At 38.1% G+C, this 288358-nt stretch overlaps 4 protein-coding genes across 7 annotated transcripts; 1 reads left to right on the forward strand and 3 right to left on the reverse strand.

Moving 5' to 3' along the window:
- Positions 1-26208: 26208 nt before the first annotated feature.
- On the reverse strand, positions 26209-91327 carry STIM2 (stromal interaction molecule 2; the record flags this gene model as incomplete). Of its 2 annotated transcripts, XM_080344527.1 has the most annotated exons (12): positions 26209-27069; positions 27874-28075; positions 31593-31831; positions 32132-32232; positions 32434-32601; positions 33191-33368; positions 34289-34466; positions 35809-35924; positions 36532-36643; positions 43589-43703; positions 54376-54506; positions 91135-91327. In XM_080344527.1, 12 exons carry the CDS (start codon positions 91325-91327, stop codon positions 26589-26591), a joined length of 2214 nt encoding a protein of 737 aa, XP_080200653.1. In that variant the 3' UTR covers positions 26209-26588. The 2 variants fall into 2 exon arrangements, with proteins under 2 accessions (XP_080200653.1, XP_080200654.1); XM_080344528.1 differs by lacking the exons at positions 54376-54506; positions 91135-91327 and adding an exon at positions 46386-46491.
- Positions 91328-108675: 17348 nt separating this feature from the next.
- Positions 108676-157726, reverse strand: TBC1D19 (TBC1 domain family member 19; the record flags this gene model as incomplete). 2 transcript variants are annotated; one of them, XM_080344396.1, is made up of 21 exons in its annotated part: positions 108676-108750; positions 109748-109818; positions 110807-110922; positions 111648-111739; positions 112971-113080; positions 115402-115434; positions 116679-116723; positions 117342-117426; positions 121708-121770; positions 122226-122300; positions 129086-129198; positions 131736-131774; positions 132573-132645; positions 133498-133608; positions 135694-135740; positions 136361-136424; positions 137382-137456; positions 145427-145502; positions 147272-147317; positions 148090-148162; positions 157628-157726. In XM_080344396.1, the coding sequence occupies 21 exons, from the start codon at positions 157724-157726 to the stop codon at positions 108676-108678; spliced, it is 1581 nt and encodes a 526-aa protein (XP_080200522.1). The 2 variants fall into 2 exon arrangements, with proteins under 2 accessions (XP_080200522.1, XP_080200523.1); XM_080344397.1 differs by lacking the exons at positions 145427-145502; positions 147272-147317; positions 148090-148162.
- Positions 157727-174952: 17226 nt separating this feature from the next.
- Positions 174953-181219, forward strand: CCKAR (cholecystokinin A receptor; the record flags this gene model as incomplete). The annotated part of the gene is made up of 5 exons (XM_080343149.1): positions 174953-175073; positions 175787-176038; positions 177977-178238; positions 179939-180066; positions 180693-181219. The coding sequence occupies 5 exons, from the start codon at positions 174953-174955 to the stop codon at positions 181217-181219; spliced, it is 1290 nt and encodes a 429-aa protein (XP_080199275.1).
- Positions 181220-195323: 14104 nt separating this feature from the next.
- On the reverse strand, positions 195324-261921 carry RBPJ (recombination signal binding protein for immunoglobulin kappa J region). 2 transcript variants are annotated; one of them, XM_080344295.1, is made up of 11 exons: positions 261887-261921; positions 229401-229439; positions 224294-224389; positions 214175-214340; positions 212873-213047; positions 211240-211377; positions 210911-211023; positions 208543-208683; positions 201963-202118; positions 201033-201136; positions 195324-200247 (listed from the first exon to the last, which is right to left on the reverse strand). In XM_080344295.1, the coding sequence occupies exons 1-11, from the start codon at positions 261904-261906 to the stop codon at positions 199932-199934; spliced, it is 1464 nt and encodes a 487-aa protein (XP_080200421.1). In that variant the 5' UTR covers positions 261907-261921; the 3' UTR covers positions 195324-199931. The 2 variants fall into 2 exon arrangements, with proteins under 2 accessions (XP_080200421.1, XP_080200420.1); XM_080344294.1 differs by having other exon boundaries at positions 200001-200215; positions 261887-261904.
- Between the last annotated feature and the right edge of the window lie 26437 nt (positions 261922-288358).

Consider the following 288358-nt stretch of genomic DNA (forward strand, 5'->3'; position numbering starts at 1 on the left):
GAAGAAAAAAACATGAGGAAAAAAGTGGATGGTTTTATCTATGTAAACATAAAACTACACAAAATAATAATGAGATGGTTAAGGTGATACAGATTATTAAATTAACCTTCCTCAACAGCTCATGAGGAAGGAAAGCTGAGCTATCAAAGTCAGCTGTAATTGTTTAATGTGGATGAAAACCAACAATTCAGAAATGATAATGTAACTCGCAGATAGCGTGCAAGTGTTAATGTGTCATACCTACATGAGATAGGCTCTATGGATATATTTTGAAAATCCAAAATCTATTTTTTGGAGCAAGTGTTCAGAGAGATGGGGTTTAAACTATAGCTTAAACTATCTTAGAAATGCCAACTCAGAATTTGAACAGCTTAATATATTGTTGTACTAAACACCCCATTATTTTCAGAGAACAGGAGAATGTTTGCTTAATTTCCTGACACGTTACAGATTAAGACATAAAAATTGCATGGGAAAGCATAACTGTGCCCCCTTGTGTGCATTAGTAACATCATCATACAATGGGTCTCAAACGCCGTACGTGCTTTTCTGCCAGCTGAGTTTTCAGTTTCTGAAACTTTTCACAGAATTTAGTTAACTCTGGGAATAATTCTATAATGAGTGACAGATAAGAGGCAGCAAAGGGAGATGCACTGTAGGGCAGCCCTCCATCCCTACCACTCATAAGTGCTGTTTGCCCATGATACCCTCCAACATTGCTCACAGGCAGAGGAAATTAAAAAGTTGAATTCAAGCTGAAGGGAAGAACAAAGTACAATACGCCCGCAGCACATGACTCCTTCAGTATCACTACCCCCAGGCCAGCAATGCTAGGGAACAATGCCACATTCAGTGTTTAATGCCTTCTTTCATATGCTTAGCATAAGCTCTTTTTTTTTTTTTTTTAGGCTATACTGAGTGAGGAATTTTTATATTTTTTTTTTTAATTAATAATAATGGAGCACAGCCTCCAGAACTCCAAAGAGTCTTTCCAAATAATGAGCAATAGTTGCTGTGCCACCCACCACATGTGCTGCTCTAGGGGCTTCACTGGAGACATTCAGACCCACGGAAACCAGCGTTAACCATGCCAGGTAGGCTCCTCTGGAGGCTCACACCAGGCTGTTTTCAATCTGCCCCAATTTCACCTTCCCCATTCCAGAAACCATTATAGAGGGGGGAATAATGTAAAAGGAGAAAAACTCTGAAGGCTACAAAAGAAAAACTAACAAAATAGCAAAATAGGTCTGCAGAAGAGCAGGCAGAGCCTCACTACCAGAAATGGAGAAGTCTGTGACAAGTTCAATCATCCTAAACATTAGGAAAGATGGGCTTCTTTGCTGTCTAAATTCCTTCCACTTCAACTACTACAAATAAATATCATGCTTTAAGAATCTGTTCAAAGGCCATGAAAACAACTTTTGTAACCAGATCTCAAAATGTCTGGGGTTTTTTGCTATGTTGATTCAAGAACTAACAAAGGCCTCTCCATATAAAACATTAGGTATTCATATGTATTACTCAGCAGACATTAGAGATGCTAAAAAACTACTGAAATGCAGGCAAATTGGTATTGAGCTACATCAAGAAGCTTAAAAACCTATTTCAACATGTAATGGAGAGAGTTTTAGCATATTGAACAAACTTTAAAAATCCCATTCGTGTGCTGTTTGCAGAAAAAAAAAATCCCATAAATTACTCCCTACAGCCAGAGAGTCTGTTCTGATAAGAGTTTTATGTAGCTAAGCATGTTTTAAAATGGAATAGTCTTTTTTCCATATAATTTGCTGTTTCTCCCCATTCTCCCTCCAACCCAGAAGTTCATTTTTAAGCAAATTGAGAGAAGTAGTTTTTCCTCAAATTGGATTTTAAACAGTCATCATTACAAGTCTGTTAAGTGAGACTGCAAGACAAAATGCCTCTCTGAGTCAGGAAAAATCTGTTGTGAGAAGAAAAATTTTAAAACTGTTTCGTTTTCAGGTAGCATCTGCACTTGTATTGCCTTTTTTAAAAAATGAAAGTTATGTAACTCCTGAAAATACACTCTGTAAATGGATCCAGTCTCTTCAAGGATCTCCAGTCCCCTGTTGACACAATAATCCTTTTTTTCCATGATCCCTCAGCTCCAAATATGTGCCACCTCTCTAGTTTCAACTTTGCTGTTTTCAATCATTAATAATGTTCTAGTGTCAACCATTCTTCAAAAATAGACAAATGATGCACCGGCATGGATTTTGAAGTAGAAGTTTGAATCTTTATTAGCTGCTCTCTCAAAAACCTGATACCTTACTGGGTCTAGGCTGAAGTTAAACAATTCTAACATCAGTCAAGGAAACATGGTTAGTACTTTTAAAGAAAATCCCTTGACTCTTCTCCTCCTTATGTGGGTAAGAACATAGCAGCTATATCCTAAGACTCTGTTCATTATTTACCCCTGAAAGCCGGTTTTCTCAGCTTTACCTTCCTGAAAAGACACACAAATTGATCAACTATGTCCCTGTAATATGAAACAAATCCTATTCTCACATCCATTTAAAGCAAAGCTGTCCCTTAAAATGCGAGCAGAGGCACAGCCACCTGCTCTCTTTTCTCCCTGATAAACGCTTCAGGCCCAAAATATACAGCGAATTCACACATTCAGGGTCTAGGCAATATCTCCATTGTATGGGAGGACAAGAGGTAATGCCAGCAGAACAAGCATCTGATTCTCAGGAATGCCTTGAAGAAAAGACTTGACATATTGCCATTGGCAATCCAGAAGGAAGACCAGACCCTCTCCTTCTTCCAAACATAAGGAGAGTTAATGCCCCATAAACAGCATATTTTAAGGGCAAAGCTGTAAGGTAACTTTAGCTAGGGACACTTTCTAGGTAATCTGACAATGATTAAATGTTACAATTAATAACTAAGCAACGTTTCAGCATGCGAACTCCATTGAAACACCTTTACTTCCGAAATATTTATCTTTACTCTGAGTAACCCCCATTAATGCCTAGGGGTTCAGCATTTACTTCATTCTGCAGCATAAACTGCATTGTAATATTCCCTTTTAATAACCAGGTTTCAGATACAGCATAGACTACATATATCTTCTCAGATAATTTGCAAACTACTCAACTTTATTTTTTTTCTCCTTATCAGCTGGTAGTAGAGCTTCCTTCAAAGGCTCTTTGCAGCTCTAAAATCATCAGACCTACAAATCATTATACTGTATGTGCTAGAGTATTCTTACGCAACTGCAGGTTTCTCACACCTCTTTCCTCTGCAGGTCATACCGCATGTAATGTTATAACCATCCCCTAAAATGGCCTGTGCTGCTGTTGAAATAGGTTTTCCACATAGAAAAGCCTCAAATTGAGAACGAAAAGCTCTTAAAACCGACCTCTGTCTTTTGATTAAAAGGCAAAATATTTGAGCAAGTAGTTTTTACTAAGTCATCTCCAGGCTTTCTCCATGAAACCACGCAGCCCCACTGGGCAGATGGCCGTGGCGTCCAGACACAGTCCTTGCTGTGCTGGGCTTCCCCCGAGGGGCTCCACAGCAGCAAGGAGGCTCACCAAGGTGGGCAGAGGTAACTCAGGACATCCGTTTCAAGAGGCACGGCAAATCACTTCAGTCACTTGGTTTGAGCAGTAAAACACTGAAACAATATTGCTAAAGAAAAATGAGGGGAACATTTATTCAGAGGAAGGTCAAAGCACACAAACTGACAGAGAGAAGCAAAGGCATTTTTTCTTGATGTCATGTTCATAAGGGTACAGCAGATACCAATACTGTTTGCAGCTCATATAAATAAAATTGTGTGCAATACGTGGAAAAGTGGTGGGTGTAAAGGTTTCACTTATGCTTTCTCCAGGATAAAACACTAAGTTAAAAACCTTTTGTAAGAAAGCTTCATAAAATGTGAAGTCAAAAACCTTTTGTAAAATAGCTTCATTAACATTAAAAAGATGTAGAAGTGTGACATTCTTCTAGTACAGAGAGCAGCTACAAAGGTAGTAACCCTCACCTCCTGAACATCGCTTTATGTTACTTGACAGCAAACCCCTGTGGAAAACACATTAAACAATATTAGCATAGAGCTTCCCACTTCAGAGAACAGAATCTCCTCATGGTGACTAGAGCAAGCAAGAAGAAAAATGATGTCGCGAAAGGTGACCTCTGAATAGTTTTATAGAGAAGTGATAATATAAACCTATTCTCCCAAAATAGAACAGCACAGGAATTGCAGTTATGAGCTAAAGAGGATTAGTTCAATTGTCCTACGGCAAGGAGAAAGTATTTTGTTTAAAATTAAGAAACAACAAATTAAGAAATATGATTACATTAAGCAGAATTCAGTTTTGTATGACCTTTCCCATTGACAACAGGGTATGAGTAATCTGTAGAAACACCAGTCTTGTCACATCAAGCAGTGCATAGCAGCATTAATGCTGTAGACCTTCAAGACTCCCTAGTGATAAACGGTCATGTTGCAGTAGCACTAGTTAGCATGCAGAGTGTCAAAATCCCTCGAGAGTCAAAGTATTCCCACAAATATATATCACTGATTACAGTTTTGTAACGTAAACACAACAGATTTCTTACAAACAAATCGAGCAATTGAAGGCAGTCTTCAATTTTATTCAGTAATCGAGTTGATTTATTTTTTGTAGAAGCCGTAAGAGTGCAAATTCAAACCAGTTTTAGTCAATAAAAACCTGCTTTTATAGTCTATAGAAATGCTAAACTTGTAGGCTTTGAGGATTTATACATAAAGCTGAATCTCAAAAAATGGCAAAGTATTCTTTCCTTCCTGTTTAAAAAATATTTAAAAGTCTTTGAGCCAAGTTAGCTGGCAGTTTTTTTCATAATTTCAAATATTCATATTTTCCTGAAAATTCTACATTAAAAAATGTAGCTATTTAAAATTTCCTTTTGCTTTTCACACTCAGCAGCAGCTTCTTTTTGGACAAAAGAACTTTCTTAAGGAAAAGCCTGGCCCAGTGCCCTGGGATCTCTGTCTAGGCTGGGGGACACCGCTGCTGCTTTCCCAATTGCACATTCAACTGGTAGCGAAGCTGAGCACATGTACCAGAGACACACACACAGACAAAGGCATGTGCACACAGAGGACACTGACATGGCCGGTCACACAAGCTGCCACAGACAGCTGCTAAAGCAGCACCTACATAGGGGTTTCATGTAAAACTCAAGCACAGGCAGCCATGTCCCCTCCTCCTCTTCAGCTGGCAGAGGCAGGAGGTCACTAGTGGAAGCACACACCCCCCAACACAATGTTCTCTAGGTTCACAAGCACAAACACATTTGCAGATCCCTGAGTACCAGCCCAACTCCTCTGTCCCTCAAACATCCCTGCACTGATCCTGGGCACTCTTACCTGCCCCAAAGATCTCCTACTTGCCATTTGGTCCAGCTTGAGGTTTGCTAGGGGATACACAGGCACACCTGATCCAGGGGAGATGCCCTCCTCTCTCCCTCTGCAGATGACACCAGGGACACGGGCTGTGATCCACAGTTCCGCTCCAGACACTGGCACCAAGTCCTTCACTCCACTCACTCACACCCTTCCCAGCCCAGTGGCTGGGGCTGAGACCCCCACCTGCTCCAGGGGCAGCAGAGAGACCCCACTGGCTCCAGTAGCTGACACCACAGGCCAGAGGCACCCACAGCCCCTGTCTGACTCTAGCTGCCGCAAACCCACTCACATCAGCACGCCAGCCCCCAATACCTTGTCTTTGTAACACTCACATACATGGGACACAGTGTGAGAATACACAGAGAGATCATAGAGTCATAGAATCATTTTGGTTGTAAGAGACCACCCACAAGTCCAACCATAACCTAACTCTAGCACTAAACCATGTCCCCAAAAACCTCATCTATACGTCTTTTAAACACCTCCAGGGATGGTGACTCCACCACTTCCCTGGGCAGCCTGTTCCAATGCTTTACAGTTCTTTCTGTGAATAAGTTTTTCCTAATATCCAAACTGAATCTTCCCTGGCACAACTTGAGTCCATTTCCTCTCCTCCTATCACTTGATGCTTGGGAGAACAGACCAACACACTCCATGCTATAACCTCCTTTCTAGTAGTTCTAGACAGCAATAAGGTCTCCTCCTTTTCTCCAGGCTAAACAGCCCCAGCTTCCTCAGCTGCTCCTCATACGATTTGTTCTCCAGATCCCCCACCAGCTTCATTGCCCTCCTACAAAAGGATTTAATCAGAAGACTGGACAAAGTGTGGTGATCAGGCACACAGCTCTGCCAGACAAGCACATTTCACAAGTGACCAACCCCTTTTGTAGCCCTTCTAGTCTGCTACCACTTCAGTCTTCCCCAATCCTGTTTCCTGGTACAATCCCCCATCAGTTTGCAACTCACAAAGTTGCAAACCTGAGGGTCCAGGGTGCTGCACAAAGTCACAGTTCGCTTGCAGTTTCCTCACAGCCCATCAATTTTCGTTTCTTGTCATTGTGTCATTATATTTGTCTGTCAATTCTACACTTCCATATTTTGGTTATTGCTTCCCCCTTCCCCTTTTCATCACATTTGGCAAGGTCCTAGACCAGATAATTTTAGAGAAATCAATGTCCCCCACATTCCCCACACCCTTTATCAGTTAGTGTGGCATCCCCCTATGTACTCCTACATAACCTTACAAATTACTGATTGACATTACATAAAATCAAGTGAAAAAGCACTTCAAAAGTATCCATGGAGAAATTGCCATGGGAGTCTTCCTCCTTCTGCTTTTGCTTCTGCTGTGCTCAGACAGGGACAGGATTCATACTCATGTAGAGAATTTATACTCCCTGCATTTACAAAGTGGCTTCATTTCATTTCCAAGAATCCTTCAGGGAGAAAAGTTACACTCAGTGTGAGTAAAGGATGCTTTCAACTCAAAATACTGCAATAAGCCAATCTTGGGCAGGGGAGCGGGGGCATGGAATCTAGATAGTCCACAAACCAAAGGCAAGCATTTAGTCAGTCAACAATTCTATTTTCTGTGAGAAGAAGAAAAAAAAAAAAAAAAGTACATTTTTTTCCAGCTTTGAGGAGGAATTTGCAAGGCAATGCTATAGCTGCTTCACCTTCTTTTTAAACCACTAAAAATGGACAAAGCTTTTGGTCACGTGTAGTATAATTTTGAAAGAAAGCTTATTATTCCTTTCCCTCATATTCCAGTAGCTATAGCTATGTGCCCAGCTAACTGCCCCCACCATGCAAAGAAGGCAACATCAATCTCTGGAGTGGCACTACGCAATAAGTGCTCAAAAAGTCCACAACAGCAACCCTGCTATAAAATTTAAAACAACTGATAAGCACTATGAGAGACTTACTCCTGAATAGTTTTCATTTATGAGTAGCAATAATATACTGACCAAGGACGGTCAGAGAATGTGACAATGTAGGCATATAAACACATACTAAACAGAAGAACTGGCATCATTAAAGCCGGAGAAAGTGGGAAAAAGTGACATATTTGGAATTCTCTACTCCCCTCTACAGCTCCAGAAAGAGTTTCTAGACTTCAAATGCCTGATCTCCTAAAGAGTGTAAGTTAATTCTGCCTCCTCCTTAAAGGATTTGTTGCCTTTTTTTTTTTTCTCTGTAATCCAAAGTTCAGAAACACTGTCAGGAGGACATAAAGATATTACACTTAAAATTTGTTACATTGGGTAACAAGGAAAATATATTCAATGTTTCAAAACATTATTTGAACTAGAGGATCTAGGGTGGAGTTTTATGTCAAAGCATTAATCTAGGTAACTATCAGACCACCTCCATCCTTCAAGGCTCTTACAACACGCCTGACAGACAGAACACATGCTCACTCACCACGCACATCCATATTTTAGCCTGAAAGAGTTGTTTCCTTACAAATGTGCCTAAAGTGCCCCAGCTCCCTGTTTAACATGCATTTTCTGTTAGAATTTATTTCCTCCATATGCAAAGAATTTGACATAACACTGTTGGAAAGATTAACTCTTCCCCCAACCTCAACCCCTCCTAGGAAACTATACATACGTGACAGTTCATACACATTCCCAAAAAGTTGCTCCAAGTATCAGGGTTTCATAGCAATTATACTTTACAAAATATTCTGCAGCTTCTTATTGAGTCAGGCAGTTTTTACAAAGAAAGGCTTTTTTTTTTTCCCCCATCTTAAAAACCACAGCATATGAATTCTACCTGCATACTGATAAGTTTGACACTATTGCACAAATAAGGTAGCTGATTTAGGAAACAAGAATTATTCACACTGGGGAGATATACATCATTAACCATTTTTTGTTTCTTAATCTGTTCATCATGTGCTGTAGATAGAACAATTCTGCCACCTAGAGTAAAATCCAGTACTGAGATAAAAATATTTGGAGAACATACACTATCTGATTGACTAATTTGAAATGGAAGATACACCTTCCATGGCAGATAATTAAATGCAAATATTATGGGTTTATTAATTTTTTAAAAAATGCTAAAAAATATTTAGGAGGCTGCTTGCTATCAAAATCAGCAGCATTGCCAGAGAACTAGGTGAAATATATGATAAATACAGTTGAGATCATTTACATTTTTATTGGCCCTTTCATTACACACATCTCCAAATACTTCCACAACTTCACAAAGTAGTTTCCCCATATAAATGGGATAAAAACCCCTTAACAAGGTTTTAAATTAGGAATTGGTCTATTCATGAAAATCAGGAAATCATAAACCAAGCTTAATACAAAAAATATTCCAATTCATATAAGTATGTATCTCCCATTTCCAAATATTTCTACTTCTGAGGCAAATAACTGCTGCCAGTTGATATGTAAAACACTGTCCATTAGCTGGGAGGGGAAAAGTGAGATAATGGCAAGGCAAATCAATTCCTTACAGAAAGCTGATGATCTTTAGTGTTATTTATATAAAAGCTAGGATTTTAGCATCTTATTAATATGAATTAATGCATCTAACTCCAGTTCTCCAGCTCACAAGGGTGAAGAACTGATGTCTCCTTGGATATGAATCTGTGGCGTTAAAGATTCAGATAAATTTGAAGCAATAAATCATCCTATTCTGAGGGCTGAAAAGACATATGCTGAGTTCTTCCATGAGCAGTTATGTACCAAATAGCACATAATTTTTCCTCTAGTGACTGAAATACATTTATCATTGTGGTAGATGAAGATTTACTTCCAACTAAATAGACTAAAAATATTATTTTCTTCCTCTAGGTTCTCTCTCTCAGACAGCAGAGAACACCTTATGGAAGGTGTGCAAGGTTAGTCCCCTGGCTCACAAAGCACTAGCTGAAAAGACAGGGACAAGAATTCACTTCAGAGGCAGGTTCTGGATGTAACCTTTAGATCACAATTCTTTAAAATATTTGCTGCTAGAAGTCAGGAGGGTTTGCCAGGTAAATCATCTGTCATTTTTGCAGTTTTCTTCCTTAAACACCTGCTATTTCTGGACACTAGATAGTGAGATAACTGGACCTTGGCACAATCCATCATGGCCATCCTCATGTGGCTGTATTTGTGATAGGAAAAGCACCAAGAATGAGTTGCTGCTGGAATTAAAAATAGCCTGTGCTTATTGGCAATAATATGTTGCACCGGATGCACACAGCACACTTCATCTGAGGATCTAAGTGTTTTGCAAACGTTAATTAAGCTCTGCACTGCTGTTATGATTCACAGAATGTCATTATCACACCCAAGGGATGCAGAAAAGGAAGGCATTGAAGCAAAGTACAGGGAAGCAAGCCCTTGAAAGCACAATGACTCTGGTTCCATTTCTGATCACATCAACCTACATACATGCCAGGACTAAGAAAATAAAGTCAACGATTACTAAGAACAGAGCATTTCATTCTTATATTATTTGTGAAGCATAGATACTTTTTAAAAACACTAGTTTTTAACCATTTTAACCTCTAACCATTCTTTCTTTTCTTGTCACATTTGGGATTAGATATTATTAACATTTCCCAGTTCTATTATTATTTGTTTATTCTGATCACTTCCTAACCCTGAGTACATTCAACTTTCTTTTCAAATCTGCGAGTCTTGACCTACTTCCAATCATTTCTCCTTTGAGTATCACGTTTCCTCCAAACACCTTATCCTCACTTTCTTTCACTTGACATTCCCCCCTAGAAGTCAGAGAATATTTTCCTTTCTCATCCTTTACCACATTTCTCAGTACTGCACTAATCATTTCTGACTCGCTAGGGAGCAAACCGCTTTCTATTGCTGGGAATAGGGAGTGAACAGGCACAGAGGATCTCGGGAGCACAGACCAGCAACCAGCATTCATTGCCCTTCACGACTTCCTTTCGTCTCATCTCCATTGATGCAGAAATACACTGAAGGACATGTCCTCAGAGTTTCAATAATTGTTCTGTTTTGTCTTGCAATAGGTCTGTATGATATTGGCCATAGCATCAACAGGAAGCCAGCATGACTGAGCGCCTCTCTAAGTGCCCACACACTAACACTCCCAGCATGCAGAACAGACATTAAGACTTGGAGGTCTGCAAGCAGCTGTAAGGCTTTGATCTTATTGGGACTATGGCAACATGGTGGGATAGGTCACACAACTCAACTGCTGCCATGGGTGAATACAGGGCACGACGGTGAGGAGGTGGAGTTGTTCTTGATGCGAGAGCACTGCAGGGATGGATGGAGCTCTGCCCAGGCATGAGTGATGAGCCAGCTGACTGTTAATGGGTCGGAATCACTGGGCAGACCAAAATCAGTAATGTTGTGGTGAGTGTCTGTTACCAGCCACCTGATCAGGAGGAGTTCAGAATCCAGACAGGAGGGAACAAGGCAGATAGCAAGATTCTGAACTCCAGGAAAGTCAATCTTGGCCTGTTCAGGGACCAATTTGGAGGAGTCACATGGAGTATGGTCCTCGAGAAAAGAAAGTTTCAGGACAGGTGTTTGATTTTTCAAAGGATCATGTCCCTCCAAACTCAAGAATTGTTCATCTCAATGTGCAAGAAGTCAAGCAAAGTTGACAGGACCCCTGCACAGATCAGCAGGGACCTCCCAACAAAACTCAGCTATCAAAAGTAAACATAACAAGATATGGCAGCAGGGACAGGTGATCCAAAAGGAATACAGAAACACTGTCCAAGTGTGCAGAGATGGGGTTAGGTAGACCAAAGCCCAACTGAAGCTAAATCCAGTGAGGTACATGAAGGGCAATAAGAAAGGCTTCTAAAGGCCTATTAGCAACTTAAGAAAGACTAGGGACAGTGTGTCTGCTGAAAGGGACACAGAGTATATGGTAACAGCCAACATGGATAAAGGTGAGGTACTCAGTGCTTCAGTCCTTACTGGCAAGATCTGTCTTTCAGGTCCCTGAAATCAGTGGAAAAGTCTGGAGCAAGGAAAACTTACTGTCAGTAGAGAAAGGATGTATCCACAAGTGCTGAGTGTGATGGCCAATGTCATGGTGAGACCACTATCAATTTATCTTTGAAAGGTCATGGTCATAGAGGAAGGTTCCTGAGGACTGGAAGACAGAGAATGTCTCATCTTCCAAAAGGGCAAGGAGGAAGATCTGAGAACTACGAGCCAACTGACCTCACCTCAAACTCTGGCAAGGTGATGGAGCAAATAATCCTCGAAGCCATTTCCAAACACATGAAGGACATGGAAGTGATGAGCCAGCATGAACTTAGAAAGCAGGAATCATGCCTGAACAGCCTGAATTTCCATTCAAAGAAAATACTGGTTTTACACTGAGGCTAATCACACACTAGTAACAGGTTGCCCAGAGAGACATTGTGAAGTTTCCATCTGTGTAGATTCAAAATATTCAAAAATATTCAAAATATACAAAACCAAACTGAACACAGTCCTGAGCAACCTGCTGTAGGTGACCCTGCCTTCAGTAGGGGTGTTAGATGTGTCAGATTACACAGTCTCCAGTGGTTCCTTCTGATCCTAAATTTCCATGACTCTGTGATCCACATTCTGGTGACTGAATAAGGTGAAAACAAAACATAATTTAAAAAAGAAAAGAGAAAAAAAAAAAAAAAGGAAATAGGGTATTCCCCAATATGTTTCAAAATCAACGTATGCAAAGAGATCAGAGATTTTTAGACATTCTCAGGAAACACCCTAGCTGCAATCCACCAGCAGGTTAAGCCAGTCTTCTCACCCAGGATAAGATCTCAGGACACTTTTGAAACACAAAGTGGGCTTACTGAGCATGTCAAGTTCCAACGAAGTCAAGCTTCAAGACTCTCTCCCAGAAAAGGAAACACCAACTCCAGAAACAGGGACTCTGCTTTAGTAGAATACCTATGTCAATGTCTTCAGCTTATGAGCAGCAGTGACAGGATAAGCTTGAACATGCCTCTGTCTTATTTGTAAGTATTTCATGAACTTACAGAGGATTTTAGAATAACTAGCAACACAGATGTGAAATACATGTAGAACACTGTTCAAAGTCTTTGTGATGGTTCCATACCACTTACGCTTTATATTCTCAGTATGTTCGTCTTTTCCTTCACCACTCCCAACCCTCATCATGTCACTTTATGAAACGTCTATTTAAGATGAAGGAAGGTCAAACCTGCTTTTTATATTAAACTCTTTTCTGGCTTTTTATTTTAATTGCCACACACTTTTTTTTTTCCCTCTGAAAATGAATAGGTTACAGTATCCTGAAAGACAGAGCAGAGTTTCATGTAGTTTCGAAAATCAAGACTTTTCTTTGCAAGAGAAAATTATTAGCTCTCAGAGTTTTCTCTCTTAATCTGGCGAATTGCTAATCATGTCTAGAATTCAGAGTAGTACTTTCGATTAAAAGAGGCTTAACATTCATTCAACCTCCTGCAGGAAGCCAGTCACTATTGCCTTTCTTTTACAGAACAATTGAACTGTCTAATTAAAAGTCACAAAGCAAATAAGTGACAATAAGAACTAGATTTCAACTTCCTATCTGAAGCTTAACTAAATGTATTATGTTATTTATTCATACACATTAAAGCAAAGATCCAAAGGTACTACCTTTGTTGATACCTTTGAAGGGCCAGAAAACAACAGAAGTCTTTCACTTCAGAGTAACAATAGACAAAAGAATAGAATTATTCACTTGAAAGATTCATTGCTCTATTAGTGGGAACTTATATGGATCCTTAGCCATATATTTATTTTATACATATGTATGTATATACATATAAAAACACACAGTTAGCTAAAGTTGGATTTGAAGCAACGCCCATTTTCTTTTAAGGAAGTTTCTTTCTTTCTGTATCTTATTGCCTTGAAGATTGCTGTGCTACGTAGTAGCTATTTCATTTAGACCGAACCTGGCTGAGCTGCTCTGACTTGGGTCCTATCAGGTATGACCCTCAAAACATACGAAGCACAATCAGGAGCAGACTAGGCAGAGTAATCAAACGCTAACTTGGAGCGCACTGGGAAAGCTCAGGTGGGGCTGCATTATTTGGCTGCTGAAATGGAAAAGAACAAAGTCCTACTGGTTCATTAAAAGCAGCTTTGAAAGACCTGTACTTTTGTAGAGTATTTCCAGAGCAGTCACCACCACATAAGATGAAGAGGGCTCTTTAAAGAAAGGGTCATGAAGTAAACTTCTTCACAGTTGTGAGCAAGATTTACTGCTATGTTTGAGCACCAAAAAGCAGAAATAACAACCACCACACTAACTCATTTTCACTAAGGACAGGTCAATGATTTGCAATAGGTGCAGAGTGTATGTAGCAGTAAATTACATTCTTACATTGTAAAGACACGAAGTGCAGTCTCATACATACCAGTAATTTTCTATATATTCCTACAACTTAATTCTACAGTGTTGTGGAGGAGAAGTGTAAATAAAAATTCAGTAATTAAAGTTCTGGTTGCACTTCTAGTACAAGAATTTGCTTGTTTCAGCTGACCATATCATAGTACCAGAGATGAGGGCAGAACTGCAACAAACCCACTAGTAACAATCTTACTGGAAGACACTTAATTTGGAAAAAATGCTCAAAGAAGCTTGCATGAGCTGTAATTTCAAGTTTGCAAGTTGATGGAGCACTATTTTCAAATTTACAGGATACTATCTTAAAGCAACTTAAAAAACACAGCTGTTGGTAAATCTTTCTGGTGTCTATACCAGTAAGCTATAAAAATTCAAGGAGGTTTCCCATTACAGATTCACAACCCAACAGTATTTTCCTGAAAAGTGATACCGATATGATCTTGGAATTCCTGTCTGTTCTACTGTTCTCTTCCACAAGTTCACCATTGCTCCAGCTACACCCCTACATTAGACTATTGATCACAGCTGATCTCCTTGACTGCTATGATCCCCTCTTTTCTTACATGGAAATGCATCCACTGGTGGGACACATAGATTTCCCTAAAGTCTTCAGTAGGCAAATTATGCATGTGATCTATCATGAACACAGCACTAAAACAGTGAGTCAGCAGTGCAAGGCCCTCGAGAAAAAAAGAGGCAGCAGGCAGTGTTTCAGCAGAGGTCAGGCTGCACTTAAAGTGAGAGAACTATCTGTTTAATCTCCAAGTTTTTCTGTTCAAATGAATGTTTGACTTCTCCCAGACAGGGAATACAGTAAGAAATAAAAGGCTTTTTCACAAACAGCTAAGAAATTGAGCTGCTTGCATAGTTTATACATTTTTTTGTACAAAAGTCATCCTCTAATGTGCATAAAATTTTTCCCTTGTGAAAAGGAGCAGCAATAATAACCAACAAGTTGAACATTAGCATATTTGCGACCTAGCTGTCAAATCAAAATGTGTGAATTACAGTGCTGCTTTCTCCACTGATGTTCAGAATTCAACATATGCCAGTTTACACAGTGCTTGGAGATGAAGAGCATCTTTAAAGGGATGGAAAACATACGCCCCCTTCTCCCTCTGGGCCAAAAGAAGAAAATTAATGTTTGGTTGTAATGCAACAAAATCAATCATGGTTCTTTGATAATAGGTTTGTCTGAGCTCCCCTGGAAAACAGGACACTTGAGAATTCTTAACTACAGAAGATACAAATCCAAAATAGCCTTTGGAGTTGCAGCAAATTAGTGCCAAGGAAGGGTAATTATTTCTATATAAATTTCAAAACAGTTTGGTTCCAAAGGAATACTGAAAAATCTCACAGAAGTCAAAAAGATCATCTGAATGAAAACACATCACCTTTTACCTACAGCCGTGTACAGCAGGTAAGCAGCATGGTACAAATATTCTTCTCAAGTTTGGCAAAGAGTGTATATAATAGAATCCAGAGAAAGAAAAGAATGAGTATGTGTTATTGGAGATCTCACACTTTATTTCAACAGCTCTAGATAAAACAGGGAGGGCATAAGCAGAACTGTATTATTTGCTATACACTCAGGAGCAAGGCATGGGCATAAGCTGTGTTTAGAGAAAATACCATGAGGGGTTTCTGCTTTTTTCTCCTTTATTTTTAAATTATGGGATCTCCTGATATTCCTCAAATTATTACCATTCAACATTATTAATGAGGGCTCTGAACAGCAGGAATCTCTTCAGATATGCAGAGGAGCCCAGTTTGGTTTTCTCTTCAGCTTGCTCTAATGCTGAAGAGTACACCACACCTCTCAATATCATTGATTGAAAAAGAGCAAAGTTAGCTCTTAAAAGAGAAATTAGCATCATGGCAGCTAATGAATACCTTGCACAACTGGCCATAATTTAAATGTTTTTCTCACTATATTTTCTACACACTCAATTGCAATCCCGATATCATGCATGTTCAAGTCATTAGCAGCTCAATGACAAATTCTACATTGGGCTGGCAAGTCTCCTTTCCAAGTTCTAAATTACATTCTGAGCATACTAGGGATCAAGTAGTTCACATTTCTGACATACATTTGTCGAAATTGATCACCTAATCACTCTTCTACACTTGTTTATACACATTCTGTCTTTCCCCTCTTTAATGAAGTTAAATACTGATAAATCTTATGTAGAGCCTTGAGGAGCCTTCATTGTTCCCATCAGCTATGCAAGCATTTACTCCTTTCATTTTCTTAATTTTTGGCTGATGTGTCAAGAACACTTTGCTTTGTAGCCCTTTGCAAGAGGAACTACTGTGTTTTCTTTTATTCCCACTACTTTGGGATATTGAAGGACAAAATAATAGTAATTTTTTCTTTTCAAGAAAATAAACTAATTCAAGATTCAGTAACTAAAGCCTCTTCAAGGTTTTTTTCTTAATTTATACTGGCATGATTTCAATAGAAAAAGCCTCAATATTTTGGTGAATGAGAATTGTCACCACTCTCCAGAGCCTCAGCAAGCCTAGTATACTTGTCTATGGCTAATATTAGCAATGGCACTGAGTAGCTACAGCAGGTTGCCTCAGACACATGACATCTAGCAATGCCCTGGAGCTCTGACCAGACCTGCTAGGAATAAAGTATTTCAGGCTCATCAAAACAAAATTCCAATACAATTGAAATAAAAAACTTCAAATTTGCCAAAAAACTTAGGTTTGTTGTAGTAAGAGGAGATAACATTGACAACAGCAAAGCAGCAGAGGTATCCCTGGCCTGAGTTAGACAATGGGGGTTGCAGAGGTCGACTTAAGGGCACTGCAGAAACTTTTCTTTGCATTACAGAAGACAAAAACACATCAGACTTGCCACAAAACAACTTCATGTTGAGGTAGACTTTGGGAGTGACAGGTTGAACAGCTTATCAAAAGAAATCTAGAGCACCAATACATAACTAACTGTTATATTTACGTATCTTATGCTAGAAAACTTGTCTTAAAAGGATGTTTTCTTTCCTATTTGAAGTTACTCAACTGAGGATTTGAGCTTGGATTTTTTTTTTTTATTTACTTCTAAATATTAATTTTGGAGTTTTTGCTGTTTTCAAATCTGAAGACATGCATCAAAGCAGAAATTACATGGTTAAGGCATAGATTCAGCTGAACAATTCAGCAATGCCTAGACTTAAGAATGCAAGGACTTTTTAAAGTGTCATGAACCTCATTAGAAGAAGTGTACATTCAGAAACTCTTTGCTTGTTAGGTCCTGGTGACACATTAGCTTTTATCCACTTGCATCAAAACTCAACATTTCTTTCTCATGTCTCTGCTGCTTCTTCCACCCCAGACAGAAATTAATCAAAATCTCTGGCAATATAAACTACAATTATCCAGGCTGTTATATGCTCTAACTAGGCAACAATGTACTAATACTTTAAACACCACAAGGGTTTGGCACTTGGAGTTTTTTTAGCTTGTAGAGATGCAGGGTAGTTACTAATCTTGAAGCATTCCTGGCAGATAACATCAGATATACCATTGGTGATAGAAAGTTATTATATTTGTGATGCTTTATTGATTTTTCTCAAACTATTTTATCTAAAATTGCTACAAAAAGATTAACACATTCAATTGGTTGTGCAGAAAGCAGAATGGACTTTTTTCTTCAAAGCAGGACTTTCATCCATGGTACATTTCATGAGAGGAGAAGCGGGGAAGGGGAGAGCACTCCAGCAATTCCATAGTCCACGTTCAAACTTCCCTCACATATACCTCATCTTTCCAATCGTTCTTCCAGACTCAGCACTTCAGAGCATAGATATATAATGATACACTCCTCTTTCTCCTGTGCCCCTGTCCCCAGCCTCTTTCTTCACTCACATGCTGTAACTGTGACTTAAAATTTCTGGAAGATTTTCCTATTGCTAAGCCTTCGCCCATATAAAACCAATAAGAAAAACTGGAGAATGCATATCTTAATAAGATGTAAGTAGTATACAGAACCAATGGAAATCTAGCATGAGGTTTAGAAATTACTTCCACAATATTATCAGCCACTAGCTGAAATATAAGACCTCTTAGAATACAGACAAGCTCTGTCATTCAGAACTTAAATATATATTTTAAGATTCATGAGTTTGCCATTTAACTTCCTCTTGGAGACAGTGGGGAAAAAGTAATAATTTTAAGTACAGAAGTCAGAGAGAAACAGGATTGAAGCAGACAAGTGCTGCAACATCAAACTGATTAAAAAAAACTCAGCTAAACTTTACTTTGACTACAGATAAATGCCTTGAATAAAGAAATATTTTCCATTGTATTGTGATGTTAGGGGATACTTAGCACATCCTTACAAGTCACTCAAAAAGAACAGGGTGCATGGGAGACCTTTATGAAACTGACCCAGAACCAGCTTAACTGGGAGCACACCATCCCTAGAAAAAACTCAGTGCTCAAAGGACCTTATGAGAGATTAGCTGTCCCATCTTGACCTATTCCACATTCTGCATCTCACGGAGGGCAAGCAGGATGCTATAGAATTTCACAAGCAATGCCATCACCCAATGAAACTGGTAAAACTGTCAGTTTAAAAGCCTAAATTTGGCAGGGTAGGGAAATAGATTGTAATTCAACGGTAATCAAAAGCAGTTCATCTAGGAAAAAAACAAAACTGACTTCAGTGACTGAACACCAGCTTGCTGAAGCTGTTAATTAACCAAAACTCAGTAATATCCCATGAGATTAGAATGCTGTGTTCCACTTGCTTGGGTGCCAAGTCTTGCAGTAAAATATTTCTTATAAGCTATGCTGTAATAGCTCAATCGAAATTTGCAGGAGAAATTAATAGGTCCCAAACAGAAAGGTAATTAGTGCTCTGAAGATGCAGAGCTGATGAAGGCTTTGCCAGCCTTCTCTGTCAAACAGCACAACTTAATCAAGAATGCTGGGGATAAACTGAAGCAAAACCAGCTACCAACTCACACACACCAAGTTACTGCTTCTGAAGGGGCTGTACTAGACAACTACACCTGAAAATTTATATACAGATTCATTTACCAATATCCTATTTTTATCGAGGAAAAACTATTTTGCATTGTAGATTTTCTAAACACAATTCACATTGATTCCCCAGTCCACACCTGTATTGTCACTCACCCATTTATCTCACTGCAATTTTGTCACCTCCGCAGAGGCAGGGCTTTTGGTTGCAAGAGAAGCCACTTTTAAAAAGCTATTCTTGATGTATAGATAGGGCCTCTTCCTTCTCAGAGGTGCTTCGAGTTAAAAGGTATGTTAAACAACAGCAAAGGACTTTTTTTTTTTTGGTAGAGTGCCACACTAATCCTCACGCTGAAAATCACAAGGCCATGCAGTGTTCCAGCAGTCACTTGGAAAGGCCTTTTCACCTTGTTTTGGAGAAAAAAAAAATCCCAAATCTTCAAAATATGATATGACTTAAACTCAGAAGGGCCCTTTCAAGCAAAAGCAGTAAGACTCAGGATTTCCAAGCCTAACTATAGCACCCCAACTGCCAAAGAAAACTGTCTCCACCTTTTCCTCCCAGTAACGTTGTTGTCAAGCTTTAATAATAGTGCGAAGCAAAGAAAATAAGAAATACTGGCCAGAATCCTACGCAGAACAACAACAAATTATCTCAATTTTAAATAAATAAGGGTTCATATACTCTGGGAACAGCCTACGATGAATTAATATTACATAACATTTTCACTAACACAGTTTTACTTTTCAAAACGGAAGTCAGATTTATTCAACAGTAAGTGTAACAAAGTATCAGAAATCAATATCCACTTATAAAATAAAGCAAAGTAACATGAATAAACACAGGAAAATACTGTCTGAGATTCTCCAAGCAGGACATTTCTCATAAGACTCACAGAAAAAAAGGAAAAAAAAAAAAATAAGATTTTTATATGCAAACAGACTAAATTTCCAAAAACTCATTTTTTTCCAGTTCTAAAGGAAAATATAGCTAATGAGAAGTAAACCAGAAAGGGGAATGAAATGCATCATGCTGTACAACACCAAAGAAATACTCCAGCTGCATTTGTGTACAGCGTTAATAACATGCAGTAGATGAGGTTAAAAGTAAGTACAGTGTGTATATATTAGAGAGACAGAAACTAGTCAGTCTGAGGGCTTTGTTTCTTATTTTAGTTCAACTAACGAAAACAAACAGAAGCTAAGAGCAAACAGAGGAAGAGCAGAATCTGCATGGAGAACAACATCTCTTCCCAGAACAGTAAAGCATTTTAAGTAAGATTTAAATTGTGCACATATTTACTTGTCTTGGTCCTCTTCTTGCCATGCCATTGAAACATACCTAGATCCAATGACAGGCTTTATGCAAATATCTACATTTTTATGAAGCTGTAATTAAACAAAACAATGCAAGTCATTCAAATGCTGCTAATCTTTTAAGTCAGGCATTAACGTGCTGAACACTCACTACAACTCAACGTTATTAAAATTAAAAAAACAAAGCAAAACAAACCACACAGGGCAAGACATCTCCCAAACAGTCTTACTGAAACATAGGTTCTTTAATTATTTTTGTTGCTTAGAGGGCAGCAATGTGAAAATACACATTAAGTTCATTAAGAACTATTTAAACAATCCTTTTAGACAAAAAGCTGGGATCTTTGTTGGTTCTAGTCAGTTCACCGCCTGATAGATTACTCTTGCCACTTTTTTTTTTTTAAAGAGCATTTTTTAAACAAACCCCCAAGATCTCCTATAGCTTTTGTCAGTGATTGAAAGGCAAGCAAGCATAGCACACATGCAAGTTATTTCAATTAGATAGCCAAATACAATTAACTACAAAATTCCAAGCAGTAAGTACATCTACGTTTGCCTGGGAGACTCTGTCTCATTGGGAGACAGATCTGAAAGCTGATAAAGGACACAGGTTACCTGTGTCGCTTCAGAAGTTCTCTGCCTTTCACTTGAAGACTTCCAGGAACTCATTCTACCACCTAACAAGCTAATAAGCTACTACAAATATTCAAGACTTGAATTCATTTCAATAAGAGCAGACTGATGGCTGACAATTGAAGACTGACTTTTGTAAGGCTGGACATAATGACCTTAATTTTAAATGAATTCAAGTCTGAAAATAATTCTGCAGTATCAAATTAACATACAAATTAAAAAAAAAAACAAACCACTCAACACCAAACAAAACAAACAAAAAAAAACCCCTACACACACACAAGGAGAATTTAAGAAGGATAACTTTACCACTTATACAGAAATTGCACCAGTCAATGCTCTACCTAGTTCAACTGAAGTACAGCAGTGTGTTTACAACTATATCCAACCATGACCCAGTTTTAAAAAAGCAAGTATCTACCACTTATCTGTTAGTAATTATCAGCTGAAAAAAAAAGACTATTCTAAACAGGAACATGAATCAACTAACAGTACCTGTTTATTTCTTTAACAGTAGAGGGAACACAAAGAACTGATTTGAATTAAAATGAAAGGTACATAAAGAAGAAAGTCTTAATTCTGATGTCTTCAGCACACATTAAAACCAAAAATGGCGTTAAGACATGCTCCTGAAATCATTACCTGAAACTGCTCTGAGGTCTGGCAATCACATTAGTTGGTGGTGTAGCTACCAAACTTAATGCTGGGACAAAAATGAAACAAAAATATGAAGGTAATGCCCTGCAGAGTACATCTAAAGAAAGGGTTTTTTTTTTTTCTTGGATAGTTACTGATCTGAAAGGTTTGAGATTGATGGTACCTCTCATTGCCAGCAATGTAAGTCATGAACATTCCTTAGTCTTCTGACTTCAGAGCAGATGAAATATCTCTCAACTCTTTTTCATCCTCTGCAACGAGCAAGAGGAAGTTATTTTTACCCTGCTCAGATGTTCTTTCCTTATCAGAGACCAACCTTCCCACTTTCATTTAGGTGAAGCATTAAATACACAGAACACAGACACAATTTGGTAAACTTGAGATTTGAAGTTGTAGAGAAATAAAGATAACACAAATCCATTTTTTTTCTGAAAGACTAAAGTAGACTGGTAAGTACTAGTAGCTTGCTTAAGTAAAGTGAGATGCAAGAGCAACTGGGAATAATAGGTAAATATTGTCACAATTTTTATTTATCAGTGCATTCTGTTGATGCAAGGGAGGACAGGGTGGAGCTTCAGATAAGCATCACCTCCACAGGGCTTAAAGGGAAAGCCGTCTGTTGAAAACTGCTACCGAAGCCCCAAAGAACGGTTACCTCACATTTACACACTGTCAGGCTGTCAAACACCTTTTTTGTTTTTTGCATATACCAACATCTGTGTTTAAGTCACTAGTGGAAAAGTTTACCAGCACTTAGAATCAAACAGCCATAGGAGGCTTAACCATTATTCAGATGCAACATCCAGGACTAAAATGCCTACAGCAATTCTGAGCAAGCAGTGTTTCAAACTTGAGATAGTGATGCATCACTTTAGTCAGCACAACTGGAACAGATTAGAGAACCGTGTTCACCTTACTTAGCATGTTGTACAAGGAGATAAGCAAATGGTAAAGAGGTCCAAGAACAAGTAATTCCTCTATTTGGCTTCAATTTTTAAGTTAAGCATTTGATTTATTTACATTCCTCTCCCCTGCTTGTAAGTAAATGAAAAATAAATGCTTCTTGGCATACATTACAAAATTAATTCCTATCTTGGAAATAAAATGAAACTATCCTGAAGATCTAAAAGCTTGTGGTATGTGAAATGCTAATTAGAACTCCTCTCTCTCCTGTATATGCTCTTTTTCCCATATATTGGAAATTGAAAGGGCAAAATCTTGAAGGTTTCTATTTCTAATTTATTTTTAACTTAGAACTGATTAAAAGCCCAAAAAGATAATGCCCAACTCAGGCTGGCATCCATAAATATCACAAGAAAACTGAAGCCTAGTATCCTTGGTTTCACCATCTTCAAGGATTTCAAATGAGGAACAGTATTCTTAACATTATTAATATGACTATTGATGAAGAACCTTCCCTCTTTCAGCAAATTGCCCATCAGAAAGTGGAGTGTAATTTGCTACCCTGGTACCAGTGAAGTGGGGAAAGAAAAGTTGACATATGCTTGGAACTGCCAATGAGCAATTTTAAATTCTGTCAACTGTTTTAATTTCAAAGCCCACTGTAAGCTAGTCGAAAGCATTCCCCATGGCAACCAGAAGTGCCTTTCCTGTAACTTCTCCACTATTAGGAAAGAAGTGTTACATAGTTTTAATAAGAATTGTGGAAGGGTTCAGGTTTGTTCAGTTTTGGAAGAACTGGGACTTTTTCTTCTTTATATAAAGCCACACACTTGACACTTCCTGCTTTTACAGGTGAAAGACTGAAACAGTAACCTCTTCAGGAAGAAGCCTTTTAGGCAGCTTCCACAAAGGGGTCACTGACAAAGGACTCTCAGAAAATATTTAAGAAAGCAAAGATCCTTATCTTCTGAAAAATACGGGAGAACAAAAAAAAAAAACAAACCACAAGACACCTGATGACAACCATTCTGAGTTTAGGAAGTCTTCAACCATTTAAGGATGATGACACTAGATGATTGTCTCATATGACTGGCATGTCTTAGAGAAATCTTAGTGGCTGGAATGCTGGCTGGACTCACTGACCGCCAAGTCAGTTCCAGTTCCATCCTTAAGCAAACAGAGGAAAAACGAAGGACCTTTTAGAGCACACTGTGTCTCACTTCTGAGATGCTGACATATGGCAGATACTTCAACATTAAGACTGGATTTGACATTTGCCAGCAAGGATCTACCTTGAAGTCAGTGCTCCAACATACTTTGGCAAAAGGATGCTCACGGTTTCAAGACAAGCACTTCTACACCAGCCATAGCAGGCATAACGCAAGTCACTTAGGCTGTGGACAAATTTAGGTGGCAAGATATGCAAAATAATTTTTAAAACCCCCCAACTCTATGAACTTGAAATTACAGTTTGTGCTCCAACATACAATACTTACCACTTATCATATCTTAACTTACACTTTTTGTTCTATAACATTTATATATTCTAGACAGCATGTGATAAACTGAGTGTTGGAGGGCAGTCTGTGCTTCAAAAATTTGCCATTTCAAAGCCAAAATCTATCACTATGATAATCTGATCTGATTTGTTTGTACAACACCATATTTTTTTTTGCAGAAGACAGTTAAATTGTGTATTTTAAGAAGATATGTAACACTTAAAAAAAACCTTGCAGACAATCCAGAGTCTAACACCTCCTCTATTTCAATTTTTAGTTGTACTTACTGGAGAAAACTGAATTTATCTGTTTTGGCACCTCAGTATTTGAACTTGCCTGACTTTGATGGCAGGATTAAGAAGTGCTGTCCTCCCACTCCTCAGTACCAGATACTTTTTTCCATGTGTAAATATTTATTGTCCAGTATCAAAATGCTGCTTCATCTTCTTTGGTAATGATAGAGACAGAGTTCCTCAAACCTGTCACTTCAAGATCTACTATCCAGCCCCAGATCTTACTTTAAACTCAATTATTGCTAAAGCCTTTTCAAGTGCAGACAACAGAAGTGAACATTTGTCTGGTAGTAGTCTTCTCCATGCTGTTTGGGAGGCAAAATAAGTTCCCTACTTTACATATTTTTTTTTCCTTTGTACATGTTCAGGTACTTCATCAGGCTTTTAACTACAATTCTGAAGGCCCTGCACTGAGGTGGTTCTCTGGCACAAATCTTCTTGCATGGTTTCTTTTTTGTCTACCATGTACACACTGCACAATCTGTGTTCAACAAGAACATTGTTACCTTGTGATGACTTTTTTTTTGCAGCTATAGCTTTCAATCTGATGAGAATAATGGAACAATATCATACTCTCGTTGTCTTCTATTCCACCAATTTTTCTCTTCTATAAACTTTATTAGTCAATGCACCAGGAATTTTAATGTACTTGCACATGTAACGTCTCCAACCCATTTTTCAGACCTCCTCTTCTAACCATTTCACTACCCACAGTAAATGCTTCTGTTAACATCACCACCACTTCTTGAGGACAGAACTAACACATCAGTTATGTACAGTGGAACCTAAATAGAAAGTGATATAAAACACATGTATCCCTTGACTTCAATTAGCTACAGATTTTGAAGGCTCCTTACAAAAAAAAAAAGAAGAAAAAAATGTAGGCAGTCAGTGAATTCTTTCATACAGTACAGCATGTACGTATTGGCAAGGAGTGAGCCCCAACCACAGGGCCCTGGCAGTGGCACCTGCTACTGAGGCAACTAGAATACCCCGATGGAAGAGCTGAAACTATTTAGTCATCACTAGGTAAATTGCTTGTGTTCACTAGAGCAAGAAGTTATTTCTTTAGAATGTACCTCTAAAGAAATTCCTGCTCCGTATTAATATTTTCAGACAAACTGAATAAAAGGCACTGTTGCTCAAGCAGTACATTTGTTGTCTCCAACTGTTTAAAAAAAAAATAAAAAGGTGTTTTTAAACAACGAGCTCCTGTTGCCCTAAGAAGGCTTCCTTGTTACCTCATAGTAATTTCACCTCTCCCTACAAAAGCTCAACATAAAATTGCTTTTATCTGACGCATGTCGAGTCTCACCTTTATATCTATCTTTATATCTAAAATTATGAGTTAGTATAACCGTATGCATTACAAAATTATACCATTTACTTCAGACATGTCTGAACAGCTAGATCTTCAAACTATACAAAAATAAAGTATGAAATCTTACAAAAGGAGGACATTCAGACATTAATAGCTAATCCAAAAAATATAATAACTTATACACAGCAGTAAGCATAAGCAATGCAGCCTACAACAGCTTTCAATTAACCTCTGAAACAAGTATCAGCTAAAACTGGGACACTGCCAAGCACAATGTTTCCAATTTATTATCTTTACCACAGTACAAACTTTCACAAACCAAATGTCCATGGTCTGTCAGTCTGTAAACAAAAGCTATCACACCCCTCTCCTCAGTTTAAGAGGGTGAATATTTTCAGTCTTCAGTCAAGTTTCATATCCATCACTTGCATAAGGAATTAAGAGCCTCTTCTCTTGTTAAATTACTTTTTCCTTTTTTTTTTTTTTCGTGTCATACAGCCTGCAGTGAAATAAAATCACAGTGGAAGTTCTGGGGAAAACATGATCGTTACAGCAGGACTTGAACCATTCTAATAATAAATGCATCTAACAAAGCTTCCCATAATAAAAGCATGGCATTTCCATTTCCAGAAATCAAGTCAATTAGAAATCCTAAGTTCTACTTAAAAAACCCGAAAGATCTAAAAGTGAAAAGATTCATCTTCTCAGTCAAATACAAGTCTTTCAGTTTCACTTGCAGAGAGACTCTTCCAGTCCGTAAAACAGTAGTGCAATTCCATTAGTTCTACTTCTTTTATTTTTCTTAAAGTCCGGTAGATAAATGTCCTAGCTCTATGGAAAGATAGGAAGATGCTCCAGTAAACAAGAAACTTTGGCAAGCCCAGGAAGGCTTACTAGTCCATTAAAGCTTAGAAGTCCAAAGTGGCTTAAAAATGGTTTATGAATAAACTAAACAAACAAGACCAACTAAAAAAAAAAAAGAAATAAATAAGCAGAAATGAATGTAAACTGTCTGAACTTTTTAATGACAGCTGGCACAACCTTTGACAGTACAGTCAGTTAAATATAGTTGACCTACAGAGCATTCCATTAGGGCATCCAGCCTGGAATGCTCAAATGGAATTACATTCCTAAAGATTTAAAAAATAGACTTCTTATAACATTACTATAGGTTTCTTCTGCCCAGCTCACTTAGACTTCTTCTTAAAGAGGCTTTTTATTTTTGATGGCTTTTTGGTTTTTTCACCATTTTGGTACAGGTCCTGTGGTATGCTACTTATCCTAGGGACAGAAGCAGCTTCGTGGCTGGGTTTGCTATCACTGCTGGCTGAAGAACACGAGGTGTGTCGAGGCTTTGGGACTGGGATCCCACTTGAAAGCTGGTTCATGCTGCAGGACTTCTCCAGGATTCCATTATAAACTTTACTTGCAGGACTAAAGATCATGCTCTTAGTTTCTGCCATGCCTACACAGTCAGGAGAGCCCCTAGAAATATCTGCAGTTAGAGAAGAGGAGTCTCCTGTAGATGATTCCTCCAGTGAGAAGTCTTCTGGGGATACTTTCTGAGGAGAAAGTGCCTGGTACATCTCAAGACTTGCTGGAGGAGATTGCTTCCTTCCAGTGGAGGAACTTAGCGAGTCACATTCCGAACCTGTTTCCTGTGCTTCCCTGAGTCAGAGCAAAGAGAGGAGAAAACATTATGAAATTACTGTTTCCTTCTGGCAGTTAAAAAGAAAATTACTTTAGAATCAAAAACATTAGTCTAAAAGCACCACCCACACTTAGTAGTTAATTAATAAAAAACATTAAGTTAAACACTTTAACTTACAACTTGCATTACATCATTTTATTATCTAAACTTAAGGTAATTAATTTGTGCAATCTTGTTTTTGTGGGCAGCAGCATCTACCCAGAATTAGTCATTTGTATCTCACTGCAAGGAACAAAAACTACCTTTCTGGCATGTGAAGTCAGAAAAGTTATGAAATGAAAGAAGGAGATTTAAGCCTATCACATACAAAAAGTTTCCTCAGAACAAGTGTCCCTACCTTTCAACAAGCTCATTTGCTCCTTCCAAAAGGAATTTAACCTTTTCCTATGAGGCCATGTAACAAGAGTAGATACACGCTCAACATGCTGTAAGAATTGTGTTACCATCCATCTTCTCTTCGCCCAGTAGCTGACCTTGCTTTTGATCCTTGTTTCAGATGTAAAAGCCAGTAACATATTGTAATGGAGAATCAGGGTTAGTTCAGTGCACCCTGGATTTTAACATTACTTAACTGTATATGACATGCTAGCTATTTACATACACAAACCAGACAAGAACTCCCTCTGTTCCACGTGGATTATATTAATTTATAGTATCCTACAGATTACGTTAGCTCTTGGCTTGCTTCAATCTCTAATTCTAAACTGTTAGTCTCAAATAATCCTACAAGAGTTCCAAGTGCTGTTTGCTAATCTCCGTACCATTGTTTATCAGCAGAGAAGTAAATGGCTTCCTCCTCCTCTTCAGTTCGATAAAGAGCTGGGCAGCTCGACACAGAAAGGATGTCAGGGTCAGGGGAGTGCAAAGCATGCTGAGACTGTGGAGATGATGGCACAACATTGCGTCTTGATCGACACAAGCTACTGCTTCTTGCCAGTGTGCTGGGAGGTTTTACAATGGACCCTGAGGTAAAGAAAAAGCAAACCAAAACCCTCCAAGTGACATTGATGTTAACAGTATCTACTCTGAAGACTAAAGAACAGGTATCCAGCCACAGTGACTCAAACAACTTCGACATTGTGCTACTGTTGAGAGGAAAGAAAGACTAGAATCACCTTATGCATTCCACAGTTAGCTGAAGCAGCTAACCATGATGCAACTGCAGCCGTTTTGTGCCTGTCAAATATTACTGTGACCATGTGCAAAGTTCTGGCGCACTATGCTCTCTTGAGAACAAAGAGGAAGGTTCTACTGAAACTCCTGACTCTTTATAAACTAAAAATAGCAGTGCTGAAATTAGTACGCTACATAACATCCTGCATTTTGTGTGGCACTTGGGAGCTTATAAGAATAGGTAAAAGTTTTACAATGTAGGTACACCTAACCAAACAGCCAACTGAAATGCACTGCATTAGTTGAAATTACATTAGACATGGAACACCAATTTAATTTGTAGAATGTGATAGAAAATACATAATTCAACCCCATTTTTAAGCTCAAGAATATTCTAATTTGATAACACTTTCTCTTGCCAGGCAAACAATGAATTGACCAGGATAGTATCTAATGGGAATTGACAAAATAAAATGTTCCAAATCCAATTCCTCCCTCAAAAGATTAGTAGGTAGCAATACTTTTATGGAAATAAATCTACAGACCCATTTTCAGCCTAGCTGTTGCAAGTCTCAAGATTTCTCATACCCCTCCTCAAACTGTCCCAGAGAAAGCATCACTGCTTAGCTAAAACAGGCCATATCCTTACTGATGTTCAAAATGTTTACCAAAGACAACAGGTTAAAAAAATTCAATTGTTTTTGTAGACGAGGATGTCTAAATGCATTTTATTGAGATGCCAGTTTAGATTCAGGAAAATTGCAGTTTCTCTTCCTGCAACCTCAGAAAAGCTTGTCATTCTGCTTTTAGTGCAGGAAATAGCAACTTTCACAAAACAGCAACTAGCTGCACCTTTGCTAACACTTAGACTTTGTTTTCTGCCACACTGAACAGAAAAGAAAGGTTTGCAAGTTCCAACATGACAGCTGTCATGTAATTCAAACTTTTGATTTTACTTCTGATTAACTCCCTACTGACCTGCAAAAGAGGTGTTGGTAGCTCAAAAATAAGTGTGTATCATTACAAAAATATTCCTAAAGAAGCAAATGTGAACTGAGATAAGGGAACAAGAGCCCTTGTAGGAAATCTGTACTGTGTGTCCAGGTAAATGAGATGGCATTCTACTTGCCAGTGTTTAAAAAAAAAGTAGGATTGCACCATCAGTGAAGTCTGAGAGAAGTTACAAGCATTCTGGTTCCTTGTAGGATCCAGCTATGACAATTTAACATCTAGAATTTTCTAGTACAAATGAACTCACTACACCAAGAAATCAGCTGAATCCTAATCAGTCAATTGAAAAGTAAAAGGTTCATTATCATCATCCTGTAATGGCTTTGTTCCAGTCTCATACATTTATTTATTTATCTCCTTTGATTCTTCAGCTCAGGATTGATTAAACAGATCTACTACTACAAACTGTTTTAGCCTATGATCCTAATTGCTGCAGCACAAATAAGCCTGTCAGGCAGACTTCAAATTTTGTCCATCTTATGAGATCAAAGGATGCTGGGGCAAGGTAACAGCCCAGATAGTTCACTTTAGGTCCAGAGATTGAAACAGTCTTGCTCATAGCTGACCTATCTGCACACTGCATTTTGCCTGAAGCCTCCTGAGTGAGACCAGCCCTTTTCCTTCTGCCCTTCCTGGTATGTATTTGTCATTTTTTTTCTAAAGGATAGGAATAATTTAGCAGTTACCAAACTAACCTACAACAATTTGATGCCTGAACTGGTTTCAACAACAGATCATTGAGTGTATTTTCCCCCTCTTTACCCACTCCCAAGTGTTTCCAGGGGTTTTTAACTGAGTAGATATTTTAAAAGCTAGGAAACTAAGACAAAGCTACTTCCCCAATGTGATCACTTTAACAAAATCAGGCTCTCATGCCTTACCAAAATTCAGAAAAGCACATTTAAAGTTTTGTAATGTTACTAAGATTCAAATAACTTTCATCACTGACTGAGACAACATCTATTAGGTAGATACTTCCAAATAAGCTGAACTTTAACAAAAAAAAAATATTGCAAAAGCTTACATAAAGTTTCAACTAAGTATGTTCTTACAAACTGTGCAGTCCTTCTCTAATCATAGTTCCTCTGAACAAACTGCAGTTCATTCTCTGGCTTCATTTCTACGCAAGAGCTGAATGAGAAGAATGACTGAAAAAATTCACAAGTCTGAAGTCTTCTACACATATCCAAGTGTTCTGTCATTTTAGACCATCCAGAAAGTCATAATAACAAATGGAGCTCTTCCTTTTGCAATCAAACAGGTTTCTCCATACAGACTTGGAAGTTCAACTCTAGGCATTCGTATTTTATTGGGCCATCCAGGAAATTTGTTGCTTAGGTTCAAATCAAAGCCCACACAGTGAAGATGACTAGAGAGACGGTTTTCTTTAAAAGTGATCAAAACTTGCACTAAGTAGTATTGCAAGGCGATTAATGAACTTTTCAATGTAGTGTACGATTGGTACATTCAGAAGAAAAACACATGCACAAGGCACACTAAAGGAAGCCAGCAAAGTGGTGACCATTCTCCTTACACTATTTTCAAATACAGTTCTCATTTATTTGGAGAATTCCAGCCCTGGAAGAAAAATGTACGCATATGAGAAAGTTTTATTCCCTACTCATTCCTGAGGTTGATATTGCTTGTTTGGGAGCTCATTTTTTATTTGTCTCTAGAGTCCAGTTAATCACAACTTCCATCAAACTGGCTCTTGTATTGACGCAATGACTCAAGATACAAGGGTGGTCTGAATTCCCAGTGTGTATCTTCAGATCAAAGTCCAACCAAAGCTGAATCTCCCTCCCTCCAGCATTTGGCCTCTCTGCCTCACACTCAGACAACCCTCTGTATCCAAACAAACATTCTGCCTGAAAGCTTTCCTCGGACAACAACAGGATTTTGTTCCAGACACTAAAGTATGCTTGAAGAGCTATGTAGCACGCAGCCTCTCAAAAGGTGTGATCATCCTGGTAGCTCAAGGGACCCTAGACTAACCCCATTCCTTCCATCTGAAACAATAAATGTGCTAAGAGAAATTTAGCATTACTCCTAAATTTTTGTTTAAGTGGCAACCCAAGCATGACAAGCAGACTTTCAAAACTTCAGCTGGATTCGCCCCTGCCTTTCCCTCTCAGAAACAGAATAAAGGCTTTTTTTCTTCATGTTATCTTTATTGCAAAACCCAGTTTTCAATTCATGCAAATCCCAAAAGATGCATTGGAAATGCTAGATATAACTTGGGTCCTTTTGATTTTCATCCAATCCTGTTTTATTTCAGCACTCCTTTCCCACCTTACTTTAAAATCCCATGCTGTCACAACTTTTCCCCTTTCTTTATACTGAGCTCACCACTTACCATGAAACTGTGAAACTATTGGAGGAGTATCTTCATCTAAGTCATCAACTCCCCCTGCTATTGGGTAGGGAGGAATGGAAACTCGGGGCATAACTACCCAGCTGTGATCAGAGTAGAGAGAGGAGGTCAAGCTTGGTAGCCCAGAATTGTGTGCTATTTGAAAACCACAAATCTTCTCAATCTGTTGCCATCGATAGAGACGCTCTCGCAAACATGTTGTCAACTCAGAGAGTGCTTTCCTGAAGAAAAACAGACATTAAAATTACATACACTGCTCTTAATGATAAAGCAAAAGAACACAAGTTCAGTCACTCCAGCATACCAGAAGATCCATTAGGACTGTCCAAATATTCACACTGGAATGTCTTTTAAACTATTTTACTTAAAAGCACAAAACCACTAAGACAGTAATATATTTTAAACTATTTTACTTAGAAGTGCAAAACCACTAGGACAATAAATTCCATTACTCTCAAAAAATTCCATTGTTCCAGGGATAAATAATCACAAAAGAATATGCATCCTGGTAATACTCTTACTTTGCTTCAAGGATTTTATGGTCCACTTCATCAAGGGAGGAGCTGTGGGCAACGTGTAATGTTCCAAATACAGTGCTTCTCTTCTTTTTTATCTTTTCTGCCTGAAAAGATAAAATGAAATGCATAAAACCAGAAGTCATATACATATACACATGACAAAACATTAGCAATATTGACAGGTAGCAAACAACAACTCAGAGGAGAAAAAAATGCAAATACTTATCTAAATAAATTGCATTTACTATTTCATATATTTAGCAACAGATCAGATAAGTCTTCAAGCAGCTGAAAATAGTCAGTACCTCATCTTTGGCAATTGCTAGTTGCATTTCTGCATGCTGTCTTTTAATATTGTAATATTGTACTTCAACTTCATGTGTTAACTGAAGCCACTTCTGCAAAGCTTCAGGAACAGACCAATTACTTCTCAGCTCAAACTCCTTCTCAGCCTTTTTTAAAGCCATGCGAACCTAGCAATCAAAAAGAAAAGTGTCACCAACAAAAGAACTGACAGCAGAAGAAACTGGAATGTAAGCACCTTTCTACCCCACAGTAACATACTAAGGCTTTACAGAGCTTCGGTGTGTGCAATTGCTGTCAGGAAAGCAGATCAGACATCTGAAATATAGTGCACAAATTTCCATATACTATATTTAGATTTTTTGCGATGATATACAGTCCTTAAGCTAAAGTTTCAATATTTTTGTAAGACAGCATTTCTATTTAGTACAATCAATCCAATCTATTTCTTCTCAGAACAATGAGACAAACCTACTATATCTCATCTGATAATAAGACAGAAAGAAGCTCTTTTTCTTTTGTTCCATGAATCCAACAACATTAGAATAAGCTAATATATAGAGTCTAGGTCTTTTTATAGCTTCAGGATTATTTTACTAGATAATGGCATGACTGACAGAAAAAAATCATTTAGTGCTCTTAGAACTTTTGCATTCAAATCTAGCATTAGAGTTAAGCTGCTTTAAATACACCTAAGGATCTAACAAAACCAGGACCAATTTAAAGTCAAGACTAAAATGATAAACAGTTTGCAGATACCTGTACTAGCTCTTCCTCTGCATATTTGAGCCTACTCAGCTCACATTCAGCTCCCTCCCTCAACTCCCTTAGGCGATGAGCTTCCCGTTTTGCATCATTGATCTCATCCATCATTTTGCGCTCCAGATTTTGCTTTTCCACAGCAACATTTCTATTCTCTTCTTGTGCCTTCTCAAGCCTTCACAATTGAACAAAAAATATGAGAAAATACACAGCATACTTGCTAAAAGTTGCAGTCCTCAGAAGAAAATGTGTCCAGCAACAGGGCAAGAGGCACAAACCAAAACACAAGGGGTTCCACCTGAACATCACACATCACCTTTTCACTGTGAGGGTGACAGCACTAGCACGGGCTGCCCAGGGAGATGGTAGAGTCCCCATCTTTAGACATATTCAGCAGCTGCTTGGACATGGTCCTGGGCAACCTGTTCTACATGATCCTGCTTTAGCAGGTGGTCTGGACAAGAAGACCTCTGTAAGTCCCTTCTCATCTCAGTCATTCTATGATAGAGACTATGCAGGCTTCATGGATCAGCAGCAACGTGATATCCACATCGGACAAAACATGCAAACTTTTAAGTGAACTTTCATTAAAGGTATAAAATGATCAAAATATGAGTCTTCATAGACAACGGAGTTAAAGGTTAATCAGAGAAGACTATTAACTCTCACACTGCCAAATAAACAATAGAAAGTAATCAGTCCAGATCCGTTTCAACCTTAAGAGATTAAAAACAGGAGAAGTGTTCTCATTTCCATGTATATAAGTATTCCAAAGTAAACTAATTATATGAAAACAACAGTATATGCTCCTATATCTGTAGGTAAAAAAGACTGAACTTCTATTCTCTACCTTCATCCTCAAGTTCATATTGCCCACTAAAACATGCAGGAGGAATTTCTATTCTCCCTCCCCAACAAGAAAAAAAAAAAAGAAAGAAAAAAATCACTGAAATCAGCATTTCCACACAAAATCAAGATGAACAAAATCCATAGGCAGCCTAATGAAAATAACTTATGACTGTAAAGGATCTATATTTGCATTTAACCTCAAAACAAAAGGAGAACTAAACACTAACTTTTTATATTTTTTTTTACCTTTCCTGCAAGTCAAGAAGACTTTGCTCTGCTGTTTGGAGACTTTCTAAGTCCTTCATCATTTTTGTGATGTGTTCTCTTGAGGTTCTGTTCTGAGTATATGCAAACCAGCAGCCTCCAAAACCAATAACTATAGAAACTGTTAATATAAAATCCTTCATCCAGTTGTGAGGGGGACCTGTGCAAAGAATAACATGATCAATAACTAGGTAATTGATACAAACCATGGACTTTCCCTCCCCCCCACCCTAAAAGATGACTGAACCTGATGGTAAACAGAATTCCAGCTCATTTATCTCAAATCATCTCCAACAACTACCTTTCAATTTTTCAAATGTATTCCAGAGCCAGTAACTCCACTCAAATACAATCATCTTAATCTATACTAAAACATACATTACATTGAGGAAAGCTTACTAAATGTTTACAGTACATAATCTGTATCTTTGTTCAAAGGAGTTCAGAGAGAGTTTCTCCAATTACACATTATGAGGCCAGTATGAACTTCAGTTACGGTGAAGTAAGTTCTCCCCAGTTTGTTCTCCCTGGGATACCCTACACAGAGTTAAAAACGCACTTGTAGAAAATGAAGTAGATGTTAATAGGGTACTGATAGAGTATCCGATAGCAGCACTTTTCAAAAGCAAAACCTGGACTGTCAAAGTATCATATCCAAGATTCACATACACTTCTTTGTTAGTACAGCTTTTATAGTCACTTGTCCCTTTGTATAACAAACTTTTAAAAGACAGTTTCTGATAGCATTAGAGGTACAATACAAACAAAAAGGTGGGGTTTTTTTTCCTCCCTAAAAATCTCCAGCACAGCTCTGTCAGGCTAACTCAGATCAGCTGGGCCAGTTCAGATCTGGCCTGACTTTTGCAGTCATTCACTACTCTCCAAACTCACCACCAAGCTCTAGAAAGGCTTCCCAGTTGAGGAACACCCAACACACACAGCACCACAACAGATGTGTAACTGTGGGGATGTGGTAGGAAATGTCTGCATATGCTACAATGGTTCCGATGTGGAACTGCTGCATAAAATTTTACTTCACCTAAAGCCAAGTCTGCACAAAAGGCACTGGTATTGGATTTGCACCACTATCTCATTTTTCCCTTCCTTAGGGAAGGCCATCTCCTCCCACTTCAATATCCCAGCTTACACTGTACAAGCTAATCATGAGGTTAATATAACATTAGCTGTAAGTGCAATTTAAACAGTCAAACACACTTAGAGGGCATTTCTTGCCACACAGAAGCCAACATTCATCTGTCAGTTGGAGTTATACTAAAATATCTACATAATATTACACACAGAAGTGAACCTTTGTCCTGATCCCAGAATCTTGATAACCTTCATTAATTCATTAGCCATGCCATTTAGTTCACAACACATGCCAAGCAATCCATTAGTACATCAACAAAATATCCTACCTACAGTATAAAGTGTCACTGAAAGTATTTTCTGTTGAATTCTTACAAGTAAGAGAAAAGAAAGAACTCCAGAAAGTTACTAACGTGTGAGAGGTCCAAATAAAACAACATCCAAGGCTTTAAGCTGAAGCTTCTGTCTATGGCTCCGGTCAATTATTTTCAAGTGAGAGATCATGAAGGCATGTTCATTTACTGCTATCCTGTTAAGGATAAAACAAAAAGTTACCTATTCCACAAGCCATATTCAAAATTAGCCTACAGAAAAAAATACCTGAATAGCATTTCCCACAGTTACACAGTTTATAGCTATGTAATTAGATAGATATAACAAAATGACAGTAGCAGCATTTTAAAGAAAGGCATATCAGCATGTGGCAAAGAATGAATGTCAAATCAATTCCCTATTCTTTTCTTTCTGGAATAATCATAAACCAAAACCATCTGGCATAGTTAAAGGTAATAGTATGTTTGCAGACTTGTGACACCAACTCTGAAATACATTCAACACGCAAATTTATTAGTTATGCTCAAGAAAATGGAATCTGCAGGTAGTTTCTGATGTATACTCATATGACAGATTGTAAGTTGTTCAAAAGAAAATTCACTACCACATAGCATTATGTGATCATTGATAAAAGCTTCACCAAAAAAAAAAATGCAGCCAGCCCTTCAAACCTGCAAGGATGATTATCTTTTCATGCATTTGACCATATCTTGTGAGACTTCAGGTTCACATAGCTGTTCCCACATACAAACTTAAACAGCAGCCTACAGGGAATTATGTGAAACTAGTCTAGAAGCATTCACCTGGGAAGTGTTGTTCCATTGACATTGCTGTCTCTAAAATTCTTTTCATACTGGGGCAGCTCAACAAATTCTGACAGCCACTGAAGAGTGTCCTCTTGAGTCCAGTTATGAACTGAAAAAAAGTCAGTTCAATTACCTTTAATTTTTTTAAAAGCCCATAGAAAAACATAGACAACAAGCAGTAGAAAAGTACGTTACAGTGAGCAAGAGAGTTTAGCCAAATATAATTGCAGAAAAATTAGCATTAACATTCACCAAGGTGTTTCTGGCATTTTGCCTTTTTCATTATATGCTTCTCAGAGGAAGCTTAGATCAATTATAAACAAAATAAGCATGGAACCAACAAAAACATTTCTTTATTAAAAATTCCACAGAATAATTTAGTGTTTTGCTTCAGTTTAAATCAGGACAGCATCTTGTGACTTTTATCTACTTAAACTGATCTCAGCCTCAATCCTTTTGTTCTTGTCAGCAGGTGCTGTAGCCATTTAAGGCAATGCACCAAGATCTTTCCCAGGATGATGGCTTAAGAACTTGTTTTCACTAGAATCTTCACATAGGCTCATGCCTACTAACCTCAAAATGAGAGCAGAGAGGAAAAGAGTAGATTGAACAAAAATACTGAAAGCCAGCAAAATTTTAACAGGAAAACAAATCTTAAATATGTTCAAAATTGCTGTCTTGCATGCAGTAATATTCCCCCTAAGAAAAATTATTTAAATATGTAAAGAACAATTAACAATTTTCCTTTATAACATCAGTCTACACAGCCTTTCATAGCTACGAAGATGCTCTAAGAAAATACCATCCCCACAAATAAAAAAATAATTAAAAAATATATATATAAAAATTCACATTTCTGGCCCTTACAGGTCAGCTGCTCCAGCTTCATTCTGAGAAAGTTGAAGGGAAATTGTTCTCTCCATTTGTGAAGTCTGCAAAAGTTTGCCTGCACATGAAACAGCCTCCTTCTGGACAAAAATATCTTTGCATGAACAGACTTTTTTTTTTAAAAAAACATTTTTCTATCTAAAACTACTTGCATGTGAAAATGCTGGTCAGAGATTTCCTTAGAAACCTTACCACAAAGACACATTCTTAGTGGTAAATTTTGACAATGGTCCTTTAGAAAGGGCTGCTGAAAGCTTGACAGGTAACCTACAGGCAATAAAAATTTTTGAGTTCAAATTCATACTGAAACTGAAATAAGGACTTCTAGGTCTCTTGTCTACACTGGCGTAGCTGAAAAGCTTAAACATTTCAGATCTTCTTCATTCCAGACAACCAGAGACAGAACACATTTCACAGACCCACTTACAGCTTTAAAAAATAAACTCACAGTACAAAGCACTTGTATGCTACCTATGTGAATGGCTGCACCTCCTTCCCAGCACGTTGTCCCTTTTCATCCTCTGCTTTTGAGGCAAAATTTCCGGGTCTTCATCTTACAATGGTCTCGGTTTTGTCAAACTATTCTAAGCTTTTATGCAAAATGCCTGGTCTCTATTTGTAAACAGATTATTTTGACATTGCAAAGATTCTTAACTTTTTTTGCAAAAAATAAGTGATTAGCTTTACAAATCCTTCTGAGCATCTCAGAAGGGTGGTACGATCATTCAGAAAAATGCCACCTTAACTGCAGAAATATGTTCATAAACTAATCCAAAGCAAAAGCATTGTTTTGATGTGACATAGGGAAAAAGTTGCCTACAATAGCTACTACACACTACAGACTTTATCACTGACAGTACAGAACATGCAATGTCAGACATCACATAATTCACTGAGTTTCTAAACTGAGGGAGGTGGCAGGGGGGCAGGGAGAAAAAAGAACATCAAGAAGTCTCACTTTTACTGCTGACAGTATTTTGTAGTCACTGTTGAAAAGTACAAGTTTTTACTTCTACATAATTCAGTAGTAATTTTAAACATACCATCATGTAAAAAATGAAGTACATATTGAAGTCACATCTGTTCTACCATATACATCTGACATGTCAATCAGATCTGTTCTGCCTCTTAGACTGGTGTGATGTTTCCTTCATAGAATATCAAGCAAATTTCCCCAAACAAACCACTAATATTTAGGAAAAAATATTTTACTATTCATCATTTATTTCTGTGTCAGATATCTCTGTTGATACAGAAGCCACGAAAAGAAACAACCGAAGCCTATCCCGAAACAGAATGAGAACTTGTACTTCCTGTATTCTTCTTACACTGCTACTCATCTACATCAAAATTAATTTTGATTACTCTTTGGTATATGTTGTGCCTTTTTAAATGGCAACTCACCATCTAAACTAAGCATAATCGATACAGACAGGCAACTCTTATTCTGGGATTTCACAGCCTGAATCTCTGCCCATGCACATATTTCACAAGTAATATAGATTTATATATAAACTAATTATGCATTAGCAGAATTCCAGTGTAAGTACCCACAAACCCCTACATTTCCAGGTGGAACCAGACCCTGAACAAGACCATCCCTCCCTTTCCTAAAGCACCAGTCAAGCCCTGGGAGATGGATTTTTCTCAGTGAAAACATTCAGACTGTTTCTTTTTGTTGATAGTAATATATATAGATCATATAGAAGATAAGAAGTACTGATTGACTTGCCTGCAATGAGACCTTCTGACCAAAATATATGTTTATTCTACAGCAGCACACAGTACTGAGAAGCAAACTGACCTTTCTTCAGCAGAAGCAGTTAGTCTTCTGAAACATGACACAAGACAAGCGATAGACACCATGTGTACTGGAAATCAAGCACACCAGCTGAAATTCATCTTGATCAGCATTGCCAATCGGAATGTGACAGCTCCAACTAATTAGCTGAGGTTGTAACTTTTCCTTATTTTAAACGCCCAAAAAGAATACAGTGCTTCAGTCAGTGGAGTAGTAACTGACAACTACTTTAAGTTAAATACACATAGCATTAAAAAGTAACCATAATATCCTTCCCTCTCACACCTATTTTTACAAATAGATGTCTTGAGAGAGGATGTCAGCAACACGCCTTAGGCAGGCAGCTGTAGAAGCCACAGTGTTTACACCCCAGTGCAGCACTTAGTCCCTAGACTTGCATCAGCTGTCCTATTTCAGATCACAAGTTTTGTGGTGTTTTTTGTTTATTGGTTCAGTTTTGCTTTGGTTTTGTTTGTTTTTGATTTAACTGCTCTAATAACATACCTGAAGGTGAAGACAGCAAAAGTAGTGTCAAACTGTCCCTGTATGAAAGTTGCTCCTTGCTAACCTACATTAATGGCTGATTAGAAGATCAGGCTATATACCACTTTTTCATGTTAAATTGATCATGTAGCACAGTACTTCAGAGTGGGGAGGTGTGAAGTAAAACAACATTACACTATCAGCCTCGGCACTCCTATGAGCCTCCTGCTCCTTTCAGAAATGAAGTTACATTTGGTAAGAGTATTTCATGGCAAGGACTGAATGACAGCCATACACTAGGCTTACAAAGTTGAGAACAGGCTGACCAGGCAATATAGAAAAACAGAAGACTTCTCTGAATCAAGTAAACAGGCTTCAAAAGTTTGTTTTATTTTAGCAAGACTTTCAGCAGCAACATCAGTATGACATATGCTGCCACCAGTAGGTTTTTAAATAGCATGAAAAGTCAAAAGAGGGGAGTGACCTTGAGCATCTTTACCACAGTTTAACACCACAACCCTTGCTTCCTCTCACGCAGAAAGGCCAGTCCACAGTACCGTACTGGTCCTGCCTGGCACAGCACCCAGCATTACGTAACCCATCCTTACCCAAGCCCTGCTTGCATATGCATTTCCAGTCTCCAGATGTTTAAAACCTGAGACAGCAAACAATTAAGAAAGTGCAAGGCAACCATAACATCTTTGTGGTATGCAGCTTAGTCCTAGTTGCTGCAACACCACTTGTGCAACTTTACCTGAGAATAAAAGTTGATCACACATACAAACAAAAAGCTTTTTTTTTTTCTTTATCCCCTAGTAAATAAGGTACCAGACTTTAGGTCACCTTCTACTCACCACAGAGAAGGAAGAAGAGTTAAAGAAAAAATATACACACAAGGGAAGGAAGAAGCTTTCTTGTATTACAGAACAGTCTGCAGGACATACTACACATTGAGTATCAAATATGCCATAACGGTAAAGAGAAACTACTATTTAAAACAGTTTGTAAAAACTAGTTTTTAATACAACTCTGATTATTCTGAAAAGAGTAAACCATTCATGAACTCCACGTTTGACCACTAGTTTTACTTTCCTGCAATATCAAGTCCCAAGGGACAATGCTGCTTCACCAAGAATACAGCACCATACCTATTCACCAAGACAGGTCAGAGAACTACACAGTTGAAGACACCAACACGGATTTTACAGACCCCCTTACTATCAAGACTAAATACCTACACATCTATCTTCAGACGGCAACTTCATATGATCTTAGTCCATTAGAGGAGCAAAAAAAGAGAAGTCGGACACCCTCAAGACACAAAACTTCCAGAGATAATTGTACAAAGACTGGTATTCGGACATCAAAACAAATGTTCATGTGTCACCTTTGCTGCACTCACAACTACCACCTCTTCAAGGCCCTCGTAGAAAAAACACTGAAGATGCACCTTGAATTTTAACCCAACAATAACTACTATGCTTGATACTTTAGAATAGCTGAAAGGCTCTGAATAGGTATAAATACTGCTTAGTTAGAAAGGAAAGGAGATGGTCAAAGCAAATACCATAAAACAAGCATATACTGGCATTTACGTTTAAGGAAAATACACACACAGTAATGGAAGACAGAGGACTTCAGAAAGCAGTGTTTTCTATGCTTTAAACAGCTATGATAGTTCCTCTAGCCATTCCTCTAGATGGAATTCTCTGTAGAATTACATTACAAGATTTTAAAAAATGAATGGTCACAAGAAGCAGAAGTAACATCAACCAAACTACATTAAGTGACAGTGTTGTTTTATACTAAAGGACTCATTGAAACTGTGCAGCAACACAGCATAATAGGCTGGATGCCGATTTAAGCTACAATATTATTCCCTCCATGCAGGTAGAACCTATAGCAGCTTTGAAACACTTTAATTTGCACCAGTACGGACTTTGCCTTAAGGATTCTGTATCAGATGGGGATACCAAAACCTGCCCAGTGCCAGTAATATTAAAAAGCAATATTCTGAAGCTGCTTTTTTAATTTTATGAGGCAATTTTTAAAGCTTTAAATAGAGCTAATCCTCAGGGTTTCATTAACTTCTCAAGCAATTCTTTAAAAATAGCATCTGTTTTTCTTTATTCTAAAAGGAGACACCGAAGAGCAATGGCACACTCACTATCTTATCTTTCTCATATCACCAATATTTTAAACAGAAAGCACGTCTAAGCTATTTGACAAATACTTAAAACAAACATCCACATAAAGCAAGCTTCATGGGAAGGAATGGGCAATTCTACCCAGCATAAACTAAGCAGCAATAGACGGCAGAAGTGCATAAGCACTAATGGGCACTGTCAAGGGCACTATTTAGAGCTTGTAATTCTCACACAGATCCCTCAACAGGCTACTTAACAAAGTTTCAAATTACTGATACGGTCATTTACACTACCTTCCACCCTCTTGTTTAATGCTGTCAGATTGCATTAAACTGGCACTATAAACCAGCAACACATAAGAAACAAATCAGAATTCCTAAAACATCCAGAAAGGAAAAGCAGTATTATCCAAGTTTCTTAATATAAACCAAAAAGAGTTTATTATTTGAGAGGCTTCACGCTTTCTAACAGTCACCTGACCACTGTTAATACAGCTTTGGAGTCTTGTTCTAAGGGTCTCCCTGTGGTACAACTTAAGTTTCCTCAACAGGATGCACAGTAAAGCCATTACAAGCAGACACAATAAGACCAGACATTCCTCTCAAAATCTCTTGAGTCTTACTGTGACCACTACATTCAAGAAACCTGAAGCAAAAATATACATAACAGACAAATTAGAGCCTAAATTTCTGAAGAGTTACTCCTAAGTTGGACGAACAATTGACAGGAGATAATTTTCTCTGATAATTTAGTTGCAATGTTTTCACTGAACAAAATCTGTAGTTAATAAGTATTTACAGAATATTTGTGAATATGAAGCTAAAAATCACTGTTTAAAACATACATATTTGTTACACAGCAAACACTTAACCAATGTATTACCTCAGACTAAACTTAAATGACTTCCTGCTTTAGTAGAATGAACCAATGGCGTGGTCCTAGTCTCATTCTTCTTTTGTTCCTGCTTTTAGTAGTTTGACTAATACCAACTTTTAGATCTCTACATGTTCACCATTAGCACACCACCATGTGAAAGATGTAGGAAAAAAAAAAACCTTTTTTCTCCTAACTACTCTAACATTCTGAACCTCTAAAAATTCCATTTTTAATCACTACATCCTGGAACATATTTGGTAAAGAACACCATACCACTCATTATGTACTATCTTTTGATACTGAGAGTATTTGGCTCAACTTATTTCATTCAAATCAAAGTGGGGGAAGGATGATTGTGTTAGGTTGTCAGTCCATTTTTTTGTATCCTAAGTTTGAAGGGATTTTCCAAAATGGTTTGGACTAAGAATTCTAGCTTTTTATAGCCCAAAAAAAGTTTACATCAATGAGGAAGCACATTAGACTTTCCACTTAATATAGTGTACAATAAATGTTTAAAAAACAGCTTGATAACAGCCCTGAGAACTTACTAAATTAAAATCATGTTTATCTGGAATTCAGTGCTTGCAACAGTCACTTTCACAAGTTACAACCTCATAATGATGAGTGTGTAAGCTAGCTTAGTTTACTTACACCCAACATGTCAATATGAAATTAACACTAGCTGGACTGAGTTTTTAGACAGGTTTACATATGCCTATAAATAACAATACCAAAATATTCATAAAGATGGTTTAAAAGAGGTCATCCACTTACTACTCTAAACAACTTGGTGGAAAAATTGTTTAGTTATGTCTGTTTCTACAACCGCCATAATTTTTAGCTAGACTTCTTTACCTACCTTCAGATGTTTTCCAGCGTTTCCATAGATCCTCAATGGTGATATGTTTGTCTTCTCTGTGCAAGTGACTATGTTTATTAGAGGCATCCTTGTATTGCATATCTTCCCTTAGAAACTGAAGAAAAAGGGAAAACATCATCTTAATATCATGCCAAGATAACTATTTCCAAACAGAAACGACAGGTAAATCAGGAAAGATAATCTTTACCACATATTCCCCATGTAAGCAGCACACAATTTAAGCTGACTACATCAAACATTCAGAAAGCAAGTTAAACACACTTACAGGATTTGACTTTCACAATAATTAAATCTAGGAAAACTGAAGGTGCAATTGCTAGTATACTAGGTTTAACAACATTATTAGTATGCCTTAGATTTAGAGTGCTTAACCACACAAGTCATACTGCAAACTTCTCTATTCTAAAGACATTTCACCAACTTCATCTACTTGAAAATAAGACCATTTAAGATTTGAAAGTGTGCCAGTCTTTACAGATGAGTAATATCTGAATCCTGCTACACTAGCTAAGTGCAACTGCTTGAGGGATGAGAGAAAGGTGTTGACTATTACTAGAGTCCTTTGATTAGACAACAAAAGTTTGACTTCTATTTCATCAAATTAAAAGAAGTCATCTTAGGGCAAATTTTCTTCTTGTTAATCATTCCTCAGTGGTTACACTGCAAGCACAGAAGCATTACACAAAGCTGTTTCATTGTCAGTAATTAACAGGGTGCCTACATCAAAGTACTGCACTGTGCCTTCTGGTAAGCATGATAGAGAGATCCTGCAATCACGTCATATATAGCAGTGTTCTGTCAGTATTTCACAAGTCACTATAAACAGCTTCTCCAACTACATACAAGGAAAAGAAGCATGGAGATGTAAAGGCCATTTTATTTTTATTTCAGACAGGCCTAGAAAAGTTGGAATACTGGTTAGAAAACCACCCTCACATCAATAGTGGAAATCTTCCATACATATAAGTCCCCAAATGCACAGCAGGAACAGTGTCTGTGGGTGGAGATCTTAGTATTAGTACCAGAAAACTAACATGTGAGCTAAGTAATCTTCCAGAGCATTCCATTCCTGACGGATACATCTGCTTAAATAAAATCAGATATAGATAGTCACTACAGCTAACTCAAAAACCAGCTTTTTATGTTGCTACTCATATGTCATCACCACTTCAAGCCGAAGTGAGGAAGAAGGCCAAGCTACCAATGCACTGCAGAAGACCCCACGTCACATTTAGTCCTGGTAGTAATTTATCTGCACAGCTTCCCACATAGGCCCCATTTCTAACAGATCTAGAGGTCATGTCATTCAAGAAACTGCAGGAGAGACTGAAAAGTAATCAATGTTAAATTATAATAGTAACTCTTAATAAAAACAGTGTATGACACTTATTAAAAACTTTATTCTTAGTAGGAAGTAAGGAATCTAATAAATGAGAAGCGATTCAAGTTTCTCCAATAACCAGTTGCCTTTCCTAATCCAATTGTAAAGTCATATGTAACTTTTAGTTCCAAATACAGCTTGGATGCAAACCCTCTCTCATTCATCTACCATTCCAAAACCTTTTTGATTGTCAGACATTAGCTTTCTAAAGTCTTTTGATCCTTAAAATAGTTCCACTAAACCCATATGAATTGAACAAGCATTTTTAACTTCTCTTCCATATGTATGAGAAAGGCATAAATATAGATATACACCCATTATATACATGAGAAATATAGGAGGAATTTATGAAATACAGGAAAATAACTGAAAATAACAGTTGGGGCAGAGGCAATTACAGAACTTCTGAAACACCATGGACCCAGCAACTGTAAAATGTACAAGTACAGAAAAGGACTGTAACTATAGCTGTAACTATCTGCAAATATAAAGATATCTGCTGCATAACCTCTGTTACATATTCCACAGTCCAAGTGTGAACTCTGAATACTTCCCAAATTGGCATAACTACCATGAAGCTGGCAATCTCCAGAGCTAACATGCAATGTGCAAACAAGGGCAGATTATCTTATTTATTCCCACTCTGTAAACTAAAGAAACCAAACAATAAAACAAAAAAAATTCTTGTCCACTAACATCTCTAAGCCATTCCAGATGAAAGTATAGTCCGACAGCTGAAACAGCAGGAAAAAACTGATGCTTGCATTCTTCACCTTTTCCCTTCAGACTCCAGGCACCTACTATCAACTACCATTCCCAATGTGTCTTTTGAGAACTTGTGAAAAATGTACTAAAAAGACAGAAAAATATATTACAGGTCCCTCCCTATAAAGACAATCTCCCTTCATAAGGGGGCTAAGGTACATGTTAATGCTTACTCTCAGCTTTCTAGTGACTGGTGATGCACTGCTCTGGGAGACTCCAAATGTCAGGCATGGAAATTTGTTTTAAAAACAAGCGCTACAGGCCGATCAAGTTCCTGAAGAAAAGCAGAATGGCATATGTACTGTATGTGAAGGTTTCAGCACACTTTGCATCTCCTCACCTAAAATTCATACCTCAGATCAGTTTTTTTCCTAAGAAATAACCTTGCTTCTATCTTTACTGCTATTTGTAAGCAAAAGTTGTAAAATACAGTAGAATGTGAACGTTTGAACAGCTACAGGTGCTCTCAAAGAAAATCTGAATTGCTGTTAACAATTCTACATACAGGGTTGGGAATAAAGAAGAGAAGAAGCCAACTGATAAACAGAAAAGCTTACATCTCACCCCAAAGCACTATAAGGTACTATAAGAAAGCATTCTGGTTTAAAAAATGGGAGGAACATAAGTTACCTTGGCACAGAGATAAGCAACGCAAATGACAGTTTTTGGAAAACTCGGAGCATTTCATGTCGTTCTGCTACAGAGCCCGCAGAGGGAGCAAGAGTTAAGGTATGAATCCACGCTCTCAACACACCGCTGGAACACAACCAGCTCCGCTGACAAGTTGAGGAGAAAAAATGAAAAGCTGATTTCAAATTTCATCACAAATACAGAAAACAAATCCAAGGTTGAAGCACAGGATTTCACAGGTGAAGGGGACAACAGTGAAAAAGATCTGGTTTATACTGAGAGACAGTTTAGAGTATTTTACTAAGTTCTTTTTTTAAAAGAGATTGTCAACACACAAGCTTGCAAGAAGCTTGTGTTTAGTGATCCGTCCGCGGTAACATCGCAGAGCAAGAGATTATGTGTTTACGGGATTTCCTTCAAAACAGAAAAGAGCCTCTTCTGTTCAATTCTACTCGTATTGCTCCCAGATCCTGTGAAAACAACAATCATTTCCTCCATAAGGTTGTCTAACACCAGATGGTCACAACAGTAAAGGTACAGTGTGCATAACTATAAAGAGGCTGTCATGTTTCAAAGAATGAATGCATTTACTAATGAAAAGATATTATATCAAACATCTCTCTTTTGTTTAAAATACCTTTCTTTCAAAACTGGCCTAATATGGAAGTTCTCCTTTAAGAAAAGGAATTGTGTCCTAAATTGAAGAAAGCCATAAAAACAGAACAACTCTGGTAAAAACAGAGGATTTTTCTGTTCCTTGTCATGGCAGCTAATCTCTCTTCTGTTGCCCTGGTCATTAAGTATACACAGAAAAGGTTAGAAAAATAACTCTAAATAGGGAGGTTAAAAGAATAAGCTCTAACAAAAACTATCTACGGATTATCTTAGCCAACATAATTATTCAAGAGGGAGAAGGCCTTTTGAGTCTACAAAGTTGAAACCAATAAAGCAGCAGATAAGTTACCTAAAAATTCTGTGTGAAACTGATCATTTGTCAAAGTAGTTACTTCAAAAAACAAGTAGAGAGTAAAAAACAACATCACACCTAGACTCACAACTGGAGTTTTGATTCCAAAAGTACCACAACTGTGCCTCTACAAAAACTCACATTCCAAAGCCCAAAGTTCAGCACCATAATAGGTGGAGAGGAAACTTTCTCCTCCCTGGAGGTGACAAGGGCTTGCAGAACCCTGGAAAGGAGTTACAGGCTCAGGTAGGCCACAACCTTCCTTCCTCTTCCTCGCTGTAACCTAATGCTAGAACGACCACCAAAATAATAAAAAAAAAAACAACCCTTCCAAAACAGGAAAAAAGATACAGCAAAATTTAATACTTATCTGACATGGAGAGAACACTTATGAACTAAAGCCACATGCAACTGCACAAAAAGTTAAAATATGTTAAATTGCAAGAGTAGACAAGTTGCAAGAGATGCTGGCTCCTTGAGGAGCAAATGAACAACTGCATACTTTTGCAAATGCCAGTGGAAAAGTAAAATTAACCACACTCGCTAACTGCAGAAGGAAGTATTCACATGCTATGTTTATATTTTGTTCTGGGTGAAGGCTCAAGTTTATGATTTTCAGTTTCATGAACTTAAAATAGACCCTCTAACTGACAAGTTTACTTTAAGAGCAATTAGTAACGTATCCTGGCTAACTGTTCTGTCTTCCTTGAGCATCTATTCCTTAAACAGTGTTACTTCTTTTGCTTTTATTCCATCAAAAGAAAACCTGCAAAAGTTACAACTTTGGTTTTCCTCTAATCCTACCTTCAGATACAGCTGGTCACTGTTAGACAGACATTTCCACCCATCTACCGCTACCAGACTTGTTGGCAACCATTGCGATATCACATGTATCAACTAAGTTATGTCAAGTGTGCTTTTAAAAGGCAATATTCAGGCATGACAGCATTCACAAGTGCCTACCTTATGGAAATGGCTTCTAAAGATGTTGCACAGTAAAATAAGAAAATGTATTTAAGCAGAATAGAAAGACTACTAGAAACATAGGGGACATAGCCACAAAAGTGTTACCAAGTGTACCTTCAGTAATCTACAAACTCCATCGAAATAATATTATTGCAGCTTAAAACAAAGCTGTAGCTATCCTACTGCAAAGTAAGTGTCACAATCTCTTCAAGGCCAAGTTAGAATTTCCAAGGGGGCACTTCACTGTAGCAGGACTAAATGCCTGCAGTGCTACATAAACAGGTGCAGACAGCCATGTATTAGCTTAAGTACCTCCAAGGAGACAAGGCATGAGGTAGGTCTGATCCAAATCACATTGGAACAGGTTTCTATGCAACCATAGCCACGATGACACACGCTGCCTCTCTACAGGACTCCTTTGCACAGGCACAGCCACAGCCTAACATGGTGGTACTGTTTTAAGACAAGACCTGGCTCCTGCCTGTCCTGCTTTGTAAAAAACAGGCTGTGTAAGACATGCTCAGAGGTGCTTACAAAACTTCAGGAGGCTAAAAGACACTCTTGCCTGGGGACAAATACATCAGCAGTTGACTGATAAAATTCAATGGGAAAAAAAAAGACCTCTATTAACAGGTTTGCTATACTGGTTAGGAAGGTCAAAATATTCATTTGAAAGATTAGCGCTTGTAGCAGAACAGTCTTGCACAGTGAAATGTAAAACACACTCAGAAGCCTTCCCAGCATTATGCAAAACATTTACAGTGTTTTCAGTTTCTGAACCACTGCAGCAGATATTTCTCTACCACAGAATTTTGCCTAACCAGCTGACACTGAAGTATAAACTAGTTCCACAGATACAAACACCAGTTCATTATATAAATGTATGGATGAGACCAGAATACTAAGGGAATGTTAAAGGACATTTAACATCTTGCTAAGTGTATATTTGCAAACAACAAAATGAAGCAAGAGCTCAGACTGTAGCAGAACCTTTCCCAGCTGAAATAATAACACCTGGGGTAGACTCCTGAGGTTTATCAAGGTCCCAAGATGCAATAAACAAAATGATATCATGCTTTTGAACAATGTCATCCATTATTTTTTAACATCTGTTCCACACATACTGTACATCCCCCCTCCCCAAAACTTCTACTAAATCTTTACACCCTCCAAGATGTAACAATCAAAAGGAAGAGAAATTCTATGCATAAATTTACTTTTGTTCAAAAATACAGAAAGGCTATTAACAAAGTCAGCCTGAGCTTAACGTTAAATTCTGAAAGTGACTTTTCATCTCACACATAATGCTCCTAATACCTCAATTATACATACTTGTAATGGGAGCACCACACTATCTCGCCATCTAGTTCTTCAGGATTTCCTGTCACAGAATTTCTTGCAATTTTGCTCAAGTATTTAGTACTCACTACTGTCCAGAACAGATTATTGAAATGAATATGTCTCAGGTCCAAACTAGTAAATCATGTTTCATTCATTTTTATGGAATTTATCCATATTTTAAGGAATTAAAAGAACAGAGATATCCAGGGGCTTCTTTCACCAACTCATCTTTACACAAATTGAATACTGAAATAAACAGCTTTATTTCAGCAGTAATTCAGAAAATAACTTCACATTGAAAAGTTCCATGTTAAATGTTATTTATCCAGATTCTCAATGCATAATATTTTAATTTAGGAAGCTTGTAAAATAAATTGTGATTTATAGATGCATGTAGCATTTTAATTGCTAGAAGAAAGGAAGCATAAACAACCAAGAATATGACTAGCAAATTAATTACATAATAAAAATAAGTAATAAGGGCACAAACTGGTTCTCCTTTATTTTAAAAGCCTTTAATCACAAATTAACATTAAAACATAAGTATACTGAAGCATGTTTCTCAACTCACTCTAGTTCTATAATTATAAATTTTTGACCAAGATGTTTACATCTGACCTCTGTATCTTCTCCATTTTCATTTCCTTCTAGATTCTTTGACTTCTTTCTTTTTTAAACTCCATTTCTTCAACTTCTATCAAAAAAACACAACCTACTCTCTCAAGACATTATGTTAGTCCCACTTCTCTTGGATTATTTGCATCTTGGATGCAAATATAACCTCAAGCCCTCAAATAGCTTCAGAGAGCCCATCTACTCGGAGAATATCAACTTAAAGGATCTTGGGCTGTCAAATATTCTGCCCAGCAGATGTACTACAGCCAAAGTGCTATGTTACTATTGCTATTTGTAGTCAGATCATACGGGCTACTTTCCTGCTTTAATCACTGTATGGAAGACAATCATCCTCCCTGTTTTAAGCCACTAAAGCTAGATTCTTTTTGATTTTAGCCTCCAGACAACATTTAAAGTCTGGCACTTTGCATATCACCCCTGAGGTTCCAACTTCTTTGACCACAATGTTAAAAGCCATTCTCTGATCATTTCATGCTTTCAATACTGCAGTCTCTTCCTCTCCACACATTGTTTGTTGTCATCTTTTTTTTTTTTTTGTGGTGGTTTTGTGTGAGGTTTGTTGGGTTGCGTGTTTTTTTGTTAAGTAATTATCCAAATGCACTCATTAAAAAAAAAAAAAACCTCAAAATATCAAGATATTAAGTGATATATCCAAAGATCCCAGGCAAAGTTGTAAATTCATGCCATTAGCTTTGTGTGACATTAGAGGCACAGTTAGATATTAATATTTCCAAAACACCAACTTGTTCTATTTCTACAGAGAGATTCCTTGAGGAAATCACTTGATGTAGGATCTACATATAGAGGTTATTTGGAAACAGGAAAAACCTATGTAAATAGTGAACATATGATAAGTCTGTCTTACTGCTTGTGCCTCTTCATCATTAAAACAAATCGTGTACATGTGGTGCAACAGATGCTTCCTGAGACAGATAGCCTCCCACAACACATGACTAAAACCTCAGTTAGTAATGTGTTCTCCCTTTCACTCACCCTTTTACAGCCTGCCTCTTGAAACTAGTTTAAACAATTGCAATCTTTTGTATGTTAATAACAACATAATAATAGTAGGAGCTAGATTTGATAGAGAAATCCATATTAGCCTGTCCTAACAGTAACTATAGTCTTTTTCCACATCCTTCCTTTTACTCTCTGCTGTACCATGCTTTCTGGTTTTCACACTGTGATAGCATACTTTACAGAAATTAGTAAGTGCACAGTAAAGCATAAAGGATGACAAATTATTATCCAAAACATTTTTTTCCTTTAAGTTACACTTCTTGTTCTGAAGTACATAATTCTACACTGACAATTCACAGCAAGTACTAGAAAGTTATGTGAATCCTGAATGCAGAAAGAAAATTAAAACAAGTAGCTATGACAAAAGTTCTTTTTTCCCCCCAAGTATTTTGTAATAACTACAATTAGAAAAGTATATTCTAGTGAATTTATTTTTTTTTCATCTTTATAAATCTCTTAAACTATACCATCTAGTCTAACATAGGGAACAGACCAAAGACTAAGGAAAAAAATATCTAACCATTCCATGCTCAAACCAGAACCGCTCTGTCTTCCTTAGAAGACTTCAACAAATCCCTCATGTGTTTCAATGACTAATAAATCTTGGGCTAAAATTTAGACTGAGTTTCCCCCCATTGATTTGATCAAGGTCAAATACAAGCTTGTTTGCATTCCACACAAAGTAGATCCAAGAAGTTTCCAGTATCAGACAATTTTTGAGGAAACAAAGTCTCTTATAGAAGTTCAAAGTTTTTTTACCTCCTAGAGAAATTCTCTCTCTACAGAATGATTTTATGTGAGATAACATTTCACAGAGGAAAACCAAAACTACAACATAAAACAGGGCATGAGGAACATTAGGAAAAATAATAGACTGTGCAGATTACATGTCAGGATTCACTGTTGGGAGTTCTCAATTGCATTAGCAAATTAAAATAATTAAAATAAATAGTTCAACATCTTTAGCTCTTGTTACCTTCCCCTCTCAAAATAACTTATTTACAAGAACTTCCTTACTTGGTGTAAATATACAATTGTAATTTGTAACACCATTTTAGCGCTGGTAAAACAGGAAGTTATTGTACAGCATCACCTTTTTCCTGCAAAATAAAAAGCCAATGAATATCTGATCAATATAGTCAATATACTGTTCTTCCAGGAGTCTTGCAAGCAAAAACCATGCAGCATGAAACATGAAATCCATTACCCTGCTGTTAAGTAAAATCCCTGCATTTCATGTAAGCTTTTCTTAAAATAGTTTGGGGGAGGGGGTTGGTTTGTTTATTTTGCTTGCTTGTGTTTGGGTTTTTTTGTTTGTTTGTACATTATCAGTCCTCATTCTTAATCAAAACAAGCAGCATTACTCACTGTTACAGGGGGAAAAAAAAGAAATCTGGTTTTGAAATAGTGTATATTAGGACACAATTAGTATATATTCTGACCTACTGTAATCAGGTAACTACGTAACTATTTTGTTAAAATGTCATGTCTTTTAAGATTATGGTAAAGTCCCAGTAGAAGCACTACAACAAGAGCGTATAGATTACTACTTTTAAGAGTAGCTTCTGTTACTTGGATTTATCTCAACATTCCTCTAGATCAGGAAGAAACTTAAGGTCAGATATAAAGATGGTTCACTAGAAATCAGGACAGATCTTCCAAATACTGATAAAAAGTTTCCAATGTATAAATATTTCAGCATTTTCTTTTTACTTTCTTAGCTTTTGTGTATAACAAATGCAGGGTAAGTCAAGAGAACCACACAATGCTGAGAAGCTCCTCAGAAAACTCACACACCAACACTAACGTTTCAGTTTGCAGACTGGATTGTGCCTGTCCCAAACACGAGAACAATCAAACATTCTGTGATAACAGAGCAAGATGATTTCCAGTGCCTGGACTACCTTGCCATGACACCCAGAGTAGATTTTTTTTCCCTCCAAAGTTAAAAAGTACATCATTTTATTCTGGATCATTCTCTCCATTGTACTGTATTCCTTCAGAAAACTCATATCAACCAAGCATCAATCACTGTTGATGCTGTTTGCACACAGTCACACAAAAGTAAGTAGTATCACCTTAAACTTGATAACGATAATTCACAACTCATTCAGGGAGAACAATCTGTCTAGAGATGTTACAAAAAAGGGAAGAGAAATCAGGATTAGATTCTTCTCCCGCTCACCTCCAGCGAGAATGGACTTTAGAGCCATGTGGTAATGCCTTTATTTTTAAGGGACAGGAGCTGAAGGGACATGTCCGCTCCACTTACTTTCTCAACCCTGTACCTGACAACTGCCAGAAAGCATGAGCAAGAAAACAACAAGGATATCTCCATTCCTATCCAGTAATTTTGAGAATCCTGATGGTCAAGTTGAGTAAGTGCAAGAGCAAGTCCTTTGCCAGGACCACCAGGAGCATGCCTACCAAACTCATTCAAGCCCAATCACAAAAAGCTTCAGCCAGGTCTGAAAAACCTTCCTTAGTTCACAGGACTTAACCTACCATTAGCTTAAAGCAGAAGGTTCTTGCTACTCACCCGTAAAAAGTAATTAAAAACACATAAGAAAGGTTTCTCAACTGCTGTCTGTACCAGGTATTGTTTTACACCAGGCAGTGCCTGGAAGAGATCTAAGGTATTAGAAAAAGAAAAACAACAAAGAAAAAAATCAAACAACAACAACAGGAAAGCCCAGCGATGCCTTAAGCAAGAAAACCTTAGCACAAAGAAATTAAAATACCAGGAGGCAGATCATGTCAAGTCTGAGTTGCCTCATTGCAAGCTAAACCAACACTATTTGCCTACCTCTTACACTAATCACAACAATAAGAGAGTTTCTACATAGTTGTAGAAAACTTTCCTTTAGGCCAGAATAACAGACAATAACACTCTATTTCAGACAGTTCTAGAAATTAGACTTGCCTTCCACATTTGGCTGTGGTAAGGGCTGAATTAAGAAAAACAGCAATGATGTACAGGAACATGAGTAGCTATATCAAACCAAGGGAAAAAAAAAAAAAGACCTCACGTACGCAAAAGCGAAGGCTTTTTATTCCTACCTCATCACTTTCATCTACTTCAATACCACCATCCTTGTCATCATCCATTTGCTTATGGATCATGCGGAGAGCTTCCAGGCTGAATCGGTCCTCCTCAGTAAAGCACGGTGGGCTGAGGGAACTGCAGGGATCTAAAGTGGGGAGAAAAAATACCAAATCAAACCAGAAATATTAGCTACTATCAATCTAGAATATAAAGCTCCCATGTAAGAGAAAGGGCTTACATTTCTGTATGTGTACTTGTACTTCACTGCACACAGATACCAGGTCATAGATGTCAAATTTAGCTATAAAATAGTAATTCTTACCAAAAAAGTGAAGGGTATGGGGCCTTGTGGATGGAAATCAACTCTTTCTTTTAACCCAGAAGAAAGTACAAAGAATAGGTTAGAATAGTTTGACTTGAATTTTTTTTTCCACCCCTGTGACTGCTATTGTATCTCCACCTCTTCAATATATCATCCACCTTTAGTAATTTATCACTGCAAAAGCAAATAAAGTCACTGTGTTTTCCAGTCTCCTTTCTGAAAGCCTAGGCTAAACAGAAAGCAGTGGAGGAAGAGAAAAAGAACTACCATAACCTATCATCATGGCTTCGTAAACAGATAACAAAGGGATGGTAACCACACTACAGATCAAATTCAAAATAGATAGTACTACTGAATGCAAAATATTCAAGGACTGCAAGAGAAGAAAGCACACCACAAAGAAAATTCATCTGATAACAAAACATGGTATCTCAGGTCTATATGCTCTGATCAAAAGAAGCAGTCACTGTGGAACAGGATTCTAGGTCAAAAATAGTACATTTTTGTTTGCATTCGTTACTAAAGGGTCATGGTTTGTGTGCTTCTGATGGCTCTGCTTCCACCATGTCAGACTTTCATCTCTGTTCTTTCTTTTCCAGAAGGCACATACCAAATGCTCCAAAATTCTACAATGCATGATGGTCAACTATCATTAAAGACTGGTCTTTCATGTACCTTGACATTAACTAATAGTGAGCTATTTAATTAATGCTGATATTCCAAATGCCATCAAAGAACAGAAGGTGGAGAAAGAGAATTTTTTGAAAGTGATTTTGAAAATGATTAATTCCCATTGTAATGGTCATTATAAAAAACACTGTCTAGTCCCATGAACTGCAACCATGGCACAGGCAGAATCTCAAAACAGGATAGATCCCCATAGCCAGACATGAGTCACTGCATTCTTACTTTAAAATTCAGTTTGATTATACAGAAGTTAAAAGTTACCTGTTATTTGTGCCCATGTACCAATTAAAACTGAACAGAGATGCTGTTTTTAGAACTGTTTCATATAAATCAGAAAGACAAATTACTAAACATTAAACCAGGCCAAACACAGTTTTCACCTCTGGAATATAACTAATATTTCCTGAAAAAAAGTTAAACTGAATAATTTTTAATAGACACTATATTATTTGTCCACCTTTGTTTCACTAGAAAAGGTTTAATTTACACAAGATACAGTCTTTACATTTTTACCTTGCAATGAAAAAATTACTATCATTGGGGAGTTTAAGGACTTATCCTTGTAACACAGAGAATTTGGTGCAGAAAGGCTTCCCTTGCAATGGTAATGAATCACCTCAGAGTTCTGTTAATAATTCAATTCCAATAGCCATGAACAAATAATATGGCACTATCTACAGTAACATCAGAAGAACCATCTTTGTTCTTCAAGATTTGATCTATACTGTGTTTTAAGTTAAAAGAAAGCATAATTGTCAGAACAGATAAACAGGTCCCTCAAACACACTCAACTTCTAAAATTTGTAATTAGTTCTATTCCTGCATAGGATAAAGAGTCAGATAAATAGTGTTCACAGTTTGCAAGCACCTACTCAAATATTTTTCCATTGTTTTCAACTGAAAGCTCAGCTTTCCAAATCAAAAAGGTTTTCTCAGAGTAAATATTCTCAACACTGAGGTTCCTCAGTTTCTTAATCAGAGTACTTATTTATCTTAAATATGCCTTTTCTGTTTCTTTATAAAGAGCTATGGCTCTTTCTGAGAGAAGTAAACAGGCTGCTGGTGCTTCATATGTCCCATGCGCTGGGTCCAGGAACACTTGATCTCTCAGGAGACAACAGAGTTCCAATTGCTCCTTTTAGGACTAAGAAACATGGAATAAACCATCTCAACTGTAATAAAAATTAACCCTCTCTGAAGAGAATCCAGATTTAGCTTCAGGTTTATTTGCATATGGCAAAATTAAACATTCCCAGACTGACATCACTTGTCATCCAACTCTTCAGAGAACAATCTTGAAACAAAAATTACAAAGCCACAACCTAAAGAATAAGTAAAAAGCATTTCACAAGCATATCTACAGAGCCCTACCAAATAAAAAAAAAAAACCACACCTGATGGAAATTTAATCATCTACAGCTCTACAGAAGATTCTAAAATGCAGTATTTTTCCTCACTTGCATGGCAGAAACAATTCAAATTAATTCTAGATTAAGTATGGTTGGAAACTTCTCAAACATCCAGTTAATTAAGATAAAAGCCAAGACGAAAAGTGTCAATATATAGCAAAGCACCATAAATACAGCCCTAATGTCCCGCAACAAACTATAAAACTAGCTGATAATTTTTCATGTGGAATCCACCCTATTGAAGGTGTGACGGGATTCCAAACCATTTATTGTACAAACTTAATTTCAAATCTGGACCAATTTCTCTGTCCTATTCTGCTGTGTTCTCATAAACACACTTATTCCAAAATCATCATCAGAGGAAAGAGTACAGAGATGATACCAAGATGTTTGCTCAGGGAGCGAACCTGATAGCTTAGAATTTGTCCCCTCCTTCAACAAGCAGCACAGAAGAATTAACAAAGCAAACAAAAGAGACACAGTTACATGAAGCGGACAAAAGGCATACAAGCACACCATATGTCACTCTGGACAGAAGTTATTTTACAGTCTAGTTTTTAATGTTGCTTTTTGCTTTCTGGTGATGATAAGGAGGGAATTTGTTACTGAAAAACGAAATGTCAAATTCATGGCTCAAACTTGGCAGAGGCTTTTGAACCAAACCTTCCTCCTGCCGTGAGTAGCTCAGGAAGTGCCTCCTGGCTCTGTGGCGAGAGGAGAAAGCACCTGCACAAAGCCATACGTACAGACAGGAGACAGTTTGATAATGAATCAAGTACACAGTTATCCAATCTGGTATCCAGGAAACCTCGTATAATATTTACAGATAAGGGGAAAGTAATGTTTAGCAATTTTTCTCCCCCTCTTTTTTTTTTTCTTTTCAGTAAGGCTAAAATAAGAAGAGACTATACGAAAAACTTCAGTGCAAAATTCACCTGAACTTTAAAATCATGGCTTTCTCATCCCATTTCCTGAAGCCAACCAGAGCTAAACTTAAAGGGGCACTGTCAACACAAGCCAGTGAGGAAAACTAAGTACACCCATATCTTCAAGCATGCATGCCCTTGAAATTGATTTTAGGAGAAATACACCATTAGAAATGGTTCCAAAGAAAAAGGGTGTGTGCACCTCACAGTCTGTCATCTATCCTGCATTTACTTTTCCCTAAATTGTCGTGAGCATAGCAGACTTCAGAATGAAAAGAAGTGACAGGCCAACAAATAGCTAATAATCCTGCAGGTATCCCACATACACACCCTTCTGCATACAGACACTGGAACAGAAAAGCTATGACTGTGCCAAAGCCTGTGACAGAGAAACCGGTGCCAGGTGTTTGCAGTTCTGATCTGGCCTCCAAATCACCTCCAGCTTTAAGTCTTTTCAATGCCTCAAAGAGCCTTTTTAAAAATACAGGGACACACAAAATCTTTATGATTTTCAGAGGTACCTGGAACCAGATACACACCTCCAAATTTAGAATGTAAATGCCTTCAATTTTCCCCACTAGTTCATTCAGAACAACTTAGCAGTTGGGAGTTATTTGGAGAAATGGGCTACGACACATCATTTTCGTGCTGTGAGGATGTTCGGTGTTAACCAAGAAGGAAGGGCACTTTTTCACACTAACACATGGTAGTCCTATGGAAGCCCACAGTGTTCAGTGACTGCCTTTTTCTTATTAATTCAGGACTATACCATGTTCTGCTAGTTTTATGATTCCTTGTCCCTAAGCTGCCATCTGGGAAAAAACAAAGCTTCACAGAAAAGGCAAGCACTATATACAAGTGTCAGCTTCCTAAGTACATACTCTCAGCTTAAAATAACTGTTTCAGCAATCATAATGACAGAAGTAGGATTTCTTTGCATTTTCTAGAGCCAAAGCAGATGGCTACAATATCCTCAGCCACCTAAACAAATGCATCTTCATCTAACTAGGATTTCTGTTTCTTTACATGCTTTAGTTTTACACTGCACTTTAATACATTACAGTTTCTTCATCAATATGGTTCTTTCCCAGGGAAAAAACAAAAAAAAAAGAAAAAGAAAACAATTATTTTTAAAGACCTGAGTACAAATCTCAGTGTCAGATACAGTAGGGATTATTGAAATTATTGAAAAGCAAGTGCTTTCAAGAATTTCACCAGATGTTCAAAACAGCTATTCACAGTAAAGCTAATAAACATGCTGCTTTTATCTTAAATCCTTATATAAGGTATCTTAATTTTCAAATGCTTGAAAAGACAGCCTGGTCTCTTTGACTGTGGTGAGCTTCATTTAATCTTTCAATTAAAAGCTCCCAGAGCAAATCACTCCTACTCTTAATAATTAAATTCCTCCATATGGCAAGTAGGCTGAGCAGGATATGACAGTTAACTTGACAATGTCATTTGTGACATTTATTTAAACGATTAGAGTGAAAAATAAAGTTCACCATCGCAGCACATCTTTCCACTAAAAACATTTTTAAAAACAGACAAAATTTTGACAAAAAGGGCAGAATGCACTTATCTTCTAATCACAACACTGATGTTGCTTAAATGAGCTTCCTGAAGAGAACGTAATAATACTAATGACAGCGGGGGAAGGGGAAGGGTGCAATGGGAAAGAAGATTCAGGACATTGTTGTCTCCAAAAAATGTTTAAATGTTACATTTCACATTAGGCTTTTCCACTACCCCGTATTAGACATTCAGGTAATTTCTGAAACTGGGTTTATAAACTCATACAGTAATAGCAGATGAGACTCACAAATCAAACTCCCAATTGAAAAGTCTGGTATCTGAAGCACTTGTTTCTGAATACATGTGTAATGCTTACTTAGTGCCTGGTAACAATTGAGTAAAAAAACCAACAAAAAACACCCACAACACCAAAAACCCACCCCCCCTATTTGCAGTTTGAAAGCTGCCACAATTCTTTTTAAAAACACTAAACATCCTTCAGGAAAAAATATGATATTTCATAACAACTTAAAATAAATCTTTGCCATTTCATTATGTACAGAAGTAATCTTTGCATGAGAGATCCAAAGACGATTTTCTCACTATTGAGAAACAACCATTTATTCTGCTATTTCAGTATCATTTAATACATGCAACTCCATTATATTTTTCCCCCACATGGAAACTTGAAACTTGATGAGGCAAGTAAGGCTTTGATTTTTCCTTAAATCACCATTAGCTCATCTCTGCTTTTTCCACACCCACAAAAAAGGTGTCTAATTCTGAACTTAAAATTTCAGTTTTTATGCACAGGAAAAAAAGTGAAATCATAGGTTGTTATTTAAAGCAGAAATTCAGTGAAATAATGCCACTTGCAAATCAACTGTTAAGACAGGTTTTGATTAAAGCTTTTCTCATCTTTCCTACATAAAATGTTTCAAAACAAACTGCAGATACAGCAGACACCATTAACTTTCTGATCAGTTGTTTAGACATCCAAAACATCGTACACTATGTTGGGAAACTATTTAAAAACTTTGTATTAATCAAAATGTTTATTCAAAGGAAAATATAAAATTTAATTCTCTAGAGAATTCATTTTGTATGTCAAATCTAATTCTGCTTTAATTTTACTGCATTAAGCCAAATCAGCAATGCTTGTTTAAAAAGGAAGTTACAAGGGTTTGAATATGTTAATCATGTCAAGGATTATTCTGACAAGACAAAATATCAGTACAAACACTTCATTTAGACTGTTGGGAAATTAATTATTAAATTACAACACTGCTCGGTCTGACTAAACAAAAATCGAGAAGATGGATTCATGGTTTTTCCATCTCCTTCCCACACCCTCCCTGAGCAATGACACAGTTTGAAGGGAAGAGGAAACTGGACAATTATTGCATACAATGGTCCAAGTGGACTGATTTAGAAGAGGAACGCCTGCCAACGCTAACAAAGCAGGATGAGAGGAAACTGGGAGATGCATCTTACGCAAGCCACCAAAAATTCTCTTTTTTTTTCCTTCCAACCTTACTTGTACTTTAATGATACTCAGTACACAAACCTACAAACACTAGGAATGTTCAGTTTAAAAAAAATAAAATGCCACATGTCCAATACCTACTCTCAGAAAAGTCTGTCTCACTTTACTTACATTTATTAGCACAAGGCCAAGAACGGAACTATCTAATGCAGTATAAAATCTAGTTTTTCATCTATGTGTCTTGACTTGGTAGTGAACACTATTTAACACACTTTCAAAAATGTATAATGTACTCTTTGCATGTTATAGTAATTATTCACATCTAAAATTAGAACAGCTCCAAGAAAAAACTCACTCTCATAGGTTCAAATATGACTTAAATTTGTAACTTCACCTGCAATAAAAACACACACTGAACTCAGACAAAAAACCCCACAACACCAGCATTTTTGCTCTGTTTCCCCTATGTGCTTAAAAGTTACAGCTATCAAAGAAACAGAACCGTGAATTTACTATTTGAATTCATTTGTAAACAGAACATTAGTTAAGCTGATGAAACAAACTACAGATGTGTATTCATACACATTCATTGACAATTAGTGCATAACGCAAATATAAGCAAATATAACAACATACATCTAAGCTTTTTATATCTATCAGGTCTGACCAGTTCTCTCCTGCTGTTCTAACAACTTTCTCCTTTTTCTAATAGCAGGAAGCTAGAAAAGACACAGTATATCCCTCATCATATACTTTAATCTGCCTAAGAATTTGTCAGCTCTTAAGGAAGAACAGTAGCACAGCATTTAAGCCACCTACTTAATTTGGCCAAGAAATCAGAAAAGTGATCTACAGGTGACCTTCAAATGCCCTCAATATGTCCATCTGATTTCTGAAGTAAACTTCCTAGTAACTGTTTTCTAGGTAAAAATCTCATCTTCTTGCTTGGAATTCCATGCTTGTTAACACCTCTACTGTGCACTAATCTGGAAGCCTGATCTTCAGCCTACTGGTGAAAGTACATAGTCAAAATTCAGTGTACCAATTTCTATTCAGATATGGCTGAAGAGTTAAGCAGAGCATGAACCACTAAATTCCTTTCTGGAAGACAGTGACCTGCAGAATACAATCACCATGATAGCATAGCTGATAATTTAAAAGTTTACAAACTCCACGCTGGAAAGGAAGTTCACATTTTCTTAGAATGAAGGATGAACGGGGGGATGACACCTGGGTGGCACCTGAAATGTATTTTAGGAGCTTACATTATTTTTAGAAAGCTTAGTAAAAGGCAAAAAAAAAGTTTTACAGATGTGGTCTTAAGATTTACAAAGCATATTTTAAGACTTAAATCCTTACACTTTTAGACAAATAAACTGAAACATGCTAAAATTATAAGTGAGAAGAGCATAATTAACTTATATTAATTATTTTCATATAAAATTATATATATTTTGAAACTTCTAATCACACCAGTTTTTCCTCCAATACATTTGTTTTCATGTGTGATTCATAATCAGATCTTATCCATGAATCAGGCGTGTAAGCATGACATTGGTGACATTACTGAATTACTTCAGTCTTCTACACCATCTGATCTAGTATGTATATTATTAACTGTTCTAACCAAGGAATCAAATTTAATCCTCTGTGAGCACCATCTGTAGCATCGTCAGTTCCCTCAAAGTTCCTGTAACAACATGTTGTCAGGATGTATTTATACTTTAAGCGAGCATATCAGAATTACACAACTGAAATCTAAATTTGAAAATGTAACACTGTACTTATAATAAAGGAAGCTTATCATCAGGGCATTTTTTAAATACACAATCTGTTAAGATTCTAGCATTTGAGTATTAAATTTGCCAGCCTAGGCAATGTTTATACTTTTGAAAATACAAAGGCACTGAGTGCACGGATCAATTTTATTTAAAAAATAACACTAAAATGAAACACTTCTAGCACCACTCAACATATCAGTAATTTAAAGGATATAAAAACATCATTTTCTTCAGGTACTTCAAGTAGCTTATGTGAAGATTGAGTAGTGCAGATTGCTGGGTACTCAAAGGCACTTCCAGCAGCTCACATGACCCCCCTCTGCAGTTCAGACTCACATCCAACTCCAGATTGCACAACTGGCAGTTTTGCTCCTACTAATATGCTGCTAAATATTTTTCTCATGATGAATTTCACCAAGTGATAAACCGACTGACAAATCTAATGATGGTGCCCCAGTTCACCTTGGCTTATTTGATGCCAATAAGATCTAAAGAGCCCTTAAAAAAAAAAAAAAAGGTTGTTTTTAGAACATTAAAAAAAAAAAATAGATAGTCGCATCTTTGGAAATAACATACCATCATTTTATACTGTTGCTCGAACTTAACGTGGATATTGATATTTACAATTATCAGAATGTTAGAATAAACAGCAGTTACACATCTCAGATATATCTTGGTTGATACTATTGTGATAAACATATTTATGCGCCCATAAAAATAGTAGCAAATGGTGTACTATCCCACAACTGTTAAACTAGTCATTAAAACAAAAGACAGTTCTTACACAATAAGCATAAAATGAACAGTCATCCTCTGCATAAAGTCACGCAGTGGAATCATGTGCGGCAGCGAAGGAGGAAATTCAGTTCAGTTAAAAATTTCCAAAACTTAAAACTTCAGCCACATGGATGTTAAAGAGGATTAGCTCAAACTGATTCTGTTTAAAAAGAAAAAAAAAAAAAAATCATACTACAAACACATGGCTTTTCCCAAAGACTTAGATACAATTTGCATAAAAGTTTAAAATAGTAATCTCCAATGTCTAGACTAACCTCAAGAAGTTACATGCAAAAGGAAACTGTAGGGTTCCTGAATGTTCTACATTTGCCTGAACAACACACATTGCCAAATACTACTTGTACAGCTTCAAATCCCATCAGTTGCTCCCCAACAGCATGAGCATATTCAGGATGCAAGGAGTCGAGAGCCAAGGCAATGATTTCACATATGCTCTACAGCAGGATGAGACAAAGACTAATGCAAAAAGGATTCCTAACTGTTCATGCCTCCACCGTTCATTCCTGTCCCTGTACTATCCCCCTCCTTGTGCCAATATAAGCACATTTGTGCAATCACAGTGCAGGAGGGATGAGGAAACTGATTCTGCCTGAATGGTCTCTCTCTAGGCCTGCACAAACACTTGCAACAAAGGTGCAAGGGCAGCAGGAGGTGGAAACCCACGCAGAAGCAGGCAGAACAACACTTTACAACCAGTGCTGCTGCTAAACCCTGGTCCTGACCTGCCCTATGATTCCACTGAATGTAGCCAGCAACACAGCAGTTGACCAATAAACTGAAAAACTGAATTAATGCAGTGGAACAACTATGCTACTTCGGCAGAAAACTCAAGCTCCATTTTTTAGATCCTCACTTTAGTAGGAGGCATAGGACAAGGCCATGTCCTAGAACACTTGTTGCAATTAATAACTATCAAGTGGAAAAATTACATACATACTTACCCACAACAAGCTGATGTCATGGCTAGACTTTAAACATAACATTGAACTCTCTACTTAAAGCAATCTGCTTTTTTCAAGTAGATTTTGTGACCTGTAAAACCTAAACCAGACTTTTGTAACACTATAGCAAGAGTTGGAGTAACGGCAAAAAACAAATAGAATGCTCCACAGGATTTGACAAAACAGTTTCTAAAGCCACTGCCAGCAAGCCCAGAACCTGTCGTTTCTCCAAGGCTGTCCCCACAAGCCTAGAGAACCCACAAGTTCCAGATGTAGCCCACTTGGGCTGCACTCAGTCCACATCATAATCAATCAGTCTTCAGAGACACTTCACCTCTACAAACTTAAACCAGCAAGCTCAAGGCATCCACTAAGTGCATGTCTGTCCCAAATATTGCTTTAATTTATGTAGTCCCTTCATTCAGTCTCCCTTTTTTGACCGGTTTCCAAAACCTAGGAGCCAGAACATGCATTAAGAATTCAAAACACAGAACTATAAAAATAGCAATATAATAGGGTCTGTCCCAAAGCTGACAACTATGACACTTGAGTACATAAAGCCAAGTGAGTTTGGGTTTTTTGTTTTGTTTAGGGCCTTTTTCAAAGTTTTATTATTGGCAGCCCAACAAGACAGTTTTCTGAAGAGAAAAAACAGCCAGAAAGATACTTATGGAAAGCTCAAAGGAAAGAACAAGAAAGTATAAAGATCTTTCAAAATGTAATGGTGTAACAACTGAGGTTACAACCAACCGCAAAAGAACGTTGGTATATCATTAAACAATTACATGAAGAGATATACAATCTACTCTTAAGTCCCAATATATGTTCCTGACATATACAGGGAAAAATCAAGATGAAATGAAATGAAGGTCATTAAGCTTCTCCCAGATAATGACTACTCGTACTTGTGAGAGTCATTACAGGTACTTTATAGTATATATACATATAGTTTAAACAGAAAAATTTAGTCTATAGAGACTTGCATAAGACTTTAAACACTAATATTGATGTGTCTCCATCAGATTTGAAAAGCTACAGCATAAAAATAACATCCTATATCCTTTTAAACTTTGCTGGACACATACTGTAAATGGAGCTGAGTATCTCAGGCATAGAACTACCCATGTTGCTGTTACTATTTCCTCCGGGTGACAGAAGAAGGAAAACAGGCACAGTGCCAAATTCCAACAGACTTGTTTCCGCTACATTACCTTTTTTTAATGTATCAAATATCAATATGTACAGGCAGTCCATCATTTCCAGTATCAAAAAGTAAGAACTTCCAAAAGTTTACAAAGCCACCTGCCCATTATTAACCATAAGCAAAAGTAAAGTAGAACTACGAAAGATTAATTCTACCTCAATACATTCAATTAGATCCCATTTTTTAAAAATCCTGGAAGTTAATTTCAGACAAGAAAAAACAGAAATATGTTACAAATAGAACATACAGAGAAAAATTTTTACTAAATTAGGATTGTTTTCAAGTATGCTTGAAAGTTTCTGTCTGACCTACTACCCTACTAGCGTAGCAATTATTAAGTTCTCCATTTTTCCTCCATTTCTTTTCTTTAAAGTTCATTTTTGTATCTAAAATCTTGACACTTGTTCCTTTAAATAAATGTTAAGTCATTAAAAAGTCTTCCATTGAGGCGTATCGGAAATTAAATTTGAAAACTTTCTTTTAAACAAGTCTACAAATTTACTTCTCTGTCAGCTACTAATTCCCTATCTCATGCAAGGTAATATTCTCAAGAAACAGTCTGAAGCTGTTGAATGTTGAGAGTGATAAACTCTCCATCTTTTTCTCAGTGAAGCAATATGAAATTTTTCCATTTTCTGCTCACATGTTGTCTTAAACTCAGTTGAATGAAAGAATGTTTCTACATGTGATTTCACTTGGTTTCTCTCCAAAGCCTACTATTTAGACTGAAGCAAAACATTAAATTTCTTCTACGGAGAAACAGGTTGGCTTTTGCAAAAAGTCAACTGACAATCTACAAAATTCAAGTAACGCCTTTTTTTTTTTTTTTTTTAGTATAATGTTTGTTTTGTTTGACCATATGTATACACATGAGCACAAACATACTTGCAGCATGCAACCTTTTGTTTTGTTTTGGAGGCTCCTTTTGAATGCATTAATAATACATGTTCTTACAACACCTTCCAAATCTTATGCTCAGTGAACTTCTTCAATTTTATTAGCATTAAAAGAAAAAGTTTCAATCCTACATAATTTTAAGGAGATCACTGATTTCCAGAAAGCTGGGCTAATGTTCAATCTTACAAAGAAGAGGCCAAGGTCATCCAACAGTAGCTTGCAAATAACTACTTGACAACAGACGGCAAACCCTCCTCAGCAGGGGCAGACCATAGAATGGGGGGGTAACAGTAAAATTACACACAGGGATACCAGAAAACCCTTTTTTGCCAGGAGAGCATTGCAGCACTATGACAGGCTACTAAGAAAATGTGAAGTCTTCATCCTTAAGGCTTTCAGGAGCTGGCCAGATGACCTGTTCTTGTGATGGCCACATTCTTGCTCAAAGCAGAACTCTGACATCCAGTGGTCCCTTTAAATCAGTATCTCCATTACCTATTTTGAAAGGCAGATTCTTGAATAACAACTGCCCCCAATACTGAGGGCTCCAACTAATAAATAAAAACAAAAATGTAACACCAGTAGTCATACATACTTATGAAATGCTAATTGTACCCTCATCATGTGTTCCTAAGATGCTCCTAGGAAGCATGCTCTTGTGAAGTTGCTGACCCACCACGTTTACTTCCCAAATATTAAGAAAATACCTAATGGTAACAAACAGAAGAATAAGGCAAGCCAGAAAATACCCTTGCAAAATACTAATCAAATCTCAAATGGGATTTTACAGTACTGACATTTGCACACAGGTTTTACTGCCTTTCAATGTGCATATGTTACTCATATCAACAGTAAAGAATGTGTGTATTCATGGATACAAACGAACTCCTCCTTAGGAATGCATTTACAAAATCGGTATGTTATTACCATCACATCAGTTTATTATTGTATATAATGAAGAGACATGAGTTTCAGCAGAACTTAAGGCATGCTGAAAGACAATGAAGAGATAAGCATTCCACGAATTGGTATGCCTGTAGAAGGCCAGAGCTTGAAAACAGGGTGATAACTATTCAGAAGAAAGAATTCATCACAACTAGAATAGGCATGTTTGTTCAAGAGGGCGTTTGTATTTTTTTAAAGCTACACTATGTTGTATAGCATTGCTTTGCATCTTGTAGTTCCATAAGAAATACTTATTAATATATTAGGAGAAGTTTTGTATGCACAACCTTATGAATGTAAAAAACTCAAATTCTACTTTATATGGCCATGCCTAGCCCCAATTAAATGACAATCCATACTTTTAAGTGGCATAACCTATTGCTAAAGTCTACACCTTTGTGCCAGGGCTAAAGCAAAGAAACTTTCTGGCAGAGTTTTCTAAAGCTTCAGTAAGACTCGGTGTTGTTTTGGTAAGAAGCCTCACCTTTCTTTCAGCAATTTAAAAACTGAGACATTTGACATTCTCTAGGGATGAATACCTGATTTAAGTTTAAATGGCTTTATTGACATTTACATAAGTTTAAAGCTAAAGATTTTGAGAAAGGTTAACAATTTCCATGTAAAGAAGGAGAAGGGAAGAAAAAACAGTTTTGTCAAAATGCTTTCACTGTTTTAATAAGCAGAAAAAGTGATTTATTAAAGAGTGTTACATAAGTTACTGCACTACAACTGCAATCTTGATCAAAAATAAAATTCAAGAGGCTGGTAGCTAAGTTGTAGTTAACAGCAGGAGAAGGGAAAGAGAAGGGTGTGGTAGAAAAGGAGATAAGTTAGTCAACCACCAGTTTTATTGATCTATTTAGAGCAGTGTAACAAAAGCACCTTACAGAAACATTCAATATATCCACAAAAAATAATTATTTGTAATCTTAGACTTTACCCATCTTTTGAATAGAAAGCTGTAGGAATGCTTGTATACATGAAATGCACTAATACGGAGTCGCAACCAAAATCAGCTAAACTGAAGTGAAATTAAAGAGATATGCAGAACTAATGAAACCAACACCCTAAAAAGGTACCTCGACCTATTCCTATAGAGTTCAGTTCTTAAACTGAAAGTTCTACCTCGACAGGAAAAATACTGAGCTCGATATAAATCCTGAAACAAAGTCAGGGCTTAAGCTGAACACTAACAAGAATTCATTCCAACCTTTTCTGAACAGCATAAGCTGTTCCATGTAACTGCACATTGAACTTTGGCATTATTTATTGAAAGGTGGGCTTTAATGCAATTAACTAAAACCTTCTCTAACACTTGCCAGGGATAGCTTACCTAGTAAGCAGAATAAAGCTATTAACATTTTTAAGTAGCAGTACTTAATCAGTCTCAAGCAGCAAACTGACATGTAAAAAAAAAAAAAAATCAATGTAGCAAAAATTAAGTTTACTAAATTTACTGGTGTAAACAATTGCAAGTTTCATTGAGGTTGTTGGTTTGGGTTTTTTTAAATCTACAAATTCAGAGAATATAGAAGTCAGTAAGTAAAGCAAAATACAGGCAGTAAAATTTCATTTCTGCACTGCATACAAGTTTATTTGTGGGTTATTTGGGGTTGGGGTGGCTGGGCCGGTTGGGGTTTCTTTTAAGGGTAATTATTTCAACCCAAGTTTTAATAAACAAACTTAAACACTAGAGTTCTTTAAACTCCCTTGTTTCATGCAAGATCACATGGCTATTGATTTACCGATCCCCTACAACAGATTATCTGTTGCAGTAAAACCTGATTAATAGAAGAAAATTCTCCTAGGTTGGAAATTAAAACACCACTATTTTAAAGCCATAGATGAGATTTCAAGACTACTAGACTGAGGCAAAAGCTAAGTATCTAGTATCCCAAGTACAGAATGCCATAAATTTACAGAAATTGGGGGAAAAAAAAAAAAAACAACACACACACACTTAGATAACAGGAGAGCTGAGAGTCAAATACAATCTTTCAAATGATGGCAGAATTCTGCAAATACCTGCAGAGACCAAAAAAAAAAAAAAAATCTAGAAATCTACATTACTAAAAATGCAATCCTATGTTGCTGCCAAAGCAGTGCCTTGAAGGGAATTATTCCTTTCATCATCATTTAAGCACACCTTTCCATGAGAGGTCAAACAAACAGAAAACATTGCACAAATGCACGGCATTGAGCAGACAAATAAAATGTCCAGCTCCAGAACATGCATTTTCTGATAATTTTCCTCTAAAAGCAAGTATTCCATTTATTCTAAAAGCAATTAACTAGTAACTCCTGCCCAGATTATATAATACATAATAACATATACACACTTTTTTTTTAAACTCCTTAAATCAACACACACAGAATCCTTTTCTTATCCTAAAGGGCTTTCTACCTGCAGGGCAATTTGAAATGACTGCAAAAAAGAGACAGCAAGAGGGTGAGGGCTGTCATGAAAGGAAGATACTCTTTTACATGCTTAAATACACACTTGCACTTTTCAAATTAGATGGCATTTGTCAGAATTGTACACTTCTATGTTTGCACAAAAGCCAGTACACTCATAAGGGCAAATTAGTGTGTACATAATTACTATATAAAAGATATCCAAAGTAACAAAAAGCAAGCAACTAGATAAAATGAAGACAAGTGGGATTTTAGCTACAATTTTTTTACAGGGACATCTTGATAGAAACAGCCTCTGAAGACTTTTCTTTTCTCATAATACTTTTATTTTTAATCCCATAGGTATTGCTACATAATAAACTATATTAACATGTGCCAAGTTCATATACTAATAACTGAGCACAGGCTCAGTGACCTACTTCAGAAAAATGCCTGCAGTAGCTGAGTTAAACCCTCAAGGGAAGAAAAATTTGAGAATGGTTTTCAACCTTGTCCAAATTAAGCCAAATGGCAATTTAAAACCAACAAATGTAGGCAACAGTTTTGTTTTCCTTCAAAAACACGCCAGAGTCCCAAATCTGTTCAGTCACCCCTAGCATCTTGATCCAAACCTTATGGTGCCACCCCAGCTGTGCCCGCACACCAGTTTATCGGTTTCTAGAGAATTAACCACCCACATGAAGATGTGGCTGATAGAGGCCACACCCCGGAGAGGTTTCAAACAGGAACAAGGAAATCAGGGCAATCATTCAGCCATGGCTGTTGCATAGTGTCTTCCTGTCACCTCTGAGACTGCAAACCAACTCTAAACCAGATCTCATTAGCATCTTCCCTTCTCTGCGCAAAGCTGCACTGTCCAGCCAGCCCATGGTCCCTTGCATGAGCATGAGAGAGAGGAACCAACTGCAGCGCAAGCCCAGCTGAAGCTTCAGCCTCCGTGGTGCGTCATTAACTCATCAGGAACACAATAGAAAGCCGATTTCATAAGTCACTCTTGAGACTTTCTGTATGGGTCTAAATATTTAACTCAGCTTGCACACGCCTCAGGCAGGACTCACAAAGCAAACATAATCACTTTTTGCACATCACTGCGCAGGCGATGGCTGGAACCACCAGCCTGTGCTGTTGCATGCTCAATTCACAGCCAGGAAAACAGCGTGATTCAAACAAGCTACAGAAATTCTTAGCACTCCAAACACTCGACTTGTTATCTAGCAGGAAAAAAAAAGTTTACAAGATGCTACATATACTGCCAGATAGGTATGCCTACCAACACGTAATATAAATAAGATGATAGGAGTAAGTATTTCGTGCTTCTCTTATTCTACACAAGTTTAATATTTAGACATCAGAAGAAAACTGGCCATAACTTACTACTTTCTCTTTTCAATGCTGTCAGGTCCTACAATAAATTAGTTGGCTGCTTTTCGCATTTCTGTCAATCCTCCCTCCACCTCATCACACACACAAACCTAATCCCTACTGTGCTTGTATTGTTCTTCCCTTTCTAGGTCATCCCTCAGTGTCCTCCATGTTTCATTTCAAGTCACAAGGTCTGCATTGCAGTTTCTCAGCAATCTCCTCATCTATGAAAGAGGTGTTATCAAACTATTGTCAGATAGTTTTGATGTTCTGATACAAAATCCATCTTCTTGCTGCTTCTTCCTAGTATTTTTTCAACCATAAATGTCACATCATATCGTGACCTATTGTTCTCTTACTTGATGACATACACCTGCTAATTCCCCCTTCCTTCACTTCTTCACTTTCTAACTTGCTGTTTTCCTTTTAAAGCAGCAGTGGCAACTGTGTATTTCTCTTTATCCTTCCCATTCCCAGCAATTCTGGGTATGCTATAGTGGTTTGATTCTGGTTAGGTTCTCATTTTATCAGCAATAAAATGTCAGATATGCATAACTACACATTGCTGATCAGATTTTTTTGTTCTTTTATTTGTTTCGTTGGGTTTTTGTTTCTTTTGTGTTTAGTTGTTTCTTTTTTTCCCCCCACTGAACCAGTGCAAGTTATTTTTGCATGCACACACACTCCTGCAAACAATGTTAAGAGCCAGGTATTTTGGTGATGTGTATTTTTTTCCTGAAAAATATTTGTTTCAATTTGACAGTGTAAAGAAGAGAATTAAGAAAATAGCATTACAAGAACAAAGGTAATTTGACCCTAAGAATCGAACCCTGCTTCTGTACAGGGAAGGGAGCAACTCCAGATTAACACCACTGCCTGAAAACAGTGTGAGCCCTATCCAGAATTTCATTCATGGCTACACTTGCACAAAGCTCATACCAGTCTTAAAAAAAAAAAAAAAAAAAAAAAAAAGGCATCAAATAGCAATCAAATTTTGCATGCAAGGAAAAAAGTTTCTTTTCAAAACTGCCAAAGGCAAACACAGACTTTAAGGGTGCAAACTTCTGCATTACATGTTTCCATTAACAACACAAATACCTTCCCTTATTTTTAGCCTCCTCAGTGTTTGTCCATCTCAGGGTTTAGCCTAATTAACCTGCAGGAGAACAAAGATGGCCACAAAACAATTATGAGACCTCTTCATAACAGGCACTTTCATACACTTTTAGTTTAATGCAACCTGCTGAATTTGATCATTTAGAGCTACCAAGCCACCCTCTCTAAGCAACAGCTTATGGCAAAGTTCTCTTCTTCCCTGCTACTTCAGAATTTAAACTTTAAGAAACTTTTCCCTGTAATTTCCAGAGGCAGACTAATATATAGATGTACAAAGAAGATTGCCACTCACTGTAAAGGAAGATCATTGTAAATCAGCATAAGCATGCTAAAATCATTGATACAGGAACACCCTTATCCCATCAGAGACACTTATGAACACCAGGGCAGAAATGCCTGACTGACACTTTAAGCTGTCTTGCTGTGGTAGTTCATCTGTTTCAGTGCTGTATGTGAAGTAAAAAGCCCTGAATTTCAAGCTCTTCCAAATGAATGCAGTCCGGACTGCCTGATGCTGTGCAGATTCCCAGATGAAGTACACACTTAACTCAGAGAACTCAGCAAAGTGCTCTCTCAAACCATAAAACTTGGTCCATCATGAACTTAACTTTTCCCCAGAAACAGTGGTTGTGTTTTTTCACTCCACATTAGTATTTCCAGTGAAAGACGCTAGGCACTTGTTAAAATAACACGTATATCACAAAATCTCACCATTTGTTTATCCCATCTAGAACCTGTCTCCATTAAACGAGGTCCCAGTAAAACCAAAAATCTGTAAGCATTTCAATTTTCCTATTTCTTCTTGCTTTCCCAAACACCAACAACAGAATTTCATTTTTGCATAATGTAAACATGTGTTTACATGCCTTTTTTTCAAGAGAGACTTTCCCTTCTCTTTGAAAGGGAGAGAAATGTGATGAAACTAAACAATATTATTGTAGTTGAATACCAAATTGGAGATACTGTAACTCACTGGAATCTAAGCAAGATTATCAAAGAAAACTTGTGCATAAATATGCATAATAAATTTACACAACATGTAAATGAAATGTTGCTTCTTTATAGGATTTACTCCAAAAAGATGATCTAATTTGTCATTTCATATGTAAAAACATTTTATTAGTAGAAATGAAGGAAGTTTTGCTTGTTCATTTCAGTTTGAATCCATAGGAATTCTTGGTCACACAGAGCCAACAGTTTCCTGATAGAACACCCTGTTTGTTTGCTGTTTAACATAAAATGTTTACCAAACAAGGAAAATGACAGTTGCCCTTATGCAGCTACCCGAGTGCCCCAAGTTTTCTCTGCCTCTTACCAACACACCAAATACTGCATAAATACGTTCTAGGAGAAAAATAGCCACATTCAGTTCTTTCTGGAAAATTTTGGCTTTGTTTCTTGAAGGTAATCTAGTATTTTATCTGAAGCCAAACTCAACAGCAACCAAATCATACAAGATCTTTTTCATAAGCTGTTGTACTCAATAGAAGAGACAGCACAACATGTAAAACCAAATATAAGGCAATTTATCAGAGACAGGATACAAATACAGCAGAGAAATATTGAACACAATGTATGGAGCAAATATTTTATACTCAGAGGACTTCTCAGTTTATAGTCAAAACAAGAACTAAGACTCTCTCCCCATTTTGCCCTATCAATGCTGAAGAACTACAAGTTCAATTGCAGAAGTGATACCAAGCATAACAATCTTCTTCCATCCTAATGAATTTTGCTGTTGACCAAGTAAAGTGTGTCAACAGCAAATATCATCTATGACAATTTGAAGAGAAATCCAAGCCCAAGCTGTGGAGCAGGAGATGTGGAGGTCAAGTCACAGAAAAATTCACCATTGTTGATCTGTGCAGTAAGTCACCTGAGGTAATTATACACAGTGGAATTTGTTTTAGCAGAGAATTTCTTACAAGAAAGATTGCTAATTGGTGTTAACTCCATTGAGTTATTTGCTTAATAAGCAGCTATTAAAAGTTACTAAACAGAGAAATGCAGAGGTAATTACACCTCCTTTGCTTGAGTACTGTGTTCTGTTCTGCTCATCTCCAAACACAGTGAGCATAATTCCAAAGGAAGAAATGGAAAAGCCATATGAAAAAAGCAGAAAGGCAGAGTGATAGAAAACCAATCGGAGAAAAATGAGCTGGAGAGTGTTGGTTTTGGTTTTTGTTTTTTATATAGTATTTTGAAAAGCTATTAGCTATAAAAAAAAAAAACACACCAAACACAAACCCACAAAAGACCAAACAAAAAAACCCAACCAATACAAAATACACAACACACACACATAGTTATGACAATGAGTTCTACTGATCATAATGTCCAAGACACCAAACATTTTCCAAAGTGAGATCTAAGTGTGGAGCGTAAAGCCATGTTTATTTTATGTGAGATAAAAATCAGGCACTCTGGAATAAGTCTTCACACTTCAAGACATAAGGCAACTAGTAAATGTTTTTTTGTAAGGAAGAGTGACACTGAATCACTGTGCTGCAACTATGGGCTTGCAAGAGCCTTTTCTCAAGCCCCAGGCAGATCGATATTCTAAGCTACTAGATAAGCTACTTCACCAGTTTTGGAAGGTAATGGTTATGTTCTTAAACAAGGTTTTAACCAGTCACTTTTGGACCAATGAGGAGGGACAAGCACACAACAATATGCCTAAAATTGTATTTGTGAATAATAGCATCAATTGTCTGAAAGGACCATCTCTGGAAAAAGCTATTATTCCAATACTCCTAAATAGCCTCCATGGATTTCCACATTACAACACCACAAATAATATACATGGCTTTTCTCTTGAAGAAGCAGACGCCAGTGTTTGAGTTAAAGTTGATGCCACAGGAATTGAATCCTCTCCCACAACAGGAAGTGAAACTTCAGCAAAATGGTTTTGAATAAGAGACGGCAGCAATATATGCTCTGCAGAAATGCAACTAAGTTTTCCCTTTTATAAAAGCAATAAAAATATTGCCCAAGGTCACTTTGTTCCAAATACAATATTTCAGTGATCCATAAAAATCTATGGTCAGATAAAAATTTGATTCCATTAGTTCTTCTAAAAAATTAGGTAACATAAGAATTTGATACAGTCTTTGTCTGTTATCCAGGTCTCTGGCAGTAACAAAGTACTCATCAGTATGGCTACATCACTTACAGAAAAGTGAAAACAACCTTCAGGGTTTCTTGTGGCATAATTTCAGTAGTACTATTTTTTGGGCAATCAGTTCTCATGCATACACTGACACAAACCCTACAAAACCATTTTTTTTTTTTTCCAAGTAAACCAATTATTAAACTCTACCCTAAAAACAAAGGGTGCTTTATCAGTGAATTCGCTAATAACTTCCAGTCACAACAAAAGTATGCAAGAGGGTACGCCATAAGTGGAACAAAGAATACACACTGTAACCTGCCAGGCACCCTCAGAGTGGAAAAATTCAGAATTACCACATCTCTCATGTAAAAAGTAAACCACATAATGAAAGATGTTTCTTAATTTCACATTTCTGTTTTGCTTTATACTTGTTTCTTAAACAGTTAGGACAAAATATTGTTTACCTACGTGAACAAATACACCAAAAGAATGAGAAACAAGGAATAATCCGAAGCAACATTTCCCAACTTGCTTATGGCTAGGAGTTGCATATGCACCCCTTAGAACTCTATACAAAACAAGTCTGTCACCGCTGCTACCTTAGTGACTTGTATATCTAAATGTCATTAATGCCAAGGTGTTTTCTTCTAAACAGATGCAGTATTTTCACAATGCATTGTGCAGCACACACAATCTTCGCCATCCTTCCTTGACCAGAGATTTCCCCTGGCCCAACCCTCATTTCACTGGCAAATTTTGTTTCCTTACCCGTGTTCAGCCAGCAGCCATCCTCTGTTGAACTTTCATTAAGAATATACTGGCAACCTCTCACTAGTTGTTCTAATTTGCCCCTGATTTTCTTATTTCTTCTGTTCTTTCTACAATCTGGTTGGGCAACAGTGACAGCTGGTAGGCACATGAAATACTACACCAAGCAGGTGCACAGACAGAATGGATGAATTAATTTTGACACACCTTTTGCTGAAAGCTATCTATGCTACTTTTATTATGGATTTTTTTCATATTCATGGAATATTCAGTCATTTACTAGTGTCACTATACACAAGTAAGGTCCCAGTTCAGAGGGGTTATTATTATCACTATAATACCAAATGTAAAGTCCTTTTACAAATATTAGGTGTGTTAGACTGAACACAAAAATCATTCCCACCATTAAGTGTTGGCTCAACCATAAACTCTGATTGCAATGATACAGGCATTAATGGGGCAGAAAACACAAAAAGTAATAAGGCTTTAACTAATCTAAATGGCTTTGCATCGTATTTGTTAAGAACAAACTCCACATTTCTCAAGTACTTGCCCTCATGTCATGTACTCCCTATCTGAAGTGAACCACCTTGTAAAAAACATAAAAGCAAAAGCTGCACAAAGATTTATTTCTGGATTATTATTTCTTTTGAATGCATTGCTTAGCAAGTTCCATTTGACATTCATCTAAGGAGGTAAATAACAGGTGTGATCAAAAGTTGGACAGGCAACCAAATCCAGAGTATTGCCCAAGGAAAAAAAAATATATCTATATAAAGTGGAAAAATTACTTGACAGAATGTCATTCTATACTAGACAAATCACTACTTCTAAATATATTATTTAGTTATTAAAAGATTTGCATATAAGGAGTTACCCTGTAGATTTCTAGAAGCCTTAATTACATGGAACAAATTCAGCTGTGCTTAGAAGTACAGTACAGAATTTAATTTGATTTATTGCAGCTTGCATTAGTCAGATATAGCAACTAAGAGTTCTCTGCAGATTCCAGCATTAGCCCAAGATCCTCAAACACAGGAAAACTGCAGCCTCCTACCAAGTTGCAGATTATATGTCACCAAACATTCATGAAGACTTGGGGTTTTCTCTTTCTCTCTGATATTTTTCAGAGATAAGCCTATGCCACCAGGAAATTAAAAAAAAAAAAAAAAAAAGACACTGCCACAACTCTCATCCTCCCTTCTGCAAAACACGTATGAATAGTAATGAACCACTAAGAGCAACTGCAGTGCTATGGTAGCTTGCAAAGAGAGTAGGCAGACCAATATTCTGCTTGTGACTAAACCAATCACAGTTGCATGATACTGAACAATTGTGGGCGAGGATATCACAATTTCTAATTTAGCACAACATTCTGCTATGAAGTACAAAGTGTTACTTGAAGTTCCCAGATGCAATTAATGCAGAGGTGGAATTGTTCTTTGCTTTTTCCATAGCTATGCTCCAGTCTTATCTACAGACCTAAAATATTTCTGTTAAGAGTTTCAGACCCACATTAACTGATGGCTGTGTACTCTTTACTTCTGGTACTTCTCATGAACACAGGTTGATACGTCTAAAACCAGCTAAGCATGTTATATCCACACACAAAAATCTAGCAAAGCATAGAAATTCCTTCTGGGACCTACACAGCATTTTCAGTTATGTGTTGTTGTACCAAGCATTTTAAAACACCCGCACAATTCCTGCATCAGAAGTTTAGCAATAGAGAATGGCTGTGTTTAGTTTTTCAGTATTCCTTTCCCTTCCTTAAACTGGAGCAAAATATGTGCGGTGAATCAAATAAGGTATGAAGGCCTGTGAAGGAGGCTGGGGTACACAATCAGAACATAGAAAACATCCACAAGATTTGCTGGGGTGGAGGAGGCAAGACAAATTCAACAGCATGACTCAACAGATAAGACATTTAAAAGAATCTTACAAAACAGATTATGAAACATTACATCCTAAAAAAATTAATTTCCTTACACCGCAACCCAACCATTCAATTGAAGTTTGTAAAACTGTTCAAAAGCTGAAGTGAATTCAAGCATAGGTCATCTTCTCCAGTAAATACGTCATCTACTAAGTCTCAAAACTTCTGAAAGTAATAAATTATAGCTAACAAGGCTACCAAAGACAGAGAAGGAGTTAACACTAAGTAACATTAATTAACATTAATTACAGCTTGCTGGGTAACATTACTGATAGGCTGAAACCTAATCCTGCAACATTTTAAAGCTAAATTACATAGAAAACAAAACTTAAGCAGCACTGTAAAGATAAATACTAAATTAATATCCAGCCTGAGCAGTAATTACTCATTCAGTAGCATTCGAAAAATTTAAACATGTTAAACAAACATGGCAGAAACACCTGACTCAAAAACTGTTTATATCTAAAGTCAAACCGGTTAAAGGCTCCTAGAACAGCACTCACTAGGAGTGAGGAAAGCAGCATTTTTCCCCTATGTCTGAAGTAAGTGCCCTCTTCATACTCAGCAGGAATCCAACTGACACAGCAAGTAGGGTTAGTGGTGTGATCCACATGTCCAAACGGGGCTTTCTACCTCTCTACCTCATGGCAAAACAAGTTTACTCTGTTACAGCAACAGTCCAGATTTCTAGCTCAAATGCTGACACCTCAAGAGACGTGAAACTAATTCCATCCTTAAAGCTTCTGATCAAGTAACACTATGGGTAAACACTTTAACACCTTTGGGTTCTACAAACTCAACAGTGTTAAACAACAAATGAAAATAATGAATAGGTGAGACAGGAAACTGCACAGTAATTGCCACCCAAGTATGCTTTTCCCACCACATCTTTACGTTTGCATGATCTGAAACACCAGCTCCTAAATGATGCCGCATTCTCAAAGTCGAGCACAACAACAACAGCCTTGGCATGAGGAACAGCCAGGCAGAAAAGCCAAAGAGAAGGTAGGAGCTCACTGCTGAAAATACTGACTATGGGCACCAAGAGCTGCTCTGGAGCTGGCTCCTTGCCTTGCTCTAGGCCCTGTACCCCACCAGTAACCACCCCAACATGCTTCAACCTCTTCTGGAAGTGGCACTGAAGCCAACAGCAAAGCTTTCTGCCTGCCCTGCCAAATGGAAAACATTGTTTCTCTATTTCCTCTGTAAGGGATGACAACTGGACAAGAGCTGAAGGATGGCTGAAAGTCATCCTTTGGATGATGACACCCTAACAATAATAAAACATCGTTTCTGATAGTAGAAGTATTTAACCCATATTGAGATATCTAGGTATATCAAATCATCCTCAAAAGCTTCTAGGTTAGGAGACAAATAACTGAAGTTGCTTTCACCACAACTAAACTTCATATCCATTTCAATAGGTAAACAGAAAATTACTAACATGCAATCAGTAAAATCTAGGAGGTTTGGCTGTTTAACAAATGAGCTAACTAGAACTTGCACTTTTAAGTAATCTGTGTTTGACAGAAGTTTGAGATAGGCCAAAGAGGAAGCAAGTTTAAAAATGTTTCCAAATGAGAAATCTGAGACCATCAGGTAAGGGTATTTTATAAAACAAGTGAACGTGTCAGAGCCAAAGGCTCGTTATTCCTGCAAACATAGAAGGCTCTTTATAGCTCTTGAACAAGATGCACAGCTAAAGTACAGTATTTACCTCACCCTAGCACTTACAGCTGCAATCCTGGAGAACTTCATCATTAGCACTGGCACCTGTACTTGCCACCAGTACAAATGTCATAGTTCACCCTCTACCATGTCTCTAACTTACACTTACTTCACATACTAACATTAAGAAAACATCCAGGAAATACGCTCTCCACTAGGTATCCAATAGCCCCGGGATTAGGTAAAATACTTAAGAGAAATCACAGAATCACAGAATGGTTGGGGTTGGAAGGCACCTCTGGAGATCATCTAGTCCAACCCACCTGCTAAAGCAGGTTCACCTAGAGTAGACTGCACAGGAATGTGTGCAGGCGGGTTTTGAATGTTTCCAGAGGAGACTTCACAACCTCTCTGGGAAGCCTGTTCCAGTGCTCTGTCACTCTCAAAGTCAAAAAGTTTCTCCTCATGTTTAGATGGAACCTCCTATGCTTCAGTCTGTGCCCATTGCCCCCATCCTACCATTGGGCACCAATGAGAAGAGTCTGGTCCCATCATCTTGACACCCACCCTCCTTCAGATATTTATAAACATTGATAAGATCCCCCCTCAGCCTTCTCCAGCCTGAAGAGACCCAGTTCAGTCTATCCTCACAACAAAGATGCTCCAGACCCCAATCATCTTTGTAGCCCAAAATGCCATATATGCTTTAGTTCCACACAATACAAATGCTCTACATTCGAGTTCTGATCTTAAATTCACTACCTCACCAAACAGGAGCTCTTTGAAATATCCAAGCAGCTATACAAATGGCAGCCTCCATGGTGATTCCAGGACTTATACTGTTGTTTTCCATCATAGTTTACAGTTGATGTTTACAATTCTCATCCGCATGCAGACAGAGCCAGAGAATTTCATATTTAAGTCCTCTCCAAAATTCTGAATGCAAAACTTGGCAAGGAAAAGATAATTATAGCTCTGTCTTGATAGTGAAATACATGCTCCTTCCTGCTTCTAACAAGTCTCTTGCTACACTCCCAATAAACAAACCAGAATTAAGCTTGTCCTTTATGATGATTGAAGAATAGAGCACGGACCTAGAAAAGCAAGCTGAATTTTCACTCCTTCAAACACCACACCTCTCTTAATTTTCATGTGCAAAACGTTCTTGTTACTACCAGTGTGTTTCACTTCCACTTTCATTTTTATTGTGTAGACAAAAAAAATTTGAAACAGGCAAACTGAACAAGACACATTCATGAAACATTTCTGCAGTCAGTTTTCAGAGCAGAACTCATGGCAAGACCAGATGGATTCAATTAAAATATTCACAATCATACAAGAAACACTGAAACAATCATTTTCATTTTTATAACCCTTAGAAACCTTCGGGGGGGGGGAAGAGACAAGAGGCCAGAAAATCTGAAAAGTTTCTTTAAAGTTATTTTCCCTCAACATCCTGTAAATAAGAGTGGCCTGGTAGGAGCTATAGAGCAAAAGCCCGTTTTCCAAAGCAAACTGGGTTCACTGATACTCAGCAACGGGTTGCTTGATCTTCAAAATTGTCACACTACTACCTAAAACACTACAGCTGCTTAAAATCTCCACTTCACCCACAGTAAGATCTGAAAGCAAAAGACTAACTACTGGTTCTTTCATCTCAGACAGCAAGGCACTACATCTAGACTATAAGCAGGTTAGCAACATTATAATATCCTGAAAACTCAGTATCTTCAGTTGGTATGCTTAGTCCTCTGCCTAAACTCTTCTCAAACAGTCTATAGAGCCAAAAAACACAGTATCAGAACAACGAATGACCAGAATTAAAGAAATACTTATTAAAACATTTGTACTAAAACTTAAAAAAAAATCTATTCAAATTAATAACCAACTACTACTTCCATATTTAAAGAAAAAATGCAACAATTTGGGTAACAAGACAATGGCTGTGTTGTTCTTTGGCTTCTGTAAGAATGTTAATCTGCTGCTGACAGCATTTTGAGCATAGAAAGCTAGAAGTGGTAAAAAAAAAAAATCAACAACAAAAAAGTCATTGTAAGTTTACTAACTTCTGGCAAGGAAGAAATTTCAGTCTTAAGATACCATTTAGGACAGTGCAAATGAACACAAATCAATGGAATAAACACAGCTCAATTAAATAAATAAATAAATAAATAAATAAATAAATAAAATCAATCTACAAAGTTAGTCATTGCCAGTAAAAATTTTGCCAGTTCTCAAGTTGAAAACCATCATCTCCCAAAAACTTATCATATAAATTATGTTGCAGTTTACTACCACCTTATGACATTCTCCTTTAACCATTTTATTCTTCCTGCCTTAGCAGTCACTTTAAACATTTCCACAAAACTAAAAATGAAATGCTAATGGGAAACAGCAAGTATTTGCCAAACTGTCTTGTCTCCAACACCCCTTGCAGATCAACAGAAGACTAGAAAAAACATATGATTTGGCCACACTGACTTAAAGGTGTCCATTCTAATTCAACCTTGCGCAGCACCAGTTAGCAGCACGTGGTGCAGTACAAAGGGTGATGGCAAGAACAATTTTCCCTGAAACAAAACATTTTGGTTTTGCACTCCTATGAGATTCCGAGTTTAACACCACCGATTCACACAGATGTGCTCTCTCCTTTCCTCCAGGAAAATGGAAAGTGGTGAGATATATCTAAACCTTCTGATTTTCAATGAATGCCCCCAGGTCTCACAGCATGAAAACAACTACCGGTCTTCCTATGGTTGCCTCCTTTATAACACTAATCATTTCAAAAAACTCTACCACATCCTCACTATCACCTCCTAAAACCTGAAACCCATCTGAAACCCCAATGCTCTTCCATTTCTCCATTCCTTCACCTCATTGGCCTCCCTTGCTTCCAGCCCAGGATCCATCTGACCTTCACTTAGTCAACTTCACCAAGTTACTCCAGCAGAAAAATGAATTCAACAACTAAACTGAGATAGGTCAGCACGAGGAAGAGGACAGGCTGAAGGCCTAAACCATAGCTGCCAACATACATTGGCTTTAGCTTCAAGTACCACAGCCACAAGGCAGGTCCTTTGAAACCAAGAAGTTCTAGTTTCTCTTCATGTACAAAAACGTATAAACAAAAGCTTGATTCAAACCTTTTCTAGTTTTACATATCCTTTCAAGTGAGAACAATTAGTATACTATTTTCCTTTCTTCATAACTTGTAGTGTTTCTTCCTGACCAACAACCAGGCTTTTTCCAAAGAACAAGCCACTATTACTCCCAAAAAGTTCAAGTAAACAGCTAATCAGAGCTGAAATTATTCAGTTAAATCCAGACCAAGTATACTTTTAACAGTATGAAAGTACTAAATAAAATAAGCTCCTTCCTCCTCTCTCTCCCTGCCCCACTTTTTTGCACTTTGACACTACCATCTCATCACTCTGTCACACAGTATCATTAAATGCCATCTAAGATCTCTGCAGGCAACAGTAGTTAATGACCTCCCCTTCATCATCCCGCCACACGCCAAACTTCCACTCACTACATAGTATAATGCTCCACTTGTAACCATCTAGGCTCCATGAAGATGCATCCTTTTTCTGCCCATTAAGACAACATTTCACCTGTGATTGCTTATCACTCTTTTGTAAGGAAATAGCAATGCCTGTGGACCTGATTACAGCCAAGGTTGTTTACGGAGCTTCCATTTTGTTGAAATAAGGAAGTCTTAACGCTCAATAACATGAAGAAAAATCAGAGCCTTGACTACTGTTATTAGGGTGTTATAAACAGACATGAGGCAACATAAAACATATGTCTGGGTGCTTTTGTGACAAAACAGAAACATACCACAGATGCATAGTATCTTAGGAAGGATGTTTACTTAATAAAGGAAACAAACCAGTTTTACTTGGATTCTTTTATAACAAAGTTTATAAGTAGTCAATTGGATCCATTTAGAGTTCAGATAGGTGTTTTTTTTTTTTCTTTGAAACATCTACACCTGGATCAGAATGGAATGTGTCTTTATTATCCTGTATTAATAAAATCACAATCACATTTAATAAGTTTTGCTTTATAGAAGTAAATAGTTATGCCAGGCAAGTGTCATAGTCCATTGATTTTAGTTTCTAGACATAAACTCTCTCTTATAGTAAATCAAATATTAAAAACCAAATTAACTCCCAAAACAAAGGTTTAATTCAAAAACGTCTATTTTTCTGTAAGCTATTATAATCTATAATAACCAAGCTCTTTAAGAAGCTCTGCTAAAATCTTGGCTCTACTGCTAATCCAAATAGTCTACCTCTATAAATTTTATGTATGGCGGAAGTATTTCCTTACCAATTTTGAATGTCATTTTCAACTTCACAGATGGTAACATCTGTGTAAAGCATTGCTTCTCCCCTTCCCAATCACTTACTATTTACTTGGCATACATGGGCTTCCACTAAAATGGTTAGTACTGCATTCCTCCTGGTATCTTCTCACAGATGCCCTTGCAAAAAAAAAAATAATTCCACAATTCAGCTCAACCAGTTTCCCCAAACTAGCTCATCTCCAGCCATGATAATATTAAGCAGCCGGAACACACAGAATAGGCAGGGAGGGAGAAAAGGCCTACACACACCAAGGTCAGTTTAAATCAATAACTAAGCAACATCCTTCAAACACTTCAGAGCTACAGGTTTCCTATCACTGCCTGCAACACAACCAAAATAAGATCAATTATCAAGAGTACAGTTTAATAGGATCAAAAGCAAAATATTAATTTACTGAAAATTCAGTCTTAAAAAGAAATCCCAGAGAATACGCAATATAGGTTCATTCACTGAAGCCAATGGATTCAATTTCACAGTCTCTTACCTGCACTTTAGACTGACATATTACTGTGCTCTTTCCAAAGTAACTAAAATACTCTCTATTGTGCCGATAGTCATGTTTCAGTACATATATTCAGGGAACATGAACCAGGTAGGAGAAAAGGGACTGAAACAGCCACGCTCCAAAAAAAGTACTGGTAAAGTTAAGTTTTTCAAAGAAAAATTAAAAATATATTCTGGAGAAGACAGAGCTGTCTTGATACATTTCATTTGCAACTAAAAATTGCAAGTGGGAAAGGATATAAATGTACTTTTCCTTCCTGCCACATCACAGTAGAAGTATTGGAGCTACACGATATTATACAGTCTAATTTTCATATTTAGCAAAATAGTAAACAACACTTAGCACTAAAAACAAGTAATTTCATTTTCACTTCAAAATCATTTTTACATGTTTAGGCAACGGAAGTAACTTAAGCCAACAGTATTTTTCATACAGGTATACAACTTCACAGCAAGGAGCTATCCTGTAACCTACATATAGCAACCTAAGATCAAAACTACAGTAGAAGGAAGTCTCCTACTCAGAAAAATTAACTTTCGTATTTGTTTCAAAATCATTCCAGACCACATGAGTGGTTTTGTTTATTTGTTAACAGTACAATACTTCTTGCTTGTTGTTCTTAAAAAAAAAAAAAAATCCTGGGTAGCATTTCTGAGGAGAAGCTAATTAAGCTTGTCATTTTCAGACTATAACTAGAGAGAACCAACATAAGACTTATTATTTTTATTTGCTTTACATCTAGGCATACAAACAGAAAATTCACCGGCTTACTGCATCTACTGAGGGTAAGAGTTTTAGAAGCTGAACACGTGACAATTTTTTACAAATCAACAATAACTACACAAACACACACAAAAAAAACAAGTCTTAACATTTTAACTGGAGACAGTACCAGGGGGCTGGGCTGCTGACAGTTTTAAATGCCTCATTATGCAGAAGAAAAGGTAGGAAACAGAAAGCATTGCCTAGAGGAAAAGGATCAAAGCTATCTTTGCATTCCTATAAACTCTGAGCTACTTCACAAGTTAAAGCTTCACACAATCCAAGTAGCCGCAACAACCATTGCAATTCACACAAGTTTCTGTGGTGCTGCCTGTGGTTTCCCATACAAGCTGCAATAGGCAGGGACAGGTTCCCTCCCACCTCTGCATCCGGGAATCACCGGAGAAGCAAGATTCACCTGCAACAGGATAACACTTATCTGCATAGAGAAGAAATTTTCCCCTGACATACTTCAAAAAAATCTTTGCTAGAGACCACCAGAATGAGATTTTAAAGGTCGGTGGTTCTTACCTGTTAATTCAAATACTGTTGACTCAAATGAGTCAGCAGTTCTGTTATAATGAGTGCTGTTAACTCAAATTCTCCAATGCTCTGGCAAGCACATTATCGACAATTTTCAAGACAGATTTTAGTTAAAACTCTGGAGCACTTTTCATTATGCAGATTTAAGGATTCCTCTAACAGGTCTCTGAAAAATGCCGCTGCTTTTGGCTTTGGAAGCAAAAGAAGCAGGGACTAGAATAAAATAAAAATCTAAAAAAAAGAGTAATGGACTCTCTTTAGTTAAGTTTAAAGTTCTCTCAGAAATCAAGTAAATGAATGCAAATTTTATCATAACGAGCAATCATCACATTCTGTTTATGCTAATCCTAAATTTTAACAATGCATTATCCTGTTATTCACCCCTCCTCTTTTCAGATATGCAAAGATAGTTTCCATAGTAACAGGAGAGACTTAGTAGTATCCAAAGGCAGAATAACACTAACTTATGTAATAACTTGAAACTCACCTTGGTTTGTAAATTTATATGCACTTATTTTAAGGCAACATACATAGTGATTATTTACTCTTAAGGGATACCATATGTGATCAAGATAAACATCTCAAGTTCCTGTATTTTAAAAAGCCAGTTTCAGAGACAGGATGTAACAAACGAATCCAAATGAAGTCTTCTCATACATCAGGATTTCTGCAGTAAATTAGCATCAACTCTTATGTAAAAGAGTTTTGACAATGCCTAAATATTACCAAAAAAAAAAACCAATCACACCCAAACCTGTAGTAGTTTTCCTAGCTTTCCCCACATCACAGCTCTTTGCAGCCCCTTCCTCTCCCCCCAATGCTGATTGAGAGCAAATATGAAATACAAAAGGCCATACAAGTTACAGCACACAAGCAAAAAAAAAAAAAAATTGCTTACTTTTAAAAAAGTGAACTACATTTTTAAGTGTTTTTCATAGTGATAGAATCATCATGGGAAATCTTATGAAGATCAACTGCCTCTGTCATTTGGTCCAGTCCTCCTTCGACAAATACATGGCAGCTCAACCTAGTTATGATAGATCAGTATCACTGATCACTTAGAAGAAAATGAGTCATGCCTAAGTTGCGTAGGAGCAGCTCACCAGAATCTGGTAGGAGGCCCCCAGAAAAGCAGAGCTGTCTTCAGAAAGCTTATAGCTGAAAGGGCAACACAAAAACCTGCTGATGGAGGGATGATACTGAGTCACAGAATTTCAGGGAGGGCCAACTGAGGGGTTTCAAGAAAGAGTCTACTACTGACTGCTGTAAGACAAGAAAAAGAAAACAACAGCTAAATAACCTGGATAATTCCCAACAGCAAGACCAGGTAAGTCTTCAGAAGTGGTGAAGCTGATAGTCAAGGGAAAAAAAACAGTTCACAGGACACCAGAAGGTGCAGAATGCACTGGAGAGCTACAGTGAAAATGCTGGAAGGCAGAAATATTCAGCTACAGGCAAAGGAAATTACAAGTGCTGGACTCACACCCTCACAGGAGCCAGGTCACGCTTTGTACTGCTGACCCCACCCACACAGTCCCATCATCTCTCTTCTTTGCACTGGTCCTAGTGCTTAAAGGCATGTCATGAGTCTGTTAAGAAATCCAGAAGTTTTCTGTTGCCTGCATTTCTTTGAACATTCCTGCAAGCCAAAGAAACAGACAGTGGTCATCACAACACTGGGGGCAAAGAGGGTACAAAGTAGAAAAGGAGCAGGAACTCCCTCCCTCCTTGTGGGTTTGAGTATTAGGATGAGAACACCTACTCCTACTCGTGCTCTGTGCTAACATTGCTGGAGTGGCCGGCAGGGCTCCACTCCAAAGAAGAAAGCCACCCACATTACAATTGCTAAAACCAATTGTGAGGTTGCAGCTAAAAAAGACATTTTCTAGAAACCCTTACCCCTGACTTGCTGAAGTCAGATCACTGAAGAGCTCAGAGCGTTAAAATGATAGATAAGTTCCAGAATGGAAACTCAATTAAAATTAAAAAAAATAATAATAATTAATGACTTCAAGGAAAAGGTTATGTTATGTTGTCCATTGTTTCTTTAGTACATACAATGTAGTGCTGTCGTTAATGGCTTACAATATTGAGCTAGACCATTTTTATTTCAGAGAAATTTGTTAGCCAAATACAGGTCCAGGTACTTTGCCTCATCTGAAAGGCAGCCAAATTAATCCATGATCCCGGATTAAATTTAAATTTTTAAACAAGAAAGGAATGTACAATTATCCAGAATTACAAACTAAATTAAACATCAATAAATAAACTGCATGTGAGAACCCAGTGTTATCTTCAGACTCAGAACAGAAGGTTCCTTAAAATTCTCTACCAAATTAAGTAGTGAACAAGCAGAGCTGGAATGAATAGCAAGCAGCCTCATGGTGTTCCACCCAGTAGAAACAGTTTGTTGATCTGATTTTCATGACTGACTAAATACCTTCAGCAGTGTCAGGTTTTACATATACAACTGTCATTTATAAATTACCATTAAGAAGGCACATACACACAGGAAGACAACAGTAATGATAATCTATATAAACAATTGAGTAAATCACTGAATATCTGATAAAATATGGCAGGAGTAGAATCTCAGGGGCTTTCCCAGTCCTAAAATTGATCGTACATCCCTTTTTTTGTAAAGTGTCTTGATTATCCTTGCCAGCTTCTTCTCTTAACCAGTAAAAGCCTCCAACAATGGGAAACTATTGAACAATCTACATTATTTGACTGTTATAGGTAAAAGCCTTCCAGCTTGTATTTAACCTAAAACTTGGCCACTACAATTTACTTCATCTTAACCTACATGTTAAACACAGAGTTTTAAAAAAATATATATAAATATGCTTCTGGAAACTATTTCTTACACATACACTCCTCCCACAGCCTCTTCCACTCCCCAAAACAAAGCAATACTTTAATATTTTTTGCATTGGTCACAAGCTTCTGTGTCTCTCAATCCTCTGTACTTTCTGGATTGTATAATACTCAAGACTAGACCCAAAAGCACAATCAAAAAGAAAAAAAATAAGAGCCTTCTGTAATTTAAACTGGATTAACATATCCAAGGATAGCACTCATTTTTGCCAGCTGCACGTTGCTTATTCAGATCAATTCGTGACCAGGACTCCTGGACTGCTTGTCCAGCTGTGCTGCACATACACCTCTGGTTGATCCCCTTCCTAGCACAGCATTTTATACCTAGCAGCTTTTGTCTTCTAAATCGTACTTCTCAAACTTATCAAAATTACTAAATTAAAAGCTTATTCTACTCTTCTCCAGATGAGTTTCTGCAATCCCTCCTAACTTGGCGGCACATCTGCAAGTTTTATCTTTTAAAGAAAGAATCATCGATATTATAAAAAAACCCACATCCTGAACATGTCATCTGGTTTTCAAGAGTCCTTCCAGTTTAGCAAGTAGTAACTTAAAACTATCTAGGCGTTAGTTACCAGACAGGCAAACAACTCAAGTGATCCATTGAAACACCATATTTATCAAGCAGATGAACATGGATGAACTATGTCAAAAACCTCTTAAAGACTGGAGCTGATTCTGATGGCTCTTAACCATATGTATTTTCCAGACCAAACTGCCATGTAACACAATAAATGCACTTAAAACATGTTAGATTTCTCATATAAATGTATTTCTTCACCAGATTTTCTGCTGGGGGCACCAAGATAGCTGACAAACAATCCAGTACTTTTACAGTCCATAAAATATAATTTAAAAAAATAAAAACTCCACACAAATACTTTTTTTCCATACAAGCTGACACATCAAAACTGATTAGGCATGAAATTTAGACAGCAACAGCACTATACATAGCTAGAACTGTTTAATACCACCTACAACCAGCTTAGTTCTGGTCTGGGGAATTAAACAAAACAAAAAAAAAAAAGCAAAAAACACCGCCTTCCAATACAGCATTTTCACAACACCCTTGGGAGGTCTGACTGCTGCTTCACAGGCTGCGGATGTTCCAACTTCCTCAGTTTATACGGCAAACCAACAGACTGGACAATTTAGATTTCAGAAATGCTGTGTCCTCAAACATGATTGCTAGATCACATAGCCTTGCATCTCTATCTCAGAGTTATTTCAGAAATACTGTTGAAGTTTTCTTAATTATAATTAAAATTCATGTTTTTAAAGTGTTACACTGAGAAGAAACCCATGCATGTTTCATCCACTTCAGTTCAGTAATTTTAGCTCCAGATGTCAATAGTATTCCAAACAATATCAGAAGTTTATCTCTGATAAAAATGCACACTACTTTGATTCAGAAAGGGTATGTTTTCTTCCTTTTCACCTTCTCCACTCTCTCTCCAATTAGAGAGCTTTTGGAAAAGCACATTATGAGACGTGACAAACTTCTAAACGTTTTTGAGTACTTCCTAACATACAAGTCCCTTTTTCCTAAGTGAACAGTCTAAAGACCGTAAAGCTTCCTACTGCTCATTACAAGACAGATTCAGAATGTGTATAAGCAATTCGGAGACATCAAAGTCTGCTGAAATTAGATTATTTTAAATGCTTCAGTTTTTAACTGCAGGCATTACCAATTTGCCTTAAGTATGGTAGCCTAACTATTTCGCTTTTAAAAAAAAAAAAAGCAAGTAGAGGCAAAAAAAGCTTTCCACAGTTTTCTGGAGAACTAAAGCCCCTCCGAGGGTACAGGATGGACACCTTTGTCTTTACAGCATCGGGCTCCCGGGCGACGTTTGTAGACAGCTGTTCGTCGCAAGTTCGTACAGACGCAAGTTCGTCGGCGTGAGTCACCTCACCCGCCCCCCTGGGGCCGCCGCAGCCCCCCAGCCCCGCCGGGAGGGCGCGGGACACCTCGCCTGGAGCCGCCCCGCGGTGCGGGTGCGCTCGGCAGCTCCCGGCCGGGGCCGCGGCTGGCGGCGCCCGAGACACCCACCGCACACACGGGCGGCACCGCGGGAGCCGACGCGGAAGCGGCGGCTCCGGCTCTCAACAATATCGCTATTCAACAGGATCCTGCACATATCCTGCGGCGGACTCCTGCCCAGGGAGGGGTGGCGGGGCCGGCCGGGGCAGTAACGCAGTGCTGCCGCCGCAGCCGGACCCCCTGCAGACCGGCCCGGCGCCCTCTGCAGAGCCGCATCGCGGCTGGCCCCGCGGCGGAGGGAGGCGGCTCGGAAGCGCCGGTAGGCACCGCGGTGCCCGCCGGGCGGGGCAGGGTCCCGGTCTCAGGGCGCCCGTCGTCTCGTCCCCCCACCCCCGCCGGCGCGATGCTCCCCCCACCGCCGGCGGCACGCGCGGGAGCCGTTACCTGCCACAACCGCCGCCGGCTCCGCTGCAGGGGCGGCGGCACCTCCCCGTCCTCCCCGCCGACCACCGCCAACGTCCGCAGCTTCCAGCTCGCATCCCCCGGCAGCTGCGGGCAGGGGCAGCCCAAGCAGGAGCAGGCAGATCGGCACCCAGGTCGCCGCCGCCCGCCCGCCGAGCGCTCGGAGCCCGTTCATCGGTACCGCCGCTGCCGCGCAGGGAAGGAGGGATGGAGGGAAGGGGCTGGAGCTCCGCCACTGCGACGCTGCCCGCTCCGGCAGCACCAACCCGCCTCAGCGCCGGCCCCACGCTGCCTCCCGCCGCTTCCGGCGGGCACCGCCGCCGAACCGCCCGGGCGACACGTCACCGCGCGGTGACGTCACCGCGGAGGGGGCGGGACCGGGGGCGCGGCCGCGGCGGGAGTAGCGGCGGGGGGGGCCGAGCCGATCCGGGGAGGAACGAGTCTTCACGTCTTGTCTGTCGGATGGCAGCGGGCTTGTGGGCCGCTCGGGGCGGTGGCAGGATCCCGGTGCGGCACCCCCGGTGCCCTGGGGAGGGCTCGGCCGGCTCTCGGTCAGCTCTCGGTCAGCCCTGCCCGGAGATCGTGCGGAGGTTGAGCTGCCCCCGGTAGCGGCGGCCGGACAGCGGAGGTGTGCGGCAGCCTGAGGGGTGGCCGAGACTCTGGAGTTCGCTAAATCTGTCCTTACCGCACCTGCAATAGAGGGAAGCGTCCTAAAGGGAAAGAATGGATGAAAGAAGTTACAGTTCAGCGTTAAAAACAAACAAAAAGGTGGTTTAAATACGGTCCCATACAACTGAAATCAGGCAAACTAAGCACTCACAGAGACTAACCCCTGATTTAATTGTGTTTAGGACCTTGGCAAAACAACTAAAAGAGAAACACCCAAAAACTTCTGCCACTTAAGCCAGTGAACAGGAATAAAATCTGTATCATGCTTTGTCCAGTCCAAATTTGTGGGATTTCCAACCAGTCTGTCTCGAGTCAACCAAGAATAACACAGCTTTTAAAGACAAAATCGAATCTATTCTCTCAGATACACCATGGTAGGTAAGGTAGGTAAGGTACCATGGATGGCAAAAAGCTATATAAACATTATATTCACTCTTAACTATTGCGAAAGAAATAAGAAATAACCTAAGAAATAACAGTAATGTTTTGAAAGGGTCCTGAGAAAAGCCTTTATGTGCTTTGCAAAGGCCACAAGACACAGTAGAATAAAATGGAGCGGCACTAGCTGCTTCCCCGGGTCAGCAGAATCCAGAAAGCCAGCTTGCTGTAGCACTGCTAAATGCAGCAGGAAATAATTTGTCTAGCAACATAGTTAATGTGCATACTCCATCCCGGCTGAAACAACACCACAAAACCTTTAAGTAGTCATATAACATATGAAGATTTGGAAAATGTGCCTAAACCCAACAATTTCTTTTGCGTTGTGAAGTCTGTGCATAGCCTTATAATTTCTGTTGTTGAATACAACAGCCTTTAAAGAGCAACAGTAACTGACCATATCTTGTGCAAAGAGAACAATGAAGTGCCTGCACCTTACGAAAGCTTGTTCAATGTTGTTTAACTTCAGGGAGGGGAGCTGGAGCAGAGTAAAATTCCCCAAATGGAAACAAAGAAACCAGCTGCTAATTAAATAGTTAATTTTAAAATACAAAGAGAGAGGTATTCATAAAGGGTACCTGACAGAGGCAAGTTTCTTGGATGAGTGTGAACTGTTATAACTGAGACCCACTGGGATGTAAAGATACAGACTGCGTGAGTCCTATAGCGAAAAGCCGTATGTCAGAATAGCTGTGAGATGGGGGCACTCACAGGGAGCACTTCAGTGAAAATGCTGTGGGCCTGGAGTAGAAAATGATCCTTGTTAAAAGTCCTCCTGCAAAGTCGGTTCATTTTCACTTTGTGCTTTCAAGTCCCCAAGTCAGGCAGCATGGAATGGATTGTTTTCAAGCAATGCTTGTGTTCTGGATTTGGGAGGAGGTCACTGCTGGTCAGGACATCTCAGCAGATCTCACGGTGAGAAGTAGTGTATGAAATGGCAACGTCTTGATGCACTGCTGCTTCACATCACACAGACTCAGCTGTACAAGCTCAGGAGGAAGGTACCTGGGCTGCAGCCTAACCCATTAATCCACAGAAACCTAAATGACCCAATACTGCTGGAGGCCCTGCAAGGCTTGATCACAGAATCACAAAATAATTTAGGACCTCTAGAGGTCATCCAGTTTAACCTCCCTACTCAGCCCTGAGGAACACCACTCATAACCACATCCCAGTTTCATTTTGGATCATTGAACACTAGCTTTTGAGTAGAGTGATTCAGACCCTTTTTCCACGCACCTTGCCCACTTACTCAGTCCATAACTCCACTACTGGGCTACAAATATTCTATGGATACTGTGGTAAAAACCTTGACAAAGTCAATGTGTGCTGCTCTTATCACCTCAACCATAGGGCAAACCATGTCATCATAGAAGGCAATAATGTAGGTAAAACTGTGCTGTTTTTTCCAAACAAGCTTCTTGTCCTTTGTTGTCTCGGAAATGGCTTTTACAGAAAGATTTACTTCATTATCTTCTCTGAGAGAGAGACCAGTTGAGGATGACTGTCCTGTAGTTTCCCACACATTGCTTTGATGTTAGATGTGACATTTTTTTTTCCACTAACTGGAAATCCCATCTGATTGCCACAGCCTTTCAAAGGTGATAGGGATAAGCACAATGACATTAGCCAGCTTCCTCAGCAGCTTCACAAGCACTTCCTGTCCAGCCCTAAGCACTTGTAAATATCTAATTTGCTAAAATGGCCCTAATTCAAGCTTCCTTTACAATTGGTAGTAATGTCCTCCTCTAACTTTTGCCACTAGGTATAGAGATCTGTGAGGCCTGAGGGCTGAACTTGCTCATAAAGAACAAGGTAAAACGGGTGTTGAATATCTCAGCTTTTTCCCTGGTCTTTCATCACTAGGCCACCTACCCCATTGAGCAGCAGAGCCTGGGGTTCTTATGGTTAGTATGCTTGTCACGAAAATTATTTAGATTGTTTTTTTTCTACTTCTGGGTATAGAGAGCTGTAACAGAAAGGCTGGAATTCGTGTGAATGGAGAATGAGGGGTAACATCTGGGCATGGGGGCATCAGAGGGAGCACACTGCAGCAAAAGATTCTCAGCATGGTCTGCACTAATAGCACCAGGCCCCCACCACATCTGGGTACACAAGAGACCCTGTTCTGGAGAAAAAGAGAAGTGAAGAAATCCCAGTGACTCGCAGAGGTGGGACAGGATGGAGGTACTGATCACTATCAGCTGCTCAAGGCTACAAAGAAGCATATCCAAAATCTGTGCATGGGTGCCAGCCCAAGAAGAACCCAAGAGACATGAGGAGGACTTCACAGCTGGCGTCACTTCACCCCCATGTAATTGCAATGGATGCTGGACCTAACGTCTGGACATGGGCACCGCAGAGCTGGACGGGCAGCCTGACACTGCTGCCATGGCTGTACAGATGTGCTGGACACACATCCTGGTGCTCCTCTGCATGATGGCACCAAGGTGTGAACAAGAGCTACAGGTGTTTCCTTGCAAGTTCTCATTTCAATGAAACCACCTTCCCCTCTGAAGGTCTGGCACTGGTATGTGCTACCTTGTTGACAGAGCATTGCAATAGTATTTCCCACAAGTGCATATGTTTATCATTTTGCAGAGAGCGAAGCAGTCTCACAGCCTGGAGTTAAGACATTTATTTTACTTCTAGTCATTAGTCCTGCTCAGTATTAATGGACTTGAACAGTCTTGGTCAAATTTTCTGAGTGTACTTTGCTGTATGGATAACCTGAGATGCTTTTTTTGAGTCCCATCTTCCATCCTTTCATAGAAAGTTAATCTTTTTTTAATGTAATGTGTATTTTACTACTTTGAGTTGCCATTTCTGTCAGCAATTTTATCATCCACCAAGCATTTCTGTGCACGTTGATTTATCTAAAAAGAAAAAGGGAGATGAAATAATTTTCAGACTCGTTTCATGTCCACAGTTCTTTCCCATACATATATTTTGCCGATCCTAAAACCCCATAGCAGCTTTGAACAGTAGAATAAAGGAAAACAAAACAAAACAAAACCAAACCCAAAACCCCCTCCCCCCCCCCAATAAAAAATAAAGAAAACAACAACACACACATGCAAAAAGTCAAACAAAACAACCTTTTACTTCTATGTGGTGCTGTTTACAGCCTCTCCAAACTACAAACTGGGAATGCTCTGGACAGATGTGAGGACTCAAGAAGGAAAATTATAATCAGGCACAGAAATAGGCTGATAATAACAGATGAGAAAGAAACCTGGTGGGCAAGACGGAAAGCAAGCACAACCTGAAAAAATGCTTGGAGGGCACATAACATAAAAGAAGATTTAGAAATAAGCAAAATATCAGGTAGAAATTAATACAATCAGATTTATTTCTTAATGAACAATGCAAATACAAACTAACAGTAAGTTAATCTAAGTTCAAATGAGCAATGACCACCAGAATGTTAGTAAGTTGTCCCAAAAGCATTTGATTCTACAAATGCTGTGAAAAGAAACTATCATTTTGAAAAGGCTTGAGAGTAAAATTCAAGTATCTTATCTTGATTAGGTATGTTACTTTCATCTGTACCCAAATTATTTAAAAAAAAAAAAAAAGTACTCATTGCAACCTTCTAGTTCTCTGATTTCACATGCTGACTGGAGGTGGAATTTTATAGGCTTTATATTTGCCAAGATGAGAGGATCAGTCTTGGAACCCTTTCTCAGTTGTTTCTGGAGTTTATGTTTTGAGAAGGGAAAGCCATCAGCTCAAGAGGAAACAGTACTCAGTATTTTAAGTGCTCCTGTGTTCCCAGCCCTTAATGGACAACGAAACTGTGGACCATAGATGTTATCTTGGTCCAGTAATGAAATTGGAACTGAAAGAATGGAAATTACTTAAAACATTTTCCTTAACTGATGAGAGTATTAGTTTTTATGATCTTCTTATCGATGACCAAGTGTCTAGGTATCTCTCAAATGAGCAAATTGCCTGGTAGTAAGCTATAATGCTGATAAAATGACAAAATGTCTTTCAATCAGTGGGAAGGAGCAGACATCAACTGTAAACTAGGGCTTTAGATCTGCAAAGAACTTTTTGATTATGTCTCCTAATTTTAGATGTTTTTTCAATCAGTATTGTAGAGTTCAAACTAGTATTCAAACTAGTATTGCAGAGGATTTTCTCCTATAAAACTTAAAAAGCAAAGTACAAATAGGAAAAAAAGTATTGAAAAATACTAATTATTCAGCAAACGTTCATTGCAGCTGCAGCTGCTCTTTGCATGGAAGACTTACTTATGCTTTTTTCCAATTTGTTGAGTTCTTTATGGGAACAAAGATGGCAATCCAGCTAGAAGATGATGGGTAGGCAGATTGTGGTTGGATGTTGTTTATTTCAAAAATAAATAAAGACTCAAACTGTTTAGACAAGATCTGAAGGCACATCTGGACATACCAAATCTGAAGGAAAACAAAAGCAGAATGAGTGAGTAAAATATTTCAGGCAGCACTATGACTTCTGGAATCTGCAGCAAGAGCCAACCAGCTTACCTGGACACAATCTTGCTGGTGATGGAGGGGGAAAACCTTGCTGTTTGACTGAATATTATTTGGCATGTCAGTTAGATTACAATGAAGTGATGGCTTGTTATATGTTTTGACAGCTAAAAGACATTTGAGAGTAACACAAAAACACTTGTGGAAATGAATACATTACAGATTAAGGTGATCAGAAGTATGTTAAATACTGTGAAGGGACAGTCTTGGAGATCATTATGTGATTGAGTCCTTCTCCTCATCTGGTCTACTTAGAGTATTCCTCTTAACTTTTTTTGCTAAAATGGATTGCTTGGCCTTCTACAGTCTGGCATCTTATTAAATTCTAAGAAGGTTTTTATTGTGGCAATTTTACATCCCCAGTAAAGTCATAAGCAGTTAATTTGTATTTCAAACTCTCTTTAAATTATCAGTGTAATATTTATTGATGTTTAATGCACAGCAGTATTACACAACCAATCCATACACTAAAAATAATTTGCTTGCCATCTTTCTCTTTCAGTAATGCAAGTATTCAACCCACTTCAGTACAGAAGTGATATGTATAGAGATGACTCACTGGAAAAGGCTATCTCAGGGGGAAGGAACTACAGATAATTTCAATGTGTGATAAATATATATATATATATATATATATATATATATATATAAAAGAAAAATCCATCATGTAAATATTCTTTCTTTCACTTTCTCTGAATCTCAGTAATTCTCTAAATCCACCCTTACCTACAGCAGAGACAGTCAGTGCTTCGTGTCTGCTTATTCCCTCCCTTCCTGATAGACAGGAAACAAGGAAAAAAATTACAGTCAAGTGGTGATAAGAGTCACTACTGTGCATGACTAGCTTTTATCTTTTAACAAGTATGCCGATCAACTGTGATGAAGAAAATAGAATAAAATTCACAGTTTTAAAAAATATCATTTAGATATAGTAATTTAGCATATACTCATGATTGTAGCAAGGACTGAAGTCTGTCTCCTGAAGCACATTTAGGGATGTTTTCACTATGAGAAAAAAGTTCCCACTCACTTGCAACAAGAACTATTCAGGATGGAGTCCACCTATTCAGGCTGGTATTGCTGTGCTGGGGGATCAGTTGTAATTTCCTCAGTGGCTGGAAAGTAAATGTTGCATTAAAATTATATGAGTAGTAACTTCCAGTATATTTTTATTCTGACTATATAAGGAGCTAAAGCCCTGTTAGTTCCTAATGTACAGACCTGCTCTGTACCTGAATGAGCATGGTCATTAAAATGTTGTTGGATTAATTATTTATAATGGAAATAATTTGCCCCTTAAAGTAAAAATTTGGGATAAGAACAAAAAATATTTGTGACCTTTGAAGAAGCAAAAAGGAAGTGACCACAGCTTTTCCTTCAAGTGTGGTTCTGGTAGTTTTAGCAGCTGTTGATTGAAAAGTAGTCAGTAAACCTGAGGCCAAAGCTTGAGTGAGTAGGAAATTATATTCTCATGATCTGTGACTAGCAGATAGTAATAAAAAGCCCAGTGAGCACATGTATCATGTGTAGATACAATTCTATTGTCAGGTGGTTTGTGGTGGATTGAACTGGCTGCTCTGAGGTCAGAGCACACAGACGGTTTCCTGGAATTTCTGCCGGCAAGTTGCACATCCTGTAAACAGGAGCTCTCGGGATCTATCACAACTCCATGGCACATACTGCCAGCTACTGTGAGTGACACGGCACCTAATATATAAGATCATTCTGCAAAGGCAGAGACAGCTAGTCTCAAATCACCTAGAAAGTTGAAGGAGGTATGGAAACTACTGCTCAGAAAATCAAATAACAGGTATTTAGTCTTTGTCTCATTTTTTTTTATGTTTTGGTTTGGGTAATAGGGAAAAAAACATTGGAGGCCATATTCTCTGGTACTAGGTCATTTGGAACAGACTGTCTTCCTGCTTTCAGATACAACCTTGGTCATTTGGCATTATGACTCGCTACAAACACCTGTATTCCTCAGGTAAAAACAAACAAACAAAAAAAGGAGAGTGAAATTTCATCCATTGCTTACATATAGAGAAACGGTATGTACTGCTCATTTTGTTCTGGTTTGCTTTGCAAGTTGTGATACTTGGAGGGTTGTGTGCAATGCACTAAACTTCCCCAGGCAGTGGAGCTAAATTACCTTCACAATCTTCCTCAAATCTGGACTTTTTTATTCCTCCTTCTGCCTTCATGATGAAACTGGGAGAGTTTTGGTTAGGAGTGGGACAAGAAAATTCTGTATTTGGTGAAGTTTGTCAGTTTCTCTGATATGACCTGTTTAGGACTTACTTATCTACTATTTAATGAGTTTTATCAGTTCTTTTTAAACTGTTCGTGGTGGTTAACAGGAAACACAGGGAAAAGCTCAACTAAAAGTTAGACATCTGTAATAAATCAGAGACAGTCAACTCCTGATCCCTTTAGAGTCAATAGACAGTAATGGGAATTTCCAGAAGGTTGTTCATTGCATAGCAAAATAAGCATTTAGGTCAGACAACTTTTCCTTTTAAACACTTGTTTCTCTCCATTGACAATAAAAGAAGCCTTGCAAAACTATTTTAGCCATTTAACTGCTAGATTTCTATAGTAAGTTGAACTAGATCCTGCTCTACATGTCTTGCCATTAAACACACACACACACACAAATGAGTAGGGAGTGAGAAGAGAGGCAAATCAGCTTCCAGAAAAAAAAGAAACTGAATGTTCATTTGTCTCTTATCCACTAGGGAATGACCCACACAAAGTGGTCTTGATGCTTTTCCATATGTCTTAATTCATGTCCTTGGGACACAGGAATCTGAATAACTTATAGGCCTTACTGAAATGATATACATAGAAAACAAACAGAAAGGTAAATACTTACAGTATGTAAGCATTGGAACAGGCATCCAGTAGCAATGGGTAAACCTTTCGTTATGATTTGGTATTTGCCATTATATTTAAGCTCAAGTTAGTCCAGAGAGTATCTTCAGAACTGGTCTTGAAGGACTAAGGAGAGATGCAGAGAAGCACCTGATTCCAAAGATGCATTCCGAGTGGGAATAACTGCGCTAACACCGGCGGCGTTTCCCTTCACCTGGAACCAGGATTTGTGATCCTTCAAAACAGGAAGGTTTTATATCACTCCAGGACTGGTACCTTCTACACAATCCTGGTATTTTTGTAATCTGAAAAAAGAAGGACAAGCTCAAGAAGCAGTTAGCTACAAAATCAAAAAATTAGATTGCTAACATCTCCTGAATTATAAAGGCTTGAGGTAGATGTGGCACCTGTCCAGAGTTACTAGGGAGCGACTGCAGCAAACCGTGAACAACGACAGTGGGTGTTGTTCCTTAAAGCAAGGTGATTGCCTTGTCCTGGGAGTTTTAAGCTAGAAAGAGCACAATGCATGGTGTACTTCTTAAATTCCAATAACTCCTCCTTTTAGGTCTGACAGATCACCTGTAAACTTATGCTAAAAAAAGGGGGCTAGTGAAAATTTAAAACACATATTACAAAGGAAATAAAAAGCTAAAATACCTAGCATTAATTCTCACTAAAATCTTATTACAGCACTGAGTGTCGTGTCTGTCCCATAATAACCCTGCCTTTGAATGGCCCAGTCTCACCAAAAGCAGAGTATGCGGTGTTGACCTGTTTTCATTGGAACAATTTTCTGAGCAGTATCAGTAACCATCTCTCTGTTTAAATGTCTGGACCGAATTCAGGAGAGAGACATTTATCCTGCACTTATCATTTAATAATCTCACCATGGTGTTTTCAAAAAAGGGGCAAAACTTCAGCCCAGAGAAAACTGAAAAGCTGTTTAGACTTCCACTGAGAACGTATTCATTTTACTTGGGTTGGGTCCAGTTTTCTGAGAGATCTTCAGTAGATTCTACAAAGAACAAAAAGGACAGTTCAACTGCAAATATTTTTCATTAAACTGTTTGGAACTTGTGAAAAAAATTGTATTTATGAAGGGCTACTTCTTTTATAACATTTTATATTGCATATGTCTGTTGCTGAAAAAAGGTGATATTTTCATTTATAAAAGTACAACAGATTAAATTGAGATTTTATAAAAATGTTCAGAATTGCTTAGATATAAGAATATTAACCTTGAGTTGAAAACACAGCTAGAATAACCATAAGAATTACAGTTCCTGCTTCTGAAATAGGAAAATACATATTTATATTAATTCCTTTATTCAATGGAAAAAAAAAATCACATATCAATAGGCAAAGATAGACCTTACATGTCAGAGAGAGTCTTACTTTTTTATTAAAAGCAAACCAAACCCATAATTTATTTTAAAAAAAAAATCAATATTTTTATCAGCCTCAGGAGAAGAAATTTTTACCATTTTGTAGAGCCCAAGAAAGGTCTGACAAAATAGAAAAAAATGTAAAGCCTCCAACACCACAAATTTCTATTTTACATATTGTACATATCATATGATAATTTTTTAAAAATTCTTTGCCCAGATTTCATCATTCTCTGGAAACGTTCTATTCTTATGTTCTAGAAGACTGCATGAAGATCTAGTGTATGCAAAACAAGTTTATTTGTACAAGCGAGCATCCTGACCCCTTCCTCAACCCAAGCCTAGTAGTACGGGGGAGTTTTATGAGTGGCAGAGAATAATGGGAATCTATTCCATCACCTGCTTGACAGTTAGTACACACACTGCCTTGTGTGACTTCTTTCAAGGCCAAGGTGCTCAATATGGTTTCAGACAGGTTTTTTTCCGGCTTTGAGTGAGCTCATAGGGTACCATCCAGCCTAAGAAACTTGGCACTCATTATGGTGTCTGTAACTTCACCGCTTCTGTCTCGTTCTCTCCTTCTCACTGACAACCCAACAGGTACGCACTCGTCCTTTCTCCACACACTTCCTCCAGGTTTGCGTTCAGAACTGTGACAGAAGATGTTCAGGAAAACATCCTGGGCACCAGTCCCCGCTGTTGTGGGAGGACTGCACTGACAGGAAGGTCTTTGATGGATTTGGTTTTCTAAGATTTCAAGCCTCTATTTAGGTGTTTCTTAACCTGCAAAGCCCAAACATTTACTAGTTCCATCTTTTAACTGTGGCCTTTCAGGTCTGAATATTGATAATCTGCCCAAATAAAAAATACACGCTGTAAACTGTCTCTCTACTATAATACTCACCCTTTATCCGTATCACCACCTAATGCAGAAGTGGACTGTTGTCAAATCTTTAAAGTTTTTCCAGGATTTCCTCATAACAGATTAAAAACAATATCTTTCTTAGTCCTAATCAGAAAAGTTTGTATTTTCTTTAAGCCGTAACCAGTAATTCACAAAGACAGGAAAACACAAAACTATGGAAGCATAATGAATATTCCAAAAAAGGAAGAGAGGGGAAGATAAAGCTTCGGAACAGAAACATCTAGTGGTAAAAGTTTGACCTTCAAAATTTATACTAACACATCAAAAAGACATTTTCTCTTTCATATGATTAACAAACCTTACTCAAGCTTTTAAATTAGAAATAATTAATTCAGAAGCACCTTTTTATGTTTTAATTGACATATATGTTTTTATTGCTGACTAAAGATGTAATATAAAGTCAGTAGAAGAAAGTGTACATTGTTAAATATATAAACTGAAAATTATTCATTTTTGGTGTTGCGCAGATGATAATATACAGAATTTGAGCAACTTTTCCCACAAGACCTTCCTTTCTTGAATCACTTTCCACATAGTGGAGGAGTATTTTGTGAGAGTGACACAGAGGTGGGGACAGGTTCTCCTGCCTGTGTGTTAACTGTGAGGGGTATTAACACTGATAACGCTACTTTCCCATGCCTGTCAGTTAACTGCAGTGTCTTCAGAAACTGGTTGTGGTTAAAATATCTCAAATGTATCACAAACTAAAATTAAATATCTAAATATGTCTTTGCATTGGAAACTATGGAGTGACCTCCTTCACCACTAACGTGAATGCCGAAAGCAACCCAAACTTTCTTCACAAGCCAATTTTCCACAGTCAGAACTTCATGTTAACATTAATGAACCAAGACTGTGCTTCAAAGCAATGTTTATGTTTTTGTAACCCAGAAGCACTTACAAAAAGAGATGGAAAGGGAAAACGTTGTGACAGTAGACATTTTCAAAGAAATTTAGATAGTAAATAATTCTGAACAGATACACAATTAATTATTATTGCTTTTTACAGCATATATTTGTGCTGATTTACTACTTATAATTGGGCTAATTAAGAGCATCACTACTCTAAATAGAGCTTTTCAGAAAAAAATAACAAAATATACCATTCATGGAATGCACAACTGTTGAATAAAATGAACTATCAGATGATACCTACTAAAACATGATATATGGCTATAATATAATATTTTTTTCTTTGACTATCAAATTCCAATTTGCTTCTTAGCAACATGATACAGATTTTCTTTTGTTTAAAACAAAACACAGAAATTGGTCGCATGCTTTGCCTTGCGTAAATAGTGAGCTTTTAATGCTTTGTTCAATATTGCATTTATTTTGGTCATAATCCCAAAAGAAACAATTTGTTCAAACTGTTCAGCCAAACACAATGTCATTTGGCAAAGGACCATGGTCCTCCATAAAACCAGTTCTCTAGAGATAATGGTTTGCACATACCAGTAGCCCAACATCTAGAACAATGCACTGATTCTGAAATACGGGCAAATAGAGGTCTCGCTATGTCTTCCCTCACAGACCCTGCAGTTCACCTTCTGTACCCAGCAATGTCTGACAATACACGGAATCAGGTGAACCTCCCAGTTTGCAAAAAGCAGTATTACTGCTCCTCCCTCCAGTTATTTTCAGGCTGATCCCCAGTCAATATTTAGCACAGTTAGGCTGCGTTACAGTTGTCTCTGTATTGCAGTCTTACAAAGTGTGGTGAACCCAGGACAAACATCCTATTCTAATCATATTTTTATTCTGTCCCCATTAAGATCTGCACTGTTTGTCATCAGCAAAGACACAAGTATGCTGAGGTGCTTCTCAAAAGTGTAATTGACCTGCATGGCCACAATTTGGTAGGTATACTATTAATTGCCTAATTAAAAAAATACAAAGATGAGGCATTTTAACCCCGTTCTAAAGCACTGCACAACAGTTCCATTACTGGAACAAAATGATCTTCCCTTGCCTTAATAGCTGTGTTAAGGTATTGAAAAAGCCGAGCATGAACTGTACAAGAAAAAGAAATCTCTCAGTGATTTCAATTAGCAGCACAGCTTATTCTGTATCCTAGAGATTTCAGATTATTCTGTGGTTATTTACTACAATAAGTGGTTCTTGCAGAACTGTTCACAGACACGCAGTCCCTCATAACAAGTATCGCCTTGTGCTGAAAGCCTGAAGCCTCCGGAAGGGTTTTTTCCCCCCTCATGCTGCATCCAACAGCTGTAAAAGCAAAACAAAACAAACAGCAACAACAAAAAACACCACAGTTATCCTGCAGCACTTCTGAAAATCAGTACTGTTCATACGGCTGTCTGGAAGGGGAATTATTCACAGGGACAGTTCTCTTGGTGGTGCTGCCCAGGAGGACAGGATGGCTGGCGAATGCTCCCTCTGATGGCCATTCCCCCGGGGACCTCGCCTTGGCCCTGGTCCTAGTCCTGGTCCTGGCTTTTCCTTGGCCCTGGTCCAGGCTCTTTCTTGGCCCCAGTCCTAGCCCAGGTCCTGGCCCTGCTGCCTTCCCTGCCCAGTGGCTGCACAGGAGGGGAGTTTCTGGGGCCGGAGGAAGCCGGCTGTGGCTGGCTGTACAAAACACAAAGCTCTGTTGATCTCAAATGCTCTCCTCAGCTAATTGCCTTTCCTGTCTGGGCTTTGGGGATGAAAACAGGCAGCGCAGCAGCGTCCGCCCGCAGCCAGGCATGGACAGGAGCAGCCTTTGGGAAAGGAGGGACAAGGAAGAGCCCAGCTGCTTCCGCCACCCCTGCTGCATCCTCCCGCCCGCCCCCACTTCCTCACCTAAAAGACTGGACAGAATTCTTCAACGATTTCTTAAAATATGTCAAAAGGCTCTTCCCCTTTCTCACTGAAGATAGAGCCATACAGTTTTGCAGTATATTTCAGTATCTTTTAATTAAACTCTTATTTATTATTAATAAGTGGCTCACTAAATTGCTTTCTCCCAGCTGATCTTTATACACCAATTCTGTTTAATGAAATTCCTTCAGTCTTGTTGGAAGAATTCTATACAATTTGTTAGATAACAGCAAGAGGCATATGCTTGGGCATTTTTTTTTTCTAGTTTCTGGTAACAAGTAGAAATTTGTCTTAAAATGGAGTCTCTTTCCAGCCTTTTCCCTTTATTGGGATACCCAACTGTTTTATGGTCTCCATACTCTCTTGATTTCTCATAATAAAATTTGTTACTATGACAAAAAAAAAATCCACTAAAAAGTAGAAACTGTTCCAGTTATTCAATTGTTCCATTACCCAGCCATCAGGATTTAAGTTTCAATATATTTTTGGAAGTACTGAACAAGATAACTTGGGTGCATTTTTAGACAAGCCTATTTACTTTCATGTGTTTTAAAACAGTCTATTTGACATTACAAGAAACCTTTGACAGACCATAGCCAGAATCCTAAGGTAAGCAGCAAAAGAAAAAATCAATCTGTATGTATAAACACGGAGACAATTGGTTCTTGAACAGAAATGTCTGTTCATATTGATTTCATATAGGGAGGAACAGACGAAAAAGAACAATTTGGCTAAATTGAGCCATTGAAGATTCATCTGAGCCTGTTTAAATAGGTGTAATTATGAATTTAGATATGATTCTACTATCAAAATCTGGCCATTACTTATAACAGCAAAAAAAAGAAAAAGGAATTTTAGGAATTTGCAAGTCAAATGATAGACCACAGACATCAACAGGTTTGATCTGGTCTCCAAAGTTAAAGAATTAAATAATCAATACGACTTACATATACAAGAGAAGCATCTAGCTGAAAGGTAGAAACCAGTCATTTTAATACTAACCAAAAATATTTTAAATGAGTGTTATTTAAGCAAGGGAGATTAAAAATACAAATATCAGCCAGAATCTGAAAAACAGTATTTTGTTGGAACTAAAATGAGAAATTATGGGGGGCATGAAAACAATACATCTTCAGCAAAAGCAATTTTAAAAAATGTATTTTAAAAATATACAAAAATCTAACAGTAGAGTTGAAGTCTAAGGAGAGGATCTGGTTCATTTTAAGTCTCATCTTAATCTCATTTTTAAAGCAACTATCCTCATTATGCCTGTATACGTGTATGTGTGTGTGTGTGCGCATCTACCAGTGTTTCAAGAAAATCTGACTTAAATATTGTGTCTCAAAAAAGTCAACTTAAACATTTCACAAAAGGCAGCTGAGGTCTTTGAGATATTTGCTGCCACAGCTGGTCCATACAAGACCCGGCTCAAGAGCTGCATGCAGCCCGGGGAGCCTTTGGCACAGCGGCACCCCAGGCTGATGGGGGGGCAGCTGCGGCGCTCAGCACGAGCTGAAGACGTGTGTTGGTCCACATGAGCCACAGACCATAAGGTCCCCTGTCCCACCATCAGGAAAAATGAGGGTGGAGGTCAGGAAGAGGAGTTTAAATACTCCAGTGGGGAAGGCAGAGGGGACCCAAGGGAGATGAGAGATTGTTCAGACGAATAACAAGACACCAAGTCAGAGGAAAACAGACCATATTCTGCTAGTCGCAGAACTGCTTGTTCAAACAAGAACCTTACAGTCTCTATCTCTGCCTACTTAGAACATTTTCGAAACTATTGAAAACGAGAAAAAATATCATTCAAAAACCGCAATATGGAATGGGTTACGGTAATGTTCAGATTCTGCACCATGTACTTGCACAGAGTGGTGGGAATTAGGGGGGTCAGCAGGCCTCTAGGGAATCTCCCTTGCTATTTAGTAAGTACTTCTAATTCCCTAAAAAGTGACAGTAACCACATCACCTCACCATGGTGACCTTAGTGAGCCTTGTGACTGCTTTGTAACACTATGATTTCTAAATTGCTACCCGATCTTACAGATTTTTAAAACTGCAACATGCTGCATTTTTAGAGGTAGATGTGCATTATATGTGTTGTTCTGAAAATGAAATAAGGTCTTGTGGTTAATACACAAACTGAGCATCCTGAGGTATAAACAGGAATTCAGGAGAGGAGACACTGCTTGCATCTTTTAGGAATTTACCCTTTAATCTTTAGCAAATCACTTTTTCTTTCTATGCCTCCATTCTCCATAGATAAAAGAGGGTAATACTTGCTTTAAGGATAAAAGCTGTCACATATGTCCTCTTTTTAAAAACTAAATGTCATAGAAAAGTCTCTAGTTAAACAGTTTAAAAAAACCCCAAAAACAACGACAAAACCCACACAAACCACTTCTTGCAAATATTAAGTTCAATTTTCTTTGTTCTCCAGAACAAAATTTCCCCCAATATTCTCATTCGATAGGTCATACCTGTTAAGCAGTTTGGTTCTTTATATAAGAAGGGATCATACAGAGTCCACACCTTTACCTTTTGAAAAATTAGCCTTAAAAATTTACTAGTAGTCTATAAAAGTTCAGTATGTTTCTTACTACATTATCCTGACAAAGACAACAAGAATCACAGATATAAAGCTCATAACCCTGTCTGACACTACGTCTTAGATCACCATTCAGATGACTTTTGTGCAAACTATGAAGGAGTCATATTTCACTGTCATACATTTGGTATGTATGACAAATGATGACAACTATATGTATGTAAATTGAGCAAAGATAAAAGTCCTATGGCAAATGCAGTGGCTGTATCACCCATTATGTTTTTTAACTCTGATCCTTTTTCAGGTAGTAAGATACACTTAATCAAATCAGATTATTGATTCCAACTTTGGTAGCAAACAAATCAGTGGAAAAAGCTGGAAGACGTCACAAAAAGGTACGATCACTACCAGACAACAAGCCAGCGTGACAGTGTAGTGACAATCCGTCACACATCGATATGAGTTTGGATTCTGAACTGAAGCCTGAGCTGCTGAATCAGAGAAGCTGGAAAACTGGCAAAGGCACAGCACTGTGCTCCCGAGGGGTGTGGGGCACAGCAAAAGGACTCCTGGCATTGGGCTCAGGGAATAGTTTGGCTCATGTAAGGACTGGCTCCAATGAGCTCTGGAGGAAGCTATGCTCAGGCCTTCTCTGCAGGGGAACATATTTTACAACATGGGGCCTTTGATGGAACTCTGGGTAGGAGTTTAGAAGACGCCTGAGATAGCTGTATACCTAACTGAAGATGAATGGGGAATGTGTGACTACATCTTCGTATATGAAAAGAACAAACAGAAGTTTATTCTCTATTTAACATGACAAAGAACATGGAGAAAATTTATATGAAGAGAATAAAAAAGACAGAGATAGCAGAACTGATGTATGGTCTCATGTTTTTCCTAGAAAATGAGAAAACATTCTTGCAAGTTAAAAGTATCTTTATTTTCTCAATTGACAGTATTTGAGTTGATAACCTCTAAGCCGTGAGCATGAAAAAGTAACTTCATATTAAAAGAGAGCTTTTCCAACTCCAACATTAACATCACAACACTCAGATGACAAGTTACATTTACTTTATTTAATTTAATACTACATGCATTTTAGACATGGATTCATATTGTTTATTTGCACAGGTAGCAATTCTTAATGTGAAAGTAAGAATTCAGTAGCATGCACTGCACACATTTGTATGCAAAGTTATTGTTCTCAGTTCAGAAATTTTTAGGTCATGATTTCTAAATTAGTAGTATACATACAGCTTAATTTTGGTTTTATGCAGACATTGCATAGTTGATTAGGCTTCTTAAGAAAGACTGGAACTGTGGTACCAGTATTGTTGAAGCAGATCAAGTGACAGTAGCAAACAAGAAGATTTGAAGAAGAGGCATAACTTTCAGGGTTGACAGGTCAGCAAGGACAGCCTAGGATAAAACAACAAAAAGGCTTGTTAAACCTGACATTTAAATCAAATTTCTTTAAACCAAGACAAAAAGTCAGAAAAACTTTCAAATACTACAATACTAACAATAAGTAGATTCAGACCTGACTAGAAACAAAATATGCTGTTTTACGTTAGTGCCTTATTGTATTATTCTTCATTTTAATATTTCAAAGAAAAAGCATATGTTTATGTATATAAACCAAGTAACTTTATTTTAGCCATTAGCCTTCAAATACACATGGCATCATGGGTGAATAAGGGGTCTAACATTTCAACTTGCTTCTAAAAATAATTGGGAATTAAGAATCCTTATCCTGTGGCTTGGCTAGTACTTGTGAAGTTAAGTCCGATGTAATGACTCAAATAGTCAAAGTCTTCTCATGAAAGTATGTTTAAAAACAACAAAAAAAAGAGTCATCACAAGCACTCAAAGTTTGAAAAAAACACATCACCAGGTTTTTCGGAAAAAACATATTTTAACAAATTGGTAGAGATAAACAATAATAATCTTCATCTTAATTACCTCTTTTCCTTCATTTCCCAGCTGTAAAATGACAGCACTCACAGTAAAATTTCAGATTCAACATTGACAACAATAATTTTGCAAAATTTTTGTAATATCAAAAAGCACATAAGCAACTACATTAAAATGGACCGAGAAAAAAGAGACAAACCTCCACAATATTTTGAAATCCCACTCACATAAATTATATATAAAAATAGTAAAAAGATCAGATTGTACGAAGTAATTTTATAACATTGCATTTCTGTAAAATATATACTCCTTTATTTCTTTTTACTCCAGAAAAGCAATATTATGCACTGCATGTTGGCAGTTTCCTTAGTTTTTTATCTAAGGAAGAATTCAGGCAGAAAGATTTGCACTATGTACTATGTGCCATGTGAAGCTTAAGTTACTCTTGTTGGCAAAGCATCAGAAACTATTTCAATCTCCTCTGACTGAAACTTATCCTTACTTCAGCTGCAGCCAGTGATGTCACCTCCATCAGGTTGACTGCTCGGAAAGCAAACACGGCAGCTGCCAAGACTGAAAGAAAATGCCCAATATTTAAGTTGCTGACCTGTTAATTACTGGTTAGAATTATTCTCGATGTAAAACACCAATTCTAACTCCCTTAGAGTAATTATTTTGATTCTGAAGAATAATATACAATGATGTATGGCTGTGTTTGAGTTTCTTTCGCTGTTCTTTAAAAGGATAGGAAAACCACAACATTCTTTCAGGAAAGTCTGATTGAAAATGCTTTATATGACTAGCTTTTTAATTCAAGGGACAGGGTGATTTACAATTAGTTTGTTTCTAAGCCAATAATCTTAATTTATTGAAATAGCAGTATTTCAATCATGAATATTATATAATACTAATCAAAGTTCATTTGTTTTATCTTATATAATTGTATCTCTCTACACAGCTGTTTTACATGCACAAATAGAACCAAAATTTTTTTTCTTCTCTTCTATTCACCTACTTTGTTTTTAAAATCTGACCCAACTGAAGATACATGTCCTTCCTTAGAACCCCCATCTAAAACTTTGCATAAAACTTAGCACAGAATTTCCTTTTAAAAAAAATCAGTACAAAACATTCAAAGTCTTTTAAAAGATGGGGCTGTGAAAGAAGAAATCCAGCAAAATCTGGGGAATTCTCAGCTGCTCTAAGTACTGAAGAAGTACTTGCCATAAATGAGCAACATAAACCTTGCATTTTGTGAAAGGCAATAATCTAATTTACTGTTACTGCTGAAGCTGAGAGAACATCCTATGTTCTATCTACAGAGCACTTGGTATTTTTTGAGTACTGTCATAACAAAAAATACCTCACATGGTTTTGTTAGACATTTAGTATTTATGCAATTCTAGTTTTCCGAAAGTTATACTCTCTGACATGTAAGTAATCTGCTTTCAACATTCAAAGAGCAACTATTTTCTTCTTGTCACAAAACATACTCAAGTTAACATGTATCTGCCTTACATCCACCTGGACTTAAAACGTTTTGTAAAAATAATTCTATTACCAGCAAGAATTTCTAGAGAGTTGTATCCCAGGATTCTGTCCCACAGAAGCAAGAGCTGATCTGTTGCTAAATAACCAGAAAATGCCCGTACCAGCCATTTAAATGAAATTCGTAGCCTGCAAACAAGTGATAAATAATAGTTATTATATTTCTGTATCCCATAATTATTAGACAAATCCTCTATAAACTGAAAATATTTTACTATTCTTCTGTATTTCTTTTCCAGGAAGAATAGCCATTTTTTCTCTTGCTGCATTAGCAATCAATGTTTCCCTTTGCAACAACCATGAGAAAACTATTTAACATCTTGTTTGACAAAGTACTATTAGTATAAAAATATTCCGACCGAACAAGCACATTAGACGGATCTGCAGCCATTATCACCCCCAATGTTTCATCCTTCTGCTTTTAAGATGGATACCAGTTATAACAGTAAGATTTTCAGGTTCTATTGCACTTGGTGCCGTGAGTGCACTATAGAATGACAGCCCCTTGCGCTCTCTCCCCTTCTGGTAGCTCCTGCTGTAACTAACGTACCTCCGTGTCTTCTCTCCCCCAGAAAATAAATCATTTAGTTCCATCAGATCTGACTTGAATAACTGAAACTTAACTGAATAATGCAGCATTTCTCACAGAGCAATTCTCCTCTCTTCTTCATAGAACGTGTAGTAGAAATGCATAAAGCACACATATGCATGTTAGAGAAAGGACTGCAATTGACTTTCAAGGAAAAATGCACTTTTGAATAATTTCCCATAGCTTTTAAACTAAAATACTACAGAAAAGCATTTTCAGAAAATGAATGTGCAACATTTTTAGCCAGTCAGAAAGAAGTACTTACGGCTGAGCCCCGATTTCTCGAAGGTGATAAAAGAGCTGGGGCAGATGGGTTTGTAGAAGAGTCTCGAACAGCAAGCACAATGACACAATGCCCTAGTGAAACAAGATCACACCCTGAATACTAACACTCATCTGTCAAATCTGAGAAAACAGTATCAGCATTTAAGTATGCACTAACTTTTAATTCAAGTCATAAAACACTATTAGTGATACATTAATAATATACAGCTCATGTAAGCAAGACACAAGCAGCTCTAATACCTTCAGTCACTAGAGCCTTACTCCTACGATTCTATATATTAGCAACATAACACATTTTCATAGTTCATTTCAGCTGTAAGTTACTTATGGTATTTGTATGTCAGGGTCTAAGTAGTTAGCAGGTTATTATAATATGACCTACTTGACATAGTTCCCCTTTCATGAAATAGAACTCAGTTACACTATACATACACTAAAAATAAGAGGATGTGACAAATAATATATCTCTGATAACTAGAAACAAGCAGTAATGGGGATAATTACAAAAAGTTAAATGCAAACACATTTCAAAATTTGTTTTAAAAATTACCATGAAAATCAAAAGATTCCTGTCTGACCGGTTTCCCTGCTATTAATGACTGAAAGCACAATGCACAGCCTTGAAATGCTATATAAAGGAAAGGATTTTCTTTCAATCAGGAATTTTTTTCAAAAATCAATGTAACTATTCAGCATTTTGTGAAGGAGAAAAAAAAATTTACTATGTTTTATTCTTCAAAAATAGAAGATAAGCAAATTTCTACAACTGTCTTACATTCAAGACAGCTGTTCCTGGTCATAAACAGAAGCAAATTATTTAAATTCATCTACTAGTGCTAAAAAGCATGTGCTATCACACAAAGATAATTGAGTTAAAGAAACAGGCATTCACTTGAAATCACTGAAACAGTACCTGTAGATCTATGACTATATTTTAGTTCCTCTACGCCAGAAAACACTACACTGTGTGCACTTACATGTTATTGATAAAAATGAAAGCAAGTACATATTTATGTGACTTCTTGAACTAAGAAACCTATTACAGGAAAGACTTGATTCTCAAAAAAAAAAAAAAATCCCTCATAAAATGAGAACTGTACTGTTTTAGAATATATGATATTATATAGCAACAACTAACATTGACACAGAAGACAAAAATATCCAAATTGGAGTTACCTAATATTCTTTTCAAGCTTGCCTGAAGTACATACATATTTCAATTGCATACAAAATCACACCAATGTATATTATTGTTCCATAGCAAACTGAATATCAAGTGAGTTTTCATTCCTGATGAACTTACAGAGGCATGAGAAGAGATGGAATGGAGCCTGAAGAAAAATCTCACGTACATCTCACGGAATATCTGATACAATCTGGAAGGTTCATGGTACAGAAAGCAGAGGGGAGCAACTGAAAGGATAAAAAAATTATAATCGATTCAACACCGTAAACTGCTAAAAGAGCTCAATGATTAAGTGCATGAAGTATAAGGAAAAGTAATTTATAGTAGTACAATTTACAAAACCAATGCTAAACAAATTATTTAGAAAGAGAAATTCTACAGTAGAGTCTATCACTTGACATAAAAAGTTAAGAAAGGGAGTATAACACATTCTGGGTAATAGTTCTATATATTTCAATAATCTAAACTAATTAGAACCTGCTTACTACAGTGCTGGCTTCCTAAGCATAAGAAATACACTTTACGAATAGCTTCTCTGGGGTGTAGGGCAATGATATGTTGAACAGCAGAAGTTTTTAATTAAACCATCTATAACTCCCAATGTGCTCTTGGGCCAGTGACCATCTCCAAATTGGTTCCCCATTTGTAAGACTGGAATAAGTTCACCGCTTCAAGATGGGTGTTATGAAGATGAAAATATATAAAAAAATAGCTTTTGGTTGCCACAATAACATTACATAAGTACAACTGATTGATAGAGACCTGATTATTTCTTGTAAGATCTCAAAAACACAGGCATTCAGTACTGTACTATTTAGAAGTCTCTTAATATACCTGATTCAAAACAACAGTTGGCTACATTTCTAAAATCTATTATACGTACACGTCGTACAAACATAAGCAGTTCCCCTCAATTTCTACTCATCCATTCAGTGCATGTTTCACAGGCAGTTGTTCTATATACATCTCTTTTTGCAGTCTTTTCATCTGTCCACTCATCGCTTCTACTGCTTCATTTTACAGGTGCATTCATCCTGGATGACAGCTTATATTTTAACACACTCATAGCCTCTATCTCTACATTCACCTTCCCTTCCAGTTTTATTTACACAAAGATAGGGATGTGTATACCTTTTGTCTGTATACATATGTATACATACGCACATGACTGTATGTACATTTATATATATATATATGGGTGTATGCATATTTGAATTTATTTTCATATATACATCAGAGAAGGTGGCTTAGTAGAAAATAATGGCATATGTGTATGAGAGGTGGGGTGCTAAGGTAGGGTGAGATGTTCACAGAAATGTGTATTTACATAGGCGTAAGAAAAGCAGAGGGTGTTACTAGTGTGTATGTTTTTAAGGACTGAGGGTGGAAGAGCTGGCAGCATGCATATATACATAAAGGGCAGAGGGATAACAGAGCAGTGCCTGACAGTTGGCACCGTCCAAGGGTATGTAAGCGAATGTGTAAAAGCGCATAGGGTTTACATAAGGACCCAGATACTTCCTCCCCGAGCAGCAGAGCATGGAACAGACAGGGTGCTCTGCTTGGTCCCAGCTGCCTTACCCACAGTTACACCAGTTTCAGCCCTCCTCCTTCTATCTGCCAGCACATTCTGAGCCCTTGCAAAGAGAGAAGCCAGGAGGGAGGGAAGCAGCTCACACACAGTTCGAGATGCTGTTCTCAAGGGCAGAGTCAAATACAAACATTTTGACAAGTGGTTTCACATAGAAGTGAAAGCCTCCTGGTGAGTACCTAAGGAAGAGTCTGCAACTAAGCTGTTAATTACTTCAAAGACTTAAATGCCCTACTCAGGTTGAAGTTTGCATTTCCTATTTAAATAATCTGGTTTTAATGATTGCGTGATCATTAAGCATTCTTATTAGCAAAACGTACCATTTTGAGCATAACCGTAAAATCTGCTTGCCTTGTGATGCCACAAACAGCTTTGACAAATCAAAGGAAAAAAACTGGCAAGCTGCAACAAACATTCTCCCATTGTTGGAGTCTCTCTACACCAGCTGCCCTGTTATGTCAAAGAACTGAGGAGATTCTTCTGCTCTTTTCCTAGAAATCTTGTGGATATTTGAACTTTCCTCCATGCAGTAAAGTAGCAACCATTCTATCCTTTAATGCTTCTTTAACACCTGTCCTAGGAAAATTGATACAGCAACAGTCCTCTCACGTCATGTTTTTAGGAATTCTTTTCACAGGTAACTTGGTCTACCCAGAAGTGAAACACAAGAAAAGAGCACTCTGTCAACAAACTATCCCTCTCTTCATATACATTAAAATGTATAGCTCAGCTACTAGCTCTCAAAGAAGGAACTCCCACATGGTAGTCAGCTGTAATACAACTACATAGAAACAGACTAGAATTTTTAAAATTATATACAACTGTCTTCATACCCAAAGAAATAGAAAACACACACGTTTAAAAGTTGCAGAAAAGTACATACAGCTTTAAACCGCGATATAATAAAAAGCAGTCCTGAGGTTTATGAAGGTTATGAAGCTTATGAGTCACACTTACCATACATAGAAAAGCCATGAAAAGGAATTACACCTACAAAACAAAAACATTTCTTTGTTTGTTTTTATATTACTTTGTATCCATGTTAAAAAAAAAGCATTTTCCCACCAGGTTTCTAAATTGCATTCTGCCTACTATAGGAATAAAATATTTCCTTTTTTATGGCACCTTAAGTCTTAGATCTCAGTCCTGTAAATATTTAAGCACAGGAACTGTATCACTTACTTCAGTACAACCAGCTACATGCTTGAACACATGCTATAGTTCCTAGAAAGCCAAGTAAAGCTCCATTTCCATTAAGTTATTACGTATAAGCTTTGCTGAAATCAGCATCTTATTTCAGATAAATGACAACCTGTAAATGTCATGCACTGACAAGTAGGGAACAGGAAAAAAGGAGGTCAAGACCTCTAGTAATTCATGTAGTACTCAGACAAAACATTTATAGGACTTGGCAGTTGTATCATGACAGCTCTCTCCTCTTTTCCAGCAGATCTTAGCTCCCATTCATTCATTTTCATATAAGACTGTTAAGAGGGAGCGGCTTTGGCAAAAGGCCACAGGAACAATGCTTCATGGCTCCAAAGCCGCAAAGAACTGTGGAGGCAAAAATGGAAGAAGGGGGAACAAAAATATGTGCTGTAATTGACACCACTGGAACACAGAAGATGTAAAAGACAAGGCAAGTGATGCAGATTTAAGATTGGTGAAGTAAGGCCTTGAAAGCAAAGAGCTTGAACTTAAAATAAAAATGCACCACAGAAACAGGGAAAGGATTAAATAGAAAAGGGTTTAAATGATTAAAACAGGAGCTGAAAAAACTTTTAATAACTGAAGTAAAACCAACAGCAATGATACTAACTTAAAATTATATAGATTAGTTATGTCTGAGTTTTTTAAAGGAACGCAAATTTTGAAAGGAAAAGACTCTAAGGTGTGGTTTGTTGAGTGCTGAAAAGCTGGGGTCAGACTGTTTCAGCACATATCATTCAGATCCTCCGAGTGGTGACACAAGACTGGAGCACAAGCTGCTGCACCAGAAGTTGTTTTCCTTCTCCTTCCTACCCATACAGACATAATCCATGTGCGACTACTAACACCAGGCTGAATGTGGTTTTGGAGTACCTTCAGTCCAGCTTATTCCTTTAAACTAATGAATTTCACAGAATAACAGTGAAACATTATTTGTAATAGAAATAGAAGTTATCACGTACTTGAGAAAAATATCCTGTATCTTCCCAATCTACCACTAGAGGAGACAATAGTATAATTCTTACCATTTGGAGGATAGAAAACAGCATACTCTTCCATTCCAAGTTTTCCTGTGAATCATCAAACCACAATTGAGATGTCATTAAACTGTTAAAAGGTGTAAAGATTTAAATTTAAAAGGTGGATTCTTAGTTACAATTATAAAAATAACTAATTACCTTGTTGACCATTTGTTATTGCCTAAAACAAGCAAGCAATGCAATAAGACAGGTAGGGTGTCAGATATAAAAGTAAAATGCAGCAGCAATAATGGAGGATGACAAACAGCAAAAAAGAAGAGGAAGATTTCAGCAATGCTATCTATAGAGATTTTATTGGGGTGTGTCTTAGGATCTCTAAAGGCATTTGCTGCAGACCTGGAAGACAGTGAAGCTCTATGAGAGATTAAGGTTAAGGGGATACGTCTGCCATGCTGTTCTGGAGAATACAGAAAGCTACAGTAAAAGAATGACATTGCAATCTGGTCTTCATGTGATCAGCTGCTAAACTGTTGGAATCTGTGCAGGTGTCAACTAGATACATTAAGTTTTTATTAACATTCTTTTTAATGTAGTCTACTAGGTGTAATGAACATAAAGGAAATTCACATACTGTATTACTGCAGCAAACCGTACAATCTATGCTGCAGCAAAAATCCATACAATCTTTTTTAAAACAATTCCTTTTACCTCGTATATATGATTTGGGTGGGGTGGCACTACTGTAGGTAAAGTGCTCCAATACAGATGTATCTCGGGAAAAACAGAGCAATACCTGTAGAAAAGATGGCATATAAGAATCAGCTGACTTACTGGATCAACAAAGCAATGTCAAACAAACCTAAGGACCTGCCTTAATGAGCACCTATTAGATGTTATTGAAGACAGCTAATATGGTTGAAAGCTCTTGACCAACTTGATTTACTTTCCTGTTCAAATTTCCAGGCTTGTTTTGAACCTGCTATGATTTTGCCTTCACATTCATTTATTATCAGTAAAATATCCCCATTCTCCAACTCTCCTCTTTGCCTCTCAGCACGGGTCTGTCCCCTGCTGTCACATCATTAGTGACTGTGCATGCAACTGCCTGCTTTACTGTCTATTTGGTTGCTTTTCTATTCAGTTACTATAACCTGGGGAAGTCCTAGTAAGTGAATAAGCAAATGAAACATTTACATTTCCACCTGTGTGCAGATATAGAAGACTGATCCTTACATCTGCTTTCATTCCCAGGAGCTTTACAGAGTGATTGCATGATACTCAGTTCTTTCAAAAAGCACAGATTAAAATGTTCACCTCATATCCATAAGCTGTGAAACGCACATTGCATTTTGTAAAATGTATTTTTTATTGGTTACATAAATGAAATATCTAGTATTCACAGTAACTGAGTATAAAATTAAATAATGAAAGCATTCCTAGAAAAAAAAATAACAATAGAGACTCTCACCCTACATGCAGTTATAAAAACTGTCATAATTAGGATTGTACTTGAAAATGTTCATGTTTTCATGCAACGAAAGATTGCGTTATCAAGAATGTACACAAGAGGGCAGAAGTAAGACAGACTTCAACCTGCTGCTGACTTTGCATAAGTTAAACCCTCTCTTGTAGGTTTTTAAGCATTCGTTTGTTTTACCTGTAGCCAAGGTGTAAAAGGCAGAAATGCTTTAGATGGCGTTTCATGACATAATTTATTGTGAATAAAAATGAATGGATTTTTACTTCAACTAATTCTTGAAGACATTTTGCAGATACCAGCATTTGTCAAAAGGAAACGTGCAAAACTGAAACACTGTGACATCTGAACAACACTGCTTTTTAATTTTTTTTTGGTGGAAAGGTCATATTATGAGACTTTTTCCTTGTTTGAACCTCAAAACTATTTCTCAGATACAAACAGCTTTTAAAAAATAAATAGTTTCTTTATCTTGAACAGTTTAAGCTAAACATTATTTTTGCACAATACACAATCATTTTTGTAGCTGCCAAAATATAGCTGACAATAACAATACACAGGCAAATGTAATTCTTTGTATATGTTAACTGAGGTGAAAGAAAAAGAAACTAATTTAGAAAGGACATACATTATGTTCCCTCATAAGGGAAAGAATGTAACCTTAATTTGAGGCCCCCTTTTTTAGGAATACAGTGTCTAGTACCAGTATCTGAAAGTCTTTAAATTAAGACTATGCATCTTGAAGAGACAGACTCTAGCTCAAACTTATGACTGTACCTAAAAATGGCTGGGTGAGGTTCTTTGCATATATTCATTATGTAGGATGTAAGAGTAAAGTGTTAAAACTGAACTTCTGGCCTGAAATAATGCATTTACATATTTAATAATTTGTGCATTATTTTTCTTATTCACAAAAAATGAGAATGCTAAAGAAAACAATGTCACAAACCCCTTTTTTCGGCAAACTATTGGATATTTATAATAATAAATAAAATAAACCCACAGCATTTAAAGGACTAAAAAAAAAAAAAAAGAAAAAAAACCCACAAAACCTAAGCTTATATGACAAATAAATCACTATATTAAAAGTAACTGTATTCTATTTCAATCGTTACAAAGAACTAATAAAAGCATGTAAACTTTGGGATGAAGAAAGCAAAGATAATAAAGGAAATAAATTACATCATTTCACAGTGTTTTTCACAGAGATTATAAACTTATGCATGCTAATAAAGAGGTACCAATAATCCAACCAAATATCCTCATTGCTATTTTAGGCCTAAATTTTCTGGGTTTGATGGATGCTTTATCTTTTAAGTAATACACAGACAAATGCCACACTCTGCTCGATGACTTGGAAAACTCAGAGGCAATAACTTGTCATGAAAAAAACCAGAAACCCAGCGCAAACAGAAACAATTTATCTGATTTAAACTAACATTTTCATTACCTATTTGATTTAGGCAAATTTAATTCCAGTTATCATATAAAATCAATATATAATATTCCATATCAGAGTGATTCACACTGCTAAATTTTTTCAGGGGCAACAGAATCAAATCATTCAGCAGCAATGCATTTGCAGATTAGGTTGGAAGAGAAAACTATCAAGAACTGGCTGGTTGGCAGAGCTCAGAGGGCTGTGACCAGCAGTGCAGAGCCTGGTTGGAGGCCTGTGGCCAGTGGTCTTCTCCAGGGGTCAGTTCTGGGTCCAGCCTTGTTCAACCTGTTCACCAGTCACCTGGATGAAGTGCCTACCCCCAGCAAGTTTGCTGATGGTACAAAACTGGGAGGAAGGGTTGATGCACCAGAAGTCTGTGCTGCCATTCAGCGAGACCTGGACAGGCTGGAGGCACTGGAACAGGCTGCCCAGAGAGGCTGTGGAGACATTCAGAACCCACCTGGACACATTCCTGTGCGATCTGCTCTAGGTGTTCCTGCTTCAGGAGGAGAGCTGGACTAGATGATCTCCAGAGGCCCCTTCCAACCCCACCCATTCTGTGATTCTAAAAATGGATAGCTTTCGTCTAGAAGAGTCGTCTGAGGAATACCACAAAGTACCAAACAAAACTAGGGCAACCAGTAATTAGAAGTTTGAGATATTCTTTACCTCAAAGCTTTTGCGGTAAAACTAGGCACTTCATTTTTCAAAGATTTTTGGTGATTCTCCTTCAGATTAGTAAGGCTAATTTAATCCCTTTTATGATTTTCATTCCCTAATAACTATTTTACTTAAGAGAGATGTATGAAAATTAAAATATTCAACTGTGCTATATATTTGGAATGTTGAACATAATCTATTTCTGACGGCCTTCAAATAAAATATTATACCATATTGATGCTCCTTCAGAGATTATATTGTGTCCACTGGAACTGCCAGTTTATGACTAACTAATATGCTTTAGTAGCCTATATAATGAATGAAGCAGAAATAAGAATGAGATTTTCACATTCCATGATGAAGAGATAATGTTAGAACAATGTGACCCTTAAATCAAGGAAAACTTCTACACGTATAATAAATATTTTAGTGAATAAATATCCCTGAGTTGTCACTATGCAATAATTTTTCAAATTTTAATTCAGAAACAAATTTAGTTATAGATCTTAATCCTGGAACTATTTTAAGTAAAAAAAGCTATAATTTCATGAGTTTACCATTTTAAGTATTAATGTTGGAATGTTTATTGTACTAAAATCTTCTATGTAGACATGATTGAATAGTATGCTTAAACAGTAATGCATATATTTATACCTACATGGACTAAGCAGCATTAAGGACAGTTTCTTGCTTAGGTTAATTACTAGCAGTTTTACATATTATCATCAAATAAGAAATCATTTAGTTTCACATAGCTCTTAAACAAAAAATTAAGCTAGTCTAACCTAACAGATGTGACTAATGAAATTGAAAGCACTGTGGAAATGATAAGTTTGCTGCATGACATTTATGTTGACACTGCAATCAACTACACATTAGGAAATTCATAAATGTAATGTCCTTCTATTTGAGGGCATCTGACAGTCAGCAATAGCTGGGTTTCCCATTGCTAGAAGCAACTTTGGAATGGGAGCAATTCTAAGATTAACCATATATATCACTACCTTATTCAGAATCAACGTCTTCCATTTAAAAATATGTCAATACAACATCTCCTGTGCTTACTGTAGTATATCACTGTAAAGCATTTTTAAAAATTTGTTCAGTTTTAACCAGAACCCTGATTACACTTCTCAAGTCTAAATTTCTCTGTATGCCACAGCTGTTAACAATTTTATTATTGCAAAGCTGGAAAGGGGAAGAATATGGCTGACTGCATACTTTCTGGCTCATGCATTTGAAAGATGTTCTGTAGAGTCTTTCAGAATAGGAGTTTAAGAAGCCTGTCTTGCTTAATCTGTTTAAGTGTACAAGATTAATTTACAGTAATGCTATTCAGAAGGGAAAGTACACGTAATGCAGCAAACAGATGCTGTCCAGGGTCCCACTGTACTCTGCTTGCACATGAAAAACAAAGGCAGTCCTCACTCAGAAGATGATGTAATCCCACAGGAGTATACTTTCTAGCTTTTCTAAGAAAAAAAATAGTTACATACCTGATATAAATAATCCTCAAATACAAAATAGTAGTCATCATTGCTTGCTGTCAGCTTTACATCCTGCAATCAAAACATGCAGCAGTTTGAAGCCAAAAACCTCCTTTCAGATTCCCATAGAAGCTCAACACAGCAGTAGATAACACTGTTTCACCATTGAATCATGAAAGAGCTGTAGTTAAGCATATACTCCACATTTTAAAATTAAAAATGCTATATTAACTTGACGATTAGAATATTCAGAATTGAAACTCCAAATGGATGCACTCAGACCCCAGTGCTTTCTTCCTCGCAAAACCAGTTATTCCTTCAAATGAAATTACCATTGCTATACAACTTAATAGCTCAACTCAAACAAATATCCTACACAAGAGTCAACACAGGCTCAAGGAGAGAGTTAACAATAACAAATCCACACTAATTATTCTTACGCTATTTAAAACCAAACCATCTAACATTTTCTTTGTTAAAAAACAAGATATATAAATCACTTAAGCACTGTTTAGTGAATCACTTACTTTGTAAATCAGGCTGTCCACTAAAAGGTCGTGCTGAATCACATTTGACTTAAGCTGTTCATAATACAAGATATCCTAAAATTAAAACATTATCATAATCAGTCTGAGACATAATTTTAATTTATATTTAAACAAATTAAGCCAATTTTTAACAATTTAAAATTTTTTAAAAAATCAAGAAAAATGATAAGCATTTATTCAGCTGAAAACCCCACTACACAATTTGCGAAGCATTCTATCACTATTTAGTCTAGCTTATTCCCTAAGAAATGAGGCAGATATTTGAGACTTTATAAAATGACATCCCCTTTGGATAATCACTAAAATGAGAATGAAGAAACTAATTCAAACCAATGATCAGTATCTTCCAACCTTTGGGTCTCTATTGCTAAAACCTTTTCAATGCTCAAAATAATTATGTTGTTTTGTTGTTGTTGTTGTTTTTCTTTGTTACCCTCTATTTTCATGCCCCTCTTCATTACTAGGTTGCCGTATCTTCTAGCATTAATGAGTTGTTGCAAATATTTGATACCAATCTAATATGACTCTCTAAATAGTATAATTAGGAAAAGATAAAATTGTAACTATATTTTAAGTATCTTGTGAAAAATACAAAGAAGTCAGACCTTTTTTAAAACTCCAGTCATTTCCTGAATGTCTACAGAACACATACAAGGATAAAATGATGGGGCAGTATTAAAGCAAACACTTCTCTGCTTTTGCTTAGTCTACCCCTTTCTTCTTAGAAAGAGCTTGCAAAGGAAACACAAAATTAAACATCGCACTATCATCATGTAAGTCTTAAAACCCTAAATACCTCTCTGTCATTATTCCTACAATTGAATAACAAATTCAGATTGAATACCACAGTTTCAAATTGATTTGGAATAAATTTATAAACTAAATCAACAGTCCGAACGTTCCACTCCTCTTCATAAAAATGTTTTTATTTCAGTGTGTCTCTACAGGCACCACATGAATGGTTGTATATTCCATACATTATGTATATTACATAATATTTACTGCCAATTTCTTTGCAAAAAAAGGTAAGTCTGGAGTAAGGATTTAAAGAACAAATGGGAAGTAAGATCAAATTTTGAGAGGGAGCGAATGGAAAAAAGTTAAGAGAAGGCCAGGGAACATTGTAACTGTTCTTTGTATTGATCCAAAACCAAGAAGTGGTGAATATCATACACTTAGAAATTATTAGAATTAATACATTATTAGACAGTTAAGTCGGAATGAGAACAATAGCTTTATTTATTAAATACTGGTAACTAACACAGGGAAAATATTTACATTTTTCTTTCTGAGAAATAAAAAAGGGGATGTATAAGTAGTGCGCTATTGGACACAAATATTTACTGAATGTAAATTAATTGCCATATGAATGTATCACTCTGTTCTTAAGAGCTACAGAGAACTACTCTAATGTTCCAGTTACAATTTTAAAGCATCAATACCGTAGTCTAATTAGGTGTAACACTGCCAAATGAATAATGTCTGGAGGTTTTTTTGCCATCTCAAGTGACTGTATATATTAGAATAGAAGCAGCTAATTAAAAATAGCAAACCTCTTCTTTTTCATATTAAGCAGACTGCATGTTTAACTGTTTCTGTTGTACATGGAAATAGTCCTGTGTAACAAATGACACAATGAAACTCATGGCTACAAGAGCACTGGCTAATGCAATGACCTATTTATTGAAACTTGGGAAATAAATTCTAATAACCTCAAGGTTTCCTGTTATCATTTCCTCGGTTTTAGATCCCTAAAACTGCCTGGAAGAAGGCGGGTCACACGGTGGCTCCAAGCCACAAGTTGACGTTATCACTAGTCCAGGATTTTGTACTAAACTTTTCCTTCCTGAATTAGGAAGCCATTCAATTATGTTTTACATTTGCTTACAGGAGCCCCTGCTAGCTTCAGTGCAGCTTTGTTTATGGCATCATACTGAACTGTAATTGTTATTTTATTAATCTCTAAAATATTTACTAGCTTCCTATGCCTCAATTCAACTGCATTATTAATTGAAGTGCAAAGAATCATGTTAATTGCAAGTATAAATTGCAGTTTAGTGTAGCCAGTGAACAGTATCTTCCATGGGAGAAAAACAGAAAAGCACTGAAACAAATTTAAATGAAACAGGTTTAATTAGAACAGAGTATTTGCTATTTGTTAATCCAGAATGACACATGTATTTAAAACATTTTGAAAAAATTCTTTTTGTTTTAGCAAAGGAATCAGTAAAGCTGAAATGTAGAGACTTCCCATTTCTCACCCTTCAGATTACTTGTGTACTGATTTTAAAAACCAATCTACCTATTAGAATATAGGGCAAATATTGCCTGAGTTAGAACAAAGATATAATCACTTAGCTTTAGCCAGCAGGATGTACAATTTTTGAAATATGCATCCTTCCCAATTTTCCTCCATTAATTTGGTTTATTTAGTGTAAATATTTCAACCAGTTAAAAAAATGGTAAGAAAAAGCAACCTGATGGACATTGTCTTAAAAGGGAGAACAACTGCACTCAGATTCTTCAGCAACTTGCAGAAACTGAATGGAAGTTCTTTATAATTCAGTTGAATATTCAGTATGATTTTAAACAAAAAGCTAAATAGTTCATCACTTTTTAGTTTTTCATAAAGACTAATTTCTCCTTTGCTCTTACAAAAACTCACTATGCCAACTTGGTCATTTCTCAGAAAGTAAGACACCACTTGCTGTTGTTGTTATAATTTCAGCAAACACAACTCAAAACACTACCCTGAAGAAACGAATAGCAAATTTACATTGCAAATATTTGCAGAGTAAAATAGCACTTAAATATAACAGTTAAATAATTTACTAAAAAGACTAGAAGGCCAAGCTGTCTACCTGAGCTAAAACTCATGAGAAAAAGTTTGGGAAACAAATCAGAAACTATTAAAAAGAGATTTGCAATACAAAACCCATCATAACCATTCTAGGAATAGTTTACTCATTGCATTAATTTTCTCTTAAATTGTGATTTTTGTGATGCAAAACAAAAACAGGGCTTGGGAATCACTCTGGTTTTATAGACATGGCTTGACCACAAGATCTTGCCCATGCCTCTTAGTAAGACAAGAAGCTGCGATTCATTAATAAATGTATTCCTTATACCCAAATCATAAACAAGATTGGTCACAGATTTGCTTTCGAGCCACATGACCCTTTTGCTAAGTGACTAGTTTTCCTTACACAGTGAAAAATATTTTTAAGAGCTTCTCTCAGGCTTCAAAAAAGATTCAAGTCCTCTTTTACTACTTTTTGGTTGCATTTCTTCCTCCAGATGAGATAATTGACTATTACTAAGTTTCAGGAGTGTCCAAAAATGTTGTAGGTTTCTTAGCCTAAAATGTTTTGATTTATAAAACCAAAATCTCACCATCTTCATCTGATTCAACCTTTCTTCTCCGTCTGCCAAATCTTAATATAATCTTTATTTTTTTAAAATGTGTTGCATTTTTATATAGACCACAGCTGTCCTCAAAAATAATATGTATTTTTTTATACTGCACATTCAAAACATACTCATCTTTCCAAGTTGAAAGGATTGCAGTGCCCAGACCTTTTGACTTTACAAAGCCATACACCAAACCTTCCACCCAAAATACTCATATCGTATCAACCCGAGCGCATAAGGAAAAGGCAGCACTGAAAGTAGCTCAGAAGCAAGAGAGAGCAGATCTTTCAGCAGTACCCAGCAAAGCTAGTTTAAGCAGAATCTGGTGATTCACCTCCTCTGAAAGGAAGGTTTGATTACTCAGCAGCCTCTGTGCCAGCACAGGCCACCTGTGGCCAGTATGAAATCCCTGGCACAGGAGCTGCACTCTCACTGCTGAGTCGCAGGCAGGTCATGATGCATTTTCAGGTTACTCTTGTCATTTGATTACACTGTCTACACTTGTCTCTCAAACCTAATACAAGAAATGAGTGGGTGAAGCACAGAAATAGGAATATGAAGAAAGATTGACATTTGGGAGTCTAGAAAGGAGACACTAAGACTTATGAGAATTGGATGAAGCCTAAAGAACAACAACCAGCATTAATTAGATGAGCTGTAGATTTTGGAACAGAGGTATCAGAAACAGATACAAAATAAAAATCTAAACAGATTACGTGAAGAGATAACAGACAAAACAGCTAAAGAAAGTCCCTCCTGGTAAATCCTGGAAGAGGATCCAAAACTTAATCTCCTTTGGCTAGACACCTGTGAAATATGCTTGTAACATACATCCTTCTCCAGTCAAAGATGATGACAGTCCATTGCTGCTACTGGTTTCTCAGCTGGCTGAACAGTGCAATGGGCACCTTCAGCTACAGATCCTAATCTAAATGACTCTACTGATAAGGCATAGAGTTACATCACGCTCCATTATGAACTTACCACCTGACCTATTTATTAAGTTTTTTAACTTAGGATATTACATTCAGTAAAATCTATACTAAAGCATTACTAATTTCTGCATGCTGGAATTTTCAGAATTAAGATTGATTTTCAACCTATTAACTTAAAAAAATAGAGGAAAAAAGCCTATAAGATAATGAACAAATTTTGTTTTCAAGCACTGCTTGAATAGCATGCAGTGAATAAACAATAAGGTAACACACGAAAAAGAAGGAAAAAAATATTAAACTGATTATCAGTAAGTGTGCACCGTCCATTTTGTGTAATCAATGAGGCAGAGATCCCACAGGAAAAACTGTGATTTTGTGATTCAAGAGCATACAATAAAATATAAAAATATATACAGCAAATTGGACTGTTTGCACAGACAATATTAACTGTGACACGGTTCAGCTTTCCAATGTTTGACTTTGCAACCTTAAAAATGCTATTTTAACAGAGTTTCTCTAACATGTAACATTAAAAATGAAAACTAATAAACAATTCCTTGCCAGGAAATGTGTTTACACTTTTCTAAATAATCCTGCATATAGAGTTTACAGTTTATCATTTTTACGATTACGATGTTAGATTACTAGCATCATCCATTGCTTGGCTGTATATTAGCTTTATATAGAGGCTGAATTTTACTGAATAACATTTTCCAAACAACTATATTAGATGCTAACACACACAACGCTGCCCATACCAAACTTTCAATAATATGTCGATGAGAACGTATTAGCTGCCCTGACATCAGTGTCCACATGGATCCCTACAATAAGTTGGAGCTGAATTACTGTTACACAGTAAAGGCACATACATAGGCACTTGTGATCAAACAGCTAATGTACTGTTTTCTAGCTTACCTAACAGTAACTTGAGCTAATAACCTCACAGGAGAGACCAACCTTTTGAGAAGGTCTAAAATATTCCGACTTCATGCATAGTATAAACACATATCAAAGCCAACTATAAACTAGAGTTAACTTGTAAAGGACCTAACAGTGTGGCTGACAAATATATGAACAGACACAAATATCTTGTTCCTCTTTAAAAAAAGGTAGCTGTTGAAAATTGTCTATGTGACGATGTGTGTCTATGTGTCTATTGATTTTAACAAAACTATTTCTGTAACAACTCATGCTTCATATGAACATAAAAGGAAATATTTTCTCATTTTTCCAAATACTATCTTGACTCTCAGTCATCGAAACAGAATACCTGCCTTTTTTATTCAATTATTTTGTTTTCCACATTAAGATAGAGCATTCAGCATTTAACAAAATAAAAATAGATGCAACATAACCAACATTATATTTACACCTCTAATATTCCTGCTCTCATAACGATCTCTAAAATCCAAGCTGTCCCAATAACTTCAATTTAATCTAGTGTTGAGTATATTAAGTAAGATGTAAAATATTTTGTTATTATTCCAACAGCTTTCTTCTGCAGAAAATTCAATCTTTTATTTACTAGAAATAAAAGTCTATTTTATTTTTTCAAAAAGGAATAAACTAAGTAATTCTAATACCAGACCAAAGAACTTCAACTCCTTAGATAAGCTGTGAACGAACAAGATTCACATTTGTTTTTATGGACAAGATCTTATGATTGTACTATGTAGTTACCAAGAAATGCCCCAGTATGACAAGAAAATGGCTACCTCCTCAAAGGACATGAAGTACTGTAAAATTCTCACATTTATGAGCAAATTTGCATGTATACATGTTATTTGTTATTGCAATGAAAGCCCTGCATCCAAGTATTCACAATTCTGCAAAGATTTAAATAGGGATTTAACTTTTTATGGTATGTTAGATATAATAAATACAGCATGTCTTCTGATACTGCAGAAGATCTTATTGTTGAGTACCTGAGTCAAACATAATGTACTATGAAAAACGGGTGATGTACAAGGCAATATTAAAACAATTCACATCTTACTAGTTCCTTTTAATGTGTTTTTGATTGTACATATGTAGACTATCTGCAATAATATACAAAGTAATTTACAAGACATGTACATGAAATATGATGACAGATTCAAATAGCCAGGAAAAAGGTATAGCATGTCTTCTTTTTCTAAAACTTAGCAAAGATAAGAGAGGTTCAGCCTTCTTTCCAGGGCTTTTTTCTCATCTCCTTCCAAAAAAGTCAGCAACACACAGGAAAACCTCAGGAGCTAGCCAGATGAACTGAGTAGTTTTTCTACAGTATTTTGCCCATGTACCTGTTAAAAAATTAGGGAAGAACCTAAAAGATTTCACCATAGCACAGAGTTTTTTTACAGGCATGTGTCTATTCTCATAAAATGTTTATCAGTTTCTGTGACAACTCAATGAAGCATTTCTGTTTTGGAAGAAGATCACTAGAAGATATGTGCTGCATTTCTGTGTTTTCATCTAGTCTTTGTATTTTACTCTCACTTTGCTCCTTACCTCTGGCTGGTTAGAAATATTAAGAATGAGGGCCCACAGATCAGCTCGCAGTGCTGTTGGACATCCCTGACGAACATATTGTTGAGCTGCTGCACTATCTTGCTCTGCTAAAACTGTAAGAAACAAAGCAGAAAATGAATTGATGTAGTTTAAGATGTCCAAAGTTTATCAAATTATCAAGTACTTTAATTTTTAACTTTACAAACTGGTTTATCATGCTGTAAGCAATAGTCAATGGGAAAATATCTAAAAGGTCTGGTTTCCACAACACATTTTTGAAGCAGTTCCCTGGGAAACAAGGCAACTGATGTTAATAAGCAAGGCTGTACTACTTTCTGTAAGAAGATAGCACTTAGCATGTATCCTTAGGATGTATCTATGGCTGTATCAAGGATAGTTGCAGCTAGTGGGCTAGTATCAAGCAGAACAAGCAGCTGTATATAGCCACAAAATACTACTGTTTAACTATGAGTGGTATTTCAGTTCAAATAGCAGATCAACACTCATTCTGGTTTGGGTTTTTTTGTGTTTTTGTTTTATTTCTTTTTTTTTGTGGGGTTTTTTTTGGGGGGGTGGGGGGCTGGGGGTTGTTTGTTTTGTTGGTTTGTTTGGGTTTTTTGTATTCCCTGTTTTCGTGTGAACTGTATCAATATCTTCACAGATAACTGTGGGGCAAGATTTTTCCATTTCAGAGTCTAGTGTCATGTTCTCTCATTATTGGTCCACATACTCTAGAGAAAAAAGACTTTCTCAAAATATGTTGTTGTTTCTTCAGATTGACATAAAACAATATTGTTGACAGGTTTGCCTAGATGTGTCATTCCTATGAGGCTTTAGGCTACCCTGTCACATCCTGAATACAGTACTGCACGTACCTTAAAGCAGATTATCTCATTCCTTATTTCAATCTACAAAATTGAAAAACAATTATCTTTAGCTATCCTAATCTGGTAGAAGTGTTGTTTCCTGTCAAGGTTATGTGATTAGCTGCACCCTGAAATGTCTTTCACAACAGAGAGACAGGAGAATATTTCTGTGAGATTACCTAGACATTATATAGGTGTTGTTCTGGTACTCAGAAGTTTCCACAAATCGCTATCCTCTGATTTTTCTGAAGTCTCTCAAAAACTGTTTGCTTTTCTAAATTTTACTAAACTCGATATTCACAATATCTGTCCTGACATGACTTAGAAGAATGAAGTTTGGAATTATAAATCTATTTAAGTGACTCCTTTGTCCTTAAATACTGAATAGACCAGTCTGCTGATCTCTAACACAGATGGTGTGTAATCCTTTTTCCTAAATGAAGAGGGCGAAAAGAAAACCACTCCTACATTTCCCACAAAACTTCAGACTGCGATTCATCTCAGTGTCCATGAGTGTTCCCTTTATTGTTTCTTACTGAGACGCAAAATATTTAAAAGTAGTTTTGCTGTATACAACATTGGTTCTACTAAATACAATTAAGAAAATTGCTTGGACTTGGCAATACATCTAATATAAAAGCAAAATCAATACACCAGTGGCAACCAAAGTCATAACCAACACCCAACAGAGCATGGAGTTGGATTCCCACTGAATGAACTGAGATTTTAGTTTATGGTCAAGACTCTTAACTGACATTTTTAGATAATTTTGTGTCTCTGTATATAGGAAAAACTAAGACAATCTCTGTAACAGAGGCTGCTCTACACAGACAAGAGACAAAGAGTAAGAATTACATTGTGGAGCTGAACGACTGGCTCAGGAAGTCTGGATGGGGAATTTATTTGGAAGAACAGGAAAAGAACTGAGAGATAGGCAGTACCCAAATGAGTTGCTCTTGGATCAGAAGACAGATGATGAGGGATAGAAGGAGGATCGCAAAAGGAAAAGCAAGCAAGAAAGGTCACTATTTTGTTACTGTAACAAAAGAATAGGATGAAGAATTTTTGGGACACTATCCTCTGTATTTTTTTCTTTGATGGTGATGATGTTTACCAGGTAACACAAGAGACATTATGGAGCAGATTTTGACGTATTCCAAACATTCCTTGTATGTTTCTTCTACAAGCAAACTTGAGCTAATAAATCATTATTTCTTTTATCTTTCCCTTTGTTTTGTAGGTTATTTCTCAACCTACAAAAAACCACAGAACTTCTTCGGAAAAAGCAGTATACAGAAACAAACGAGTGAATTTTGCATGGTGGCCTAGTATTGCAATACTTAGCAAGTCCTGCAAGTGCAAATAACCATTAAAAATCTCTGTTCTGACGCACAGGCATAAACCCCATTACACTAATGAGAACTGTGTGAGCAGAGAAAGGAGTCCAGAGTCTTTTGATTTCAAAATGAAATTCAGTAGTGGAATAAGTTGCCACCAAAATCTTATGTCTGTATGCTTCCTATTTAATTTTTAATGAAATCACTACAGAACTGTTTATCTGGTAGCTAGTGGTAGACTGTAAATGCTTGCTTTTCTGTCTCTGCCTAAATTACAATGGTATTACTGACTGTCTCTGTCTACATTTCTATGGTATTACTGACTATGATTTGCACTAGTCTGTCTAAATTATTAAAATTCTAAAAGGTATACGTAATTGAGATAGAAATTTACTATACGCATTCCTAACTACTCACAGTTTATTTCAGATGAAAAGAGATCCATACCTTTCTGTCCAACACGTACATGTTCATTTTCAAAGAACTCTAGAAAATAAATAGAAAAAAATAGCAAAAATTAAACAGAAAAAAAATATATTCTAGCTAGTAATGTATTGTATATTTTTACTACACAACACTACATTCGGCTGACTTGTACTGCTAATGTCACTAAAATTAACCTGCATGAGCATCAATTTCTTTTTCAGAAAGTAAGAAAAAATAATACTACAGATTTTTTTCTGATCTGAAGGACACAAACACTGAAGTAGCACTGTACTGCATGAACCTTGACTTTCAGTTAGGTATGCTTCAATTTAAAAAGAAACATCACTTGATCCTACAATGTTTTCCACTTTCATATGGAAGACCATTTTAAAACCTGTTTCTGCAGGACTAAATGCATACATGGAAAAACAACAGAAATTATGCACTATTTAAGCAACTAAATATTAATGTTTGGATATTTTCTCTAATTTTTTCTCAAAGACAGTAATTTAAAAAAAGTTTGTATATATGCCTGTTAGTTGGCTTGATATTTATTGATATTTTCTGTATTTTTGGAGACAGGCAATTCTGTTCTCTAGATCCTGAAGTGTTCAAACACACTGAAATCAACATATTTTTCAACTTAAGGTGATGATTTTAAATCTTCTTCAAATCTGACCCTTCATATTTGCAATGTTTTCTATTACTAGCTGTACTTTACTAAGAAAATAACTACAGTCATAGTTACAGAAAAAAATGTTTATGGTTCATTATGGAAAAACTACACAGATTACTTGATAATAAGTAGTCAGCTCATTAGTGTTCCATTTAAATGACTGAAGCACAGCATTAGCTAACCAGGAGGTACTTGTGCGGAATCATCTATACCCAGCTGTCCTATATTTAAGCCCAGCTCACTGAAGTCTTCTTTCTGAAAAGAAATAAAACCATAAAACAGTAATTAGCAACGTTTAATTCTCCAAATCACTGGAGATATCTCCTGAAAGGCTTAATGCAAATATTTTCTAAACCAAACATAGTTATTTTGAATGCATACAAATGAAATATGTGCTCAGGTTTTTAAAGAGAAGAATCTGACATAAATTCTTACTCTGGTTTTCATTATAGGCCCCAGTTTTCGAGTCAACTATGAGCAACACCTGGATGTAATAAAGTGGTGAATGAAAGATCAGGTTAAGGATCTCTATTTCCCAGTTCTTTTCTAACCCAGGTGCAAGTTTTTCTACCAGCATAAAATCCTCAAGAGCCTTATCAGTGAAGCATTAAGAAGAGCTCTCCTGTTTTCCAATTATAATACTAATACCCAAGCATTTCATTTCATTTACAAGGGGATTGATTTAAAATTACTTTGCAAAGAAAATCAGAACCTAACTGACTGTCAGGTTACTGATCTTGTACAGCATCAAATAAAACTGTAGAATTAAGATATACTACATATTTGAAGTTTCTTGTACAGAAAAAAAAAAAAATGAGTAAGTCAATAATATGTACAGAAGTGTATTTTAGTTTTGGCACAAATAAAACTTGTGCGGCATAAAATGAAAACTTTTCTACTGGCAAATAAATGTTTATGTTTTATTTCTCATTAAAATGTATTTTTATAAAACTTTTAATGCTCTGTGTTTTAACTACGTATTTAGATGGATTTTCACTTTCAAAAGGAGAAACTTATGATACCAATATTCTTATTGTTTAGCATCTAATTCATCAGCAAAGCAAAATAATTCTTACAAAAACCTCTTGTTAGAAAAAATATACTTACCAGTTCTGGAATATCTTTAACTTTTAGAGGAACCTGAATTAGCCCCAGGTGATTTCTGAAACTAAGCTGTTCTCCATTTTCATAATTTGGGTTTCGAAGGTTCATCAGTACCTTAAAAATGGTAGTTTTTGTCATTCCTTGCATATATTCAGAAATTTACATTCAGACCTCTTCTTAATATCATGAGTATTACGAACAGTACATTCAGTATAAAATCATTTGTTGTAACTGTTATATATGTAGGCCCTAATTTTCAAATTATATCTCAACATTTTTGAAGTCAAAAAGGAGACACTTTTTTAAAGAAGCAAACATATTCCACTTCAAAAAGCAAGCTCATATTATGAAATAAAAAAGCAGAAATAATTTTTGATATATGGGATTACGTGCTGGCTATATAGTAATGTCTTGACTGAAATTCAATTCTTTATCAAAGCTATAGGAACACCAAAAGTATATTTCTAATAGCTACAGTATCCAGGATATTCTTCAGTATTACTTTTTCAGAAAGAATTTTTACCCACATTCTTACACTGGTGATCTTACATAGCTTTCAATTGAAGTGCTACATAATTTGCTGCTAAAATAATATCTTGCTAAATAATAATACACCAAAATATCTTCTTTCATTTAGGAAAGGAAAAAAAAATTACAGAATTGAAAACCTAAAGTAAAGATAGAATTGAAGGGACAAGGAAACATGTCAAGATATATAAAGGAATTTACAGTCTCTTACATACTGGTATTCCATGGGTATAGATTTTGATATAATGTTGAGCTGGCAAGGATTCTAAGATAAGTTTCCACCTCTTGTTAAATTCTTCCACAACATCCTACCTCTACTATTCTCAGACTTGGAAGTATTATAATACCATATGACCTCACTGTCAGATTTGTAAATTAAAAGATAATGTAAGAAACCGCAAACTCTGGAAAGAAAACAGTATAAAAGAAAAACAGAGTGACCATGAAGGTCACTGGATAAGGCTAAAATGAAGATGGATTTGTTTATAGGTTCAAGAATAAATATACAACTCAACTGTCTCTACAATGATAGAAAACAGAATAAATTAAACATTTCCAATACTACTAACTGAACAAGAGGAACTCTTTAAAAATGTAATAAAATGGACAGAAATTTTACTGTTGGATTCAGAAATGCATGCACAATTCATAACCATGAAACAATTTACATTTAAGTCAGAAATACTGCAAATCTCCCCTGCCACTACAAAAGACATTCCACTAAACTTGCACTGAATCACATTGCAATATTAATGCATTAATTCTGACTGACAATTCAGTGTTAGACTTCTAAGTTTTATTCTGTAAATGAGGAGGCCATCTTAATTCTAGAATTCTACACTGTTGTTATACTATAAACGCAGGAGTAATTACATTGACATAGTCCTAAAATTACATTCAGCCCTTTGAAGGCAACTGTGAGGCTGATGTGGCCCCTGGTGAAAATTAGTTGGACAACCTTGCTCTAGACGGTTTGTTTCCCTGTATAATGCAGAGGATATACAGATACCGATTTTTAAAATTTTACTTTCAGTCACATTTTAATCCAAAATCTCCTACTGTGTCACCATTAAGGTCACTGTCATCAACAATGTTTACTATTCTTGGCATAGCTGGTAAAGGAACTTCTGTTATACTAAGAGGTCCTGTGCTTGAACCATACAAAATGAGGAGTAATACTGTCATTTCTGACTTTTAAAGATTCAGCAGTCACTTTTTTTTTAATGGTTTGGTTTGATTGCAGACAAAAGCCTCCAAATTCCACACAGTTCTGTTTCATGTTTGATTTTTCACAGTCTTCATAGATGACCTACAATTTCAACTGCATTCATTTATCAGTTCAATGCATTGCAGCTTAAAATGTAAAATTATTTATTAAATCAGCTGGAGAATTGCCCTCAAAGAAAAAAGTTAGCTCCAAACTGTTCTTTGAAGAAAGAGTTTATCACAAGTACACTTTAAAACTGCAGTTTAAAAAAAAAAAAAAAAAAAAAAGACACAATAGGATTGCATTTTGTAAAAATATGGAGTCATCACAAACATGCCAATTTTCACCTGCTATAAAAGAGAAGTTGTTTAAAATACACTTTTAGCAGCTGTTTTTCCCACTTCACATTAAAGACTATAATGGATGCAAGTCAATAGCTGAGTCATTGTTTCATGAACACTTACCTCGAGAAAATCTTTAGGAGCATAAACAGGCCGGAAGAGACTTAGATCTGAAATTAGATTTCAATGATTTTATGTTAAAACCAAGAGATGTAAAAAAAAAGTAATTTTCCCATACCTATAACACAATCTAGCAATTTCAATAACATACTAAAGCAAAGATGAAAATAACATCACAGGCACCATGGCTACAACCACCACATGTTCTCTGAGATTATGCTACTGTTAGTTTTGTAAACCCCAAGTACATGAACAGTAGTCACAGGAAGTTTTTACTTATTCCACATAAGTCTTTAGATTGAACGATTCTCAGACATGGAAGAGACCTGAGCTTAATTATCCATAGTTCTGAACATTTTCTTTCTATTAGCTTGATCTTACACTAAGAGGAGCTGTGCCCTAGCTGTGTGAATCTCCAAAGCCCTGGAATGAGGAGTATTATAATATACCCTCTCAGTGATAACTCACAGTTAGTACAATAACTTGAAACAAAATAACAATGAAATGAATATATACTTCTTTATACAGGATGACACATTACCACTGAGAAAAAAAGACTGAAATAGGTTTACTTTGAATTGATCACATAAATCTGTGACTGATAAATAAGATGTATATGCTATTTTTCTATGTACAGAAATGTAATGCACATAAATTTAGTTGACCTTACCTGGCTCATCAGTTCCCATTTCATTCCATTTATTAAGTAGTTCTTTCTGTTCATTTACAGGCCTCTGAAAGGCACAAAAAAGTAACTCTTATTTTTGACAGAATGAGTTAAAACATGCCTATTTCAAATACATAAATTAATGTAACACTTTAAAAAATAGATTGCAACAGCAACACAAACTTATTTTGCTTACAAATTATACCCAGCCTGAAGGTAGATTTGATTGTAGAAAGTCCAAGTTCCAGTTCAAGGAAAAAAGGAGCCCATTAAATAGTTCCATGCATTCACTAATGAATTTTAGGTTATTTAGTAGTTGGTTTCGTATTACTCAAGTTCTACTGCACCTTCCATAGAGCTGTTGGACTTTGTCATCAAATTCCTGTCCCTGGCACAGTCACGAATAGCAAACACAGCTGCATCCTTTATCTCATATGATGAACCACAGTGGTTCTCCTACCTTTCATAGACATATAACAGGAGAAAGATAAAATCCAAAACATTCTAACATTATTGCTCAATTCCGTGATCTTTAAAATTAAAGCCTCTAAATTAATAAAAAACAAACAAAACAAAATAGAGGAGAATTAATGACAGAATCAGCAATGTACCAGCATCTCTCTCTCCTAGAGGACCAGTTCAACTGTGGCTTTCTCCAGCACACAAAGTGTATCTATATAGTGCACAGGCTAAGCAGCTAGAAGTTACACAGCTGAGTCTGCACACAAAAATGCTCTATTAAGAGCAATGAACATAGTAATTAGCTTTTCAACATGCTGCTCCCTCAATAGGATAATTACTGCAACAGCAAAGAGGAAGATCTACCTATACACTTCATCTTCTCCCAAGTTGAGCTGACGCACACATTTCCACTATCCCTGAAAATTATTCTGTATTAAAATCATTTAGATAGTGGCCTTGCAGCTCTTGATAACCAAGTGCAAAATAAACATTACAAGTGTGCAAGATGAGGTTTAATGTCCAGAAATGTATGTTTGGCAACAGAGAGTTAATAACACATTACCTTCTGTGCTAGTGGGATATCGAGTTCTGTGCACATGCTGTTTAGACTTTTTAGAATTCGCTTCTCCCAGTTTCCCTAAAACACACACAAAAAATAAATTATATGGAATTTCTTTTTCCTCCAATTGCATTTATCATATAATAACAAGCAGCTTTTTAAAGTCATATATAAGAAAGGATAGCAAGAGTCATGGACAAACATCTGCAAAAATGTTAAGAAAATGTTTACATGCTTAAGTGGAAACAATAAAGCAAAGAGATTGCACCATTTACATCACAATAAAGAACAAGAAAAATGAGTTATTTATATTTCAGATGTCCAAAAAGTGTATATTTCACCATTACTTATTTTTGACATATGTCTAATGATCAAGCTTCCTTATCAACATTTAACAAATTTTTCAAATTATTATATGCAGGGCAATCAACTGTGTCCAGAGAATGCCTTCTCCACTTCATGACCTAAAGAGAGTACAAGTCTTTCTCCACAAAAGGTGTTTCTTAGAAGTTTTCAGAAGTTAAAAAATTATAAATTTGTAATTCTGCTATGCTCAAAAAGATAGTTCTTCTAAAATAATGCTCAGGAAACAGTTCTCTAATTGAAGAGAAAAACAGAAGTATACAATACCTCAGTAGCAAGCGGACAGCTTAAAGAGCAATCAGATTCTTCCCACTATTGCATTAGACTTCAAACTTACCATATGGTGCCTAATCCGTGGATAATTCCTCTGAAGTTAATGCCAACTAGTATTGACTTCCTTGTCAACTGATTTAGGATTATGCTTCTGTGATTACAGCAGCACTGGTGGGGTTTATATTTAATTTAGTTTTCTGTGGATGATGAATCAGGCCTTGATCAAATGAATGTGAAGACTCCTCTTAATGTCATTTAGTTCTATTTATTACTTGTAATTTGCTCTAGACACAAATTCTACAACAGTTAGTGACTGTCTATTCCCTTGTTCCTCAAAGTTCCAACCAAAAGAAGCTGAAGCTTATTAGACAGGAAGCAAATGAAGGGAAAGGCAGATATCCAAATGTGCTGTTAAAAAAATAAAACGTGTCTCTTGTCTATAATTGTTTCATTTTAGCTTCCATTTACAAGATCCTCTCATGACTCTTTCCATCAAGTGAAACAGCTATCTTCCACCAGAAATTTATTCTCATGATCATGTCATCCCTTCACCTTCTCTTGCATAAGTAAAATAATTTGAGTTTTGACCGTAAGGAATGTTTTCCAAATGGCAGTATTTTCAATAATGTTCTGTATAATATTTTTATTATTATATTCAAATGCCTTTCAAATGCTGTAGTTACACAATACCATGCCACAAAACAGCTATTCTCTTGTGGAGGGGTTGTGCAGAGCATTTCCAGTACCCTATTTTGCTAAGTGTAGTTTTGTTGCTAGAAGAAATGACAAGTGAGAAAGCACGAACACTACTAAGCCATATAGGACAAGAAAGTGGAAATAAAGAGAAAATACAGAGGTCTTAGTAGCAGTTTAAATCAAAAAGTGAAATCACCAAGATAAAAATTAAGGGGGGGAAGCGGAGAAAGAAGGCCAAAAGAAAAAAAGAAAAAAAGCAGAGATGTGCTCCAAGATATAAAAGCTACAGAAGAAGCAGAGAGGAGTCAGATGGTAGCTTTGCAAGGCCAATAACCAGCTTATTCCAAGGAGTGATGGAGGCCAGTACTCTTGGTATGACTGACAACTGCCAGTAAAAACATTAACCCACTTATGTGGTTGAGGATGCAACATGTAAGTAATAGATCACTTCCAGATACTCATAGACTGTGCCATAATGCAGCCTTTAAGACTCTGCCCAGTAAAATATGTCCAAATAAAAGCAACCAAGTCAAAACAGAAGTGAGGACTACACAGCCTCTCCAAGCCAAACACCCTCCCCTCTCCCTGGGACAGCAGAGTCACCTCCAGTGAGCAGAAACAGAAAGCAGTGTCCTCAACTGAAATAAATCTGGTAGGACAGTTTGTGAATTCATTAAATTGATGGGAATAATACATTTTCCAAGATGATTCCACCAATTTCATGAAGAAATTTAACACTAAGAAAACACGTTGCTCACGTCACCTCTCACGGAAGGGGAAAAGGGTGTTTGCTCAGGGGCTAGCAAGGCTGATTGACAGGGCTCTAAACTAAGACTGGAAAGGGGAAGGCAGCAGTACCAGGCCAGTCAGTGATGAGCAGTGGGATGGCACACCAAAGATTGAGGAGATGCTTGGCAGCAAGGTTTCTCAGACTGTGCCATGAGGTGAAGGGCACAATCAACAGCACTGAAGTGCTTCTACACTTATGTGCGCAGCATGAGGAAAAAGCAAGATGACCTAGAAGCCTTGGCCTGGTCATCTCAGGGATATAATATAATTGGCATTAGAGGAACCTGGTAGGATGAATCCTGTGACTGGTGTGTCATGGTGGATAGCCACAGGCTATTCAGAAGGGACAGGCAGGGTAGGAGAGGTGGGGGGTGGCACCGTATGTAGCAGAGGGGCTGGAGTGCATAGAGCTGGTGATGGCAAAGTTGAGAGCCTCTGGGTAAGGATTAAGGGTCAGACAAATAAAGCAGATGTCATCATGGGTGTCTACTACAGGCCACCCGGCCAGGATGACAACACTGATGAGTTATTCTTTAAGGAACTAAGCGAAGCCTCCAAATCATCTGCCCTTGTCCTTATGGGGGACTTCAACTTGCCAGATGTCAACTGGGAGTATCAGACAGCTGGCACGAACAGGTCCAGCAGATTCCTAAAGCATCTGGAAGATAAATTCTTGGTGCAGGTGCTAAGGGAACTGACCAGAAAACATGCCTTCCTAGACACCTTCCTAGATTTGATTGTCACTAACAGAGAGGGTCTCGTGGGAGAAGTGGTGACTGGTGGCTTCCTTGGCCACAGAGACCATGAAGCAGTCAGGTTCAAGATCTTTGCTAATGGGAGGAAAACTACCAGCAAGACCTTAACCCTAGATATGAGGAGAGCAGACTTCAAGCTGCTCAGAGAAGTACTTAGTAAGATTCCCTTGGAAAAAGCTTTTGAAGGCATTGGGGTCCAACAGTGTTGGTCATCTTTTAATACCACCTACTAAAAGCAGAAGAATAGGCAATTCCAAAATGCCAAAAATCTAGCAGGTGAGGCAAAAAGCCAGCCAGTTGAGAAGGGATCTTCTTGAAATACAGTGAAAAAAGAAATTACATGGTCAGTGGAAGCATGTCAGGCAACATGGGAGGACTACAGAGATGCTGCTTGCCATTGTAGGGAGGAAATTTGTGCTGCCAAAGCTCAATTAGAACTGAAGCTGGCCAGTATTGTGAAGGACAATAAAAAAGGCTTCTTAAACTATATTAATGGCAAAAGGGAAACTAGAAGTAACCTTGGGCCATTACTTGATGAGCATGGTCACCTTATTAACAGGAACATAGACAAAGCTGAGACATTTACTGCTTTCTTCACCTCGCTATTCAACACCGATGATGCACTTAGGGGCCCCCATAACCCTGGGCTGGAAAACTGTGGCTGCAAGAGCGATAAACTCCCAACCAATCTGGAATTTGTATGGAATTTGCTACTCCAGCTAGATCCCTACAAGATGATGGGGCCTGATGGGATTCATCCAAGGGTGCTTAAAGTGCTGGCTGACATCATAACAAGACTACTCTCTGTGATTTTTCAACACTTTTGGGAAACTGGAGAGGTCTCGTAAGACTGGAAGCTGACAAACACTGTCCCAACCAACAAGTAGGGCCACAGGGATGACCCTGGCAACTACAGACCTGTCAGCGTCACTTCTGTGCCTGGCAAAATCATGGAGAATATTGTTCTGGGAGGGTTCCACAGGGATCCATCTTAGGGCCAGTGCTCTTCAATGTCTTTATAAATGAGTTAGACTCAGGACTTGAGGGATTGCTTAGTAAGTTTGCTGATGACACAAAAGTGAGAGAAGCTGTTGACATTCTGAAGGGCAGAAAGTGCCTGCAGAGGGATCCGGACAAATTGGAGAACTGAGCAATCACCAGCCACATGAAGTTTAACAAGGGCAAGTGCCAGATTTGGCACCTGGGACACGGCCACCTTGGCTGTACATACACACTGAGGGATGAGATGCTGGAAAGCAGCTCTGCAGAGAGGAATCTGAGGGTTCTGGTCGATGGCAAGTTGAACATGAGCCAACATTGTGCCCTGGCAGCCAAGAGGACCAACTGTGTCCTGGGTGCATCAAGCACAGCATTGCCAGCTGGGTGAGGGAGGTGACTGTCCCGCTCTGCTCTGCACTGGTGCGGCCTCACCTGGAGCACTGTGTGCAGCTCTGGGTGCCACAGGATAAAAAAGATATTAAGCTACTGGAGAGTGTCCAGAAGAGGGCTATAAAGTTGGTGAAGGGTTTGGAGAGGAAGTGGTATGAGGAGCAGCTGAAGTCACTTGGTTTGTTCAGCCTGAAGAAGAGAAGACTAGGAGGAGACCTCATCATGGTCTACAGCTTCCTCACAAGGGGAGAAGGAGGGACAGGTGCCAAACTCGTCTCTTCAGTGACCAGTGACAGAACCTGAGGGAATGGCAGGAAGATGTACCAGGGGAGGTTTAGGTTGGACATCAGGTTTTTCACCCAGAGGGTGGTGGAGCACTGGAACAGGCTCCCCAGGGAGGTGTCACGGCCCCAAATCTGACAGTGTTCAAGAAGAAACTGTACAATGCCCTCAGACACATGGTGTGAACTGTGGGGTTGTCATATGCAGGGATAGGAGTTGGACTCAATGATTCTTGTGGGTGAGTCTCTTCCAACTCAGGACATTCTACGATTCTAAGGTTCTATGATTGCTATGGTTACAGTGATAATCTTCAGTAAAACAGTTTAGACTAAGGAACACAGCAGTGCAATTTGCAAACAATTCCAAACATGACTATTACAAATCAGATTTATCTTATCCTGTAGCAAAGCCATTTATAAACTTTCACTGCAGTTAAATGAAACAGGGTAGACAAATAAACTAAAGAGAAATATGTCACAAATGCATAAACTAGCCAGGATTAGTTACTCTTTTTCCACAAGAATGAATCCTAAAATTCTTTCTTCTACAAGACTAGATGGAAATGTGATTCTTTCAGAGGGTACCTAATAAAACCTACTCTGTGGGTACAATTCAAGGTATCTGAACACAGATTTCATTTGGTACATTTTCTCAAATCAAAACCTGTAAATTTCAAAAAGAAGAGCAATATAGAAACAATGTTGGTAATGCACTCATTTTGATGCTCATGAACTTTTCATTTGGTCTCTGATATGAGGCATAACTTAATCTAGGATACAAGAAGCCAAATCAATACACAATCTAAAAGATACTGAATATCCCCTACCACAACTTCTGTAACAAGAAACAGAAATTTTTTCAGGAATAACAAAAATGTTACCAAATTTCTTTTTACTTGAATACTTTTCAGAGAAAATATGATTTTTCTTTATCAACTATTCAAGAACTCACGTCCATCTTCTCAAAGAGATTTATAAACTAGGAAAGCTGAACTGACTATTGTTTTAAGCAGATCACTAGCAGCCACAGCATTAGAATATGCTGTATTGTCATTTCAAGTTTTTCAAAGTCCACCAGTCTTTTTCAAGAAAGAAAATAAATAATCGAGCTGGTTTTTGTCCTTTATGGATTATTTAACTCTTCTGGGAGAAATTAGGGTATGGATAGGAACATCTCTGTGTAGAAAGTTCCTAGTACCCACACTCCTATTTAAATCAACTGTAATATTAGTCATATTTTAAATTGCACTGAGGCATGCTTTAGCTTGTAACTATAAACCTACAGGTCAGAGTGCTTTTTTCGATTGTGTGTCTGTACAGCGTGTACAATATGGAGAATCTGGTCTTGGCTGGGTGAAAAAACCTACCAGAATATCAATAACAAATATAACAATGTATTTCAAGGTAAGTTTTTAATCAGGTGTGTTCTTTATGTATGGACTTTCTTCAAATTGCAAGATCTGAAAATGAGCAAAGAGGAACACAGGAAAATTTAAGTACTGGGAGGAAGGATTTGCTTTAGTAAAGCTCCACTTCAGCAAGACCATCACAGATTTGACTAGAAGCATAGAGGTAAAGATTCTAATGAAAAAAGGGACAAACAGATTAAAAAAAAACAAAAACAAAACCAAAACAACAACAACAACAACAATAACCAGTTATGGTCTTCTATATTCTCGAAAGTCTGAAGTACAGCCCACCAGGGAACAATTTATCTTTTCAGGTCTCTGTGTTTTTAGACAACCAGTTGATGCTACTCAAGAAGAACACACTGAATCATGATTAAGATTTCCTGAAGTAACGGATCAGAATTCTCATTTTTGTGAATGTACTCCAGTACTCAAGTTTTAAGAACTGCCCGACCTTCAGAAGGGTATACTGTATCACAAAAGATCACCCAGAGTTATCTTTCTGACTGCACAAATTTCAGATGAACCTATCATTTTTTTCATTGGAGACCAATTTAGAGGTAATGGAAAGAAGATCAAGCAAAAATAAGCATTATTAACTCAAACAACATGGGTCCTCCAGACCCAGCAGAGTTTCTCAGTCTCCTTGAAGATGGCTGGTTAACGTTGCCTTGCTCTGGAAACCACCGGAGTGAAACCAAGCAACCGTTATGTGTGATGGATCCGGCTTTCCTGGAGATGGCTGAACATCTGTCTGCCCATGGGAAGTAGTGAATTAATTCCTAATTTGCTTTGCTAGCATGTGTAGCTTTTGCTTTACCTATTGAACTGTCTTTATTTGGTTTTATCAAAAATTTTCTCACTTTTGCCCTTCCAATTCTCTCCCCCATTCCGCTGCAGGGGCATGAGCAAGTGGCTCAGCTGCCTACCAGGGTTAACCCACCCCAAAGGACATGGATGCCTAATACTCTTCAAAACAGGGCTATGAAATTGTGAAACTAGCAAAAACAGGGCTTCTTCTACTCATTCCTAAACTATCAGAAAAACAGTCCTTCCCATATAGAGCTAAAAATATTGCTTACTCTAAGTATGGTAAACACTTCTATAAAATAATAACCAATGAAACTGGTTTAAGACAAACACACACACAGATACATCTCTGTGGGTTTTGCATTAGTAAACTGATGAGTGATTATTTTCAGGCAGTAAATTGTGGCATTATATTTCACACCACAGAAGAAAAATTGTTTAATACAATCTTTGTCTTCAAATGCTAAAGATTCAAACTCAGGACAGGAAGAAAAGCTTTACTGGAATAAGCAACAATATGATTTAAAAAGTAACACAATTTGTCAAATACCTTGTAAAAGAACACTGCAATATATTTCTAAGCACGGCTGAGATCAATACAATTTTATCCTTACCTCAGATATTTTGGTCAGATCATATTCTTCAAGCATTTTTTTTTCACCTTTTTACGTGGACTTTTTTATTTATTTCAAATAGCACATATTGGTGAAAAAACAAAACCAACAAATCAAAACTCTCTTTTTTCCTGACTCTAAAAATTCTCATTTAATTTTTTACAGTCCAGTTTCTCTTATTCTCCTTCAATATGCCTTAAGGTTCTTAGCTCTATACTTTTCATCTTCCTTTCATATTTCTAAGTACTAAATATATCTCTTCTTCCTGAAGATCTCACTATCTCTGCAGCCTGTTTTCATTCATTGTGAAACTGCCTGCCTGTGTCTCTTCAAAACGACATTTTTGTAACTTAAGTGAAATGACCTATAGCTACGCTTTTTCTTCTCTCCAACAAAATGAAATTATCCTCCTTGGCATATTTCCCATTGTCTCTATTCTAAAATATTCACCTGCCTGACTATATCCTACTTCTTTCATAATTGGAGAATTACTTGAGCATTTTTTGCATGTATTTAAGATGTCACATATACAACATTATTAACAACTGCGATGCAATTAGGAATTTGTGTTTTTCCTACAGTATAATACCTAGAAATTATACAATAACATTATACAGAGTAAATGTCAAACAGTCAAGTCAAAGATCTCATATTAGCAGTAAAACCAACCTGTGCTTTCCTCATATAAGCTAATGGTTCTTTCATATGCTCAGGCGGTGCTGCAGGATGACAGGGCGAAGGAAACCTTTAAGAAAGTATCGTAGGTTTTAAATGGTCAGATTTCTATTATGCTTAATTAATTTTGTCTTTGTAAACCTAAACATAACTTCTTCTATGAGAGCACTAGTAAAACCACTGTGTATGTCGATCAAAACTAAGAATAAACATAGTTTTTAGAAGTATTTCCTCCTCATCCTTTCCTATGGACATAAACAATACAAAGGTATGTAAGTATTAGTAACATTTCAACATGAGTTCTTCTTCTACTAAAAGTAATACTCTATAATAATTTCACATATTTGTAAAATAAAATCAAATAATTCTATGAACAAATCAGGTATTTTAAAAGTGTATCCTCCTCTTCACATCATATCATCTTTATGACTCCCTGGAACTTTTACTATCCAGGATATTATATATATTTTTAAAGACTATATTTTTGGAAGATTTCCTTTCAAAAACCAATAGTGAACATGTACATGTACAAAGCAACTAAAACTTTGTGGTATTGACCTCAGCAAAGTTGAATATCCATTCATAAACTGCATTAGGCCAAAATACAAAAGCTGGAACAAAAATTAAAAAACAAAACCAAACCAAAACACTAATTTGTCTGCCAGTAGTGCAGACAATTTCCAATGAATTATTGTCAAACTCTTTATTCCATTTAATCTTAACTGTCTTGAATTTCTTTCAGGAAACCAAATTTACACAAAGCTTCTCTCGTTATCCTGAATTGTCTTTGGTTTAAATGTATTCAGTCAGTTCGTATCATGCAATTTTGCAAAACCCTCCCCAAATTTCTTCCCATTTTTAACTGACAAGATCATTCTTTTATTTGCTGCTAATTTGTTCTGGACAATTCTATGCCCATGTGTAAAATGGAATCAACACTAACAGATTTCAGCAATGCCATTTCCTGGCTTTTCCACAATGGTCATGAAATCATGGTATTCTTACTTAATCTCAATTTTCCAGGGCTAATTTCATTATTTTGCAGCTTATTTCTGTGAAGTCAAAGAAAGTATAAGCATTAGTCTAAGAGACAGGTAAATACTTTTCCCTTGAAAGGTAGAATGAACATGAATCCTTACTAACAGATACCTTTAGAAGTATTTTGCTGAAATACTACTAAGACACATTCTTCAAAACTGCTAACAAGCTTGTTTAAATTAGCAGAAATAGATACGCATACACATTTCTTATTATATAGTTGCATTTATGGTTACATCTGTTACAAAGCTCACCTTTCCACCTTGTCAGAATGTAACAGCAGTTTATGATTCCCAGAAGTCTAATCCAAAGTTCACAGAACAATTATAAAATGGGAATTTCACAAATTTCAGTGTTTTTATAACCATATCCCAAGCATGATGAGCACTAATCTGCTAGATCTAGAGATCCAAAACCTTAAAGATTCTTTTTAACAATTAATTAAAAAAATATGTGTGATACTGTCATAAACATCTGAAATTCATTTGCAACAACTAACTCAGCTACACAAGAATTATATTATGACTGTTGGTCCTTTGGAAGTAAAACAACAAAGAAATTACTGATGTAACTAAAAAACTTGGTGATATTTGTTTCATCCATTCTTGAAAATGTAGTTGAGTCCAGTATTTCATGAGGATGAAAAGAAATAATGGCACTCTAAAAACAGAAACAAAGCAGGTACCCTTGGTATGACAGATCTTGGAGAATAGTAACACATCATACACCTACATATACAAATGAATCAGAATACAAATCCTGTAAGCAGAATTATTAAATAAAAATACTAAATAAACTCACACATTGAGTTCACTATAAACAGCATTCTGAAGCTTCTTTTCCCAACCTGTTAAAATAAAATATCCAGAAGACTACTTTAGGAATTAATACTAATGGAACATGAATCAGAGTTTGCTTTGCAGTCACTAGTTTTCTGTCCTGTCTCAATTCATGTCTACCTAGCAGACAAACAGGAAGAGATGAAGAAACTTTAATCTAATTAATATAGGAAAAACTGCAAGAAAAATTGCAAGTTGAGACCTGTTTAAAGGTTCAACATCCTTTATTTCCATCTACTGCTCAACTAATTACAACATAGTTTTGATTAGATATTATATGCTATTTTTTAAAGCTATCATATTACTAAAACAACTACAAATACTATTAGACACAGTTTTCCTGATTATTATAAATTTTATATCACTTATAATCAAATCTTCACATTATAGTTGCATAGCCTACATCTTCCAATGGAAAGTGGAAATTTAACTAAGGGTAAAATTTTCAAAAGCACCTCTGTGAACATTAATTTCCATTTTCAGAAGTGACTGAATTTCTGTATCATTCAGAACTTTCAAAAAATTACCAATATCTAATAAAATGATAAAATCACTTATTTGCACAGTATGTTTTTCAAAATGCTGCTGGAATCCAAGAACTTTTTCCCTTTTAATTTTCTGTATCTCCTTTAGCAATCTAGAATCACTGAATGTCTGCTTTTGTCTACTGCCAGGGACAAGACGCCAAGCAGCAGAAACTACTATTTTCATCATGTGTGCCACATATGTTCTTACGTAGATCTATATTATTCACAAAGGTATCAATGAAGTATTACAAACCTGATGTCCTCAGAAAATCCTTAATATCTTCTTTCAGTGATTCCAGTTTAATTTCTGGTTTGTGTAGACTAACCTAATATGAGAAATTAATAATTGAATAAATAAATAAGCACCAAGCAAGCACTAAAAAGAAAGTAGGTTGCATATTTTAAGTTATGAAAAAAGAAACATAGATGCTCAAGGTTATATACAAAGCAAACTGCTTCCTACTAATTCAACAATGGCAAATGCAGCCAAAAAAATCAGCCCACTTTTTACCTACTCGATGTCCTTGTTTTTACATCAGTGCTAAAAGCTGTATGTGGGGAAGGAGAGAGAAGGGAGATGGAGTATGCAGTGACGTGTATGCTTAATATCCTGAGCAAGTACCTCATGTACTTAGCATAATGCTAGACTCCAGACATTAAAGGATTGGTCATAAGCTACACAAGGAAGTAACTCAAAGCCACTCACTGTATTCTACATCAAAAGAATCAAACTGAAAATATTCCATAACTTCAGCTCTTTCAGATCAGAAATGCCATATTCAAACTGCAAATAAAAACTTTGGACCTAACATTCCCCACTGCAGCTGGGAGAACCAGGTACATTCAGCCTCTTGTAATGAAATGCACTCAACACAGACAATTAGGCACCAACCAGCGTCACAACCATACCATGACACCACCATGCAGATGGTGCTGCAGACTTTTCAGCAACAGCAGGAGCAGCAGCTACAGCATTTCTTCTTTTATAGCTAGACCAAGAGGAGAAAACAAATAGACCACAAAGGTCTCAAAGCACAGCCATCAGAAACTCAGGAGTGTCTGTGAAGTGACTTCTAATACATATTTTTCTAAACATGAAGTGTGACGATACCCAATTAACACCAGAGGATAAAGCTAGAGGATTAGAAAACAATAGCAGCCCCGACTACTAGCTTGAAAGTAACACTGGGAGAGCTGTGTGCAACTTACTCCACTGCCATGACAGCTCAAGGCATATGTTAGAAGCATATGGCCACATCATTTGCCTAGAAATATGAGATATCTCTTACCAAAAGCTACTTAGCAATATGCTGGAGGCATATCAGCTGCTGATTCCATTGCAGTAACTTATGTTGCGATTAAATGTAAATGTTCATCAGCTTGTGCAGTTTGCCAGTCCTAACAGCACTGCTGACAGCACGGTATGCTTTAGGTCCATCACACACAACTAACGAATTCCACAATTCTACCATTTACCTTACAATTTATATACAGAAAAGGGTATTTGCTGTGCTGTACAGCTTGCTGGAAAAGTTGGTCTAGATAAATTCACAAGGCAGAACTTTAAGGAAACCTTTCCATTTGCCTTAGTTGAAAGGAGGAACGGCCAACAATGCAGAGACTGACAGCATCAGCATTTCTGCTCTTATTTTAAGTCACCTTGCCATTACAGGTCAGGACAGCTTTTATATTTGGTTTATGGACTGCAATAGCAAAGATATCTTAAGCATGCTTTCCAGGGAAAAAGAAAAAAAGGATCATAAGCACAAACCATAAGGTGTGGTGAGTTGCATAACTCTCGTGTCAAATGACAAACATGTATTCTGTTTAGCACAATGGTAACCGCTGGCAAAGGTTCACCACTAAAGGCAGGGGTCCAAAGAAAGATTCTTATGGGAGTTCTTGGGCAGCTCACAAAATATGCTTTTAAGCAATAGCATCAAGGAGTATTTTATGAAGGATTCCTTCTAAACCAACTTTGATGGAAAGTCCTATGTCCATTTTGGACTGATGTATGTCAGGCTGAGTTTAATTTTTTTCTGCTGTAAGGCAGTGAATTTGTACCTTTCCTGTATGAATTTCAAATAAAGCGATATGCATCAAATTGGGCAGATTGTGCCTGACTGTTCCTTGGAAGTGTTTGTGCACAGTTTTGTAGATATTAACTTTGTCTCCTGGGTTAAATATGGCCAATTTTAATCTCAGTGTCCTCAGGGTGTTTACCTGTGCAGCCCTGTACATGTTTCAAAATCCTTTTTAGATATGCAAAAACTCCCTCACGAATACAGCTCATTGACAGCTGATTAATAACAACAACAACAACAACAACAAAGCAGCTTTACAATCTACTAAAAAGTTGGCTCATTGTCTTGACATTTTAGACAGTGCAAAAAGTGACAAAAGTGTGATCAGGAGAACAGTATTTTAATTCTCTACTGTTCACACATCTGTAAAATTTGTGAGCTCTTGGCTCACTGAGGAAGGTCTGACACTCATATTAATGACCCTTTTTTTTTTTTTTGTGGTTTCCTGGAAATTCTGGAAATTGATACTGCATATTGCATTTGAGGCAATAAAGGCATTCAGTCCACACAGATGAATCCCATTTTCCCTGCCAGGCCAAAAGATACAACAGAGGACTTTCTTGTAAACTGCTGTTCCCAACAGAGCCTGTTCCCCTGCTACAGAATGAAAAAACAGCGAATCGTTTGTATGCAGCAGGGCAGAAGTCAAAAAGGAAGCAGGAGAGCGCTCTGGGGAGAACTTTCTCCAAGGACTATGTTAGTGCATCAGTCTCCACCAACACAGGCCAACACAGAGTCCTGGAAGGAGACAGGGATGAAAGTAGCGTATTTTAGCAAGCAGTAATAAATTATTTTAAATAAAAGTTAATGTCTACCAGTTTCTTTTCCCATATAACTGGCATTGTGCATGTTCTTGTGAACAGAGCACCAGGGCTCAGGGATTGGGTGCCCATGTTCATCTACAGTCTTGGTCACCTTCTTCCAAATCAAGAAGCAACTGGCGGTTAGACATTCCTTCATAAAACAAGCTATTATTACGTGATTTCTTAGCACCCTCTTGTTCTTCAGCTGTACAGAAGATAAAAGATAGCTTGGGACCTTTTAAAATTTTGCCAAACCTTCCAAAAGCTGTCTCAGGTACCACTAGCAATCCTTCATGTACATCTTCTTCTGGCAAAGGTATCCTGCTGAGATACAGGCAGTCACTACCATAAGCAATACTCTAAATGTATCACACTTTCTGGACTTGGATGCCACAATGGAAGAAAATCCAGACATTCAATGCTGATCTGGCTCAAAGCAAGCAACAGGATAGTGCAGTGCTAGGTGGAAAAAGTTAGCAGGCGTAGTAAATTGATTTGTAGAGCAACTGAACACAGCGAGAAATCTATTTGCAAATTAACATCTAAATTTGGAAATGGCATTCAGTCATGATGACTGGAACAGCACTGATCGTGCAAGAGGACAAATCAGCCATTAAGGCACCACACTCAAAGAAGTACAGGAAACAGCTAGAGGACCAGCAGCATACTACAAAAAGGAGGCTTGAGAGAACAAAGTGTTCCAGCGTAACTCCTGTGTTGAATTATTTCTTTTCTCAGCAAGAATAAACATTGCAGAGAAGTGATCCAACTGTGCTGAAATGTGGAACTGCATCAGGTGAGCACATATTTTTTATCCTGCTGCAAACAGTTCTGCAAATAACTTTACACAGTCCAAATATTTTTACAGGCTATCCACCATGATTTCTCTTCAAAGCCTTTTTGGTTTAGATAAGTATGTACACTCTCAAAGCATTATTACTGTTCGTTATGATTTTGCACAAGTGCACAATGTTTTCTGCTTTTATTGCTATTGTTTCCCAAATTGCAATAAAGTACATTACCCCAAATACAGCCCAACTTTAGCAGAAGTAATTTAAATGAAAGCTAATAAATGTTCACATTTTCTCACATACTTCATCCTGCATAACTATATTTTATCAGGATCAAGGCGACTTGTTTAAAAACCTCTTCAAATATGATCACAACAATTTCAACATAAACACTCTCTAAACACTTAAAATCATGCAGATACAATGGAGTGAGTTTGGTTTAGCTTTATACATTTCTATAACAGAAAGAGAAATCATTCTGAGCATAACTAAGCACTTTTCAGTTAAGTGTAAAACCCTGACTACATTGACAATTTTCCAGCCCTTCTACATTTCGACAGTAATTACACGAAGGGAAAAAGTACTGTGAACTTTCTTACACAAGTAAAAATAACCTCGCGGTCAAAACAGAGAGTTTGAGTTAGCCTGATACAGGAATAAACAGTTTCAAATGTTATGTTCTCCTACAAGATACACAGGATACATTTTTAATAATACAGGTTTGATGTTTTAATAAATTTTCTACATTTTATTTGAATAAAAATCAGTGCTGCAACTAAAATACACACAAAAAGTAAAACATATCATCTACATGACTAAAAAAAAATGTGTAAATCAAGCTTGTGTTGTTTCTGAACTCCGTAATCTCTTCAACATATACACAACTGCATTACATTTAAAATTCACTGTACTGCAAATGTTACCGGTGAACCAAAGTACAAGCTCTAGCAGGAGGGAATAGTAAGCCCTTTGTTAAATACAGTGCACGAAAACGAATCATTAATTATCTATGATGACTCTTGTGCCTACGTTTATTTGCTAAGTTTTATTAAATAAATGCTACATTTCACAGAAACATTCTCCTCCTCAATTTGATCTTTTACTTATGTAAGAATCAGTATCAATTTCTTTTTTTTTAACTGTTGGAGAAAAATGTCATGAAAATAATATCCTCGGATATCTTGCAAACCATTCACTCCACATAAATGATTCTACGGTGTTCGCACAGTCGGGCAATACCCCAGCTGCACTGCTCCCGGTGCTCCCAAAACAAACTCCTCTTCTTCCTTACCCCATTTGAAGGTTTGTGAAGACCGTTACCTCTCACTTTCATTAATATTTTCTTTAAACTTTTGTGGTACTAGTCACAGGTCTGCTCAAAGAGTGACGGCAGAGCCCTCTCCTCTGGGCAATCATTCTGACCATGACATCCCCTGGCAGGTCTCTCCACACCTTGTTTATACCTTCAGGTATCTCCTAAAATCTTTTCTCACTCCCAAACTTAATTGTCAGAGTGGGGAGGGATGGGGTGTCAGGGCTGATTCTTACAGACAAGTTACCACTTTTAGACTAGTTTGACAGCCATTATCCTGTTTTTCTACAAGCTGTTCCACTATGGACCCACCTACAAGAAACAGAACTGAGAATGTCTACACAGAAAATGCCCAGAGGGATTCTTTGGATTGTGAGTGTTTCTTGTTCAATTTAAAACTACTGAGGCTGTTGTTTGTTTCTTTGTTTGTTGGTTAGCTAGTTTAGTGGGGTATTTTTCTTTAGGTTTGATTGTTTGTCTGGGTTTTTTTAACTTTACTTGTTATTTGCCCCCAGCCACTAGAGGTTCGAGGCAACTCATAAGTCAGACGGATTTCTATTAGGGGTTTGCAGAGAACAAAAATTAAGATTGATTAATCTTAATTGATTAATAAAGCCTGACTCCCTTCAAACAAGATGAAAAACAAAGTTTCTGAATTGTCTGCAAATGAAAATGTGTTAAAAGATAGCACTTTTTTCATGTCTCTGAAGTGTTTCGTTTTTTTTATTACTTTACTGACAAAGATTTTCCCTAAAACAAAATTTTAGCAAGATTTCACAAATATATTTATTTTCAAACCACATTTTGTGACTGAAGATGTCATGTCTCAGTTTTTCTAACCACTTCTAACTTTCACCTTAAGAAACATTCACATTTCAGAAAGAGAAGAGAAAAATTAAGACAGAAGCAAATAAATTTGGTTACAAAGTCACACAGAGAATGCTGCGCCTGAGAAACTGAGATCAGATTCCTCTTCTGATACTCCTGTCTAATATTTTGGCTCTTTGTTATTCTTGCTTTTCAGTCACACTACAAAATACACTCAGAAGAAATTTCAGAGCAAATGACAGGCAAATTTACACTCCCTCCTGCACTAATCTCTTTGTATTAACTGCAAACACACTATCAATGTATCAAAACTCAACCTACAAAATCAACCTAAAATTTATTTTCCAAATCATCACTAACAAGTTGTCCTGGTTATGTTAAAAACAAGTTTCTCTTTTAGTGAATTGGCCTGTCAGCTAAAGCCTTCATATTAGCTGCATTTTCCTGGAAAACCAGATACATGTTTTGGTAAACCTAGCAATGGAATGAGAAGTTATTGATAAGCATGGATGCACTTCTCGGAGTATAACATCCCATTCACGTGAATACTTCATATAAAAGTGGAAGATCACAAGGATCTCATCCCTTTTCCTTATGGCCAACATTAGGAGAGGACCTTGCTAGTCGTCCCTGTGAACTGAGTCCTAGTGAGAGACTGAATCCAGATCCGGTTGGCTGCAGAGCCCAATCCAGGACTTTGGGTGCCGGCTCTGCAGTTGCTGAGACTTTCAAGATTGGTTTTATATATTTTGCATTATTTTCTCTATTCTTATCAATAGCATTAGTAAAACATTTTTAATTTTTCCAACTCTCTTCTCTCCGTCCTTCTTTCCCTCCCGATCACCTCTCCTTAGTGGGAAGGGGGGAGAGGGAGGGGCTGAAGGGGAAAGGTGAGGGGAGAAGGGGTTAACACCACATCTGCCATGGGTTTATTGTCACCCCGCAATCAAAACCTGGACACAAGTATATGACTCTACCTCAGTCCTTGGGACAAAAATGCAATTATCTTGGCAAGCACAGAGCTAAAGCTGTGACAGCAAATCATTTGGTGCCCATGCCAAACTTATTGTAGAGACTGTGCCTCAGAGCCCTTGACACAAGCTGAGGCCCTCAGTGACAGGCAAGTGCAGGACTGGTGTGATCAGAGCATAATCACAGGGCTACTCTATCACCTCTCGCAAATAATGTCAGGATATTGTGTTTTCCCAAAAGTTCTACTTACTTGTGAAAGAAACTGTTCATTTTGAGCTTTCCTCCCCAGGTGTTAAAAGAAGAGATGAATTTACAGAACAGAGTTTTTGTTAATATTTAAAATACTGTTTGTGAGACTACATGACTTCTCAAAAATTTCAGGCAATATTATAATGGACCTTAAATCCATTTTGACTCTCATGTTTTCAGAGATGGCAAATATTTTTGAGGTATGAGTATCAGTAGTGTAATTTTCTACACTGTCAGATAAAGAGCAATATTTAAAAAGGTAAAGAATAACTGTAGTTTAAATATCCAAAACAAGAAAGTTTTATTCCGATGCACTGCCTCAAGAGAATTCTAAAACCACAGTATGTGTCCCCAAAAATAGCTTAAAATTGCCTAAAAAGGGACCACACATAGACCAACACTGCAACCAGCGCAGACTAAGCCTTGTTCAGAAGCTGACTGTTAACCAGCAGACAGAAAACTCACCACATCCTATTGATAAACTGGAGTTCAGGTGTGATGCATACCAGTAACAAAGGTTTTGTATTTGATAATGCAGCTTCAGATGAGAGGGAAATCAAGCAACAACTTAATACAGAGAGTAGCAAAATTCTGAAACCTTCAGAATTCTGTACAGCTGTTAAGGGATGGAGGAAGGATAAGCAACTTGCTGATAGCAGCTCTGCAACTGCATAGTGTAGCAATAATATACCTATACAAGCATTATAAATAAAACAAGTCTATACTGTAATGAAGGAAAAGAAATGCATGCAAGGTCAATTAAAAAATTAAAGATCAAGAAGAATATATAGATGCCCGACAAACAGGGTGTACAGTTGGCCCTGTTAATTTAAACTGCAAGCTCCAAAAGATGACTCCTTAGATTAAGGAATCCTCTAGTTCATTATATAGACTTTCCAGTCTTTCAGATCACTACCCTGACCAGAGCTCTGATTTCATCTCTATTACAAACTCTTCAAACACCTACTCTGAGAATCAACTCGAATATTGTTGCCCTGTTATTTTTTTCCTCTTAGCACTTCATATGACAAGAATAATCTCCTGATCTATATATACATTAAGTTCTTTGAGAAATTTGTAAAACGGCAGTGTTCTGCAAAGCTATCACAACAGATCTGGCTGTGGTCATGACACTGTTTTATTAATTTTATAGGTTGATTCTGTGCTTTTAGATTAAATAGGGTTTCTGTTTGCATTGACTAAATTGATATGCTACAGCATCAAGGAGGGATTTAGACATTTAACCACCCCTTTAGACATCAGATGCCACCACGGAAGGCCACTGCTAAGGTCCTCAGAGCGTCCACCTCTACAAAATGCCTGTATGAAACAGCCGCCCGCCAGCAGCATTTAAATACACTGTCAACTCCTGACAACACCAAGCTCTCTTGTGTTTCAAAACAAACATGCAAGGGTCAAGTGACTGCAAAATCAGGCCTCAGAGGTGACGGTGACAAAAGCATGAAAGCAGAGGTGAGCACATACGTGTTTTATTACAATCAGTAGTTGTTAAAGAGTCCTGTTCTGAAATCCCATCACTTCCTTTACTGAGGACAACGTCCTGCATTTGACTCTCCACACTTCACGTCAGGCCATCTACTTGGGACGCTGAATTCCTCAACACTTAGCGGAACCCGATGCTGTGTTCTTTTATAATTCCAGCCCCCTCCAAATCACAGAATCACAGAATGGTTTGGGTTGGATGGGACCTTAAAGATCATCTAGTTCCAGCCCCGCTGCCATGCACAGTTGCCTACTCACATATTTAGAGAACAACCAGTCAAAAGAAGCAAAACAGATATATATTTAAAATACCATTTAGAAACCAAACCAGCATATGTTTAAAAAGAAAGGGGGGAAAAAAAACACACAGTAAAGTCACTTGCTATAGAAAACTTTAGAGATATCCAAACAAGAAAATTATGTTTCATTTGAAACCTAACAAAGGCAAATAATGGACATTCTAAAAAAAAAATAATTAAAAAAAAATAATAAAAACCCCAAAACAAAACAAAACTGTACAATTTTAAGCACTGTTTGGGAAAAAAACAAACCAAACCAAAACAACAAAACCAAAACAAAACAAAACAAAAAAACCCACAAGATTTTATAAAACCGAATCCAAACTATTTAAATATTTCACTAACACACAATAATTGTAATAGCACCACTGCTATGTTATTACATAAAAGTTGATAAAACCTTAATCTGAAACATTCTAAATGAAGTTCAGCTGAAGTGTGAAAATCTGGTTTCAAATGCAGATAAGTTACTAAATATAAAAAAGCAACTGTCCTCCCAGCTACAAAGATGTATTTTCATTAAATGTATTTTCATTTGTGTTTTTGATTTATTTTCACTTCTTTTCACCAAATCCTCATTTTCTCAGGGGTACTCTGGAGGGGGAAAGTAATATTTACATCTTTCCAAGGCAGAGATTAAAAGACAAAGCAATTAATTTCAGGAACTATTGCAAGCAGTGGGACTGCAAGAGGATCATCTTAATATTCACTGAGAAATCCTCCAGTCCCAGGGGGAGAAACTACAAATATAGCTCTAGAAACCAAGCAGACCGCCCCCCGGCCCGGCCGAGGATGGAGGACCACCCGGGGGGAACGAGGGGAACGAGGGGAACGAAGCCCCGGGCCGCCGGAGCAGCACGGCCCGGGCCGGGGGCGGCGGCCGGGAACAAAGCGGCGGGGAGGAGGGGAGGGAGGCGGGCCTGCGGGCACAGCGCCAGGGCGGGGCTCACCCGGGCCTGTCGCTCCAGCTGCGAGTGGAGGCTGGAGCCCTTCAGCCGCTGCACGATCCGCGCTATGGTGAGGGAGAGCCCGCTGTCCGGGTCCAGCATCGCGGCGCCCTCGCTCGCGGGCGGGCTGCCGCACCGGGCCGCGCTCACCGCCGCGCCGCACCCCGCCCCGCTCAGCGGCGTTACCGGGCAACGGCGGCGGCCGGGCTGCTCCTCCGCCGCGGCGTCCGGCTGGAAAGCGCCGCCTCACAGAAACGTTCCCCAGCGCCTGTGGGGACCGGAGCGCGGCAGCACGTCCTCCGCCGCCCGGTGTGGCGTAGATCCTCGGAGCTCGGCCCAGGCGGGCTGTGCCCGGAGCCGGGGAGACGCCTCGGTGGTGTCTCCAATCGCCGTTTCGCCCCGGGCACCCGGCGGCCTTCCTGCGCCCGCCATGGGCCAGATAAGGGCCTCCTAAAGCTCTGGTGAAAGCCTCACGCGCTGCTTCTGTGTCCCACATAAACATTTATAATGTATCATTACTAGAAAGGAAGCCAGAAATAAGTGTAAGGAAAGCCTACGAGTGGGTCTTGGGCTTTGGCTGCACAGAATGCCAGTACCTGGCCATGTTGGTGTTGGGACATCCAAACATGCCTGGGGCGCTGCTCTGCCCTGCGCTTCTGCATACAGAAGTGTCCTTGTCCCCAGCCTGTGACTGCCTCAGCTGTACCTGCGTGCCCAGCTGCTCACTTGGCTGAGAGGCTTCGTGACAGGAGCCCACAAAGGCATTTCTGTTGCTCACCACCTGCAGGACCAGGTGGACAGTAACTGGCCATGAGCATTCCAGATCTGTCTCAATAACAAGTTAAATAATACCTTACACCATCATTACCCGCGGCTTAATTCACCTGTCTGGCTTTGCCTTGGGAAGAACTAAGCTTTCTCTTACAGTCAGCTATTGCACCTCAGCTGAGCTGCTGCCCTTGGCAGCTCAAGGCAGCTGCTTCTTGAATTGCTTCTCAGCTGGAGCTGACAGTGAAAGGGCTTCAAACCCACTTCAATGCAGTCAGAAAGTTTACCTTAAAAACATCTTTAACTGCAATTTAAGTGGCTTTGCCACTAGTGTGAGGTAGCAGGATTAATATCATTACAGCTTGAGACACAGTTTAAAAATCTGCTTTTTAAGGCCTGATGTGTGACATCCAGATGGTGTGAACAGCAAATTCAGCCCCAAGGTTCCTTTCTGTGTGCTTCCTGAGGGACACTAGTTGGCCTGTTCTCAGGTGAAGTTTTATTGCACTCTTGACTCTTACCCTGTCTGCTCACCATGCTGAGGCTCAGTACCAGGAGCTGACACAGCCCTCATTTAAGCCAAGCAGTTGTGTGGTACTATGTGCATCTTGTTAGGTGGTGTAAATGCAAGGAACTTTAATCCACTTAGTCCTTCGGGAAAAATCTATTGCTATGTGCATCAGTAATGGGAGCACGTAATCAAATTCTCACTTGATAAACTAATTTACTAAGCCAAAATACTAATTTTGAAAATCCCAGAATAATTAATAAATAAACTAAGAGAGTTTGAGGAGATAACATGGCAAATCTGATCACTGACTTCCAAAGCTAAGCCTTAATACTCATTTTCAGCTCTGAGGATGGCCATACCCCTTTATAACAAGGAATGTTTCAAGATTCTGAAACATCAAGTTGCAACTTTTTCACTGCTGAGTGATACAAATGTAAGGAAGTGAAGACAGATACCATTAGTCAACTTGATAGAAAAAACAACTAGATATACAACTGGGTATAAACTAGGTATAAAATGCACCTGAACTCATCTGTCTGCAGTCTCTTTTGACTTACCTGTGAGCATCTCTGGATGAAAAGTTTGAAGACGAATGGAAGATCAAAGGAAAAAGTTCTTTAACCAACTGTAGAGAAACCTGAAAGAGTTGCTTATGCAAACCAAAACACTGAGAAGCGCTTGGTTCTCAATTCATGGAGACAACGGAGAGATCAAATGCCCAGTTGTCTACCAATGCCTTGAATATCTGTTCTGATTTGTACCAAGTTCTGTGTCTGTGAATGTGAAGTTAGGGGAAACAGTAAGCATGTTTTATATTTCTGTGTGTTGGGGGTTAATGAAATATTTGCCAACATTCCCAACTGAACAAGCATAATAAGATAAGCACACACACAAAACCAGGGCATGTGACTAAGCTCCACAGCTCGTCTGTACGTCCAGGGGTTTACAATGCAGTTGCAAGTGTGAGGGGAAGCCCTCCCCCCTTGCTTGGCACAGTCCTCAGCAGCATTTTCTTTTCCATTTTTTGAGAGAATTTGTGGACTGCCAGAGGGATGATAATATTACGTTGCATTTGACAAGTGTGTTATTTATCAAGACTGCTTGATATGTGGGGACTCAGAGGTTGGGCACATTCCTACTGGTTGCACAACATGGTGTTTTGCTGTTTTCCATGTTGTGATCTTCAGGCACCACATTCAGTCAGATTGCAGGTGATGGAACAGGACAGAAACCACGACACCTTTCTGGTTAGAGGTGTGAGTTCCCCCACTCCTGGGGAATAAAGGGAAACAATACATCAGGTGAATTTCATGTGCAATGCATAAGGCTTTGCAGGTCTGCAAAAGCCATCCTTATCTCTATAGGTCAGTGAAACAGGAAAAATAGCTAATGTCACCTGCAGATGAGTAATTTCCTGCAGCTACCTACCTCTGCTCGAAATCTGCCTTAGTTTGTTGCCCCCTGCATGTGCACATCTGTCGCTCTTCATTCCCTGTTTTCCTGGGCTATTTCCAGTCTGGTTTCCTTGCTCCTATGCACTGGCTTTTTCTTTGGTCAGTTCCATCTGCAATATGGATAGGAAAACTTCTTGTAAGTGCCCATCAAAGAAAGAAGCAAGGCAACAGAAAGATATCATCTTTACAGCATCTCACTGAGGGCTGTTAACAGCTTCTTGTGTATTCTTACCATATCCAGTTAAGAAATCTTGTGCTTGAGTGCATGCTTCTTTTTCTGTTTCCTTACAAGGAGCTTACCGCATCACAGCTTGAGAAATACAGGGTCGTTGTTAGAAAATATCACTTAAGTAACAGACACTGGCAGAAATCCCAGCCAACCCGTTAGCCTGTGCCCCTGCTATCACTTGACTACTTTAACTTGGTTCATGTGATAAGTGACAATTACTGCTTTTTCATCATTATTTTACTTTTAAATTGCAAGTAAGCAACTGCAGTACAGTCAGCCTAAAATAGTTTTATGATGTCAAGTACAACATACCACAGGTAGCTTGCTGGTTTAACAGAAGGTCTGGTGGAGGTGTCATTGCTTTTCTGCTTTGTTTTGGGCTGTTTTGTGGTCTTTCCCTCTCTTCCCCCACACTGAGGAATACCAGTTCAGTTCCCCATTGAATTCCACCCTCATTTACAGCTGCAGTTCTCCACAGTGCTATACCTTTCTTTACTGCATTTTCTGTCACATTACTGCATTTAACGGTACCTGATACTGGTATCTCAAGTGTCTTTCGTTTATTTGCCACTTCAGGTCTGGAAAGCATCAAAAATTTGGCAAGGGAAAGACAAAAATTACATAGTGAGTATCTGAAATATTTCACCCATATTCTTTCCCTCTTTTCCCTGGTAGGTTTTCGATTGAGAAGAGGATGTGAAGCAACAGACACATCGTACTGCTCTATTTAAGGCCACATAAGATAACATTCTAATGCTTCTAAATTATTCTGAAGATGAGTTTATTTCCTAGAACGTCAGTGAAGTCAGGAAAATGGAAAGGCATCTAAAGGATGCATGAGTGTCTGGAAGCTTGGCTTTTTCCATACAGCTGTGTTAGCTGACCTGATAAAAACCAGGGCTGTCCGCAGGTATCACCAAAAGAGGCAGTTGACTTATATGGCAGGGTAATGGGTGAGGGAAGTTAACAGAATCCCAGCAGCATCAATGAAATCCCAGCTCTTTCAGTCAGCTGCTCACAAGGCACTCTTCCCCATAGCAATTCACAACACCCGTACTGGCGTCATTCCCCCTTCATCTTTCATTCTCTTTCTGCTAGAAACACCAAGTCATGAAGAGCCCTCTTAGGGCTGCATTCTCTGCTGGGGGAGCAGGGGAGGGACCGGAGTTGGGACACTGCTCTTTGCCTGTGTGGGGTGGGTGCATTATGCAGGGTGGCAGAGTGAGGAATAAGGGATGATGCAAAACAGGACCAAGCATGCAATCGTTGTCACTCATTACTGTAGATAAACTACTTACCTTTCCTTGACACCCTGAGTAATAGGGGCTTAATGCTGTCCAGGGGGAGCTACATGTCACGTTCACCCTGATAATGTATCATGAATTTTGTGTAGATCCCCAAGTTGTTCCCTTTCTTTGTGCTACATGAGACACTGCCAGGAGAATGACAGCTATGAAATCTCTAATGGCAGACTGGATCACGTGTAAGGAAACCTTCCACAACATTTTTTTTTTCTGCCAAAACAAAAGGATAAGGCATTACAGGGAAAACAACAAACAAACAACAACAAAACACCTCAAACAAAAGCCACACACATCCTACCCATCCCTAAAGGCCTCAGAATTTTTGTTCCTTCAGACAGGAAAAAAGGGCATTTTTATTGCCTCTCAGGTAAACTGGATTTTTTGTTCTCGGTGGTTTGGATTTTTTTCAGCTAAAAAGCTGCTCCTGTCCAGACCTTCTTTTATTCTTCCTCCATTTGGAACTATTTTAGCTCCTAAGGGTTTAAAATCCATAATCTTGATCCTCCATCTCAAGCCATCAGCAGATCTTCACTTGCGAACTAACGCATCAGGTTCAAAAACTACTCCTGGGATTTCTCATCCAAGCAGGTTATTTCAGAGAACATCATAGTCAGGCCTTTGCTCAGTGTGCTCACTCTTTGTCTTAGACTAATGTATATTAAACTTTAATCTTAGTTATGGGACAATCCTGCAACATTTATAACATCCACTGGTTTCCTTGTGCAGTCGGAACCACAACATATTGTTTGAAGCTGGAAACAGAGAGGTGAGACAAACAAGAAATTTCTGTCAGTGATTCAACCCTCTTCATTTTCAAGCTTTATTCAAATTATTGCCCAAAAAGTTACAGTGTATATTTTGACAAGTTTCAGTACTTTATTTAAAATAATCAGTTCCTGAGGAGTAATGAGATTTTTTTGCCCAAATAATACTGATGCAATCTGAAGAATGTAGGAAGCTTAGATGATGTATCTTCAGTTATCAGGGGAGAAAACATCTCTTATTGCAGACTATTGTTCATGAGTAGTAATATATTTTATCTAATATGTGGCTGAACTTGAGAGCTAGACTTTGCCTGCCAATGACGTGAAGAATTATCTGTCTAGTTTTAGGAGTTTCACATTGCTTCAGTCCTTGATTTTAGGTACTTTCCTACCAGGCCTTGGCTTTAGATAGGTATAAGCCTAGAGAGGGTCATGTATCTCACATCATAAAGTCTATTTCTGGTGCTTTTTCATAGCATTGCTGAGTCATATAATAGCAGCAACTGTGAGTTATCAGATATGCAAAACAACTAACATACATGAAGTCCCTAATTTTTCTAGTGTTTAGTCCATTTTTTTCATATGTTTTATTATTAAGCAAGTGACATGGGCTTTAGCAGTAACATTCTGTATCTTCTGGTATGTAATATCCCATGAGTACATTTATCATGTATTAAAATATAATTATGCAGATGTAGGATTTCTTGGGCTTAAAACAGAAATGCAGCCCATGGACCTAGATCAGTTTTGAAGAAAAACACATGCTGAATCACAAATGCAGTTTATATACTGAGCTGTTCATGCACTTTGTGTATGGCATATATTTTTAATCTTAATTTTAAATTTTATATTCACCTTTCGGGAGGTCTTTTGGGAAATTTACAGAACTATTGTACATATCCAAACTGCTTATCACGTCATTAACTAAATGAACCACTGTGTAAAGGACAGGATGACAGGAAAAGTGTAAGTGAGGAAAAATCCTGTTTCATTTCTCATTTCCCAAACTATTCAGGGAAATGAAATTTACTGCCTTCTTGATAAGTAAGCTGGATTTCATCAAAAGAATATCAATTTGTACTGCCAGTTTCTTCTCAAACAGCATTAAATCTGGAAGGCCTTGGATATTTAGTAACACATGAGACAACAAAAACAGGTTTCCTATAATTTTAGGTTGGATAATATTGTATGTGACCTACCACCTACTCCTTCTTAAAACAGAAAATCAAAATGTATTTAGCAATTAACATAATGATCTGATTCTTTAGAATTTATCTGAGTATTTCTCACACAATCCAATTTTAAATTTCTAGCCTTCTCTATATAAAAGGTCTTGTGAAGAAGTTATTCCAGTAGGAAATTACTCAGTTTAACAGCTAGTGAAATAAATAGAGCTTTACTTTTTATTTTGCCAGAGCATTCAAATTTTAACTTGTAATAACAACTTTTATGAGCAGTCTTCAAGAATTAATTGAAGACTTTGTGAAGGTCTGTCTTTACAAAGTATAAAATTGCAGCTGGAACTTCTGGCTTTCTGACTGAAATGTAAATGAAGAGATAACATCACTGTAAGATTATGGTTTGTGCAAGATTATACTTCTGATACTGCTGTGTTTAAAACCAGAGTGAGTGAAAGTAGAATCTGGGGGCATTTCACTAACATCTCACTTAAAACATTTTTTAAAACCCTTTACTTGCTCCAGCAACTTCAATAAGCAAAGACTGCTAAAATAAAATACTAGTTGTTATGGATCTTTTGTCATGGTCTCATCAGAAATACCTTTCCTACTTCAATTTATTCATTTTCCCCACATTGCAGGATTGCAAAATGAATGCACTAGAATAAAAGGAGAACACTGGGAAGAAATAAGGTATCCAAGAAGTGACCCAGTAGTAACCACAATTTATATGATCTATGCCTGTTTTGTGCTGCTTTGTCTGTACAAAGCTCGCTTAACACCAGTGCAGTTGATCACAGAATGGGCCAAACCAGTATGCATGAAACTGCAAATGCAAGACAGTGACTTCTGGCACACACAAAAAATTATTAAAATAAATCTTCCACATTAGTTGCAAATTTTCAAATGTTTGTTAAAGCAAAATTGATGGTATTTCATATAACTTTTCTGTAGACAAAGATTACCTCTCAAAGATCCATCTTCTGATCTGTTTGTCTGATTTATAAGCCTCTGTGTCTCTGGGGATACCACAGCATCCTAACTGAGCCTGGCTCTATCAAAATGTTAATGTAGAGAATTCAGAATAGAATTTGTCCTTAGACTTTTGTTTCTCCCTTCTTTTGAGAGCTGAGTCTTCTCCTTGGCAGCTTTAAAGCAGTCTTCTAATGTAAGCAAAGACTAAACAATCAAAATGAATTTAAAACTTACGTACTTTCAGTCGCATTAACTCCCTGCACAATGTAATGTTATATAAACATGGGCAAATAGTACAAACTGACTATGGGAATGGTTCCTCGGAGTATGTTTTCTTAAGAATTATATAGACAAAAGCATGGCAAATAAGGCAAATACTACTATCATTTAACAGCCCATCTATGCTGAAACTATGGAAATTATTATTGTCAGTGTTTCAGTGTTCAAATAATGTTTTGAAATCACTCTGTGTGGAAGTACTATCAAATACTCCCAGGACAGCTTAGCTCAAGAGTTGAAATAAATCAGAGTATTTGTTATCACTGTGGGCTTGACCTACCTCTCTCTGTTTCTCAAAAAATTGTAACTGACAATTTTCTATATCCAGTTGTTGGATAGCATTAGGCCTATCAAAGAAGTCCATACTGCAAAGATAATTTGGTTAATTTACAAATAAAGATAAACATTCCAGAAATGAAGACCTAGAACAGAACTTCAGCTGAGCTAAATTGTACCTTGTCTTACTTCATTCAATAAGTAGTCCAGCCTGTCAGCTAGCACAGTTCCAGTTAAGCAAAAAACTGGCCTGGAGATTGTCACAGTAAAAGAACAAGAGTCAAACAATAAAATACTTAGTTTTGTACAAGGAAATACATAGCCATGAACCTAACTTAAAATCTTACTTTCATTCTAGGAGCCCAAAACTAGAAATGGACAACCCATTCTTTCACTGACCGAGTACCTTTCCATGCAAAACCATGATGATGGAAAACCAGCAAAATTCTAGACATCACACAATCGTTTGCTTTTCTTTTTATTAGATCAGTATTCCAATTGGGTTAAGTACTATCAAGGACAGAGTATTGTTTCTTTGTGGGATTTATAGACAATAGTAGCTCTCTATGTCATACCAGCAGTAACGGTAGAAAGGTCTTCTAAAGGAGAGACATTTTGCAAGTTCTCCTGAAAGTTTTAAATATAGCTCTGGGTTTAGAAATAACTCTGGATAGGTATTTCATACTGCAGTCCTACTGCAAATATTTTGTTTCCTGTTCTCTTTTTTCTTATTCTTTACCCTCACTTCATGTTCCGAATTCTCTCAAATGACTAAAATTCGTACTCAGAATTCAGTTGTTGATAAGAGACTTGGCCAGATGTGTACTTTGGAAAAAGTAAGGCTGTGTATCCCTTTAGCTACTGAATAATAGAGAATTCATCAAAATATAAGTAAATTGTATGTTCAATTTCTAGTACAGACTTGTGGAAATTCATGTCAAATCAGATGACTGCTGTACATGGCAAGTTTATGATTCCTATAAAAACTGAAGATTTCAAGTACTACTGTTGTTGATTAAATGAATTCTTATGTAAATGTAATTTCAGTATTTTTCTGATAGAGACAATACTTCTCTTGCTAATAGCTTAGGTTCCCTTAAGCCAAGGATTAAATGATTCTTGGGAACTCAGATGTCAAGGAACAAATTTCAGTAGTATTAATTTAAAGGTATTTATATTCTGTTGCAGAAACTGATACCCCTCCAAAAATTTAGATGTCAGATCAGATGTCATGAAACACAAAGTAACTTCTCTGTGTACATAGTAAGCCACATAAACTTTGGAATCTTAAATTAAAACCGTGGCTTCAGACATGCTGGTACCAATTCACCCAATAATACGTCAGCTGACTTTCTCTATTTCCTCCCTACTAACTGCACAGCCAGTCCCTTAATGACTTAGTTGATGTTGTGAAGCTAACATCTCTTCATTTAATTCTGCGGAAATGTGGAAATCTATTTGATCCTAACGTCATGAGTATAGCGTGGCTTCTTTTGAGAGCAGAACTGTCTGACAAATGTAGCGCTGGACCAAGTCTGAAGAGATTGCCTTCCTTTTCCTCACTCTTCCACCAGCCCATGGAGTGGCCTGTGCCAAATATTTCACCTTCCTGTGCTTCATTTTTCTAATCTTTAAATTGAAACTCATGGTGGCTGCAGTTAACATAAGTAGCTTCTTTCAGATACTTCTGTGAGATCTATTAGTGAAAATCTCTAGCAGTAAACCAGTAGTGCCTCTCTTATGTGCTGAACTGAAATCTTAACAAGAAAAGACTACAGCTCTCAGTTGTTACAGTTAGAGGTTTATTTAGCAGTCCATTCCAGTTTCGTTGCTGAAATTACAACCTATGGGGGCTGTTTCTGGTGGCAGTCCCTGATCTTTCATCTGTTTGTTACAAACCATGCCACGACTGTACCTCAGAAAACAATCTTGGGTGACTGGTACCTTAGAACATGCGATGGATTCTCACTTTGGCTGGTGCTGGTCTGTATGCAAAAATGTAGTCAAATGAGCCTATTAATGGTACTAACGCCTGATAGTGTTAATTAAAAAAAAAAAAAGTGACCTCTTGGGCCATGTATTAATGGTGGTAAGTTGGCATATGGTTCTAGCATCCACAACATGAGAGTGTGCAGGGCTATTTCCTTGAATCTCTAGCTTGAATCCTGAACTATTTTTTCTGATGAACTAATATATTCACAGAGGGAAGAAAAACATAGGACTGTGCAACCCAGTGTACAGCTTACAAAAGAAACAAGCATGTTTTAAAAATATCTGTTTTCTTCTTTCATGGGTTTCTGTTCTTTTCTCATAAGCACTTGTGCATCAGTTATGGTAAGCCATGAAAAAGAAAAGGGTTGGCTTCAGTTGTTCAGTGAGCATTGTTACACCTACTGCCCTCAGTTTTAACAGTAAGATGGCCAGGTATATGGAGAGAAGAAATGCAGCTGAACCTAGTGCATAGCGATCTCTGGAGCCAAACTCAATTTCTGGCTGTTCTTTCATCTGGAAAACACATAGAATCTTTAATATAATTATAAAATTAGACCTGAAGAATTATGGAGACAATATGCTTTACTTGTCCTGTTCATCAGTGAACCTTGAACGTTGTACAAAAGTCACAGCCATCACCTGGGTGGCCTCATTTCCTCTCTTCTGAGGAAGATGGTATGACAGGCTGACTGGATGCCCATGAAAGCATCAGGGCCAGCTGCGATGTGTCTCACAGCTATGGTGGGTGGATGATACTGCAAACATCCAACAAGTTCAAATAATATGAATTTGTGCTTCAGAAGAACGAACAGTGGTCACCCCCAAAACTGTTTAAAAGTTACCTTGAGATGTGTCCAGATGAAGTATCATCCATCAAGACCTGTGGATTCTTCCAGGCATTTATTAAGCTACATGCCACAGCCATGTCATACATGACCACTGGAGATGCATCTTGTTTGCCTTTGATCCCCTCTACAGTTGGTGAATGTTATTTCAGAAATTACTTACGGTACAACAGGGTGCTCTGAAGTAAATTTCATCCTTAGTGCTATTGAGTTCAGATGAGCATGATATAAACCGGTCTTGATTTCAATTACTTCAAGATAATGATCAGACTCAAGCTCAGATCACCTTGAAAAATATTAAATTAAATGTGTTCTTGAGAATTTTTTATGTTCTCCAAAATTGTGGCCTAATCCAGATCTCCCTGTAGTTTGTATCTGTGTGAGTAACTCCACTGAATCAGTGGCCTAATGCCAGTGTAACCTTGGCAAGTGAGAACAGAAGTAGACTACTACTTTCCATATATATTTCTCCTAATTAATTTATTTTTCTTCATTTGCCAGGACAAAAAACACTTGGCAACAAACCCAAAATTTTTTGTTGGTTTGAGAACAAAATAAAGGTAAGCTTTTCCAGAGTCATCATTTTACAAGTGAAGTTTCTCTTTAAATTTAAGTAATTATCTTTGTTAAATTAATGAAAAAAACCAGAACAGATTCATATTCTTCAGGAAAAATGAATGAGGCAAATAGAAATGAATGTGTTTTGGTTTGGGATGAGAAAAGCATTATACACATAGCATGGAATGACAGACCGCAGCAACTGTTTTGGCTGCAAAGCCAGTGTGTTTGGTATTTGACATTAAAGGGAAAACAAGGATTAAGACAAAATAATATAATATAATATAATATAATATAATATAATATAATATAATATAATATAATATAATATAATATAATATAATATAATATAAATTTTTTATTGTGGATTACCAGGCCTTGTCTTTGAATACAGGGAAAAATATTTTTATACTTTTCTCTAAGCTATCTACACAGGCAGACTATGGTACCAAAATTATTTCTTAATTAACAAAGCCAATTTTATCAATAAGGTAGTGTTGTTAATAAAGAAGATAACTCAAAGGAAGTTCTTGCCTAAAACGTCCAACATCCCAAATAATGCATTATTAACTTCAAGTGGGACAGACATTCAGGTCTTTGTTTTTCCTATGTAATAAAATTACATCTATGATTAGCAAGCTTTTCATTAAAACAGCAGCCTTTTTTTCTTTCTCTTACAGCTTGCAGGGAGACAATGAGATGATACTGATCTGCACGGAGAACAATCTATCGTGCAATTAGCAAAATGTAGAGAAATTATGTTAAAAAGGCAACTCATAACTGTCCAAACATTAAGATTATTGGTTGATTATTTGAGTGAAAAAAAAAATGGAAAAAAAAAAAGCCTAGAAAAACAAAACTCTTTGATCTTAATATGTTTCATACAGAAATCTACTCCAAAAGGGGAGTCTGGAGCTCATAGCAGATTCTTATTTATTTAGTCTGGTAATTTAACCAGCAGACACTGAATCCAGCTCAGCCCAGAAGCAGATGGTATTCATCCAGAACTTCTAAAGGAAACAGTAAAATTATTAAACATGATGTGTAATCTCTTGCTTAGACCTACACTGTTGCCAGAGAAAAAACATTACACAAATGTGATACCAGCGTTTAAGAGAGGCTCCAGGGAAACGAAACCCTTGGAATTACAAACCTGTCTGTAAGCCTGGCACCCATAGAAGGGGCACTGGTGGGGATTGTAGTAACAGATAAAAATCTCTGGACATGTGATCTGCCCAAACTTTGTAGAGGAAAGCTACACCTTGCAGATTGAGAGATCTGAGCATGTGAACAAGATGATCCAGTTTGTTTAAACAGTAATTACACAGTTGTTGGGATTTGCACTAGCTAGCAGCCCCTCACTTGTCCTGCATGTGCTTTTGGTTGAAATTAGTACCCTCTGGAGTCAAGCATGGCTTGATACTTATCCCTCAGCCTTCCATGTCTGTGCTGCATACGCTGCCTCCCACCACCACCCTGTCTGCTCATTTGCTGTCTGCAGCACGTGGCTGTGCCAACAGGCTTCACAAAGCAGGCCATGTCCAAGGCCATTTGGCCCATTTTGCATTTCTGCAGACTACACAAGGCCTCTGGCCATGGCTGCTGGACCTGAACGGCTTCAGCCCTCTTGCATGTGCTGAGGAAGCAGTGGTGGGCCCATCCCTTGGGATGGGGCTAGGTGACGGACTCCGACTGCCGTGAGGAAGCTGGTCCTTCACACCTTCCCACATACAGTTGAGACTGATGTCAGAGACATGGATGGGTTTTTTAGTGTTTTTTTGCAGTGTCCTGCAGGCTGGCCAGTCTCTCACCCCCACTTAAGAGCAAGGATGTTAGTGGGACCATGCAGTGGTATGTACCACTGATGACCAGATGCACCCAGGACTCCCAGAGGTGAAGAACATTATGCCAAGTCCTCCACAAGAGCCTACTGCTCTCTGTCAGTTCAGTCTTTTCCGTGTGGCACGCTCATGGCAGCCTTATCTACACACAGCCTGGTACTGCCACTCCCACCACCAGTGGGCGTGCAGTGGGAAGACATGAATGGCAAGAGATGAAGCCATCTGCTCACATGTAAGTCAGGACAATAAGCCTGACAAATGTCATATTAATTTGCACATACAGAAAAAGTGAGCTGCAATGCAAACATGGCTCTGGGCTACCTTTAGGAAGCAATGAGTGATTCAGTGGTGGCAGTGCTGGTAAAAGTCTTAACAATTCAGTAGAATACATGCTGAGTTTTTCAATGACTTGCATGTGTGCATCAGGCTTTGTGTTCTGTTTCTTTAACTTAAAACATTATTCCCTCCTGCTGTGGGCACAACACACATCACTGAGCTGCAGAGTCATTTCTTACTTTGTTTCTTCATTGATTCTTTAGGCCTGGGATGATTTAACACATGACAATCAACATTCACTGACAGTCCTGGAAGACTTATCTGGGCTGAAGGAGCAAATTTGGTATGGATTTTCTTGCCAGAAAGAGCTAGGAGAATCATGGAAGCAGGAGTTCAGGAGCAATTTAAGACCATGGACAAGTAGAGTGTTGTTCTGGAGGGAAAGAGGGAACAGCATGATTAGAAGATTGGAAATAAAAAGTAGGAAAGAAAAGTAGGAGTGAAAGGCAATTCTGAATGGAGCTCCACAGGAAGCTTTGGTACAGCTGTTCATCTCTTTCATAAATGCTCCAGAAAATGGGAAGAAGGTTTGAGGTAGAAGAGTTTTCTGCTTCTGCTAAGTCATTCAAGGAAAGGAGAAACAAAAACTGACTTGAAGGACTGCAGAAAGATCTTTCTGATAAAATGGGGGAACTAAAAATAACTGCAAAGCAGAAAACAATTATAACTTTTCATGAATAGTGTAGGGCTCTAAACTAGATATTACTATGCAGGAGAGAGACTACTGAATTTACAGTAGGTTATTCCATAAAAACATCAGTTCGATTCTCAGTATTCATAATAAAGGTAAATAGGATTATAGGAATTATTAGGAAAGGAACAAAGGAAAAAACAACACAAAACCACAATGTGCCATTATTTAAATTCTTGGTTCATCTTTATGCGTTAGCATCTGTGAAATATTGTAGAATAACTAGAAAAGATTTTGGACCTGGGCCACAATGCTTATGGAATGTAAAAATTGCTTGTTTACAAGGAATGAACAACCAACCTGATGTTCTTCAGATATGACAAAATTGTATCAGGTACATAGAAGTTAACTTCAGAATGATAATTCACTGTCATGATACAGTAGAGAGACAACAGCGCCCGTGTATTCTCTTTGACTGCAACGATTCCCCTAATTATTCTCCTAATCTTCTCTTCCCTCCTGATCACTAAATATGTGTCCCCCAGACCTTCATTCACTCTTTTTCTTCTCTTCTTTTTAAGCAGATCCCAGAGAGTTCATGGAAGACTCTATGCAATCCAGCTCAGCAAGTTTGGAAGCCCAGCAGATGATAAGTGCACATTGTCAGTCTAGTCTATATTTGACAACATGAATAAAAATTAATCCTTAGTGTAACGTTGCTTCCTCAAAGTACAGGAATAACCAAGCTGTAACTCACCAGAACACCAGCAATTAACCTCTCACTGCAAAAGTACAGTGGTGCAACCAGTATAAAAGCTGTAGATTAATAATTAATTGGGGGAGAATCCAACTCCAAATTGCAACACGTTTATGGTAAATAAATAATACAGTAAATAAAAATACTGCTAATATCAGCCATTCAACACAACTGCAACTGAAAACATACCAAATCATTTTCTCTAATGCAGATCTAATAGCAGGTGCCAAGAATTCAGAAAGATCTCTTCCACATTAAGAATGAGCCCAGAAGAACAATTAGATATCTTGCTTATAGAAAGCCTCGAACTCCTTTACAAGGTATTTAATTCAGTAAAGGAATTGCTAAACACAATTACCCAGCCTGTATTTTGCAGCAGGTCAGACCATCATAAGAATTGTAAATAATTATAATAATTTCTTTTGATACACAAAGATTTCTTAAATCTCAGAATCAGATTGAATGCTACTTCATGACAAAAGAAAACGCCCTCAAATTTGAAGACTTCATTGAAGTGAATTACACACAGATATAGAAAGCAGGATCAGTACCTCGAGTGTAAAGGACAGATTAGAAAGGCAAACAAAGGCTGCAAAATTTGGTCTGAGTTGGTTTGTCCTTGATTTTTCTTCTACAGAAAGTCATTTTCAAAGGAAAGAGAAGTTGTTAACCAGAACTTTGGGAAGCTTAGACTAGTCTGCACCTTGTTGTTATCTATGAAGAGAAGCAAAAAAGCAACCTAAGCGCAGTAGTTCTTTCCAAAAAACATCCGTTATTTTTTCCGTGCATTACCACTACTAAATCAGTACCTGTCTTGGCTGTCATTTTGGCTGTTTGGGATATTATAATAATTTTAAATTGTCAGAGTGTATGTTTAGGAAATACTTGGATAATTACAATTATATTCAAAACTAAAACAATAAAAAAATATATGTATAATTCAATGTGAAGTTTGTAATTTGAGTAGTTGATTAGTAACACCTGTAAATTTGATAATAGAAAATATATTAAAAAAACAAAGCTGAATTAGCTAGCTAAGAGAAAAATCTGGTTTCAGAGATGTTGGTACCTAATGTTCAGACTTAATGCTCAGTCATTGCAGAAATGGAAACCTATTTCAACTTTTGTTGCCTCAGTATGCTTGTCTCCCATTTTGAGATTCACAAGTGGAAAAATAAAGCAGAACGTGTCACTCTGGATTAATTTCTTACCAGTGCGTTACACCTTTGAAACTAGAATTGAGTCCTGCTGGACTGAATGTTTTTTTTCAGCTGAGACATTTATACATTGTATAGACTAAGTGCCAGCTTGAGTCATTTTATCTCAGATTCTTAAAAGAAATGGAAAAAATAAAATTAATCTGATAAAGATTATTTAGAAATTGGAACTTTAGGTGTAACTTTTCAATCTACTCTCCTACATACCTGTTCCCATTAATGGCATTATAAAGCAAAGTGGGGAGATTGTATATCAACTGTAAGGTGACCTCACTTGTTATGAGGAACCAGTAATTGCCTTACCTATTTAAGTAGAAGACATTTTAGATGTGAAGTTTTCCATTTAGTTGTAGCAGGGATTCATTTATAATATTAATTTACATACTTGGCCATAAAAAAGCTGTATACTGGAAGTTAAAAGCCCATCACTCTGTGAAAACACCAGAGAGGATGATGTTTATGCATTCAAAAAGCAGAGTGCAGAAGAAAGACTTTCTTCTAAACAATCAAGATTGTTGTGTTTTACTTACACTAATGCGTTAGTAATGTAGCACAATTTATCAGTTCATTAAGTTTGTATTCACGTCCTTGCACTGAGAAGAAGTGCAGGCTTCTGCTTAAAATAACCAAGAATTTTGATAACATACTTTCATAAGGTTTGACCCAAGAACATTAAAATTAGTGAGTCTTTCTATCGACTTGCTGGGGTTTGGATCAGGCACGTACAGGCAGGGCTTTCATAAGAAGTTAGCACTTCACCAAGTGAGATAAATGTAACAGCTCTTCTTTTTCTGAGCGCACCCAACCTCCAGTCTGCTCTGAAAAATATGAAGATAAGAATCATTTTGATGCAAGGCATGCAAAATGTTCACTATGTTCTTCTCTGCCCTTTTATTCAGCTACTCTTACCATTTTAAATGTTGGTTGAGAGACGGATTTGTCACTCTCATCACTCACCGGCTGTGATTTACTGGTTGTGGTGTCACAGACTCCCTCTGAGAAATATTGCAGACAAACGAGTAGCAGCAATGTTGCAAGGGGTTAACGCTGTAATCTTTTTCTAGCCTATTTATAATCCCAACAGGAGTCCAGTAACAGGAGAGGGTGGATCTTAAAAAGTACCAGAGGGGATGTGTGTGGATGTGCGTTTGTACGTGTGAGCGGGGATGTGCCACATGCTTTGCTTTTCTGAACTGCCTGGTCTGCCCCCAGAATAAATCCTGTTCAGCCTGAGCAGGACTCTGTGTGCTGGGTGCTCCTGACGGAGAGTTAGAAAAGCTTCATTGCACAACTGCCTCTCTTGTGTTTCTCCCGAAGATTTCATTCAGAAATGTATTTGTTTACTGAAGGAATGGGCAGATAGTAACAAACCCATCCTCTTCTTCCTCAAAGATAACCTGTGGATACTGAAGAATGGAAATAGTCGATGCAAGCTTCCTCGGGAACGGTACCAATATTACTGCTTTTCTGTGTGATATCATATTGGAAAATGACACTTTCTTCTGTGTGGATGATCCACCTTATCCTTCTAAAGGTATGTACAGAAAAAGAGATTTTTTCAAGCAGTTTTAGTTCTAGCTGAAAATAGAGAAACTATGGAAAGAAACAGCTACACAAGGCTTTTTCTGTGAGGGAGTACAAAATCACCTGCTTGCAGATAAGTTAGGAAGAGAAACATGCAGGAGAGAATTTAGTATGTATTGGTTTTCCAAGTTAAAAATTCAACCAGAACAAAATTTGGATATAATGGAAAACTAAAACAGTAACACTATCAGGCACAACATAGAAACAGCTCTGCTAAGGACATGAAGAAACATTATTTTTACCCTGAGCAATTAAATAACAATGGAGTTATCTTACCTGATACTGTGTATTAAAGTGAATAAATATTAATTTATAGCACTCTGAGGCTGAAAAAAATCCATGTATTAAAATAGTTTTGATTGCTGTATCATTTCTTACTTCTGCACAGAGGACGAACTGCCACGGTAAGTGAGCAGCGCACACTAAATAGTGTGAGCAGAATGTGCTTTTAAGAAGTCGTGTTTGGCTCTCCAAGTGGACATTGTATGCTTGTGTTGTATTTTGATGTTATGCAATTCAGGTAGATCAGAATAAGCTTAAGAATTTCAGAACTTCCACAGATTTTATATTGGTGTAAAGACATAAACCTTAGTAAAACTAAATACAGAAAGGTTTTTGACAATATGTATAGTGCATAACCTATTTTCTTGTGACAATTTTCAGATTTGCATCAGATTATTCGGATTCTGCTGTATTGTTTGATATTTCTGCTCAGTGTTTTGGGGAACATCCTGGTAATTACAGTACTGATTAGAAACAAGCGGATGAGAACAGTCACCAACACTTTTCTGCTGTCCCTAGCAGTCAGCGACCTGATGCTCTGCCTTTTCTGCATGCCATTCACCCTCATTCCCAACCTGCTGAAAGATTTTATTTTTGGTAGCGCTGTTTGCAAAACTGCCACTTATTTCATGGGTAAGTGTTGGAAGTTTATACTTACTTCGAAGATTGCTAAATGAGATAAGTGAGAACATCATTAAAGCAGTAAAAAGCCAATTGTTTCCATCTGCCATTGAACAGGTACTAAAATAATAAGGAAACAACTTAATAGTGCAAAACTTTGTGGTTCAGGTTCCCTCAGTACAATCCAGCAAAACACCTCTGTGGGCAGTTAAAATTGAGAAGTGTGTTGCACGATGAAGCTTTAATGAGGAGCCCAACACATGCACTTGCTTACCTATCGCTGACAGAGTTATTAGCAGTGTTCAGGTCACCCAGCAGAAATGACATGCTTGTACCAGCCTCACAAAGGGCAGATTTTGCTCACAAATTTTTGGTAGCAGTGATACATGAAAAAAAAAAGTCCAAAATAGGTGTCATTTGTGGAACTAGAAGTTAGAACAAGCACCTTTTGAGAAGAGACCATGTGTGATCAGAGCTCACCAGGAGACCGCAATAGACAGATACAGGTTTTAGAGGCTGACTTTAAGAAGCATCACTTTTATATACCTTGCCATGCCCCCTTTGGTTGAAAAGTCAGGGGTTTCAAAATGCCTGGATTATGTATGTCTGTACAAGCAATTTTGTCTCAGTTGTTTGTTTCTTTAAAAAGAAATTAAAAAGTAATAAAAAAAAAATCACATTATGTAAAGTTTTTGCTACCTTGGGAGATCCTCAGGTAGTTCCAGAAACCTTAGGTCTGCTTTCAAGCCGTGCCCTTGAGAACTTTGATGTAATGTGAAAGTACACACTTAAAGTGTGCGAATGGGAAATCAACATCTTTTTGTAGATAAAGCAAATAGATCTAAAGGCCATGTTTAAACAATTATGAGGAACTGTTGCCATAAATACCATAAAACATTACTGAAGCATTGTAATCTTTCTCCTATTTCACACTGTGTAAATTACTTTATAAAACAACTAGTGAAATATTTTCAAACATGAAGTTTTTCATTACGAAGGTGTTTAAGAGTCAGAAACCGGGTATTTCCCATTAGGAGTTCAGGTTAACAGAGGCTTCAGCTGACAAACAGGTACTGACATCCATTGCATTATCTGTGCTCAATTTTTCATTTTAAGATGTAGGACAACTTATTTTAAATTACAGATAATTTGTTTAAAGCAAACTGTAAAGATATTGGCATTTCATATTTTGACACACATTAGAACATTCACAGAGGCCATTAAATGAAAGATCTTTTACTTAAAGAAAAATTTGTGACAAAGTTAAGTAGAAATATTTATAATCTTGCAGTGATAAACTGGGGCACCTCAGTGACAGAAATACAGACCACTGCATTGCATTTTGTAATATATGAATAGGAGAAATTAAGGACACTTGAAGGACAAAGATTCTGCTTCATTACTTCATTCTCCTGCTTTGTAATGCCATTAGCATCTAATTTAAAAAAAAAAAAAAAAAAGATAATATATTTGATTCTCTTGAATGAGAAAATCAGATCACCAGTCAAGCGAGACACTTGAAAAAATTAAAACAACGGAAGAGGCGTTATGAAGTCCTGTGTTAAAAGAGTAATTAACAGCATAATCCCACTGATTTCAAATGCTTGTTTGAATTTCAGTGCAATTAGTGGAGTGGATAAACCACAGTAGCAAAGAGAAGAATTAGGAGGAAAAGTGTCTTCTTTCCCTGTTATAATTTCATGGTTTGACAAAACAAATCTTTTATATTGGACTTCTGGAGTTAAAGAAACACAGAGCAGGAACATCAGTTTGGAGATAGCCCACGCATTCTTTGCTGACTTAGTATGATATTCATCCATGTTTTGGCTTATAAATAGTTTGCTATATTTTTAATTTTTATATATGTACAAAAAGTTAGCAAGACTATTTGAAAATAAAATGAATCTTTTAAACAAGGGAATAACCTTTTTCTTTCTTTCATATATATAGGTATCTCTGTAAGTGTATCTACATTCAACCTCGTTGCTATCTCATTGGAGAGATACAGTGCCATTTGCAAACCGCTGCAGTCCAGGGTCTGGCAGACAAAATCTCATGCCTTGAAAGTGATTGCTGCTACCTGGTGTGTGTCCTTCATTATCATGTCACCATACCCAATTTACAGCAAACTGGTGCCTTTTACCAAGTATAACAACACCACAGCAAATATGTGTCGGCTCCTTTGGCCAAGTGATGTCATTCAGCAGTCTTGGTAAGACATAACTGACTGTTAGCAAATGCATAATTATCTGGTGGAAAACAGGATTTCATGGTAGCATTAAGCCTGTGGAAAATCAAGTAATAACCTTCAGCAAACATTTACACTTCTATCATGTTTATTTAAGAATTTTTTTTTAAAAAAGTGTTTTTAAGCTGCTTACATTTTGACACTTTTATGACTTTTCCCTTGTCATAGGAATGATACCCAACATGGCAATGATTCTCACAGTATGGTCTGCTAAGCCCCTACTGTCACTGTAAAAAAAGCATCTGTTGTTCAAGTAGGAGTACTGCTTTCACTCATTTATACAGAAACTTAAATATTTTCAGAGAAAGCCTTCATTAATCTTTGAGAGACACAGAGACATACAACCATTTCTCTGGGAGCTGCCTTGCCTGTTGTTTGTCTGAAGGTCCCTGATGCAGAGAAGTAGAATATGAGAACTTGGAGAGGTTGCAAATGCTCTTCTTGAGAATTGAACCCTTTGGTCACTTATAGAAAATAGGGGCAGAGAGATGAGGAGAGAGACAGTGCTCCAAGTCATATCCAGGCAGAGTAAGTAAGTAGTAGCAGTGTCAAGCAGCAATATTATTAATACTTAGACATTGTGTCCTTGTGCAACAACTAAATGCTTTAACTGGCACTGAGAAGAGGTAAGATATTTTGGATGCTGAAGGTCAGTTGGAACTGGGAACAAGATTAAAGTGTGCACCACTTCAGTGTGGTGTATCCACAAACACAGTAAATTTGTATTAATGCTTTCAGTAGTCTCAGGTATTTGCCAAGTAGCTGCCTCAGAACAAAAGAGGAGGGAGGGTGCAGGGCAAAATTCTCTTCTTCTTTCCCTTCGCTTTCCCTTCCCTTTCCCTTCCCTTCCCTTTCCTTTTCCTTTCTTTTCCCCTTCTCCTTCCCTTCCCTTCCCTTCCCTTCCCTTCCCTTCCCTTCCCTTCCCTTCCCTTCCCTTCCCTTCCCTTCCCTTCCCTTCCCTTCCCTTCCCTTCCCTTCCCTTCCCTTCCCTTCCCTTCCCTTCCCCTTCCCCTTCCCCTTCCCCTTCCCTTTCACTCCTTTCCCCTTCCCTTTCACTTTCCCTTTCCCTTTCCTCCCCCTCCCCAATCAAGTAAAAGCTGCTTCCTTTAGCAAATGTGTTGCCAGCCTTGGGATCCCTCCCAGGGATGCAAGCCCAGGTGGTGGCTGCTCTGTCCCTGCCCATGTGTGCCATGACCCTTGGCAAGTCAGATCTCACTGAAGTAGTGACTGCCAGTACCAGGGGCTCCTTTGAGAACCAGCAGCTGCTCCTCTGGCTTATGCCAGGCAATTTTTACATCATTCAAAGCTACAGGGCGTCTGACACTTACCTGGTTAAGCAGGGAGCCCCACTCCTTGGACAGAGACCTTCTACCCCTCCAGCCACTGCGGGAGTACCCATGTCCTCTGGGCCTGCGGAGCCTGGGTGACACATGTTTTGCAGCCACAATAACCTTGTTCCTGCTGTACGTTTCTGAGGGAAGAAGGAAGAGAAGAGGTGGAAAACTTCTAATTTCCAGGGCCATCAAAATGATGCTTTGTATTAGTATGAAAGAATTCCAGCAAAATCTTGAAATCCCAACCCGCCCAAATTCGCACCAGGAGAAAAAGGAGTTTTTCTGGGTTTGTGCTGTTCCCTGGTCACAGGTTGTTTTTTGATTCTTTAGGTACATTTTCCTGCTACTCATACTCTTTCTTATACCTGGGATTATAATGATGATTGCATATGGCCTCATTTCCTTGGAACTCTACAGAGGAATAAAATTTGATGCCAGCCAGAGAAAATCTTCACGAGGTAAAAATACATTTAGGTTTGTGGTTTTCTTTTAGGTTAGAGTTGAAGGTACGAGCAGTCATCCTGAGGCTACTGAACACAAAATTTTTATTGGCGAAAGTATTCATTGCAGTCAGCTACAGTTGTCATCCTGCCAGATGCATTTATTGACAGAAGTTATTCCACTATTCACTAGCAAATAATTCCTCACCTATGGCTTGCTTGCAAAGACTCTGGGCAGGATACATGACATTTCTAATTTGCTTATTATAGAAATAACTTTATTTTTTTTCTGACCATGGATGAGGACCATCTCTGTGAATAAACACCACAATAAAAACAGTCAAATTAAGACAGAAGCATACAACTTTGAAAACTATATCTTCAGAGAATACTTTAGCAAACACTGCTCTTACATTTTTTGCATCAGTTTATATAGAGTTAAGACATGAGAATATTGGGAGATAGAAGAAGCAGAGCAGCTGGTACATGACTGACTCAGAAGCAGACCAGTGCTATTTTGCAGCAGTTGTTCAGCTATGAATTATATTATTTATTTAGACTTAGACTCCATTCTTTGCTTTATATTTTGGATCACCGTTTAGAGATATTTTGCTAACTATTTAAGTACTACTTTATATGCACAGAAAGAAAAATAAGCACCTGCAGCACCAAATACGAGGATGGAGATGGATGCTACCTCAACAAAACCAAAAGAAAAAGAAAAATGCCATTGCAACAGCTCTCTGTAACTAGCCATACCAAAATAGAGAGGGTGAGAAGCAGCAGCTCTTCCGCCAACTTAATGGCCAAGAAACTTGTCATCCGCATGTTGATGGTGATAGTGATTTTGTTTTTCCTTTGCTGGACTCCCATCTTCAGCGTCAATGCCTGGCGCGCGTTTGACACCGCTTCGGCAGACCAGCGTCTCTCGGGAGCTCCCATCTCCTTCATCCACTTGTTGTCCTACACTTCTGCCTGCGTGAACCCCATCATCTACTGCTTCATGAACAAGCGTTTCCGCATGGGTTTTCTAGACACTTTCACCTGCTGTGCCAAGGAAAAGCCCCCTGCAATACGGGGAGAGGTTGGTGATGAAGAGGAGGGGAAGACCACAGGGGCTTCACTCTCTAAATGCTCTTACATGCACATGAACGCATCTGCACCCCCCTGAGCTGCATCACAAGAAGCTGCCCATGGCCTACAGACATTCAAGTGTTTATCGCCTGGTCTTGGAAAGTGACTGTGGCATCAGATGAACATGATTTAGTTCTGAGGTAATGAAACACTTCAGCGACAGTAAATGCAGGGAGAATTTAATGGGAAATGGATGCTATCACTGTCTGAGCTTTATGTCACTTTCCTTTCAAAAGTACAGAGGAAGAGGGCTCTTTGAAGATAAGGGGCTTTATAAAAAGCCTTAGAAGATGCTCTATTTGTCACAAATTCTCCTGTAAAAATTGGTGTTCTTTACATCAACAGTTTCCCTCAGTTTTCAGCTGCAGTTCTCTTAAACTTTTCAAGACGCTAATACATTCTCCTCAAATGTGATTACATGTATTGCAGTCTTCACTTCAATATCTATGCCTCAGAATCAAAGTCTTTCTGTTACATTCATAGTATTTTTTCACATTATTTTAACTGAGCTAATACATATTGAGTTCATTTTGGTGTCATGGTCAATTAAAAGAAGAATTTTGGGGAGGGGATATTTGGTTTGTCCATGTGAAAATAACACTTTTAAGTAAAATAAATTTTTTTTTAAATAAAATGAAAATAAATATTTGTGAATTTGTGGCTGGAATGCATTCTTCACTCAGTCAGTCACTTGAATTAACATCTTTTCATGTATTTTTGGTTTAAACAGACCCCATAGAAAAAAGCCCCAATAGTGACTTTCTTCTGTACAGCTGCAAGTACCCACATGTGCAAATGGAAGGGTCTTGGATGAATCCCAAACACCTGTGGAAATTGGGATAAATGCTTGGGATAAAGGTAAAAAGAGGTGATTTTACAAAGGACACAGGACTGAAAACGTAGGATGATGGCCATGGCAGTAACATATTTCACTAATATATTCACAGTCACTACTGTTGTGGTACTGCCTAAGTAAAAATAGAAGCCATTAGAGGTAGAAATACAGAAGCAGCAGACACAACAAGCAAAAAGTGAGAGACTTTGTCAGAAAACAGTTTTTCTAAACTTTGGAACAATTATTTTCTCCAACTAGAGGTGTTTGTAAGCAGACTCAACAGAGGAAAAACGCCTCATTTGAATGATGTAACTATTGGTGGTTTATCAAGCAAGGAATCCAGGCTCTTTCCTGCGCAGCGCATGGGTGAGTGCGGGTGTTCGGGTCCTGCCCTTTGCTCAGTGGAGCTCAGCAGAAGAAGTTATATCATTTATTTTGTTTTGTGAAAATATCCTGTTGGAGATGCTTCTATCCTCTAGCTGAGTCACTATCATTGAAAACTTGTTATTAAACAGAGATTAAATTCGAGCACAGCGTGAAATGTAGATGTGGATATTAACTATGACCCCTCTCCAGGTTTTTAATCAGGAAAATCTGATCTCTTTACAGAATGATTTTAAATTGGAATTATATTTTGAGTTCCAGGCACCTAGATGCCTGTTCTGCACTCTGTTACTGCCTGAAACGGTTTACCCAGGCAGTGTAGCACACACCTTTGGCTATTATGTTTTTTGCACCCAGCTTGTCCACAGACAGGAAATTAAAACAAAATAAAAATCAAATGCCATTTATGCACAATCCATAGAAACAATGTTTTGCCTGGCATGTTAATAAAGTAGCACTGTTCCTGAAACAGTGCTGAGAATGATGACATTGATCTGACCTTTTGCAAATACCCATCAAATTAAATTATGGGATTTAATTCATAACAGTGAAATGAAAATTTTACTTCATTGAAGGATGCAGGATGAGACCCTCTACAGCTTGTCCTGCATGTTGAAATTGAAGGAGCAACTTAGCTACTTTTGTATTTATGTGGAACAGTGAGAGCAGAAAAAATATTTGTTAGGTATTTTATGACATTTGAAAGCCTGGCTTTATTATAGGACACAGTTTTAAAATTTTTGGTTAAGTAAAAAAAAAAATAAATCATATATTAATAGTATACTGGATGTGGATATTGCTGACTATGCGCCGTATAGTGAGACAGCCTGTTTCACAGTTCTATATGCACTTTAAAAGGCAAATTCCTTTCTTTGGATATGGATTCTCTGATACCTTTAGAGCCCACACAGCACTACACGCGCTGTTCCCCTGCTCCCACTGATTTAGTTCGAGGGTAGTGGTTTCAGATGCAAGGCAAAAGCTATTTTCAACAATGCCTTAATCAGACCACGGCCCCCCATGGCCTCCGGTACCTGTCGCTGAAAGGAGCAGAGTCTCTGATTGATTCCCCACTCATAACTATCAGGGAACTCAGTTTGGAGGTGATGAAGTAAGAGAGACAGATCCTGATGGAGCGGTGGTTGGGAGACAATTAAAAAAGGGTTAGAAAGGTGCCAGAAAGGATGTTTCCATTTGTCCGGGGCTCATTCTGTGCATGTGTTGTTCTTCCCCTTCGTTGATTTAATATTCAGTCCAGTAATTTTGTTGTCTTCTGCCCTGGTCTCCTAGTAGAGGAATCTTTAGCCTTTCTGTGACTTGCTTGCATCTTAATGCCATTTTCCCTGATCAGTGCACTGCAGAAATAATTCCTGCCTCTGAATGTTGCCCTTTTTTTGCTAAAGAGTAATGGAATCCTCCCAGCACCTTTAATTCAGATACTGCCAATGGTGGAAATGTACATTCAACAATAAATATGAGTGGAATAAACTGAAAAAACACCCCAAAACTACGTCTCCTTATTTTAACATTAGTTTATAGGGGCTGGGGGGAGAAATCCTATCCTAAAATTCTACTTTTACAAGGGCAAACTGCTTCCCAGATAGAGCAAAGAGCAAAACACAAGATTCAGACAATACATTTCAAGTATAAAATGCCCACAAATCTCTGAAGGTTATCTTTTCTTCCCCGTGTTTCCCTGACTCCCAAGTGTTTTTCTCCCTTTGCCTTTCTCTTATCTCGCTCAGCTGCATGTCACTATCTTTTTCTTTCTTCCTTCCCCTTCCTAGTCTCCAGGTTGCTTTCCCCCACCAACAATTGCTAGATTTTTTTCTTCTTTGACAGCTTTATTTGCCTTCCCAGATTTATTTTCCCAGAAAACACTCTCATCTTCAATCTCTGGTCGACAGCCTCCTGAAACCCGCTGCCCCAAGCAACATATCCTGCCCACAACACAGCAGTTTGCAGGCACCTCAGAGCCCTGCCCTGAGTTCACACATCCTCTCTTGAACACCAGCTCCTGGCAGGCTCAGACAAGCTGTATATACCAGTCCATCAAACAGAACCATTGCGCTAAATAACACCCAAGTCCTCTTTTGCTACTTCTGTCATTATTACTTACCACCTCACATTAAGACAGATGCCTAAAATCCTGCTAAATACGGCACTTGGAGGGGGTTCCAATTAAGGAGATAGTTTGCTGTTGCCAAGGCAAAATACGGATGCTCTGAATGAAAAGCAGCACACGAATTTGGAACTGCAGCCACTAAAGGTTATGCCCCCCTTACATGAGTCGTGGCCTCTTTTCTGATGCTGCCAAGTCTTTCTTGGCAAGGTGCTGAGACTGTCTGGGGTCCTGCCTGCTCCTCTATCGCCTCCTGCTCCTCCTGCCTCTGAGCCCAGGGATGGTGCAACCCATGTTCACTCACTGGGGCTCGTCGTGATGCTTTACCGGCTTGGAATAGGTTTTTTTTCAGGATCAGATGACAATGAGCTTCTACAATACAGAAATGCTGCAGCCGAGGCATAGCAAATAAACACACACCCACACAGTTTCTAACAGCTTTTAGGAGAATTTCACTTAAAAGCAGGCACTGGCTCAGACCACGTGCACAACCGCACCGGTCTGACAGCAGCTGCCTTTTGTGAGACCTCACAGACAGAGGCTGCCAGGGAACTCTGGATGAACAACCGTGTAGCCTGGGGTACAACACTGCTAGTGCTTCTGAATCAAAGCTGCTCTACGGCCAGATAGACTCACACCATGCACAGCCCACACTGTGGAGACCATTGACTGACTGCAGTCAAACCAGTTTGTAATGTTACGATTGCAATGGTGAATGCAAGTTTTTAAATTGCTTTTTTCCTCATAAAGAATTAATCTCGGAAGAATTCATTTAGGTGCTGAGAGGATTTTAATAGCTACTCATCTCCTTTATTTTCTCAGATACCCATTTTTCCATAGTGGATGCTTTTTTTATACAAGTCAAGATACACAAACTTATAGTGTCTTCAGATTCAAGGACTGTACTTGTTTTGTCTTCCATTTCTCAGGACTTCGGTAAACATGCTTCTTTTTTCCATCTTAGTCTAAACTGGATGGATGTTGAGCTAAACTTAGGGTTCCTGGTGGCCAAAGATGTGTATTCTCAAGAGAAGAGTGAAGAAAGATAAAAGTTAATGGCTTTGAGCAAGGATTATATGAAAGGAAAGGTTGTAATCTTTTTATTATGGCGTCAGAGACAGGGTGGTAGAGAGTATAAAAACACTTGATTTTTTTTTAACAAAATGTCTTGCTCTCCCATTTAAAATATGACACAGACCAACCAAATTACACTTCACGCAAGTGTGCACATATAGTAGACTAGCAAGTTGCTTGCTGTCTGATCATAGTTTTCCTATCCATTTTTCTATATGCATTATTCATTTCTGTTAAACTGTTCCAGCATTTTATGCACAATCCATCCCTGGCTGGTTTTGTCCACAGTTACATCCATATCATAGTAATGTGTGCCTTAAAGATGTCAGAATTTCTATTTAAGTGGTTTACAAAAAATCAATTTCTAGCATATTTTTTCCTCCTGCAACACTTGTTAGGCTGCCTTGGCTACCTGCCTGAGGAAAAAAAGTGCATAGGAAATGTTTGTGAATTGTAAAGCTGCTGCTTTTCTTGCCTAATGGCAAACCATCCCTGCTAGGAGTGATTTGCATCTGTACATGAAATCCTGGCATGAAGAGTTTTCTCTGGCTTCCGCTCCCAGCTGTGTCCAAAAAGCACTAATTCTGAGCTACTGAGACAGCAGTTGTTCACTGTACTGTGAGATGAGAACAAAACATCTTCATTAGCACCACTAGGTAGCAAATATCAAGTAGGAAGCTTTCCCTATGGGGTAAACACCATTTAATTAATTTCCTGCTATTTTGGCTGTTATTAAACATTTTAAGAATATCTCCTGATAGAATGAAGAAATGCAACTAATATACTAAGTTTGATTTAAACCAGTGGACAAATCTCTGCATAGCTCCTGTGGACATCATGTAAACAGCAGTGTTACTAAACAAGCGTGGAGAACTGTCACACATACAGAACTGAAATCTGTAGGAAAGACGAGGGGCTGCTCATGCTCTTGGCTTGCTGTTAGAGCCATCTGACCTTGCTCTGAGAATATCTAGAACTGGTAGGAGGTGTTAATCATGACTAAGTGAAGAATGACACACAGAGGGTCAACTGCAATGAACAGATGACATACGCAAGGGAGAACTGGCAGGCCAGCTTGGAAGGCTGCGATGACTCCTGCAAACTGTCTGTGGGACCTTCCAACACCTGAGATCTTCAGGATTCCATAGCTAAACTGAAAGTAGATGTGGAGTAACCAGAGCTGCTTCCTTGCTCTGAAACTGGCTCAAAACTCAATCCACATCCCTGTGGTGGCATCTGGTAGCGCTGCTGTGACTGGTTTGCTATTGTCAAGGAATAAAAGGATAGTAATGGTATCCAAGACACTCTGTTTGTGGACTTGCTTTGTCTGGTGGCTCCTCAAAAGATAGTCCTGACACAGACCACATGAGATTAGGAAAAATAACACTGTGGTTATGGCACTGGAACTAATTTGTTGTATCAGACAGGGCACAGCTGCTGCTTCTGCTGAAAATCCAACCTTGCTTCCCTTCTAGCTTCCCAGGGTACTATGACTAATTTAATGCACCTCTGATCATCTGATGGAGAAGGACAGAGGTCATCAAAGGAGGAGGAGGCTGCCAGGTCTTGAAGACAAAGAGCTTTGTATTTGCAGTCCAGATGTGGTCAGCATTCAACAGAGGTACAAGAAAGTCAGTATTGCCTAAAGCAGATTTTCAGCTGTAAGGCAGAATCTCACAGGGGATTTTTAACAAGAAGAAAGTTCTGCTAAGATTGAAGTCCTCGCTTCACTGAGACTGCAGATCTAGGAACAAGATCCAGAAAAGGTATCTCAGTGTGCTTGTGTTTATTAAATAGGAAACCTGTTTAAATAGTGTCAACTGACTGAAGCAAAACAATACAGTCCAGGAGAGACGGTCAGGCCTAGCTGCGTATTCACTGGTATTCTTCAAGCATTTTTTTCCGTTTGTATTTATTTCCTTCCTTATTTCAAGCAGTGAAAAGTAAAAGCTGGTGGAAATTCAAAGAACATTTATTGAAATGCATGGTTTTCCATGAGACATCAAATGTTCATTAATATCCAATGTGGCTCCTCTGCTGCACTAATTTGTCAAATATTTATGAAAACTGGGACAGACTTTGCTTGCCACACACTGAAGCCAATTACAGAGGCTGCGTAGAGAGGAAGAGGAAGCTGCAGGTGTACAGCTTTGCCCTATATTGCTTTTGTGAGATTTGTAAGAGATTAAAGAGACTGGTAGAAGAGCGAATATTTAGAAAGATGGTGACTGAAAATAAAGCTGAACCTGATGCACTTGGAGCTGGAAATGTGGTTCTGCAGAGGACAAACATAGGGCTGGGGGAGGAATGGAAGAAGAGCAGGAAACATTTTGGCCTTCTAGAGTAGGGGAAAAGAAATTATAACAAGGAGCAAAAGACAAGGGGATCTGATCTGCGTAGGGGGAAAATAATGGCAAACACTTTTTAGTTTTGGATTGTCAAGACCTTCCTGAGAGCAAGAGAAAAGGCATCTGTGCCTTGTACGTGAAGGAGGCACACGGGGGGCAGACAAAATCTTACCTGGGCAGCAAGATGGAAGGAAAATCAAACTTAATTTGGAGTATGAAAGCACTTGTTTCAGGCAAGGGTGGAAGTGGAGATTTAAAGAATGAATTCTGGAATGAATATCTTTTCTATGGGCTTTGCGTAGGGTTTTGCTGCTGAAGGGACTTTGGCAGCAGGACAGAGCAGGCGAGCAGAGTCGGGGGCTCTGCAGTGTGCCCCACACAGAGGCCAGAGGGAGAACCCAGGGTCATGGAGAATCCCCCGCACACACAGTGCCACGAGCGAGCAGAGCGGGCTGCGCCCACCTGTGCCAGTCAGGCAGCTCTCACCTGAGGAGTTCACGCTGCACTGCCACAATGTCGGTATGTTCTGATCCAGCTGACAGGTTAAGAGAATATAATGCCATGATCCCCTGTCCCCAAAGCCTAATAGTCCAGAACACTGCACATTCACAGGACCTATTCAGAGCTGCACCTGCACATCTTGTCCAGCAGCCAGAGACCTCATCTCTGTTGCCACTGCCGTGGAGGAGGCAGCCTACAGGGACCCTATATTCCATCAGACAGAGCTACGAGTGACCATAAAACCCAGTGGCAGTCAGGAAAGTAGAAAAACAAGTACTTAAATAAACAAGGCATTATGCAAAAACAAACCAGAAAGGCCTCACAACCAAGCCCCTACTCCCCTCCCCAAATTGTGGTGCATTTAATAGTGACGGGTAACTGAAACAGTCCACTCTTCACTAGCATCCCGTGACCCAACTTGAAAAGAGTGGTGCTGTGCCAGGAGAGCACAGGTGTGGCCTCTCCTGCCCCAACTCCCCCTCACTTTTGCTAAACCTCTTTTTCACCACAGAGCTTGTGTGTCCTCATTCCGATGTCTGACAGCAGCAGTCTGTTACGCATTTCGGTGCTACCAGTTGGCTTCACTAGATAATAATTTCCAAATCCGTGTGTCTGCTTAGACTACAGTGTCTTGTACATCAAGAGCACCGTGTTTCTAAATTAATGTAAACTTAGCAAAATGCAATTCTGTAACTGATTCATGTTGCCTCTGTGCTTCCTCCAAATTCAGTTTGAACAATGTTTTCTAATCTACTACTACATAAAACAAACTGAAGAACTTAGATATTATTTCCATGTGTCTGTGGGCTCAAATGTAGCCATCTGTGCAACTTCAGGCTCTGCTTCTGAGCCAAGAATGGTTATTTACCTACATTTGTCCTTGGTCTCTGGAGGAACATATTTGTGCAAGTGCTTTTAAGTACTTTCATGTGTCGGTGAGACTCTCTCCACCTGTGTGATCAGTTATCGCAGATAGCAGTCAGGAGGGCTTTTGAAGAATGGACGCTTGGAAACACCTGCTTTTTAGTTACACGATCAAGTAACTTTACATACACTTTTTTTTTAAATTTAATTTAACTGCAAAATTTCATATCTGGCTTGAGTTACCTTCATTTCATAGCTCGAATAGCTTTTTCTCTTTCAGTTCTTACGACTGATCTCTAATTCTGTCAATTTTCCTCTTCCGTGTGGAGAATGTCAGATCTAAAGCTCTCACACACAGGTCACTACAACACTTGTTGTTTTGTATCCACAACATTAAAGCAATTTTGATTGCTCCTCTCGATGCATTTTGGTTTGCCTCAAACACTAAGCTTAATTTTATTAATATTTCAGGATTTCCATGTCCTTTCTGACAAGTTACCTTTTGAAAATGTTGGATCATCTCACATATTTTGGTTTCTTGCATTTGGGCTCTTCAGCTCCTTCCATGGCATGAGAAGAGATGTGACAACTCATCTATCTCTTATGGAGTGTCCTACCCGCAGCACTGAAAATAAGGGGAGACAGATGCATTTTCTGGATTTCACTTTTCACAATACATTTCAAGGACTGAAGCACATATACCTGCATTGTTAAGGAAGGTGGAGGTTTGGACAGCAAGGCAAGAGTGAATTAATGTTTTTGGCACCTGGTGAAGTAGGAGCAGCATTTTCAGGCCACTGAATGAGTACATAGATTGTGTCTGTACTGAAATAAGGGGAAATTAATTTTAAATGTAGATATTTTAATAGCGTTTTGGCCTGGGTGAGTGGGTGAAGCAGTTTACACCTGCAACAGAAATCTACCAAAAGGGATAAATGTTGCAAGAAATGGTCTAAACAAAGGTGCAGAATACCTGAGGTGCTGCTGATGACTTGAAAACCTCATGTACTTCATTAGCCAGCTCTGCTTCAAACCCCATCTGGGGTCGGTCCCATCTAATCTTCTTTGCTCCCAAACAGCAGCTGCTGCAAACAATTCTGGGCTTACATTTGCAGGTTCTGTTGTCATCAATGAGAGTTTGTCTGGGTAATTATGTCAGAATAAAGCAGGACTTCCCTTTCTCTGGGTATCTGAGAGAAGATTGTTAATGTATTTTCAAGTGTTTTTTCCCACTGGTCTTAAATACAACAGCCCAGAATCCTACTCAGGTATGTCCAGCGAGGCTTTTAATTCTGACCCCAAAGACACATTCAGGGAGGGTGCTGTGGGGCTGGGGAGGCCACTGCAGCCCAGAGTCACCATGGGGCCAGCTGAAGTGTAGGCTTTTTTTTTGACAGGTTATTTAAATCAGATAGAACAGCTTCAGTGTTGTTGTAAGGTGCTGGAGGGTTTGTACCATTTACAATAAAACAATTCTACTTCCACCTTCCTGATGAACTGAAATTTTAGCCCTGTCTCTGAGACCCCTGCACCTACTCGCTCCCACTTCGGAAAAAGGATTTAAACCTCAGTTTGCTCCATTCCAGGCAAAATGAACCCACTAAATGGCTACCTGGAAGACAGACTTTTGGCCTCTCTGGTCTGAGGTTTTACCAATGCCTATGAACCATTCATAACTGGAGAAACAGGGAAAACAGATTATAAATCCCTAAAGAAACTATTACTGTACTTCAGTGGTGTGCAAGAGAGCTCCTCATGTCCCAATTTTGCATTAAAAGCAAGTATCTTGACCACACTTTTTTAATTTAAAGCTTGCCCTATGCGTCCCTGTGATATCTGTCGATTTGGTTAAAGTTAGGTAAAATCAAGATTATTTCAACTTGGTTGGCACACATGCCTCAGTTTTCCTAGTAGATATCCTGTATCTGATTTGACATTTTACACCTTACCAATGACAGTTAATGAATTGCTAGATAACAATACATTATGACTCAGTTCTGCTACAGTCCACCTGCTTACTGAAGTGTTAATATAACTCATCTGTTATTTGATTTTATCGATTTTACATTGTTAGGTTTTAGAATAAAAAGATTCATAAGTTCTGGCCACGAAGGCAACACCTCAACTAGTACTTGAGAGAGGGCTTTTTGTGAGGGATCATTCCTCCTTCCAAGTCAACATCACTGTTGGGCAGTGGAAAAAACCAACAAAAAAAACCCCAACAAAACACTAAACCAGCATATCCTTTTGCCTTATATGACAAGTAACACACAGACTTCAATGACTGCATCCATTACATGACCAATAACTCCCATCAGCCTTGAAATTTCTCACAGTCTGACTTAAAAACTAGTGTTCACCTTTGCTGTTATCTTTCTCCTTCCATCTCTGTAATAATTTGGCAGTACTTACATTTAACTTAAGGTCTAAACTCATTTTTTCCACCCCCTCCTGGGACTTGGACAAATGTTCTCTGTGTCAGGGTGTCACTGCACTGGGACTGTGATTTGCCTGCATCAGAATAACAAAACCAGTTCAATTTGCGTTGAACACACCATAGGAATTTGCAGAGAACACTTCACAAGCTGACCAGCATTCAAACACCATCTTTAAAAGAAAGGAACATTTTCATAGGCAGATAAACACTGAATTAATTGCAAGACAAGATAAACATCAATATTGTTAGTGTTCACTCTAATATGACCAGCTGCAAAGAATTTACTTGCTTGGAAGCCTATTCTGGAATTTGTTAATAACTCATCAGTAATCTGCACAGCACTGCCACAAGACATTTTCATTTGGAAAAAAATAAACCAAACTCCTACTTCATCAAGAATTTTGTGTTAGTTGCCCCCTGTGTCAACACAAGATCTAAGACTTTATATTTTTTTAATGGTTTCGTATGGCATTCTGCTCTGTACTACTGCAGATGGCCAGACTGTGCCACCTTGGCAACTACACTGAGTCTCAATGCTGGAAGTGACTGTTACACAAATCAGGCTGCAACACCTATAAAATGTGAGCAGCACAAAGGGACAACAGGACCGCTCACTCTCTTCCCTCAAAGAAGAAAGTAGATGCTGTGCTGGGAACTGCATAGACATCAAGAGGCGAACCTGCAGTTTCCTTGTCCATGCATTGAGGTGCTTGTTTTCTCAGTTGTGCAAACAGAGAATTCCACAGAATCACGTTAATCAGTGTGAGAAATGTACAGTACTTGCTTTCAAAGGCAAAGCATAGAAACACCTTTCACTAAGACCAAGATATGAGTACATTAAAAAAAACAGATACACCATTTCCTAACCTAATGATTTCATTGATGGTAAAATCTAACAATATTGCTGAATCTCTCACATTTTTTGGGAATTCCCAATTACGTTTCTTTAGGCAGTAAATTCAATTACCATGAACTCTCTATCTGCCCTTTCCCAGTTTCCACAAAGTAAAATTGTTGGCAGTAAGAGAACTGAAACACAATTTGAAGCACACCTAACTGAGAACAAACAGAAAAAAGTACAAGAATAGGAAGAAGGCATAGTTCAAAATATTCTAGTAATAGATTACTGGGGATGAAAGGGAACAATGGAAGCTAACAAGATACAAACTGATCAATTGTGTTTTTAGGGTTTTGTGTGTGTGTGCATATGGTGCTGCATGAGACATGTTTTTGCAGGTAAAGAAATATTCAGAGTTCATACTGGACTACACTCTGCGACTATATGCACGTACACAAGTATCACACAAAGTTGTCTTGGACAGAGATGAAAAAAAGGTTTCCTGTCACATTTGGCATGTGTAATGAAAACACACATGGGCATCTCAGGATCACATTCCATTTCACAGCAGAGATACCTTGGCTGGATTAGCTCTAAACAGATGACACACAATCCTGTAAGAATTGTCAAAATCAAGAAGTAACACTAGAACAAAGTATCTCACTCAAAACAAAAGTCATTGGGCTCGAACTAGAATTAAACTCACTTGGAGATTTTAAGAACTAATTATATGTTTGTGACCAGCTGGCTATTAAAACAGTTTTAAGGCAGAAAACATAGTATTTATAGATCTGAGCCTCTATCTTTTCTACAATTGTTGTTCTTTAAGCAGAACTATGAAATTCTTAAAACAATTCTGATTATATGGTCTGTAAGGCTGCAGTTTCCGTGAGGAAATCCTTCCTACTGTAAAGGACTGCCAACCGATTGCAATATGTTATAAATGTCTTAATGCATTGGTATAGCAATGAACAAATCAACGCAGTTGCTATTATTTATTTGTATGTCAAAGGCCTCAAAGTCAAGTCACTCAGGAGAAGCTGATGTAGAAAGCAAGAAACAGAGGCAGGACACAGAAGTAGCGCGAGTGGCACAAGGTCCTATTGTGCTGGTGAAACACATCTGTGGGAATTCGCAGAGGTGGAAATGGACAAATTTCCCAGTTAACAAACCATTAAATAGATCAAAGGTATTTTAGTTAGAAGCAGAGAAGATTTAAGGTTTTAATGAACACAGATGAGGGAGTGAAGTGACAGCAAATATAAAACAAATAATAAATGAAGACTTTCTAAATTCAGATAAAGATTCACAGGCACCTGTATATGGTTCCAAATTAGGTGTGTCTTCTTCAGATAAAGACCTGCAGGTCTGTAGAAACTTCCAGTCAACTTACCTACATGCAGCTTAAAAAACAACCAACTAACATTTCTTTCTCCCCTGCCCCACTGCACAACAGTAGAAACAGCAGAGACATGACAGCACAGTCTCAGCACATTGACTCCTCTCTTCTAAATTATGCAGCAAAATTTACACATTCTGAGAAAAGCTGCAAACTAATTAAGAATCTGGAAAAGCAGACATAAGAAGAGAACCGAGACTAGAATACAAAGGCAATAGCGCACGGAAAAGACAACAGCAAACTTATAACCACTCTTTTCCATACTTGAAGGAGACGCAGAACCTGAAAGGTGTCAAATTCAGTCACTAGCTCTCTTCCAAGTTTGCTTCTACACAGAATCAGGAGTTCCTCACCTTATTTCTCTTTAGCATATATAAGTAATGTTCATATTCAATACAAAAGTACTTTTAAACAAAAAATACGGGCTGTAACTCTTCATGCTTTTACCTCATGCCAAGCACGTGCTACTGAGTATCAGAAATAAATACCCTTTACAAACACCCTAATTGAGCACATACGGGTTCTTTCTGCCTTTCTAAGAAGCACACAACTCCAGTCTAAATAGGACACAGTGAAAGGCAAAATACCTCCCAGTTTTGTAATTCAGAATATTCTGAAATGGCATATATTGCATGTAACCCTCCAAATGAATCCTGTCCTCTAGCCAAGTAACTTTCTAGCCAAATAACTTAAGACCATTCTCCTTTTAATCCTCTACTCTGGATTTTAACAGGATTTATCATTGAGACTATATAGCTAATCAACAAGGTCTGGATGAAGAGGGGTTGGTTTGTTTGTTTTTATTTTACATCTGTATCCCTTCATCTAAGATCAGCACCATCCCACACAGTTTCTTCCAACTATACCAACACTGAAGTTTAGTGATTGTCCTCTTTGCCAAAACCTCTGATCTGATTTCTATTCTGTTCCAGAAGACTCAATGTTATAATTCCAGAAAGAGACTGCAAGGGGCTTTAAAATAATTTTGAAATGCAATCTGCCCCTACTATCCCTGTTTCAAACAGCAGAAGCTCTACCAGTGTTGAGTTTCCAGCTATTGTATGTGTCTTCATAACAGTGGGACTGAACTTTGCAAAAGTTTCAATAAAAATCTGCAATGCTTCCTTATATTCAAATGATCTAATCTTTCTCTTCCCACACCTTCTTAACAACCACTTATGGTCCCTTCCCAGCCTTATGGATAAACTAGTAGTTCTTGTGCTAGTTTAAAACAAAACTAACAGGTTTGTGCCATTTCAAATTCTCCTGCTGGTGCGCCCACTTCCCATCTCTTCCAAGTGATTGTGTCACTTGTGCTTGCCAACTAAAAGATCACATAATTCTAGTTGTTCCTCACGGCCCTACTAGAGTATTTTGTCAAAGCAAGAAATAGGCTGGCTTGCCACATTTCTGGTTCTAATTATTTACCAAGTGAAAGAAATACCAGACAGCCTGCAACTAAGTAAAGCATGAGAACAAGTCAGGTATACTACTTACAATAATAAAGTTGCTAAACAATTAAACACAGTTCATTTTTTCTTATTTAATAAATAATATAAAAAAGTGAACCTTTTTTTTTGTTTGTTTTACATTATTGGAAAAAACAGTTTCTTATCTAACTCCAGCAATAATACAAGCAGTAACAAAACAGATTTAGATTTTAGGGTGGACATTCCTTATCCCATTTAAGTGGAGTCCAGTGTGCAAAGCCTCACAATTACTGATGACTTTTCCACTCCTGGGGCTGGTCGTCTTCTGTGCTGTTCTGGATCCATAGATGACCTCACTGTTCATTCACCAAAAAGGAAAAAAAAAAAAAAGGAAAACAAACAAGCAAAACCAACAACAACCAACCAACATATTCCTTGGTTAACACTGAAGAAAATCCACAAAAACATGGCAAGTTTCAACACCTGATCAAATCATAACTACTTTTATATCATCGTACAGATGTTCAATTATGTTTGTCACATCAACAGTAACATGGCATTTTATCTTTAGCCTTGTAGAAGAAAAACGAAACCAAATATTATAGGCACATACACACAGAGAGTACACTTGACAAAAACACTTTTATGTGGTTTACATTTCACTTTTATTTAATCCTCAAAACTGCCCATATTGCAGGGTTCCTCTTGATGAAGTATGGAACTGAGCAATTAATTCTACAAAATTACGGTAAGAACTTGCTAATTTTTCTACCTTATTGCTAAGAAACTTTACAGGTGCACAGTTTGTAAAAATAACCCTTTTAAGACTGAATGCATACACATGCTACAGGATTTAAAAAAAAATGACATTAGCATAGCACCTCCAGATGGGGCAAATGCAGTGCTGAACACAGACAGAATGCTTATAAAGTCAGAACTGCTCATTTATTTTACAGCTTCTAAAAGGGAAGAAATTTTTCAGTCCTAAAAGGGTTAAGTAGAAACCCTAATATACTGATTTTTCTAACAAAGCTGCCACTCAATCCCACAGTACAGTGCTTGAAAACAAAGTCAAAAGTCTGGCACAGGAAAGTACACACATTTGTTCAGTACTCATAAACACAGCTACTTTTGAAAGAAAGTAAATAATATGGTTAATAACTGAAGAGTGTCTTAGTTTCAAGATGGACAATGCTATGGAGTAATTTAATCTACTAGTGGGTAGTTTACTTCCAATAGATAATTTGTCTCACTGGCAATAATATTTTGTATATGAGGAATTCACTGATTTATGTCTTGAGTTCATGTCTTTTCAGGTAACCATTCTGATCTCATAAGTCTGTGCAACGAAAAGCATTACAGAATACCATTATTAACACAGTCGTGGGATGCCCTCAGGGCAAATAATTAGGAAAAACATCAGCAGCAGACGGTTAAAGACTACACTAGTGTTGAATTCTGAAACGCAGTTCCAAACAAAAGAAAATAAGAAAAAGCATAGCTAAATTTGAGCACTTAATTTGCTTTTTTCTCCTATAGTTGGAACTACAATAACATTCTGAACACAGACTCAATTTCTATGTATATAGAATTAACAGAAGACTTAACAGCTAGACTTGAACAGTTATAATAGTTTCATACTGAAACATTCTAAAAGTAGTTTTACCAAAATCTTGAGATATTGTTAATATTATGAAAATTGATTAACAGCTCACAAGGCCAATAAATGTAACAATATCACCCCACAGGAATAAGTTCAGGAAGATAACATATCGAAACAACTGGACATCTTAGCAACAGCAAGGACCTGGAAGACCATTTCTGTACTACAGAATAACTACTGGCAACAATGGACCCACAAGCCCAAGTTAAAAAAGGGGTTCTAAATGGTCTTGTAAGCAGAACATACTAGTTCGTTTTTCACCCACGTGGCTGTAGTGTGTAGAACAGCAGAAATTAGGCTAAGTCATTAGGTTTTTTACAAGACAAGGAATATTATACCTATTGGGCAAAATTATTGCAAGAAACTGAATATAAAAAGTATTGCATTTATATGTAAAAATTTTAAAATAATGAGTATAAAAGCAGGTGTCAAGTTCTGAAAAGCTGTTTTAAATAGTCTTTAGAGGTTAAAAGGCTTGTCATGGTTTGCCTACTGTGTGTATATCATGGTTTGCTCTTTACACTCTAAATCTGATATATATATATATATATATTGCTTATTTGAATTCTCAGTCTAATCAAAGATGAAAATCTGTGGCTCTTGAATTAAGCCATACTGTAAGATACTTATGTGTTTCTAACAAAACCACAGTGAAATGATTGCTGCCACAACACAATTACAATGAAATTTTATAGCACATACAAAGGTAAACAGATTTGCAAGTAAATGCCAGTAAACAGTTTTAAATGGAGATAAGGCCACAATGAATTCTGCCCTTGGTCACTGAATGGAGATGAGGTGAGGCAGTATTCACTAGTGCTAAGAACCAGCATTGCAACTATGTCATGGGAATAAGTTTTGTAATGCAGAAGAGCAAATATGAAGGCCTGTGGTAGAATACAAGCACGTTTTAGAAGGACAGTGGCACTGATTTCACTATTAGCTAAATATGCTTTACAACGAATTTCTTCCTTTAACCACACTGTTTTCACACACACAATGGAGCACTAGAGGAAACAAGTAGAATGGAGCGTCAGAGGACACAAATATGGTGCAGAGACAATTCTTTAAAACGGTGGTGGGTGCTGAAACTGGAATAAGTGGTCAGAAATAAAAACCCTATGAAAATGGTCAACACATAAGCTCGTAAGAAGTACACTAGAGGAAGCCACAGGTTCACAAACAGCAGTTGTGGCTCTTGCTTCAGGGTATAGAAAACGCTGAACACACCATAAAATTCGTGTTTTGGCTTTTGAAGAAGATGATCACACTATCAGAACTTGTCCTATGAGTCTATGCCTAGTTCCGTGACTACAAATAAACTACTGGGGTATACTTTCAAATACAAATATAGCAGGAAGGTCTGCAAGGGGGGCAAAACATGGCAAAGACAAAATGAAAAAACAAATGCAACAACCAAAGTCAAAGTGCAAATCAGCCTTGAATTTACGATGGAGAGAAGACTTGAATGTCGCACAAGCTGCTGGCAGAGAAAGAGAAACCCACAGGAAAGAAGGATGGGAGGAGTTGACATCTTCATAGTGCTTTTATGATTTTCTATTTGCCCATTTCTAAGTAACAAAATTTATTTCTAGTTATTATGGTATGATCACTTCACAATGAAAGCACGTTCTCAATACAAGTGTTAACATCAAAGTCTGGCCTAATTTACCCAACAGTATGAAGAAAAACATGCTTGCTGTGATTCTCAAGTGATGAAGGGCATCACCTACCAATCCCGTTTGTAACACATACTTATCATGGTATTTTAGTTACATGCCAACAAGGCAGAAGACATGCTGCCAAATGAAGTTCTTGGGAACATTCCACTTTCGAAATAAAACATTTAACTTACACTTAATACAAATTATGTACAAGATTAGAAAAACCTGAACAGATCCTGAAACATTTTCTGATGCAATATGACTGAGCAAGGAAGAGAGGGAGTAACTCAGTAACAACCCTTCAAAAACACCAACATATGCCTGTGACATGAACAATCATTAAGACGACTGCTGAGATGCCACTTTAAAAAAAAAAACTCGTGTAACGTTAGAACCTCATGAATTATCACTATAAATACATATTTAAAAAAGGAAAACAGAAATAACTATTAACAATGACTGAAAACAGAGCACTAAAGTTAACATACATTGCATGTATTGCAGGCAAGGCAGAGGCATTTTTTTAAAGCTTTTGCACAGACTTCATATAATCTTAAAAAAAATATGCTGGCCTTTACAAGGTTCTACTTGCTGAAATAAAAACAATTTCAGTTCATAAAAAGTCACAAGACTTCAGTTTAAAAAAAGGAACAGTTCCAGCCACAGACCAAAAATATATATATTTTTTAAAACTGGAAGAGTATGGTAATTAGATTATACAAGCATGGTCAGGCTTGGAACCTGAATATACTTCAGAGCAAAAGCTCAGAGGAAAAAAAAATATAAACTATTTGGTAACAAAAGTGTACTATATGTTGTGATACAAAAAAGGTATGGTGAAAATGTACCTTTTATACTAAAGCTTATACAAGTTTCTTGGTCCATAAAAACTATGTTGTGTTCATGTTTTCTAGTTTGCCCAACGTGTATCCCAGCCACATTTTTTTGTTTCTTGCCCATTAAAAAAAAAAAAAAAACAGCTGAAAAATAGATTTTCAATAAAGTTCTTATGTTTCGGATTTTTTTTTTTTATTGTGGCTTCTATATTTAAGATCAGCACTTGCAGGTAACAAAGTTCAAATAATATCACCTAAAATTGAAAGGCGTTTTCCCATGAAACCACAAAAATTGTTCAGTTCTCTTGAATGTAGCACTTAAAAGTCAGTTAAAGTCCATACAAACAACAGTAGTTAGGAAACTACAGTCGCTGTAGATGATGTGACATTGGTAGGGTTTGTGCTGACGTTTGTGTAACTTCCCTCGCTGTTTGCGTTTGTTTCGCTGGAAGCCATGAGGCTTGAGTTAGCTCTGAGGATTGCTCCAGCAGCGCTGCAGTGTGGTCGTGGCCCTGGTTCCGGTGTGTATGTAAAGGTAAGGCTGGTGGAGTAAATTATGCCATCGTTACGGACCAAAGTTACTGGCACCTGGACTGGCTGACGGACCCACCTCCAACCCTCTCGAAATGCAGAAATGTCTGGAACAACACATAGCATGCTCTCTGCGCATCTGAAAAAGAGAGAGTCAACTGAGCATAATAAACTTAAGTTTAAATATAACAGAACAAAATAGTTCAGTTGGAAGGGACTTAAAAAAATCACCTAGTTCAACAGCCTGACCAGAAGTTAAAGCATGTTATTAAAGCCATTGTCCAAATGCCTTGTAAACACTGACAGGCTTGGGGCATTGACCATCTCTCTGGGAAGCATGTTCCAGTCTTTGACCACCCTCCTAGTAAAGAAATGTTTCCTAATGTCCAGGTTGAACCTTCCCTGGTGCAGCTTTGAACCATTCCCACACATCCTGGTACATGATACCAAGGAGAAGAACTCAGCACCTCCATCTCCACTTCCCCTCTTCAAGAAGCTGTATAGGGCAATGAGGTCATCCGTCAGCCTCCTTCTCTCCAAACTACACAAACCCGAAGTCCTCAGCTGCTCCTCACAGGACATGCCTTCCAGCCCTTACCAGCTCTGCTGGCCCTTCTCTGGGTGCAGTCAAGTGCCTTCACATCCTTCTTAAACTGTGAGGCTCAGAACTGCACACAGTACTCGAGGTGAGGTTGTACCAATGCTATACGCAGTGGGATAATCACCTCCTTTGACCAGAGGGATGCAGGTTGCCCTCTTGGCTCCAGGGCAAGCTGCTGACTCATACTGAGCTCTGTCAACCAGAACCCCAGATCCCTTTCTGCAGGGTAGGAAGTACACGCTTGAGCGTATACACATGAGGACACGCTCTTTAGAGCGTCCAGTAAAATGTCATCACCATAAAAATAGTAGGAAATACTGTACCTGTACATGGTTTCAGCTTCCACATCCCCAAACCAGACACGTAAATTTGGAGTGAAGTTCTGCCCCGTAAGTTCCAACATTGCTACATCCCCGCCACCATTCAACTGGAAAGGGAGTGAATGGGAAAAAAAGGAAAATCCACAAAAAACTCATGTATTAATAAAAACAAACACACCCTTCTCAGGAAAAAAAAAAGGGGGGGGCAAAAAAAAACAACACAAAAAACCACAACAAAACCAAAACCATACAAAACCCCCCTCCAAAAACCAAAAACACCAAAACAAAACAAAAGAACAAAACCAGAAAAAAATTGTTTACGTTTGTACAAGAACTATAAACAGTGCTGTTTCAGTCAGCAGGATAAAACTGAAGCAAACACACCCACACAAGTGAACTGTAAAGAAGTAACAAATCTAAAAGATACTGCCAATTAATTTGGTATCCTGAAGGAACTTCTAAGTTTTGATAGTTTCCACTTAGAAGTCAACAAGGCTTTGAAAACAAAGAACAAAGCATCTTTCAGAGAACATGTTACAAGAGCTTCAAGGTTTTCCACAGCAGAATGCTGATTTTCTTAATAAGTTTTCAGTCTGGTCTTTGATCTATAATTAGCTGTTTTAAGAGCCAAAATCAATTTCTAAATAATGAAACCAAAGTAGAAGTCATTAAAGGATATAACTATGGTAGTATTTTAAAAAATACAATTCTTAACGTACAGAACAATATTAATATTATCTCTGTGATGGATAGGCTCATGTAATCTGAAATGTATAACAGGTAAGAAAAAATACTGCAACATAAAGTAATTTTCCTATTTATAAAGCTAGTATGAATGTTTATCCACAGTATTGCACAAAGGTACCACGAAGGTTAAATCAGTATGATAAAATAATCTCACATGACAGAGCTTGTTCAAAAAAATAAACTTACTTGAAGACTTTCTACAACAGGCACAGGTGTCACTGGAGCATGGACCGGTCCCATCCCCTCATAAAATGTGTATTCTGCTTTATCTGTGCTAATGATTGTCCAAGAAGCTCCATCATTAATCATTTCTTTATTTGGTTCTTTTGGGCATGGAGTGGCCTTAGAAAGAAGGAAATTTTAAGTCTGACCTGTAGATTTATTTGCTAAGTACTGAGCTAAAAAACAATTCATCCAGTAACAATGACTTTTATTTCAGTAACATATTTCCTTATGTTTTTCCTCTAATACAATGACCTAGAGAAACAGTCTCATACATTGCAGCAAAACTAGTAGAAAACTAAAACTTGTGAGGATAACGTAACTGTCATCTATGATACTGTCACCTCTCCAGCCTTCTGTTTATTACTGAGTTTTATTTTAGTTCAGGTTTCAAAGTTTTAACGTTATTCAATAGCCATTAACCAACAAACTACAGCACCTAGAGGTAGCTACTTTGAAATAGATCTTGTTTTATTAATGCAAAGTGACAAAAACAGCTACAGACTGAAGTGGAATACTTTTCATTAGTTACAATTTACATCTGGCCAAGATTTTTTTTGTTTTTAGAGATTTCTTCACCATCCACAAAATTACAGAAAACACAAGCTTGTAGTTCAGTGTTTTGTCAAAAGAGATAGGAGAGAAGCTGAAATGACAACTTTGCAAATTAGTTAGAAACTTTCACTGTCTCCTCGTAAAGATTACTAAATTAGTGTACATACATATATACATAGATAAAAAAAATACACTGACAACTAGTTTTTATGGCAACAAAAGCCTCTCTGAACAATTAAATCATCTAGCAACCAATAAGGAAATTGTGTATAGGTTAAACACAGTCACAGAAACAAATGGGACTAAAAAATTCTGATTTTAATACCTAAATTCTGTTTTCTTCCTCTAAGCTTTAAGTATATTCAGGTATGTAACTACAACCTTCACTCTTCAAAACTGTTGGACAAACTTCAGTTAGCACGAATCTACCAATTCAGATGAAAAGAAGATCAAAGCTGCGTTCTCATGTGGACTCTTGGCTCTGCTATGATCATGTAAAAAAGCACTGAAAACTGCTTGTGAGGGAACTCTGCAACAAGAACAGTAACTACAGATCTTTCTAAATTACTAGCCCAACTTCAAAAGAACTGTTGTATACTAATCTGATGCATGACATCTTTCACAGAGGTTGACTACAATTCCTGTTAGCATGGACCGACATACTTCAACTCATGACAAATACAACCATGGATATAAAAAATTAATTAACCTATACAAGATCCTTGACTTGCTTCTTCAGATCTGCTAAACCCCTGCTACAAAGCGGAAGGCAAATGCCAGAGAATTTGTTCTGAAAGTCCCGCTATGTCAAGAACCATTTCAGAAGACTCTGTCACAGAAATCCTTGAAAGACTATGATTCTTCTTCTTGAAAAGCATTCCTTGTCACTTCCAAATATAGCAGTTTACCGCCAGACACCATTTCCCCACTCTTTCCTTCCCTTTTATGATTAAACTTTCTCAACAGGTGGCACTGGAAGACTGAAATGCCTTAACACCAAGTTAAGTACCTCATGTATTGACTGGCTTCACATGGAAACCGAATGGGAAACAAACAGCATAACATTAACAGAAAAAAGACAGAATAGCCCAACAACTGGTAAACACAACAAAGACACAAACAAAAGAAATCTAAGGAATATATTTGTATTAAAAAAATAATAAAAAAAATATATATATCAACCAAACACCACTAATCCCTCCTCTCAGAAAATACCTCAAGAAAGTTCTATACCACAGGATGTTAAAGAAATGAAATTATAATGGATTAGAAAAAGTTGTGTGTTTGTTTCTTTTTAATAGAAAGCTGATTAAAGGAAAGTAAAAAACAAAAGGTAGAACTTAACAGTCATTCTTCTTTCAAAATGCAAATGCCAATAGCACAATCTTGTCCCCAATACTGGTGTTACAATCTGTTTTGGTCAACATCCTCATCAGTGTACTAGCAAAGTCAAATCTTCAAAATTCTGCATGATCCTAAGTTTTTCAGGTAGTGAAGTGCTTTTACAATATCAAGGATTTTATGTCCAGAAGTGAAAAAAAAAAGAGGAAATGAGCTTTAATTTAGATAAAAATTAGGTTTCTTAAGAAAAATTCTGAACATGTGTCCATAAAATACTGAACTTGGAACTGGTAGTTACAACTCAGGATTCTGGAGTCACCACTGACGGTCTTCTGAAATCACCAGCTTGATGTGCAGTGGCATCCTCAAGTGGCAACAGAATGTTGGACATAATCAGAAAAAAATATTGAGAACAAGGTATCAGGTATTATTTTGCCAGTGTAAATCCTGTTCACATAATTCTGGAATACTGTGTGCAGTTCTGGTCTCTCCATCTAAAAGAAAGCCATGGTGAAAAGAGAAGGTACAAAAGGGGCAAACAAAGTCACCAAGGAGCTGCTGACCTTATGAGAAAAAATTGAAAAGACTGTGACTCTCCAGTTTGGAGAGAAGAAATTAAGATATTGATGGACGAGGTGAATGCAGAACTGTTGCTTACTAAAACCTGCAAAACTGGAACTAGGAATCACTCACAGAAACTACCAGCTCATTCAAAACAAAGCAAAGTTTACTATACAGAGGACAGGAAACCTCTTGAACTTTCTGCCACGGAATACTGCAGAAAAAGAGAGCACCAGCACATTCAAAAGAACTCAAACAGATGGACCACACGCATATTTACCAAATGATAGCAAGAGTCGGACATGCAGCCTTCAACAACCCTTAATATAAGAAGCGTGGGTGCTGGCAGAGTACAACTGCACCGGACCACACAAAGCATCCAGATCTGCCTCCCTCCTGTAAGCACCATCTCCTGTTGCTGCTGCTAGACATACATATGGACTATGCTCTGATCCAATAAGGCATTATAATTTACGTTCTTTCTGCATTCTCCAGAATGCATGGAGATCTTTAAAGAGAGATCTGGCTGGTACTTAAGCAACTGAATGTCAAATTTTCTATAGGTTCATGCTGACCTGCTTACTTTCCACAGCCTCTCAGGTCTCTATATTGGGCTATTTCCATTCACCCGAGAGAGACTTGCTACCCTAAAGTCTGGAGTATTTTGTGTGACTGTGGTTTTTTGGAGGGTTATTTTGTTGTTGTGTTGGGGTTTTTTTTGTTTGTTTGGTTTTTGTTTGTGTTTGGTTTGGGTTTTTTGTGTTTCTTTTTTTTTTTCTCCCCACAGTGATCACAGTCTGTCTAGACTCCTACTAGAAGAACTGCTTAAGAGTAGGCAGGTGAAAGATGCTACACATGCCTATTTCTCTGGTCTTGGTCTTCTGGTCCAAAGGAAATAAAAATGATACAATGAGATTTCTATCTTGCCCCTGGTAGAAAGAATTTATCTTCCATAGGGACTTCACTTACCAAAGAGTGATAATAGCTCAATGTGCAAGTTAACAGATTTTATTCAACAAGTAGAAGCAGCAGGTACCTATTCCACTAAAAGTATCCAGAATAGTGGGTTGTCCTTTTATCTAAGACCTACCCATGTGGAAAATTCTGAGCTCTTATATGACTGGGCTCCATGAGAGCTGCAAAAACTGAAGAGTGGTATGATGTCCTGGTAGTCCCACAGGATGTTGAACTAAGGCAGTTGTCAAGAGAAGCAGGAGTTGTCTCTTCATTCAGCCCTTCCCATACAATATTTGGAGAAAGACCAATGAGCAAGGCTGACCCTGAGTTATGGGAATTCCTGTTTCATAGCTTTCTTCTTCTTGACAAAGGTTCATTCTCCTTTACAAGAAAGTATATTGATTGATAGGTGTATCTCTGCTATGTGTTGTGGGTAGAACAAATAGACCTGGTGCCTTCTGAGCCACAAGTCACAAATGTTTCCTGAAATACAAACAAAGCTTCCCATATTCTCTTTCCATTGTACCAATCCAGGATAGAAGTCAACTGAGCCTTTACCAATCCTTCTTGTGCCTTCCCTTAGATTAAGGGGAATCTTTAAAAAGTTAGCTTCCCTCTTCCCTATCTCTGCCTTTCTTATCCAAGAAGCTACAGCTATTACCCTAAGCAAGACCCAAGTCTTTCCCAAGTGTGGCCATCTTCCTGGAACACAGCATTATCTCTCAACACCCTCCGCTATCCGAGCTGCCCTGGATGTTTAAAGAAAATTGCAATACTTAGGCAGGCCTGAACTTGGTTACAGTCTCGTTACTCTGATGGGAACTGCCATGTTGAAAGTCTGCTAAGAGCATGCTAACATACACAGGAGACTACAACTACAATTTAATTTGTTAGCATATTGCATAAGCTGTCAGAACAACTGTACACTGTGGTGGTGTTTTTTCTTTTTTGTTGTGTGTGGAGTTCTGTTTGTTTGTTTGTTTTTCCAGCTCTACCTATGGGTTCCTTCTTGTTACAGTAACTTGCCAGGGATATTTTTCTCCACCTGCTAGAGAAAAAAGTATTTGGAAGACTGAGACAACTACATTCTTCACAGACAAATCAATTTCTGTGGCTTAACAAATCGCTGTGGTGAACTGCCATAGCTGTCTATGTTTACACTCTCAGCCAAGAAGGAAGACAGTGCAACTCTGTTAAATTCATCATGAAATGAGACACCCATAAATCCACGGGTCCAGATGGGATGCATCTGCGGGTGCTGAGGGAGCTGGCTGAAGTCATTGCTGGAACACTCTCCATCATCTTTGCCAAATCTTGGGAAATGGGAGAGGTGCCTGAGGACTGGAGGAAAGTGAATGTCACTCCAGTCTTCAAAAGGGGCAGGAAGGAGGACCCAAGTAACTATAGACCGGTCAGCCTCACCTCCATCCCTGGGAAACTGATGGAACGACTTATCCTTGGTGGCATCTCAAGGCATATCAAGGATAAGAAGGTCATTAAGGGCAGTCAACATGGCTTCACCAAGGGGAAGTCGTGCTTGACCAACCTCATTGACTTTTTGTTGACATAACGAGGTGGATGGATGATGGCAGAGCGGTGGACGTGGTCTACCTTGACTTGAGTAAGGCATTTGACACAGTCTCCCACAGCATCCTTACAGCTAAATTGAGGGAGTGCGGTCTGGATGGTTGAGTAGTGAGGTGGACTGCGAACTGGCTGAAGGGAAGAAGCCAGAGAGTCGTGGTCAATGAGGCAGAGTCTAGTTGGAGGCCAGTATCTAGTGGAGTGCCTCAGGGGTCAGTACTGGGGCCAGTAATACTCAATATATTCATCAACGATTTGGATGAGGGAATAGAGTGTACTATCAGCAAGTTTGCTAATGACACCAAGTTGGGAGGAATGGCTGACACGCCAGAAGGCTGTGCTGCCATCCAGCGGGACCTGGACAGGCTGGAGAGTTGGGCAGGGAAAAAATTAATGAAATATAACAAGGGAAAGTGTAGAGTCTTTCACCTGGGCAGGAACAACCCCAGGTTCCAGTGTAAGTTGGGGAATGACCTGTTAGAGAGCTGTGTAGGGGAAAGGGACCTGGGGGTCCTGGTGGACAGCAAGATGACCATGAGCCAGCACTGTGCCCTTGTGGCCAGGAAGGCCAATGGCATCCTGGGGTGTATTAGAAGCGGGGTGGTTAGTAGGTCGAGAGAGGTTCTCCTACCCCTCTACTCTGCCCTGGTGAGACCACACCTGGAATATTGTGTCCAGTTCTGGGCCCCTCAGTTCCAGAAGGACAGGGAACTGCTGGAGAGAGTCCAGCACAGGGCAACAAAGATGATTAAGGGAGTGGATCATCTCCTTTATGAGGAAAGGCTGAGGGAGCTGGGTCTCTTTAGCTTGGAGGAGACTGAGGGGTGACCTCATTAATGTTTACAGATATATAAAGGGTGAGTGTCACAAGGATGGAGCTAGGCTCTTCTCAGTGACAACCAACGGTAAGACAAGGGGCAATGGGTGCAAACTGGAACACAGGAGGTTCCACTTAAATTTGAGAAGAAACTTCTTCATGGTGAGGGTGACAGAGCACGGGAACAGGCTGCCCAGGGAGGTTGTGGAGTCTCCTACTCTAGAGACATTCAAAACCCGCCTGGACACCTTCCTGTGTAACCTCATCTAGGTGTTCCTGCTCCAGCAGGGGGATTGGACTAGATGATCTTTCAAGGTCCCTTCCAATTCCTAACATTCTGTGACTCTGTGATTGTGGACTGTATCGTTTCGTATTTGCTGTGATCTAGAAATGAACAGAAGTGGTCAAACTCCACTGGCATACGCCAGGATGTTAAGCCACAGTATTATGATTTGCATGCTTAAGTTTCTAGCGTGTTTCCATTTCTTCCACTGGAAAAAACAGAATTTGTTGTCTAGACAGACATGGAAGAAGGTTATAATGAAAGAAAAACTGATTTGGAAAGGAGACAAAGTTCATTTCCCTCTACCCTCTGTGTTTTTAAAACAAAAATATCAGACTTGCATTCAAAACCAACTGCAAAACTGGCATTCAGGCATATTTTGGGAATATTTGGGAAAACTCAGCAACCACATTTCTCAGCTTTTGAAATAGTTTTAAACAACTCACTTGAAATTGTATTATTCTCTCCTGGGAAAGGCACAAATACATTCTCTCAGTGTCTTTAAGGTAAAATGCACATTTATGGAGCTGTGATACTGGATCATCTGCATCCAATAACGCTGTTTGTTTATCTACTTTTCGAATTATCTGTGAATAAAAATTGAACAAAAATATATTTAAGACAATGTCTGTACTTCATTTTATTGGAGATTATACATGTACTGTTAGTAAAGGAAGTGGAAGGTCACTTATTTTTAATTTCCATGCCTCCTGTTTTAATACTAACATTGGATTCATAATTCGCAATGCTTTTGAAACAAGAAAACAACATTGAAGTGACACGGAGTAGTACAGCATCAATGTGTTGCATGTATATATATTTTATCTTTTTTGCTATAAGATTGAGGAAAAAAACTTGAAGCTTCAGCAAAAATCTACTTTTGTTCCATTTCCTGGTACAAAAGAGCAGCAGATCAAATAATAATAAGACTTCTACAGAAGCTTCCACCATTGACCGCATCAACAACATTCTGTGGCAGACTGACTGTTGAACAAGAACAGTTGAAAATAAGGATTAACTTTAAAGGTATCGAGATGTCCTTAAGTAGAGTTTTGCAAAGACAACAATCATAGCATATGTTAATAATAGTTGGTCACTAAATACTACTTAAGAATTGTTGTAAATATACTTAGCAATTGTTCTTTATATCTGGTAGCTCAGCAAAAAAATATCTGCTGACTTAATTCAGAGCTGTTACACTAATTTAATTTTAAAATTAAAAAAATTATTCCCTTACAAACAGTGGAAAATCTGTAGCTTGGAATTTTAACTCAACTTCTAGAAAACAGTTTAATACCTCAATTTATGCAACATCAGCAGAAGCAGCAGCCAAAATGCCACAAGATTTCTAAGCCAACAATCAGAAAGCCAACCATGTCCTCTGGGATTTCTAATGATAATAAATGGCATTTTTAACAATATAAGTTTCAAGATTAACTTATTTTTTCAAAGTTCTTTGCATCAACCTATAAAATGTCTGTGAGTTGCCTTTCAATCGCATCACCTTCAATCAATCTTGGAAGGCAGCATGATAAATGTTCACAATAGACCACAAAACAGGAACCTTTAGCCTAATTGGCTTTAATCTGTTTCCAACTACAAATAAGGTTTCTGGGGATGGCATCTCTTTTATGTAATAAGAAAATATTAACATGAAGCCTACAAATAAGTGAGATCCTCTTACTTAATTTCATGTGCACTGAACCAGATCAGTAGTAACCAGGTCTGGATTTTTCCATCAAATAATGTGATAAAAAAAAATATCATCTCTTTAAATTATCATTTTATACCACTTACTTGAACAGGCTATTTTTCAGCCAAGTTTGATATTGGAAAAGAAATTCTCATTACAGTCCTAGTAAAATAAGTTTGGGAAGGGGAAAAAAACTGTGCCTGTGGGTAAGGCTGGCTTTACATGGGTGCACTGTAAAAATTGTTTCTAGTTAGAAGTGGAATTAGCAAAGCCATGTATGAAATTCATAGTGGGCTGACAAACCACAATTTCAGAGAAGTTTTCATATGAAGCACTATTTATTATCAGTCACATAAAATTCCACTTAGGCTGGCATTGAATGCATAAAACACGAGGAAAAAAAAATCTATTATTATACTTCAATTATATTCATAAAAAATATAATATTTATTTTAAAAATTACTGTATACTCAGTAATTTTTTTGTTGTTTTTCACAAATCTTAACTGGTTATAATCAATTTTTTATCTCTGATGAAGACAAGGACTGAAATTGTCTCTTTCTAAAAAAGAAAAAATGTTATTCCAAAGGCTTTCCCAACGTTCCGTATTTAAAACAGACAGTATTAGTAAGTGCCCAAAATGCTTTTGCAAGTTGATACTGGTATTATGTATCCTTAGAAGGATACAAGTGCTTTGGGATTCAAACAAGCAGCACACTTAAAGCTGTGCTGAACTCAACAAGTGGAATATTCCTACTGGCTGCAAAGACTTTATTCACCTTGAATATCAGTATAGAAGTATCTTGCTACACTGAGACCTACATTACTGTTTTTAAAATAGACATTTTCCTAAGGACAGCTTGCAGATTAACCTACTCTGGAAGGTTTGAATTCTCAAAAATTCCCTATGCTTATTTTACAGCTGTTCTTTGCTTACAGAATAAACCTGCAGATACAAAAATATGTTTTTACTAAAATGAATGCCATTTTCCATTTGAAACATGTATTACCAAAAGGAAACACACAAAGCCAAAAACTGCAAACAATGCAAACCCAAGTATGCAGTCACATTAAGTAGCCATCTACAAATTAATTACAGTATTGGAGAAATTAAACTGTACCAGTCTTGGGAGTGCCATGCCAGTAACTGAGCATACAAGTTTCACAGTCTGCCCATAATGAATGTATCCGTCTCTCACTGTGAATTCTTCTCCTTCTGATTCATCATCGTCCACTGCATGAAACAGGTATTTTCAGATTATTTATTTTAATCACTGTTTTCCTCGATAGGAGGAACATTTAACATCACACTATTGCATCAAACATACACTCAGTAATAAAACAAATCTGCATATGGGTAATTAATATGGAAGAAAAAATACAAGACTATTTTTTTGTGGGGATGGAGGGAGGGAGGTAAAAAAAAATATATTACTTCTTTTTTACTTACAGAGGTGAATGTAGAACGCTCCCCACTGTTGTGAACTGGCGTGGAAATTACCACCTTCTACGTGCAAATATCGGGTGCTAACTGTTTGGGATCGAAGTCTATTAAATAGTGCCACTTTTGTCCCTGATGCAATACATACTGCAAGAAAGACATACAGACTTGAGATTATAAAATTACTTAATTATTATACAGAAAAGTAACAAAAAGTCATAAATACAGTAAAATAAATTGATGAATACTGGAAATCAAGAGATAATTCTTAACTATTAGTTCATTTAGAAAATATTATATTTGTGACAGACCAAAAATAATCACAAAATTACAAGTGGGATAACAGAGTGGCTGTTCTCCAAAGGCATGCTAGTTCACGGAATTTTGCTACTTAGCCGAACAGGCAGGTGCTTGCTAGCTAACAACAACTCCTTCTGTTCACAGTTCTCCAAAAAACAATTACTTGAGAAGCTTTAGCTTGCCCTTGTAAAGTACTTAGACAACTTTCAGTGATCTTTTGAAGTATATAGAAAAATTATTCTTACAAATCACAATTAATTGAAAGGAAGACAGACATAACTATGTAAAAAATAACCATGCAGCTTGAAATTTTCTCAGATCTGAACTTACTTATCATTCAAGAGACAAACGCCAAGTATGCTCCCCTAAAAAAAAATAATCAGCAGCTAGCATTTTGCCATCAAAACTGGCATGTTTCTTTCACTTGATTCATATTTACTATCGAAGAATGCTTGGTTCATATTCACTGTCCATCAAAACTATCTGTCTGAATACAAAAGTCAACAGTGCATACTCTGAGCCCACGGGCGTGAACTGCACAGCAACAGATTGCCTTTAGTCATGCCCCGAGATCCACATTCCATAGGTGAATGGGTTCCAGCCCAACACAGATGGAAGAGCCTTTTAAAGCACTAGTGAAGAGAGAGAGAAAAACAAAAACAAAAAGGGTATCTCTTGAGGTGCTCCAGTGGTACGCAGGCAAAAACTCTGGAGGAAAACCAAAAATGCTCCCAATTATACATTAGCACCAGAGATATCTTTAGTTGAAAAACACAGTAAGCAAATAAATCTTGGTGAAATAGCACTATACAGATTTCTTAACCAATTACTTAAAAAGAAACATGCAAAATGTATTAAAAATAAAAACAACGTGAAAATGGCATGAGACAGTGAGAAGGTGGCTGTGATGTGACAAACTGCCATGTCAATAACATGATGCTACTCATTTATCACCATCTAAAAGCTCTCTCTTTGATACTGATCACAACATCCTAAGCACCAGATCACTGCAGCTTAAGAGATCCAACAGCTTAGAGAGCTGAGGTAGAACATTCTTTACGCATTTGTCTACAAGGATTCACTCCTCAGAATAAGGTGGGTTTGGTGGACCTTTTATATTTTCTCAATAATTAACTCCGACTGCATAAAACTCAGTGTAATCCAGCTATACTGGAATACTTTAAAATACACTGATGTTTACAGTTCTGAAATACATTATTAAAAATAAAAACTGAAAATTTCATTGTATTTGCTTTGTAGTCAGACCTCAGAATACAAAAGAAAAAATTAGCAGGAAGCAAAATTAATTGCTACATAAGGAAAAGAACTGTAAAATACTTACAGTCTGCATTTTTCAGTGACTGTTTCTTTTTAGAAGGTTTGGAGATGACTTTGATCCGTTTACTGAGGAACACACCAATGTCGTCGCTATTGCCATAGAACATTTTTACTGATAACATGAAGTGCTTTCTCTTGTCTGAGTCTGATATGTATAACGTTTTGGCAGTGCAATAATTCTGTAGGTGAAAACAAACTGTTGTTTCTTCTTTCAAGTCAATCCAGTTCAAGAAACTACGTATATTTAATCATGAACAAAATAGGAAAATTGATGCAATAGTTTCTAAAACAGATCAGAAACTGCTCTTTCCCTCTTTTCCATATGGATATCTTTCATGATTACTGTTCAGCTTTGTGAAGTTTAGCACCTGACTTCCGTACTTTAGCATCTTTCTAAAGACCTTTACCAGTACTTGAAAACAGACAACTAGAGCCTATAACTGTGTCAAAGCTATCTCTGAGTAGTCAAGAGTACTCCTAAAATTACATTTGAGTACAGCTATACAGGCAGTGCACTGGATGCACACAAGAGGCTGCCCGGGCAGAAAATGTGCTGAGCCAAACTTTGAAAGGATGTGACATGATAGGGATTTGAAACAACAGAAAGCTACTTTTGGCTAAGTGTTTATGCTAGGTGACAACAGGAGCTTAAAAAAAAAAAATTCTCAAAGATAATTTTGATTATTCTCTTCCTATTCAGCAACATACGAAGCATTTCTAAGTAGACTGTGCTGGAAATACCAGATAGCTACAAAACAGTGCTTAGTAGAACAACCAGCTAAAATGAGCACTCAAATTGCCAGTTCTATTCTGCTTAAGTCAATATTTCTTAAAAGAAATCATACAGCAATTTATATCACTGTAGAATATAACCTACTAAGTTTATGAAGACACTATTCTATTTATATTTTTATGCAAGGAGACTTAAAGACCACTTCTAGCAGCAAATGTTCAGATACCTCCTTGATGAGATTATCAATTCATGGAAGCCAGGGAGAAGAACAGAGAGACTGGACCAGAAACCTTACTTCAGCTAAACAACCTACCAAACAACAAACCAGATTACTGACTCTAAATCAACAACCTATGAATGAAAGGTTAGCACCCAGCTATGATCCCCTGAGCCACATCTACCTCATTCAATTGTCCTACATGTCTTTGAGGGATTTTTTAAAACCACTTACATAGTACCTGCTACAGTGTAACAACAGATATCAAAAATATCCAAGGGTATTCTTTGAAATATGCACCATGTAGCTATAATATCCTTTGCAGTAATCTGTGTGGTTTATTTTAAGTCTTCTACCTTTCCTTCCAAGTTCAGCTGCTGCATTTCTTGGTCACTGTTTCCTATTCCAATGAAGGCGCAAGGTTGTGACTCTTGCTCAGTGCAACCATCCCGTTCCATTTGCTCTTTTTTTTTCTTCCATCCACTGCCCATAAGATACACACATGGAGGAGGACAAAAGAACCTGAAAATGAAAAATACATTATGAGATTACATACATCTTTCATGAAAAGTCTTGAGACAGAAACTGTTGTGTACCCAAAGCTTCCTCAGCCCTTTCACACTTTGCATTCGGTTTATACATGCACACCCTTCGTCCTGAAGATTTTCTAAAATGCATATGAAAAAAAAAGGAGAAAAAGGAAAATCGGCATCAGATGCACTGTCACTGAGTATCTTCCCAGTTCAATATATGATAGGTAACAGTCTGCATCTCTGTAAAACAAAAATTCTTTCTACCCTTACACAGAAGAGACTCTCAAAGAAAGTAAAAAGGCCTTGAAAGTGATGACAGTGTTTTGCTTTTTTAGGTGCTTGATATGATGCAGCAATTAATACACACAGAACAGTTCTACAAACTAATTTAATGGGTGACTGCTGACTACAATTTCATCATTAGTAAAGAAGTAGTCTATTCCATCTATCCCATAAATCTCTTTTCAGTTTTTAAATGGAACAGATGATTTTACATCTTCATCAGTAACAGTCAAAGATATGATCTAGTCTTCAGCAGCACTAATAAAATCAGTCTAGATGCTACTTATAGTATCATGTTCCAAATTAAATGCAGTATTTTAATACAATACATTGGTCTTGAAGTTTCTGCAAATTGTTAAAATGCAAATCCTAATCACTTTCAGTTTTATTTTAGCCAACAGTTGCTGCAATTTTATCATCATTTAGTTATGATCAAAGTTAAAAAAGTAGAATGAGTATATCCGATTTTGAGGTTAGGATGACACGAAGGGAGAGGATAACTGAAAACATTTTAATTATTCTGTTTATTTCAAATTGGAGAGTAGTGCTTAACTTGGCACTTCTGAAATCCAAAGATGACTCCTACCTTATACAGGTAGGTAAGCAGGACAACTGAGTTAATGGCTTGTTTCTATTAAACACCATATAAACCTCAATTAATAGAAGTCAGCTTTAGCATGAAAATAAAATCTAATATACTACTTTATCTCACCTATTCAGCAAAATGACCTTTATTAAACAGATATAAAATGCTTTTCTAATTAACAGAATTCTTAATAAATGAATCCAAAGTCTTCAGTTAAAAATCATATAATACAATTTAAATATTAAGAATCCATATAAATAAATGCAGAGATTTATAATATTTTCAGTTAATGCAGACAATCGATGTATATTCTTTGTTAAAGGAAAAAAAACCAAAAAGCAAATTAAGTTTTACTGCAATTCAAAATGTCTCAGTGGTTACAATAAAGAGCAAAAATTACCAATAATTCCACAGTGCAAAATTTTCACTTTATTTTGCTCTTTAAAACACAACAAGACTGAGGAGTTACAAATATATATACAGCTTAAATACATATGAATGTCTTTCAGAAGTACTGTGCTCTGGTTTGAAAAAAAGACCACAAAAGAGCATCTGTAGAAAGTAGCTCATACATGACATCAAAAGACTTGCATGTTTGAGAAGTCCATTAAAAATTAATATGTGAAACTGCTCCTACAGATTGCTTTTTAAACTTAGTAATTCTAAACAAATAGAAACAAGTGCTCTGTTTTCACCATTATGATAATCCATTTCAGCAAAAACTTATCACAATAATTATTTGCTCTTTTTATTGCCTTCACACTGCCCTGAAGCACAGAAATTTTGATAAATGTGGAATTATGAATTAATAGAAAGACACTTGTAGAAGCAAACTACGCAAAGTTTAACAACTTACACTTTTTCATGTGCTTATTACATCAGTTTTAACTATTCATATTTTATTCCTTGGGGTAACTATGGGTCATATTGAGGCTCTGGAATTTTCTTCTTCCAATTGAAAATGCAGAACACAGAGAACCAAGGCAACAGGTAGAAACCGGGCAATTTGCAAAGCAGATGTTTCCTGATGGAACTGTCAAGTTGAGAAACTACACAATAAACCAGCTCAAAAAGAAAATTTAACATTTTCACACAAGCAACACAAGAGAACACTTCCACTAGCCCAGCCACAAATCATTAATTTGAAATTTATAGTTATCCGATATTAGAATGGGTTATTGTAATTTTATTGCTGTAAGAATAGATGTTCTAAAATTTGAAAATCACAATGAATGGAAAGAATAAGCGGTAATAAATGTTATCAAACAGCACACACTGTGTGTATCCCCTTTTTGCTTGCTATTATGGCTTTTGCTTCTTATCTTCTGGTACCTGACCTCTGTTTCTGTTTTTTTTCATGAAGATGCTGAACGGTGCAGTAGGGGTATATTTAAGAACACCATGAGTTTCTGCTACACACCAATTAAATCCTCCTTTTCCTACTACAAATTTTTGATCTCAGAAAAAGGAATATATTTCCTACTTTTCAATGCATTTTTTTTTTCCAAACAGCACAGATGACACGACCCAATTTCCCTCAAATGCTTCTCTACCCTAAAGGAAAAAATGATCTTAAGAGGACTTCCATTCATGAGGGAGACAGTGCAATGACAATGGCCAAGATCATAAAATTCCTATTAAAGTACAAGATGTATATTTGCTTTCTACATGATAAATCTAATCTATATGTTCTATATCACCCCACATCTAGATGTAAATACCATAATTGTTAAAAATATATTCTGAGGCTCATCTGCTGGTTGCTGCAACTTTCAGCATGTTTTAGGAAAACAGAAAACTGAAACAAAGCAAGAAATAACAGCTTTAGCACTCCACTGAGAAAAATTCTACTGTAGACAATTGTGATGACATTTAAAAATATAGAGATATACAGAGATATGTGTGTGGGAAGTAAGCAAGGGGATAAGAAGGAGTCACATTTTTATTACCCTGGCAAGGCGTCAAGAGAAGGTGATGATCCTGCCTCAAGGACTGTTTAGGAGGCCTAATCTACTCTGACATGCTAGATAGGGGAAATATGATGAGGATTCTCCATGAATAATACTTTTCAAATGGGGGTTATGAACAAACTCCAAGGTTAAGAAATGCAAGATTTTGGGGAAGAAACTTCAAGTAACAGATGCATTTATTCAAGAGTTGGTCTTTTGGCAATGAACTCAGATTGCCAGAAACAGCACATCGCACTTCTAGTCAGCTTCTGGTCTCTCCAACTTGAATGACAATATATGATCCCTTCAGTGTTCATGGATGCATCCCACTAATCTTCTTTTCAACAATTACAAGGTATTTCCAGTAAAGAAATTATACCAAGACTAAAAACTAATATCAACCTATATTAATGAAGCAATGCTTTGCGAAAAAAGAAACCAAACTCCTTGTATTCCAAGTAGGTATAACACCACAAAGCAACCATCGCACATTAGCTTTCTTCCTCATGTACTCTTTTCTATTTATCTTACTGGTTAGAACACAAGAAAAAAAATCCCAAACTTTTCTCATATGCTGTTTCATTCCAGCTTTATTCCAAATGAACATTCCTTAGAATAACTATGGCCACTAGATGGCAATAAAGACCTTTAAAAAACAAGTTTTAACTCATTGATGAACACAAGCCACAACAATTAAAGCACTCTTTTTAAATCAGAATACAAAGAAAAACCTCTTCTTATTCACCCTTCAGATACAGACAGGTACAGTCCAGGGGCTTTTTACTTCATATTTACAATCCCAAGAACTCATGTATAGAATACCTTAACTATACATATTCTATCCAATATAGTGTGAGTAAACCATGAGTATCGTCATATTTCTAATTTTCACAGAGGATTAGAGAAAATGTTTTTGAAATGTATAAAACAACTGCTGGAAACAGGTTCTCTAATCAACAAAACATTTCCAACATAAACAGCAATGTAAATGTTTATGTGAGAGCCTGGCTTTAACTATAAAGAGGAAAAGAAAAAAATCACCTCCCCAGAATAAATAAAGTAATTTAGGTAATTTCCAGTATTGCTTATGAGAAATAAGGTAGGACAATATTTGGTGGAACAAATGAAAACATGCTTCCTTCGACCTTTGATTTACATGGCCTACCTCTCTTTTTTGTTAACCACAAAACTAAAGTAAGACTGAGTAGGAGGCAAAAATTCCTCTGAAGTATTCGTCTGACCTATAGTAAAAAGAAAATTATGTTGAAGGAAAAGTAGCTGACTGGTTCTTCTGAGCTTGTTCAGAATTCTCAGTGTAAGATGTAGTGGTGGAAAATCATGTAGCATGTAATTTCCTCACTGGATTTATACCATATTCTCTTAATACCTCTTCTTTATGTCATGAGCAGACTGACAATTCCTTGCTGAATGAGCAGTAAAACAACACAGGACATTTTTCCGTGAGGTAAACACCTAAAAGCTTGATCTAAAAACCACATGAGATCTGTAGGGATCAACTCTCTGAGCTCTTTCATTACTGGAAGTAAAACAACTGGGAACGTCTTTCCTGGACAAAACTTATTCCACGCTTGTTAAAGCAGCATGATGAGATACAGATTCAGTGCTTCCTACTTGCTGATATAAAGCACAGTGACTGAGCCAAGTAACATTTTGGGATACAAGGTCTCTGCAAATACTTCATGTATTTAACATATCCCTACAACATTTTGGTGTGGACTCCTGTTTTCTCAGAAGAGGCTCTCTGTGACGCTCCTCCTATGCATCTTCTGAGAATTTGTGATAAGTGTAATTAAAACGATGAGCATTTTAAATGACACTGACATTGGGACTGGTATTAGCCAGGAAAGATCAGAGAATCAATCTCCAAAAAGTGAAGGGCATCCCCATAGTGCCTTCTTTCACTATAACTTCATGGGTCACTCAAGTGAGGAAAGACCATAGTACTGCCAACATCATGTTAGACTCCAGGCTCAGTAGCTCAGTACAGCGGAGGAAAGCTGCTGTTCATCTGTTCCATCAGACCAACTAGAAAACTGAGCATTTTTTCGTGGCAAGAAAAACAAGCTGAGAATTGTCTAAGGATGCTCCACTTTAATCCAAATTACTTGAAGGGAAGATAATTTCTAGTGGTTCCTGAGTCTTGACTACAACAACAAAGTCAAATAGGTTGTGTCTTTGGCACAACCTGGAACATTGTTTTAATTCAATCACCAAAGGAGAGAACAATATTCCTTCAGTCAATCCAGGCCAATCAATACAGAGAGAACATAGTACTTCAAGTAGAGAAGTTACCCCCACTTAATGTGCCAGGAAGCAAATAGTAGAAAGTAAAATAAAATTGGCTCATGTCATTGCTACCTTGTTCTGATGCATTCAATGCTCTTTGAAACCACAGACTTCTGTTCACAAAGTTTTCCTTTGTCAAATCATCCAGGTCATCCCTGTGTTCCTCTTACAGAAGTCTTTGCACTCATGAGGATTTAGAGGTGTCTACCAACTGCCTTGCTTTATGTTCAAGGCAACATTAGCAGGGAATTTTTCTTTTGTACCTGTTGGTCAATTCTGAGTCGGTCAAGGTACAAGATATGTTTGTCGATTACCAGAATTGTTTTGAGCATGAAACTACTGCGCAATCTTCTTTCCTTCTTAGGAGCTGAAAGAACTAACAGCATCCACTAAAGAATTCAATAGAACAACAAACAAATGAAAAAACATTAAGTGCTGGAGTGCTAAGGATGAAGTAGTGTAGCCATGCGGTAAGCCTTGGAAAAGGTCATGCTCTTAGTAACAAGAGCATCAACCAGAGGGCAGGGACACTTTGTTCGGTAAATGGCAATATTTGAGCAGAAATCAGAGGAGCTCCTTCACTAACAGCCACAAAACAAGCAGCAGCTAGAACATTCTTAGGCTAATCAGTAGTGATAATGTTTAAACTCAGAACAGCATGTAATCCACAAATACCAATCTGGCTCATAGTCTTTGATAAACTATGCCCTGGAATCAAAAACACTTCAGTCCTCTAAACTGTTGAATGTTCACACTGTTCAGGTTCTGAAGACAGAATTCTCAGTGAATGGTAAATATGGAAAAAATACAAGCAGCACAAGCCAAACACCCACACTCATCAGGACTAAACATGACATGAGTTGCTATCAGTTGAATGCCTTTGAAAGGTGACAGCCATCTAACAGGCAACACGAGACAAAAAGTCTCAAATTTAACTGAAGCCCACCCAGCTTCTTACCTCCTGGTTTCTTTGTTAAACTACACAACTTTAACTTCGGGAAGAGCTGGACTAGGAAGAAAAGTCCACTCAAAAAAGAAAGAAGCCTCCTTTCCTTACTGTTATTTAGGGACAAGTATCAAGAACAAGCTCACATTAACCCAGAAAGTCCCCATCCATGTGGCAACAACCTGGAATTGTGTTTCTGTGAGGCCTATTTAAACCAGGCCACACTACGTGACACCTGCACCGTCTACAGTGAGTTTTCAACAGAGTATTTCGCCATCTACTAAGCCTCATCAAAACACTGAAAGGTAGTTATTGTGCTTTTAATTATGCCATGCAAAGTTTATTAATGATAAGTATTTTCCATGAACTTACAACAAACAATGTTTAAAGACTGGAACGAAAGGTGGAAGTTTGTTTAGGGCTTTTTTAGTAAGAACTAATTCCTTTTGTAACTTGAATTCTTAGTTACAAAGATAGTGCAATTTAACTTACTCTTTATGGATCAAAAACTAACCATATTATATCCATGCCATAATGAAGTCCCATGGAAAACATGAAATTTCTCCATAAAAACAGGTATGAAGCAGGTTTCTGTCTATAAAGCAGGTGTATGCCAAACAGCTCACTTCAGAAATGATATTTAATGTAAAAGTGGTAAAAACTTGATCAACCAGTTGCATAAAGCAATCTCAAAGCTTTACTGATTTTGCAATCAACCAAGAGGCATGTTCTGTCAGGAATAGAACAGAAGAAATTAAACAAAACTCAAAAAAAAAAGCCAATTCATCATTCAGTTTCACTGAGTACCTGAGGGCACGCATGGATCCAAGGACTTAATAACTGGCTTTTTCCTTTACACTGATAACAACACAATGTCATTGCTGATGCTAACAGTCTGGGAACCAGCAGAATAGTACCAGAGACAGCCCAAATGGTGCATCAAAATGTAAGAAAACCTAAAATACTTAAAGTGAAAAAGGGCATCTTAGTATGTATGCCGAATCTGCATTTCATACTCATACCAGAACGGCAATCATTTCACCACTACTATTTAATAACAAAAATCCAACTATTGTCATTCCTAGTAGTCTTCTGAGAAGCTCTGAAATTCTCTACACTCATATGACATGCTTCCGTTTTTAAAGAGGTGAACCTGAGATACCCTTCATGAACAAATGCAGCTGTACTGAAACAGGCAACTGAGCTGTACCTCACGAAATCAGAAGTGGTAAAAGAACACCTAAGTGCAGCTAGCAATAATTTCAATAAATGAGAAACCAATGAGTAGTTAACCAAACATTACCAGTACTCAGGTGATGTATGTGGCACAGTGACTTTCACAGCATCAAGTGAAGTATACACACATATTCAAGCCTACAGAAATGTATGGCAATGGTAGGAAATGAACACAGGAGCTTTCAAAAACTGTTAGCAAACAACAGCTCCCTGGAAACACTCAAGGCCAGGCTGGATGGGGCTCTGAGCAACCTAATCTAGTTGCAGATGTCCCTGCTCAGTGCAGGGGGGCTAGACTAGATGAGCTTTGAAGGTCCCTTCCAACCCAAACTGTTCTATGAACAATTTGAAGCTTTGCCGTGCATTCTTCAGAAGACACATGTAAGTTTTTCAAACGATAACAGAACTTTTAAAAATCAAAATTATGTACTTTTTTTCCTCCCTTCTTTTGATGTTTGTTGTTTTTTTTTTTTTTTTTTTACAAAATAATGATACACAGTACAGCTTTGCAAAATGTTCCTGCCCTCATGGATTGCTCTGGCCCCAGGAGAACAAACTGACTGAAGTTACCGATACGCTGTTTAGAAAGACACTTTCCTACACTTTACAAAGACACTTACCTGCAGGCACACCCCTCATTTGGGGGGAATAATATGCTTAACTCACTTGCAGTAATGAGTTAACTATGAAACTCCTGAATGACAATATAATCTGAGAAGATAACAATAAGAGGTCCCTATATTTGGCTGTGTAGTTTGCTGCAAGGAGTTAAAGTTACAGTTTACTGCTAGTAAGGCCTTGCATTGCAACCCTTTTGCATTTAGGTGTAGACGCGAGCAGGAGGGCTGTAGAGCTATGTAGCAGGTAACACACAGCATACTTGTCTGCTTCTGTGCCCTTCGTCTTTCACTGCCTTCCCATTTGATTCTCATGAATAATTTCAGAAAGATCTAAAACCCACTTCAAGTAAACAATTCTGTGGAGCTGCAGAGCCTGGACACTGCCCGAAAGAAAGGATTTGAGACACCGGCTATACAGAAAAGACAACACACGTTGAAAGACAAGTACTCAGGCACAGAATACTGACGAACAGTTGAAAATATAGTTTGCATCTCCATGATTCGGACATCACGAAGTGTGAGAACTTTGCAAGCTTAATTCTAGTATTCCTGTTTTCTAATGCTTTTGTACATAAATATGTTCAAATCTCAAATCTCAGAAAACTGTAATACACATAACAATGTAATAAGACCTACACAGTGGCAAAAGGAAGGTTAAAAGTTCAAAACAAAGTGCTGAATGTGTGGTCTTTTATGGTGAACAAATAATAATACAAAGCATCTGAAAACTAAGCAAATACTGTACTATTTATTTTAGTGAAATTTAAGCTAGAAAAGTATAATTCACACTTAAAGAAAATTCTCTTCAGTCATGAGAGACCTAGAAATCTGCATGTGAAGGACCATCCTATTTTCTTCTCTTAGTCATGTAACTAAAACATTGCATACAGGAGACTGCAGGAAATTCACCTTTGCCTAAAAAGCATTCATCCTCACATCTTCCTGTAGATTCTGTCCCTTGGTAAACTACCTATTCTATTGTAAAAATGCAATACAAATTAAAATGATGTTTGTTCTGAATATGGTTATGATCAACCTGTCATCCTTTTTAAAGCTGTTAGAGATCTGATTCAGAAAAGCATCTTATTGAGGCCAGCAATTTCCTTCTCATATTAATTTGAAATTACTCAGGAAAAGAGCCCTCCACAAATAGTCACCATTAATACTTTGTTTGTGGGAAAGCAAAGATGTGGGAAAGCAAGATATGCGGTTCCAGTCACCTGCATGATAAAGGAAGATCACCATTAACATGACCATCTGGATGGCCAGAGAAATATACTAACACAATTAGATCACAGCAACTAGTCAAAATATAAAGGGCCTTAGACAGGTTGTGCTGAAGTATGCTTCTCATAATTGTAAAGGGTGATAGCCCAGACTTGTGAGAATGGTATCTGAGGCCAGATAACCACGCCCAAGTACATGTTATGCATGAATGTCATTGGGCCTGATCTGTGAATGAGTGGGAACATAACTGAAACAGACATGAGTGTGGTGTGTTTTTAATAACAATTATTGATAAAACATCTTGTGTAACCTCTTAGTCCAGGCCAATATCTGTAAATCCTATAAATTGGCAATGGCTAATGGAAAGGGCCTCAGCCTGGCTCAGCGCTCTGCTCTGCCCGGCTCTGCACTCCTTCCTGAACAAGATCTCTGCCTGAGTGCGCATCTTTGTCTGCGTCCTGGTGTGCATCATCTCTTATCGCCACATTTGTTTACTCCAGATTTAAAATGGAAGGTTTAAAATTAGAGCCATTTTAGTTCAATGGAAGAAAAGCTTCACCCACAGATGAAAAAACCTGTTGGTAGGAACAGGAATCACTACACTGAATGCCACAGGTTTGCAGCATCTGTGACATAATGAAATTATTTTTGAGGACACATTTTGTTTTACGTTTCTACAGTTTCTAGTACAATCTGAGGAATTCTGGAATGCACTATGGAGCTGACTATACATTACAGTTTCCTTAGCTGGGAGCTGTAGAGGGAAGCCAAGAAGAAATAGACACCTACCTTTTTTCATTTCCATATGATTTCTGCGCAACTTTTGCATGGAGTATTAGAACTGTTTGATCCCCTCGTTCCTTTAAGTAATTTCGCATTGCTTCCCTAAAAATTAGAAGGCAAATTTTAAAAGTTGTTTTAGTTTTGTTTGTAATTATAATAATCCAGGGACAGCATTAGGACAAAACAAACCCAAACACCTGAAATGCAAAAAAAAGCAACTGTTAATACGGTCAAGATGAGTTTGCTTTGTTTTTTAATAAAATTACACAGCAAAAAGAAGCAACTACCTTGCATGAAGCTAGCACTAGAGGACTGTAGTCATCTGCAATTACTACATTTTCCAGAAAATAGATATTTTTGATGTGAAATTGTATCAATGCCAATCACTACAGAATGTTCAAAGCCCATTTTTATAAAGTACCATGCCATAAATATTTGATTAGAACAAGCTTTACTAATTCAATAATCTCCTTAACCAATTTAGTCTTTCATGATAATGATAAATTGTTCTGAAGTTTTGTTAAAGCTATTAAGTAAATCAATGCAATGTTTATATAAAAGTTTAAATTTGTTTGTGAAGATACTAAAAAGTTGAGTTCTTCATCTTATCATTTCATCTCGTTTTCTAGAGAAAGCTTCTACTTCCTGCATATAATCAGGTAAAAAAAAAAAATAAATAAATTAGATTTTCTATCGTTCATCATCACTGTAATGACAGACGTCATATAAAAGCTATCATTACCTCAAACACACCAACAGCAATTCCTTGAGAGAAGTAAGAGAACAATATACCCTATCATTCTTCTGTATAATAACCTAACTGTTCATTAAGCAGCATGCCAAATTCAACACCCTGGGGTTTAGCTGAGTCGGAGCGCTGACAGGAACAATTTTAAGTCCCTGGAGGAGCGTTTGCAGGTTGAATGCCCACCAATGCACTAATCTTCAAAGCCATCAACCAGAGAAACAAATTATACATTTAACAGGAAGTTATACAAAGAGGTGAAACACTACAGAAGAGGGATTTTTTTGTTGTTTGTTGTGTTTTCTTTGGTTTTGTTTTGTGCGTGTGTGTTTTTTCCCTGTACTGAAACCAACTCTTGAATTCCCTTTGGAGAGATATAGAAAATCAAACATCTCCAGTGAAAGAAGATGCAAGATAAAAAGCACTATTATGTTGACGAGACCTTTTCCAAAAGAAACACCACATAGTTTCACGAAGGAAAGCAAGTAGATTATGGGCGAGTGGTGTTGAAAAACAACATCAATCCCACTTTCCTACTGATGTTTTGTAAATTCTTGTATTTGTCATGCCTGTGTAAGACAGTGGTCAGTACACTACATTTTCTATGTAAACAGGATGATATAAAAACAGAGAAAAGACTTGAATTACTGTTTTAAATTTGGACTAATTTGATCTATTTACATTTGACATCGGTAAAATTGATGTTTATCCACGAAAGCACAGATGGAAGAACTGTCTCAAAGCACAAATACTTACTCTATTTACAACCATTGTTCAAGAATATATTTTAAAACCACAAAACATAACTTGTTGTGAAATTATGATAAATGCAGCTGATATATATCATAATGAAATGTAAGTGGTTTAAAAACTTCATAATCTCACAATTTGTAATATTGTATTAAGAGTACTGTCATACTAAATTAAGAACATCTGCCACACTAAAAACTCTTTACTCAGAACCACTCAAAACCAGCAATCCACACACAAAAATTCTAGGTGCTGTCTAATGTTCATTTAGCATTGTGTGAGGAGGAAATCTGCCTTTTTTTACTGGTCTGTTGCTACAGTGGACTTGTACAATCCAAGCTTCTAGGAGAACCAGGACTGTTCTCCTCCAGCCCCTGCCATGGACAAAGAACACACATAACCATTATGACTCTTACATTACATTTTTCATTATTAAATCTTAAAACTCTCCACAATGGTAGTACTATTATAGTTTACATCTAAAAACAACTAGCACAGTATGAACATATCAGTGTTGTTGCACTGGAGCTTGCATGACAATGAACAGATTATTAGACAAACAGGACTGTCTTTACACAAAAAGCAGAATAATTTTCCAATAATTGAACTAAATGCCTTTAAGAGTTTACAGACACATTTTTTTAAGCATTACATACACAAATCATACTCTTAGAAATTTGTGTGACGGTTTTTCTATTTCAGCATTTTTCTCTTCAGAGGAAAAAGGTGAGGTTAGTTATTTCGAGCCTCTATCAGTATAAAAAAGGTTTACAAGCTGCTGCTTTCGAGGACAGCCAGCAGCTTCCCAGACACCTACCCTCTACTCACAGGCAAGAGTACCTGGCACATCTAGTAGCTAAAATTCTGCACATTAAATTTAGAGTGACTACAATTCCAGGAAAACTTAGTTCTTTTTAAGTCATAGAAGATAAATTCTATTAGTAACTTCAGGGTGATACTAATCAGTGTTACTGCTCAAGATCCGAAATAGTTCAATCACTTAAAACTTATTATCACAGAATCACAGAATGTCAGGGATTGGAAGGGACCTCAAAAAATCATCTAGTCCAAACCCCCTGCCGGAGCAGGAACACCTAGATGAGGTTATACAGGAAGGCATCCCAGCAAGTTTTGAATGCCTCCAGAGTAGGAGACTCCACAACCTCCCTGGGCAGCCTGTTCCAGTGTTCTTTCACCCTCACCATGAAGAAGTTTCTTCTCAAATTTAAGTGGAAACTCCTGTGTTCCAGTTTGTACCCATTACCCCTTGTCCTATCATTGGTTGTCACTAAGAAGAGCCTGGCTCCATCCTCATGACACTCACCCTTTACATATTTATAAACATTAATGAGGTCACCCCTCAGTCTCCTCTTCTCCACGCTAAAGAGACCCAGCTGCCTCAGCCTTTCCTCATAAGGGAGATGCTCCACTCCATCATCTTTGTGGCTCTGTGCTGGACTCTCTCCAGCAGTTTCCTGTCCTTCTGGAACTGAGGGGCCCAGAACTGGACACAATATTCCAGATGTGGTCTCACCAGGGCAGAGTAGAGGGGAAGGAGAACCTCTCTCGATCTACTAACCACACCCCTTCTAATACACCCCAGGATGCCATTGGCCTTCCTGGCCACAAGGACACAGTGCTGGCTCATGGTCATCCTGCTGTCCACCAGGACCCCCAGGTCCCTTTCCCCTACACTGCTATCTAACAGGTCATTCCCCCACTTATACTGAAACCTGGGGTTGTTCCTGCCCAGATGCAGGACTCTACACTTTCCCTTGTTATATTTCATTAATTTTTTCCCTGCCCAACTCGCCAGCCTGTCCAGGTCTCACTGGATGGCGGTACAGCCTTCTGGCATATCAGCCACTCCTCCCAGCTTGGTGTCATCAGCAAACTTGCTGATAGTGCACTCTATTCCCTCGTCCAAATCGTTGATGAATATATTGAATAATACCCGCCCCAGTACTGACCCCTGAGGCACTCCACTAGATACAGGCCTCCAACTAGACTCCACTCCATTGACCACGACTCTCTGGCTTCTTTCCTTCAGCCAGTTCGCAGTCCACCTCACTACCCAACCATCCAGACCGCACTCCCTCAATTTAGCTGTAAGGATGCTGTGGGAGACTGTGTCAAATGCCTTACTCAAGTCAAGGTAGACCACTTCCACCGCTCTGCCATCATCCATCCATCTTTTATGTCCTCATAAAAGTCAATGAGGTTGGTCAAGCATGACTTTCCCTTGGTGAAGCCATGTTGACTGCCCCTAATGACCCTCTTATCCCTAATATGCCTTGAGATGGCACCAAGGATAAGTCATTCCATCAGTTTCCCAGGGATGGAGGTGAGGCTGACCAGCCTATAGTTACCCGGGTCCTCCTCCTTGCCCTTTTTGAAGACTGGAGTAACATTTGCTTTCCTCCAGTCCTCAGGCACCTCTTCCATTTCCAAGACTTGGGAAATATCCCTGAAAATAGGTAGGCCAACAGGAAACAGCAATGCTTTTTCAATAACTTTTAAGTCAGTTTAGATCAATTTTGCATTTAAATGAAGTTTAACAGTGACACAAGCTAAACTGAAGCTTATCCAGAAATACAATAAGACAGATGACATCCCCAACAGAAAATGTAAATGCTCCCCCCAACCCTGTGCTGTAATATAAGGCATCATAATTTCATTCAAAACAGAAGTAGGCCAGAGTGACAATGGGTTTCCATGTCTTTATACAGCACTGTTACCACACAAAGCTACAAATAAACTGCACATCCTTTGTAGTTCAAGAAAACAGTGGATATTAAACTTGGCAGCTACTTATAATCAGCACAGTTAGTGGCACAGAATAATAAATAGCTGCACAGACTGTGTTACAACAGTTTCAAAAAACGGTCACTAGTTAACAGCTTCTAGTATAAATGCTTCCCAGGCAGACCAGGAACGTTATCACGTACTACAGTCATTCTAAGCACTTTTCAGAATGGATTGACTTGATGGTATTACTTGGTGCTACCTCTGACTGTTTAGGGTTCACAAAAAATTGGTAAAGATCACTCCTTGACAGCACTGTGTTCATTTTGTTCTTACCTGCTGCACGACAGCAGTAAAGTAATAGCTAAACTTTGGCAGTAAAAAGTGTTATTTTACATAACCTCACAGGATACTTTTACCCAAGAAAAGACATCTAGCTCATTCCTGGTGATTTAAAACTAAGCAGAATCACACAGAATCATAGAATGGTTTGGGTTGGAAGGAACCTTAGAGGTTATCTAGTTCCAACCCCCGTGCCATAGGCAGGGACACCTTCCACTAGACCAAGCTGCTCAAAGCCCAATCCAGCCTGACCTTGAACACTTTCAGGGATGGGCCATCCTACTCAATAATCTACAATAACAGATACATGAATTCAACATCATTTCTAAAAAAGCATTTTGAGTATCAAAAACAAGGCACCTACTATTCAAAATTTTACTTCTGCTTGCTGATGGCATACAAGAATTGAAAAGCTTTGATATTCAAAATTCTAGGATTAGCAAGCCACAATTTTTTAACTTAGAAATCCTTCTGAGAATGAAAAGGGTAACTTTAGAAAATTGTTAAAACCACAATTTCGTTCATGCTTACCTGGTGAGCCGTTTCGGTTGAGGTCGCTCTCCAAATTTCCTGGAAAAAAAAAAAAAAAAAAAGTTGTTGCTAATTGTAAAGAAAAGTTTTCATTCAAAATTTTACAGTGAAACACTACCCTGATTTTACACTTTTTGAAAGCGTATTGGCATTTGGTGTCTTTTATCTGTGATTTCTTAATCACTAATAAAATATCAACCATCTCCTTGCAACAGCTTTTCCTACAATAGCAGAGGCTTTTCATAATATTTGGAGCACTAGATAACTTTCTTTGCTGAAGTCACATTTACTTTCTCTCAGAATCGCTTTTGAAAAGTTCAGATATCACAAGCATGTAAATAACCAGGAGATTTTTGCCATAGCATTGGCCAGAAATGCCAACAAAACGCAGTTATTATCAACACACATAACTTAACAGACTTATTGCTGAGTCGCCAAATCACCATAAATGTTTCCCATCAGGACAATTCCTCAGAAACCTGTTTTTCCTTAACAGCTACTTAAAAACAGTATGACAACATATTTTATATGTGCCACTACAGAATTATAAGAAAAATCTCACATGGAATGTAGCTGAGTGTGACCCAGAAATACCCTGCTGTACACTTAACACTGTTTAGCCATAAGGTGTTTTGAGACAGCTGTACTTCTTTCAGTGTTTTAACACTGTTCTTGAGAGAATAAACTCTTTATGCTATGTTAAGACTTCCCAGAAAATTCTGAAGACTAAGACTCTGAATTTACACAGGACAGAAACATTTTTATTAACAAAATCATCCTCAGATTAAACCAAAACAGTTAAGTGAAAGACCAGAAAAAAGTAAGGCTGTACCTAGCAATGTACATCTGCTCGACCTGGTAAGGAAGTATAACCACAAGCTAAAATGAGGATGGGGGAACAAAACAAAACAAACAAAAAATCAAAACACAACAACAAACCAAACCAAAATGAGCTTAACACTTTTCTATCTAAAAATAAATTGAGGCCTAAAGGACTATGCTTCTGTTGCCAGTGTTCATAAATATCTCTACAACTTGTTGTACTCTTTGATGAGTTGGCACATCTTTCCTTTTATGCTTACTGGATAGCGAAAAAAACCTCTCCTAATATTGCCCTACTACAGGATTGGAGGCTCCCTAGGAGAACTTAATCATTAAATGATGTAACACGAAATTCCTCTGTTCGTGCACTGGATCTGTCCAGAACTCTACAGCAACTGGTGGTAGAATGATTCAATAATTCCCATTTCATTTGAATAATTCTAGAAATGTACAGAGTAAATATACAGCCATTTATATAGATGAGCATAATGACACCCTCCTGAAAACAGAACAAAAAGAACATTCAGCAAATGTTGAAGCTATTTTTCAAGACTTGAGAAATAAATCTTCTAAAGTAATGGTAGTCTACTCCACATAGAGGGATTGAATAAACAAGATGAAGTTAAATTATTTTCCTCAGTTTAAACAATGAAATTAAAATTTATTTTTTCCAAGCAGACAGAGGTTCCTTTCATGTTTTACTTTGTTGTTATTAGTATAGTGCTCACTTGTTTAGCTTTATTTTAACTTTAAATGAAAAAATGACCCTAAAACTCTTGCTGCAAGATTTGTTTTTATATATTTAAAATTACAAGGTCTATTGGAGACATACTTCATTTATATTTTTCTCTGTGGTACGTATCACTGCATTGTCATATTTCTAATGCAGGAAGACAACTAAAAAACCCAAACAGCTTTGCAGTTTGGCAGCAGGAATGTTATATCCCAAAGCCCTTCTGCTTCCACCGCTTATCTTCGCACGATCTGTCTAGCTTCATCTCCCAAGCACGCTCTGTGCCTCTGATTTTCCCTGGATAAGGGCGAGTAGATGTGCATATCCCATCTCCCCAGCACTACCTGTGTAGTTACTATTCTCCCCTGAAGACCTAGGATCATTATATCTGCCAGAGGATTCAGCTGTCTATGACTCACTGACTAGACAACAGATTACCTTTAAGCAATACTCTCCAGACAAACAACATCCCTATAGATTAGCAGCCTGATTTTGAGTAGAACTACAGTCTTTGTTTCAATCCCTCTGCACATTTTAATTCAACATGAAAAAATTAAGAGGTGCCTATTTTGGAGCAAAGGAGGCATTCCGCACACCACACTTGCTTGTACTGCAGCCAACAGATCCAATCCAAGATGAGGACACTAGTACATCAGAAGCTGCATTAACACAAAAAAGTCTCCCAGACAAAATATTACACTCCCCTAAGGCAACATGTACCCATGCAGGAACTCCTGAGCACCACAGAAACACTCCCCTTGCACGTACAGTTACTGCTACCTAAACAGAGCTTTATTAACCAGCCATCTACACAAAATAGTTGCAATTACTTAAATAAATAAACCACCTTTTTTTTTTCCTTTAGTCAAATCCTGAATATACAGCATAGGAATAAGTACCAAAATCCCCATTCTTCAGAGGCAAAGCTAAAGCACTGTGTCACTCTGGAGATGCACAGGGTAAACTCTGACCATCTGATGCTCAGTGCAATACCTTTGTAAATCACATGCCAGCTTTCCTTTGCCTCCTCCATCCAAAATAAAGTTAATGATGTCACTGCAACAACTCACAAAGACATATAAATTCTACCTTTAGCAACACGAACCTTCCAAAGAGATGATGCAAACTAAATATGATAGATGTTTTTATTGTGCCTTCAATACACATTAGAGGGAGAGGTAGAATAGGAAGAAATTAAACACTCATATTTACTTAAAGTCCAGTTTTTTTACTGTCTATAAATTAAATTAATCTACTTTTTCCTCAATAATGTCATCTTGACAGATGACTGATGGTTATGCACCCCAGCCTTGGTGTCAATGAACAACCTTTACTGTACCACCTCAAAATAATTTCAAAGACCACATAAATGCTCTTTGGAAATAAGAACTTCAAGACTTGACCTACAAACTACTTAGGTTAACAGACATTTCCAAAGAGATAACTATATTTCAGGAAAAAGTAATGTGACTTGTATAGGAATACCACAAAATCAAGTTATTTAAATAAGTGACCAATACATACATGAACAAGGTTGATTGACATTGCATTCTTATACACCCAGTAAGAAACCTCCATAGCTCAATAGCAAGAGTCACAGAAGTTAAAATTCAAGAATGATTAAGAATGGAAAAGGAAACACAAGCACTATGCTGTCATAGCTTTATTCTGCCACACAACCACAATTCTGAAAACTGCCTAAAGTTCACTGAAAACAGAGTGGAAAGAAGTTATCAGAGTAATAAAAGATACCACAAAAGTCCATATGGATGATCAGTAGTTTTTATATGCACATGGCTAACATTCTTCAACCTTTAGCGAAAGTGAGAGGATGAAAGAAAAGTGACAAATGGATGTGAAGACCTAAGAGACTAATAAAACATAGGCGAAACGTGAAAAGGAGACAGTTATTCTCTCTCCCTCTCTCACAAACACAGGAATTGAGTAACATATCTAATATCTGAAAAATTCATTTTGAATTAAAAAAAAATTTCTTTGCTCTATAAATACTGCTATAACTAAGCTGTGAAACAAATTGCTATAGGATATTGTGGAGGCTGAAAGCACAAATGGACTCAAAAGATTAAACAGAAGTCTAGTATAGAACTCCATTAGCTTCTATTAAGCATAATGACCTATTTTTTACAACTTTATTCTCAGAAAAACCTAAACCATGTTCTACCAGCAGCAAAAAAGTTACCAGAAGGAAAAGAAGCAGTCTACATTTACCCTGCCTTTCATACTCTTTTCCATTCATTACTGCTGACTAGCAGGCACAGTCCAGTACGTATACTCCTACGAACCAGATACATTCCACAGCAGCAACTACCCAGGATGCCAGAATGTCAGTCACATTGCAAAACTCAAGATGCAGAAACAAGACATTTATTTCCAACTTCTGTATGACTGGCATGTTGAGAAGTGAGCCAGTTCAGACATTTCAAGGTCACTTGTCAGAGATGACAGAGACCTCAACATTTTTCTTGCATACGTTTTTCCTTGGATTTCACTTTTCTGGAATTTCTTTTTGTATTCAGTATTTCTATTCCTTCTCTTCGTCTACACCTTGAAAATATGCAGACTGATGGATAACAAAATTATACAGGAGAGGAAACTATTCTTAGTTATTAAACAAGCTAAGTATGTATAATACAAAACCCTCATTATAAGTTACATATCCTTATATCAGAAGGAAGTTCCTTTCCTGTTTTGATGTTTGTTTGTGAGGATTTTGTTTATTTTTTAATTTTTCATTTTTTATTTTATTTTACTATCCAAGACTAAGCACCGTTTCAGGTGTACTGTTTTTGAATTCCAGACATACAGTCAAGTTGCCATTTCAACTCAAAACTAATTTAGTACAAACTGTGTTCTGTTAGTATTTCCGTAACACACTGCACTACAAACTTGAGTATGAGCATTAGTGACACCATTATCACTTGCTGTTGCAGCATGCTATGCTTGTTTTAATAATTATTTCACACTCCTATATTTACTCAAACCACTAGTTTGTATGTATTATTTCATGTATTTTGTCTTGTGATGCTTTGCATAAATTAATTTCACTTCCACATTTTGCACTGTGGGCATAATTTTTTTCCCACACTGTATCTCAAATAATTCTTCAAGTCTATCCTCCTCACTTAGCAAGTCCTAAGTTTGCCATTCAGACTTGTACTCAAAACTCCTTTTCCCCATTCACAGAATGGGAAGTGAACTTTGCCTTTTTTACCTCTTTACTGTCCCTCAAGTAACTATGGAAATGAACAAATGCACTAACAGTAATGTTACAAGTACCTTAACTACTTTTGCTCAAACTTTTAATATCCTCAGGTTAAGTAAAAACATGACACAACATACAGGGTAAGTTTCAAATGTTTCCAGAAAATATCAGAAAACCAAATCCTATTTGGAATTCCTAGCTGAGATACAGTATGTACTATGCTATAGTCTTCCATGGCCACAGGAGCATGAATTTCCACTGCTTCTAGCATCTACAAAGGAGCACAGAGAAAAGCTATAATTTATTATATGCCTCTACTAAAAGTATCAAACCCTTTCTGTTATACAGTCTCACTGTCTGGAGATAGAAGTTCAGTCAGTTAATTTTTTTTTTTCAATGGTTCTATGTGTCAAGCCAACTTCGGAAGGAAAAATTAATTAAAATTAACTATGACAGTTTTACCATTTGCAAGAACAAAATATTAAAAAAAAAATAAAAAATAAAAAAAAATAAAAAAAAAATCACATGCTGTCCCATCTTCAACTTTAACTGACAATCTGTGGTCACTAACCTGCTCTAGCATCCTCCTGCCTGGAATATGAACTTCAATTTTTTCTGGTGTTAGCCTTCAGTCAAGAACACCCTTTTTTACAGTGCCTGAGAAAGTCCATTCACCTTATTTATCAAGCACAGGAGCCTTAAATAAATATTTCCAAAACTTTCAAATAGAACCAAACTTTAGCAATTTGCCTTAAGAATTCTATCTTCACTTGGCCTATAGACTGACACAATTTCTGGCATTTAGTAGGAACAGTATGGTTCTTTCTGTATATAATGCTCTCCAGAGAGGAAAAAAGCAAAAGAGATTGTCAAATTTGAATACAGTAGGAATAACAGCTGAGCAGAACGCAAACATGTTGGAGAGGTCAACATAGGGGGAACAGCAGGAAAAGTGAGGACCGAAAATGGGAAGACACGAGTAGCCAGCTAAGATGAAGTGAGAAGAATGGACCTGAGAACATAATGAGAGAGGAGGCAGAAGAAAAGCCTATGGCAAGGCAAAACATTCAGATTTAACTCCAGAATATACAAAGACTAGTAAAAATACACTACAGTTACTTTTCTCTGTCGACTTTTTTTGTGACAGAAGTTTTCATGGTGTCTTAAAAAATTTCAACACTGAAAATAAAAGCAAAATACTTTCCTCATCCTGAAGAATCAAAACCCACTATAGTAGATATCCATGTGTTGAGATCTGAGTTGAGATCTCTTTCTTTTTGCCCCACACAAGCATGAAGTGTTGGGGTGTTGGGGCCTAAGCCTAACAGGCAGTTAAGCACCACACAGCTGCTCACCCCCTCCCACCATCACATGAGTGAAGAGAAAAGCAATGAGTAAAAAGCAAGAAAACTTGCAGGTTGAGATAGAAGTTGTTTAACAAAAAAAAAAAGAAAAATGGAAGAAGAGAAAAACAAAACAAGCCAATCACTCGCCACCGCCCACAGGTAGACTGATGACCAGCCAGTTCCAAAGCAAAAGCTGGGTAACCTCTCTAAAGCCCCCTCCTCATCATTTTATTGCTGAGCATAACATTATATGGCATGGAATGGAAATACCTGTTTGGTTAGTTCCAGTCATTTGCCTGGTTGTGCCCCCTCCCAATCTCTTGTGCATCCCCCAGTCACTGTGAGGGGATGGACACAGAATGAGACACAAGAGAAGGCCTTGATGCTGTGCAGACACTGTTCAGCAAGAACTAAAACATTAGTGTGTTATCAACATTGTTTTGGTCATAAAGAACACAGCACCATGCCAGCTGCTACAAAGAAAATTAACTCCATCCCAGTCAGACTCAGTACAATGAGAAATCTACAGAAAAACTGATGCTTTCTACATAGTAAACATGCTGGATTTTGAAATGGCACAGAGTGCGTGTTTCTTGGAGAAATTTCACTCTGAAGTCCAACTGTCAAATCATGTCCAGCTGGACCTACACACCTGTTGGTGCTTTTGATTGATCTGATCTAGCAAGGGCCTAATATTTTTCCTGAATAGCAAAACCAATTATTTATTAGTCCAGTTATAGCACATATCACAGTATTTGCTGCAGAACATGTCAGAGGAACTCTTTAGTAAGCTACAAGAGGTGACCTGCAATACCTCAGCATGGATTCTGGAAACAATTCCAGACAAGCACTCAGAAGGGAACTTCCCTGGAAGGAAGTTATCCTGTAACTGTTTAGTGCAATTGTTTCAGCTCATTCTCCTGAAGCACAAGTCTCTCAACATTGTCAGAAATAAGATATGGTAATCACTAATCCAGGGCAGTATAAGACCTGAAGACTGAGTGCCAAGTCCCACTTGCCTTAAACAAAGCTGTCAAATAAATAGGTTTTGAGACATAAGCTTCACACAGGCTTACTAGGAGATAGAAATGATTAAGAATACTAAATTAAATGCAGAATAGAGTGACTAAAGAACGTTTTTATTTTTACTTCCTCAGAGGAGGTCTGAGGGAAACAATGCTTGAAACAAAAGGAATCTAATGAAAATAATTTCAGATATAATCTCTAGAGAAGTTTCAAAGTACACTAAGCAATTTAGAAAGAAAGAACATCAGAAATTCCAACCTCTACTCTCCAACAACATGAAGTGACAATGAAGTTGGGTAAGAGGCTGAAGTTAAGTTCCAACATTTCTAATATCTACCAAATAGCTGGTATCCCAAAAGCTACTAAGTGTGACAGGACTGGGGAGGAAGAAATATTGCCATTCAGTTACTATAAGTATATTGTAGTCAGGAGTGTAGCAAAAGAAAGGTCTGTGTGTCACTTAATCCCAGTTCTAAAAAACCAGAGTCAGCTGTCAGATGCAACCTTCTCCTAGATCTCTTATATAGCCAGGAAACTTATGAAAGAATCTGGAAAGTCTGGGGTTGGACAGTGAGACAACAGCCTTTTAAAGAAATAAATTTTAAAAGGACAAGTCATTTACAGGTATTTTTTTTTTATCATTCTCCCTCAACTTTAAAACAACTGCTACATATCTGGAAAGCCAGAAAGTCTTTCAAATGTACATTCAGCCTTTAGCACAAGACAATCCTCATCATAACAGGGCCTACTGCTTCTACTATAAGAAATATAAATGCTTTTCAAATAATCCATTTCAAGTTGCTATGTGATCAGTTATCACAAACCTATTAAATGTGGTGTACTACAAGCTCACCAGTACGTGAGCTCACTAGGTGTACATGGCCTACTGAGGTTATCTAAGACCTAGGAAAGTGAAATACTAGGTTTTCTACTTTGACATTTAAAGTTTGAAGATCAACATAAAAGTATTCCTTTTCAGCCATTTAACAGAGACATCATCTGAGAAAAAGTGAAAGAGACAGATTCAAGTAGCAGACTGGGACTCAGTTTTCTCCGTTTCTTTTAATTCTCTTTCCTCTGCCCATTTCCAGCTTCAGTTTGCTTACCACAGACAAATTAGTGAGGAACAGAGGAAGCACTGAGGAAAGTCCATACTCATGGACTTTAAACATGCTTAAAATTATAAAAGCCAACATACATACAACAGTGTCCATGCACAGGACACAGTGAACAGTTCTCAGGAGCTATCCCTTAATCTTCCATTTGTTAAAAACCTTTCATACAGATAAAGCACGATGTTGCAACCTACACTGGAAGACTCAACTACTCCACATCAGCCTTGCTTCATTTTTGTAGATTTCTACGTTTAGAATAACTTGTTACATCAACAGTAAAAGCAAAGCAGCAAATATAAGTTTTAAAACACAGGAATTCTCTGTTAATGTACCTTTTCCTGCACACAGATGCCTGTCAAGATGCAAACACTGAAAATATTTCTGTGCATTCACCTACACAACCATGTTCTCTTACAAATATTTTAGAACACAACGCCCAAGGGAAGAGATCATCTATCGCTTGGAAATGTTATCCCATCTGGTGGTTTCACAGACACAAATAGAATTCCTACATATTAAAAAATGGCCATTTATGATACAGTATGAGCCAGCATATAAAAAATACCACAAAATTTCATACAGTGGTTTCTGCTATGACTGGCCTAAGAAATACACACTAAATGTAGCTACTGATTCACTTAACTTCTAATATTTGTTTGCTATTGGAGATAACTGATACATTTGCTTTCTGTAAGTACACCTTATTCCACACTGATATGCTTTGTTTTTTAAATGAAGCAGAAAATAGGACACTGTTACGATTTGCCAATGGTAACAATGCACAGCTCAAAAAAGTTATGTTCTACACATGCAACTCACAATTAGAAAAAAAAGAACACCTAAAGGGTAGAATTTCTAAGAGGTTAATCAAAAAAGACATACAATTGGAATATGAATTCAGTTAAGATGGAAGAAAACACAATTAATATTACTTATGCTCAAATAGAACATTTCTCACTTATCTTTTCCAGGAATGAGGATATTGAATAAATGAACCATGCTAATGGCTAAATCAAAGACCTTCAAAAGGAAAACTTTATCTTGTCCAAAACAATCTCCACAGGTCTGATCATTAAGGGAAACAGAGACAGTTGTACTACCAGTAACATCCAGCATAAATAAGCAACACACTGGAAACACAAACTAAAGGGAAAGAACTAAAATAAACAAGCTTATACTGTCAAGAGAAAAGACAGGTGATCAAGTAATTCTTCTCTAAGTCACTATAATCCACAGCCCACGATTCCACTCAACCTTCATTCTTCACAAAGTTCTAAGCAGATTTACTTTTCTCAGGCTACCCCCTTTCACATCCCACACTTTTTTCTCTTTGCCCTCCACTGATCTTTATACATTGTGGTAACTTATGCCATACAGCCTAATATGACACAACCTCCACTGTGAGTGTCCCTAACTACTGTGGCTTTATCTGCGTAGCATCTTAAAAGAAAATAGTTTTTAAATCATTAGACTACTCACACCCTAAACATTTTTTGGTCTTCTAATATTTCCTTTTACTTAGCAGAACCACAGAAGTTGCTGCTGTGCTGCTTCCTCAATAAAAATACTGCTGTGACCATTATTCAGCTCCAAGAAAGGAGTAGAAGACACCAAAGACTATTCAGATCCATTACTTTGCAGTGTTATATATATATATCTTAGAAGTGTTCTCTCTTTTTTGGCTTTGAACATACTTAGATTTATGTAATATGACATATGTAACTAAATACACAGACAAATGATGCATTTCAGAGGCTCTTATTCTTTTTATAGTATCACACATCTGAGATACGGCAACCGCTGAAGAAACATCACCTATCTTCCCTGTTGCTCTCTCCAGGTGCAACCGTTTTGGTAAGCGCAATCCTCTGGAGTCAGCAGAACGATCGTTTCCTGATCCCCCATCACGCCGCAGGCTGGTGCATCATTGAGGATGAACACGTGCACTTACAGAGTCATAGGCAGTCATCAACTCACATGCTTTTGCCAGCCAGCAGCACTTAACCCCTAGATTCTCATTAGGGTGCCTACTGTAGTAAAAATTGCTATAAAGACTTTGTCCTGAAGATTAGGAGTTGAACTAAAAGCTAAGCCATTTTTAAAAATAAATGCAGTTTTCATATCCACACATAACGTACAAAGAGCCAAGCTAAGCCAATCTGCTTTGAAATACTATTGACTCAATGTACCCTTTCTTATCCATCCTATAAAAAGAGACAAAATTAATTAAAACCTCATCATTTAAGAATGTCTAAGGGACATGAACAATGCTAGCATTTCTCCTACTCCTAAAGTTCTTTTCTCCCCTGTAAAGAGCAAATGATGGGTGGTCCAACTGCACTGTGGCTCTTTGGAAGTAGGGGCACAGCAGCCCTTGAAATCACAAAACCAGTAAGTTCTTCGTACACAAAACATTCCTCTCTTCAAGAAGAAGAAAAAAAAAAAGACCCACCTGCTCCAGGGTGAATGCCACCAACCATGCACTATCACATCTTTGTACTGCATGATCCTGTACTGCTCCGGCCTATACTCACAGAATTTAAGTCCTCCAGCACAGGGAACATGTTACGTGCTTGAAACAAGTCTTCTACTGTACAGCACTATATACACTTTTGGCACTATATCAAATAATACTGACAAAAATACAATAAAAAAAAGCTCTCCTTCACTTAGTCACGCCCTCTCACTAGAAGTCACTGGTTCAATTAGAAACTCCCTCTCCCTTTTTTGACCCGCTTTCATCCTCCCACATTGCTTTCATTATTGTCCTCACTCTCTTCCAATCCCCGTAAAAAGAAAATCACAGAACCACAACTGCAATTTAAATACACCATTTCAGTAAATAGGCTCACTTTTAAACAACTTACACAAGTACACAAATTCACTTCTTCATACTAAGCTACCTACATTTGGAAAAAACTTCATCCAGTAAATCATTATACTTATGATTTTAAAAATCAAAGGTCTAGTCCACAATGGACATAATTTTAATCCAGATAGAATTCACACAACTGCCACACTAAGTAAGGCATGAAAGTCAGTAATGACAGCTTATTTAAGAATAAAGTGCCTAAGCATATATATGGAGATGTGTTTTCCCTGCTTTTGCTTTTTGCTGTAGGTACCTGCTGCAAGAAGCTACAGTAGCCCAAAGAGCTCAAGTAAACTAAAGAACTTAGATATTATCAATTTAAAGGATACCAATAAAATGTTGGAATACTGTAGAATGTGAGAAACATCATTAAAAAAAAAAATCACTCAATTTAAGATTCCTTTATATTAATATATTCACATAATATTTATTTTTGATTGATTCCCTAATAACATTGGCTCAAATGTACAGTGGAAACTGCAGATTTGCACGCACCTTAGCAACTGAGTTATCAGCTTGAAAAATCAGCATGGCAACACAATCGCAATCCCTAAAACACAATATAATTTGGCTCAGCTATTTTAACTGCATAAGGAATGTGCAATATAAGGCTCATTAGTCTTATCTGCATCCACTGAAACCAAAAATAAGAGACCATTATGAAAAAGGAAAACATCTGCATGTAGTTCACAAAACTGGCTACTAAAATAAAGTATACTGCTAATACATTAAAACACTCTGAAGCTTCCCCATGTAACATCCCACATTCACAGCTTCCAGTGACAACTACTTTGCTTGGTGTGCACTTACTAGGATTCCTCTTGTCCACCTAGCACAGTAAATTTCCCCTTGTATCTCACCTTGCATATCACCTATGAATATACCTTTTGCTAGTGAACTTAAATTATGATTTAGTAAGGGACATAGAATCACTTTCTTAGGAAATAAAAGTTAAGTACAAGCAACTCTTTAAAAAATAAGCAGCTACCTTTTAAGAAATTAATTTTTTAAGTATGGTAAGAACAGAGCTGTTGAATAATAAAGCAGTGCTTTTTACAGTTACCATCTGCCCATAATTGAAAATAAGAGTTACTCTGAAGAAGGATTTTTCAGATGCATCAAGAATCAAATTTAATAAACCTACTGACTGTTACTGTTGTTGCCCAATTACCTGACAGAAGTCACGATTTAGATAAAAGATGAGCCTTTTTAGACTGCTTTCCTGCCAACACCGGAACCCTCCACTATACTACAGTATCTGAGGATTTCCTCAACTTTGCTTTCAATGATCGAATGTCTGCACTGCTCAGAGAACAGTTCTCTCTTTTAATATACTTTGCATCCTTAATTGGAAGATAAGCATTCACATTCTGTGCAAAAGGCAACTTAAAAAAAAAAAAAAAAAGAAGTTAACAAAAAAGCACAAAAACTTAAGGCTCATGCTTTTCTTTGAATTGCCATAGTTCACTGTAATGCCAAAAATACATAATGGAAGCAGAAATTGTGAATGATTTTGCAAGGAAGTGGTAAAGAACCATACTGAACTTGCAAAGGAGGAAGATTCTCAAAAAGCCAGCCTAACCTCACTAGCCATAGAGGCAAATATGTATTTCTTTTGAACACCTCTTAAAGAGGTAACAGGTTCTTGACAGGGATAGTCATTGGTCAGTTCAAAATTTCTAACCACTGCTCTATTCAAGTAATAAGTTAATTACTCTTCCATGTGCTTTTCCTTACTCTATACCCACATAAACAAAGAAGCTTCATTACTACAGTGACTGCTTCCTATCAGCAGAAAAACAAGGAGCACGTACTAATCTGTTCCTAAGGGGCTTACTGTCCTGCTCCAAGCTCCTCAACCAGCTTCCCCTGCACCACCTGCAGAGCTCAGACCTTCAGAAGGAGTCAACTCAGCCCATCAATCTGTCACACTACTAATACACCAGGAAGCAGGAGAGAGACAGAAACCAGCATTTTAGATTGCAGAAAGATACTTGGTCACCTCAGCAAATTCAAAAGAAGCAGCTAAGCTTGTATGCTCTTGCATTCTAGCAAGCCTGTAACTCTCATGGGAAAGAACTATGTGTAAGAGAATAAAACACAGAATTCTTTAAGGAAAATGACTTGCAAAAAACCCAAGTCTTAAGCATAATTAAGAAATCTTACTAGTAGACTAACAGCCTTAGTCAAAGTTTAGCTTAGGATAGTTATAAGACTCTCACCCCAAATGCAGTCAGAACTTAATGCAAAATGACAGCTAAGTATACTAACATGTGTAAGGTTTAAGCTGACCAATTCAGACAAGTCTTGCTGTGACAGTTTAAGTCACCACTGTCACAAATGCCTCTCCCACCTCTCTGCTAGGTCAGGGTAAGCAGACATGCCTGTGTCCCAGCCACTCCATTTCACAGGTAGACTGTGGCTTCACAGGGGGCTGAGTTGATTTGTCACCACCAAACACAAGACTTGCCTGCCAGCTTCTCCCTGGCTACGCTGACCCACCATACGCACCAAACCACAGCACTTGTCAGACCTTTCCACAGACAGATACAAACCAGTAGCCCAGAACAAAAGTATATTTTTGGGGAGGAAGGAATGAAAGGAAGGAAGGAAAGTGAAATTTATTGATTCAGTCACGAACCCAGCGAGTGCCAGCACCACTACAATGCAATCAACAGGAATACTCTGAGGAGAATGGGATCTCCCACTTTGATAGCAGCACGCTATTAGAAATCTGATGCATCTTCAGTTTAGACCCACTTCATTGTATTTTAAATAATGTAATCAAAAAAAACAACATACAATTCATACATTCCCTTTACTGATCTTGTTTTAGGAGCTGTAAGTTCTGACAGGAATAGAATATACAGTGCTTAGTCCACCAAAGTAAAAGTTTCAAGAGCCATTAAAAAAAAAAAAATCTTTACTATATTTTCATACGTCACCATTAGGAAATGCAGACAATTCCCTATAATCTCCTTCCTCCAGCAAATCAGCCAGTTGAGTTAAATTTCAACTTTTTATATTGTAGAATATTAAAAAAAAATACAGTAGTATTACAGTCTGTACCCCTCTCCTTTCATTTCCTTTCTTCCTCCAATTTCCATAGTGCTCTAAACCTTCAAAATGCAAAATGGAAGCAGCTCCTTATTTAAAAGGAATTGCTAGAGCTATAGAAGCTTGCTTCTATGCAACTATGTCTCATCCACTGATTCTAGACTTGTAAAACAATTCACAAATGGTATCACCATGTAAGCAGAGAATAGGTTATCAGCTCATAAGCAGGTTTCCATGCAAACAGTTATTTCCAAATTGGCAAATAAAATTAATCTCTTCATTAGATTAAAATGATGACACAAACCCTGTGAATATATATACTTTTTAACAAAGCCATATTTTACACCAACTTGTTTTAAAAAATTATAGGGTTTCCTAGATTTCAGATCTTATTGCATCACCCAGGAATTATGTGGTTACACTAACATTAACTGGGCACAGCTGCAAAATGAGCTGTCAGTATCCTCAAATTAATCAATCTCAATTATATTGTTTTGTAATTAAGTTTATGAATACATCATCCCACGAATACAAAAACAGCAGCAAAAAACACATATCCCAAAAAAGAGGGAGAATTAGAAGGCTCTTTTTCAACTTTCTAAGACAGCTAAAGCATTTGGAGGCCATTCTTCATCGTCAATCTTTTCTCTTGAGGTTGTGCTAAAGATCTCCAATTGGGAGAATTTTATATAAGCAAATTGTTAGACTTTTGAAGTCACACAACTAGACAGTAAAATTAGGTTATATTCCCTCTGCAGTTTAGAAATGTGTGATTTAAAAGATTTTAAAGCTTTGCATTGGTTATTGTTGAATTGATTCACAGGTAGATTATTTCTATGACTCTAACAGATTAATAGATACTTCAACTACAGCCCCTGCAATACTTACTGGAGCATTCCCACATAGGAAAGACACAGAAATTCTGATTCCAATTTAACAATTACCTTACTACTGAAAGAGAAAAATAGAGTATGTATAACAAGCTAGAAGTTCCTTTCAATTACTGCTATTTTTAATTGAAAAATTCAGAATATTTAGAAGCAAATTGCTAGAGAAACAATCTCCACAATATCTATCACCAAATACGATAATACTTTTAATAACTGTTGTAGTAAATGGGTCAATGATTCCCGAACAAGATATTAAATGGACACTCCAAAAATACATTTTTACTCCTCCTTATCACAGTACATTTACAACAACCATATGAAAAGATTAGACTATGTGTCTGGGATGTCACCAGGCTAACACCTTATCATCCTTTCTTCTGGTATTATAATACTACAGTTCTCTTACATAGTTACATATGCTCCTATTGCGCTCACATAGCTTTTATGGGATACTTTACATAAGAAAAAAAATCTGCAGAGCACAAATTCAAAGCACTTATTATTGTCCATTTTTTTTTAAATAGAAGTTGTGTGAATCATACTTAATTCAAGCAGGCTTGCTTTTCAGGTTTGTCAAGTTTAAACTCCACACAGATGCAAATTACTGGTAAAACTTCTCCCTGCATCTTAATGAGGTACACTATAAACTATGAAGCCAACTTGAAAACAAGAATGTTTCTGAGACAAATTTTACTTGACCTAGGTATTCTAAGTGGTTAAGGAACTAGTATTTTAAAATAAAGTTTTATCCAACAGCACCTAACTTGTGCATGATCTTGAACCCATGACTGCTACAACACTAGTTTGCCAGAATAATGCCTGTGCTGGCACAAATTCTTGTGTAAGGATGTGACTGCATGATAAGCGTGCCTAAGCAGCGTTGCGAAGACTCCCAACCGCTGTGCTCTGAACCCAACTTCTTTTCAAAACATTGTCTCATCCTTTCATGTACATTCAGGTCAGAAGGGAAAGTAAATTGTCAGAACTGTTTTGAAGTACTAAACAAACAACTTTAAGATTTCTGTTAGCAGCTACTACCATCTCAATTGTATCTTGACCAGTTTAAAAATGATTACCAACACAGGACTACTGAGTGTTCAGTACATGGAACACACTAACTCACAGGGAGATTTCCATCCCGCAACTCCTGCCTACTGCTGCTTCAAAACGGGCAGCCTGAGCTCTCCAGGAAATATGGGAAAATCAGACAAACACAATCATTAATGTTCAACAATCATATAGATAAGCTGCACGCCTGAATTAAAACATGCAGATGCCTGTGAAGCCAAGACAAATGAGAAAAAAAAAAGTCTCATCCAAAAGAAAATCAGATGAGCTATATTAGAAGTTACAACTTAGAATTCAGCAATTTAGAGAGATGGCATCTTTTCTTCCAAGGCATTAATGGATCCTGGAAAATATGGACACACTAATGTGTCCACAGAGCAGGCATACAATTCTACTAACAGCTAGTACTCCTCCTTTGCTTTAGTTTCCCAGTTTACTAAAAAATTAAGCTTATGCTATAAAACTGATCAGCTATCTTTGCAATAACTTTGGAACCAATAAATCAGTTTTAATTAAGTTTTTTTTTAAAAAAAAAAAGGAATTTTTAAGAGTAACTAAGTTGCTGCAAATATTATGAAAACTGGAGGCTGGATAGACATTTCCAAAACACTGTCATAATTGAAAAAGACAAGCAGAACTTGGAAATTACATACTGTTTCACAGCTGGTCACTTCACATATCCCATTTGGATAGATAGCAAGCATATGCCTTAGCTATACTACAGCTACATTTTGCCATTAGGCATGAAGGAGCTCATGGTATTGTCCCGTAAACTTCCTCACCGTACAGGGAAGAAACATAGAGGAAACATCAATTCTTTAGTCCTACTGTTTATAGAACAACTTGGAGATCAAAAAAACCCTGATACTTGACAACATCATATGCAAAATGCAGACTAAACAGAAGAAGAAAACTCAGAATGCCAACTTTAAAGTGCTTCAATTATCTTATATGGTTATGAGAAAGTTTAAATACTGTCAAAACAACAGTCACACATATAGAATACAATACCAGCATTTCATCTTACAAAATTCTTCAATTTGTTATCTCGATGCTGTTCACCCAGCCATAAGATATATAGAAACCAACTGTTCACTCTACAGTCATATTTTAAGCAGAAGGTCTCCAGAATTTCTACTGATAATAATAAATTATGAAATGCAACTTAACTGTTTAGTTACACACAATTTTAGGGCCCCTCCCTTAATTGTACTTTTTAAAACAACAAAACCCATGAGTTCCATACTAAATTTATTAATACCTATAAACCTCTTGGAACATGCCTCAAATTATGTTACGTTTATTAGCCTGAAGAAAGCCTAATAAAATATTCTGGCAATTTAAAGATAAACACCAGAAAAGTATATCACTGTGTAACTTAAATATTTATTTTTTATTTTCCCAGTGGTTCACGGGATGCTGTAATAATTTTGTTCGCCAAGACACCTACCATATTACTTATGATGGTGTCTAGCTCTTTAAATAGATGGTATTGCTATGGGGACAGCGGAAGAACTGCTGGACTGTTTCTATGACAAGAAGAGTAGTGGGAGAAGTGAGAAGTGAGCAGCAGGTTTGGAAGCCTAAGGTATTTTTCACTTCTGTTTTGTATTTTTTCCACATACACAGGAAACTCCCTTGGGGGGAGAAAGACCAACTTCCCTACAGCTAAATACAAGAACATGTGTAAAAGAGAAAAGCCATTCAATGTTTCCATACCTTAACAAAAACAATTGGACAAAGACTTCAACCCTGAGAGAGTGAAATCTAATTTTCCCCCCTCCAAACTTTCTTCAGACAGTCTTTGCAGTAGTAGAAAATGTTAGAGAATCAAGAGACAAAAGAATATTAGGATGCCTTGGCACACACATACACACATCATCATCTACCTTTGTATTTAGAGAGTTCATTCTCTTCCTGAGCCCAGACTACTGTTCATCCATGCCCCTCCACTCCCTTTTGCTGCAATGAGGAAGAAGGGCAGAGTTAAGACAGTCCATATGGAGGTGCAGGGCCTTTTGTTCCCACAGCTCGTGGATGTAGGAGTTATTCTTACTCAGATAAAGGCTCCAGCAATCCATTTGTCCACCTCCAACAGCAGGATTAATGGACAGCTGAAGAACTGTAAGAACCAGATGACCCTAAATAGTACTCCCCTGAACATTCTGTCTGTGACTATTTTCAGTTCAGGGGATTTCTGAGCCCAATGTTGTCAGGAATGAACACAGCTTTTATTAATAACTAGACCTCACATAGTCCAAGCATACTGTATATAGTAACAGACACATGCTATGTGCTTTGGAGACCAGCAGGGCAGAAAAGGGACCAAGGGAGAGTTCTGCTGCAGAACAGGGCTACACTTAGATGTGCAAGGGAATCCCAAGGCAAGCTGGCATCATCAGTATGATAAGCCTCAAAGAGTCACTCCACCTCAGAACTAAAATTCAGTTTTAACACATTGGCAAAGCCAGTTTCATACTGGAGTTACACTAGAAAAGCCTGCAAATCACATGGCTCAGAAGCCACAGACACTCACTGCTGCCCCAAGTGCTGTGACAGAATGACACAGCTGTCCAAAGGTGTGCACGGAAAGCCAGCTGTCAAGTGCAGTATGATAATACAAATACTTATTAATATAATAAACTACAAACAGTAAGGGAAAGTATAATGAAACTCTACTAGTCAGATAGTTGCTTTTCAGAAAGATAATTTAAATAAGTAAGAAAACAGAGATTCTACAACTGAGGGTGCCAAGCAGTTTTGCTTTGGTACCATGCAATATAGCCCTGCTACCAGATATTTCTAACTTTTCTGAACAAAATAAGACTTCTTTTGTTTTTAAAGGCTGCAAATTCAGCTGACTGGGGGGGGGGGGGGTTGGTGGGTGGTTTGTTTGGCTTAAGTTTTGGCCTTTGTTTGTTGTTTTTAGGTGATGGTGGTTTGTTGTTGGTTGGGATTTTTCACGATGAGGAAAGGATTTTCCCCAGAGACTGGCAACTACAAAGCACAATGTCCTTTATGAAATATATATGTTTTTAACTACACAAACAATGCCATGACAGGTACCCAACAGCTGCTCAACTATGCTACTTCTAAGAGTTGCAATATCTAGTTAACCATGCCAGCATACTATGGGACAAACCTAAAATATACTCGCCATCAGGATACCACTCTTCACAATACACAAGGAGTACAGAGAGGTCCCGAGAGCTCCACTTATTCTGCCTGCTTTTGTAATTAAAAACAACACACTGCATCCTTTCAGGTATACTAGAGCCCTCATTGAAAGGGCTCCCTGAACCTGCATGACACCAAGCAGATAAAGTTTGCAAGCAGTATAAGTTACAGGTGAATACAGGCTACTTACAGCAACAATACTGTGCCAAGACTTAGGGCACTTTGAACTCAAAGTCCTCAAGAAGATATTTCTAACAGTTACAATTAACTGTAGATACTGTAGAAAATTGACAGAATAAGGAATTAAGAGGGCTGAAAGGGAAAGGCAAAAGCAAGTGGACAATGCAATAAATAGCCTCAAGTAGAAGAAAATGTAGTGGATTCCATTACAGATTATTTGGCAAAGGAGAAGCTGATAAACGACTCAGCTCTTAGGAGAACAGCATGAAGTTGCTTTTGGCTTCCAAGATAGAAATCAAGAAAGCAGCTGAAAAAAGGAAGAGGCCACAGACAAAAGAAGCAATGAAGATCTGGGACAAAGCCCAAGTGTTTGCTTCCTGTTTCTCCAACTACAGTTCAGTGTTGCAAGACTGAATGTTCGAAGGTTCCTTTTACCAAAGGAGAAAGGCTGCACACATCAAGACTCTCTGGTTGGAACTATTGTTTAATTCCGATATCCAAAGCACACGCCTATTTGACTTTTTTAAATTTTGTTGCAAAATGAATGGAGGAGGAGGGCTTTAGCCAAAGGGCTACATGAGCTGCTTAATCACTGAGAGTAAATCGAGGCTTACTGTTGACAAAAAAAAAAAAGTGCACCAGTGTTACAGATATACTTCAGGAATACCTTGACACTAACCTTTCAAACAGGTATTTATTTGAGATGCAACAATAGCAGACAAGTGTATCACAAAATCTACAAACTACTAAAAATTCCTTCTCTGATGAGAACAAATGTAGGATGGACTATTTCAACCAAACTCGTAGTTTTTAACCTATATTAAAACACCCCAGAATGAATACTATTTCTCTAAGGTTCTTAAAAAGTGTTAAGCAAGTGTAATGCTTGTATTCAACTTCTGAGCCAAGGAAAAAGAAAAGTTACAATTTTATGCAGAAAGTTACACACACTCTTTTAACCCATCTTATGTTAGGAGAAACTACCTGTACAATAAACATTAATTTAAGTTGTATAACAAACAACCTGAAGTTTATCTGTATATACACACCCCTTTTTGGGCAATGCTTATTTACAGAATTTAGCTTTCAAAAACTGGGCTCAGCTTTCCTTTGTTTGCTTCCATCACTTCAAAAACAATCCTTTCTTCCACTTCTGTTGCTTTAGAAATGCACCATGCTAGTAAGAACAAAGTGTCCTGGTTCTTCACAGCTTTCAATATACTCCCTGCAAAGCCACTAGCAATAGACTGCAGTCTCTGAATTCATTCAAAGTTCTATTTTATCCATGCCTCTTGGAGTAGCAAAAGGATAACAGAATAGTTTCCCATACACTTCTAAGATGATGAAGAGGACTGAGACGTGTCAAAAGAGAGAAGGGTAGTGAAAGGAAATAACACAATTCCTCCAAAATAAAGTGATCCTCTACTATGATCCTACCCCTCCCAAAATACATTATTAACATTTAGGATCTTTCTTTTGCCTTCCCCATATAACTTAAGTTTCTTCATCTCTCTGAATGTTTTGTCTTTTGTTACACAAGATATGTGGGGTTCTTGAATTCTTTAGATTCTGTTTTTTTTCCAGCCCTCACCAGTTCTGTAGCTGGGAGACAAGCAGCATACCAGTGCTCATTAGACATCCCCTATCATGATCAAAGACTGATACGGCCAAACTCCAAGTTCCAAAAAGCAAGAGAGAGGGTTTAGATTTGATCTAATACATACACTTGTTAGAGTTTCACACTGGTTACGTACTAACACTGACTTCCCTGTTCTGTAGCTAATGGTGGGGATGCTCTAAGCACACCATAAGCTTTACAGGGCTACTAACAGCAAAAAATGGGAGAAAAAAAAGGAACATGACAGATCCAAAGTAGCAAGGCTGTTGGGAAGTACTCTGGAAGTACTGCTCTGGACAAAGGTAGGTAAACACAGACTGCCCAGGAACAACAAGAAAAGGGCTTATACGGAAGCTTGACAGAAAAAAGGGGGAGAGGAAGTATTCTTGGGTACTACTTCATGAAAACAAAAAACAAGATGTAGAAGCAAAACTAACCGAGGTCGAGTCGCAAAATTCAGAAGAGAACAAGACTGAAAGCAACTAAGTAAAATTTTAAAAAGACCAAAACAAACTCACATTATTTCAGTATGCTGTATATATAACAAAAGGAAGCAGAATTGCAGAATTGACCGGATCTAAATTGGATTCAGAGGAAAGGAATGTCAAGCGGTGGCTATACACATTTTTTAACTAACGTCAAAACAAAAAGGAGAAAATATTACTTAGGAAAGCAGCGTGGACATTGGTAAAATAGTATCTTCTATTTTTATTTTTTTTTTTTAGTAATGTCATTACTGAAGAAATTGCATAAAATCAGGACATTAAGTAGGATATAATCTGTCTTCAGAGAGTACCTTAAACAAGAATATCCACAATTTGAATCCTATGCACCAGAAGCACAAAGGAAAACTTCCAGTAAGTGAATAAGTCTCTTATCTCTACAGATGTAATACCCATCACTGACTAATAACTTTTGGCACACATCGGTCTGTTGCTTTTGGGGTTCTTTAAGAACTGTTCTAACTGAAAAACTTTCAAATTTGATCTCATGCAATACAACTTGAATGACTATGCAAACTAGCAACTCTAACCATTCTGCTTCTAAGTGCCATATAACTACACAGTGAAACAGCAAAGAGTCAGTTCAGGTTTTCAGATTGCTTGCCAAGTATTGAACAACATTAAAAGGAAAAAAAAACCAAGATTTTGTCCAGAAAAACTACCTGGAGGAAACACTGGAAAACCACTGGATATGTCCAGAGGGTTCTTTCTTATAGATGTTATTTATATCTGGAAATTCAGCCTAGATTCAGGGAACATGCACAAAAGGACTGGCTTAAAAGTCTGCCTTGACAGGTATCTTCAGCATATGTTCTGAGCTCACCCTTTATTTACTGCAGTCTCAAAAGCTACACACAGATGCAGCGAGTCAAAAAGAAAAACAATTATCCTTATAGCTCAAGGAATACAACAAAAGAGTTGTCCTATACTTTGTAGTAGCCTTTAACACAGGCAAGTGACTTTAAGAGCCTGCTCTACTTTGCTACCATTTGAAGCACGATTTATCACTTCAACAAGCTAACTGTGAGTAAAACTTCTCAATAAGACCTTTTTTAAACATTATTTCATAATGACTCCTTTGTTTTGCCTGTTAACTATTGTGAAATACAGGTGGTTTGCCCACTGCAAATAAAAATGCAAAAAGTTCTGAGGTTTGTATTAATGTAGTTCTCTTGTTGTTTTAACACAGTTCTCACTATTTTGAGACTGCTGCTATCTAAACATCAGCACTGCAAACACAAATCTTATTTATGGTATTATCAAAACTGAACATGAACCTGGTCAATTTCTGCATTATTCATTAAAATCGATATTAAAGTAAGTCTTTATGCCTTAACCTTACTGTTTCTGATGATCTTTACAGCAAAAAAAATCTTCAGATTTAGAGAGCTCTCTATTTTCTAACTCTACATAATATAGTCTTCAGCCACTCTTGCAGAAAAACTAAGAGGCACATTCACCTCAATAATCAGCAGCAAAACTATTAATATTGGGAACCACCCTTGCAAATTTAGTACTTATACAATGATTTCTCAAACTTTTACATGATCATTACGATTCAAAGTTAGTATCACCTGTGCAGACTGAGTTTGTCATAATGCATCAAGCATGCTACAAGCCTCTTCTAAAGAGGAAGCCTAATCCCAAATACTTATTTTGATTAACTGCTCTGCATAGCTAATTTATGAGAGATTTGTAACACACATGTAAACAAATCAAAACCAACACCAACTATGCAATACCAAAAAAAAAATGGAATGCAAAAGAGGGGAAAAAAAAAAGCGCACACACAAAAAACCCAAAACAAACAACAACAACAAAAAAACCACACCACACAAACCAAAAACAACACCCCAGGACTCTGTGCTGGCAAAGAAGTGCTGAACAGCAGAAGAAAAAAATTTCGGCCAAAAAAATACTTGGACAGAGAAGACATGTCCAAAATAGTTTTGCTATATCCCCCTCGCTTCTGGAAGATATTACATTATTAAGGATTTTACTAGTCATCACTGTATATCTACTACAAAATTAAGAGAGAGTGAAAAGCAACATGCACATGCAGAATAACACCAATCTTTCAATAAAGCTTTTGCTTTTCTGAATTCTTACACACACTGCTGAAGCCAGAACTAGATGGCTGATTTTGAAAGCGGTAAAATATTTTTAATTTTAAAAATAAATACGTATGCAGAATAATTTATTCTACAGCACACTGCAGAGCCGCTTCATTTTCCTTCATGACACACTCATCCACTGGTCATGTCCCCTCCATTGCTTTTACATCTCAATTATGTAAGAGCAGCATCTCTCTAGTGTCTATTCCAATATCCCTCACTATTACCAAAACACATTAATTATGAATACAGTCACTCTTTGTCTTCCTTATCATACCTTTCTGTTATGCAGACTAAAAACCTAAGAAAGTCTGGTATCTTCTGAGCATCTTTCAGAATCACAGTTGGGAGAGAAGACATGACGCCACCTGCCAAAACCCAAACTCTGAACAGGCCATAACCACAAAGAGCAACAAGAACCAAATCAGGAGACAGTAATACCATGTTCACCTTGCTGTGGACTCTGCATTTGACCTTGGCAAGTCACTGGGTTTTTTGTGCTTGTTTTATCATGTTCAGGACATGAAGGGCTTTTACGCAGATGGCTGGAACAACAACAACAAAATAACTGAGTAAGTTTAATTATTATTTATTCTATTATGCCAGGTCTTAGAACTCTTTCACAACAGCATAAATTCAGAGTGAGTGCAAGCACCTCTAATTCCCTAGACCTTCATTTTGAAGTTTCCTTTACATAAAAGCACTGGTGAAAGCAGTAACCCACTATTCAGAGACCTCCTGCACTGTATCAAAGGCTGATAAAAGCTTAGTTTCACAAAATCTGCTGAGCAAATAAGTTTAACCTTATTTTCTACGCTGGCAGTTCCTAATCAACAGCTTGCAAAAGAAACTCTGCCTGCAAGATCCTCTGCCACTGTTCCCAGACAAAATTAAATTACAGAGTTAAAATAAGAGCTGCCAGGAAAAGTATGATATTGCCAATATTTTTTTTATCCTGTGCCATTTCTATGGTCCAGCAAAAACTAGGGTCCAGTATTTTACACAATTCAGTTCCCTCGGGCTTCAAAAATTCTGAATTTCACGGCTGCCTGATCAAGTTTCATTCTGATACCAAATTTCCTGGTAATCTCCCAAAGCACCACACACTGGAAATATGCCACAAGTACAGCTTTGAAAAAAACAAAGTGCAGATGAAATGTTCCACAGACCAGGCAACATTACCAAGAATACCAATAGAAAGATTTTTTATTCTGGCACATACAGAAAAATGTCAACATGTGTCCTTACTCAAAGGGAAAATTATAAATGTTCATTCTGCTGCTTGAACAACTATAAATAATGAGATTAACAATCAAAAGACTGGCTAGGACCAATTGCAATATATACCTTTGAATCTCACCTACCAGAAGCAGAAAAATTAAGTAACAGGTGTAATCTCACACAGAGCAGTCAAAAATGACCTCTTGCCAATACAGCTTGTTACATATTAACACAAGTGTTCTGGATTTTGAATATATTGATTAAATGGCACTTCATACAAGGTAGTAATGCAATTACAGTGAAAAATAGATAGTTCTTGCTCCTGCATAAAAAACAAACGAGGAAAAGTTACACCTTAACACAACCACCTTAATGCCTTCATGTTTTCCATGTGAAGCAATGAAAACAACTTTGTTTAAATAATTACAGAAATATATACTTAAAATCAAAAAGAATATTTTGAGGAATTATCACATAAAACAACACATTCAAAAAAGAGCCTCACAAACTTACTGAAGAAACGTGCTGTTGACTGAAATGTTCAGATTGCTTTAGAAAGAATATATCATGCCCCAGCAGCATGCCATTCATTGAATAATCTGATTAATCAAAATAGCAAAACATTATAAAGATTATACCTTATGGTCAAAGTTTATAGATTAGTCAAGATTTTCAAAAATTACCACAAAAATTTAAATGGAACACAAAAATAGTGTTTATCCTTGTAAAGTTATAGCTTCTATTGTAAGGATCTAAAACTGCAACCTTAACCAAGAGATGTCTTAAACTTGTATATATTGAATCTCCCACCTATTCTCCTTTCTTGGTAAAAAAGTTTACCATTGCAAATATGTAGTTTTTTACATTTATGAGCAAAAGAGCATGAATATACACGGCATACATCACTAGCTGGCTAAACTCCGGTTGAAGAATATGAAATATTTTCCAGAAAACTAAATTATTTTAAATCGTATACATAGGCCCTGAGAAGTTGCTTATGATGTTACAGAGAAACAGGCCATGAAAGAGAGTTTCCTTACTTAACGTTTTTTATAAAAAGGTAGCAACCACAAGATACACACACACATGCGAATTATGAGTAGGGAGCACCACAACATAAGTAGAAGCCCAGGAAATGAGATAATGTCAAACTCTAAGTTTAGCACTTACTTTTCCAAGACTCAGTAAGAATATAATGATATGGAAATTGCTAGTTTCTATTAATAATTTTCTCTTCGAAGAAGTTTTGTGCTGTTTCCTCTTCTGAGTTTTTACATTGAAAAGAGAGAACTATAATTCCATATTATTTCCTCACCTCATATAATTTTAATTATTATTGTAATTATGTTCCAGACAAGTATGAAAAGTGTTCAGTATTAGAAGATTATAAGCATTTCCACATAAAAATAATGAAAGTACAGCAAGATGAATAATATAATTTTACACCTATAACTACAAACTCACTTGAAATACTATAGACTTAAAAGGCATATCAGGTTTTGTCAACAAATTAAGATTTCACCTGACAATACAGCTAGTGACATTTACCTTTTTCCCTTCTTCATCTAAATACATGGGAATAAACAACCAAATCTTTAAAAGCACACAGATACTACAATTGCTCAATTAAAAAAAAATACTGCAATAATGTAAATTAAAAAAAATACACTTAAAAGTACACCTCCCCTGTGAAATGCTCTTGGGAGGCAGTGATTCAGCACATTACAGTTTCATATGGGTCAGTTAACAATGCGCTTGCAATTAACATCCAAAAAATTTAGGGTGGCAAGTTTTGCAAACATAGAAAACATGTCCTGAAACTTTAAAATTCTGCTGACATGATTTGCTCTCCAAATGTAAAACTAATATTTTGCATAAACTAAATGCTTTATTCCCAATAAAGAGTCAAATGTTTTGCATAAAATTTAATACCTGTTTGTATTAAATATGTATCTTTCAAATCTAAAATTACCATTTCTTCCTTCAGTTTTATCAAAAAGCAAACACAGTGTAGAATAGGTATATATTGCCCCTTAATGTATGCTTCACCGAAAATGAGTTACTAACTATAAAACTTTTTTTCAAAATCTTTGTCTATGAGGGCACCACAGGTCTTTTAGGAAGGCTTTATAAGTAGCTATAGGCTACTTCATCTTCTTTTCACATTATTTTTAAATATAGAAATTGCTTAAGTTCAAATAATAAAAACAATCCTAGAATGAATTATTACTGCAGAGTAGAAATTAACAAATGAGAAGAAAGAAACTCATTCAAGAACCCATGTTCATTTATGCAACTCATAGTATGGAACAGCATACTTAACAGAGAGTTCTCTCTGCAAAGAGATATCAGCAAAGGATATTGCCTTTTAACTAGCCGTAAAAAACACACACATATTATGCCTAATAAAACAGTCTACAGATTATTTCCGGAGAAATAAAGCTATAAAAAGATTATTTTCAAAGTTTCTTTGTGCTCTGCACCAACCAGAATAAGTCAGAAATCACAAAGAGCTTCTGAATGCAATGAATAAACAATGAAAGCAAATAAAACCCAAAGTAAGACCTTAACTTCATAATATTGTTCCTCCTGAAACTACAAAAGGTTAAAAGCATATTTGCAAGCATGTCAGAAGACTCCTTCCAAAATATAGTGCTCACAAAGATTTCCCAATAGCCAGACTTAAGACATTGACATGCTCCTTGATAATGATTTAAATGTTAGTCACACGAAACCATCTACTCATTTGATTGTAAACGAGTTTTCCCCAACTTTTAACAGTCATCATGTGCATATACACAATACAATATCTGTAGTTATGCCATTACTCAAATCTTAATAAGCACTGTTTAAACCTCCAGTGATAGTAAAAACTGTAGCCTGGAGAATCCCATCCTTGAATTCTGCTTCTGTAGTCTATATAATCCTGCTTCCAGTCCTTGAGCTTCACTGAAACCATTTTAACATCTCCTGCAGCCTAACCCTGTGATGAGGCTCAGAATCAATATGTAATTCTTATCTTCCTAGACTTGTCAATCACCTAAGACTACCAGTAATGCTTCTTTTCTAGAAACATTCTCCCTGGTTTCCTTGGCATGGTTGCTGCCATGATTCATCCCTTATCATTCTGATTTTCTTTCAGTGTGTCCTCCTGAAGGAGATTCCTCATTCACCTGTACTATTTTACGAATCGTTTAATAGGTTTGTCTTACATTCCTTTCCATTCTCCTTCACTTTATCCAGGGTCAGGATTCAAATTCAACTATTAACTCCCTGTCATTAATCAGAAACATACTTTATACTTCATATCTCCCATGCTGTCCAAGCTAACACCTCTGCTTGTGTCTGTCTTTGAACAGATGCCTGACTATCACCTCAGTCTCAGCAGACAAAACACAGGTCTTACTCTTCCTATCATTGCTTCAGTTTCCTTCCCACCACTGCAAGTCACTGACTTTCAGGACTCTTAACTAAGCATCAGCCCTCAAACCACAGTTCTCTATAGCTCTTAGAAATAATCTGGTTCCAAGATCCTGGCAATGCCCACCACATCACTAAGATATGCTTTCAATAGCCGAAATTTTACCCTGTGACCACAGCAGTTCGCATCTGAACTAACGAAGCATCCTTCTTCATCTTTCAAAATCCAGAGATGACCCTGTTTTATTTATTCTGAACATTCCTCTGTAGATAGCTTTTTTAGCCTAAGGTCAGACCACACAAGTCTTTCCCCCCCTCCCATCTACTGAGCAGCATCCACTTCACTCTCTACTTCAAGACCCTTACTGGTCAATGTCCTCATCCTAAAATTACTAATCAGGATGTAGATGAGGTTAAAGTTATGATAAACTGTTATATTTTCATCTCTGAACTTCTCTTCAGTTTTCCTCGTGGCTGGGAAAGCTCCACAAATGAGTACCTTCTCCCTTCAAAAACTTCCTACAAGTTTTCCCATAGTTTTCATTAAAAACAAACACGCAAAACAACCAGATGGCTGGCACACCTAGACCACTACGATAAAATTTACTGCACTGATGCCAAACATTCTCCCGTGTCATCCCCGATCTGTCCTCCCTTACCCTTAAATCGTTACATATTCTGAGTGAGGGAACACCTCTTAACCACAGAACTTTGGGATGACTAATTCAGACACATAACTTAAATAGTCTGATGCTTAGAAAAGTGTTACTAAAACAATTTTCTACTTCACAGTGCCTATGGAAAACATCATACCAGTGATAAGCCGACTCAGTTGTTTTTGTCTTTCTCAAGGCTTTTCAGCCTATTTGAAAAATACTCCAAATATTATCTTGTATGCTGCTATTGTGGAGGGTTTTGCTGCTAAACAAGTACTCAAACCTTTATCTAGCATTTTTCACTTTTTTCTACTCTTTCTAAATTTCGTTCACTTGTTTGCTGGTATAGGAACCTTTGCAAGGGTTTCTTGCATTATTTTCTAGTATTTTAAATATCAGGTTGTCCCAGACTACAGAGAAGGTATCATACCATATTTATGTCATTTTCAAATGACACAAAATTAAGTTCTCAGGATTAGAATTCTCCCTGTCATACAGTTGTATTAGGCATAGCACAGAGATTTTCAAACTAATTGAGACCTACAGATATTTTTGTAGTATCAGTAATGGTTTAAAACAAAGTGGTTTGCACTCAAAACGTGCTCTAGTTAAGTAACACTTTCATTAATTTTGTCATCTTAAATTGATGAGTTTCCCTAACCATTCACAAGAAAAAGCAAAAATTCTCCACAACCTCCCAAAATACTATCCTACTATCCCAGGCATAAATTAGCCATTTCATTTGAAATAACAGTTCAAATAGTTAATAATTCATTTTCAGTTACTTGCTTCATGTTTCTGTGTGCTTTCTCATTATATCTAGTTCTGTCACTGTGTAATTTTGGCTCAGTCACACTGTGTATACAAGCAATTTTGATCAAAATGTTCCCTGTGATGCAAGTAGCAGGAGTATGCCACACGTTGCAAACAAGAAACTCCTAATGTACCCTGACCGCCTCACAAAATTACCTCAGTGAACTCCTACTATTCCATTCCAACACCACTTAAACCTATGTACCGTAATTTAGGCTAAGGCACACAGTTTTCACAGAAGGAAAAAAGCAACAACAACAACAAAAATAGTTTTCCATTCAGTTTACACTGATGGCAGGAAAGCCATATGCTTTATCTCAAAGTTTGAGAACCCATAAGAACTGCAAGTTGTCCATGAAAATACACTGCAGTATTTGTGTATTACATTCTTCAGTTATAGCTATTTAGTTGCAAGCACTTTTTTCCTATGCAAGTCAGCTTTTACAGAACAGTCTAGAAAGAAAACAGTCTTTACTGACTATTTTGAAAAAAAAAATCAGCTACTGAAGTATCATCAATTCTTCATTCTAATACAGACATAAGAGCCGTACTCCAAAAACAGGTCATATAATAAAAAAATACAGAGTCCTTAATGTAATCTAACTATAACATTAACCAAAGTTAACAGACTTCATTTTACCAACAGTAAAAATATTTCACAGTAAGAAAACAAGACTACTTTTCAGATAATTGTTCAACTTACAGGTTTTGAACAACAAATTTAGCATTAAAATCCTAAACTGCACAGCTTTTTTCACTCTCATTAAAATGCTATTTTTCCTAATGCTAAAATTATTTGATCATTTATTTAAAAAACAAACAAGCAAAAGACTACAGTTGTTCTTGCCAACATTTTAACAGATCTCTGAGAGAAGGATAAAGGTAACATCACAAACATGAAAACACTTCTGACAAACCTGTAATAATCAATGAACAAAAGGAAATGGAGCCCAAATATTCAGATGAGTAAACGAACAGAAACGTGGAAAAACTTAATTGCTAACTAGAATGCAGACTAACACTTATAGCAAACTTTAAAAGCATTTTTTCCCTTCTTTCAACTCTAACCTCTAAAACAGTACACTCCATGAACCATAACAAACAAGACCAGCTTCCCTAAAGAACATTTAATTGAGAAAATGTGTATGAGCCACAAGATGCCTTTATCAGGATGGAAATGAAGCAAAAGCTTCTATTTAGTTTTCGACAAACAAGAGTGAGGAATTGGAAACAGTACTGCAGCCAAACAAAACAACTAAATACCATAATGCTACCTTCTCCATGAGAACAAAAGCATCAACCACCAACTCCACCCCACCCCCAAGCAGGCTGTTGCTCTCTAACCACAGAGCCAATGCTGCAGACAATGTAATCCCACAGGGAAGACAGAAGGTCACAGACACACTGTGAAATCATAAAATAAGGTCCACGTTTTAGAAAGACACAGTGGCACTTTCACCAGTCAAGATTTCATTTGGAACAAACAGGTGGAGTACAGAAACTGCCTGTTCTTGACTGTCCCTTCCCTCAACACCTAGAGGGAGATCACACGTGCTCAGCATAGACCAAAATTAAGGACACAGCACCTACAATAAGCAGCAGAATTCAAGATGTGGTGAGGATAGCAATACGCAATGTGAGATTGCATACTGTATACCAGCAGTGGATCTGTTATTATTCACCAGCTGTAGGTGTCTAAGAGGGTGTCACTCACTACAGTGACACACGCTGCAGCTGGCTAGCCATGATTAAGTATTACCCAGTGTGGCTGAAAGGGATGGCAACTATCATTCATCATGATCCAGCGTGGCTTAGTGGGGTGGGGAGGCCGATCTCCTTCACTGCGATGCAATATTAGCAGGAAGGCAGCTAAGAAAACTCAACAAAGCCCTAGGAATGGTGTACACGGAGGAACCGCAGCCCCCCAGCCTGAGAGGACGGGTGTGGGACGGCCTGGGACGCCCGACCGAGAGCCCTTCACCACCGTCCGACACAGAGCCGCTCCGCGAACCGGGCCGGGGCCTCCGGCCGGTCCCCGCCGTGCAGAGGGGCTCAGACAGGGCAGGAACACCGCGCTCAACTTCTCCTGACCGCAGGAGCCACAGCCTTTGTCCGAGCGTGCCCGGTCTGTGGCCGAAGGAGCCCGGGGGTCCCCCTCCTATGGCGGGATGCAGCTGGGGCGACAGGGACGGGGGACCGGCCTGCACCAGCCCCTGGTGCCCTTCCCGCCGGGCTCCGCTGTTCTCTAGGAAGCCCTCAGAAAGGGAACCGCTCCGGAGCGGCGGGATGAGCACCGACCCTGCACGGAGTCCCGACCGCGGTATCCGTGCCGGAGAGAAGGAGAGCAAAGGAAGCGCCCAGCCCTGACGGGATCCCCGCGCCGGGCGGCCGCCGGAGAGCCCAGCCGCTCGCAGCCCGTCACCCGGGGGCCTCCTCCGTGCGCCCACCCGGGGGGATCTCAGCCCCCCGGGGTTTGCGTCTCGGGTCCTGCCCCCGCGTCGTCCGGAGGGCAGCCCTCCCTTCCCCACAGCGGCGGCAGAGGCGCCGACGGGCGAGAGCGGCGCAGCCGGCGCCCCAGCACCCCCAGAACCAGGTGGCTCCCGGCGCGGCGCTGCGAAACCCCCGCACTTACCCTGTCACAACAGGCGCCATCTTCCACAAACTCTCGCCAAAACTCCTACTCTCGCGAGAGCGCCCCCTCCGCGGGCCTGGAGCGCGCGTGCGCGGGCCCGTGAGACACGCGCTGGGCGGGGAGCGGGGGGACAGCGCGCACCGCCCACTCAGCGCCCGGGCTCTCCCTCAGACACAACAGCCGAGGCGTGGGAACCGCGCCGCTCTCGCGAGAGTTGGGCGCCGCCGGCCGGCAGGCAGAGCGGGGAGCGGGGCAGCTCTCGCGAGAGCAGAGCGCGCGGAGCCCGGGGGGAGGAACTGAGGGATTCCCTCTCGCGCGTCTCGCTCCTGCGCCTTCCCCCGCCGGCCGGGAGGGACGGGCCAACCCGAGGGGGTGGCCAGGGAAAAACCATTCGGAGCGAGGAGGCAGGGGAGAGGTGACTGACGAGGCGCTCGCTGAAGCACCGGCGAGGAGAACTCGCACCACCGCCTCCTTTCTTCACCCCTCGCGGGAATAGCATGTGGGACCGCCCGCCTCGTGCTGCCTGCGGGCCCGGCACGTGCGCGGCCTGGCGGGCTCCCCGCGGCGCCGCTGTCCCTCGGGCCCGGCCTCGGGTGGGGGTCCCGGGAGGGGGCCCGTGTGGGCCCCGGCGTCGTGGCCTTCCCTGCCCGCCCCAGCTGAGCCCCGCGGCGGGACCCGCGGCCTTCAGTGAGCGATGGGGGGAGCGTGCAGGGAAGTGCAGTGTGCGAGGAAGATGGACAAGTTTTTTTCTCTCAGTATAAAATAAATATTCTCACAGGAGTTTAAGCTGGAGCTTTTGTAGTTTTGTCAATCGGTGACGCGCCCGCTCCATGTGAATCAGTTAAATGGTATAAAAACAAACCCAAGCTGATAACTGTTGAGCAACTCGAGCTTCCTACCAGAGCTGTGAGTAAAGTCAAAACCCACTGACTGGGGTTCACCTATGTCGTTGCTTTTTATAGCTCTGTCAGGCTGCACAGACCAAACGTTCTGTCATTCCTATTTATTGAGTTCAAAATTTAATTCATGGGGAGCTCAGGAAACAGTGGGAAATGGAAAAGAAATTATTCTCTGAATAGTGAATAAAACCTGAACAGTAGGAGACTGGGATCTAGAGGCAGAGCTATGAAATCTGTTAGGTTTCTTACATAGAAATATTACATCACTTTTTTTTTTTTTTAATCAACTTTAAATGAAAAGCCTGACTCCATAATTTTGTTGTCATCTGCAACCAAAATGCGTAACATAATATTTGTTTAGCACACAAACATTTGGGGTCTGCTAAGACTCCAACCAGTAAAGCGAAGCTTGTGGTGACCTCTTGGATAGATGGCTGCATACAGGCAGGGACAGAAGGTATCTGCAAAACGGAGTTACCTGGATGAGCTCCAACGTTTCGACATAACAAAAAAAGAAGACCCCAAGTTTGGATTCATTTAACAACATTACCATTGCAAGGTGAGGGTCTGATTTTCCATTAGCAAACAGTGTTTGAAAATGAACCCTTTTACATCAAGGATTGTGTCCAGTCTGTTCAGCTTCCTCTATGTCTTCAGTGTAACAGGTCAATCTAAATTCAAGTACAAATGCAACATTGATTTAAAGATCCACTGAGATTCCAAAACTCACATAATTTTTATTACTTCACCTCTGCTGTCTCCCAAATTAGGAAAAAAGATAAAATTTCGGTAATCCCGTTAATATGATTTTGGGTTTCTCTCCCACATATGCTCTCTGCTGCTAATACTAATTCAATGAATAATGTCTCAGATGAGTAAAATCATGTTTAAAGAGATTGCTTGGCAACAAAGTTTGCTGTAATTCTACTCGCTGTACAAACAGCTATTGTTCGCTATCATTAAGGGACTTTCCCCATCGTGATTTCCCCCTCCTCATTAGGTATGAAAGGACTTTGATTGGCTCCCTCATAGGCACAGTTCTCGGCAAAAGCACAATGCATACTGGAAATCCTCTGTATTGTTTGCAAAGAGCAACTCATAATCCCCTTGGAAATCTCTTCCTAAAAACATCTTCTCTCTATTTTTTTTTCCTCCCAAGGCTAAAGTGTGATCTCAGCTTGTGCTAGCTCCATTCCATTAAGAATGGTTTCTGGATATTTGCCATGGACTGTCTCTAGATGGTCATTTTCTGGGGCCCCTCTTTTAGTGTGTTTTGAATCAAACTGGAAGGTCTAAAAATATAGCACACAATAATCTGCAGTGTCTAGACTTTTAGTATTATACAAAGAAGGCATTTTGATTAATAGCCAGATTAATTGGATACTGGAGCAGTTATATTATTTCAAAGAATTAATAATTACAGAAACTATTGTAGTCACTGAAAGTGGTACATTATAAAACAAATAACCATTGAATTTTTTTTTCTTTTTGGTGATAAGCAGTCTGTAGTTCAAAAGGCCAGGAATACTATTCAAGTCAAAAACAATAGCCTGAAATTATGTGAGCAGCCAGTGGAAGGAAAGATAATAAAACCACAGAGGGTTTTTTAATATTGTTCATGCATTGAGTTTTCTTCTTGCTGTTAAAAATTTGTATTTAACATAGTTGAGTGTGAGCAATTCCTGTTGAATTTTTTGGAAACCGAAAGCATCTAGTACCTTGGGGAACTAGGCCCTGCTTTCTGGTCTGTGATGAATGTGAACACTTCCAGAGCTCAGGAAGAAAAATTTAAATGGAAGGTTTGCACCATTTAAAATTTTGTGTTTGCTCTGCAGATTGGTAGTTTGACTTTTTGATTTAAGCCCGGCTGATATTGATGGAAGGGTTGTGAACAAGACCCATTGCTTCAGGGACGATTTGGAGAAGCAAAGCTTGGATGTGCCTCTGAAGGATGTGATTTCAGCAAGTGTTGGGGTTCACTCTTCTAAGCAGATGCTCTGCCACGTGACTCTAGCTGGATGCTCAGAACCATTAGCCACCTTCAAAAGCAGAAGGCTGTTAAAGAAGGAAATCCAGTTTACTCTCCCTTGTAAACTGGAGGACAGGACCACTTTCTGCTTCTTTGGATTCACAGACATGTGCAGATGTGAACAGAGCCAGCTCCACAACTCTGTGCCAAGTGGATGCCAGCAGCTTCATCTGGGAATTCATATGGTTCTCCCAACCCCTCAGGATTTTACTTCGGGAGGAAAGAGGAGAAAAGGCAGGGAGCAAGAGGCCACAGTGTCCTTAGGGACTAGGCCTTCCCTGTGGACAGGGAAGAAGTTCTTTAGCCTGGAGGTTGGTCTCCGCAGTGGTACTGAGGAAGCTGCTGGCCAGCAGTGCTTGAGCAGCCGAGCTCTGGAGCAGAAGAGCCGACAGGAGCAGGGAGCACTGGGTGCAAGCTGTGATAACTGAGCTGAAGATTTCAACATCTTGTTCAACCAGTCCAGACCAAACTCTCTCCAGCTCAGCTTTGGCTCTGGACTTCCCCTAAGCTCATTCCTTTGGGCACAGTACTAGCGAACATGCTGGCTAGCTTCTGGTTTGGCAACTGCCTCCTGCCTCGGTGGCTTGGAGAAAGATGAGAAGACAACAGACCTGCATCTATTTGTGTAGAAGCACTCTGTGTCTCTTATGTGCTTAGCACAAGCATATAAGAGACATGCAAGGAGACAAGAGTGCCCTTCTCAGCTGAATCCATATTCTTATAAAAATAACTCAGTGTGTGTCTGGTAAAATCCTAGCTGTTTCTAAAGTCCAGTGACCTTAAAAAACATTTTAAGTAGTAGAACCACACAGTTATCTGAATCTTCATTATAAGCAGCAGGTTTATCTCGAGATGTTGCAGTTTGTATCTGGTGGTATAAATCACACCTTCTAGTGGTAGGTACTGTGATACAACCCTGCTGGAATTTTAAAAGCACAGGATGTACAATGTGGTTTAACCACGTATCTAGGAAAGAAAATAAACAGGCAGTTGCCCACAGAACCTATCTTACATCTGAACTTCAGTGCATATGCCAACAAAAGTTATCACTGCAGCTGCTAGCTGGGCAGCTCAGTGTCAGAAGTGCCTCTGCTGTTTGAAATAGATTATATCATTCAGCATAGCTCGGAGGGTTTGCAACGTTGTCTTGAGGATGATAGAGAGAAAGGACAGGTCAGTTAGCAGTCTGCAGCAGGAGTGTTGTTAAATAGTTTTTGCTTGTGTGTCATAACCTCAGAGGGGACATTAGCGCAAAGAAAAATCTGAATCTGCATCTTAATGCCATTTGGGGCATAAGTGTACCTTCGTATGGTAGTTCCCAAAAGCTACAGTCAGACTGAGGCTTCACTCTGGTATTGCCTTGCAAACAAGTACAGTCCCTTCACAGAGGGCAACATGCAAGAAGTGAGCATAGCAAACAATAGGAAGGAAGAGGGGGAGGGAATATGAGGTTAACAGTAATAACATCATGTGGTTATGTAGGTTAACAGTGGGAACAGCTTGATGACTGACTTCTATAACCTCATATTTTTAAATACTTTTCTAGAACACACTGTTAAGACACTTTGAATTGTATTAAATTTTGTTCCTCATCCTACCTCAGAAAAGTATATTCATTTGTTTTCCATTAGGTGAAGGTTGGTTGTGGGTTTTTTTATCGCATGTAAACTATCCTCTCTCTTAGTTTTACTGGCCTCCTCGAAGAGCCCATCTCTGAGCCTCTCTTACCCAGAACTCCTCCGCGCGTGCTCACGGTGCCTGTCCACCAAGGAAGTGTGGCACTGTGTTATTCCCTTATGCCCGCTCTCCACACACAGCTGTCCACATGCAGCGGTGATGTCTGCAGCGGTGGCCGCTGCCATCAGCCTCCTCATCCTCGGGATGCCGCTGCAGGTGCCACCAGACTTCAGTGAACATGTGCATCAGCTGGAGAGTAACGTGTCCTGGAGGCTGTCCGAGCCTGCCCAGCACCCACCAGGTACCTCCTGCCCCTGCACCCCAGCAGCCACAGATACCAGCAGAGCCGGGGTTCACTGGGCCAGGTACTTCCTGCCCCTGGGCCCCAGCAGCCACAAATACCAGCAGAGCCAGGGTTCACCGGGGCCCACCTGGGTGCTGCCAGGGGCTCCCACGCTGCCCTGACCTCCTGCCATGGTTAGCATCTGTACCCACCAAACCGGTTCTAAGATTAAACCACAGAACGCAGGATTACAAAGTCATTACTGACAAGGACTACAGCAGATTAAACTCCGTGTGTAAAAATCTCCATGCTTCCAACACATGCTGGAGAAGATACAGCTCCTTTTCAGCCTGCCTGCGCTTTGGGCAGAGTATGCCAAAGGGTATTAGTTGCATCTCACTGAAATCAAGAGAGCAGGGAACATTGAACTAGTCAGTTAGACTCTGAATTATCACAAAGAATGAAAGCAAAAGGAAGATTTAAACCTTATGACTCCAGATGTTTTATCAGTTTTATTCATATATAAATACAAACTGAGTTTGCAATGCTACAGTTCCAAACCAATGTGAAAACAGATGTCTTTGTGCAAAAAAACTATTTAACCAGAGCTGCTGTCGCAGTTCTGTTGTTTTCATGATGTATATTACTTTACAATCTATGCTGCTGGAGATGTGCTCAAACCCAAGCCTTTAATTCAGTGACTTAGAGCTGATTTTTTCAGCTAGTCTGTTCTACTGTTCATGAGACTCTTTGAGAAATGTATGCTGACATGCTTCACCTTTACCTGCAAGTAAAATGTGTTTTTGGAAAACCGCCCAAAGAATGAAAACTCATTTAGTTTGACAAAACACGAGAGAAACCCACACTCTTGATTATACACATTTTTCTGCTGAATATAGTGGTTAAGGAAATTTCAGACTAACTATAACAAGATACAAAAAAGAGCTCAGCAGCCTACTCTGAAAGAAAACCACAAACTGCACATAACCCCTTGATAAAATTACCACTAAAAACCTATTTGATATTATAAGCCAGCACATTTTACTATGTATTAGGAAAGTCTAGGTCCCAGTCGTAACCACATGCTATGTTGAATGGAAGGAAACAGGCAGAGATCCTTCACCTGTAATTCTACATACAAATATGTGCACACAGGAATTTTCCTAGTTATGGCTATAGAGAGCAGTTAGGAAATTATTTGCTTCACAAGAAGTATAAAGCTAGGTCCCACATAAATATGATTTGGAGAATTTACTGATGGTTAAGCCTTATGCTGGTCCTGTATGAAGAAGATAAACTGATTTTGTGTATTTAGTGGCTTACAGGGACTGTCCATGGCCTCAGGCTTTGAAGATAATACTTGGTTTGGGGCTGTTTCTTTATTTAAAACATTCAGGAAGTTATACACTCCTGAAACAGAATATTTTTTTAAAGTAGTCTAAAGGCATGGTAAAAGAACAAGTAATCCTAAAAAATAATTATCTTGTAATACTACCATGTTGAGATCTACTTGGATTATTTCTTTTGTCAAGAACAGTTGCACAAATTCTATTTGTTGTGGACTTGGTGGACTTCATACCACTCTCATTTTGAACCTCTGCTGTTCTGTAGCCCATTTTCCATAATCCTCGTGCTGGAAAAAGAAAAACTATTTCTGGCTGTAATTAGTGAAAATAAATTCCATACAAATTGCCTGAGAACATTGCATTGCTTGGATTCAGGGTGGTTGACACTTGTGAATGAAACAACCTTTTGAATTCTTTCCGTGTAGGGTATTACACGTGAGCTTTTAATGTTAAAGTTCATTAGTGCTTGGATATCATATGAGCTTTGTATAAATGAATGAATTAATGAACAGTTAAGTCATAACTAAGTTAATGAGCTTATGGCTGTTGTAGAGGTAACTGGAGACTTCATGGATGCTAATTAATTAAAGAATTTCAGTATAACTTTATTTATTGTCAATCTTGGTTCAGAATTCACTCTCCTCTCATCTTAACAAGTGGCGTTTCACTTTTAGTGTTCCAGACAGCTATATCTTTTTCCTAGTAATCTGGATAACCAGCCATTCTTCTTACTCATGGCTTCACTATCACTTAGTTTTTCTGTTCATCACTGGCACTGACCTTGCCAAGAGCTAAGCACATGCATAATTTTACTCATGCGATTAGACTCACTAAAGCTAATGGCATTAGTCAAGAAAGTAAAGCTACTTCTTTGTAGTGTTTGTTGTTTGAGGTAGTGCAGCTAGAAATAAGATCAGGAAAATCTGGAAGAAATTCAGACTGAACAATCATTTTCATTAAAAGCCATACAAAGAGAAATTCAAACAGTTTTTCCTTGACCCAATGCTGGTGGTTGATGAACACAAGGTGGTTTCTACAATGGAGGCAAACAGGGATTTTCTAACACTGTTTTTTCTTCAGAAGATGGGGGCAGCTTGTCAAAACTGAAGCTGGTCTCAGCAAACTTTGCAAGGTCATTTCTCAAGTCTAGGATGAAATTTCTAAATGAAAGATAATGAGAAATATGCATTTCAGCCAACAGCCCAGCAGCAGAGGCTGAATGCAACCTAACAGCAATGTCATGATGCTGCGACCTGGGAGACTTGAGGTGCCCCCAGGAATATCACATTAATGTGGGGAGTCTGATAGAGGAAAACCCAGGACAGGTTTCCCCTGCACGCAAAGAGGGAGGTTGCTCTGAATTAAAAAAAGTAAAAGTGTCCACTCCCTCAGAGGAATGATCTGACAGTATAGACATGGGCTTGCAGGTTACAGATCTTGTGCGTGAAATCTTCAAGAGGTGTTTATGCTGGTAGAGAGTGGGGAACAAGTTCTGTGGAAAAAAGAAATGCGTTTCCTGGCCATTACTCCTACCTTTGTTCCTCATTTCTAGTGCTGCGAGTCTGCCTTTCTTTGACCTGCCTGCTGAAAGCCTCGCAGACGCATTATAGCGGCCAGAAATACAATGTTTAGAGCGCAGCTGGTTTTCAGCCCCTTTCTTTGATAGCTGTCTCAGCCAGGGCTGGGAGAGGAGGGGCAGGGAGCAGTTATTCCATCCATCCCAAGGAAATTCCCTTCCGGACTGCCAGGACAATTTTATGGCCATTGGTAACACAGGCTAAACATACAGTGGATGATTATTAACTCAAACACGCTATTATTTGTCATTTTTGACCTCTGATGAGATGCCCTGTATACAATGAATTATAAAAAATCTGGCCTCTCGCAAAAACAAATACCAACTGCTCCGCTATCACTCTGAAGCAATAAATCTCCTCTGGCCTTGGAAAAAACCGTCACTTGTGGACTTTCACCCATTTTATACCTTCCTTTCAAAACAAACACTTATTTTGGTCCCAGATAAATACAAGTGACAAAGAAAACTTATTAAAGCTACAATACAGGGTATATGTAGTCTAGAAGTTAAAATTCTTAGTTGATACTGACTCATATACCCTGGCTTTTTCTGGGTAAAGGTTAAAAGAAACCACCAAATCCACCACTACTGAGTATAATATTGGGGGCGGTGGATATCTTTAACGATTACTCACTTTTTTCTAGTAAAGCAACTGATCTATGCCTCAATGCACACAGTTTTACTAGGATTGGAAAGAGCCATGTGGCGTTCATATAGTGTTTAATTTCTATGAAGTCGCAGCACTCAAGGTTTTCTGATTGATGGCAGAGGAGAAATAGCGGCGCGACAGTTAGGGTTTCGCCAGTTTGTACTGTATATACAGCTGTTGCTGCGCAGGGGAGGGAAATGCAGGGTCTGGCTGTCTGTTCCAAACAAAAAGAAATGGCACATGCTATTACTTCCAGATCATTGCAGCCCCTGCACCACCATCTGCTGGGGGTCAGAGCAGTTGTCCGGGTCGGCGTCAGTCATGCACAAACTCAATGCCTTCCACCGAGCTGCGCCCAGCAGTACATATTTACAAGAACAATAAAGCGAACCTGCTCCCTGGACACAGGCACCACAATGCTCCGTCACACTGGGAACAAAGGAGCACAACAAAAGTTGATATGCATTATAAAGGAGGTTCTCGGGGATCACAGCTTTGTGATTTTGGGCTGTAACACAAATTGAAGGGAAGAAAAACTGTCACCAATAAGCCCAAACCTAGTGATCATTGTATTTCTAATTGACGTAGCATTGCTAAAAGGGTGCCTGGGTCTCTGTGTTTCCCCTTTTCCTATTTACAAAGTCCTCTGTAGAAGATACTTGAATAGGGAAAGCTTTGATGATAAATTGTTAAACCCTTGGATATATTATTCTGTAACAGCAGCAGGATGATCTCTGCCACTTACCCTGCTTCTCTGTGTGTATCTCTTTTTACAAGGCTTATGCCGTGTGCTGGAGCGAGGTGCAGAGAGCCCTGACTGACGTAAACTGCAGAGTTCCTGGAAACGGGACGAGTACAACTGTGTCACTGTGATGTTGAAACCGAATGAGCAGTTTTAGCATCTCTTTGGCCCAAACAAAAACTAGTGAGTAATTAATTTATTCTGCTAAAAACGGCCGTTTCAACACCACCAGTGTGACACACCAGGGATTATGGCAGTGTATTGCAAACCCTTCGCTCAGTGCTGTCCTGCACTGTGGCTGAACATGTGCGCAGAGGTGGCACCTTTGGTGCCTAGAACTGCAGGTGGGTCTCCATGCTGCATTTGAAGGCACAGGGCAGAGGCGAAGAGGTAAAGCACAACTTTTCAATCTGGGGTGGCTTGCTGCAGGGCCAAGTCCAGTGTTTCTGCACTGCATCAAAATGGAAACAGGAGAGCAATGGAGCCCAGTGCGAAGACATCTGCATTGCTTGGGACAAACTTAGCAGTATTCAACTGAGTTTATTCTTTGGTCTCAGCTTCAGCGCTGTTGAAACAGGCAGCAGTGCCAGCGTGGGGTGAGAGGAATGGGCAGCAGCCCTGGAAAGCTGTGAAAAGGGCAGGTGGAGATGGACCCAGAACATTTTTTTAAGTGAGGCTCATTGCTAAATAACAAGAAACCATGCTGTACTATCAAAAACACATGAAGGATGGCTGTACTCCCTGCCTCACATAGCTGCAGCGTCTGCCACACTACTACCATGTACATAATCTTTGACATTTCATCTGATAATTAGTCATTTTGGCACAAGAAAACCCAATCTTGTTAGGTCCTATCCTCAGCTGCTTTTTACAAAGCTCCACTCTGGGCATTTTTGCATAAAGCTTCTCCAGTCCATGTAACATTTGACAGCCCTCTCAGATGCTTTGCCTGAAACATAATAGGGAAGAGGAGACCTCCAGGTAGCTGCACCCACATGCCCTCCAGACCCCACCTCCCCGGCCTCGCTGGCACCAGGACAGACCAGCTGCTGGGGCCGCAGAGCTGGTTCTGGAGCCTGCGGGGGCATGTGGAGCAGCCTCTGCCTGTTCCTTTGGAAAACATCACCAGGCTTAGCCTCTTATTTGTACTTGGAGGGCACTTGCCCAGAGCCCTTCGGCATGGAGCTGAACTGCACAGGTTTGTACTGTAATTAGGCAGCCTTTCAGTGTCAGATCACAACTAAGAAGGATTTTTTAAATTATTATTTTGTAACAATCTAGCACTGTGGAACTGAGTTTGAAGCAAAAAGTTGCAGAAGAGGAGTGAAAGTATAGTTTAGATACATATTAGTGAAATGTTTTGGAGAGGGGAAGGCTGAGGATGGGAAGCTGGCAGAGTGGCTCTCTGAGGACACTAGTAATAAAATGGGAGGATAAAAAGCCTTTAACCTGCAGGTAACTGATGTAAGTCTGGCCCAAACGTGTTGGGACCGAAAGTCATTCCCATCAGTAGCCCAAGAGAAGTGATGGGTTGTTGTGTGTGTCTAATCTAAAATAGACAGGTGCTACGTTGTGGAAGTTGTCCCTTTTGGCAGTTGCTTGCACCTTTGTTGACAACTTTATTGTAGCAGCCAGTGACTAGATTAGCACAGGGAACAGACTGGGTTTTGCAGTCATCCTTCTGGACACAGTTCAGACATATTCTTCAAATAATGCTGGGGGAATTTAGGGCTAGTTTCATGTGTTCTGCAGATAACTAAGGGACTTCAGTATTCAGGAGACATTTTACAAGTTCTGTGTTTACTAACCAATGCAAACCACAAGAATATGTACATTCTGCCTAATAAAATAACTTTTCTGCTAAAAATAAAGCTTTTATTAAATGAGCAATTTAATAACCTTGTTGATACTCTTGTTCTATAGCAAGTTCCTGCTAAACCATGATCTTGTTTATGGAACACTCCCTTCCCTCAGCCATAATGTGGCATACTTAAAAGATACTTTAAAGTATCCTGAATAAACCATATTCTTAACTTCTAGTTTGTAAATCTGTCATTGTGTGAACAGAAGAGTCCAGTGATTTTCTTAATTGCCTAGATGAAATTATTTATATGGTGTTCGGCCCAATGGTTACCCAGTTAGGCGTACAGCTCAAGAGTCTGATGCTGAAACCACAGAGTATCCACAGGCTGCACTGGAAACTTTTTGGTTAGGTACTCAAGTGGGAGATGAGCTGTTGGGAAAATCTAAGGCAGAATAACAGTTTTATATTTTATATTGCCTCTTTACTTCATCAACATCACCCTTTATCTCTGAGGCTGCAGATATGTTTTTATAAAGACCAGTTCTGTGATTTACCAGACCTCTGGGCAATACAAATTCAGTCCAGATCAGGCACAATTAAATGTATGTTGAATCAGCCAGAGCACATAATACAGTGCTTATGCCAGCTTTTTTCTTTGTGCTGCTTCAGTGACAACTATGGGAGAAAAAGTGGTATTTGATCAAATACAAATTGCACAGAGGTGAGTTTTTGCCTTTTTGAACAAATATAATCTGTTACCTTAAGCTGTACCAGTTGAGTACATTGCATCAAGAGGCAGTGACATTTTTGATCCGGGATTAACTGCTCTAACTTTGGATTTGCTGCCTGGTAGAGCCTTGGCCTGCTTTTTTTTTTTACCCCAAAACCACTTATATGCTGATTTTTAACATATCTGCCCTGAACTCATTTACAAATCTGCTAACCTATCTTCTTGCAAATATTTTCTCTGAATTGCTTCTGCAGTAACATCTGCCAGACGTTTCTAATGCCTAATGGCCAGATAAATGAGTATTAGGAAATAATGGATTCACAAAATACAATTATATAGCTTTATGAAAGCAATATTTTAGTGATTTGCAGCTGGCCTAGAGCACACAAACGTTTATTGTGGACTTCTGTTGCTTTTGTCCTCCATCCCTTCTCACTGCTTGCTCTACCCATGTACATCATTGTATTCTAGTCCCCCAAATTTGCTTGACTGCATAAGTCTTTGCAGTGGCATTTCCCAATTATGTATTATAATACAGGAAGTTCCCCAAGCATATTGGAGATGCTTAAAACTTCAAGAGAGAGAAAAAGATATTCAAAGCTTATAATATTTCAATATATTTGTTCCCATTGGTTATGATGTTAGTTTTCATCGTTATAGAAAATTTCTAAAAGGATTATTGAAAGGGTTGTCTTGCTTTCATCAACTTAGTAAACTTTTGTTTTGCCCTTTATGTCGATTACAAAAGCGGCTGACATTACTCTATTTTACTTGCACCTTTTAACCCATTGCACTGTGTTAATGACTGAGCAGCACCTCACTGAGCAACAGAACTCTGCTTGCTGCATGTAAATACTGCTGCAGAAGTAGCACAAGACAGAAGTGTTGTCTTTAAGGCCCTACAGAAACTCTGCCTAAACTGGAGTTGTGGAGTGGAAAGAGATGTGGAAGAGAGAAGAAATCACAGAAGAAGTGAAGGAAAAAGGAGTAGAAACGCAAAGGGAGAGACCATTGCTTCAATAAATAGAGAGAGGGATGGCTGAGCAGCCAGCATCAAATTGCTCCCCATCTCTGTTCTGGCACTTGCGGATCTATTGAAAAGGGGCCAGAAGGACATGCTGAATTTGTTGCTCCCGTGTGCCAGCCTTTTCTGCAGCAGCCAGAGAAACCAATCAGTGCTGCTTCAAAAGCAGCTGGAAACTGAGAAAACCCTGGTCCCCTGCTGCCTGGCGAGCAGCAATACAGGGTCTTCTCAGTTTCCAGCCACTACAGAGGCTCCATTGACAAAATGTGTGCGGCATTTGAAGGAGCACAATGTGACAATGAAAGAACCTGAGGGAGACAAAACAAGGAAGGGGGAGAAAAGAGGGAGGGGGGAGAATTAAATGGGAATGTGGGAGCAAGCTGAAGGCAGGAGGACAAAAATCAAAAGAAAAATATGCTAATCACTGCAAAGTGGTGATAAAAATAAATCATCATTGTCATATTTGACAGCTCCGCACTGCTTTATCAAAGAATATATTTGCGGTAGCAAGGCTCGAGGAAACAAAGTAAGACTTTACTAATGATGTTTGCTCTCACTGCCTCTCTGAGATACGGACACGCTTACTCTAGTCGTCCATTTTCACAAATACTGTTATGAAGTACAGAGCAACTGGAAGACACCAGGTCCCACATCCGGGACCATGTTGTGCTGCGAACAGGACAGTTCACATCCCCATCCTCCATCTCAGAGAGGAGCACAAAGAGTTAAAGAGCCCTGGAAGCCAGGAGGACAGTATGTCTTACTGTTGCTCAGAACCATTAGGAGAGAAACAAATGCTGCCCGAAACAAAGCCATGGAGCTGCCTCACTTGCTCCTTGTACTTCATTGCACTGGCTCGGAGAACGCGTAGCAGTGTGGAAACCACCAATAGCTCAGACCGAAGCAGCGTGGCTGGGTTTTATTTCTTTTACAGCTGTCTGCCTGGCCGTGTGGTGGGACATCTAAGAGGGGCATCCAAAAGCTCAGAGGATGTGCCTGTGGCAGCATTTTTAAAATCTCCCAGCTGTCCACACTTGCACTGCTTGTTCAGGGTAAAGGGCAGTCTAGGGATGCAAGAGCTCGATTGTGCTGGCAACTAAATTGGAAGGAGCTTCCCAAACATCCTCACACAGCTCGTGACTTTTCAGGCTACAGGTCCAGCTCAAGCTACTTCAAAGTAAAACCCACTGAAACATTTACAAGGTGAACGCAGGGTCTTCAGGACCAACAGTTTCCCTCTAGATAGCTACCCTCATTGCAAATAACTTGGCACTGTAGACATGCAAAAGAGAATACTGCTTTGGGGGAGAGCACCGATCTCTACAAATTTTCTGGGAATTCTTGGTACTTTCTGAAAGGTCAGAAAAGTGCACCATAAAATCTGAGGCAGAAGAATAGAAATTCTGGTTTTAGTTTCTAAAGGCATATCAGCCAAGAACTGAGAAGAGAGTAGATTTTGTATTGCCCAGCTTGGAAGTGGGTAAGCTCAGTTTACCTGCAGCTACCTTTGAGCACCCTGCTGCCATCAGGTTTAAAATAAAATGCTTCCATTTGCTCTATTAAGTTGGCGGGTACTTCCAGTCTTGAGAAATTATTCCTGACGAGTAGTTACTGCTTAGGTCAAAAAAAAAAAAAGAAAAATCTGTTTCTCCAAAGCAAACCTAATTTGGATATGACTCATGTCATCTATACAATCCTGAATTTTTAGATCAGTGATCAATTTGTCTTTCTCTGTAAGAATGGTAGGCAGTGTAGAATGGAACTGATTTTCTTGTGATGTTTTTACTAGTGAGTTACAGTGGTTTATAATTTTTGAAATAACCTACAGATGCTTTAGCAGTTGTAAGATGAGACCACCATCACATCTGTCTCCGTAGAAATCCTCCACTGCATTGTAGTTTAAGAACAAGATGGTGTTTACTGTACTATTTCATCTGCTTCATTCGCATATAGTAGACCAAAATTGATACCGTATTTTCAAATTCACCATTTCAGGGTTTTTCCATCTGAACTACAAGTAAATATAAAGCAAAGGTATCTTGCTTCAACTGTAAAATCTTAGCTGTACTTTTTATGTCATAGGAGGAGGTGATACCAAGGGCTGTAGAGAAACTACCAGCACGATAAACAAACATGTGGAGATACCTCTCTAAAGAGTGTACAAAAACCTATTCGATACTTTCAGGGATTTGGGTTTTTTTTGTTTTTTGGGGTATGTCTCATGGGCTGGCTATGTCTACATTACTGAGGAATTCATCATTACAGAAACAGATCACCATATTGAAGTGGTTAGTTCTGAGAATCAGTGTGTTTGTTATAAGCACTTCAAGGATTTGCACTTCAGGCTACCTTTAATTTGATCCCTTGGACTGGCTCCTCTCACCATGCCAGTGGTTTAAAGCGCCCAAAGCCCCCAGCTGGTTTGGACTCCCATGTGCTGGAGGCTGGGGCACATTTCATGTGCGCTGGGCAGAGCTTCTGGGTTCATTCCCTGCAAAGGGAATTCAGCGCTTCTCTCCACCAAAACTGCTCTGTGCACCAAACCAATGGGTAGCAAATGGTGATGATCAGAGAATGGGTTTTGTTTCAAAACTGCACTACTGCTCTGAACCAAAATGCTAATGTGTAGGCAACCATATATATTTCTGTGGCTTTGGGAACACACTGCATATTTTTCTGTTGCATGCAAACCCAGCAATTTTGCATGGCAATGCTCATATATCTGCTTGTATACTTTTTTGGCCAGCAACCTCTGGTAAGTTCTGTGTTTAATGATGTGAAGACTGAAGCCAGATACACTGAATCATTATGTAAGCAGAGAAATCCTTACATATGTACTTCACATGCGATTCAGAAGAGCTGATTTTATTACATCAAGCGATAACTTTTGTGGTCCTCACATAAACAATATGAAAAACTGGTTTCTGAGCTGCATGATGAAATAACTGCGATGTAAATTGAGGAAGTTTTACTCCAGTTCCACAAAAAAGGGAAAGTGATGGCTTTGCCACAGGCTAACAGTGTGCGATCATAGAAAGTGCAACTCTACGCAGGATTTCATGAGAGTGCATAAAGAGTGAAAGAAAGAAAATGTCCGGAATCGTGTAGGCTTCATTTAAAGCAATGTGCTTGAAAATTCATTCGCTTAAGTGCTGGATATTAAAATAAAGAAGTCCCTTCTGTCTTCTCAGCTGGAAAAAAAACCCATAATACTGATAGTTTTCCCTAGTTGACAAACTTCAGGCAGGGAAAAAGGACACAGATGTAGTAACTCAAAATTAGGATACTTGGGATCTGTAGGCAGATGATATTTAAAACTTCATCCGTATTAAAAGTTTGGTTTTGCTGCTAGGATCAACCTTTTTCTTTTATATCTCAGCTCCTATCATGCACTTCTCTTTTCACTTAATGTTTTGAGCAATGAGTACAGTTCATCACTATATTTCAGCATCTGAAATGAGAGCATTTTCTTTCCAAGTCACTGATTTTGATACTCGAAAAGCAAGTTGATACATTCTAAAGCTCCATGAAAAGCAACCTCTGTCTTCTGCTTCTACATTTCTCAAGGTAAAAGGTAACCAAAAGCATCAGTCAAAACCTGGAAAGAGTCAGATATGAAGTCCGAAAAATGTAGTTATCTCACCAGAGGTGATCACAAGTAACACTAGCAATGCAGATACCATATAGTACATCAATGTATTGAGCATGAGATCAGAAGTCGGAACTCCCGAATGCTAATTCTGACTTTGTCAATGATTTTCAGCTTTTGTCAAGTCATTACTATTCAAAGTCGCCCACCAGAGCAAAGGAATATTAATGCTTCGAAGAGCAGAAGAAACAGTTCAACACTCAACAATTTACCTTTCTGACTTCTAGCTTAAATAAATATTTGCATGAATCATTACTTTGCTCTTAAAACACTGCTCTGAATTCCACTTACTACTGCTGGCTAACTTTTTGCACTGAATGTTTTAATTTTGATTAGTCACATTCATTTGTGTAATTTCAGTTCCCTGGCTGAATTGCGAGAATTCAGGCAAGTTTCTAGTGCAGCTGCTGGTACGAGTGCAAAACAGAGTTTCACTTAATTCTTGTGTATATGATTTTCACATTTTCTCCCAACAAATGATCAGGCACACTTTGAGTGAATGCATGTTTCCAGAAAGCCAGTAGAAAGGAATGTAAAGTGAATAATGAAAAAGCATTTGACTGCTAAAAAAAGAGAATTCCTACAGTAGCATACTCTATTGGCTTTGCTCTAACACTCTTGAATTTCTTCCACTGGGCCTGATCCATAAAGGGATTTGGTCACTTAAAATAGCAATTATGTCCTAAAGTTCAGAGTATGTACTGTAAGGACTTCAGCTCAGCTTCTCTTTAAGATTAATAGAGAGCACTCATGTCTACACTGCAGATTATACTTATAATGTGCCTTCCAGGTTGCCTTGCCAGCTGCCGAAGGGAAGAGTGGCAACTAAATTCATGGGCACTGCAGGAAATTCAAGCAAACATTCTCTGCTGCCATGGAGGTGCCTGAGCTCACCCAGAACCTCCTTATTTTGACCTGGAGGCACCTTTGTCACCAGCAGTTTTGTGTTTGCACATATTCAGAGCTGCATCTGTCAACTTGCAGCTTATTGGCATTGAGAGGTGGCTGATACTCAGCTTCGGTGCAGTGACACCGGGCTCTCATTAGGGCTGAGTTTGGTTAAGAGTGGCAAAAGCAGGACAGATTTCTTTTTGTAAAAAGCAGAAGAAGAAGTAGGAATTGCTGCCATCCACTTTTATGCACTTATCCAGTTTGGTCCAGATTCCTGCCAATAATACTTTGAGGGCAGCATCCCAATCTGTAATTTTCCTATCCCCAGATGAGAGGCTGAGTTTGCTCGGAGAGCTGGGAGATGCTGTTTCCGCGGGAGCTATGGTGCTGTCAGGCAGCTGTGTCTCTGGCACGTCACATGCTAATTAAAACCTGCTTCTAGAACGTCTTTTGCACTTCTGCCTTGAAATGTCATTCTAGTTTAGGAAACTTACAGAGATTCCCGTGCTCAGCTCCTTTCTGAGTCAGAGAGGACTCAAACTTATATTTTCCACCTCCTGGGTTTCATCTGCCTCAGTGCACCTCATCTCCCTTTCTAGTTCTGGCCCTAGAAGACCACAAGTGCATTTATGCCCTGATCAGAAGATATTTTTGTAAAGTTTTCCACCTAATTTTTGCAAAACTAGAAGTTTCCTCATATTCAGACACTACAGATAGCCTCAGATTTAGCTTTTATTCTGAACCGGAGGTGGTCCACAGGGTGTTCAGAGGTAAGGTCTCAGTTCAACCCGATAAAAGATGAGGAGCTGTTTGTAAAAGCAGCATCCAGGTTTTGAATATTTTCTTTGTGATTCTGATTTTCTTCTGTCAATTTAACACAAAAATATACAGTATCTTCCCGTCCACCCCAGGTTTATGACAAGTTTAGATTTGGAGGAGTTACAACAACTGCATCTCTCAAACAGACCTGTTTAATTTTATCATGCTTTTTAAATTTGACTTGGGTCAGACTTCTTGAATTTGATCTCTAAAGAAAGTTTGCAGAACTTCTGAGCAATTGTTAGTGATCACTTGGTAAGTCATGGAGATCAATACTTATCTTCAACAGTTAAATCCCTACTACATGTGAGTACACAGAGACAGATGGCACAGGCTTTTAGTTTAGGACAGTCCATACAGAAATTAAAAAACAGGCTTAGTGCAGATAATGCCAAAAGAAAAAGTCCAAAGCATGAAAAAAGAAATAAAAATTACATCATTTCCTTGTGTATTCCCTAAGGACAAAGGATTGGAGAGTATGAGTCAGTCTGAAGAAATGAAATAAAAACAGCCCAGCTTTTAGTGACTTTTCTTTGTTGTTACCTTATGGAATAGAGCAGACCATCAAGAACAAGGAGAAGAAATCTGTCTGCTTGCTAGGTTTTAAAATTGGAGTGAAGGTGTGTCTGCGGATAGCTTGGCTTTACAGTTTATCACAAAGATACAGTGACAAGGAAAAGTGGACTTGAACATGGGGTGGCATGGCCTTGTGGACATCACATCTACTGCTGCCTACAGTCAACTACAAAGTAGGTGTGCTCTGCAGCTAGTGGGTGAAATACTTTAAAAGCTCCTTAGAGAGAAGAACACACGTTGCATGTCTTTTTGGATGCTCAGGCCTCTTCTTTATATGTCTGCTTTCCAGTCTGCAATACAGAGGTGCTGGGAGGATGAAGCAGTGGATGACTTTCTTCGTATAGGGACAGTACATTTTGTCCACGACTTAGGACTTGCATATCACTTTGCCATGTACTCACCTTGCTCTCTGTCCGACATCACAGTGACAAATATTCTGGCAAATGACATTTAATAACACAATGTATTTTTCTGCTTAATAATCCAATGAGTGAGAATTATCTGGACACTAATAAACTTCCTACTGTGTCAAAATGCTATTGTTCACATCTGTTTAAATAATGCTCAAGATAATGAAGGATCAGCTGCTTGAGCCAGCGATTCATTTGATAGCATCATTCACAATTCCTTTAATATCAAGGATATTCACCAGGTCAAAGTCTCTAAGGACGCTCTGACAGACATAATTCTATGTTGTTTATACTGGTGAAGAAAACAAAAAAGGCAACAGAACACATTTTTGTTCACACTCTCCAATGCCACTGAAGTCTTTCAGTGATCAGACCTGGTAAGTTCCAGGAATACCCTGGAGACTCCCAGATCAGAGCTGACAGGGCAGAAGGCTTAATTACCTAACTCAAGTCCCATTGTACCCTGATTCCTGAGATTTCATTTCAGAAGGAGACGATTTGAGATGTACTTTTGCCCATAGTTTCACAACTTTTTATTCTTTTCTGGTTTTAACCAGTAATTTCTACAGTCACTTATATCATGTTCTTTCCCTGCTCTGGGGAGCCAGTCTGGCAAACACAAAGACATTTAAAGGATTTCACCCAAGTTAAGAGTGTGCGTGGAACTGATGGAGGGTTTAAGAGGAGAAGGTGGGAAAGACCTACCCAGCAGTACATATATATTTTCTTCTAATAGTTTAGAGCCAAAACCTCCTGAGATTCACTTGATTGTATCATAGTCTTACTTTTCATTTGAAATTAAGTCCCTCTGAAGAAATATTGATGCCCATACTGATGCCTGCATGTGTGAGCAATGCTGGTCTGCATCATGTAGTGTTAGTATTATAACTTCAGGGCTCCCTGACAACTTTATCAAATGACTCCATGTGCCAGGAGGAAACAAAGGTGAAGACCCTCTCAAACCCTCCAAAACCTTGGCTTTTTCAGTATGACCTCTTTGCCTCCGTCAGCCTGTGAGGGGCAAATGGGAATGAACTGCGGGATGGGTGTGAGAAGCCAGGACCATGCAATCTTCACGTCATGCTGTGCCTTGGGCAGAGGCTTGCAACCATCTGACCCCGTCCTCAGCATCTGTTTCTCCGAATTGCAAATAGTTCCATTCCCATCGTGCTGTTTTACTGTCCTGCAAATGCAAATTTGCCCTGTGACAGAACAAGTCCTACCTCTGATGGAGTAGATTTCGCCATCCCATATCTGTGTATGCTTTATTCTGCAGGTCCTACGTAAGCCTAGGAAAAACCTTCTGATGTGTACTACTGATTGTTTACATATGTTATCAGAGGGAAAAAAAACAGGAAAGGAAAGCTGGCAGCTCATGCTGCCAAGAGACCTGGCAGTGGCTGGAATCACATTTAGATCATTTCCAGTCAATAGGCTTTGTTTTCATTTTAAAAAACCCCTTCCTAGAAAGTTGCTGCACTGTTCTTTTTTCTCCGTTACAATCAGTCCAGAGGAATAGTCGCAATGGCTCCTGGCCTTACAACCAAAGCAGGCAACATTGGGAGATGCTTCCAGACAGAAAGTGAAAGGTGTGGTAAGATATTGTGCTTTATACAAGTCCAAAATACTCAGTGCTGCTTGAAGCTGTGATCACAGTTCTATGTGATAAATGCCTTTTAAAGATAGTGAAATTGGGAACCTGTGATACAAATAGAAATCAATGCGGAAAGAAGACGAAGATAAAGTTTAGGACATAGGCATGTTTCTCATTTTCAGGTCAAGCTCTGCGATGGGGCTAAAAAAGATGAGCGCTGGAGGACTGGGACTCCAGCTGCCTGCATATAAGTATCGGCTGTCACAGAGGGAATGTTTCCTTGGCCAGCTAAGCCAGAAGAGCTCACAGCTTTTCTGAAAACAAAATATTAGAGGGAGTAGGTACAAAAGCAAGTTTAGTTAGAGTCTAAATCAAACTATTTCAAATGTGTTTAAATCTGTGTTGTATCAGCTGATCTGATGCACAGGCAATACTGGAAACTTTATTAGGATGAAAGAAAAGTTTCAAACTTGCATCAGCATCTCAAGTACTACAGTCCCAGCTAGTCCAGGCCCAAGCTTTGAGAGTCCTTGGGTATCCATGCAAAACTATTCTCATAAGCATTTGGGGACTCAAGACTGCAGTCTTTGAAAGTGCTGACTCATTTTCCAATAACAGCCTTTATATTAACTCTGTCTGCATAGATACAACATAAGCAAGAGACATGGTCATGTCAGAATTCTGGCTGTTAGGTCAATACCCCAATACATCAGTGCAGGACATAAAAAGTTGTCACTAATACAGGAAAAATAAAGTAAGGCTTGTAGGCTGAGATGTCAGAGACGTGACAAAAAACATAGCTGAAAAGGAAACAAAATTATGATGCTGTTCAGTCAGGTCTTGGTGGGAACTCCCAGCTTCTGCTGTGTTTTTCTTGTGAGATGGACAAAGATGTTGTTTTCTGAAAGCTGACAGTGGTAGAACATTGGTGTGCAGAAATTTCACATCTGGAGGTACTCCAGACCAACAGAAGTGGAAAAGAAAACAGCCTTTAAATAAATGGAAGTTGGTGCCCAAATCGTCATCCAAAAGTCCTAATCCCGATCTGAGCTACTTCAGATGGCAACAATCATTGGTGCCAGACTCCCAAACATACCCCCGACTATGAGCTTTTTACAAGTTTGGGAGTAGGGGGAAAGGCTGCATGAGCCAATTCTGGCTGAAGATGTCCTGATTCCCTGTTGCAGGCTGACTAGGAATATTTTTGAGTTTAGTTCTTCTGCAAGAACTGTCTGACTTCTTTCCATGAGAAGAGTGAAAGTGGACCAGAAAAGCCATCATCCACCTTCATTTCACACTCATGACTCCTGCAAATGTTAGACAGGCCCTGGCTCAGAGCCAGCATATGGTAGGAGCAGCAAGAACTCCTTTCCATTAGTTTCTTTAATTCACTGTTTCCCTTGCAGATCTGAAAAGAGGTTAATAAAAAATAATTGCTTGCTTAAAAACTATCACTGATTTGTTCATCAAACCTTGTTGGGGCACTGGGTGCAGGCACTTGAATGATCTGGAAAATATGAAAAGAACTTGGCTGGGGAACAAAACTAGAGCTGATACGTGGTAATAGCAAAAACAGAAGTAGAAGCTATATAACACAGGCAAATTCCTATTGAATGCTTCTTTGTCTTGCTTTAAAGAACTGCAGAGAAGCACTCAAGATGTGCAGATAACTAGCCAGTGTTCCTCACTGCAGAGCTCAATGAAAGAAGGAAATGCTTCAAGGGTTAGTTCCTGGCTATATGGAATATTCCTGGACTGAAAGCAGTCAGCTGGAGTTCATCCTGATAGTCCTGCAAACCGTTTTATCACAAAAATGTACAGTAATCAGTAAGAAGCAGCCACAGTATTTTCCCACCGCTTTGTGCTTTACAGGCATATGGGGAAGCGGGGAGAGAGGCTACAGTGTGGGGTTCATGATGCATTTGAATAATGAGCTTGCTCCACATTTTAAAAAAATGTGTCTTGTAGGAAGGGGGAAAAAAAGGAACCATGATTGCATGTGAACTTCAGCTTCTCCTCTTGTTCTGTTTGTTAGGGCAATGTTTCTTACATTTTTGTTCATCTATTATATGAAAGGAATAAAGATGGATGTGATGTTCTGTAATGTCTTTGCACCTGCCTCCACTGCTACACTACCAGCTGGGGAGAGGCTCCAGAAGCATCAGTCCTGCTTCACAGGCTGATCACTACCTGATGAAGACAAGATTTCTCCTGTTTACAGAAATATGAAATTAGAAGCAGCAGAGTACTATACCTTCAGAGAAACTGGTATCAGCTACTTTCAGAGATAGAGTATGGGTTTAGCCTTCAACCAAGATCCACAAGAGTTCTATTTTAACATCTGTTTTCTATTTATGCCAATCTGTGTCTTCAATTGAATCACTGTATTTCAATGTGGTGTTCCATAATACTTTTGATATATGTCTTTCATTGTCGCAGTGTAAGGGTACAACTGTAACATCTTAAAAAACTGGATGTGTTGTGCACCAGCCTAATTCACAGTTTAGATTCAGGAGTACAATTGCTCTTCAGTTTGTGCTCAGTTCCCAGGTCAAAGTGCAAATCCACTTTAATAGGGCCCTTTGAACATTGACATTGAAAAAAAATTAATTAAACTGGTAGTAAAGTCAAAGACAAAATGACCCATTGAGGTTTCTGGTTCAGACAGGTTCTTTCTTACACTGTCAACCTTCTACTAGTTCACTTCTAGCTGACACATGATGTATAGGTTGTTGTTAATGTGCTATGAAGCAGTTGTTAGAAAGAAAATCACAGTCTTGGCCTCAGCGAGAAAATTGAGTAGGAAGAGTTTTTATCCTATTTTGTAGGGTTAAAAGGCATAGGATTGATGGCATGACAGGAAACACCTCTTCTGGTATTTTAGAGACACATTTACTAGCTCTGTGAAATTATGATACAGTCTTTGTTCCACCTGAGGCATTTGTATTTTCCTCTCACACATCACATCCCTGTGGCCAGGATGGAAGCGTTGGTTCAGAGGTCAGCTCATCGCTTTAAAAAAAGAAAAAAAAAAGTTACAAATTTTTTTCTACAAATCTGTCAAATGTGAAGTGCTCTCTCCTGGTCCTGATGGGCCACAGTGGCATTGCCATGAAGTTTCTGCCTGGGAATCCGTGCTCCTAGACCCCATAACTCCAGGAGAGCCCTCTGCACAAGCAGCCCTGCAGCCAGCGGCTGGGGAGCGTTTGGGATCCTGCTTGAGCCAAGAGCAAGGAAGCCTTGGGAGCTCTGCCTTAAACTTTATTTTGGCCTCCATCTCCGCAGCACTCAGCTTGCGGCCCCAGCTCGAGCCAACGCCTGCCTGCCCGCCAGCGTCCTGCCGTGCAGAAGGCCGCAGAGCTTCCCTGCTAATTCAGCCTGACCTGGGCCGAGGGTCCCAGGGTTTCCAGGCTGGGAGTCCAGCTGGTTTTCCAGGCTCCCCAAGCCCGCCTGGAGTCTCGAAGCTGTGTCAGATGCTGACATGGTTCCTGTTGATTTCCCTGCTGCTTACCCTGACTAGCAGTCACTTTCTCAAAACTGCTGCTGTGATTCAAAATGCCGAAATGTCATCCTTTCAGATATTCTGGGGTTTGGCTACCTCCACTGTAAATGTTGTTATTTAAATCCGGAGAAAGATTTAAGAGATTTGAAGGGAGAGGCTCTCAAAATGTAGCAGTTTGCACAGGGTCACCCTAACAGAAGGAAAGGCAGAGGATTGCTGACAAGGTCCAGTTTCTTCACGTTTAAAATTTGAGAAAGTTCACTCCATTAAGGTGTTGAAACCAGTTTCTTTGGTTTTCTTATTCTTTACACTAAACAAGAACTGCAAATTCAGAAAAGTAGCTTTTGCTCCCTCTGCAACTCTGGAAGGTCTCCCCCCAGTTTTAGAACCATCACTAAGAACCATCACTGCTTTGAAGACAGTAGCTGTAATTTTTAATGCTCCCCTTTGTGGGTTGTTTTGTAGAATGTCTCCTTTTAAGGCTAACAGTCCAGTGCCTAATCGCTTATGAAAAGAAAAAAAAGGTTAATATGGGTGCATAAGGAAAAGTCCATAGCTTCCTAATTCTTAAACTTCCTGTGCTCCTGTGGCTGAACAATATAGAATTGTCTTGAGAAGGAAAGTACATTCCCAGTGGTACCTATCTGAGTTTGGGATTACACCGTCATTTCAGGATACACCTAAAAGCAGTTTTAGAAGGCTCCAAAGCTGACATTTGCCTGAACATCTAGTGTTGCCTTAGTTTTAGCACTGTTTTTATCTACCTTCTGCAGTTAGCAATGCAAACAAATTTTACATGATTCTGGGGTGCTATGGTTTACAAACCAGGAACCCCTGCAGCTGTTGTGCTGGGTTAGATGAGTAGGAAAAAAAGAGCAAAGCATCACTGCTTTGTAACTACCATATCTCTCTGCAGGGCTTCTGAAAAAAAAAATTAAAAATAGCTTCCTGATTTAGCAGGAAACTTCCTGTTATTTATATAGTCCTCTCTGTCACCTAATGCAAGGTGACAAGTTTTTAACTGAAATTCGATGCATCAAGTATTATACCTTCATGAAGCTGAACCAGTTCTCATTTCCGTTGCTTCATTCTCGTGGGCACTACTAGGAGTGGCATGAACAGAAAAGCAAAACGAGGAAGTATTTGGATGACTGTTTTCTGCTAGAAGTTCTTGTTCATTTTATATTAGTGAGAAATTCAGTGAGGGCAGGGAAGAATCTTACATAATGCACCTTCAACATGCTCTGTGTGCTTTCATCGCTCTATTTTGCCTCCAACCAAGCCTTCAGGAATAGGGCCTTTAACCTTGCAGATATTTAAAGCTTCAAGGTTATAAACAAGACAAGGTAGAATATAGTATCTTTTTGTGTTAAGGTAGAAGAGAACAGTGTGATATGGCAGAATGGTATTCAGCACTGTGAGATGGTGGGGCTAAAAATTGGAAGACTGTTAATTTTTCTGCCTCTTTAATACTTTAATTTTCTTGGCAAGTGTGTCTTCATTACATATTACACCTCCCATCCCTGTGTCATCAGTAAAGGCTATTACAGGATGTTTAGAGTAGCAGGACAGAAAGTATCTTACTGTAAAGCAATTCCACTGCTACAGACTGCATCTGAATTTACGAAGGTGCAAGCATGGAAATGGGCAATCTGGCTCCACAGGCAAAGTACTATTTTACTGATGCAGATGCAAAGAATCCAGAACCCCAAGAAAGAGTAACCAGCAGGTGTCTGTACTGTGGCTTCTCTTTAGGGAACAAAGGTAGGAACCCAAACCAAGATATTTTTCTTGGTCGGTGTTACCACTGTAAGAGGTTTGCTTGTCAGGAGTAGCTCTGTAGAGGTTCCCATCATTTTAAGTGATAAACAAGAAGCAGAGTATAAAAAAGCCCTGCACAAGCGTGTGTTTCCTGCAAAACTCACTGTGTCCTCTCTTCCCTCTCCCTTGGCAGCAAGAGATGGAAAAAATCTTTCCAACATACAAAAGTGCAGTAGGCTTCTCTGCAGACCATTTCAACTGTTTTGACTGTTGAGGTAAGAAGAGTTGAGTTTTTCAGATCTGCTAGGATTTGGCCTGCATGTTTTGTTTTCCTTTTCCTGTGTTATTGCAGCCTTGTGCTCTTCTTTCTTATTTATTGATTGGCAGCCAGATAATGACACTCGAGAAATGATTTTTTGTGATATTTTTTTAGAATTTTTTTTCCATGGTAGAAAAACCAAAGGAGTGAAATTGAGTTTAATAGTTTAGCATTCACAGCCATTGGTTTTGT

This window comes from Nesoenas mayeri, assembly GCF_963082525.1.
Source record: "Nesoenas mayeri genome assembly, chromosome: 4".
Lineage (NCBI taxonomy): Eukaryota > Metazoa > Chordata > Aves > Columbiformes > Columbidae > Nesoenas > Nesoenas mayeri.

Bases quoted from the DNA above. Each gene is read 5' to 3' on its own strand.
- RBPJ (XM_080344295.1), bottom strand. From the start codon at position 261,906: ATGGCGCCTGTTGTGACAGG. The intron at 211,378-212,872 runs GTAAGTATTTTA...TCTTTCTTGCAG, and splicing joins GTCACTGAAAAATGCAGACT to TATGTATTGCATCAGGGACA. The intron at 201,137-201,962 runs GTAAGTTTATTT...CTCCCTTTCCAG, and splicing joins CTGTTGTAGAAAGTCTTCAA to TTGAATGGTGGCGGGGATGT.